The 288,358-nt window shown below is 44.0% G+C and overlaps 6 protein-coding genes, 1 long non-coding RNA gene and 2 pseudogenes across 12 annotated transcripts; 7 read left to right on the forward strand and 2 right to left on the reverse strand.

The window, feature by feature from the left end:
• Positions 1 to 453: 453 nt before the first annotated feature.
• Ube2d4 (ubiquitin conjugating enzyme E2 D4 (putative)) lies at positions 454 to 18,489 on the reverse strand. 3 transcript variants are annotated; one of them, XM_005086756.4, is made up of 7 exons: positions 18,368 to 18,489; positions 12,542 to 12,605; positions 6,553 to 6,584; positions 6,381 to 6,458; positions 5,285 to 5,390; positions 3,191 to 3,284; positions 454 to 1,218 (listed from the first exon to the last, which is right to left on the reverse strand). In XM_005086756.4, exons 1-7 carry the CDS (start codon positions 18,389 to 18,391, stop codon positions 1,173 to 1,175), a joined length of 444 nt encoding a protein of 147 aa, XP_005086813.1. In that variant the 5' UTR covers positions 18,392 to 18,489; the 3' UTR covers positions 454 to 1,172. The 3 variants fall into 3 exon arrangements, with proteins under 3 accessions (XP_005086813.1, XP_021079109.1, XP_040602688.1); XM_021223450.2 differs by having other exon boundaries at positions 3,112 to 3,284; XM_040746754.1 differs by lacking the exon at positions 18,368 to 18,489 and adding an exon at positions 12,288 to 12,303 and having other exon boundaries at positions 3,112 to 3,284; positions 12,542 to 12,562.
• LOC121140762 lies at positions 8,727 to 12,190 on the forward strand. The gene is made up of 2 exons (XR_005877667.1): positions 8,727 to 8,891; positions 11,931 to 12,190. It is a non-coding gene; the product is annotated as an uncharacterized LOC121140762 (long non-coding RNA).
• Positions 18,490 to 18,568: 79 nt separating the features above from the next.
• LOC101832768 (up-regulator of cell proliferation) lies at positions 18,569 to 56,230 on the forward strand. 4 transcript variants are annotated; one of them, XM_040746748.1, is made up of 6 exons: positions 18,569 to 18,674; positions 46,961 to 46,987; positions 47,366 to 47,436; positions 49,870 to 49,920; positions 50,337 to 50,375; positions 53,014 to 56,230. In XM_040746748.1, the coding sequence occupies exons 4-6, from the start codon at positions 49,887 to 49,889 to the stop codon at positions 55,596 to 55,598; spliced, it is 2,658 nt and encodes an 885-aa protein (XP_040602682.1). In that variant the 5' UTR covers positions 18,569 to 18,674; positions 46,961 to 46,987; positions 47,366 to 47,436; positions 49,870 to 49,886; the 3' UTR covers positions 55,599 to 56,230. The 4 variants fall into 4 exon arrangements, with proteins under 4 accessions (XP_040602682.1, XP_005086811.1, XP_012981223.1 ...); XM_005086754.4 differs by lacking the exon at positions 18,569 to 18,674 and adding an exon at positions 32,631 to 32,754; XM_013125770.3 differs by lacking the exon at positions 18,569 to 18,674 and adding an exon at positions 32,694 to 32,754 and having other exon boundaries at positions 46,966 to 46,987.
• Positions 56,231 to 63,844: 7,614 nt separating this feature from the next.
• Positions 63,845 to 67,856, forward strand: Mrps24 (mitochondrial ribosomal protein S24). Its single transcript, XM_013125750.3, has 3 exons — positions 63,845 to 64,054; positions 64,212 to 64,323; positions 67,439 to 67,856. Exons 1-3 carry the CDS (start codon positions 63,878 to 63,880, stop codon positions 67,720 to 67,722), a joined length of 573 nt encoding a protein of 190 aa, XP_012981204.1. The 5' UTR covers positions 63,845 to 63,877; the 3' UTR covers positions 67,723 to 67,856.
• Positions 67,857 to 73,266: 5,410 nt separating this feature from the next.
• Positions 73,267 to 73,526, forward strand: LOC121140735 (annotated as a pseudogene).
• A 2,956-nt stretch (positions 73,527 to 76,482) lies between these two features.
• LOC101838290 (ankyrin repeat domain-containing protein 30A-like) lies at positions 76,483 to 196,663 on the reverse strand. Its single transcript, XM_040746629.1, has 24 exons — positions 196,246 to 196,663; positions 195,118 to 195,232; positions 194,626 to 194,799; positions 175,357 to 175,463; positions 171,965 to 172,102; positions 170,170 to 170,242; positions 166,213 to 166,319; positions 153,966 to 154,032; positions 134,636 to 134,758; positions 134,437 to 134,540; positions 127,586 to 127,643; positions 119,542 to 120,603; positions 116,638 to 117,003; positions 114,103 to 114,242; positions 111,806 to 111,839; positions 110,300 to 110,381; positions 102,788 to 102,995; positions 101,259 to 101,415; positions 95,247 to 95,317; positions 93,840 to 93,933; positions 88,207 to 88,310; positions 85,908 to 86,022; positions 78,842 to 79,027; positions 76,483 to 76,895 (listed from the first exon to the last, which is right to left on the reverse strand). The coding sequence occupies exons 1-24, from the start codon at positions 196,443 to 196,445 to the stop codon at positions 76,683 to 76,685; spliced, it is 4,098 nt and encodes a 1,365-aa protein (XP_040602563.1). The 5' UTR covers positions 196,446 to 196,663; the 3' UTR covers positions 76,483 to 76,682.
• An 8,442-nt stretch (positions 196,664 to 205,105) lies between these two features.
• LOC121140763 lies at positions 205,106 to 211,091 on the forward strand. Its single transcript, XM_040746755.1, is given in 2 exon segments — positions 205,106 to 210,650; positions 210,955 to 211,091. Coding segments are annotated over 2 exon segments (4,851 nt in total). The 5' UTR covers positions 205,106 to 205,850; the 3' UTR covers positions 211,006 to 211,091.
• An 18,058-nt stretch (positions 211,092 to 229,149) lies between these two features.
• On the forward strand, positions 229,150 to 229,291 carry LOC121141024 (annotated as a pseudogene).
• Positions 229,292 to 259,928: 30,637 nt separating this feature from the next.
• LOC121140736 (protein FRG2-like) lies at positions 259,929 to 261,390 on the forward strand. Its single transcript, XM_040746630.1, has 3 exons — positions 259,929 to 260,100; positions 260,370 to 260,444; positions 260,984 to 261,390. The coding sequence occupies exons 1-3, from the start codon at positions 259,929 to 259,931 to the stop codon at positions 261,388 to 261,390; spliced, it is 654 nt and encodes a 217-aa protein (XP_040602564.1).
• Positions 261,391 to 288,358: the final 26,968 nt, after the last annotated feature.

Consider the following 288,358-nt stretch of genomic DNA (forward strand, 5'->3'; position numbering starts at 1 on the left):
CTAGGTGTCATGGATACAACCTGTTATCTCTCAAGGAGAATGGATCTCTAGTTTTAGGCCAGTCTGGATTATATTGTGAGAGCTCACCTAAAACAACAACAAAAATACAAAGAGCCCTCTCGAGAAACTCCTTAGCTTTCCTTCTCCTTTGCAGTCCTTTCTAGAGCTTTCTTTCCTAGCCAGATGTGGTGGCACATGCTAGTAAGCCCAACTTTCAGAACACAGAGACCAGAATTCAAGGCCAGCTTGGGCTAACAGAATTGTCTTCAGAAAACACATTTCCCCCATGCAGATGCACTCACTCTTGTCTCAAAGCTCTGAACTCTTGAAAGCAAACCTTGCTCCTTCAGAAAGGCCACAGAGGAAGCCAAGCACGCAAGGCCTATTCAAATCTCCAGAGAAACTGTTCAGTTTATACTGTCTGAAAGGAGAAAAGAATGTCAATTTTCATAGTTCTGAGGGATTTCACTTTTATTTGGGTTTAAAGTCCCTCTTCCCCCTTGTGTTCCAGCCTGTGAATGACGTTTGCTTGAACTTCATGTTAAGTTCCCTGTGAGAGAAGAGCGGGGGAAAGCTTCGCCACACACGAAAGCATAACCCCATCTCTCCACGTCTGATGTCATCCTCTTTCTTGGGGTGTTGCATGCTTTATATATCCTGATGTTTCCCACTAGCTGTTTGGTGTGAGGAGAGAAATGCAGTATATAGCACTACAGAGGGCGTAGCTCTGTGGCAGACAGCGGTATGGAGAAAGGCCACTTTGCCCTGGGCCCTCAGGGTAGAACTGTGTCCTAAAGGCAAGGTCGTGTGGTTAGGGAGCAGACTGGGCCCCTGGGGGGGTGCCACGGTGACTAGTGACACAATTTGAGGACAAGTAGGGGAGGCATGCATGGCTTGATTCCCCAGAGACAAGCAGACAAGCTGGGGCATAGACCAGGAAGACGGCAGAGCATAACGACGGTTGCTGATTTGGCATCAAAGGTGTGACACTGTCAAGGCCACAATGGCTGAAAGTGGCACCAACATGCTGCAGCCAGAGAAAGCGAGTGGTCAACACGTGTGAACGCAGGGTGTTCTGTGAGTGCCTTAGCCAACAGCTCAGAGCTTCACAGGACGGCCACTCTGCTGGCAAGCTTCTCTTGGACGATGTCTCCCATGGAGCCTTCCGGCACTTACGTAGCGTACTTCTGTGTCCACTCTCTCGCTAGTCTGCTGTATCTGGAAGAAAAGAGCAGATGGAGGGGCACCCTCACTTGAAATGCTACCCTTTCAGTGTGGAGTAGAGAACATGAGGAGCAAGTCTGCGGCTGCTCAGGCATCTGGGACTGACGGACAAGTCAGACAAAGGCTTTCCTAGGAACAGAAGCAGTTCAGTCACGGGCGTAACCCATTAGCTTGCTGTTTCCTGTTGCTCCTCCATAACTACTTGTGGTGGACATGCAATAATGTAAAACCTCATCTTTTCTCTCCCATGCCCTTCAGTATAAACGCAGGATGTGGAAGGAGTTCAGCTTGGAATATCCAGTTTGTCTGGTACACAAACTCCAGAACGCTGGCATACTCTGTGAATCCACGTGACCCTCTGTAGCTGGGTCACCTCTTTGTGAATGACTTGTCACGTCCCTTGACTGTTTACCGTGAACCATGAAACACCATCTGCTTTGTGGGGCTGTGGGGGAAGACTAGACAGGCCGGTGTAAAGCTCACGGGCCACACCCGTACCTGGTGGCGGGTCTGTAGGTGTGTGCATTTAGTTTCATATTGTAATGAGAACTGATGGCAAACCAAAACCAAACCAAACAGTAACAACAAAGATCACTGGCTGCTCTTTCTAGAGTACCCAGGTTCAATTCCCAGCACCTACATGACAGCTAACAAGCCTCTGTAATTCTAGCTCCAGGGGAGCCAATGCCTTCTTCTGTGTGTACCACATATGCACGTGGTACACAGACATGTATACAAGCAAAACACCCATACACATAAAATTAAAAATCTAAAAAGAGCCAGGCGTTGGTTGGCTCACACCTTTAATCCCAGCACTCGGGAGGCAGAGGCAGGCAGATCTCTGTGAGTTCGAGGCCCGCCTGGTCTACAGAGTGAGTTCCAGGACAGACTCCAAAACAATACAGAGAAACCCTGCCTCGAAAAAAACAAAACAAAACAAAAAGAGCCACAGAGTGGGCTGTGCCATCAGTAAGTCTGCTGCTCAGGCCCTGCCACACTGAACCCTGCTCAGGAACTGACACACTGAACCCTGCTCAGGAACTGACACACTGAACCCTGCTCAGGAACTGACACACTGAACCCTGCTCAGGCCCTGCCACACTGAACCCTGCTCAGGCCCTGCCACACTGAACCCTGCTCAGGAACTGACACACTGAACCCTGCTCAGGCCCTGCCACACTGAACCCTGCTCAGGCCCTGCCACACTGAACCCTGCTCAGGCCCTGCCACACTGAACCCTGCTCAGGAACTGCCATACTGAACCCTGCTCAGGAACTGCCACACTGAACCCTGCTCAGGAACTGCCATACTGAACCCTGCTCAGGAACTGACACACTGAACCCTGCTCAGGAACTGACACACTGAACCCTGCTCAGGAACTGACACACTGAACCCTGCTCAGGAACTGCCATACTGAACCCTGCTCAGGAACTGACACACGCTGGTGACTCCTGCACGTGCTTTAGCAGCCAAGCTTCAGGACCAGGCTATGTGTGGCAGAGGGAGGGAGTCCTACAATTCTGGGTCTGGAAACCAGTGTCTAAACACTGGCAGTGAGGGCTGCGGCTGCTGATTGCACACTTGGGACTTCTAACTTTCACCAGCAAACTAACCTTGGCAGTGCTGCCCATCTTGACTGGGAATGTCCGAGCAGATTCCCCCCTTATTTTGTCATAAACCTTCTAATTTAATCCAGAATTTTCTTGTTGGCTGACCACTGGCTTAGCTGTCCTCAGGTCAGGACTTGACAATATTTTAGGATTCAGCAGTGGTAGTTGGTGAGCTATCCAGGAGGGCAAAGTGCTTTTATCCCTTCTCCCTCGTCTGAGTCAAAGATCGTGTTAGGAAGAACCAGGAGGCTAAGCCCAGGGCACACCCACTGCATACACAGGCTGGGCTTGGGCAGGAAGATGTCCGTGGGAACCTGGGCAGCCTCACACAAAGCCAAGCCAAAGAGGACGCATACTTCTCTCTGTCAGCCTTGTAGGTGTGAGCTATTTCTGGCACCAGCGGGTCATCAGGGTTGGGGTCGCAGAGCAGAGAGCAGATGGATAAGAGAACTAGGAAGAAAAGAAAGGTCAGTCAGCAGAGGCCATGAGCCTGGGCGTTACTTGTTGTGTCCAGGGAATCTCCTGAAGGGTACTTTCTGCTTCCCTCAACACTCAAATTTAACGATTCTGCTCTGGTCATATACTTGCTGTTGGAACGCCAGCACGACCGCGTCACAGTGTAGTCTAGCACACTGCTCTAGGAGCCCTCCCCTGTGCTCGGGGCCTTTACCTTCTACTTCCTGGGAGCCCTCAAGTCTTGGCTCTCACACTCTTGCGGAACCCCAGGCTGTGCCCACACCACACATCTGTAGTGCCCCGCAAGTTTTGTTTACTGGTAAGAAAACAGGGATTCAGAATACTGATGTTAGAGTGAGTCTCTGAACCAGGACTGCAAAGCCAACACAGCTTCCTGCTTGTATGCTCTCCTGTGTTGGGGACAGTGTCAAAGGCCTTGGACAAAGAAGTCATGTACCAGGGCTCGGAAGGAGCAGATGAAACTTTGAGAACTGTATTTGTGCTTTGCCCTAACTCTACTGTGACTCAAAACAAACTGGCTTCAGTGTCCAACGTCCTGACAGCAGTTAAAGCTACCTAAGGGAAGGATGGGTCCCCTTTAGTGAAGGGACTCAATTCTGCTAATGTTCCGAAGCCTGCCCCTCGAGGGCTGAGGACCTCCCTCCCACCACTCAGGGCTGCCTGTCCTGTCTCAAGTTCCCTGCCACTATTCTCCCTCCTCCCTCCTCTCTGACTGCTAATCTAAGATGCCACTGGCCCTGGGGGCTGGCAGACTCTGACGGCTGCCCCTGCCTTTCCTGGGCAGTGGGATGAGGCTGCCTAGCTGAGGTACACCTCAGAGAAGAGTCATTTTGGCAGAATGCTGACCTGTGTGCTGGCTGTTAGAGTCCACTGTGACCTTGCACAGTACCGAGCTAGTGGCTCTGTCCTGCACCTACTAGATCCTCTTCTGCAAAAGCCTGTCTTGCCAGTTGCCCCGGTTTGGAGCCTCTCCCAATGCCCAACACTCTGCCATTTGCTTTGCCTTACGCCCCACTTATCTGGGGGTGGCTTTTGATATTCCACCTCCCCACACCTGTTCTCAGTCTTAGTTCAGGAGCACCCCTAGCTCTGTCGCATGGTTTACGTTGGGTTTTTCCTTCCTTCCTTCCTTCCTTCCTTCCTTCCTTCCTTCCTTCCTTCCTTCCTTCCTTCCTTCCTTCCTTCCTTCCCTCCCTCCCTCCCTCCTTCCTTCCTTCTTATTTTGTTTTTTGAGCAGGATTTCATTGTGTAATCCTAACTATCCTGTAGACCAGGCTGACTCGAACTCACTCTCTGCCTCTGCCTCCCAGTGCTGGGATTAGAGGCATGTCCCATCATGCCTGGCTAAACTGAATCCTTAATCTCATCCACCGACATGCTCATTATCACTTGTTTTTGGAAAGGAAGTTTCTTCACAGACTCTTGAGATCAGGTCCTGCATCTGTCTTTCAGAAACGACTCACATCTTTATCACCTATTGGTCCTCCTTGGATGAATGAAAAGAGGAAAAGAAGTTTAATATGTGCCTTTTGACTTGTAGGTGAAAAATGCAGCTGGGCGTTGGTGGCGCACGCCTTTATTTTTTTTTTTTTGTTTTTTTTGTTTTTTTTTGAGACAGGGTTTCTCTGTGGCTTTGGAGGCTGTCCTGGAACTCACTTTGTAGACCAGGCTGGCCTCGAACTCACAGAGATCCGCCTGCCTCTGCCTCCCGAAAAACCAAAAAAAAAAAAGAAAGAAAAATGCAAGTAGAGTTGATATTGCTTTCTTGTACCCAACTGGAAGTTTTGAGCATCACATAGCAACTGGCTGCTGAGAATGATTAGGGCGTAGGTACTGAGCTTTACACGCCATCTCCCTTGGGCAGGGCTCTGTGATGTGCAGAGGTCACCTGTTCTTCCTGGGCTTCCATGAACACTAACCAGCAAAGGTAAGTATGTGAGACAGGCATGCTGAGAACATGTCAGTCTTTCTACCTTTGGACACAGTCAATGCTGGGGACCACTGGGACCTCAGGATGTCCAGGCAGATGTTGCCATTGCTGTTGATATTAGGGTGATAGATTTTGGTAGTGAAAGCAACCTGTAAGAAGAAGACATCAAGTCAGATAAGCCACAAGGAAATCGGTAAAAGAATCCAAAGGAAGAAATAGCTTCTGCTGGGTTGTGTCAGCAGTGCACCCACCCAGCTCCTAAGAGGGCACAGGCAGGCAACTAAGAGAAGCTCCCTGACCCATTTCTCGCTGGACTCTCATTTTGAACATGGGGGACCGATGCCAACTTCCCTATGCACTGTGCTGTGAGGAATAACAAGCAGGGTGGCAGAAAGAACCCCAAAGCCCAATGTCTGCAAAAATCAACTCTAATTATGGTTACAACGAGGAAGCAGAGTCATCGTAAGAAACAGCCAGATAAAGTTCACCCTCACTCTTTTCTGCTTTAGTCTGGGTGGCTGGGATGAAAAAGAATTTATTTATTTATTTTTTATCAAGAAAGGGTGTTACCTTGTAGCTCTGGCTGTCCTGGAACTCACTCTGTAGACCAGGCTGGCCTTGAACTCAGAGATCTACTTGTCTTTGTTCCTGAGTGCTGGGATTAAAGACCATGCATCACCACCTGGCTACAGGGCATTTTCTTGATCAATGATTGGTGTTGGAGACCCAGCTCACTGTGGGTGGTGCCATTCTGGGTTGTATAAGAAAGCAGGCTGAGCAAGCCGTGAGAAGTCAGGCAGTAAGCGTCATTCCTCCATAGTCTCTGCGCATGTCCTGTCTCTAGGTTCCTGCTTGAGTTTCTACTCTGACAGCCCTACTGATGGAGTGTGAACTAAGAGTCGTGAGACGAAATAAACCCTTTCTTCTCCAAGGTGACTGGTCATGACATTTTATCACAGCAAGAGAACCTTTAAGGCAAGGACTAATTATGAGTGTCTGCAGTTTAATGTCCCAGCAGGTTGTAACCATTGATCTGGAATGGCAGAGCCCTGGGAGAAGGTACACACACAGCTCTTGTGACACAGTAGGTCATCATAAGCCTTTTATCAAAACTTTATGGGAGTTGGGGGCAGCCTCACCTTTGGGGGCTTGAAAGGATAATCTGTTGGGAAGTGGATGGTCAGGAAGAAAACACCTCCTTGGTAAGGACTGTCATTCTGGAAGGGCAAGACATAGGAAGAAATCAATGCTTGAAGGAAACATGAAGTACGAGAAACAAACCAGAGCTGAGCATGTAGCAGCACTACCTACCGGGCCCATGATGGTGGCCTGCCAGTGGAACACTGCAAGACAAGAGAAACATGTGCATATGAGGGGCCCTCACTGAAGGCATCTGTTCTGCTGAGAAGGTGCCGCTAAGCTCAGGGCACAAGGTCCACACAGACCCACCTCATTTCTGGCACTTGTCTACAAGCTTGGGGCTTAGAAAAGTACTCTCAAGTTTTGTAATTCACCAGGACTCCCAGCATCATTGGAAGCTACTGCATCCAGGGTTATAGTTACCAGGGTGACATAGACCCAAACTAACTCTCCTAGACACAGTTCTGCCCATCAGAAATGCTTACCTGTGCAGCAGTGCTGAGCGTTAGCAAGACTCCACTGTGACACGACTGACGATCATCTCTCAGAGATCAGGTTTAAAGATCTCGCACATCTTTTTTGGTTAAGGGCAATTCTTTTGATTTTTCTTTCAAGATTTATTTTTTATTTGATGTGTATGGGTATTTTGTCTGCATGTATGCATGTGTGTCACATATGTACCTGGTACTGAGGAGGCTAATGTAGTGCTGGACCCCCTGGAACTGGAGCTGAAGACAGTTGTGCATGCCACATGGCTGCTGGGAACGGAAATCAGGCTCTCTGAAAGAGCAGCAAGTGCTCTTACCCGAGGAGACCTTTCTCCAGCCCCATAACAAATTTACTGCTTAGGCGTAACCTCAATCCAGCACTGTCTGCATGCAGACTGTGCCTTGGCTAGTCTTCTGCCACTTTACATGTGTTGACAGGCCTCTTCTGGTTCCCAGTTTTTCCCTTGATTCATTTGAAGGCCTTTTTCAGAGTCTCTCTTGGCCTGCGGGGCCTCCTGGTCACTCAAGTCTTCTCACCCAGTGACCCAGGCAGTTCTGAGGACTTGATGACCAATCAAGATAAAGTCTTGTCCTTCTCAACTTCCTGCCCTCCGGCAGCCCAACTTTCTTATCTGACCTCCTGTTCTTTCCAGGGTCTTGGGCTGTCTTTACTGCTCTGCCTGTGCCTGCCGGAAGCAGCTCCTGTGTGCTTATCAAGGCTGCCCCAATGCTCCAAATAGCCACATCCAACCAAGGCTCCAGAGTACCTCGGGGCAATGGACTCTAGAGCCTCTGTTGAAGCTATCTCTTCCCTCATGGGGTGGGCTTCTGAGTTTTTAGAGGTCTTCATCTCAAGAGGATTCGTCTCATATAAGCTCATGACAAGTACTGAAGTACAGCAAGGTTTAAGGTCTGGACCTGACTTGGTTTTCCTGTCACCTGTTCAAATACTCTCCAGGCTCAGTTCATGTCAGCAGGACAGAGACAATACTAATGTTAGTGCACAGGGCTAAAGAGAAGCTTCTGCAGAGAGGCCGCCAAGCAGCTCAGAGATAATCCTCAATACTTCAATCAATGGCTACTTACAGTTGCCTGAGCTAACAAAAATAACCCTTCTTTTATTTGGTGGAACTCACTCTGTAGACCAGGCTGGCCTCAAACTTAGAGATCTGCCTGCCTCTGCCTCCCAAGTGCTGGGATTAAAGCACCACTGCCCAACTGGAAATATCCCTTCTTTAAAACATTTTTTAGAAAAGATTTATTTATTTATTATGTATACAGTGTTCTGACTGCCTGTCAGAAGAGGACACCAGATCTCATTACAGATGGTTGTGAGCCACTATGTGGTTGCTGGGAATTGAACTCAGGACCTTGGGAAAAGAAGTCAGTGCTCCTAACCTCTGAGCCATCTCTCCAGCCTCTTTAAATCATTTTAAATTGCTATTGTTGCATGTACATGGTGCCACAGTGCACATATAGAGTCAGAAGATGACTCTGGTGTCATCTGTGAGTTCTGGGGATTGGACTCAGGTCATTAGATGTGAGCAGTAAGAACCTTTACAGGCTGAGTCACTCCTGACTTGAAAATATCACTTTTTTGGGGGGGTGGTTTCGAGGCAGGGTTTCTCTGTATTGTTTTGGACCCTGCCCTGGAACTCTCTCTGTAGACCAGGCTGGCCTCAAACTCACAGAGATCCACCTGCCTCTGCATCCCGAGTGCTGGGATTAAAGCCGTGCGCCACCAACGCCCAGTGAAAATATCACTTCTTTTGCTTTGACTGTTTTAATTCCATCTCATGCTAACTATTTGGTTCTTAAGCTTTTATTTATTCTCATTGTATGTATGATGTCTGTGTAGGACCCCTCATGTGCCATGGCTTGCACGGGAAGTCAGAGGATGGTAGTCTGTGGAGTCGGTTCTCTCCTTCCACTTTTACATGGGCTCTGGGGATCAAATTCAAGTTTCCATGTTCGGAAGGCACTCTTTACCCATTAGCTATCTCAACAGAACTAGGATTACAGGTATGTAACTTCAGGGTGGGTACTGTGTATCAAACTCAGGTACTTATGTACTCACTGAATCATCTCTTCAGTTCTTAAAAAAATTCTTATTAAGTGATAGTGACTCAGAGGTTAAGATCACTGGCTGCTCTTCCAGAGGTCCTGAGTTCAATTCCCAGCACCACATGGTGGTTCACGAGCATTTATAATGAGATTCGGTGTCCTCTTCTGTTGTTCAGACATACATATAGGCAGAAAAGTGTATATATAATAAATAAATAAATCTTAAAAAGTAAATAAATGAATAAAAATTATATATTAACATAAAAATAACCATTTACAAGATGTTCAAAATTTAAGGCTATCAACACTGTCTAAAAAAAATTACAGGGCCAGCCGGGCATTGGTGGCGCACGCCTTTAATCCCAGCACTCGGGAGGCAGAGGCAGGCAGATCTCTGTGAGTTCGAGGCCAGCCTGGTCTACAAAGTGAGTTCCAGGACAGCTTCCAAAGCCACAGAGAAACCCTGTCTCGAAAAACCAAAAAAAAAAAATTACAGGGCCAAGGAGATGACTTAGTGAAGAGATGACTTAGTGAGAGAGAGAGAGAGAGAGAGAGAGAGAGAGAGAGAGAGAGAGAGAGAGAGAGAGAGAGAGAGAGAGAGAGAGAGATAGGTGCATCTTAGGGACTAGGTGGTTAACCAGTCAGTCTAGTCAAAGAGGTGAGTTCCAGGTTCAGTGAAAGACTCTGTCTCAAAAAGTAAGATGAAGGGGCTGGAGAAATAGTTGGATTGTTAAAGAGCAGTGGCTGCTCTTCCAGAGGACCCAGGTTCACTTCCAAGCTGCTCACAACTGCTTGTAACTCCAGTTCCAGGGGATCTTCTGGTTTCTGAAGGCATTGTTGTGAACAGACATACATATAAATAAAATAATAAAGTATATATATATAATAATTAATTAAAAAATAAAGTGGGGAATATCTCTGACCCTCACATGCACATACTTACACAGTTTGTATAAATGGCTTGTGTGTTTGTGTGATTTACTTATATATTAATTTATTTGCATTTTCAAGACGGTGTTTCTCTGTGTGGCCCTGACTGTCCTGAAACTTGCTCTACAGACCATACTGGCCTCAAACTCAGAGGTCTGCTTGCCTCTGCCTCCTGAGTGCTGGCATTAAAGTTGGGCACCACCACTGCCCAGCTTTGTGTTTTATGTTTTAAAACAAGGTCTACTATTTAACCCAGGCTGGCCTTGAATTTGTGACTCTCTTATGTCAACCTCCAAGTGTTGGAATGACTGGCATATATCACTATGCCTGGCCATTTATACAGCTTTTAAATGTACAATCCAGCCAGGCAATGGTGGTGCACACCTTTGATTCCAGCACGTGGGAGGCAGAGACAGGTGGATCTCTGTGAGTTCTAGACCAGCCTGGTCTACAGAGTGAGTTCCAGGACAGCCTCTAAAGCTACAGAGAAACCCTGTCTCGAAAAACAAAACAAAACAATCCAGTGAGATTATATGCATTAATATTCTTTTTGTAAGATTTACTTTTATTTTCTGTGTGAATGTTTAGCCTACATGAATGTATGAGTGAGTACCTGTTGGGGAAGTCCTGTGTATATGTCAATAAAGCACTGTTGGCCAATAGGGAAGCAAGATAGGTGGGACTAGGAGTCGAGGAGTATGCTGGGAAGGAGAAACACAGGGAGTCAACAATATAGCCCGTCACAGAAATAAGATGTCCGGAACTTTGCTCCGGTAAGAGAAATACTTAGATTAACAATTATGGGGTAAATACTTAAGTCAGAGCTAACCAGTAAGAAACAAGCAAGGCCAACAGCTTCATAATTAATATAGCCTCCTGTGTGTTTATTTGGTACTGATGCAGCTCTGGAACCAGGATGGTGGGAAGGCTTCCCTTTACAAGTACCATATGCATGCCTGGTGCCTGCAGAGTCCAGAAGAGGGCTGAACTTGCGAGTTAGGGATGGTTATGAGCCATCATGTGAGTGCTGGGAATCAAACCATGTCCACATTTTATCTATCCATTCACCTGATAGGCCCTGTGACTGTATTAGGGGCTATCCATATTGCTACAACAGAACACTTGAAAAAGGCAACTTAAAGAGGGAGGGATTTACTCTAGCTCACAGTTCTGGGGTACAGTCCATCATGGCAGAGAAGTCACGGCAGCAGGAGCTCCAGACAGCTGACCACGGCCTCCACAGACAGGAGGCACAGAGAGAGAGACAACTGCTGAAGCTTAGCTAGCTTCCTTCTGATGTATTCTGGGACTCCTACCATGGAATGGTACCACACACATTCAGGGTGGATCTTCTCACCTCAACCCAATCTAGAATTTCTTACAGGCAAGGCTGAGGTTTGTTTCTACGATGATTCAATCCAGAGTAGCCATCATCGCTTGTTCCCACTGGATTAGACCCCACTCCTCAATTCTTTGCTGTGTGGAAGATTCCACCCTTCCTTGCTCTTTCCCTGTCACTGTATAGTCCTGCACAATTACGAGGACGACTGTCTAGATCCCCAACAGTTCATGAGTTGAAAGGGGACGGTGAGCAGAAGGAGGGCCTGGAAACCCTACTGGTAGGTGACTCAGCTTCTAGCCAGTGTGCTGCGAGGTGGCTGAGGTCTGGCCAGAGCTGTCCTTCTAGCTCCCTGTGGAGAAGCTCAGGGGTGGGAGAACAGTTACCCACGCTGTCTTCTCCTCTGGGCAGAGGCATGCAGCACCTACCACACCCCTTGCAGTCCCCCTGCCAGCATGGCTCACAAGGACAGCCCTCTCCAACTAGCTGTGCGCCATTGGTACTAGTGTCCCATATCTGATCTGGGACAACCCGCCTTCTATGACTCAGTAGAGAAAGAATGATTTCTGACAGTGTAGGCGCCCTTGGGAATGTGACCTGACCAGTCACACTGAGGTGAGTTCATGATCCCTATTGAAAAAGCAATTCAGACAGTAGCCTGCAGATCTTCAGTGTTTAGCCTACCCACTTTACTGAGGTCTAAAACTTTTCCTTTCCTCCCTTTCTAGTCGTTTGGATACTGGCCAAAATCCTAAGCATGCTCGAGCTGCCTCTTCCCTGGACTTTCTCACTCATGTCTCTGAAGAAGCCAGTTCCTGACTTCATACAGAAGCTGGGCTCTACTGCTGAACACACCTTTCATGAGCCCTAACTTAATAGGCAACTATTTCTCCTCCTCTCCATCTCTCTCCTCTTGGTAACTGATGGTATTTACAGCTCATCTGTCCTATTGTTATCGTTCGAAAATTCTAATAAAATGGAAAATGTCGTTGAGCTTTATAAACAACAAAACAAACAAACAAACAAACAAAAAGGGGAAAGAAACAAAAGAAAAAGCAATCCACACTGGACAAGGCGGTACTCACTTATGATTCCAGCAATCTGGAAGATAAGACAGGAAAATACAGAATTTGAGGCCAACCTGGGTACAACTATGTATTCCAGGCCAGCCTCAGTTGTCTCAAAACAAAGCAAAAACAAACATACAAAAAGCAATTTGTGAGCATGTGAAAGAAAACAATTAGATTTTCTCAATTGAGGAGAGTGGGAATGTGGTCTTGTCCCTGATAACATTGGAGGTTTTAGTTGCAAGCCCTCTGAAATCTGGGAAAATACTTACAGTCATCACCTACAGGTCCTGCAGAACACTGAGCAGGAGGATCCCTCTGTAAGTCAGTCAGTTCCTAGAATACAGCACAGGAGTTAGGTTGCTACTGCCTAGGGAGCTGCCTTTATACACTGGTTACCTAGTCATGACTGAGTCTTCTGGCAAAGACCTTTGGGGAGAGCTGGAAAGGAGGCCAGGAAGGAGGCTACTGGTGGATTACAGAGGTGGATACAAAATGGTTCAAGGCAACGGACTAGGGATTTGGCTCAGCAGTGAACAGCATTTGCTGCTCTTCCAGAAGACCAGAGTTCAGACCCCAGCACCCGCTTCAAGGGTCTTATAACTACCATAACTCCAGCTCCAGGGGATCCAACACCCTCTTCTGGCCACCAAGGGCACTTTGACACATGTGACATAGACATTCACAAAGACACACAGACATATGAACAAAATAAAAATAGAGAGGTAAAGGTGAGCATTAGTTGTATCTAGGAACCAAATGAAGATCAAAATGAGATCCAGATGGCATCTTCCGGGCTCCTGGTCACAACTTGTGATGGCTAATCTTGGCTGTCAATTTGACTACATCTGGAATAATCAATTAGAGCGCAAGCAGCGGGGCATGCTAGTGAGAGATTGTCTTGATGGATGGTGAGGTGTGAAGGACCACGCTAACCCTGGGCCCCACTCTCTGGTGGCCGCCCACATAAAAGGACATGGAAAGGAGGCTTTGCTGTTTGTCTGCTTGCCCTCACTCCTGCTGGCAAGCTCATCTACCCTGCTATCCTTTGCTGGTGGTACAGCCTACTTCTTCGGGATTCCAAGAGGCTGAAGACCAACTGAGGCATCCAGCCTGGTGATCAAAACAACCACCAAATTCCTCCCTTTTCCACAGACAGTCACTGTTGGACTAGCCAGACCACTCACTGCCTGTCCACTCTACCAAGTCCCATATATATTTTCCCATTCTATCAGTTCTGTTCCTCTAGAAAACCATTAGGTAACATTTCATCCTTCTGGGGTCTTTGACAGAGCTGAAAACTAGATAACCATAGTTACAGTTTTTCTTAGTTATGATAAAAGATAAATTAGATGTGAAACTTTAGACTCACCAAAGTTTTGTCAAATATAAATAGACTGGATACTGTAACTGTATTTCTTTCTTTCTTTTTTTCCTTCTTTCTTTCTTTTTTTGAGACAGGGTTTCCCTGTGTAGCCTTTCCTGGCACTTGCTCCATAGACCAGGCTGGCCTCAAACTCAAGAGATCCCCCTTCCTCACAAGTGCTGGGATTAAAGGTGTGTGCCACCACCCACCACCACCTGGCGTTAACTGTAACTCTTTTTTTTTTTTTTTTGGTTTTGGTTTTTATGAGACAGGGTTTCTCTGTATTGTTTTGGAGGCTGTCGGTCCAGCTCGGCTTCAAACTCACAGAGATCCGCCTGCCTCTGCCTCCGGAGTGCTGGGATTAAAGGCGTGCACCACCACTGCCCGGCAACTGTAACTCTTAATAATACTGCTTTTGTTGCATATAGTCTTGTTATGATTATATGGCTATGTTAAAGCCTTCCTTCTAAATTAGACAAAAAGGGGGAACTGCTGTGGAATAATCCTGTACACTGTGAAGATGTGTCACTCTCATTGTTAATAAAGAACGGGCCGGCAGCTGGGCAGGGGGTTAGGCGGGAGAGCCAAGCTGAGAATGATAGAATTAAGAAGGGCAGACAGTTGTCAGCCAGCTGCCACCGAGGAAACAAGAAATGCTGGAGGACAGGTAAAGCCACGAGCCACTTGGCAATGCACAGATTAATAGAAATGGGTTGATTTAAATACAAGAATTAGCTAATAACAAGCCTGAGCTATTGGCTAAACATTTGTAATTAATATAAGCTTCTGTGTACTTATTTGGGGCTGGGTGGTCAGGATAGGGAAGTGTGCATCTATAAAGCCCCGGCTAACACACCATCTGAGAGGGACTTTGCGTTGTGAGCCTCGCCGGCCCAACGGTTATCTAACAGCCTAAAAGGACATTCTGGTCATCACCGTGGAGTGAGGCCTTAGAGACCAGAGAGAAAAAGCAGCCAAGGAGGAGCCTAATGAATGCATGTTCTTGTGAGCCTACCAAGGGATTCTAATAGCCTTTGGACATTTTATTTATTTATTTTGGTTTTTCGAGACAGGGTTTCTCTGTGGCTTTGGAGGCTGTCCTGGAACTCACTTGGTAGTCCAGGCTGGTCTCGAACTCACAGAGATCCGCCTGCCTCTGCCTCCCGGGTGCTGGGATTAAAGGTGTGCGCCACCAACGCCCGGCTGGCTTTGGACATTTTAAAATGATTAAAATGATCTCTGTTCTATCTTCTAGGTTGTCTGTCTAGATGGAATCATTTTCTCAGCTCAAAGGGCTCCAGTTTTACCTCTCCCTGGTGTTTCCTTCCAGGTACCAATCAAGAACTTCCTTTCCTCACTACATCTGGCTAGTGGGACCATTAGTGTAGTTCAGGGTCCCTTAGATAGGCCTGCTGGAAAGGCAACCCAACTGCCATACCTGATGACCCCAATCAGCCGAAAGAAGCAGGACTGTCATCCCAATTCCCTAATGGTAGCTGGGTTCGTTTTCAGGAGGGGGAAATGAGAGAACGGGAGAGACAGACAGTTTAGAGACAGGGATGTCAAAAGCAGCAATTGTAGGAATGGCCTTGGTTCCTTGGCTAAGAATGCCAGTAAGAAGCTGTGGTTTCTCCTAACTCCTCCTGAATGAGCACCCCTGTTGGGCACTGTGAGACTCCAGTCCAGAATCTAATCCCTTCTAGTGAACAACCGTGGAACTGTATCTCTGGATTTTCATGATAGGTATAGGTTTTTATTTATTCCTCAATCTTACCTAGCTCATCTCTTAAAAGGTTTTAGGATTACCTCTTCAGAAGTGTGAGTGTTCCAGTGGCATTGGAGGCCCATTAACAGAAAGCTGTCTCCTGATCAAGACAGTGGAATCAACGTCAGGTTTGGATGGAGACCTAACATTACAAGCTAACCCAAAACATAATAGTTAACCCAGCTGGGTGGTCAATCACCTGGCTCAGACCATATTTTAGGAAGAGGATTAACCTAAGTCCAAGGTAAAGAGAAGGGGTAAAAAATAGCCCCTATCTGGGCCTAAGTCTGGACATGCTCTCCTGACACTCTGGGTATCCTCACTCTCTCTATGAAGCTCCGTCCCCTACCCCATGGGGCTTCTTGTCTGCAAGGAGCTGCAGGCTGGCTGAATTCCAAGCCTGAGTCAAAGGTCTGATTCTCCGTCTTCCTCTTCTCCATCTCCTTTCTCCTGGCATCAGCTATGAGACTAACTGTGTGTGTGTTGGGGAGGGCAGAGCCAGGCAAGTCAAGCTGCCCAAGCCCTTTGGAACCCCATGAGCCCCAGAAGTCACACATTGAGATATTTACACTTCAGAGAGGATTTGGGTTTCGTTTGGATTTGATATTAACTGTGCCCTGGTTCTTCCCTTTGGAATAGAATCTTTGTAACATTTTGATTTTTTTGTTTTGTTTTTCAAGACAGGGTTTCTCTGTATTGTTCTGGAGGCTGTCCTGGCACTCCACCAGGCTGACCTTGAACTCACAGAGATCCACCTGCCTCTGTCTCCCGAGTGCTGGGATTAAAGGCGTTTAAAGGCATGTGCCACTAACGTCCGGCTGAATAAACAAATCCTAAAAAAAAAAAAATTAAAATTCTGATCCCCAGAAACTGGAGTACCAGTGGTTTTGGACCACCAAGTGGGTGCTGGGACTCAAACCCGTGTCCTCTGTAAGAGTAACAAGTGTTCTTAATTGCTAAGCCATCTCTCTAGCCTGAGGCTGAGCTTCTAAAGTGTTTGAGTTATTAATGACTATGGGACTTTTAAAAGTTGGTATGGGATTGAAGAGATAGATGGCTCAGCAATTAAGAGCACTGGCTGCTGTTGCAGAGGACAAGGGTTTGATTCCCAGCACCCACGTGGTCGCTCGCAAGCATCAGTAACTTCAGTCCCAGGGGATCTGACGCCCTCTTCTGGCCTCCACCAGAGCACCAGGCAGGCATGTGATGCACAGACACACATGCAGACAGAACACCACACACACAAGGCAAGTAAAACACAAAACAAACAAGACACCCACACACATAAAACAAGTAAAACAAAACAAACAGATAAGACACACACATGAAACAAGTAAAACACAAAACGAACAAAAAAACACCCACACTCATAAAACACAAACTAACAAACAAGACACCCATACACATGAAACAAGTAAAACACAAAACAAACAAGCAGACACCCACACACATAAAACAAGTAAAACAAAACAAACAAATAAGACACTCACACACATGAAACAAGTAAAACACAAAACAAACAAAAAAACAAGTTGGAGTTGGGCAGCGGTGGCACACACCTTTAATCTCAGCACTCAGGAGGCAGAGACAGATGAATCCCCGAAAGTTCAGGGCCAGCCTGGTTACAGAGTGAGTTCCAGGACAGGCTTCAAAGCTACACAGAGAAACCCTGTCTCAAAAAACAAAACAAAGAGCCCAAAACAAAACAAAGCAAAAAAACCTGGGGGCTGGGGAGATGGCTCAGAGGTTAAGAGCATGTACTGCTCTTCCAGCACCCAAGTCAAGTCAAGCGCCTGAGAACCACAGGAAACTGGTTCCTGGGGAACAGATGCCCTCTTCTGGCTTCTGTGGGCACTTCGATCAATGCAAGCAAAACACCCATTCACATAAACTAAAAATAAATGCATCTTTTTACAAAAAGATTTACCTATGTATTATAATGTTTTAAAAAAGTTTTATTTACTATGTATACAGTGTTCTGCCTTCATGAAGAGGGCACGAGATCTCATTAGAGACAGTTGTGAGCCACTGTGTGGGTGCTGGGAATTGAACTCAGGACTTCTGGAAGAGTAGCCAGGGCTCTTAACCTCTGAGCTCTCTCCAGCCCGCAAATACATCTTTTTTTTTTTTAATTTTGGTGTTTTTTTTTTTTTTTGGTTGTTTTTCGAGACTGGGTTTCTGTGTAGCCTTGGGTGTTCTGAAACTTGCTTTGTAGATCAGGCTGGCCTGGAGCTCACAGTTCTGCTCACAGTGCTGGGATTAAAGGCGCGCATCACCACCCCCAGGCAAAGTAAATAAATCCTTTTAAAGGGTTATCAGTATTATTCTTCAGTACAGAAAATCCGAACTTTCAATGCTATGTGAAAAGGTGAATCACAAAGTACAGCATAATTCGGGACATGGTGGTGCACGCCTCTATTCCCAGTGCTTGAGAGCTACAGGAAATCAAGGTTGGCCTGATCCACATAGCGAGTTGCAAGCCAGTTAGGACTGCATGGAGACCCGGTCTCAAAAAAACAAAAACAAACCAAAACAGAATTGCAGCAAACACCTTTTTCAGGGACAGGGAAAGAACGAAAAGTAGATAAGCTAAAATGTTTACAACATGGGTGGTGGGGGGAACAGAACTGGGTCTTATTTTGTTTATCTTCGAGGCACTTCCCAAGTCCTAGGTTAACGGATCAGCAGGAGACTGCGACCTGCAGGATGAGCTACTCCAGCGGCTGGCTCAGCCTAGCTGGCTAGGTCGCGCGTTCGGCATTCCCACGCCTCTCCCTAAACGCCAGCCCGCAGCTGCGCGTGCACGCGACACGGCCGCGTGACCCCGCCCCCCGCGCCGCGCACGCCCCCGCATCCTAAGTGCGCTCCGGGGCGGGTGTCAACGCGGGGCCCCGCCGCGCCTTAGCGCGGGCCTCTCGTCTCTGCGGCAGTCCGCGGAGTGGAAGGCCCGGTTTCCGCCACCTTTACCTTCTGGATGCGTCTCAGCGCCATGCTCCTCGGGCTCCGGCCCGGCGGGCCCCGCGGGGCTGCCTGAGGCCGCAGCGCTGCACGCCGGGAGCGGCGGTCTGCGTGTGCGCGCCGCGGGGCACTGTGGGGCGGTCGTGGGGCGCGCCGCGGGCCCGCGCCCTGAACCCGATCGCGCACAGCCAGTTACTTGGCCGCGGTCACCGGGGCGTGTCTGACACCGCAGGTGCCATACGCGATGCTCGCTGCCCCCGCCTGGGCTCCTCCCCAGGCTGTCACATAACCCCTGAGATTAGTGGTTTCTCAGCCTGTAAGTATTCGTTCATTTTATATGCTTTCTGGGCAAAGTGTGAAGAGACGTTTCCGAATAGGCGTAGGTGCTGAATACAGATGCATCTGCAGTCTGGAGAGCTGCATTTTCAGTAGCACTTAGGTAGTTTTGATGCACTGCCGAGGCTGAGACTCTGAAAGAACACACCCCCCCAGATAAACTCTGCTTTCCTTTCCGCAAGACATCCGTAACATTAGTTACGAGCTAACCAATATGTCACAAAATCAGCGTGATAGACTATAGCCAACATCTTAAAAACGAGGTAGGAGTAGCAGGGCGTTGGTGGCGTACGCCTTTAATCCCAGCACTCGGGAGGCAGAGGCAGGCGGATCTCTTGTGAGTTCGAGGCCAGCCTGGTCTACAGAGCGAGTTCCAGGACAGCCTCCAAAGCCACAGAGAAACCCTGTCTCGAAAAACCAAAAAAACAAAACAAAAAAAAAAAGTGGAGCATGGCTGTTCATGCCTTTGACACCAGCATTGGGAGTGGTGGCAACTACCTTAGCCTACACGGTGAGCTTCCAGTTAATCGAGAGACCTTGCCTCAAGGGCAGTCACAGACTAGAGAGACGCCTGACATTCTGCTGTGGCTCTTGTCATGTTCCAGCACCATGCACATACAAACCCTGCCCCAAACAGAAACCATGCCTTGGACGTGTACATGCTTTCCCGGCCAGTTCCCTGTATTGTTCGCCTGTTCCCCTAGCCTGTCCTAAGCACACCCATCATGAAGTGCCCTCCAAATGTAAGCCTTACCAAGTGTCACCCTCTCCCAAACTCCTCACCTATAGGAATACATTCAGGGTTCTGTGCAATCCCTCAGGATCTAGTGTCCATGAGTTTTACTTCCTTGAAAACTAGTTCTGCTATCAAGAATTTCTCAAGAGGCCGGGCAGTGGTGGCACACACATTTAATCCTACCATTCAGGAGGCAGAGGCGGGCGGATCTCTGAGTTCAAGGCCAGCCTGGTCTACATAGCTAGTTCCAGGACAGCCAGGGTTACATAGAGAAATCCTGTCTCTGTCTCAAAACACCCCAGGTTGGGGGGGGCAATTTCTGTGGGTACTTCTTTCCATTTATTTGTTTGTTTGGATACAGGGTCTCTATATAACCCTGGCTATCCTGTAACTTGTTACATAGACCATACTGGCCTCTAACTCACAGAGATCCACCCACCTCTATGTCCTTAGTGCTGGGATTAAAGGCGTGTGCCACCATGTCCCGAACCTTCTTCATTTTAAAATCTTGGCTTAGTTTCTTTTTTTAGATTTATTTTATATGCAGGAATGTTTTGCCTATATGCTTGTTATGTATATGTCCACAGAGGTTTGCAGAAGAGGGATTGGATTTCTGGAACTGGAGTTAAAGATGGTTGTCAGCCACCATGTGGTCCTGGGTCCTTTACAAGAACATAATGCTCTAAAACAACGAACCATCTTCCTAGCACCTTGGCCTACTTTCATGTGGAAACCTTCCTTTGTTTTTCTTGAATAATCTTTCAAAGCCAATTACCAAATGCCTTAGGTAAAAGGGTTTTTTGTTTTTTTGAGATGGGAGTTTTTGTGTGGGATGGTCCTAGAACTCAGTTTGTAATCCAGGCTGGCCTTGAACTCACAGAAATCTACCTGCTTCTGCCTCCCAAGTGCTGGGATTAAAGGCTTGCACCACCACTGCCTGGCTAAAAGGCCTTCCTTTTGGAGTCATATTTTCACAGCACACATTTCTAGCTGGGTTCAGTGGCTTTCATTTTTACTCTAGCTTTGGAAGCTGAGACAGGAATATTGTGAGTTGGGGGCCAACCTGGGCAATATAAAAGAGTCTGCCATTTTAAAAATGGTGTCTTGTAGCCAGGTGTTGGTGGTACATGCCTTTAATCCCAGCATTAGAGAGGCAGAGTCAGGCGGATCTCTGTGAGTTCGAGGCCAGCCTGGTCTACAGAGTGAGTTCCAGGACAGCCTCCAAAGCCACAGAGAAACCCTGTCTTGAAAAACCAAAAAAAAAAAAAAGGAAAAAAATTAGCTCACTTTTTGTAATCTTAAGTATTGAGGAGGCAGAGGCCAAAGGATAATTGAGTTCAAGGGCAGTTATGGCTATGTAGTAAGACCCTACCTAATAAAACAAAACTCTGGAATAAAAATAAATTAGCAAATGCTAGTTCATGGGCCACCCTCCCATATTATTTAAACCCCAGCACACACCTGGGAACAACTGACCCCAAATTTTTGTAATAGTTGATGTATTTGTCTAAGAATAGAAGCTTAGTGAACCCAAATGGTAATGATAGTTATTCTTGGGTAATGGCTTTATTAATTGATTTTCAAAATCTACAGGGATGTGGGAACAACAGACCTTGGGATGAGGCCCACTTCCCCATCAGCCTGGGAGCAGACAGCTGTAAGACAATGTTTACTAAAAACATGCTCACTAAAAACAATACGGTGGCAATAAGTTCCTGAAAAGGGCTGGCCCACGGAAATGCCCTGACCTTGAACTTTTCCAATCCTGAGCATAAGGGCTGGCCCAAGGAAACACCCTGACCTTGACCTTTTTTAAAGACTAACCGACTCATCCTGACCCACTCACCACTGCTTCTGGTGTCAGGGTATATATAACCAGCCAGGGTAGAAATAAAGTAGAGCCTTCTTGAGGAGCCTTCTGGAAGCCACCGAGACTGGTCTCTGTGTCATCAATCCCGACACTCTCTGCACATTCTCGGACACAGGCTGAGCAGTGAGCATGGCACAGGGAATTTGATCCAGGAGGGAAAAAAGCCTAACCCAGACCCCCACATAATAAAAAAGGGAAACTTTGATTTTGTTGGTGACTTAGCCCATAGCTTTCTAGCCTTTTTATTATGTTTATGCATAATATTTAATGTTTTGCCCTCTGAATAGTAATAATAATAGTAATGTAAGGTATATAGGTGTATTGCAGAAATAATACAAAAGGCTAGGCATGGGCCTAGAAAGATGGATTAGTGGCTAAGAGCACCGCAGAGGACCTATGTTCCATTCCCAAGACCCCATGTGGCTCACAACCATGTGTAACTTCAGTTCCAGGGGATTCATGCCATCTTTCAGGCCTCTGGGCATCAGACGTGCACATAGTACACATAGCTGCATGTAGGAAAAACACACATAAAATAATGCAAAAAAGTAAGGAAACAAACACATAAATAAGCCAGGCATGATGACTCACACCAGTAGTCCTAACACTTAGGAGGTAGAGGCAGGCAGATCTGAAGTTCAGTGTCCTTCTTGGCTACATAGCAAATTCAAGGCCAGCCTGGACTATATGAGACTTTTTTTTTCTTTTTGGTTTTTCAAGACAAGGTTTCTCTGTATTGTTTTGGAGGCTGTCCTGGCACTGGCTCTGTAGTCCAGGCTGGCCTTGAATTCACAGAGATCCGCCTGCCTCTGCTTCCTGAGTGCTGGGATTAAGGGGTACGCCACCACTGCACCGCCAGGTTTTGTTTTTTCATGTGGCTTTCGTTTATTCCCAGTTCTGGCGATTAGACACGAAAGGTTGGGCAGCTGTAACTGCTCCACGTGAAAAGTGGACCAGCACACAGTAGAGCAAAAGACAAAGGTGCTGCACCCCACGATAGCTAAGTCACCCCCAAGACAAAGGTGCTGCACCCCATGATAGCTAAGTCACCCCCAAGACAAAGGTGCTGCACCCCACAATAGCTAAGTCACCCCAAAGACAAAGGTGCTGTACCCCACGATAGCTAAGTCACCCCCAAGACAAAGGTGCTGTACCCCACGATAGCTAAGTCACCCCCAAGACAAAGGTGCTGCACCCCACGATAGCTAAGTCACCCCCAAGACAAAGGTGCTGCACCCCACGATAGCTAAGTCACCCCCAAGACAAAGGTGCTGCACCCCACGATAGCTAAGTCACCCCCAAGACAAAGGTGCTGCACCCCACGATAGCTAAGTCACCCCCAAGACAAAGGTGCTGTACCCCACGATAGCTAAGTCACCCCCAAGACAAAGGTGCTGCACCCCACGATAGCTAAGTCACCCCCAAGACAAAGGTGCTGCACCCCACGATAGCTAAGTCACCCCCAAGACAAAGGTGCTGCACCCCACGATAGCTAAGTCACCCCCAAGACAAAGGTGCTGCACCCCACGATAGCTAAGTCACCCCCAAGACAAAGGTGCTGCACCCCACGATAGCTAAGTCACCCCCAAGACAAAGGTGCTGTACCCCACGATAGCTAAGTCACCCCCAAGACAAAGGTGCTGTACCCCACGATAGCTAAGTCACCCCCAAGACAAAGGTGCTGCACCCCACGATAGCTAAGTCACCCCCAAGACAAAGGTGCTGCACCCCACGATAGCTAAGTCACCCCCAAGACAAAGGTGCTGCACCCCACGATAGCTAAGTCACCCCCAAGACAAAGGTGCTGCACCCCACGATAGCTAAGTCACCCCCAAGACAAAGGTGCTGTACCCCACGATAGCTAAGTCACCCCCAAGACAAAGGTGCTGTACCCCACGATAGCTAAGTCACCCCCAAGACAAAGGTGCTGTACCCCACGATAGCTAAGTCACCCCCAAGACAAAGGTGCTGCACCCCACGATAGCTAAGTCACCCCCAAGACAAAGGTGCTGCACCCCACGATAGCTAAGTCACCCCCAAGACAAAGGTGCTGCACCCCACGATAGCTAAGTCACCCCCAAGACAAAGGTGCTGCACCCCACGATAGCTAAGTCACCCCCAAGACAAAGGTGCTGCACCCCACGATAGCTAAGTCACCCCCAAGACAAAGGTGCTGCACCCCACGATAGCTAAGTCACCCCCAAGACAAAGGTGCTGCACCCCACGATAGCTAAGTCACCCCCAAGACAAAGGTGCTGCACCCCACGATAGCTAAGTCACCCCCAAGACAAAGGTGCTGCACCCCACGATAGCTAAGTCACCCCCAAGACAAAGGTGCTGCACCCCACGATAGCTAAGTCACCCCCAAGACAAAGGTGCTGCACCCCACGATAGCTAAGTCACCCCCAAGACAAAGGTGCTGTACCCCACGATAGCTAAGTCACCCCCAAGACAAAGGTGCTGCACCCCACGATAGCTAAGTCACCCCCAAGACAAAGGTGCTGCACCCCACGATAGCTAAGTCACCCCTATAATGTAAAATTGTGGCACAGCCTGTAGGTTGCTCTGAGAGCATTTTATAAGCAGCTTTTGACTTGGTTTTGAAGATAGAGGATCTTGCTCCGGATGTACAAATAAACCCCACCATCTGCCAACTACGGGTGGGTACCACCCATGGAGCACAGACTGGTTAATGACTTACTCCTGAAGAAAGAGACAGAGCGATCCTGTACATTTATTGGGGTGAATGGAGATGTTGGGGTATGTGGGCAGATTAAAATCGTATCAATCAAATCAGGCCCAAGAACTTATCTGACATGCTATCCTGGGGAAAGGGTGTAATTCCCTCAACCTGAACCTCAAAGAGTAGTAGCTACCTAGTGGCAATGGCCCACCACCCCATCACCTGACCCTTGGGGTAGACAGATGGAGAACTCTGGACCATCCCGGAGGCCTCAGCTAGTCTTGGTGCACTTCTGATGTCATGGTCTGCCTGCTTGCCAGCCATCCCGCTGCTGTTTGTGTATGCCCGAACGTGGCATTTCTTGCCTTTAGACTAGTTCTCTGCCCTTGACTTTGCAGCTGGAAAGCTGCAGCTTCATTTTCAACCAGTCAACAGCAGTTGCTTCCACTGTCTTAAGTCAGTGCTCCACTGCTGTAAAGAAACACCATGACCGGCCTGGCGGTGGTGGCACACGCCTTTAATCCCAGCACTCGGGAGACAGAGGCAGGCGGATCTCTGTGAGTTTGAGGCCAGCCTGGTCTACAGAGCTAGTTCCAGGGCAGTCTCCAAAACAATACAGAGAAACCCTGTCTCGAAAAACCAAAAAAAAAAAAAAAAAGAAAAAGAAAAAAAAAAAAAAAAAAGAAACACCATGACCAAAGCAACTCTTAGAAGGAGCCGGTACGCCTGTAATCCCAACACTCGGGAGGCGGAGGCAGGCGGATCTCTGTGAGTTTGAGGCCAGCCTGGTCTACAGAGCGAGTTCTAGTACAGCCTCCAAAATAATGCAGAGAAACCCTGTCTTAGAAAAAAAAGGAGCGTTTAATTGGGACTGGCTTACAATTTCAGATGTTTTGTCCACTATCATGGCAGGGAGCATGGCGGCAGGAAGGCAGACATAGTTCTGGAGAAGTAGCAGAGAGGTCTGTGTCCTGATCTGAGGCAGCACACACTGACTGGGTCTGGCTTGGGTTTTTGAAACCCCAAACCCACCCCTAGTAACACACTTCCTCCTAACACTTCTCAAGTAGTGCCCTGATTAAGCCTATGGGGGCCAATGGTTGGTTTTGGGTTTATTGTGTTAGCAGTATAGATTCTACTTGCATTTCTCTCGGCCCACTTGAACTCTTATATAGTCTCCTTGTAAACCATATATATGTATATATTATGTATATGTGATATCAGAGTTAATATTAGTGATTAAAATTGGAATAATTAGGGCTAAGGAGATGACTCAGTGGTTAAGTGCCTGATATTCAAATGTGAAGGCAGGACTTCAGATCTCCAGAATCAAGGTAAATGCCAAATGGGTTTTGTAACTGTAATTTTAGCCTCAGAAGGCAGAGACAGACTGTGCACAGATAAGACAAGTAGGGACACCAGCCATATTGGTCTGAGTTTGGGGTTTGATTGGTAAACTCAGCTCCTTGAATAAAAATAATTGATGGAGGGCTGGAGAGATGGCTCAGAGGTTAAAAGCACTGACTGCTCTTCCAAAGGTCCTGAGTTCAATTCCCAGTAACCACATGGTGGCTCACAACCATCTATAGTGAGATCTGGTGCCCTCTTCTGACCTGCAGGGATACATGCAGGCAGAATACTGTATGCATAATAAATAATGAGTCTTAAAAAAAATAATTGAGCTGGGTGGTGGTGGTGCACGCCTTTAATCCCAGCACTCAGGAGGCAGAGGCAGGCGGATCTCTGTGAGTTCGAGGCTGGGCTGGACCGATAGCCTCCAAAACAATACAGAGAAACCCTGTCTCGAAAAAAACAACAAAAAAAAATTGATGGTGATAATTTCCAGCATCACCATCAGGATTCCACATACATGTATGAATGCATGCATGCACACTAGAAAAAGAGCATACTGTAATGAAAGGACCTCATTTGCCCTGGCCAGATTACCAGGGTAATCAGGATTATCTGGCTGCTACTGAAACCATTGAATCTTGTGAATTTGCCAATACTTGGTCAATTCTGACAGCATAGAAAGATTCCTGTTTGTCTGTTTCTGGCATCATGTGCTCACAGCACTCACTGTGTGGCAGAGGATGGCCATGAACTTCTGAGTCTCCTGCTCCTACCTCTGAGTGCTGTGATTACAGGGCTTCATTGCCTTGATAGACTTTTAGTCCTATAGTGCTAAACCCCTAGAAAAGTGATTAAAATAGGTTTTTCTCCCCCTTTCTCCTCTCTTTATCCCCACTCTCCCTTCTCTTTTCCCTCTTTCCTTTTCCCCTTTTCCTTCCTCCCCATGTTTCCCTTCCTTTTCTTTTTTTGTGTCACAGGGTGTCACAGGGAAGTCCAGACTTACCTTAAACTCACTAAGTATTGCCCTGGCTGGTCGTGAACTGACAGTTCTCCTGCTTCAACCCCCTGAGTGCTGGGATTACTAATGTGAACCACCATTTAGTTCTAGAGACCTAATCGTGTCTTTTGAGGATTGGTTGAAGAAAGAGGGTCTCTCCAGTTAAGGCTTTCTGACAGCAGGGAGGAACAGTTTCTATGAACTGAAACCTGAACATCTGTGCAAAGTCATATTTATTGATTGTTACACAAAGTTTGTTTTTGTTTTTTTCCGAGATAGGTTTCTCTGTGTAACAGCTCTGGCTATCCTGGAACTTGCTTTGTAGATCATGCTCGCCTTGAACTCACAGAGATATGCCTGCCTCTGACTCCCCAGTGCTGAGACTAAAGGTGTGCGCCACAACCGCCTGACCACAAAGTTGTTTTTTGGGTAAAACAAGTTCCTCATACCAAAGCCCCTGATCTAATCTACTTGTTTTTTTAATGTGAACATCACACCCTGCAACTTTAGTCCATATTTATCCAATAATGCAAGACCTCCCGGTGTGCCAGGACCATCTTATGATCAAAGTCATGCAAAGGCTGTAAAGCTCCTTCAGAAAATCAGCTCTATAGATAACAGAAAACAATTGCTGTTTTTCTTCAAGGGTTTCTTCAGTGATTTCTTCAAGGGTTAGGTAGTTATAGAATACAACTATTTCATTCTAATGCTTACCTTAGATAAAATGATTCTATTTTTTCCTCTATAAGCAGTCTACAAACTCAGTATATCCCCAGCCTAGCTAGTATACTATACAATCCCTTTAATATGCTGTTGGATTCAATTTACTTGTTTCTTCTTCTTCTCCTCCTCCTCCTCCTCTCCCTCCCTTCTTCTCTCTCTCTCCCTCTCTTCCTCTCTCCTTCCTTCCCTCCCTCCCCCTCTCTCCCTCTTTCCTTCCTCGTCTCCCCTCCCCTCCCCTCCCCTCTCCTCTCCTCCCTCCCTGAGTTGTAACTGTGTAACCCAGGTTGGCCTCAAATTTAGAATCCTTGTGTCTCGGAGTACTAAGATTACAAGCAAGCCACTATTCCTGAAGAGACATGGGGAGTGGGGAGAGAGATTGAATTGAACCCAGAACCTCACATATGGCAGGTATTCTCAGCACATATTTATTTAATTAAAAAACTATATGTGTGTTTGTGTAGGTATGTGCACAAGTGCAGGTGCCCATGGAAGCCAGAAGGTGGTGCTGCTCCCCCTGAAGTAGATGTAGGGAACCGCTGGAAAAATTGTGGTGTGCTCTTATCTGCTGAGCTCCATCCCCGATCAAGACCTTTATTATTATTATTATTTTTTTTTTTTTGGTTTTTCAAGACAGGGTTTCTCTGTGGTTTTGGAGGCTGTCCTGGAACTCGCTTGGTAGTCCAGGCTGGTCTCGAACTCACAGAGATCCGCCTGCCTCTGCCTCCCGAGTGCCCGGCGATCAAGATCATTTTTAAAAACCACCTTTTTTTTTTTTTTTTTTTTTTGAGACAGGGTCTCACTATGTAGCTCTGGCTGTCCTGGAACTCACTGTGTAGACCAGACTGGCCTCAAACTAGCAGAGATCCACGAGCGTCTGTCTCCTAAGTGCTGGCTGTTTCAGGATTTCTGTAGCTAAATTCTGAGGAATATTGGTCAGTAGATTACTTTATTTAGTTTTATTGTATTTCAACACCACCCCTTTCTTTCCTGGATTTGTTATTAGAGTAATGCTGGCCTTACACAGTGAATTAGGAACCTATCCTTTCTCTTCTGTTTTTAAGCAGGATTGGTGTTTTACCTGAATGTATGTCTGTATACCACATGGATACCTTGGGACAGGAGTTACAAGCAGGTGTGAGCTGCCATGTGGGTGCTGGGAATTGAACCTGGGTCTTCTGCAAGAGCAACAGAGCTCTTAACCACAGAGCCAACCCTTTAAACCCAAACTGTTTGTTTGGTTTTAGTTTTTTGGTCTTTTTTTTTTTTTTTTTTTTTGGTTTTTCGAGACAGAGTTTCTCTGTGGCTTTGGAGACTGTCGAACTAGCTCTTGTAGACCAGGCTGGCCTCGAACTCACCGAGATGCACCTGCCTCTGCCTCCCAAGTTCTGGGATTAAAGGTGTGTGCCACCACCGCCCGGCAGTTTTTTTGGTCTTTTGAGACAAGGTTTCTCTGTGTAACAGCCCTGGCTGTCCTAGAACTTGTTCTGTAGACCAGGTGTCCTTGAACTCACAGAGATCCGCCTGCCTCTGCCTCCGGAGTGCTGGGATTAAAGGCGTGCGCCACCACTCCCCAGCTATTAGCCCCCCCTTTTTTTAAATAATCTAGCCCTTATCAATTTGCTCTAAATCAAGGACAACTTTGAACTTTTGATTCTCCTGCCTCCACCTCCCCAGTGCTGGGGTTACAAGAAATGCCACCACAACAGATGTACGTGTTGCTAGGGGTTGAAGGTAGGGTCTTGTGTGTGCTAGGTCAAGATTCTACCAATTGAACTGCATCATCAGACCCCAGAGTTGTTTCTTGTGCCTAGAGAAGGCTCAGAGACGTGCATATCCTGCTCTCCCAGAGGACCTGAGTCCAGTTCCCAGCACCAATGAGAGGTAGCTTGAAGCAGCCTGAAACAACTGTAGCTCTTAGAAGAGCTAATGCCTCTGGCTTCTCTGGGCACCCAAATATATATGCAATAGCCCTCCCCCCATACACAATTAAAAAACAGGTTTTGTTTCTTGAAAAAAAAAGTTGAGGTTTTGCCAACTAGCAAAGTGAGGAGGCATATACAACTAAATTCAGAAATAGTAATGGAGACAATGCTATTAATATGGAAAAATCAAAAGAAGAATTGAACACCAACAAATTAGATAATCCAGATGAAATGAGCAAATTCCCAGAAATATAAAGTTTTTGAAGTTATTAGCTACTTTTCTTATCACTGTGACAAAAAAAAAAACCTTACAGCAGTTTAAGAGAGGAGAATATATTTTGGCTCATAGTTTGAGAATAAGTCTATCATGGCATGAACAGCATGGTGCGAGGAGCATGAGGCAGCTGTTTACCTTGTGTTGTCTATCAGGAACAAAGAGACTGCCAGAAACTAAGCTATAAGCTATACGGTCCCTGGGAACTCCATAATACACTTGCTCCAGCTAGGCCAGGCTCCATCTCCTAAAAGTTCTACAGCTCCCAAAATAGTGCCACTACATGCAAACCAGAAAACATTCACAGTAAATAGATCTTGAACCTCTAGTCATCCTAATCTCAAGAAAAAAATTCCTGTTGTTTCTGGCACCTATTGATAGTTTTAATAGTCTGAGCAGACACACACACACACACAGAAAAAATGAACCTTAAATACATTGTGCTAAGTGAAATTAGCTGGTCATGAAACACAGCTATGATCCCATTAAACACATTCCTAGAGAGAGAACATTCAAATAGCCACAGCAGAATAGAGCTTGTAAGGCAGGGAAAGTGGTAATGGAGAGTTATTGTTTAAAGAATAAGTTTCTGTTGCAGATGATGAAAAAGTTCTAAAAATGAAAATGGTGGTAGTTACTTAGTTATGTCAATTTATTTCATAGCATACTTGGGTTAACATGGCAAGGAGTGGGTAAAAGTGTTTTTATTTATTCTATATTTTTTTCCAGACAGGGTTTCTCTGTGGCTTTAGAGACTGTTCTGGAGTTAGCTCTTGTAGACCAGGCTGGTCTTGAACTCACAGAGACCGGCCTGCCCCTGCCTCCCGAGTGCTGGGATTAAAGGTGAGCACCAATCAACTCCTTGCCAAGTAAAAACTATTTTAAAAAAGAAAAATCTTAAAACAAAAATTGGGAGTGGTGGCACATTCCTTCAATCCTAGCACTAACGGTAGAACCAAAGGTAGGTTAAATAAAGTTTAAAAATTAAGTTGAAAATATGAGTTGGTTTACTTATTCCTGTTATTTTTTTGAGACAAGGGTCTCACTGTATATCCCTGCCTAGCTTAGAACTCACTATGTAGATCAGGCTGTGTGTGTGTGGGTCTCTGCAACCTTCATGACCAGCAGAGTGACATGTTGAGGGAGTCAAGAAGGTAGTTCGGTTCAGCATGACTCAGTAACCTGTGTTGGTTCAAACTTCTAGGGTCTGACTTCAAGTGGTTTATTTTTGGCATAAATAATAAGCACAGCACATTTCAGTGAAAACTATCTTGGTGATAATTAACTCAATTCTGTGTACAACGAAGCATACTAAGTCTCCTTGAGGAACAAAGTAAGCTAAGCACAGATAAGACAGATTGAAACTCTTTGTAAAGGACTTAAAGATAGGTTCTATAGATTGGCTAGAGGATGGGTCTGTGCTGGGAAAAGCCTTCTGGCCGCACAGATGTGGAAGAGGTCACCAGGCTAGAAAACACATCTGCTTCAGCCTTCTGAGCAGGCAGCAGGTATTGCATATTGCATTCCTTCTCTTGAAGGAACAATCCCTGACTGCTTAACATTCCAGGTAACCAGAGCACTCATTTGCGATCATAAAGACCTCCATGCCTCCTATGAGGCTGTTCCTAGACTCACTCCTGCCTCTGCCTCTGCAGGATTTAAGGTGTGCACTGCCACACTCCACATTTAAAATTTTAAAGAATTTCCTTTTGCCGGGCGTTGGTGGTGCACGCCTTTAATCCCAGCATTTGGGAGGCAGAGGCAGGTGGATCTCTGTGACAGCCTCCAAAACAATATAGAGAAACCCTGTCTCAGAACCTCTCCCCAAAAATTGTAAATATGTAAATAAAGCTAAATTTGTAAATTTTGGATGTGTGTGTGCATTATTTGGGCTTAGAATAAGAGGAGTGCTACTTAGGCTAAACTCAAGATTACATACATTCTGGTCCTAAGTAAATATGGTTGAAGCCTTGTTTTGACCATAGTTGCTGAAGAATCTCTAGGAAAGGAGCATTATTATCAGCTTTCCTCCGTAGATCTTTAGATGTCTTCTGAACTCAGGCAGTAATTGTAGGTTTGTTTTCCTGAGAGAAAGAGGCCCTGTAGCAATTGAATATTCATTTTGCTAACCCTCACAGAGAAGTAGGGAATGAGCTACCATGGCCTGGAGAGGTTTCCTTTTACTTGGGCAACTATAGCTAGTAAATTGGTGAAGCCAGTTTCCAGCCTAGATAGTCTGGCAGCTGAACAAAGGGTTGATCTCTCTAGTGTTTGGTATTCTTAGTGGTTTTGTTTTTGTTTTTTTGTTTTTTATGAGACAGGGTTTCTCTGTATTGTTTTGGAGGCTATCGGTCCAGCCCGGCCTCGAACTCACAAAGGTCCGCCTGCCTCTGCCTCCCGAGTGCTGGGATTAAAGGCGTGCGCCACCACCGCCCGGCATTGTTAATCTCAGCAGTCTGGAGGTAGAAACTAGCAGATGGAACTCCTTGAACTCAAGGCCATCCTGGTCTATACATGGAGTTCTTGGCAGGTCGGTGTTACACGGTGAGAACCTGTCTCAATAAAAATAAGAGAGAAAGAACACTAGGTTAGAAAGGTGGGGAAGATCTGGGAGGAGAAAGAATATGACCACAATACATTGTATGAAAAATTTTTCATAAAAGCTTAATGCGATAACAGAAAAATGCCACCCACAATGCGTTTGCACTGCAGGTTCCAAAGCTTTTTATTAGGTATTTTCTCTTAGAAGATACTAGTTTTGGAAACTAATTTGGCAGGGACTGGAACCAATGCTCAAAATTTTAGGTGCCCAGGTATTCATAGCTTGTAGGTGACGCTAGAAAATCCCACTACACTGGTTCCAAACTCCATACTTCTAAGTAATACTATGTAAAGCACTGCCGGGCGGTGGTGGTGCACGCTTTTAATCCCAGCGAATCTTTGTGAGTTCAAGGCCAATCTGATTTTACAAAGTGAGTTCCAGGTCATCCTCCAAAGCTACAAGAAACCCTATCTTGAAAAATTTATTCTGGTCCTAAATAAACGGTTTTTAAAAGGGGTAACTGGTTCAGAACCTAGCCAGTACACAAAAACACCACTGCCAACTAATGGCAGGAAAGACATTGTTTTCCTTAATAATAACGGTAATAAACTTTACACACAGAACTAGAGAAAGTGCTTTTCTTACAGAAATTAACACAGAATGCGGGGGTTGGGAGTGACTTCCCGCCAGTCAGTGGCCCCGGGGCAGGTCTGACTGCTCAGGTGAATCCTGGCCTCCCGGCTGGAGATTGCTGAGATTGCTGTCTAAATCCTTCGAGCCCCGGGCGCCCTCGCCCCAGGCGCCGGCCTGCCCTTCACCCCGGCTCGGCCCACCGCGCCCGACGCCCTAGCGGAGCGGGCGGGGGCAGCCTATAGGCCCCACCCCGGCGCCCAGCGGCAGTCGCGCAAGCAACGGAGGAGGCGGGAGCGCCCAGGCCGCTGCGCTCATGGCGTCGCCCGGGTGAGTGAGGCTCCGGTTGCGCAGGGGGCGCCTCTTGGGCGAGGGGCGGGCCGAGCGGTGCGCGTCCCCGGCCCGGCGCCCCCTCTGCCTCAGGCTCGGCCGGACCCCAGGTGACCCTGTCCCGCCAGGTGCCTGTCCACGACCCGCGGCCTCCCCCGCCGACCTTGGGCGGTCGTGGCCCGGGCCAGGGTCTCCCTGCAGGATCGCGGTCGGGACCGGTCGGGACAGCGGCCGGGCAGGGTCCGGGAGTCCGAGAGACGGAGCCTGGATCAGCGCAGCGGGGAGGCTGAGGAGGGGACTCGGGGTCCTAGGTCGGCTGAGGCCGCAGAGGCTTAGCAGGCCCGATGTGTGTTTCTGGCGTTTGTAAGCTTGCGTTGGAAGTTGATGCTTGTGTTCACTGTCAGTGTCAGGGTCAGAGGGATTCAGCTGGACCCTTGTCAGGTCCGGGATCGAAGGCCCTGCCTGTGTTTGAGTGGGGGTGGGGGCTTCTGGGGACCGCTACACTTGTTCTGGTATTATCTCTTTTCTAGTGCTTTTCCTTTTTAAAATAATGTCTTCTTAGGAAATTACAGTAACACATATAGTTTGTATTTATTTAATGAAAAACTATCCTAACCGTTTTACTAGTTACGAGATCTGAAATGACATGATTAGACCAATGCCTTTATGTCACAGAAAGGAAAATGGGACTCAAGGTCATAGCTTTAGTTGGTAAACATCTTTTTTGACTTACCCCATCATTGAGAGGCTCTTAGACCCAGTGCTACCGGTAGTAATTCAAGCAGTGTGGCAGTTCAGAGGGCTCCCAGGTGCAGGACTTTGGGGTGGAGCAAATAGATGCTAAGCCTCCTACAAAGGCGGTCTACGCTGTGCTGTGGAGTGATCGCCACAGTGGTCTGAATGAAGGTGAATGAAGCAATCTGAACTTGATCCTTGCCTGCAGGCGGCCAGCCACATCATGGGCAATTTCCACCTGCCTAATGCCTTTCTAGACTTGAGGGCCAGCAGGCTCTTCTGGGAGCCAGCCTTTTCATTGCCAGCGGAGTATCTAGTACTTTGAGCTCATAAGGAGAATAAACAGTGACCCATGCTGGGAAGGCCAGGCTGATGGACCCAGAGGTTCAAGGTCCCTTTGCATTCTTACCCTGCCTGTTAGGAAAGTGTGAGACAGGGCCTCTTGGAAGCACCATGAAAATCTTTGAGCCTTTTGGGGGCTTCCATTAGGCTTGTAAGAAGTCATAGCACATTTCATGTCTAAGCACACTGCTTTGTAAACATGAGTCAGAGGAGGACCTACTGTTGACTCAATTCTGTGGGCCAGTAATGCCTGAACCACGGTCTGTCTATATAGTGGGTGGTGTTTAATGTTTGTGGTTCTAGTTGTTGTGAGTGACCCAGTGAATTTGGGGTATATAGTAATTTGTAATTTCTTAAGGGATGTCTATTAGCAAAATTTTTTTTTGGTTTTTCGAGACAGGGTTTCTCTGTATTGTTTTGGGAGCTGTCCTGGAATGCTCTGTAGACCAGGCTGGCCTCGAACTCACAGAGATCCGCCTGCCTCTGCCTCCCGAGTGCTGGGATTAAAGGTGTGTGCCACCAATGCCCGGCTTAGCAAAAATTTTAATAGACTTAGAAACTCTGCTTAGTTTGATATGCATATACTTACTGACTACAGTTTATATCTCTAGAGCTTACATTCAAGCATCTTCTTTAATAGGCAGCACTGGTAGGTGTGGGACTCCTGACCTGTTACTCAGCTAGCTGCCTGTAATTTCTTTGTTTTTAAGCTGGGGTCTGGCTAATGTAGCCATGGCTGAGGCCTCAAGCTCACAGAGATTTCCCGGCCTCCAACTATTACCGTTAAGCTTCCTTGCTACATTAGATGCTTTAGACAGCAAGTGCCGAGCAGTGCATGGCAGAGTTGGAAGGAGCTGCTGGGGGTGGTGGGGGTGTCTCTAAATCTGTCGTTCTTTGGTAAGTGGCAATCTCAGTGATATCATGGTAGAGCCATCGAGGAAAGAAAAAGTCTGACCCGGTTTTGAGGACCTTACAGATGTGCTGGATATGGTGTGAAAAGGTGTGTTTGAGAAATGACCCGTAACCCACTGTGTCTCCAACTAGGTAGAATCAAGACCAGTAGAAAAGGTGGACCATGGGCTCTTTGCCTACCATTGAAAGGCATTTCCAGTCAGCATCATCACAGCTCTGGGAGAATCTTCGTAACAGCAGTGTAGTGGGGAGAGGGACAGGAGACACCACACAGAGCTCACCCACTTGCTACCATCTTGCCCATTTCTGGACTGGTGTCACTCCTATTACTAATCAGCTGACTAGGGCTTTTACTCTACTCATAGAAATCACAGGCGGTGACTAGAGTCTCTTCAAGGGCTAGTCTTTGGCAACTTTGATTTCTCCATGGTCAGAGCAAATGGCAGCCGTTATGGGGAGCAGCAGCAGGTAGTACCTTCTTGTGTTATTCCTGGGCAAGCTTTATGTGTTGGGACCCTTATTCCCACAAGGTTATGATATATAGGCTTCAGAAATTAGGATTCCTGGTGTTTAAAATCACTTAGACCTGGGTTCTGATATCATTGCTGATAAAGACAGTTCTTTGGAGCTCTGCTGGTATCCAGGGCCTGCTGTTTCTCTCCTGCCTTATTTATTTATTTATTTATTTATTTATTTATTTATTTATTTATTATTAAGTATACAGTGTTCTGCCTGCACGCCAGAAGAGGGCACCAGATCTCATTACGGATGGTTGTGAACCACCATGTGGTTGCTGGGAATTGAACTCAGGACCTCTGGAAGAGCAGCCCGTGCTCTTAACCTCTGAGCCACCTCTCCAGCCCTTAAGGAAGCATTGTTAAACGATGGATTATCTCTATAGCGATGCCAGGCTCATCTGCCTTCTTCAGCTTTTTTTAAATCTTTGCCCATCCTTCCTTCTTTGCTTTCCTTCTCTACTTCCACCCTTCTTCCCGCGCAGCCTGCTCTTCAGTCTGCTGGGCAGTCTGCTGCCTTGCTCTCCTAGTGTCCTGCTGATTGCTGAGGTATTGCGGCTGCTGCTGTTTTATTGTCCATTTTACCATTTCCTTGCTGTATTTATTCCTGTTACCAGCTCAGCCCAGACTATTGAAAGTGGGTAGGAAAAGAAGAATACTGGAGAGAAACCTTTTTTTGTTTTTTTTTTGTTTTTTTTTTTTTTTGAGACAGGGTTTCTCTGTATTGTTTTGAAGGCTGTCCTGGAACTCACAGAGATCCGCCTGCCTCTGCCTCCCTAGTGCTGGGATTAAAGGTGTGCGCCACCAACGCCCTGGTGAGAGAAACCTTTTTGTTTTGTTTTGTTTTGTTTTGTTTTACGAGACAGGGTTTCTCTGTATTATTGTTTTGGAGACTGTCGGTCCAGCCTCGCCTCGAAATCACAGAGATCCGCTTGCCTCTGCCTCCCGAGTGCTGGGATTAAAGGCGTGTGCCACTACCGCCCAGCGAGAGAAACCTTTTATTGAGCTTAATGTCACAAAAGCAAGGAGGCTGCACTGGAGAGTGCCTCTGACCACTAAGTGAGCCTGAGTAGCTTGACTAGCAACTGTTACTTTAAGAGTGATATTGTCCCATCTCCTAATATCTTTATCTCCTGAAAACGAACTGTAAGTGCTGTTGATTAGGGCTAGAGATACAGTTTGGTTGGTGGAAAGTTTCCCCGGCATGTACAAAGTCCTGGGTTCAGTCCTCAGCACTGCACAAACTGGGCCTGGTGGCTCATGCCTGTAATTCTAACACCCAGGAAATAGAGGCAGGAGGATCAGAAGTTCAATCAAGGCCATCCTCTGTTAAGAGAGGTCAGCCTGGAATACATCGAAACCTGTTTTTTTGTTTTGTTTTGTTTTTCGAGACAGGGTTTCTCTGTATTGTTTTGGAGGCTGTCCTGGAACTAGCTCTTGTAGACCAGGCTGGTCTGGAACTCACAGAGATCCGCCTGCCTCTGCCTCCCTAGTGCTGGGATTAAAGGCGTGAGCCACTGCCTTCTGGCTGGGAACCTGTCTTAAAATAAAAGCGAACTTTGAATAGAAGTGATTTTAACAGCGCTTGCATTTGTCCACTCCCAAAGGAGACGTAGCTGGGTCTGCCGGTCTCAGTCTCCTCTTCCCACCTACCTCGATCTTCTTGTCTGGTCAGGGATGCTTTCCCTTTGATGGTTGGGGTGTCCTCAAGCTTTGTAGTCCATCTCTGCTAATCTCAACATATATTCTGCATTATCATGTCTGTTTCTGTGGGTTTAACTGTTGGTTCACAATTTACAGGTAGGTTTCTAGGAGTCTCCTCATTCTTTGAAATTATGAGCAGTATTGGGGTGGTATGCCTTTTACTGGGATCAAAATTTAGCTATTGTGGGGTTCAAACAAGGTATGACTATGTACCCAGGCAGGCGGCGGTCTCTGCAATGTTGTGATTACTGACCTTCACCCTGTGCTCAACCCACCCTATTTCTGAAAGCATTCTTACTCTTACAGGCTACAGTCGTCCATCCTGAATTCCCTGGGGTATCTATGCCGTGGTTTTCACAGGAGTCCATTCTTTCCACCTTTGCATAAGTTCTGGAATTGAACTCAGGGTGTCAAGTTTGCACACAAGCACCCTTTCAACTTTTTGTAGGACTCTCTCTCTTAAAATAATTATGTAGGGGCTGGAGAGATGACTTAGTGGTTGGGAGTATTGGCTGCTCTTCCAGAGGACCTGGGTTTAATTCTCAGCACCCACATAGCAGCTCACAACTGTCTGTAACTCTAAGATCTGACACCCTCACATAGACACACGCTACAGGCAAAACACTAGTGTACATAAAACAGAAATAAATAATAAAATACTAGTGTCAGTTTCCCCATTATCTTGAGAAGATTTCTTCAAAGATACCCAGCAAATCTCTGAAACTGGCTAATATTAAACTATTTGAGACAGAGTCTCAGGCAGACTCAAAGTCACCACTGTATACCTGAGGGTGACCTTGATGTTCTGATTCTCTTGCCTCTGCCTCCCAAGTACTAGGGTTACAGACAAGCACCACCACACCCAGCTAATACAGCAAACCTTTAAAAGGTTTCTTTTTAGATTTATTTATGTGTATACGTGTTTTGCATGCATATACGTATGTGCACCACATGTGTGCCTGGCACCCAAGTAAGTCTGAAGAGAGGTCTCCTGGAGTTGGAGTCCTAGATGGTGAGTCACTGTAGGGGTGCTGGAACTTGAACCCAGGTCTTCAGCAAGATCAATAAATGCTCTTAACCCCTGAACCATCTTCCCAACTCCTAGCATATTTTCTGTATGGAAGTTTAATTTGTAAATTAATAACTAGTAATACAATTAGAACATTCATAACAATATATTGTAATAACAGCTTGCAATTGGAGCCATTAGTAAGTAAAATAAGAGCCACTTGAACATAAGCAGCAACACCATGATAGTTGACCTGGTAATCAGGAAGACCTTTAAGTGACTAACAGGTTGGTGACATATATCAAGATGTACTAGCAAAAGGGATGATTCATGTCCTGGGTGTGACTGGGCTGGAGGCAGAAGGCCGATGTGCTGTGCAGAACAGTAGGAACTTTGAAACTTAGGAATTCTTTATCTCTGTATTTTTCAGTGTAGTGTTTCTAGCCCACAGTTGGCCTCTAGTAACTAAAACTCTGGAAAGTGAAACGAGAGAGAGAGAGAGAGAGAGAGAGAGAGAGAGAGAGAGAGAGAGAGAGAGGTAGTTTATGTAGTCTGTTACATTTACACAGCCTTGCTGATGAAATTAGACGTCTCCCTGTACCTCATCTGGGGAGTATCCTCCAAACTCTCCTTTGTGTTCATTGCTCAGAGTTTTTTTTAAAGAGGGGTTCTGGGGAACTGAACACATGTTATCTAAGAAAGCCTTCTATGTCTGAACTACCTCTCTCTCTCTCTCTCTCTCTCTCTCTCTCTCTCTCTCCCTCTCTCTCTCTCTCTCTCTCCTGGTTTTTCGAGACACGGTTTCTCTGTATTGTTTTGGAGGCTGGCCTTGAACTCAGAGAGATCCACCTGCCTCTGCCTCCCGAGTGCTGGGATTAAAGGCATGAGCCACCAACGCCCAGCTTAGGTCTCTCTTTACTTTTTATTTTGAGACAGGGTCTCGATATATATTCAGACTAGCCTTGAACTCAACTCTGTAGCTTAGGCAGGCCTTGTATCAGCTCTGAAGTGACTGGGATTACACGTTTATGCCACCCAGGCCTGCCTTTTAATCTGTCTGTGTATAAGAACAAAAGAGAGCGATCATATTGTCATATTGTGCTGTGCTCATTTTATTTGGACACCAATATGCCTTTGTTTTTCCTTTTCCTTTTTTTTTTTTTTTTTGGTTTTTCGAGACAGGGTTTCTCTGTAGCTTTGGAGGCTGTCCTGGACTCACTTTGTAGACCAGGCTGGACCGAACTCGGAGATCCCCCTGCCTCCTTTTCCTTTTTTTTTTAAGACACAGTTTCTCTGTGTACCTCTGGCTGTCCTGGAACTTGCTCTGTAGACCAGGCTGGCCTCAATCTCAGAGTCTCCTTTGCCTCTGCTGGGATTAAAAGCATGACCCACCACACCTGGCTAATAATATGTCTTGGAATTCCTTCTATAACAAATGAAACAGATACCCACAATTTGACAGTTGCATATTATTCTGTGGCATGGTTATACTGTTCAGTGAAGAATGATTAATTCTGCCCAACTGTGGTGACACAGCATGCTTAACCCCTGCACTCTGGATGCAGAAGTAGTCAGATCTCTGAGAGTTTGAGGCCAGCTTGGTCTACATAGTGAGTTCTAGGTCAACCAGGGCTACAAATACAGATTTCATCTCACACCTTCATCCCCCCCTCAAGTTTCCCATAAATGACACTATTGCTCTTTGCTATTGATTTTTTTTTTTTTTTTTTTTGGTTTTTACGAGACAGGGTTTCTCTGTATTGTTTTGGAGGCTTTCGGTCCAGCCCAGCCTCGAACTCACAGAGATCCGCCTGCCTCTGCCTTCCGAGTGCTGGGATTAAAGGTGTGTGCAATCAACGTCCGACTTGCCTTATTTTTTTTTTAAAGATTTATTTACAAACTTGTTTATATGTATTTACTTATATGTTTGTCTGCATGTGCGCCGTAGGTCCGATGTAGGTGTTAGGTCCCTGGAGCTGGAGTGAAATGGTTGCAGGCTGCCATGTGGGTACTTTTAATCACTGAGCCATCTCTCAGCTCTTCTGCCTGCCTCTTATTCCTTCTTTCTTCCTTTCTCCTTTCTCCTGCCGTCTTCCCTTGTCCTTACCTTGCCTTACCTTACCTTCTCGGGCCCTGATCTTACTCACTTGGTCTTTATAGTCTCAGCTGGGACCTTGTGTCCAATTTGCTCACTCCCCTCAGGACATCCCACTGTCCTTGGAGGGTTAAAAACAATTGCATTAACATTTGCTGGCTCTGAAAAGGCTTTATTTTAGTCTCTTGCACTTCCTGCAGATACTTACCATGCCTCTGTGGGAGTGGAAGGGCTTGTCTGGAGTGAGAGGACTAGATATTGGTAGTTGGAAAGAGGAGAGAGACTACCACATTGGAGAAAACAACATCTCTGTCATTCTTTGAGGGAAAAATCTAACAGGAACACTTTGTTGCCCAGATGTGGCCATGACCTTTGCATAAGGGACAAGGCTGGCTGAGTCTTCAGCGCTTAGACTTTGCAGTGACTCCATGGTCTGGGACCCCCGTGTGGGTGCACCTGGCCGTCTAGCAGGGCTCGGGTAGGCTGGAGTGTTCTGGCTCTGTGGAGTAGTTTTTCATCATCAGTCCTGTGCTGACCTCTCTGTGCCTAGAAAAAAACCAGTATCTCTGAGTCAGGGACTTTCCAGGCCAGAGAGTGCTGTTAAATCTAGATGCGGCCGGCCCACTTCCAGCAAGTGTGCCGTCGTCAAGCCCTGTGTAATCTCCATAGCAAGCCTGTGCACTGGGGCTGTTACTGTCCCCTTCCCACAGACAGGGAAATCAGGCCTGCCAAAGCTTTAAGGGAAAGCTTGATCCAAAATGAGTTCGCCTGTGTTCCATGCAGGCTCATGGTTGGTGTTGAATGCCTTTCTTCAGTGTCTTTTACCCTTTTTTTTGAGAGGTCTCACTGGACCTGAAACACAGCTGGATGGCCAGTGAACTTCAGGGGTCTGCCTGTCTCAGCCCCTCATTCCTTCCAAGGCTGCAGTTACAGGCATGTGCCTGGTGGACAGACCAAAGGCGTGGGTTAGTTCAAGTTTGTTGGGTGAATTGCAGGAACATGGGTGAGTTTACTTAGAGGAGCATGGGTGATTCAAACGCAGGGGAGTGGTGACTCATGAAGCTGCCTCCCTGGAGATTGCAGGCAGCGCCACCTGGCAGTCTCCTAGTAACGCTTTTATTCTTACTACTTTGTGTTTGTTTTGTATTTATGCATGTGTTGCATGGTGGTAGTGGGGAGCATGCCACAGGGCACATGTAGAGGTCAGAGGACAATTTGTGGAAGGTTACCCCTCTTCTTCCACCATGGGAGTCCCACTTCTGCCTGCTGCACCATCTTAATTGCCCCTTATTCTCACATACACACGCGCACGTACACACACGCACGGGCGCACACACACATTACATGCATATACGTGTATGTGTGGTGTATACACATGTATGAGGAGACTAAAGGTCCATGCTGGGTGTCTCTTTAACCAAAAAGACTGAAAGTAAACAACTCAAAATAGATTCAGGAAGTCCCTGAAACTGAGCAGATTCACTTGGCCCCTCCCTCCTAACGATAAACAGTAAGTACTGATGAGAACTACTCTCTAAGGAGTCAAGCTGCACAGAGACTCTGAGACAAATCAGGCTGCCTGGAGGAAGCAGGGAGTAAACTCAGATTCCTGGAAGAGACTCAGATCAGCTAAGTCACCTGGAAAGGACACTCTTATCTGCTGAGCCTCCTACAGCTGTGAAGTGTGCTCAGGTTCCCAGCTTTGTGAGCTGCCACTCGTGCTGGGAAGGGCTTTGGTAATGCAGCTGTCTTTGAGTCATTTCTGTTCCTAATAAAACTGACCGGTTCATCAAATTAGACCTCCATGGTATCAGTACTTGGTCTGTCACGGCTCCATGATCTGGAGGTCTTCACACCCCAACGTTATGATGGGTGGGGACAGTGCTTGGCTTTCCTTGAATTGCACATGTGTCACCGTAGTCTCTACCCTGTTGATATGTGCTGTCCTTCATGTGTGTCTAAGTTTCCTTCTCTTCATGGGGAACTGCTCATTGTGTTACGGGCCCATCCTACCCATCGTGACTTACTCTTTTGTTTTTTCGTGTCAGGATTTTACTCTATAGTTTAGCCTGGACTTGAACTCACTAGATAGTTCAGGCTGGCATCAAACTAGCAATAAACCTCCTGCCTCAGTGTCCTAAGAGCTTAGATTACAGGCACATACCACCTTACCTGACTGACCTTATTTTAATTTAGCTAATTAGGCTTGCAAGTATCCTGTTTCCTACTAGGGTCATACATAGTTCAACCCACAGCACACATCCTGGAGGGTTTTTAAACATTTATGTCTCATAAAATGAGGCTTTGGAGGCAGAACAAATGTCTTGGGCTGCTATTTGGTTTAGGATGAGGGTCCCCAGTTAACACCAAAGGAGGACAGGAACCATGGACTTTCTTGCCACTTTCTAAAAATGTAGGGCATTAGGGGAAGGGGGCTTCAACAACAGAGGTTCTTTACTATCCAAAGTAGCAACCTATTGATGTTTACAGTTGATGAATGGTTACCTGTACTTTAAGTAAGCTACTTTGTTTACTTGTGCTCACTGTAGGCTGATGGATTGGTACACATGCTCACTGTAGGTTGAGTGGTGTGACTGAACTTACAAGTTTGTCAACTCAGCACTATAAGAAAAAAAAGATGAAAAACATCTGAAAACTGTGCAGAATCATCAATAACAGAGTTTACTAGAAAGGAACCAAATCATGTTTGGGCCCCAGCCATATTTGATGATGTGGGCAGTCTTTGCCACACTGCTCTGAACCCTGCCTTCACCTTGTAGTGTGAATTTGGGAGCTGCTGTAAGATAACTTACACCGGAGGTATCAGTCACAGCTGTTGACTTTTCTTGAAGATCTTGAGATAGCAGGTTAGGTTCATGAGGTTTGGTCTCTGGTGGGGGCCTTGCTTCAGTGTCTGCCTGCGGGGAAGAGTGGGCTTCCTCTCAGAGGCCACATTCTTACCACCTTGTAGCCTTCTTTGAATTAAGTTAGATCTCAAGTCCGGATACAATCACACTGGGTGAAGACGTCGTAAGAACTTGGAGTGACACAGTCTGTCAAACTGTTAGTGGTGGTGAAGCTGCAGATAAAGGGCACCAGCCACAAGCCTGGCTCTGCCTCCAGTAAATCTGATATTCGGGAGCAGTGAGGGACCCCAAGCCATGGCTTACACTTCTCAGTTGTGAATGGTTTGCACTTCTCAGTTGTGACATGGCTTGCCAACAAGAACGAAGCCCAGAACTTGCCAACACTCACACTTTTCTGTGAGCACGGTGGCAGGGCCATCCTTGCCTGCTGCTTGCTTACTGTTTTCTTGTGTGGAACAGAAGGGGATGAAATCAAATTCCTGTCCTGAGTACTTACTGGCCAGAATATATGTCCTAGGGACAAGTGTCCAGCCTTGGAACATAGCTGGACCAAAAAGTTCTGAGCTGTAGAAACCTGCTGTCTGGCTTATCCCTGCTTGGGATCCTCTGGCAGTGTATTTAGACCTCTGAGCCAGGCCAGCTTCTGTTCTGAGGAACTGTGTTTAACCAGACACACTTCATGCTTTAGTTATTTAGGGTGCGTGCGTGTGTGTGCTACGTGCATGAGTGCATGTGTTCCTGTGTGTACACACGCCTGTGTGCATGCAAGCATGTGGAAATCAGGAAGAACTTGTCCTCTCCTTCCGTCGTGTAGATTGAAATGATTGAACTCAGGTCTTCAGCCTGGCAGCAGGCACCTTAACCTACTCACAGCGTCTGTTTTACTCTATGCCTTTTTGTCTCTGAGGCAGGGTCTCAAAGCAGGGCCCTGCACATGCCTTTCAAGGAAGGGCTACCACTGACCTGCATCCCCAGCCAGACTCTCCTCCTCGTTGAGGGCCTCTTGTAATTTAATAATCCCATTCATGAGAGCTGTTCTAATCACCTTCCAAAGCCCCAGCTCCAAATAGTATCACATGGGCTTTAGGCTTTCAGCATAATGAAGTTGGAGGTACCACGTGCATTCAGTGTGTAGGGCGCCAGTTGCTCTCTCCCTGCTGCTTTCCTCTTAGGAGGCCCTTCATTGACTGTTTCCTAAGAAGTAAGGTACTCTAGTATATAACCACAGGGTGGTTCACATTGACTGAACCCATATTTCCTTCTTATTTCACCCCAGAGTTTCTTCTTCAGGATATAAGATCAGCTATTGTGTCTGGTTTTCTGGAATGTTTCCTTTGTCTTATGACATTCACATCTGAGATACTTTATCTCTCATCCTCTGGTATAATGTCATTTGTTTTTAGTTTGTTATGATGGCCTGGTTTTGCCTTTTGGACAGAACTCTGCAAGGGTATTAGTCCCCCCTTTGGATTCCACAGTGGTACACAGTAAGGCCTGACTTCATTATTAAGATTAGTTTGGGTTAATTTAGGAAGTGTCACTTTGCACTGTTATAATTACCGTTGGCTTTTCCTCCCTGTGCTTCTTAGGGACACTAAGACTGAGTCACAGCTCGCTGCTTGTCAGCTCTGTTGACTGTTCTTTTTGACTAGACTTCATTCTGATTTCAATAAGGGTGATGCTATTCTTTTTTGTTTGTTTTAGAAACAGGCTTTCTCTGTGTATCTCTGGCTGTCCTAGAACCCACTCTGTAGACCTTGAACTCACAGAGATCCGCCGCCTCTGCCTCCCAAGTGCTGGGATTAAAGGAGTGTGCCACCACCGACACCGCTGAACCTAATGGCACAGTTAATTTTAAAACTCCTCTGCTTTTACTGTTCTGTTGTGAGCAAGAGTTCTTGAACTATTTATTACCTATATGGACAAATTTATTTGTTTTTCATTTTTTTTGTTTGTTTGTTTTGAGATAGGGTCTCACTTTGAAACCCTAGGTGAACTCACAGAGATCTGCCTGCCTCTGCCTCCTGTGTGCTGGGATTAAAGACGTGTGCCACCACTACTGGATTGGTTTTCAGTGTTTCCTATTTTAGATTTATTTATACATATGAATGTTTTTCCTGCATATGTGTATTATGTGCACCATATGCCTGTGTGCTGTTAGAAGAGGGTCTTGGAACTGGAGCTATGGATGGTTGTAAACTACCATGTGGGTGCTGGGAATAGAACCAACCCAGGTCCTCTACAAGAATCTTCTACAGGTGCTCCTAGTCACTGAGCCATCTCTCCAGCCCTGTCATTTTAATTACCATATTCGTTCTTTTCCTGCTGGTGTTATTCCTGCTTTGGCCAGTGGGAGTCCCTTGAGCTGCTGCATGAATCCAGAGAAATCCCCAAAACTTTGCAGAGTTTCTGTTTTATCTACACCTAGATGCTTGGGTCCCTCTTCTTTCACTCAGTCAAGGGGATAGCCAGCATCTCCAAGGAGTCCTGAGTTCTCTTGTGTAGAGTGACATTAAAGGATGACATGGTCAAGTTCTCTGCTCTGTCTTTGCGTGCTGGCTCTTTCAGGGATACAGTTAGGAAATAGACATGTATAAACAGACGTATATAGACATAGACATGTGCACACATGTGAGTATGAATGTAAAGGTCACAGTCAACCCAGTGCCTTTGCAAGTTTTGTACATTCTGTCCAGTGTTTGTCCAGTGTTTGTGTGCTTATCTTCAGTCAGCATTATCACCCTCCCTCCCTCCCTGCCTCCCTTTCTCTTTTCTAGGTTTCTCTGTGTAGCCATGGCTGTCCTGGAACTCACTCTGTAGACCAGGCTGGCCTCAAACTCAGAGATCTACCTGCTTCTGTGTCCATACACCCCCTCCCCTGGGTGTTAGGGTTAAAGGTGTGTATCACCACCACCCTGCTGCTTTCTCTCATTTTTAAAAAAAATGTGTGTGCATGCATATATGCGCTTGTGTTTATGTGTATATGCATGTATGTGTGCATGTCAAATATGTGCATGTGTGCTCATGTGGGTGGACATGCATGAGTGTGTGTGTGTGTGTGTGTCCGCCCGCATACACACGTGTACAGACACTCTCATGCTACAGTACCCATGTGGAGGTCAGAGGACAGTTTTTCAGGAGTCTGCTTTCTTATTCCGTCTTGCTTTTGAGATGTCTCTCCTTTCTTGTTGTGGTCCTTTTTGTTACCATAGACTGGCTGGCCTATTCTCCCATCTCTGCCTTATATCTTACCTCTTACCAGAGGAATTCTGGGGGTATAGGAGTGCCACTGCATCTGGCTTCTTACGCGGGTTTTCAGGATGGAACTCAAGTATCAGGTTTTACCTGCTGAACCGTCTCTCTGGCTCATGTTTGTTTTTTCTATGATAACAACTAACATTTAAAAAATATTTTATTTTTGTATACAGGGTCTATCTTTGTAGCCTTGTTTGGGCTTGGAACTTGTAATTCTCCTACCTTAGCTTCTGTAGTGCTGGATTGGGGGGTTATAGATTAGTGGTAGAGTATTTAACATGTGGGTGGCCCTGGATTTGTACCTCAGTAATGCACATACACAAGATCACCCCTTCTTGCCTACACTGTCGGTTTGTCTGAGACAGGGCCTTGCTGTGTTGAGCAGGCTGGCTTTGAAATTGAGCTACCCCTGCCTCAGTTTCTTGTGCTGGGTTACAGGTGTATGCCACCACACACAGTTCTATGTCTTAGACATTTTGTTCTGTGCCCCTAGCTTTTGATGAGCATATTTCTAGATCTCTCTCTAAACACACATAATTTAATCGTATATACTGCGTTATTCTGTAACTTACTCACTACTAATTTGCATGCCTTTAGTGTCTTTCCATAATAGTTCACCTAAAATTGCTCTGCTCACAAAAAGAAGCCCAGAGAGTACTGTGTTCTGCTTGCAGAATAGGGTTGTAATTCTGTCACTGGACTTGACAGATTTGCTATTGAGTGTCAAGCTCACATCAACGTCTTTGTAACTAAATCTTCATTTTTCCCTTAGGATAGAAGTGGAATTGCTGGTCAAAGGGTATGTATGTTTTCATGACTTTCAGAGGGGCCTGCGGCTATGGTGGTTTGTCCAGGCTCGTGTGTCTCCCTTGGGCTGTACATTGGAGTCATAGAAAAGCCCAGGACCAGCTCCCAAAGGATCTGAATTCATGGATCTGGGATGTACCCAGAGTTTATAATTTCAAAATATTTTATTCTCAAACTATATGTATATGTGTGGGTGCTGGGAATTGAATTCAGGTCCTGTAGGAGAGCAGTATATGCTCTTTACCACTGAACCATTCCAACAGCCTGAGTTTAGAGATTTTAAACCCAAGAGATTTTTATTTGATTATTTGATTTGATGAAAGTGGTAGTAAATTATTTTGATGATAATTTTCTTCTGAAAAATTTTCAGGCATTCAGATCTGGGAGAAGTGACCCCAGAAGTAAAACCTTCAGACAGCCAGACATCCGTGGCAATTGCAGGTAAAGTCAGACTTGGACCCATTTTTAAATAGATGGGTTTCTTTGTCTACTGGGATTCTGGAGTCTATATCTCTTCCTGGGCTGGGATTGTGGACCTAAAAACAAGCTTAAGGCTTTTCTTTTTCTCTCTATAAAAAGATTCCATCCCAAGATGTTCAAATCGTGTATTTTTTTATTGACATTATTGTTTCCTTTATTATAAAGCTATAAATTGTGCAAATAGTAGACCTTTACCAGAAACACACAGATACATGCATAATCTCTTTTGACCCATTGTGTTTGCCATGTGTGTTTTGTTGTTGTTATTGGGACTTAAACCCAGGGCCTCAGAGTATAAAGTACTGTACCATTGAGCTACATTCCCAGCTCTGCATTTACTTTTTTTGAGACAGGGTTTCACTGTGTAGCCCTGGCTGCCCTGGAATTCACTCTGTAGACCAGGCTGGCGTCGAACTCACAGAGTTCTTGCTTCTACCTCCCAAGTGCTGTGATTAAAGGCATGTGCCACCAGCACCCAGCTTGCACTGTTTGTTTTTGATGTTGTTGTTTTTGTTTTTTTTTTAGACAGGCTCTAACTAAATACCTCGGGCTAACTTAGAACTCAGTGTGTAGACAAGGCCGGTTCAGACTCATAAAGATCTACCTTTTGCTTCTGAGTTCTGGAACTGATGGTGTGGTCACCATGCCTGTCTGTTTTCACTTAGATGTATAGTGTTTTTACTTATATTTTGCTTTTGTCACATCTGAGAATCCAGCATGATGTCAAAGGTTATGAGGATTTGCTCACGTCTTCTAAGAATTTCATGATTTATTGGCAGGGGGGACGGGGAGGTTGATATAGGATTTCTCTGTGTAGCCTCGACCATTCGGGAATTTGCTTTGTAGACAAAGCTGGCCTTGAACTCAGTGATTCACCTGCCTTTTCCTACTGAGTGCTAGGATTACAGGCAGGCACCACCACCACCATGCAGCTTTGAGTTCCATGATTTTTAATGTTACATGTAGATTGTTTATCCGTTTAAAGTTAACTTGTGTATGGTGTGAGATGGGGCAACTAACAGCCTTGAGGTGTCACATGGTGGACGTTCATTCACTGCTCAGTGACATATATCCTACATCTTGATGGAAAGCTATCGAGTATGTGCTGGGCACTGTGATAATTGGAGGGAAAGATCACTTGGTTTCAGTGAGTCTGCTTCAGTGCTCCATTTTTGAGTCCCCACCTGGGTTTGGCACAGTTTTTATAGGATGCGATTTCCACAGTAGAGCCTGGGCCATACTCTGCCCTTGTGCCCATTAAGAGCTGATATGTAGGGCCTGTCATGGACTCACATTCATACCCCTTCCTTTCCTTTTTGTTTTTTTAAGACATGTTTTGTTGTGTTGCACATATTGGTCTGAAATTCTGTAGTCCAATTAGTCCTTTAACTTCCTGATGGGCAGCCTAGGATTACAAACATGTGCCATCTTGCCAGCCTCCTAAAAAATATGTCAGCCTTGCATAGTAGTACATAATTGTAATCCCAGCACTCAGGAGGCAGAGGCAAACCTGTGAGCTCAAGGCCAACCTTGCTTACATAGCAAGTTCTAGGATAGCTAGAGCTACATAGAGACCCTGCCTCAAAAACAATAACAATAAGACCCCAAACCCTCAAAACAACAAACAAAACCAACATCAAAACCAAAATTATATTATGCTTTGCCTGCGTGTATATATACCACATCTGTACAGTACCCACAGTGGCCAGAGGAGGGCATCTTATCTTTGGAACTGGGGTTACAGACGGTTATGGGCCACCTTGTAGGTGCTGGGAATTGAGCCCAAGTCCTCTCTGCGAGAGTATCAAGTGCTCTTAACCTCTGAGCCACCTCTTGAGCCCCATACTTGGCTATTATTTTCTACTCTAGTTATTTTTCTTTTCACACTGCATTTTGAATTTTTTGGGAAAAATTTTCTTTCTAGTATCTTTGAGTAAAAGTATGTTTTTAATTATTGGACATTCTACTTCCAGAAGTCACCCTGCCATTTTCTCTCTCATCTCTATATCCGTCTCCAGAAAAATCATAAAAAAAGGCAGTTTAAATTGTGAGGTTTAATCCCAGCACTCGGGAGGCAGAGGCATGCAGGTCTCTGTTGGAGGCCAGCCTGGTCTTCTAGGACAGCCAGACATGTAAAGAAACCCTGTCTCTAACAAACAAACACAAAAGTTATCTGTTAATTATGGGGGTATCATAAGGGTGATAGATTTTAGAGCTGTAGGTTTCATTCTGACCTGTGTTTTTGTTTAAAATGGGCTGGAGACACTTGTGGTCCTGAGTATTTCAGGAATGCTCAGCCTGTAGTACCAACAGTCAACAAAAGCCACTCGAGACTTCTTTGTGGAAAAGCTCTAACTGGCTGAGGAGGTGAAACACCTGTTCCTTTTCTTGTAGGTTTGGAATGGAGAGAGATGGAAGGAGATGACTGCGGGTTCCATTATGGAGGTAGACACTATGGGACTTAGGACAAACTGGGTTGGGGAGGGTGAGGGTATGAATGCAAAGTGAAAAATAGCTAGTTTTATATGTTTTTATATTGTTAAAATTTCAAGGAATTAGTTGGGCGTTGGTGGCCCATGCCTTTAATCCCAGCACTCAGGAGGCAGAGACAGGCGGATCTCTGTGAGTTCGAGGCCAGCCTGGTCTAGAGAGCGAGTTCCAGGACAGCCTCCAAAACAATACAGAGAAACCCTGTCTCAACAAACAAAAAACAAAAAACAAAAACAAAAAAATCAAGGAATGGCAATTTTGGTTTAAAAAGAAGAGGACTTAGGTTTGTTTCACTTAATTTGCATTTTGTCAGTCTGTTTGACATTATTATCAGATTAATCCCCCTTATTTCCCTTTGATTTTTCCCATAGATGGTACAAACGAGACTCAGGACAATGATTTCCCAACAGGTATACATTTTTTCTTTCTTTTTCAGCTTTTCATTCTATTGGAGGAGAGTACCCTATAGGTGGCTAGTTCTCAAACTTGACTGTGTCAGATCACCTGGGTATTTGACTCTAGACCCTTCTTGTCTGTCCCCCTTTATGAAATATGAGTAATGTTGTTAAAAGCCAAACAACTCAGGAACTTACTATGGAGTAACCAGTGATCCCTGTAACTTATCTATACTGCCACCATGAGTTAATGTCTTTGTGCGTGGAGGCTTCCCCATGTATCTTATTTTTAACAAGTTCCTGAAGTTACTCTAATGCCTAGCTATCTAGATTTAGAAACTAGCAATAACTTTGTGTATTGGGAAATTTGGACCCAGAGTTGCTGAGTGGTCTCCTAAGGGCTGAATGCTGGTGTGGGTATATGCGCAGAATGAGGTTTTGCCCAAGCTGCTTTGGTGACCATGCTACTTAAGCAGCAATGGCTGTAGTGCATCCCTGGCTTCACGTGGGCATAACAAACCTGAGTAACAGCTATGTAAAATTTTATTTATTTTTATAATTATATTTATTTGGGACTAGAAAGATGACTCAGTGGTTAAGAGCACATATTGCTCTTGCAGAGGACCTGGGTTTGGTTTCCAACACTCTCTTGGTGACTGATAGCTCTGTGTTACTCCAGTTCCAGAAGGATCTAATGTCCTCTTCTGGCCTCCGTGGGCACTGCGTGCACGTAACGCGCGCGCAAACACACACACAGAGGCAAAGTACCTATACACATAAAATAAAAATAATTTTATTTTAAATTAAACTTTTTATTTATGTATTTGTGTGTACATGCATGTGTACAGAGGCCAGAGAACAATTTGAGGATCTGTTTTCTCCTTTTGCTGTGTGGGTGTCAGGTTTGGATGGAAGTGGTTTGTTTACCTGCTGAACCATATTACCAAGCTAGTTGTTCTGTTTTTAAAAGGAATTCATAGGTCCCCTTCACAGGTAACTTCTCAAGTGGTTCATCAGCTGCCAAACCTGATGACTGAAATGGAATCCCAGGGCTCCCACAGGTCTTCCTCTCGCCTCCAGACACGTGACAAAGCTCACGTGTGTAAATAAGTTTAGAATTCCGAGCCCTAAAACCAATGCTATGGGACGCTTGTGGTGTATATGCCTGTAGATCAGGGTAGAGGCAGAAAGACTGAATCTGTTCATAGGTTTGAGACAAGCCTGGGGAACACCCTCACCCCATCCCCATCTTGAAAGAAGAAGAAAAAGGAGCTAGGGATATAGCTCAGTGTGAAGTACTACCTAGGCTGTGGGTTTATTTCTGCACTGACTGGTAAATCAATAGATAAGAAGCCAACCACTTATGTTGGTTATGAACGTTGATAAGATGCCAGGCTAAGATCTGGGTACAGGTAGAACTCTTATGAGTGTTAAGTTATAAAGTTTGCATTATATGGTGACATTTGAATATCTAAAATACTCAGTGTCTACCAGGCGTCAGTCAAGACGCTTTATTGTCACTGCATTAGTCAGGGTTCTCTAGAATAACAGAACTTAGAGAATGAATCTATATATAGAGAGAGAGGGGATTTACCAGAATGGCTTACAGGCCTCCAAAGCCACAGAGAAACCCTGTCTGAAAAAACAAAAACAAAAACAAACAAAAACATCTCTAGTTTATTACAAAGATTTAAAAAACAACCCTTACCAGACAGCCCAGATTGTGAATAGTGGTTGTACCCTCGTGAGAATTTCCTGGTGACATTCTTTCCTCCAGGTTTTGAGGCAGGCTTTGCTGTGTATGCCATGCTGGTCTTGAATTTGCATCAATCCTCCTGTTTCAACTTCTTGAGTGCTAGAGTTTCAGGCATGTTCCACCATGTCCCCTGACTCCTGACTGGGCTAGAACATTAGGGGTAGATAACCTTGTGACCAGTTTGAGGGCTGAGGACTAGCGAGCTGCTCGTTCTAATACTTATGTTTGAGCTCAGACGTATGTTGCAGATAATCTAGAAAAACTAAAAACTCTCTGGAGTCTCAAGTGTAACTCCTCAGTTGCCCTGTTTTTTCCTCTTCTTCTCCCTCTCCCGCCCCTCCCCCCTCACACAAACACACACGCGCGCGCACACGGTCTTAGTGTGTGGTCCTGGCTGCCCTGGAATGCGCTGTGAAGACCAGGCTATCCTTGAATTTGTATGAGATCTACCTGCTTCTGCTTACCTAGTACTGGAATTAAAGGCATGAATCACCATACCTGGTTGTAGATGAATTTTAGTTGCATGTCTGGGTGTTGTCTGTGTGGATATGTATATGTGAGTGTCAGTGCCTGAAGAGGCTGCGGGATCCCAGGAGTTGGAATTGTGAGTCGTGTGAGCTAGCTGGTGAGGGTGCTGAGAATGAACGCTGGTCTTTTGGAAGAGCAGCATGTCCATTTAACCATCTTCCTTCCTATACTTAACCTTATACATTCTAGTTAGGCGGTGCAATTGGTCTTAGGTCAGCCCAGCATATCCCGGGCCCCCTGGACCTGTATCCTATTCTGAGGAATGTCCTCTCTAACCCCTCCCAGCTAGGCTTTTCTCCAGCTCTCCCTTGGCCTTGAGAACGAAGGCTAACATTTATGTCACCCGCGCCCCCCTCTTTTCTTCTACAGTGGAAAGAAGCAGGCTTCAGGAGATGCTGTCCTTGTTGGGGCTGGAGACATACCAGGTACAGAAGCTCACCCTCCAGGGCTCCCTGCAGATCACTTTTGACAGCATGAAGAACTGGGCTCCTCAGGTCCCCAAGGACCTTCCCTGGCATTTCCTCAGGAAGCTGCAAGCCCTTAATGCTGAAGCCAGGAACACCACCATGGTGCTGGACATGCCTCCAGATGCCTGGCCTGCCGAGAAGGAGAGCCAGACGGAGGAGGAGATGATCTACTGGGACCCGGCTGAGGACATCGCGACCGATGACATCTACTCCTTCTCTGAGCTGCCCATGCCTGACACACCTGTGAACCCCCTGGACCTTGTCTGTGCCCTCCTGCTGTCTTCAGACACCTTCCTGCAGCAGGAGATCCTGCTGAAGATGTCCCTCTGTCAGTTTGCACTACCGCTTGTGTTGCCTGATTCGGAAAACCACTACCACACCTTTTTGCTCTGGGCCCTGCGGGGTGTCATGCGGACGTGCTGTTTGCAGCCCCCACGGGGCCTCGGGAGCTTTCGAGAAGACAGTGTGGTCTTGTCCAGGGTGCCCACCTTTGCCTTCGTGCGCATGGATGTCAGCAGCAACTCCAAGTCCCAGCTGCTCAATGCCATCCTCAGCCCAACTCGCCGGCAGGGGGACTGCTTCTGGCATCGGGACCTCAATTTGGGCACTAATCCTCGAGAGATTGCGGATGGGTTAGTAGAAATCTCCTGGTTTTTCCCCAGTGGCAAGGAGGACCTGGATGTTTTCCCAGAGCCTATGGCCTTTCTGAACTTGAGAGGTGACATTGGGTCTCACTGGCTGCAGTTTAAGCTCTTGACCGAAGTCTCGTCGGCTGTGTTCATTTTGACCGACAATATCAGTAAGAAGGAGTACAAACTGCTGTACTCCATGAAGGAGTCAACCACAAAGTACTACTTCATCCTGAGCCCCTACCGGGGGAAACGGAACACAAACCTGCGCTTCCTGAACAGGCTGATCCCCGTGTTGAGGATAGACCACTCTCATGTCCTCGTGAAGGTCAGCAGCACCGACAGCGAGAGCTTTGTGAGGCGGATCCGATCGATTATATGCAGCGTGGCCCGCTCTCCTTGCAGGAGGATGTCTGTGGAGGACATGGCGCACGCTGCACGGAAGCTAGGCCTCAGAATTGACGAGGACTTGGAGGAGTGCCAGAAGGCCAAGGACCGGGCGCAGAAGATCATCAGGAAGATCAAGGATGTGGATGCCTACAAGAGGGATGAGCTGAGGCTGCAGGGAGACCCTGCGCGGAAGGCAGCCCAAGTCGAAAGGGAGTTCTGCCAGCTCCAGTGGGTTTCGGAGCCCCCGGAGAAGCACCGGGCTGAGCTGAGACGGCGGTTCCTGGAGCTCCGGGTGCAGCAGAATGGCCAGGAGCCCACCTCGGGGGTGCAGGAGTTCATTCTGGGGATAAGCAGCCCCTCCCTGGGTGAGAGGCAGTATTTCCTGAGGTGGATGGAGTGGGGTCTAGCTCGACTAGGCCCTCCGCGGCCAAGACAGCCTCCAGAGACCCTTCTCACCCTGAGACCGAAACTTGGTGGGGCCTCAGACTTGAACGAGCCACTCTGGCCTGAGCCCTTGGGCGTGGAGCACTTCCTGCGGGAGATGGGACAGTTCTACGAGGCCGAGAGCTGCCTGGTGGAGGCAGGGAGGCTGCCCGCTGCCCAGAGGCGCTTTGCCCACTTCCCAGGCCTGGCTGTGGACCTGCTGCTGGGTGGGCTGCCTCTGGAGCTGGTCGATGGGGCAACCCTGAGCATCCCTGTTCGCTGGGTCACAGGGCTTCTCAAGGAGCTGCATGTCCGCCTAGACAGGAGATCTCGACTGGTGGTTCTCTCGGCTCTGGGGGTGCCAGGCACAGGGAAATCTACACTCCTCAACACCATGTTTGGCCTGCGGTTTGCCACAGGGAGGAGCTGTAGTCCCCGGGGGTCCTTCATGCAGCTCCTTCCTGTAGCTGAGGGCTTCAGCCAGGACCTAGGCTGTGACCAAATCCTGGTGATAGACTCTGGGGGTTTGATCGGTGGGGCCTTGGCCTCTGCTGGAGACAGGTTTGAACTGGAGGCTTCCTTGGCCACCCTGCTAATGGGACTAAGCAATGTCACTGTGGTCAGTGTAGCTGACACGAAGGACATCCCACCAGCTGTTCTCCATGCTTTCCTAAGGCTAGAGAAAATGGGCCACATGCCCAACTATCAGTTTGTGCATCAGAGCCTTCATGACCTCTCTGTTCCCAGTCCCAAGCCCAGAGACAGGAGACCGCTCCTGGATCCGCCCAGCGACCTGAGCAGGGCTGCTACCCACATGGAGAAGCAGGGTGGCAGCTTCCGGACACAGGCAGGCCTGGCAGAGAGGCAACATGTCTGGCACATCCCCGCCCTGTGGCATGGAGCACCACCCATGGCTGCTGTGAGCCTGGGCTACAGTGAGGCCATTTTTGAATTGAAGAGGTGCCTGCTAGAAAACATCAGGAATGGCTTGTCCAACCAAAACAAAAACATTCAGCAGCTCATTGAGCTGGTGCGGAGGCTGTGAATCTTTTGAGGGTGGTGCCTGTTGTGACAGCAGCCAGCAAGGCTGTGCCTGGCACCTGAGGGTGAAGTGTAGTGACAGACAGGAGTTAAGGGCCTCAGCATAGTGGTAAGAAGCAGTCTCAGACTGGCTCAGAACTATCAGGCGGGGTGATAGACGCAGAGAGTTCTCTGTTCCTAACCCATGTCAAGGCGGCTGGAAGTTGGCCCTCTGGGTAGCTGCTCCTTCATTGGCCTCTGGAATTAGGGAACAGCTCCCTTAGTCGCTGCAGGTGCTGGCAGACAGGGATGTTGCAGTTGTTCAGAGGAAGCAAAAGAGGCTTTGCTTCCATTCAGTCCACCGGTCCCTTGTGGGCCAGCCTTCAGGGTTCTGGGGGTGTGGCACTAACGTGCAAGGCACTCCCTGGCCCAAGCTCATACACTGGTATACGAGGCGCCCAGGAAGTGCCCATCGCTCACCCTTCTGTGCTCCAGTACTTTGTCATCCTCTCTCAACACTTCATGGCACATTGTCACTTGTGTGTTTACCGTCTGCCCCTAGACTGAGCTGCTTGAGGGCAGGACCTAAGGACCATACAGCTCTGGGTCCCTAGGACCTGGCACACATAGGCGCATAATAAATGTTTGTTGAATTAATGAGTTGAATGAATGCTCAAATCATAGTACTGTGTAGGTTTTGCCTCTCCATGCCTTCATTGTCTTGTGCCTAGGACAACAGCCACAGCCTGAGGAGGGGTCTGGGAACAGGCAGGTGACTGGGAAACAGTGCTGTCACAGTAACTTCAGCACTGTAGTCCCTTCCCCATTTTGTAGGTGACAGAAGGAAGCCCCAGACTGTAGACCCTGCATGGCAGAACATGAGTGGAGAGGACCTGCTGTGCATTCTAAAATCTTCCTGGCGTTCTGGTGTTTCTACACAGCAAAGTGGCCACCATTAAAGGCAGACACTTGGTGAGGGGCTGAGTCTTCAGCTGGGATCAGCCATCGCCATTAGCTTTCAGAGCTCCAGTCCACCTAGGGGTTTCAGCTTAACTGTGCCTTGCTGCTGAGGCTTTGGGGTTTCCTTTGGTCTGTTTCTTGTTTTCAGAGAAGCAGACAATGGCCTGAGAGTCTCCGCCCTGTCTTGTCCCTTTACTGGATTCAGCAAAGGTGCCCTTGGTTCCAGGGTACTCACCCACCCTCTGGTCTGGAACCCTTTCTTGAAGCAAAGACCCTACTCCCACTCTTCTGCTTGCCTGGATCCCTGGGTGTCCCAGGATGACCTCCTGGCTTTGAAAACTGTTGTTAGACTAGGTTAGGAGAAGGGGGATCTGACTCTCAGACCTAGAAACTCTGATCTGCCTAGAGTATTAAAACGACTCGTAACATGCTGATTCAGTTGGAAGTCACAAACCTTTCTTTTTTTAAAAATTTCGCTTCTGCCGGTTGGACATGGGGGTATATATACTTTTAATCCCAGCACTCAGGAGACAGAGGCAGGTTGATCTCTGTTTAAGGCCAGCCTGGTCTACAGAGGGAATTCAAGGATAGCCAAGAGTATAAACAAACAAAGCCAAAAGCATCCCTCCCTTTTCCTACCAGAGCCACAGAGGCTTCCCTGGCATCCTCAATGCGGGAATTTCAGTCAACATATTCCAAGTTTCAGTTCAAGCACAGGAAATACTGCTGTGTATAGGGGGTCTGTGAGAGTTCAATGGATATAAACACTTGCCGCAAAGCATGGGAACTTGAATTCCTACCCTGGAACTCATGTAAAACTGGAGAGAGTCAATTCCATGAAGCTGTTCTCTGACCTCCACACATGCCATGCTGCCTTCCGCATCAAAGGCACACATGCTGGGAATAAAACTAGCGTAGTCACCTTCAGAGTCCCACACTTAGGAGCTCAAGAATTGTTGAACTTCAACCAGTATCCTTAAAGATTGCTTCCTACTCTTCCTAAAGTCTGAGTCAAGGAAGACAGGATTATTTGCAATTTAGAAAAAGATTCTTTAGCTGGAATTGGTAGCTGTGGTGCCAGTGCTTGAGAGACAAGAATCCAAAGTTCAGGTTCAATCTGGGCCAAATAGCAAGACCTCCATCTCTGAGATGACACTATGTTTTTTAAAAAATATGTTCTGACTATCTCATTACAAATGGTTGTGAGCAACCATGTGGTTGCTGGGAATTGAACTCAGAACCTCTGGAAGAGTAGCCAGAACCTCAGCCATCTCTCCAGGCCTGACACAAGGTTTTCTGCTTAAGGTCTGTCCACAGCCCAGAAATAAAATTCAATCTGGATCCCTAAGATTTACATATATGCAGAGAGTTTGTATTTTAGAACTTTCATCAGAGTTTCAAAGGAACACATAGGACAGGGTGTGGTGGCACATATCTGTACTCTGAACATTTGGGAACCTGAAGAAAGGATAGTTCAAGACCAGTGTGAGCTGCATAGTGAGACCTTACCTAAAAATACCTCAACCACTCAAGAGGCAGAGGCAGGTAGATTCCTGTGGTACAAGGTCAGTCTTGTTTACATATCGCTCTAGAACCTGTCTCATACAAAAAATGAATATTAATAAAGTTACTCCACATATCAGGACCCATCTGCTTTATGTGTCAATCCTGAACAACAGAGCAGTCTTGGTGAGATGTTGTGGAGGCTTCCCTGAAAGCAGGAGTCAAGCCAAGACCACTGACACTTAGAATAGGAACAGAAGAGGACATCCTGAACTGGGTGACTTCTAGGAAGTCACTTGCTTGTTTACCGTGCCCATTTGAAGGACTGATGTTTCTAGCCTAAGACCTGGGAGAGGATTTCAGGGCTGCTTCTGACAGTCAAATGGTAGCTGGACCCAGTGTGATTCCCAGGACTCCCTTGACTCTGATGTAGGGAGAGGGCATTGTTAGGTCCCCAGAGCTGAAGTTAACTGTCGTGTGCGGTAAGCCACACACTCAGCCCCCTTTCCCTGTGCCTCCACAGAAAGATTGAGGTTGGAGCGGCACAGGTTTCCTGTGGCCCTCCTTTCTACTTTAACTTGTGGGCTCCACTAGTTGACTTCTCAGGAAAGTGCTGGGGAGCTTCTTGTTTACTGCCTGGGTAAGACAAATTACGAGGAAGCAGGTTTAGAAAGTGGGTGGAAGCCCTTCTGAGTTGATTTAAGTCAGTCGCAGAGAACCAATGGCTGGATTTGATGGTGCATTTGGGAGGCTATGGGGAAAAGGCCATGAGCTAGAGACCAGGTTAGGCTGCACTGGGAGCTGAGAACACCTCACCGGATTCTGGTGACTGCTGGGTTGTTGCTCCTGCACAAAGTCTATATAGTTCAGTCTTTGAACACTGTTGCTTTTGCAGGGATAGACAGATCGTTGTAAAGACATCTTCCTCCACCTGGTGGATTGGGCAGAAAAGTGCCACAGTCTTTCCCCCAGGAAGGTTTGTGGTCAGGAGCGCTTGCTGCTGCAGAGGACCTGGGTTCCATTCCAGCACTTACATGGTGGCTCATAACTGGTGCCCTTTTCTGGCCTTCCACCTGCACCAAGCACGAATGTGGCAGGTATACACAACATGCAGGAGGCAGTAATCACACATTAAACCATCATCGTCATCATCACAGATGAGTTCACAGCTCCGCTGCAAACTGTAATTTCTGCAGGGATTTCAAAAAACACATGCACCTGCTTCCCACAGAGAGGAGGCTGATTGGGCTCTGTTGGCGTCTGGGACTTCTGAGCACAGGCTCCTGCTTGTCGCTCGGAGAAACAAGAACTCACATCAGAGAGCAGTGCATACCTCCAGCTTGGCATTGGGCCTGAAGGGGTGTTGTGGCTATTTGTGTGGGGATCACTCCTGGCTGAGGCTGCTTCATATCCAGGAGCTGCTCAACTAGTCACAAAGGCTAGGGTCACCCCCTCATCCTAACATGGTTCTGAACTTTCACCCTACCAAAGGTGCAGGAGCTCCAAATACAGGAAGTGCAAGGCCTGCACCAGCTGCTCTGTGAATCTGGAGTGTTCATCGTCTCACCCATGAAGCCTGGAGATACTGCTTCGGCATGATGGATGGGAGGGATGGAGTCCATTAAAACAAGTGCACACTATAGGAAAAATGTCTCCCTTAAGTTTCCACCTGGCGCTGGGGAAATGGCTCAGTGGTTAAGAGCACTTTCTGCTCTTCCAGAGGACCTGAGTGCAGCCCCCATACCAGGCAGCTCACAGTTCCCCAGCTCCAGGGGCTCTTACACCCTCTTCTGGCCTCCACACACGAAAACAAACGTTAAACATGAAATCTCCACCTGTTGGGCTGGGGAAATGCCTAAGTCGGTAAAGTGTTGGCTGTGCGTGAGGATCAGAAGCGGGAGGCCTAAGATCCACTAAAAGCTTGTCATCCCATTGCTTACAGGAAGGAGTGGGCCTGCCTTGGTGTTGCATGTCTTTAATTTCAGCACTGGAGAGGCCGGGGCACATGGTTTTTGTAGACCAGACAGCTCGACAGTCTCACACAACAAGCAAAAGACAAAAGTAAGAGGAAGACAGGACTCCTGAAGCAAGCTGAAGCTCCATGCTTCAGGTACTCTAGTGCTGAGTGACTGAGGAAGCCCCAGCATAACGGGGCTTCAATGGTGAGAACACAGTTGACACAAACAGCAGTCTTCACGCCTTCCTCATGTTGCTAGCCCTACCTGCTGCCACCTGGGAGGAGTTTCTGACTGTCATTTCACCTTTAAGAGACTAGAGGGTAGCCCACGGCTGTTTTTCTCTTCTCTCTGCTTCAGAGGACCAATAAAACAAGAACAAACAAAAGAAACAATAAGGCCCCAACCAACCAGCCAAACAAACCCAGATGATATGTAATTTCTCACTGTGGGAATATGGTATTAGTTTTCACATTTTTATTTTTTCTATTTTATGTGCATTGGTGTTTTGCCTACATGTCTGTCTGTTTGAGAGTGTCAGATCCCCCAGATCTGGAGTTACAGACAGTTGTGAGCCGCCCTGTGGGTGCTGGGAATTGAACCCGGGTCCTCTGGAAGAGCAGCCAGTGCTCTTTACTGCCTAGTCATCCACCTTTTTTCAAGTGCTGGGTGTGGAGCCCAAAGCTGTACACTTGTGCTCTGCTACAGAGCTACACCCTTAACCCCAGAGTCACCATCATTGACCCCATTTTACATATTAGCAAGCTTGGGCAAAGGGAGGTTGTCCCTGCTGATGTTACACAGCTAGGAAGTGGGCTCAAATTTGGATCTGGATAGTTCAGATGCTGGATACCGTCTCTCCATGTTGGAGCCAGTTTATATTTGTCAATCTAAAATCATCACATTTTATGTGAACTTTAAGAAGTTCACATAAAGCTTAAAATTATTTAGGAAAAATTACAAGATTTTACATTCCCAAGCAATTGTAGATTTTTGAAAAAGGACACATCCCTGTAAGTCCCCTTATCCAATATTTGGAACATTTCAAGGCTGTAGTCTAAAAAAATTAAGAATAAAACACTCCCAGTGACTTCCAGATAAATGATCCAGATTCAAAGAAATTTTAACCTCAAAACACAGATGGGAGCCAATAGACTTGTCTCGCTGCTTCTGCCTCATTGTCATCACAGACACTACCCACCTACCTGCTTCCAGTTCCCACCCCATAGGTCTAAGCTTTTTCCCTCAGGAAATACCACCAGGTGACCCATATATATCCCAAATAGCCAAATGTTGGCAGCTCCAATACCAGCTGTCACATGAGGATGACCTCGAACTCAAAGGGGTCCTCCTGCTTCAGCCTCTCAAGTCCTGGGGTTATAGGAGTGAGTCACTATGCCTGACTATTAAAAGCCTTCCTCATCCTAACACCTCAAAGAAGTGGTTATTTTTTTTTAATGTGTGTGTGTGTGTGTGTGTGTGAATTCAAGGGTGCAGGTGGAACTTTGTTGGGGGGTATATTAGTTCTATTACTGTGGAGACCATGACCAAGGCAGTTCTTATAAAAGAAAGCACTTAATCGGGGCTTTGCTTACAGTTTCAGAGGTCTAGTTGTCATCATGGTGGGGAAGCAGGCAGACAGGTGCAGGCATGTGCTGGAGAAGTAGCTGGGAACTTACATCTGATCCCCAAGTTGCAGGCTGGAGTGGGGGAGACTGGTGTGGGTTTTTGTTTTGTTTTGACAGGGTTTCTCTGTAATGCTTTGGAGCCTGACCTGGAACTCGCTCTTGTACACCAGACTGGCCTCGAACTCACAGAGATCCACCTGGCTCTGCCTCCTGAGTGCTGGGATTAAAGGTGTGCGCCACCAACGCCCCGGCCTGGTGTGGGATTTTGAAACCCCTAAGCCCACTCCTAGTGAGGTATCTTCATAAATAAGGCCACACCGCCTAATCCTTCCCCAACAATTGTACTCCCTGGGGACTGGAGCCTAGTGGGGCTATTCTCATTGGTACCACCATGGTGAGGTCCTCTGGTCCTCTCCTTCCACCTTTACAAGGGCTCTGGGGATAGAAGCCAGGGCAACAGGCTTGGGCAGCCAGTGCTTAATCAGCTGAACCATCTCACTAGCCCTGTGGGTGGGATGTTCCATTCCTACATAACGGAACCGGTCCGCTGTACAAATGTAACATGTTTGGCGAGTGCAAAGTCAAAATAAATGTAGCCAAGACCTAAGAGTAGAGGAGGATTTGTTACCTGTGGCCAGACAAGGTGCTTGACACCTCAGCAGTTGGATGGTGGAGGCCAGAGGCTCAGGTGCTCAAGGATAGTTTCTGATACACATTGAGTTCCAGTCCAGTATGGGCGACATGAGACCTGTCTTTAAAACATTACCTGCAGTAGACAAGGTAGCATCGGAACTGTTTCCAAAGCACTGCCCTTGAACAAGGAAGGCATGAGGCTTTACCCAGAGAACCTGTGCACATTTGTATAGGAGTTGGCTTAGTTGTAAGTTTAACCAGTTGAGTGCATTCCTGATCATGCTCTTTTAGTTTGTTTTTGAGACAGGACCTTACTGTATAGCCCTGGCTGGCCTGGAGCTCCATTTGTAGACTATCCTGGCCTTGAACTCATGAACAATCCACTTGCTTCTCTGCCTTCCAGTGCTGAGATTAAAAGTGCTCATGACCACTCCTATTTTAAAGTCCTAATTTAAGAAGGAAAAATGGTAGACATGTATGGGTGTGGTTAGCTAAAAGTCATGGCTCATAAGCTTAAAAATCTAAGGTTTTGTTTGGATAAGAGTGCTTCAGGCTCACTCAGCCCTTTTCATACGTCTTTATTTGTAATAAAGGAAAGGGCACTTTTTTCTTCTTCGGTTTAGACAGGGTTTCTCTCTGTAGACCAGATGGGCCTTGAACTCAGAAATTTGCTGCTTTTGCCTCTTGAGTGCTGGGATTAAAGGCGTGTATCACCACGCCAGGCTGGAAAGGGTGCCTTGAAGGTGCTATTTAATAGGAGTTCGCTTCTGAAGGCACCCGTCTGTTATTCCCTCCCCCATCCCCTGCCTTTAATAATTCCTGGATACCAATTACATGGGCATCGCTCTAGCTTGAGCATTAGCAGGCCCTGCCATAGCCTCGTAAATATCCTTGCCATTTACAAATTTTCTTTCTTGACTGGCTCTACCACTGAGATACATCCTCAATACACCGCCCCCTTTTCCTCTTCTTTTAAAAGATTAGGAGCCAGCCCAGCAGTTTCTTCTCTGGGATCTGCTCAGATGAAGGTCAAAGACTGTATTCCCAGCCCTAGGGAGGCTGATGCTGGAGTTTCAGGCAAAACAAAAAACAACCAACCAACCAAAAAAACAAAAACAAAAAAACAAAAACAAACAAAAAACCCGCTGGTTCAGGTGGGAGTACTAGCAACGGCAGGGAGGGGTCTAAGGGCGTTTTCTCAGTTCTCTACAGGACGCGAAGCCTCTCCTATCACCAGCTTCTTGAGGGTAAAAACCTCATACTTTGGTTGTTTGCTTTTTGACACAGGGTTTCTTTGTGTTTCTTGGCTGTCCTGAAACTCGCTCTGTAGACCAGGCTGGTCTGGAACTCACAGAGATCTGCCTGCCGCCCCAGTGCTGAGGTTAAAGGCGTGCGCCACCACCCGGCAAACCTCAAGTTTCATATCAAATTTTCCCATTTAAAATCCAACACCTGGCACCACCGCGGACTAGCTGGCAGCACCAGGGAAATTAGCGGAGCACCCACACACCCGCCCACGTCACGCCCTGTCCTCTCCACGCCACGCCCCCTGCCCGGGTTCCTATTGGTTCTTGCCATGTGGCTCCTCCTCCCTGCGGCTGCGCGTTGAGCCGTTCCGGTCCAATATGGCGTTGTCCGCGTCCGTCCGCAGCCTAGGGGTGCGGGTGAGCCGGCTGCGTGCGGGAGGGCTGGGGGTGCCGCCCGGGGTCCGCTCGCTCCCGGTCTCTCCGCAGGTGCTGGCGTGCAGCCGAGAGCTGCCTTGCGCCTGGCGCGCCCTGCACACCTCCCCGGTCTGCGCCAAGGTGAGTGCCGCGGGCCGCCCCGCGAGCTGGGGCGGGGGACAGCTGGGGGGCGGCTGGGGGAGGATGGAGAGCTGCTGGGGGCGGCTGGGGGAGCCTCGGGGAGGATGGAGAGCCGCTGGGGGGGGCGCCTGCCCAACGACGGCCCCTTTGCTCCTAGAACCGGGCGGCTCGAGTCCGTGTGGCCAAGGGGGACAAGCCGGTGAGCTACGAGGAGGCTCACGCCCCGCACCACATCGCGCACCGGAAGGGCTGGCTGTCGCTGCATACAGGTGAGGGCACCCGGGAAGGACCACCACCCAGTCAGATCTCGAGTCTAAGGCCAACCAGGCTTACATAGGGAGACCTTGTCGCAAAGGAATGAATAATGAATGAATGACATCTAGTCATGGGCTGGATGATGAATAAAGATTAGTAAAGTGCAGTGTCGCTTATGCATGAGGCCAGCCAGGGTTAGGTAGTGAGACCTTGTCGCAAATAAACAAATAAATAAACAAATCTAGTTATGGGACTGGAAAGATGAATAAAGATTAGTATAGTGTAATGTTGCTTACACATGAGGACCCGCCCCAACTCCCCAAAGAAAACCTGATGGGGCTGTAAGCACTGCTCAGAGGTGCAAGGGTGGAGACAGGCCAGCCAGTCTTGAAGGAGCAGCTGCTTTGCCAAAAATAAATAAATAAATGGAAACTGCGAGTTAACCTCAGGTTCCCTCCACTCGTCCATCGAGGGAGCACACCCAAATACATTACAGTGATACCACAGATCAGGATGTTGAAAGGAATCCGAACATTCCTTGTTCTGTGAGAGCTGACATTGCTGTGGTTGGTCATAATTCACAGAGATGTGTAATGACTCAGAGGTAGTGAAGTCTACATAGACTACTAGATCTGGGAGAGAGTGCCCCAAATAATGCAGCATTCACCAAAGCGTGGACTCAGCACAGATGTGCCACAGACAGTAGTCCTGGTTACTCAGAACCCGTATTTGCAGACTTCTGTTTTCTCTTCCTCTCCTTCCTTTTTGGTTTTTTGAGCCCTGGATGTCCTGGAACTCACTCACTGAGATACTCCCTGTTTATTTTTTTTATTCGTTTACATTTCTGTATGCATGGTGTGTGTGCGTGTGTCTGTGTCTGCGTGTATGGTATTCATGTGTAAAATATCTATACTGTATTTACATGTACATATTCATGTGTGACTGCAGTGTATGACACTGCATGCATGTGAACCAGGACACCCACAGGCCAGTCCTTGCCTTCACCTTGCTTGAGACAGGTTTCTTTGTTGTCACCATCTGTGTATGCCAGGCAGGTTGGCATGCAAGTTTCTGGGGACCCTCCTGCCGCTGTCCTCCATCTCGTGGTAGGAGCACGGGGATTATAGTTGCTGGTGCCCAGTGTGTGGCGTCCTGTGAGTGCGGGGTATCCGAGCTCAGGGTTTATGCTGGTAGACAGTACACCCAATGAGCTGTCTGCCCAGCTGGTCAGCCCTTGCATTTGCTTACGCAGATTAAATGTATCTGTAACCTCACAGTCATTCAAGGGCACTCAGGGATGTGGTTCCCGCTGGAGGTGGAACGAGTGTATGATGTCAGATGTGCCCTCTTGGTAGTCTAGAGCCATGTTTCAAACATTACTGTGCCATATGTTGGGGACATGGCACTTTGAGTGGCCCTGAAATGCTGTCTGATGTTCTTGTGAGTTCACGAAGACTGATACGCCTTATGGAGAAAATGCACAAACCTTGCTACGAGTTACCACTGGGGTAGTGACTCAGAACTTACTAGGTTAGTGTGTACCAATGTGGGACATAACTATTGTGAACCAATGAGAATCTGTATTGTTCAGCATGAGCGTTCTCACGGGAACATTCAGTAGGATGTGCATTGAAAATACAGGTTCCTGGTTCAGTGCTCAGCCCCTTCCATCCCCCAAAAGATGTAAGATATGCAGCTTTGGGTTCCTGAAGTCAAAGTCTCTGAAAATATGCCACATGGCTGTGGGTACCTAGGGGCATACTGGGAATCCATCTGCAGGTGGAAGCAGAGGCCCTAATAAACCTAGTGTCAGACGTGGGAAGTGGCCTCATCAGTTTGTGCCCCTACCCGCGATGCCAAGTCAACGTGGGCTATCCTGGGGAGACAAGTGAGGGACAGGAGATGCAGAGAATGGGCACAAGACAAGCTGGCTGATCAAGCTCAGTTTATTGAGGGTTTCGTACAAGCTGATACATGGGAACTTGACATGGGATGGGGCAGAGGAATGCAGGAGGTTGTTAGACACGAGGTGCTGATGAGTGGGGCAGGGGACTGTCAGAGGCAAGAAGTGTTTGATTTGATGAGCAGGGAGTGCAGGGTGTCCTTAAGGAAGCATTGTTTTATTATTATTATTATTATTATTATTATTATTATTATTATTATTATTATTATTATTATTATTATTATATATAGAGCATTCAGCCTTGGATGCCAGAAGAGGGCACCAGATCTCATTGTATATGGTTGGGAGCCAACATATGGTGCTGGGAATTGAACTCAGGACCTCTGGAAGAGCAGTCAGTGCTCTTAACCTCTGAGCCATCTTTCCAGCCCTTAAGGAAGCATTGTTAAACGGTGGATTATCTCTATGGCGATGCCAGGCTCATCTGCGGGAAGGTCCCTGAGATCTGAGAAATGGCCTTGGGCCGAGAAATAGCGATTTACTGAGACCTGGTCCCTAACAAGTTTAGCCCATGGGATTACTTGTGCAATTGAGGAAGATGGAAAGGAGGCTAACTGTAGATGGAGGTTGTTCTCAACTCTGTGCTCTAGCTCACCTCAGCCTTTTGTAGAATGAGTACTGACGTCAAAGGATTGATTGGGGAAATAATGGGTGCTTTGAGTTTATTTAAATTTGTATGTGTGCAAGTGCACGTACGTGTGTCATGGCACGCCCGTGGAGGTCAGAGGACACTTCCAGGAGCCAGTCACCTCTTTGCATTTTGTGTCTGCTGAGGTCTGTACTCCAGGCATCTGTTTGCCAGCTTCCTGGGCAGGTCTCATCTCCACCTGTCATCTTGCTGTAAGAGTGCTAGGCTTATGGATGTGTGCGATTGCATCTGGCTGTTTTGTGGGAGGGAGGTGACTAATGAGGGTACACTTCATGAGAGCAGAGGGACTCAAAGGCAGCCACAGCATTGAAAGTCTGTAGACTTTCACTGAGAGCAAGCATTTGTACCTGCTGAGCCATCCTGGGATCCTTGTGCTTTGACGTTTAAGATGTTAGTCTTACTTCAGAAGAAAAGGGAAATGGCTGTGGGCAAGGGATAAACTGAGTCCAGTTGTGTAGAATGTGATGTCTGTGTCTGCACAGCTCCCTTGGCTGACTCTTCTCTGGCGCCGTCTTAGGTAACCTGGATGGAGAAGATCATGCTGCAGAGAGAACACTGGAAGATGTTTTCCTTCGAAAGTTCATGCTGGGCACCTTTCCAGGCTGCCTGGCTGACCAGATCGTTCTGAAGCGCCGGGCCAACCAGGTGGACATCTGTGCCGTGGTCTTGAGGCAGCTGCCAGCACACAAATTCTACTTTCTTGTGGGCTACAGTGAGACTCTGTTGTCACACTTCTACAAGTGTCCTGTGCGACTCCACCTGCAGACTGTGCCCTCCAAGGTCGTGTACAAGTACATATAATGCTCTTTCTTCATCAAGCGACAGCCTGCAAAGGCCGAGAGAAGAGAAATGGATCAAGGGGAAATGTCTGCTCTCAGGATGGAGGTGTCTGCTCCAAGCTGCTGTTGAATAAAGACCCTTCTGTGTCTTCTAAAGATTGTAATTACATGTGGATTGGTGTGTCTGTGTGTGTACACGTGAGTGGACAGCATCGGCTCTTCCTGGAGCTGGAGTTCCAGGTGACTGAGCTGCCCAGTGTGGGCGCTGTGTTGGGGTCTAGACTGGACTGGAGACTCCCTGGCGGCCCTGATGTTGGGATGTAGGCGTTTTGTCCCTCACCCTGGAGGGTGGTGCTTGACAAGGCAGGCTGTGGACTGGTGCCAGGGTCTGGGGGGTGGTAGTGTGGGGACTGGAACTTGACATTTCCCACTGTGTATGGTCAGACGTGAGACACAGGTGTGGAGTGCCCCATGCTGCCCACAGTGGCCCTTGCTGAGGGGACCTGACCTGTCCGAGCTCTAGTCCTGTCATGCTCTTTTCTGACTTGTCTTCTGCTTCCCCGAGTGCGGTATGAAGAGCTGTGTCTCTGGTAGCTCTCCTGACCCCAGCTTTTGACTCCTGTTATCCCCCCCTTTTTTTTTGGCCCCAGTCCTCTTCCGGGGACCCTGTCTGGAACCCTGATACAGCTGGTTCTGACCAGTGCTGAGAACTGAACTGGGTCCTCCGTGACAGTTCTTAGCAGCAGTCATCTTTTGGGGGACCTGAGCAACTTGGAGCAACTTCAGGGTTTTCGGGGAACTCCGGTAAAGGGCTGCACTTCACTGACTGCTGTGCAGGGGTTTGCCCTAGGCTTGTTTTCTATCCAAATGAAAAGGTCCACTTACCCAACAGCCTCTGCTGTTCTTAATGAACAGGTTTTTACAGTGGGGGCAAAACTCCCAAACCCCGAACACCACCTAAGAGGCTCTAGCTCTGGGTCCTTTTTCCTTGGGACCTTAAGGGAAGTGTAAGGTCTGGGCAAGTCTACTAAATATCAAATAGCTGTGCTTCCACTATGTCCTGGGGAATGGGACCCAGTGTGCTGACAGTAGCGTACAGGGTTATGTACGAGCCTGAGGGAACATTCATTTTTAATTGTTTTTTTGAGACAGAATTTCAAATATATATCCCTGACTGGCCTTGAACTAACAGGTCCTCCTGCCTCTGCTTCCCTAGTACTGGAATTAAAGCCACACACCTGGCTCTGAGATTCCCTTACTCCCTGTCGGAAAGCATCATTTCCTCATGGAGAACAGAGTAAATGCGTTTATTGCATCTGCTTTGAAGATGTTAAGACAGATTCTAGAAGGATGATGAGAAAAGCAGTTCTTCCTTGGGTGTGAGTGGATGAGGAGTTTACAGCTGTGGAGTCATTCAGGGTCACTTGAAGCTTCAAGAGGCACTTAGAGATATGCACTTCACAGACAGCAAAAGCTGGGGACACAGCAGATGCAGGAGGAGGCTCCAGGCTGTTGAATCTTGCCTAAGGCAGGGTTTCAAGACAGGCCTTCTCTATGTAGCCTTGGCTGTCCTGGAACTTGCTCTGTAGACCAGGCTGGCCTTGGATTCACCAAGATCTGCCTGCCACTTTCTCTGGAGTCCTGGGACTAAGAGGTGTGCCACCATAGCTGGGCTTAGTGTCTACCATTATTGTTGCATGTTTTGTGTGTACTGGTGTGGTATTGGGGACAAATAGGAGCACCCTCTATTCTTTGTCATAAGAACATATTTGTGTTTTGCTCTGCAGACAAGAGTTTACATGTGCACACTGGGCAGCTCAGCAAGTATACACTGCTAGCAACCTGCTTGCTCTGAGTCAGCCTTCATTCTAGATGTCAGCAGCATCTGCAGGAGAAATGTGAGCCTCAGTGGCTTGGGTGTGAGCACACCCCGCCCTGCTGTACACAGGAAGACAATTGCTTACCACTGTGGTTGGCAGTGTGAACCTAGGAGAGCGGGTCTGGGAGAGGCTGACTAAAGTTTCATGCAGTAGCCCACTTTATTCAGAGCATCAGACGATTTATACTCCGAGGGTTAAGCAGAGTCACCCGAGTGAACTATGTAATCACAAGGACAAGCTGCACATGGCAAAAACATGTTTCCATAGAGGCACAGGAACAACAACAGTTGAAACAAACTCACTGCTGTCTGCTACACCTGGGAGGAGCATGAAAACACATTCCAGGAACAGTTCTGTGTTTTGAAGAAACAGGTCACAAGACTCAGGATTCCCCTCACGTGACTCCATTCTTGGCCGGTGTTCCAACAACTGCAATGAAGGGAGGGCCAGAGGGACAGCACGCAACTTTATTGTCTTTGTTCTGGTTCTCTATAAAATGCACCACGAGGATGGGCTGGGGAAGGCAGCAACCCCACTGCCGGGATCGCCAGCCCTCTCAATAAAGTGCAACCCAAAGACAGTTCTTGGCCTGCGCTGTCACAGGAGGCACAGACGGAACTCTGGTTTCACTATAAGGGCCATCTGCAAAAGAGGGCGAAGGAATCTGGCTTCTACACCTGGGATTCAGAATTTAAATGTCATCTGAGATTTTACATTCTTTTAAAAAATCTTGCAGGGCGTTGGTGACACACGCCTTTAATCCCAGCACTCGGGAGGCAGAGGCAGGTGAATCTCTGAGTTTAAGGCCAGCCTGGTCTACAAGAGCGAGTTCCAAGACAGCCTCCAAAACAATGGAGAAACCTTTTCTCGAAAAACCAAAAAAAAAATCTTATTTTTGATTGTGTGTGTGTGTGTGTGTGTGTGTGTGTGTGTGTGTGTGTGTGTGTGTGTGTGTGTGTACACACACATGCTTGGTTGCCTGCAGAGACCAGAGGATTTCCTGGAGTTAAAGTGACATGAGGTTTTGAGTAGCTGATGCTGTTTGCTGAAGCTGGTATTTAAAGAGCCTGGATGTTATTGCCATCTTAGGAAAATGTCATCCAAATGACAGCAAAGGACACTTAATTTTATGAATGAGCAAAAACAGCCATGTCAGAATAATCACCTGACTTCAAGCTGCAGCTCAGAACCATGGTAAGAAACAAAACAAAACAAAAAATCAGCATGATACTGGCACAGAAAACAGATATGTAGACCATTGGAATGGAAACCAGATGTTAGCCCACAGCAATACAGCTGTTAGAGTCTCAACAAAGCTGCCTGAAACACACATGTTGGGAAGAGGCAGCAAGTGTGAGGGGGAAGTGAATACACACAAGACTAAGATGACATTCCTGTGATCCACGATACACAAATGCATCTCAAACAGACTAGACTAAGATGACATTCCTGTGATCCACGATACACAAATGCATCTCAAAACAGACTAGACTAAGATGACATTCCTGTGATCCACGATACACAAATGCATCTCAAAACAGACTAGACTGGAACTGTGGCAACTGTGGGAGACTTCAGGGTAGAGAAGAGGTAGTGCTGTTCTGCATGGGTTTAAGATCTCAGGAAAGAGCAGTAAGAATCACCCAACCAGACCGTGTAAAATTTATACTTTCTTTCTTTTTTTTTTTTGTCTTTGGAGACCGGGTTTCTCTGTAGCTTTGGAGGCTGTCCAGGAACTCATCCAGTAGACCAGATTGGCCTCAAATTCACAGTGATCGGCTTGCCTCTGCCTCTTGCGTGCTGGGATTAAAGGCGTGTGCCACCTCTGCCTGGCTTGTGTAAAATTTAAAAGCTCCCACACAGCAAAGGACTGGCAGCCTGAAGATGTATAGAATAAAAGAAATATCTTCCAGATATGCAGCAGAGGATTGGGATACAGTACATATAAATAAGTCAAAAACTTAAATGCTCAAAGAGCAAACATTCTAATAGACATACGCGTAAAACAATCAGAAACTTCAGGTGAGGATGTAGAAATTGCCAGCAAATACAAGAAGAAATGTCCACTATTCTCATTCACTAGGGAAATGCAAATCAGAGCTACATTGAAAATCCAATTCTCCGCATTCAGAATGGCTAGCATCGATAAACAACTATAAAAGTATTTGTTGGTGAGGAAGCAGAAAAAAATAACCCTTCTAAATCCTTGGGGGAATGTACTTCCATGCAAATTAGCATGGAGTACCCTATATATTTCATTATTGCATGTTATACAATAGTAACTAGAGCTGGAGTTGTGGTTTATTGGTTAAGAGCACTGGCTGCACTTGCAGAGAGCCCAGTTTCAATTCCCAGCACTTACAAGGTGGCTCACAGCCAGTCCCAAGGATCTAAAGCCTCTCCGTTCCCTCTGTGGACACACACACACAGGCAAAGCATCAATACTCATGTGACTGACTGACTGACCGACCGACCGAATCTAGAACTGTCGGCAGATACAGCTGTGCCTCTTCAGGGTGTGCACTAAAAGTAATAAAAGCTAACAGTACAGATACTTGTTTGCATCTGTCTGCAGTGGCGCCAGTCATAGGACTCAAGACACAGAATTGGCCCAGGCACCTCTCAACAGATTAATTGGTAACAAAATACTATGTATATGCATGATAAAAGTTTACTTTTCCAGAAAGAAAAATGAAACCATGGTAATATATTTTTTTTTGCAGGAAAACAGAAAAAAACAGACTGAGAGACTTTTGTTAAGTGAAATAAGTTACATCACAAATATATGCATTAAAAATTTTATTTCAAGTGTGAGGTTTAAGTGCATGTGTGTGTTTGAGTGTGTGTGTAGGACAGTAAAGGACTATTAAGGATGTAGAAGGGTTTTGAAAAGGACGAGGAGGAGGTATGAAGAGGTTAATATAGGTGTGGATATTGTCAGAATGGCAAAGTTGTATGGATATATGATCATGTCATACTGTACCTCACCTGTTTGTACAATTATAGATAAAATTCAAACATATGTTAACTTGGCTATCCAAATTCCACTACATCAACAGTGTGTACAGCAATAATTACAAAATAAGATAAAGTTGCAGTAAAATAATTGATGAGATACTTGTATTTAGGAAACTGAAAAATGAGCTTAAAAAGAATCTAGTTTTGTGGGTTTTTTTAATTTCAAATAATATTTATATCATTTTCACTTAAAACTATGTGTGGTTATCTGTTTGGTTGTGAGTCATTCACTTCTGACTGGGGTGTCAACCCTTTCATGTTGCAGGAAAATTCTAAAATTGTTATGAATCACAGCCAACTTAAAGACACCAACCTAAAGCATCATGCATTATACTGTTAGAGGTAGTAATATTCATATCCTTGAATCAAATTTCACTGTAAGTTATATCACTTGATATGCATTTATGAATAAAGTTAACATGATTTCTTTAAAATATTTTTACATTACTTTTTATTTCTGTGTATGCATATATGTCTGCACATGTGCACACGTGCATGAAGATACTTGTGGAGACCAGAAGTAGGTGATAGCTCCCTGGGAACTGGAGTTACATACACTGTAACCACCAGATACGGGTGCTGGGATCCTCTGGAAGAGCAGCAAACACTTTTTGAAAAAGTGTGTTTTATAGGAGTAGTGTAAAAAAGCAGTGAGAACCACTCCCGCCATGCCCCAAAGAAAGCCTGAAGGGGATACTAAAGGAGATAGGGCCAAGGTGAAGGACAAGCCACAGAGAATCTGCAAGGTTGTCTGCTACACCTGCTCCTCCAAAGCCAGAGCCCAAGTCTAACAAGGCCCCTGCAGAGAAGGGAGAGAAGGTACCCAAGGGGAAGGAGGGGAAAGCGGATGCTGGCAGATAACCCTGCAGACAGTGGAGACGCCACAGACCAGGCACAAAAAGCTGAAGGTTCCGGAGATGCCACGTGAAGTGTGTGCATTTTTGATAACTGTGTACTTCCGGTGACTGCAGTTTGAAATACTATTTTTATCAAGTTTTATAAAAATGCAGGATTTTGTTTTACTTTTTTTTTTTAAAGCTATGTTGTTGGCACACAGAACACTTCATTTTTTGTGGGGGGTTATTTGTCAGTAACAAAATGTCTCCTAAGCTGGATTGATGATGGTGAAGGAAAACATCTTTCCCTGACAATTTAGAAAGTCTCATCTTGGCTCAGGAGAGACATCCTGTTGTTGAAATATGTGGCCACCATGGCACAGACGCCTTGTGTGGGAAAACTCTAAATTCATCTTTATATCCTCTTCCCCCTGTACCATCAACATAGACTTAACTCCCTTAAAACCAGAGACCTGTTGGAACCCGACCCCCTAAAATTGAGTTTTGCTGGTCTATTGGGCAATCTGCAGTGAAAATGATATCCTCAAAACAGCAGCGTTCCTTTTATATACAAGATTGTGGATCTTCAGGTTGATATTTCTGCCGTTTTCATTTCGATTCCTGAAAGTCAATGTCGGCTTGTGAAAGTTGATAAACAACATCCTTAATGTGAAATGCTAACCCTCACTCTAAGCTCTTCCCTTTCCAAAGCATTGAATGAAGGCTGGGTTTTATAGTGGCTTTTTGATTTTGGTAGTCCATACAAGAAGGGAGTTTAGAAGTTCTTGTAAACTGTTACTGATTGTCTACCCGTGTCCTATCTGAAATACCATGATTGCTTAAGGAAAGTCTCTTTAATAAAGCCGGGCGTTGGTGGCGCACGCCTTTAATTCCAGCACTAGGGAGGCAGAGGCAGGCGGATCTCCATGAGTTCGAGACCAGCCTGGTCTACAAGCGTGAGTTCCAGGACAGGCTCCAAAGCCACAGAGAAACCCTGACTTGAAAAATGAAAAAAAAAAAAAAAAAAAGCTGGATCAGCTTGGCTTGGAAAAAAAAGTGTACTTTATATATTGGTAATTTTTAAAAAATATTTGATCATATTCTTTCTCCTTTCCCAATTGCTCTCAGATCTTCTCCCTCCTCCTAATTCACCCAATTATATATTCTCTTTCTAAAGAAAAAAATCCAAAACACTATAATAAGAAAACAATTTTAAAAAAAGCACATGCAAAAAAAACCATGCAATTTATTTTGTATTGGCTCTTGTATTATGAACTGGCTACTTAAATATAAAAACGTTACACACATATATTACATGTATACTCAACACAGTATATCAACCTTTAGCTCTACATAAATGTGAAACAATGATTTGATTCCTATGGGACTGTGATGGCCAAAGGAAATGCACTTTATGCCAGGCATCCACTGTGGTACCAGCCAGTCATCTGACTCCAGTCCCTGGAAGATAAGTTCCCGGCAACCCTGACTCAGTGACCTCCACCCAAAAATGTCCAGCCATGACCATTTTACTTGTTATGACTAAATGCTTTTTTGGTTTCTATAGCATTCTTACACAAATACCCAAAGATTATTTTGAGATGCCTTAGCCACTTATACTTGGTGGAAGAGACCAGCTTTTGCTTGCTTGAAGGTCTTAGGGTGGTTTTGCCTTAAGCAACCTCCCCCAAACCCCTCCTTCATGACACGCCCAAGATTCAGCTTTGGCTGTCATCTTGCTAGCAGCTAATCAGTCAATCTTTTAACTGTAATTGGACTGAGTCTACAGTCTTTTCCTAGGGCTCACAAACTCCATAGCAACATCGTGACAAAACTGCTCATTATAAGGGCAGGTGGGACAGGTTTCTCCTCGATACCTGGTTAAACCCTCTCCTGCTGGTAAGCCCACCGGTGGAGGGTGCGAACTGGTCGCCTCTTGTCTCTCTCTAGTCCCATGAAGACCGCACACTTCAGAAGCTATTTCCTCCCCAGTGAAAAGTGTCTTAAAAGGGCTCATATAATTAAACAGAATTCCCATTTAGACAGCTCCTTAAAGGTGAAAATGCCACTGCACACAATTATAGATTTAAAATTACTTTAAACATTTCTAGAGGGATTCTGAGCTAACAAGTGACTCTAACAAAGCTATACAGATGACTTAACAGGAAGGTAGCACTGTGCCTTCTGGAAGGAAGGGATCCACCGACAACATTCTTGAAGATGGGGCTGGAGAGATGGCTCTTAAGTTAAGACCACACACTGCTCTTCCAGTGGACTCGAGTCCAATTCTTACCATCCACATTGAGTGTTCACAGCCAATTGTAACTCCAGCTCAGGGGAATCTGACTCCTCTGGCCTCTGCCAATACCTGTACTCATGTGCACATACCCACACATGTACACATAATTAACAAAATTAAATTAAAATATTGATGATGCTATGAAAATATTTCTATTAGGAATTTTTGTTTGTTTTTCGAGACAGGGTTTCTCTGTAGCTTTGGAGGCTGTCCTGGAACTCACTCTTGTAGACTATGTAGGTCTCGAACTCACAGAGCTCTGCCTGCCTCTGCCTCTTGAGTGCTGGGATTAAAGGTGTGCGCCACCACTGCCCCACCAAAGTAAATATTTAACACTGAGGGATGACTGACAGGAGCAGTCTCTGGGGGGGGGGGGGAGACAGATTTGAAGATCAGAGGGAGTGAGAGTTGCTCCTGAGTCGGTTATTGTGACATTTAATCCAAGCCATCCAGGGTGGGCCTGTCCTTTCCGAGGTCACACCCCTTTACACTGAGCATGCAGTCGCTTTGCTGATTTATGGGTCACTTTTCCCTTCATTTATGTGCTTCCTTCTTGTCATGACTGTGTCTTTATACCACCTAGGAAACCTGTCAATGACGGTTTGTCAACAGGGATCCCAATCCAGGAAAGTCAGCCCCATGCCAGAACATGCCCGGGGGTTTGTCATTACCCCCTCTCCACTGCCCGTCAAGTTGTAATACTCCCCAAATTAGTTACACATGTTAAGATTTCTATTTAATAAAGTGGCACAAAGTAGTTTAATAAGAATATAAATGCCTGATTTAGAGCTTTAGAATACTAATCTAAAAGACTAATGAATCACGTTAGCTACATGAGAGCATTAGGGGGCAAAGGCCACAGAGATCTAACGTAAAAGGGGAAGAAGCAAGAGCCTCCCTGAGTGTGTTCAAGTGCACACTCATTTTCTGACTCCGAGTCTGTCGTCTGCTATTTCCGGGGGCTCCATTTGGCTTGCTCGCCCAGCTCTGTTCTCAACGGCGGAATCATGCCGCTCTCTTCGGCATAGTGGTGCTCAGGCTCTCGTACCCCTCCTTCATGGAGAGATTCCAAGTTTTTAATTCTGAGTTCCATCTGGTCTAATGTCACAACTCCATTAGTGTCTCTTAAGTCCTCAGTGTTGTTTTGATCTCTTGCTTGGGTCTAAAGCAAAAAGTACAAAATTCCAAAATAATTAATCTTCGAACAGTTACTTTATTCCTGTTCCCTTTAGTTAAAAACGATAAACTCGCCGGGCGTTGGTGGCGCACGCCTTTAATCCCAGCACTTGGGAGGCAGAGGCAGGCGGATCACTATGAGTTCGAGACCAGCCTGGTCTACAGAGTGAGTTCCAGGACAGCCTCCAAAGCCACAGGGAAACCCTGTCTCGAAAAACCAAAAAAAAAAAAAAAAAAAAAAAAAAAAACAAACAAAAAAACAACAACAACAACAAAAAAAAAAAACGATAAACTCAAAGGCAGTTGTAAGTATGTTAAATAAGATGCTTGAATTTAAAAGTTTTATTACTAATGCCAACTGTATTACATTTAAAACACAAAGCCAGGCAGGCATGTGACTCATGAGGGGCAGAAGCAGGTAGGTCTCCGAATCTGAGGTCAGCCCGGTCTATATGAACCCTTGTCTCAAACAAAACAAAACAAAACGGAAACCTGATAAAAATTTAAAGCATAAAATCAGTATACTCTTTCCCGGTGAACGGTGCTACAGTTGAGCCTTGGCCCTGGGTTTGCTAACTCTACTCTGAGTCACCCTTATGCTAGCTACAATGTAGCTTCACAAACTGCAGGACAAAAGAATCAGCTCAAAAACATTTTAAAAATGCAACTGTAACGGAAGGAAATACTTAATGGTATGTTTTAACTTTCACATAGAAAATTTTATTCTCAGTTATCTTAAGTTGCAAATGATTGGCCGGGCGTTGGTGGCGCACGCCTTTAATCACAGCACTCGGGAGGCAGAGGCAGGCGGATCTCTGTGAGTTCGAGGCCAGGCTGGACCGACAGCCTCCAAAACAGAGAAACCCTGTCTCGTAAAAACCAAAAAAAAAAAAAAAAAAAAAGTTGCAAATGATTGTCTAAAATATTGTGGGGGATCAATAATCGTTTTGTCCATTTGATACGAACGTCTGGGAAGAAGGAACCCCCCTTGGGGCATTACCTCCATCCGATTGGACTGTGGGTAAGGATATAGGGCATCTCCTTGATTAGCGATTGATGTGGGAGGGCCCAACCCAGCCTACTGGGGGCGGTGTCATGGAGATCCAGCCAGTAAGTGGTGTTCCTGCCCTGCTTGGTTTCGGTTCCTGCCCTGGCTTCTCTCAGTGATGGTCTGTGAGCAGGTCGTGTAAGTCATTGCAACACTTTCTTCCTGTCTTAGGGTTGCTGTTGCTGTGATGAAACACCATGACCAAAGCACGTTGTGGAGGAAAGGGTTTGGTTTACGCTTCCAAGTCCATCATGGAAGGAAGTCAGGGCAGGGCAGGAACTCTAGCAGAGCCGGAGCCTGGAGGCAGGAGCTGATGCAGAGGTCATGGAGGGGTGGGGTTTACTGGCTTGGCAAGGCTTGCTCACTTTCACCTACTTTTTTCTTTTTTTCTCAAGACAAGGTTTCTCTGTGTAGTCCTGGCTGTCCTGGAACGTGCCCTATAGACCAGGCTGTCTTTGCCTCCCAAGTGCTGGGATTAGAGGTGTGCAACACACGGTTTAGCTGGGGCATATTCTTAATGGAGGTTCCCTCCTCTTAGATTACTTTAGCTTATGTTAAGTTGACATAAAAGTAGCCAGCACACCTCTCCTAGTTGTTTTTAGTCAGTGGGTTTTTTGTTTGTTTGTTTGTTTTGTTTTTTAACAGCAATAGAAACCAGAACAATGACATACACTGAAAATTTTAGAGAGAGATGCAGGCCATTCAGAAATCTACAAAGTCCACCGCTATGAGAAGAGGAGAAAATGCAAGGGATAGAATCCACATCACCGCTGTGCTGAAATGAATTCAGGTTCGCTGTAGATTAATTAAAACGGAAAAAGCTTTCTGCAAGCTGCCTGCTCTCCTCAGGCTCTGCGTGGTTCCCCTGCTCTCATGCCACCTACCGCGAGCTCTGGTGCCCAGCTTCTGCCGGGAAGAACTTGTAAGCTCTGGTGGTCCTCCAGGAGGCATCCACTCTTCCTTTGTTCTGTCTTTATTGCTATTAGCTCTTGCTCCATAATCTGAAGTTTTACAACCATGTGTAGATATTTGTAATATGTAGTTTCCCAGTTTTCTTTCAGCTTGTATAACTGTATGAATAAAAAGTAGGGATTCATGGTGAAGGACATAAACCGAGGCTGGGCTAACATAAAACCAATAGACAACCGATGCTGGTTCAGCTGTCATAAATTAAAGTTATACTCTGTAGCAGACCATTAGAATGCACTCCATTGGATTACCCAGAAAATAGGCAAATTTAAATCCAGCAGGAATGACAAAAATAAACTCTTTTCACACATCTTCCTCGTTTACACCTGAACCACGGCTGTCATTTTCCATGCCTAGTTTATTCCTTTATTAATAACATGATGATAAATCACATACCAACAGAAGTCTCTGGCCCTTTCCTCCCAAATACTCAATGCCTCTAATTTATCTTCATTTCTTTCTTGTGTGTGTGTGTTTTGTTTTTTTTTGAGACGGGGTTTCTTTATGTAGCCCTGGCTGTCCTGGAACCCACTCTGTGTCTCTGAACTCAGAGATCCACTTGTCTCTGCCTTCTGAGGGTTGGGATTAAATGCGTGCACCGCCACCACCTCCTGGCTATTGACATGATTTTTTTAAAAACATGTTCTGATTCAAGAGCATTGCCTTGTAAACTTTGTGGACTCATTCCATAAAATACAGGAACACATTAAACAACAGTAGTGACAAAATTGAGTTGGCTGAATTAGGATGACTTCCCTTTAGATATATTGATGTTCTATGGTGGTGGATTTAAAACACTGAAGTCTCTCATAAGACCCATCTCCTGAGTGTGAGCTTGTTTTGGTAACTAATTTCCAGTATGGAGCTTTTGTTTTGTTAAGACAGGGTCTCACTATGTATCCCTCACTAACCTGGAACTCTCTGTATAGACCCATCTGGCCTCAAACTCACAGAGATCCATTTGCTTTTGCCATCAAATTCTGGGATTAAGACTTAGTCTGACATAGCTTGTACCGGAATTTCTCTAGGGGAGCAATACTTACTAAATTATTGCTATGATCACAATTTCATTGCTGTGTTCCCTGGTTACTACAGATATTTAGGGGCTGTATTCTGGACATGAATTTCCTCTAATGGGCTGACCTGTTGCCCTGTGAAACTTGGGTTGGGTTGTGTGACTCTAGTGGTTTAGGTGTAAGAGATGAATGTAAGGAACTGAGGTGTTCGAGAATCAAGTTTGTGTTGTGAACAGGATCCACTTTGGCTCTAGCACAAAGCTAAACGCCAGGTGTTGTATCCACTTCCTCCAAGCTGAAGCACCCTTGCTGGAGGGAGAAAGAGGCTCTCAGAGTGGAGGAGGCCAAGGAAGCCCATGGGCTATTGCAACTCACTAAGGTGGCTGATGGGCAAGACAGTAATTGCTGGGGAGAGTGAGCTCTCCTGCAGAGCTGCCTTTAAGCTGTGAGGAGAACTCCTGGGGTGCAGCTTCCAAGAGTCATCACTCAGGCTGAGAGGGGTCTTTTGGGTGACACAGCTGCTGGTGAGTCACCCATGCTCCTGTCAGTTACCACGACAAACTCATTAGGCTTAGGTGGATTAATTTCTTTTTCTTTTTTGTTTTTTGAGATAGGGCCTTTCTATTATGTACCTCTGGCTGCCCAGGAACTCACTATATACCAGGCTGCTTCCTGAGCTATGGGATTAATGGCATGCACCATCCCACCCAGCTTTGGATTTGGTGTTTTTGGTTTTGTTTTGTTTTGCTTTTTTTGTCTGTCATACCCCATCCCCCCCCCAAAAAAAAATCACACAACACATCAAAAAGGAATCTAACTGTCAACTGTAAGATGATGATCTAATTCCCAACAAGACAAGCTGATGTCATGTTGGTAAAGACACTCATGTGAACTAGAATGAAGTGATAAAACTTCAATGCTGTCAGCAGTCAACTGGTCACAGATTCTGTGGCCATGATTTGAGGAGATGAGAACAAAGAAGGAAGCACTAGGTGAGAGCCTGAAGGATTCAGTGGAGAAGAGAGAAAGAGCCAGCTACCACTGAAGGCCAGATCTTACTATGTTAGGGACTCAGCAAAGCATAAACTGATCACATCAGCTCTCACTGGATGAAGAGTTTCCCACCCCACGTGGGGCTCCTGAGAGCAAGGGGACTCAGGGGACCTAACCCCTCCTGACTGCATGCAGAGCTCCAAGGAGAATCAGGTCAGGAAAGTAACAGGTGAAACCACAGCAAATGGAGTTCCTGATAACTTTTTGACAATTCTTCCTTGGTCGGCCCCATTTATAACCTTATTTGCATGCCAGTCAGGGTCCAGGGCCCCTAATTTCCGGTGTCTGGGCTACAAGAACAGAAGGCTTGAGAGTTCTATAGTGGAGGAGGAGGACTGGCTGGCATGGCCAGACTTCTGCCCCCTGCTCCTCTCCTCATGGAGCTTTCTGGATGTACACGCACCCCTGCTGCTCTGGTCTGTGAACTTAAGGCTTGCTCCGAAAGACCCTGATCCTGGCTGGCACCTAAGACCTTTCAGAGCAGTGTCAGCAATCAAAATTTAAAGTGGGGACAGCCCAGAGTCCCATCGATCAGTGAGCACATAAACAAAATGTACAGCTTACCCATATGACAGGACACTAATCGGCAAGGACAGGAAATGAAGTATGCACAGGTGTTTGAACAGACTGAACAATAAAAGTATACTCAATAAAAGGAGCCAGGCCGGGCGTTGGTGGTGCACGCCTTTAATCCCAGCACTCGGGAGGCAGAGGCAGGCGGATCTCTGTGAGTTCGAGACCAGCCTGGACTACCAAGTGAGTTCCAGGACAGCCTCCAAAGCCACAGAGAAACCCTGTCTCGGAAAAAAAAATAAAAGGAGCCAGACACAAAGCAGCTGGAATGCAGACTGTGTGTCTTTCTGTTCAGATAGATGAACTTGACAGCAGTTAAGTGTACTGGGTTCCTTAAATCTCAGAGCAATTGCTAAGAGATTTAGAACATATTTGAATGATAAAAATACTAAAAAATTGAGGTGATATTTGTGTATCTGTGAATATCCACCGTGTTGCTAAATTGTAATGTATACTTCAAACTGACTGACTTTCATAGCCTGTCAACTGTAGCCCGATAACGCTGCTAGCAAATAGAACCATCAAGGTGCTTATGATTTTGACATTGTAATGGTTGACTGCTTGCTGTTAAGTCATCTGCCAGCATTAACAGGAGCTGGAGAAGAATTTCAAAGAACAGCTTATACTAATTCTTCTCAAAGTATTCCCCACAATAGAAGCAGAAGGGTCTTTGCCAAACTCTTTCTTTGAGGCTTCAATTACCTTGATACCCAAGCCACACAAAGACACAACTAAGAAAGAGAACTTCAACTTCAGACCAATATCATGAAGACTGATGCAAAAATACTCAATAAAATACTGGCAAATCGGTCAGGGCGGTGGTGGTGCGCGCCTTTAATCCCAGCACTCGGGAGGCAGAGGCAGGTGGATCTCTGTGAGTTCGAGGCCAGCCTGGAGCGACAGCCTCCAAAACAATACAGAGAAACCCTGTCTCGTAAAACCAAAAAAAAAAAAAAAATACTGGCAAATCGGATCCAAGAACACATCACAAAATTCATCCACCATGACCAACTAGGCTTCATCCCAGGGATGCAGGGATGGTTCAACATATGAAAATCCATCAGTGTAACCCACCATATAAACAAATTGAGAAACAAAAACCACACGATCATCTCACTAGATGCTGAAAAAGCCTTTGACAAAAATCCAGCACCCCTTCATGATAAAGGTCTTGGAGAGATCTTGGATAATAGGAACATACCTAAACATAATAAAAGCTATATACAGCAAACCAACAGCCAATATCAGACTAAATGGACAGAAACTCAATGCAATTCCTCTAAGATCAGGAACAAGACAAGGCTGTCCACTCTCTCCATACCTCATCAATATTGTACTTGAAGTTCTAGCTAGAGTAATAAGACAAAAAAAAAAGAGAGATCAAGGGGGATACAAATTGGAAAGGAAGAGGTAAAACTTTCACTATTTGAAGATGATATGATAGTTTACATAAGTGATCCAAAAAACTCTACCAGGGAACTCTTACAGCTCAACTCAAGAAAATCAGTAGCCCTACTGATAAAAGGGCTGAGAAAGAAATCAGAGAAACATCACCTTATACAATTGCCATAGACAACATAAAATACCTTGGGGTAATGCTAACCTGTATCACACGAACTTTGAGTCTTTAAAGAAAGAAATTAAAGAAGACACCAGGAAATGGAAAGATCTCCCATGCTCTTGGATAGGTAGGATCAATGTAGTAAAAATGGCAATCTTGCCAAAAGCAATCTACAGATTCAATGCAATCCCCATTAAAATCCCAGCACAATTCTTCACAGACATTGAAAGAACAATTCTCAACTTTATATGGAAAAACAAAAGCCAAAACAACCCTTTTCAACATGGCAACATCTGGAGGCATCACCATCCCTGACTTCAAGCTGTATTACAGAGCTATAGTCCTGAAAACAGTTTGGTATTGGCAAAAAAAAAAAAAAAAAAGACAGATAGACCAATGGAATCGAACTGAACACTCCGACGTTAACCCATACACATATGAGCACCTGATTTTTGACAAAGAGGCTGAAAATATACAATGGAAAAAAGAAAGCATCTTCAATAAATGGTGCTGGCATAACCGGATGCTGGCATGTAGAAGACTACAGACAGATCCATGTCTTTCATCATGCACAAAACATAACTCCAAATGGATCAAGGACCTCAACATAAATCTAGCCACACTGAACCTGTTAGAAGAGAAAGTGGGAGGCACCCTTGAATGAATTGGTACAGGAGACTGCTTCCTGAACATAACACCAGTAACACAGACACTGAGATTGGCAATTAATAAAGGGGACCTCCTGAAACTGAGAAGCTTCTGTAAGGCAAAGGACACAGTCAGCAAGACAAAAAGGCACCCCCACAGATTGGAAAAATATATTCACTAACCCCACATCTGCCAGAGGACTGATCTCCAAAATTTACAAAGAACTCAAGAAGCAAGTCTCTAAAACACCAAAGGATCCAATTCAAAAGTGGGGTACAGAACTAAATGGAGAATTCTCAATAGAGGAGTCTAAAATGGCTGAAAGACACTTGAGAAAGTGCTCAACATCATTAGCCATTAGGGAAATGCAAATCAAAACAACTCTGAGATACCATCTCACTCCTGTCAGAATGGCTAAAATAAAAAACACCAACGACAGTTTATGCTGGAGAGGATGTGGAGAAAGGGGAACACTCCTCCACTGCTGGTGGGAGTGCCAACTTGTACAGCCACTTTGGAGATCGGTATGGAGATTCCTCAGGAAAATAGGAATCAATCTACCACAAGACCCAGCAATTCCACTCTTAGGCATATACCCAAAAGACGCACATTCATACAACAAGGACGCCTGTTCTACTATGTTCATAGCAGCATTATTTGTAATAGCCAGAACCTAGAAGCAACCTAGATGCCCCTCAACTGAAGAGTGGATAGAGAAAATGTGGTACATCTACACAATGGAGTACTATTCAGCAGAAAAAAAAACCAATGGAATCTTGAAATTTGCAGGCAAATAGATGGCACTAGAAGAAACCATCCTGAGTGAGGTAACCCAGTTACAAAAAGAGAAACATGTTATGTACTCACTCATTTATGGATTTTAGACATGAATCAGGGGAGTGCCAGCATACAATCCCACTGCCAGAGAGTCTGGGAAACAGAACCTTCATCCAGCGACTGATGAAAGCAGAGGCAGATACCCACAGACAAACACTGAACTGAACTCCTGGAATCCAGTGTCAGAAAGAGACTGAGCTGGTTTAACCCACAGAAACAGTTGACCTGTACAAGGGGGAGCTCTTGGACCCCAGATTGATGGCTGTGTGGAAAGCATGGGACTGACCCAGACCCCCCTGAATGTGGGTGTCAGTGAGGAGACCTAGGTAATCTATGGGGCCTTGGGTAGTATTTATCCCTGGCGTACAATAGACTTTGGGTGCCTATCTCACAATGAGAGATGCTCTCTCAGCCGGGACTCTTGGGGGAGGGCCTAGACCCTGCCCTGGATGATATGACAGACTCTGGAGGGCCTCACCCTCCCTGGGGATATGAGTGGAGATTGGGTGGGGGGCTGGGGGGGCCTGGTGGACAGGAATGGGGAGGAGGGGAGGGAGAGGGAGCTGGAATTGACATATGAAACAAGATTGTTTCTAACTTAAATTAGAAAAAGGAGAAAAAATGAGCTTAGAACAAAAAACAAAAACTGCAGTTTTTCTTCAGACAGGGTCTTCCTGTGGCCTAGGCTGGCCTCAAGCCTCTGCTTCAGCTTCTTGCTTCACGTGTCAGGAAGCCATTCGCGTTAGTGCTCTTTGGATTGTTACTGATATTTAGTCATGTGGACTGGGAATAAAAAGTAAATAAAAAGGAGGTGAGATGGCCCAGTGTCCAAGAGTCCTTGTCGCTCTGCTCTTCCAGGGGACCTGAGTTTGGTGCCAAGTACCCACAGGGTGGCTCACAACCATCTGTAACTCCAGTTCTCGGGGATCCAATGCCCTGTTCTGACCTCTGGGCACTAGGCATGCACATGGCATAGAGCCACGCATACATTATAAAACAAATAAATAAACCTAAATAAATAAGATAAAGATATAAAGAGAATCAGCACAGCTCACCTTTAATAGAAAAAAATATTTTTTCATTGATTTCAAATCAGCGAAGTTGTTGTTTTAAATCTTTGTTTTACTAACCACAGAATATATAGCTATATTTACCCAAAGCAAGAGATATTTCATCTTACAGGTTATTGAAATTACCTCATGCCAGTTCCAGGACAGCCTCCAAAGCTACAGAGAAACCCTGTCTCAAAAAACCAAAAAAAAAAAAAAAAAAAAAAAAAGAAGAAGAAATTACCTCATGCCTTAGTGTACTACTTGGAATATGCATATCAACTAGGCTGGTTTTTAAATCTCCAGTGCCTTCAAGCTTATTTAACTTCTTTTTTGTCTCCTCAAAGAACTTCTTAAATCTGTAAAAATGTACAGAATTGGCATGTTTTCAGCATCAATATTTAATAACTTAAGCAGACAATATGTAATATCATAAAAAGGAACAAAAGTGTAAGTCATGAAACTCTCATTTGTCTCAAAGTTAATTGAAAATATGAAATTATAATCTTTAAATATTTTTTGTATGTTTTGCCTACATGTATGTATGTGCATCACAAGCATGTCTCATGTTCATGGAAGCCAAAAGAGTGTGTCAAATCTCCAGGTCTGGAGCCACAGATGGTTGTGAGCTGCCATGTGGGTGCTAGGAATTGAACCTGGGTCCTCTGGAAAAGCAGCAAGCGCTCTTAACTGCTGAGTCATCTCTCCAGCCTGAAATTATAATCTTAATTTTTTATTTTTTGAAATTAAAATAGAATTACATAATTTTCCTCCTTTCCTCTCTCCAACTTTTCCCATGTACCCCTCTTTTTCTTTTTCTAATTCATGGCCTCTATTTCTTTAATTGTTGTTACCTATATTCAGTTCTAAATATGTAAATCTAACTGCTCAACCCCATATAATGTTACTTGTATGTATACAGTTTTGGGCTGACCACTTGATATTGGATAACCAACTGGAGGCTCTTTCGTGGGGAAAGCTTGTCTCCTCAACTCTCAGCATGCCTTAGCTGCCTGCAGGTCTCGGTCTGGAGCTGAGGCCTGTGACAGTCCCTCCCATGTTAGCGTGTCTGTTGATGTCATCATTGTCCAAGCCATGCTGATGAGATTTCAGGGTTGCAGCTTCTTGACATTTCTAGGAGACACACTCTCTCAGCAAGCTCCATGTTCCTCTATCTCTTACAGCCTTCCCGCCCTTCTGCCCGGACCCCTGAGCCTTAGGTGGGAAGCTGTGTTAAGATGTGTCACCTGGGACAGGGCACCACACAGTCACTTGCTCTTTTCATTTTGATCAGTTGTGATTTTTTTGTAATGATCTCTGTTTATTGCAAAGAGACATTTCCTTGAAGAGGCGTGAGAAGTATAGTTATCTGTGTGCTTAAGGAGAAATATTTAGAATATAGTTAGAAATTGCACTGTTTTAGTAAGGTAGTGGCTGTAGGTGGATCCCAGATCCAGACCTCACTAGCCTTGTGTTACTGTCTAGGTCCTGTACCAGCTGTGATTGTGCTTGCGTTGAGTGGCCTTCAGTATGTATATCACTATTGCACCCTATGGATATTGTATCATGCTGGCTGGTGTTGCAGTCCATAGGCATCATAGCTAGGCAGGATTACTGCTTCCCCACCTGTAAATCTTGCATAGCACCTTCTGGTACCATTAAAGCTAGGGAGAAGGCATTCAGGTCAGGGCCCCTGGAATTTACTTTCAACCTCTGGGAAATATTCAAGGACAACATCAATAGCCTACACTGTTTTGGAGTCTATTGGATAACTTGTGACCAATAACTCAAAAACTGGCTTCCCATGTCTGGTGTTGAGGTTTTTGTTAAATAGTCTGTGGCTCTTGGGCAAATTATAAGCTTAACAAATAATATGAGGAAAAATTTTATGACATTTATATCACATGAGCAGTAAGTATTAGAAGACATTCAGATGTTTTGTAACTATTATTATCCATTTTAACATGAAACACTGACAAATTATTAAAGATAATCTGCAACCCAGAGATTAGGCCCTGGAGTGATGTGGATGTCATTGAAAGATGCAAGGACTTGTTGGTCGCTGTTTGCTACGGAGCCAGCACCTCTTTTGGTGGGCATCGGGAACACGTGTGGTGGGCATCGGGAACACGTGTGGTGGGCATCGGGAACACGTGTGGTGGGCATCGGGAACACGTGTGGTGGGCATCGGGAACACGTGTGGTGGGCAAACACACATGCAGACACATCACTCACACACACAAAATAAAGAAATTACAATGAAGTCGTATGACACCAAGTGGTCACCCCTAAAACACATATACAGGACCAGTATCAAGTGAACTCAGTAGATTGCATTTATATATTTTACACACAAACATATATGTAACAGTAAAAATCAAAGAAAAGAGGCTATGTTTTTGGGAAGGATTTGGGGGACATGAGAGGAGTCAGAGGGAGGGGAAATAAAGTAAATATAGCACTCATATATAAAATACTCGAAAATATGAAATAATAAATAGCGATGAAGCTAATTGAAAAGATTTAAAACATTAAAATCTTACCCAGCTAGTTCTGTCATTAAGTTCTCATTTTTATCCATCTGTTTTTCCAAAGTACATTCTAGAGATTGTGCTTGCTGAATGAGTTCTTCCATTTCATCTCCAAGCTTTAAAAAATTATAAAAATATTTAAAAGTATCAGGAGTCTTGTTCTTCTCTTAGAAAATCATTTCTTACAAGGTTATGAGTAATATGCATTTGTACAAGTTTGTAGCATTCCACTTAGAATCAAATTAAAAAAATAACTCCTTAAAACCAGCTTTCATTTATCTATATATTTATCATTAATTTTTGAAGAAATTTATTATGTGCTCCCCCATGTGTGTGAGCATGTGCATGTACACATGCACATGTGTGAAGATGCCTACAGAGGCCAAGAGGGTGTCAGATGTACTAGAGCTGGAGTTGTGACCATCAGAGTGGGTGCTGGGAACGGAACTTGATCCCCTGGAAGAGTAGCCAGGGCTTTTAATTGATGAGCCATCTGTCAGGTCCCCCTCTTCATTATAGAACTTACATTCCTGTAATTTGCCAAGTCATTCATCCTCTGTAAGAATTCTTTGGGGAGTTTGGAATTTTCTTCTCCACTTATTATCTTTCTTCAAGGAGTGTCTTCATGCTCACTCCACAAAGCATAATCTGTGCCTGATTCTTCTGGACCCCCTTCCGACCTGATGAAGCCCTCCCAGTGGGCTCCAATATCCTTAGTACACAGCCCATCTAAAAAGCTCTTTTCATCACCCAGCACCTTCTATTAGCTTAAAATCTGATGTTAAAAATGATTTATCTTGCCGGGCGTTGGTGGCGCACGCCTTTAATCCCAGCACTTGGGAGGCAGAGGCAGGCGGATCTCTGTGAGTTCGAGGCCAGCCTGGTCTACAAGAGCTAGTTCCAGGACAGCCTCCAAAGCCACAGAGAAACCCTGTCTCGAAAAACCAAAAAAAAAAAAAAGATTTATCTTATGTGCATGTGTGAGAACCTGCATGCATGTATGTGTACCTACCTGGTGCCCATGGAGGCCAGAAGAGGGCATCGGTCCCCCTGAACTGGAGTTACAGATAGCTGTGAGCCACCATGTGGGTGCTGGGAATGGAGCCTGGTCCTCTGCCAGAGAAATGCATGCCGAGCCACCTCTTCAACCTCTTAAAATCTAGGATTTAATCCTACAAATTCATGAACAAAATACAGGGTGCCAAGGACATTTTGGAGTCCTCATCGTGTTTTATGTCTCATGAGCAGACTCTAGGCACGCCCATACTTACTACTCCATCGTCAGCTTGAATGCAGAAGCCCCGCTGTTCTTTCTCTGAGTAAGTCACCCATTCCCTACAGAGTTCCTCGAGGTTTCCTTAGGTCATCTAATCCACAGTTCCAGTCTCGGCCCATTACTGAGGTCATCCTTTCATCGATATCCTCCTTCTCGCTCAGTCCTCATGCATTACCACCCATCATCCATTACTGCATGGATTCCATTGGAGATGCTCAAGGTGTGTATTTCCTGTAGATTTTGATTGGTGCTGCTTTGAAAACCACACTTTTCAAACTCTGGCAATGTGGAGCTGTTGTCCAGAATTTTTGTCTTGTTTCTCTTTTTAAATAGTAGACATTTTCATGCAAGTGTCATCAGTCCTTTCTCTTCTCCTTTGCTACACTGACAACTTTGGGTAAATATTGTCCTAAAATTCCCTTTTAAATGGAAACTCAACTATATTGATGGAAGCTTGGATGAGCTAGAGTTCCATTTTTCACCTACCCCAGATGCTTTGCACAAAACTATAAAATTGTATCTGTGAAATATCTCAGCTCTGGTGATCTCTGATATATTGAGGACAGTTTGGAGAAATTAGTGACTGCTGATAGAGCTGGGGAATAAGAAAAACCTCGTATTTATTTTTTGAGTCAGAGGAGACCTCAAAGTGGCTATTATTTCTATGCCTTATTCCTTATTCATTTTTGGGGAAATCTAGAAAATATACCTCTTTTTAAAAGATTTATTTTATGTGCACAAATATTTTGCCTGCATGCATATATGTGTACTCTGTGCATGCCTTGTGTCCATGGCGGCCAGGAGGGCATCCGATGCCCGACAACTGGATTTGCTGGCAGTTTTGAGCCATCGCGTGGGTGTTGGGAATGGAAACTGGGTCCTCTGCTAGAGCACCAAGTGCTTTTAACCTCTAAGCCTTCTGTCTAGCCCATCTCATTCTTTTTGAATCCGCCAAATAGGTTTGGAATCCTACTATACAACTCTCAAGCTTTGCTATTTCAATTCAATACATTTCTGTAGGACATTTAGTGAGAGGATGTCTTTGGCATTCTCATACGCAGAAGACTCTTCAACATAGGTGGACAGTATTGAAATAAAGTGGAATCAATTTCTAGAAATCTAGAATTGCTTTTCAGTGCTCTTCATGATGTGGAAGACAGAGTTCTGGTTTCTGTGCAAACACCTACAGTGGACCTGCACAGCGCCTGCTTTTGAGAGGTAACAGGTTACAGGAGGCAGCCATGTCCTGTCTCCAGGTGGGGGTTCACACTGTAATCATGTGATGGTCAAATCTGGAAAGGCAGTGAAGGAACTGGAGAATTCTGTTCTGTCTGGGAGTAGCAGAGCCTTCATTGTCCATCACTGAAGTGGAACCCTAGACTATCGATGGCTTTCTCTGAGAGGGAGGATGCATTCCGTTTTCTCTGGGCAGGACAGGAGTTTCTCTCTGTGGATTTGGAAGTGGGCTCCACTGGGAAGCTTCTTTGGACCCCCTCCCCACTCCTGCTTTGGTTCCTCTTCCTGCCTCATCCCTGCTGAGCTTCCAGATGGAGAGTAAAGAGCCTTTGCACACAGACAAGCCCCGGAGAAGCTAGGGGATTAAACACGGCTCACCTACTCAAAGCAATGAGGTGCGAAGCTGCTCTTCCTGGAGTCTATCTACAACTTGGTGAACCTTTGCTGTCTGATGAGACAGGCTTTGCCTTATCGCGCAGAATTTATGTTTTTACTTATCCAAGACCTTTCCCCCTAAATCTTGAGCATGTTTCTAGGACATAAACCCATCTTTATAAGTGATGTTACTTGTGTTTTACAACAGTCTAAGTGACTTCTATGCTATCTTAGGTTCAGGCCAATCCTGATTCCCACAGGCATGATGTCTACCTTGGTCAAATTCCCTAGACCCTAAATCTTGGGCACTATCCCTGAGTCAATGGTACCCATTCTGTAAAAGAAGCCAGATTTACTTTGTAAGGCATCTCAAGATAAACATGTCTTTAAATTGTTGTGCACTTGGGACTGAGTTAGTTGTTATGTGAATACTTTTTTTCCAAAATTGTGTTGTGCTTAAATATGGCCAAAGTAACATGATCTGAGCCAGACTCCAGAAGTCCTGGTCCAGCACTGATTACAATAAAATCTGGCTGAGTCAAGTTTCATTCTTGTCTCTTCCTGAATCATTTTTTTCCCTGCCTGCTGTAAAGCCTGCGGGGGAATCACCACACTTCTGTGCTTGTGATCCCCTCCTGTGACAGCCACACAGCTTCGGCCATTGAGCTTTTCTGTAGACACTGGCCTTACACTGGGGGGGGAGGCATTGGACAGCGACTCCCCAGCACAGCCGCAATGATGCAAAGCAGAGGACTCTGGTTTTGGAAAGCTGATGGACACAGGTGAATAAACAATTTCTGGATCTTCAGTTCTATAGCATCCCATTATACAAAACATTTCCTTTATGCATTCAATGGCATTGCTTTTCTTTTTGAAAAACAAACAAACAAACAAACAAACAAACACACATAAAAGCCAAAACAGAGAAAAACTTTCCTTGGTGGAAATGTCTGTATAATGACAAAATAGCCATTCTTCAAAAACAATTTCTCAATACTTATTTATTTGATGCACATGCATGCCTGGGTTCTGTGGAGGTCAGAAGAGAGCATCAGAGATCCCTAGGAACTGGAGTTAAGGATGGTTGGGTGGCACCATGTGGGTGCTGGGAACTGAACCTGGGTCCTCTGTAAGAGCAACAAGTGCTCTCAACAGCTGGGTCCTCTTTAGCCCCAAGTATCTGTTCTGAATTAGAAATGGAAGTTACAATTTACCCATCCTTAAAACTTCACCAAAGGGTTCTGGTAACAGATTTGAACTCTAGACCAAATAACCTTCCCAGTGGCAACGGCAGCTGTACACTACGTCTACAGCAACCTTTCCACAGCAGTCATGAGGTACAAATGGTCCACAAGTCTATTAATCAACCAATGGAGAAACAAAATGTGTCCTAAAGCATTATGTTATATATCGTAATATATCTAAGATACAGTATTAGTTATAATACAAAATTATAAAACATTCATTTTGTAAGAATCCTATTTAGTAAAACATGTTTTTAAGACAAGGTTTCTCTGTGTAGCCATGGTTATCCTGGAACTTACTATGTAGATCAGGCTAGCCTTGAACTCAGAGTTCCACCTACCTCTTGCTTCCCAAATACTTGAATTAAAGGTGTTCACCATCATGCCTGGTGAATTCTTAATTTTAAAAAAGGATTTCTTTTCATTTACGTGTATGTGTGTACAGGTACCCACAGAAGTCAGAAGAGAACATCAGATCCTCTGGAGCTGGACTTGCAGGTGGTTGTGAGCCTCCTGATGTGTGTGCTGGGAACTGAACTCTGCTCCTCTACAAGGACACTTCATGCTCTCAACCCCTGAGCCAACTTATAAGCTGCTTGTTTAGTAAAATCTTGCTACCAAAGTCCCTTATTGCTATCATTTCAATGAACTTCTATAAAATCAAGAGGATGTCCACTACTGGTTAAAAAAGTAGTAGCATTATGAATGAGAAATACAGAGACAGACACACAGACACAGTCACAGACACACGGGCACAGACAGACACACAGACAGACAGGCACACACACACATACACACACACACATACACACACTCCCAGCTATGTAGCCCTTGGTCTAGAACTTACAGAGATCCATCTATCTTGGCCTCCTAAGTGCTGGGATTAAAGGTATCTGCCACTATGCCCAAACACAGGAAATACTTTTATCAACGGCACTTTTCATATATCCTAAAATATTCCCATATAACTGTAATGATGAGTAAAGTAAAGACTTTGTGTCTGGCTTTGAGTGAAATGCTTCAGTAAAACCTTTGCTATGTCTGGTTTAATCAGTAGATGTGGAGAAATTGTTCTGAAACTGTTTAAAGCTGGGAGAGACGCTGTTTCTCTGGAGAGTCTGCACTTGGTGCTGCATGAGAGCTTGCAGCCACACTGACCTTGGTCCTAAGGCCCTCCTGGCAGACCTGGAGCTCTTACATTTGATTATGGCTGCCTCACTCAAAAGGGACTGAGACTTGTGTGGGTTGCCTGCTCTCATGGGTAGCAAGAGCAACATGACTTCAGTAGTTGGAACCTTTCCCAGCCCCAATTAACCTTGTATATGTTTGAATAAAGTAACCGGAATGAGCTTTCTGGTGCCAGTCTTTTCCAAGAAGGCTGAACCCCTCTGCTCCTTTGGGAAACGAAGGCTTAGCATCTTGGAGAGCTACTCTCTCTACTGCGGCACCTACGACTGACATCAAACAGCACAAGGGGAAACAGTTCTAGAATGGCACAAGGAAAGAAGACTCACCAAACCTCCATGCAGCAGTTGGTTCTGAATCTGCTCAATTATTGCTGATCGCTCTTTCAGTGTGATTTTTAATTTGGAAATTCGAACTTCAAGCCTAAAATATATTTGACAATGATTCAAATATACCCTTTAAAAACATTATCACCCCAAGATATTTTATGTTGTTTGTGGTGAAGCTTCTCTGATTTCTTTCTCAGCACATTTATTGTCTATATATAGTAGGACTACTGATTTTTTTGAGTTAATTTTGTATCCTGCCACTTTGTTGAAGGTGTTTATCAGCTGTAGGAGTTCCCTGGTAGAATTCTCCAGGTCACTTACGTAGACTATCATATCATCTGCAAATAGTGAAAGTTTGACTTCTTCCTTTCCAATTTGTAGCCCCTTGATCTCCTTTTGTTATCTTATTACTCTAGCAAGATCAGTATTTATCCCTGGCGTACGAATGGACTTGGGAAGCCCACTGATGATGGGGGAAGTCCTTCTGTGTATATGTTGTCTTATTGGCTGATTAAATAAAGCACTGTTGGCCAATAGGGAAGCAAGATAGGTGGGGCTAGGAGTCGAGGAGGATTCTGGGAAACAGAGGCACAGTCAGTCACCACGTAGGACTCTAGAGGAGTAAGAGGTCCAGACCCTTTTCTCTGGTAAGAGAAGACCACATGGAAACACTCAGACTAGCAGTTATGGGTTAATAACTAAGTCAGAGCTAGCTGATAAGAAACCAAGCAAACAGCCAACAGCTTCATAATTAATATAGTGTTTTGCGTATTATTTGGGGGCTGAGATATCTGTGGGACCCAGGCAGTCGGCGGGAAGAGTGCACATTCCACATTCCACATGGAAAGATGCTCTCTCAACCTGGACACATGGAGGAGGACCTAAGCCCTGCCCAGGATGATATGACAGACTTGAACATCCCCATGGAAGGCCTATCCTCCCTGGGGAGTGGAGGGGGATAGGGTGGGACTGGTGGGGGACTGGGAGGAGGGGAGGGAGAAGGAGCTGGGATTGACATGTGAAGCAAGCTGGTTTCTAATAATAAATAAAAGAGTGGGAAAGCATCACAATTTCTGAACTAAATCTAAAAGAATAATTTCATTGTTAATGTTTGAAAAGCACATTTCATTTTCTTTCTGCTTTGTTTTGTGGGTAATATGCATAATAGTGTAAAATTTACACATTATTTTTTGTAGAGTTTGGGAAGAAACCTTCACTTGGTACACACAGGTCAAGCTCTGTCCAACTGAACTACATCTAAGATGTTAATAACGCATTTCAACAATCTTAATTTTGAAAGAGTTTCCTGGCTTCCCAAAAGGGTATTCATTCTCACAACTGGTAGATTTTCTATTCTACACTGCTCTTTTTTACAAAGCTCATGGTACTCTGTGTGCTGCTCCATACCTTTGTAAGATAGCTTGTGTCTTCTCAGAACTCCATACTGTCTGTGAGCATTGACCCTGTGGTCCTTGCAACTAAAATGAGCAATGAAAAAGGAAGTTGTTAGCATCATTCAGTCTGCCCTTTACCCATTTCATGCCAGAATTTTGTGAGAACACGACTGTGCCCCTTCACCTGGATATTGTCTATGGGAACTTTTGTTCTGTAACTGTAGAATTAACTGACTTTCCACCATACCTAAAATAATACTATCTTCTCTCTACAGAAAATTAACCAATATTTACTCTAACACTGAGGCATGTGTTATTGGATACACAAATTGATAGAACTGGTAAAAGGTGGAAATGCGCATGTTTGAATTTCTAGAAATACTTCAAAACACATATATTTGAATGAATATATATGAGAATGATCACAGTGATATATATGCCAGTGATACTTTGTGAAAACTAGATGTTTTAAGACATTATTTAATAGATGCTATTTTTTTTTACTATAGTTTGAGATAACTATTTAAATTTTACGTTCCTACTTTGTGGCCTTCAAAGATTCTAGGTATGCAATCTTTTTCTTTAAGCTTTTTAAGAAATTGAAAAACATTATTTTTTCATATGACATCTCCTCATTCATTTCCTTCTAGAATCTCCCCCCTCTTTTTACTTTTCAGTTTTTTTTTTTTTTGAGACAGGGTTTCTCTGTGGCTTTGGAGGCCGTCCTGGATTTAGCTCTTGTAGACCAGGCTGGTTTTGAACTCACAGAGCTCTGCCTGCCTCTGTCTCCCAAGTGCTGGGATTAAAGACATGCACCACCAACACCCGGCCATCTCCCCCCTCTTTACCCACCCAACTTGTTCTTTTTTTCTCTTTCCTTAAAACAAACCAAACAACAAAAAGCCAAGATACAAAAACAGAAATCAAAATAAACAAGCTAAAGATCACAAACACAAAACAATCCAAATGAAGCAAAATGAGATAAAATGAGAGACGATTCTCCCAGCGCCATGGGGGTCTGGGTCCCAGCCCAGTCATTTAGGTGTGGTGTCAGCTTGAGTAAACCGATTTGTCCATACCCTGTTAGATGGAGCTAGTACAACAGTGCCTACCACACTGTCACATCAGGGTTATTAGACTAATCATGAAGCAGTGTACATATAAACTGTACAATTGCATTCAATATTTGCTATTAGTATTAGTATTTTGATTATATTCTATGTTCTAATGAAATCTGGTATTTCACACAGTTAGTGTGCCAGTGAAAGTGGTTCTCTGTGTAAGACCAGAGGTGACTCAAGGTAAGGCATCAAGGCAGCCACACCAGAGGCTGTGGAGGAGAGAACTAGGTAGGAGTAGGCTGACACTTGGATAGTGTCTGTTCAGGCAGACAGTAGTAGACTCTCAAAAGGAAACTAGGACTGGGAACTGCAGTCCTCAATGCCAGTTCCACAAAAGAAAATGTTCCCATCCCTTTACAACTCAGTACTCTCTGGAACACCTTTCCATGTCTACACTAAAAGAATAAAGGTGTTTTTTTTTTTAGAAAAAAGTCTAAGTAAACACCACAAAATTACTGAAGACAGTAATCAACTCACAAAAAGACTCAGCTAATAAACTACTTCAGATGTACAAGCCCCAATGTAGAGATAAAAGTGACACAAAAAGTTACCACAATATGGTCCCTCCCACAATACTAATTCTGTAGTAATGAACTCCAGTGAGAACAGCTGGACAGATCTTCTGGACAAAGAAGTCAAGAGAACTATTAAAACTGTCTTCAAACAACTCATAGAAGAGAGGAATATACTCTAAGAGAAGAACAAACAACTCATAGAAGAGAGGAATATACTCTAAGAGAAGAACAAACAACTCATAGAAGAGAGGAATATACTCTAAGAGAAGAACAAACAACTCATAGAAGAGAGGAATATACTCTAAGAGAAGAACAAAGACCTGAATGAGCGCAGAACTCAATTCAAAATATGAAAATTAATTCCATTCAATAAGAACTCAATTCAAAATATGAAAATTAATTCCATCCAATAAGGATAATTGCTGAAGAAATCCAGACTTAAATTGTCCTGAAATTTAAAAAAATGATGGTCAATGGGAAGTCTATAACAGGATGAATCATGTGAAACCAGTGTATCAGGACTGGGAGACAAAGTAGAGGAATTGGATTACTCAGTAAAGGCCAATGAGAAATTAAAAAAAAATCAAACATGGGAGGGAGAACTTTGTGACATGGCAACAGCATTATAATTATGGGCATAAAGTCAGAAGAATACACTAGTGAAGATGTAGAAGATATTTTCAATAAAGTTATAGAAGAAAATTTCTCAAACCTAGAAAGAGTTGTCCACCCAAGTATAACAGGCCTTCAATATGTCGAATAGACAGGACTATAAGAGAAACTCCCCAAGGCATATTATAGTTAAAACATAGAATAAAAAGGGGGTATTAAAAGGAGGTATTGAAAACTCCAAGAGTAATTTATGAAGGCAAGTCCATCAGAATAGCAGTTGACTATTTGGCAGAAAAATTGAAAGACAGAAGTGTTTGGAAAGACACATTCCAAGTTCGGAAAGACCAAAACCTCCGCCCAGCAAAACTATTTTGAAAAATGAAGCAGAAATAAAAACTTTTCATGTTAAAAAGAGATTAAAGGAATTTATGAGCACTAAGACAGATCTACAGAGGCTACTTGGAGGAATGCTTCAGTCAGAAGAGAGATAAACACACATATGAGGTCACAGAAAATAAACAAGTAACATCTGGACAATTAAAAAGATAAACAAGTGAAAGTTAAATTATTAAATTACTTAAATCCTTTTGCAGAGGAGCTTTAGTTTCCAGCACCCACATGACAATTCATGTACATATGAAGGTGTTATGTAGACTGCGGTGGGAAAGATCTATCAGCAGTCTGATTACCCAGCTGCGAGCCCTGTAAGCGACAATAATGACTTGTGAGGCAAGATACGTCCATGGGTGCAATAGCGGCATGAATGTTATGGTGTAACAACTACCTCCTGGTTGACTCTAAGGCCTGCTCTCTGCAGGAGTACACGCATGACTCAGAGGTCATAGACTCAAGGAGTGAGCCTGCTACTATTATTCTGCTAAATGGACACAGTGTCAAACTGGCTTGAAGTTTGTATCTCTGTACCCATAGATTAGCGCAGCTCTCAGACCTCATCAGAGAAGTTTCTATAAAAGCCATAACCCAACTGGTTTAAGTGCAGTGAATAAGTATCAATGAATTCCTCAATCACAAATGGGACATCTATGCTGCACTCCAACCGCCCACGAGCAGCAAGGCCCAGGGATCACTGTGGAAGTGGGGTTTGCAAGCTTTTAAGGGTTAGAGATGCAGAAAGACCTCTGGATGTGAGTGTCTTCTGGATATGAGAAGACTATTGCAGTCCAGATGATGGTTTACCAGACAGCAAGTGCAGGGTTCCCATTTGCAGCTGTTGTCTCTTCAAGGCCTGTATGGTAATGTAAGGCAATGTTCTAGCACGGACAGAGCCTCACAAACCTGAGCTGAGGGGACATGGAGAGTTCATGGCTTTTCGGGGAGGAAGAGTCAATTTTCTTCAAGGGCTGGCCATACTCCAGTGCATAGCCCACACCCAAGCATATGGGCTGCCCAAGTGGACTTGGTGTGCAATTTTGAAAAAGGAGGATGTGAAGCTGAAGAGACTGGGGGGGTCAGGGGTGGACCAAGGAGGAGTAAGGAGGGAGAGGTAAATATGATCAAAGATTTATTCATGTATGAAATTCTGTAAGAATAAAACAATTTGAAAATAATCTAAAACATTTTGAATAAAACCCTACTGGAATTTTGGCACAAGGCATTTTGAAGTTCATAAAATAAGATATATAGATCTAGGGCTGAGGATTATGACAGAATATTTACTGAATATATATTATGGAATATATTGACTTTCAATGGCTGTGTACATTGAATAGAGTCATAGTCTTCTTTTTTTTTTTTCGAGACAGGGTTTCTCTGTATTGTCTTGGAGGCTGTCCTGGAACTTGCTCTGTAGACCAGGCTGGCCTCGAACTCACAGAGATCCGCCTGCCTCTGCCTCCTAAGTGCTGGGATTAAAGGCGTGTGCCACCAACGCCCGGCGAGTCATAGTCTTCTTAAATGGAGGGAATGTTCTTGGAAAATGGGTCTCTGCTGGCATTATTTCTCCTCCTTACATAGTGGTCGCAATATTAAAATTGCACAGAAATCTCCACAACAGAACATGAAGGAGGTCAAACCACTGTCCCAAATTAGAATATCTACTGTCATAGATGTGTTTGAAATCATAAGAATGGCCTATTTCTATGGAAAACACTGAAAGCTTTTTCTTTGGATTGGCCTATTATGAATGTCATGCAGACAGACAAGCAGAGCTAAATTAAGAACATTACAGTAACTTGGGCGATGGAAGTAGGATGATCAGGAATTCAAAGCCTGCTTTGGTTATGCATAGAGAGCATAAATCACTCAACCCAACATTGCCACTACCTCTCCCCAGATATATACATCAAATGCATAAACACAAGGCTCAAATTCTCTGCCTTTTCCTTGATACAAATTTTACACATCGGAAAATGTCTGAGTATCTAAGACCTCTTCTGTGCTTTGTGCAGTTACTTACTATCAGATCTTATTGCAAAGATGATTTGCTCCAACACTATCTTATAAGTTGCTGGGATTTTGTTCTTGAGAAACTGGCAGTTTGGGCTCTTTTGGGTCTTCAAAAAGAAGATTGTTAGAGAATCGTTTTACTAAGGGTTCAGTGATGAGTAAGCTCCCACACCTTGAAAGTGGCACAGTAGAACCTCAAAAGAAAGCACCAAAAGCTGGGCAGGCGGTGTTAGTGCACACCTTTAATCCCAGCACTTGGTGTTAGTGCACACCTTTAATCCCAGCACTTGGTGTTAGTGCACACCTTTAATCCCAGCACTTGGTGTTAGTACACACCTTTAATCCCAGCACTTGGTGTTAGTGTACACCTTTAATCCCAGCACTCGGGAGGCAGGCAGAGGCAGGTGGATCTCTGTGAGCCCAACCTGGTCTACAGAGTGAGTTCTAGGATAGCCAAGGCTACACAGAGAAACTCTGTCTTGAAAACAAAACAAAACAAAAAACTAACAAACCAGCCAGGTGTTGGTGGCGCATGCCTTTAATCCCAACACTTGGGAGGCTGAGGCAGGCGGATCTCTGTGAGTTTGAGACCAGCCTGGTCTACAGAGCAAGTTCCAGGACAGCCTCCAAAGTCACAGAGAAACCCTGTCTCGAAAAACCAAAGAAAGAAAGAGAGAAAGAAAGAAAGAAAGAAAGAAAGAAAAAACTCCAACCAACCAACCAACCAAACAGCAGCAACAAAACCCCAAAACACCAAAGGAATGTGACCTGTTCAAGGATAGATACCCAACACAAATAACTTAACTACATGAATAAATAAAGTTTTCAAAGAGCAAAGGCAGCTGCAAAGACAAGCATGGATAAAACTGTTACTTTATAAAAGATCTAGCAAGATACGTTACAGATCCAAATGCGGATAGCCCGTGTTCTAACACTAAACACTAAATGGTTCTCTACGTGGTGGCAGTTTGCTAAACCCCAGAGACCTTTTAGTCCTTCCCTCAAGAAACACATGCTGAACACCATTACCAAGTTTAATAATTCACAAACAAATTTAACTTTAGAGTGAGGTACCATTTTGTTCTAAGTAACTCAAGAATGGATAGCATAACAACATTTAGGTCAACAATAGACTACACACGGTGTCCACAGTGCTCTGTGGATCACACTATCAAGTGATGAGGTGCATGTCTCAAGTTTGTGCAATTGCATGCCTTCATGTTTTCATAGTGATGAGTTGGCGAGTAATACCCTTTTTTCCACATCATTTTCTGTTAGTCACAGGTATTCATCTAAAAACACACAAGACTGATGTGATCTAACTAATATCAAACCTTCATAAATATGAACTTTTACTCACAGCTATTTTACCTGTCTCAAGCCAGTTTCTGCGGCCTTTATGTCTGTAATCACCATCCTGGTTTCCGGGTGTTGAGTCCATTCTGCATTTTTATCACGTGGTTCCTTTATCCTGCTCAGCTGCGTCTTCTCTTGTTGAAACATAGACTCAGCATTTTCTTGTGTCTCACTTTGTTTTAAGGGGAACCCGAAGTGTTAAAACATATTACAACTCGTTTAGGAAAATGTTCATTGTGGGATGTGATTTCACTATACTAACAGATCAACTTCTTCATTTACTATCCTCCCAAACAACTCAATAAGTTGACTTGAAATAAAAGTTCATCTTCATACAATGTGCCAGATGTGCCTCACAGTGATTCTCATTGCAAAGGAGAACCTCCAGATAGTCACACAGCAGGGCCTGTCTGTAGCCATAACCAAGACTCGAAGAAGGAAGGAATCTAGTATCTGCTATCTCTCATTCTGCTTGTTCCTAACATTTCAAGCATATCTCAATATTATTTATTACACAGGAAGCTTGATGGTCTTTTGTGAACAATACATGATCTGATCATTCAACAGCAATGAGTAGTTCTTTAACATAGAAATATGAGTTAATTTTATCCATGTAGGAAAGAGACATACTGAGTAAATTAGGCAGTGATCTCCATTTTCTTTTTATTTAATTTGTGTTAACAAAGTACAGATGGGGTCTAGCTCATCAGCCTCTAGAGGTCTTATCATTTGTGACTACCTTTGTTTGAATCCCTTGCAATATAAATGAGTAATATTCAAGAGTACAATTGTATAAATTTAAAAATACTTGAGTTGAGAGAGAATGATCCTTTCTTACTCTTCGAATGTGCTACCAATGAATATTAAGCTTTCTTTAGAACAAGTGAGAAGTATTGATCTAAGCCTTTAAAAAAGATACCTATACTTTGAACAACTAATTGTATATGGATGATTTTTTCAAAATATTTAGAAATTCAGAAAACAAAGTTCAAATTGTATTTCTTGCAGCACCAACTATAACAGAAAAATATAAAAATAATCACAAATTCTCAATCTTAGATGAAGATTAGAACTCAACAGCATAGTCATTTGAACTCCAGTTTTGAAGATTATGAATTTACTTATTTGAAATGCTCACACCTAAATGAGGTGGGTACATTCTCTCCAATTGGACACCACAGGACTGAAAATGTTCTCCCCCTCTCGTGCGCTAGACCATAAGCCAGCAATTATGAAAATCCCACAGCAGATCTACAATATAATATGAAGGTTCAAGTGTTTCTTCAAAACTAAGATGTCCTGGGGCTGGAGAGATGGCTCAGTGGTGAAAGGCCCTGGCTGCTCATGCACGGGACCTTGGTTGGATCACTAGGACCCATCTGGTGACCCTCAGTCACCTATAAGCCTAGAATCAGGCAATGTGACGCCCTCTTCTGGTCTCTGTGGGTACTGCATGCATGTGGTGCACAGACACACAGGCAGGGAGACACACATACACATAAAATGAAAATACAATTTTAGAAAAGCCAACTAGGGTACCATGCCTCAAAGTGCAGACTTCTTCCCAGTTCACTCCTTTATGCTGTAACCAGGATTTTATTTTCTTAATTTCCATCTGTTCTCTCTGAACTTCACTAGCCATATTTTCCATGTTTTCAAGTTTTCTTAGTAGTTCGTAGTGACTGTTTTTAAGCTCCACTTGTCTTTCATTTGAATGAATCATATGCCAGAGTTTTAACAGGCTATCAGAATCTGTATGCGAGAGGACAGCACAAGAATAAATTATACATGTGCATATTTTGTACACAGGAACTGCGTTTTCACAGTCAGTCACTCATAGCCTGAACAATGAGGATCAGACAGTGTTAAATTCTGCAGATAAAACAAATGAGACCTTGTGTGATGGCTAGTCTTGGCTGTCTTCTTGACGACATCTGAGGTTAACTAAAACCCAAATGACTAGGCACACCTGTAAGGGTATTTTTCCCCCTTAATCAAACAATTTAAAGTGGGAAGGCCAACCTCTGATCTGGACCACACCTTCTGCTGGCAGCCTGTATGAAGGACATGGAGAAGGAAGCTCTCTCTCTTTGCCTGCTTGCTTTCTAGCAAGTCCATCCTTCATTTGCATCGGAGCCTACTTCTTCAGGATTCCAGCACGTACTGAACACCAGCTGAGACACCCAGCCTCATGGGCTGAACACCTACTGGATCCTTGGACTTTCTTCTGGTAGACAGCCATTGTTGGACTAGCTGGACCACAGCCTGTAAGCCATTCTAATAAATACCCTTTATATAAATATATTCATTCTATACATTCTGTGACTCTAGAGGACCCTAATACACCTTGCTTTTGCTTAGGTTCAAATCTAGGGGAGAAAAGACACAACATGTAATTTATATTCAGATAAGTGAATGTTATATATTCAGATAGATGAGCATTATATATTCAGATAAACACCATAAGAGACAGTCCTATGGTCACTGATGAAAACTGATTTAAAATGGGCTCAAGGTAGAATGTCCCAAGGAGGAAAAAGCAACATGGAGGGTGAGCTCGAGCCAGTTGGTCCATTCGTTTATGGAGACTCCATTGTAATCTACTTCTCTCCAAGATGGCGTAACAGGTACTGACTTCCCTTCAACATGAAACAGCAAGAAAACCAAAACAGTCAAAGTATTTTCTTTGGCAATTATTAAGATAATGGAGTATGACATAAAATGGGTGAAAAAGGTCATTCAGTGTTGTATTTCCCTGTAAAGAGAGGGTTCAGGGCAGAAAACAGGGAGAAGGAACCCATGTGGAACCCTCTGGACTCACTATGGTGAGGACAGAACACAGGAGGGAAGAGAGCGTGCTGCAGATCTGCTGAGACCCCTTCACCAGCACAGTATGACACAACACTTGTGCAGGAAGGCATCTGCAGGTGATGGAAAGACCTGGAAAGCTTCCAGGGAACTCCTTGCAGAATGCGAAAGGACTGCCCATTCCCAGAAGGTCACTAGATAAAATCTTAAGTCAGGGTACAGTGGGTTAGCAGAAAGGTTCTGCTAATACTGGGTAGAACCCAAGGCCAGGTCTGTAGGAAGGGTTGAGATGTTTGAGGTATCTTAAATGTATCACTCTTAGTTACTTTTCTATTGCTGTGCTAAAACACCAGGACCAAGGCAACTTATAAAATTTTAATTTGGGGCTTACTTTCAGAGGGCTAGAGTCTATTGACCATCATGGCTGTGCACAGCAGGAAGCAGACAGGCATGGTACTGGAGCAGTATCTGAGAACTTACATCTTGACACATAACCAAGAGGCAAAGCAAAAGGGACACACTGGGAACAGCACAGCACCAGTCTTTCTAATCCTCAAAGCCCACCCCCATGACACACCTCCTTCAGCAAGGCCACACCTCGTAGTCCTTCCCAAACAGTTCTGCCAACAGGGGACAGGTGGCAACCATTCCAGTATATGAGCCTGTGGGGCCATTCTCATCCATCTCACCACATTCCATTCCCTGGGCCCCATAGGCTCATGGTCATATCATAATGTGGTTCTCCCAATAGTCTTCCAGAAATGTCCTGCCCAACACTGAGGGTCAGGGGGGACTGGAGGCTGTCATAAGAACAGGAAGGAAGGGCCAAGCTGTTTAATGTGACTTAAACATATCCCATATTGAAATTCAAAGAGAGGTAGACTCATGAAAGCTTCCTTTTTAAAAATTTAATTTTTCCTCGAACAAATCCAAATCAATAGGAACTTAATTAAGAACACAATGGTGAATAAACTTAACTACAATTCTGCCTTGAACAAGGCAGGTTTGATCAGTGTCAGTCCATATATACACTGTGTTTTTTTTAATTGTACTGAGCTTTCACATAATCTGAAAAATTCACAGAACCACATATCATAGGAATATTGAAAAAACATAAGATGTGTATCATGAGTGTATAAAAATACATACAAAAGAGTCTATCTTATAATCTGTTAATAAAAGAAAACATAGGAGACTGTAACAAGCAGTTTATCAGAGTTATGAGAATACTTCTGTCCCTATGACGTGGTATGACTTAAAGTCAAGACAAATATAAACTATGGTTAAAAAAAAGAGCCACATCCTACAACTACACCACTGCAGCAACCTAAAAATTGCCTCCTGCTCATCCTGTTAGACACCCCAGTGTGAGGGCATCAGCTTAACCGCCTGTGAATGCCAGCCATCTCTTAGCAGAGCAGGTCTCTTTGACTCTCAGATAGATTGCTAATTGCAATCCAAATGACTTCTCACAGCTCTCAAGTCCTTTCTACACTTACCACACAGAATCTGTGTCCACTGAACAACAGTTCCCTAGGCGTTCTGTTTTAGAAGTCAAAAGATGCTTGCAAATTTTGGATTGTCAGGGGTTGCCACTCCTGTGCCCAGTAAAATGTTACTGAAGAGTCAATAGACTCTAAGTAATTATGTAACATGACCATGATTGAAAACTTCAGGTGAAATACATTGTCAGGCTAAACACAAAGTAAGCTACAACTACACCCTGCAACAACAACAACAACAAATAACAACCACTACCACCTAAGGGCTAGAGAGATGTTCAGAGGTTCAGACTAGTGGCTGATCTTGCAGAAGACCTGAGTTGGATTCTCAGTGCCCACATGGTGACTCACAGCCACCTGTAACTCCAGTTTCCGGGGATCTGGTGCCCTCTTCTGACCTCTGCTGGCACTGCACACACATGGTGACCATGCATACATTCAGGCATACCCCCATACACATAAAATCTAAAAATGCGATGGAATGCAGGGCATTGTGTTCATGAACCTGGCTATCTGCATACGACCTGGAGAATACCAAGACAGTCAACATTCCAGCATGGATGGAGAGGACAGAACCAGGAGGTCGCATACTGCCCAGTTTGTGCATCCAGAGACAAATACAAGACACAAAATTTGGTCGCAGAGTTCAAAGAAATTCACAGATGCCTTCTGAAATTCCAAACCCACCTGCCCAGTAAGGGATGGAGCAGTCAGTGGGACGGTGTGGAGCATAAGCAAGCCTCATCTCGTCAATAACAGGCTAAGATCAGAAGCAAACCTTTAGAGGACTATTTTTGTTTTTTTCAAGACAGGGTTTCTCTGTATTGTTTTGGAGGCTGTCTTGGAACTCACTTTGTAGACCAGGCTGGCCTCGAACTCACAGAGATCCGCCTGCCTCTGCCTCCTGAGTTCTGGGACTAAAGGTGTGCGCCACCAAAACCCAGCTAGAGGACTATTAAGTCAAAACAATCTCAGAAATGTGTTCCCTGGTGATAGAGAAATCAAATTGGAATTTAATGATTAAAATTTAATAAATATTGGCCAAAGTATCAAAAAAGACAGTTTATTTTTTTATTTTTTGAGGCAGGGTTTCTCTGTATTGTTTTGGGAGCTGTCCTGGAACTCGCTCTGTAGACCAGGCTGGCCTCGAACTCACAGAGATCTGCCTGTCTCTACCTCCTGAGCACTGGGATTAAAGGCATACACCACAAACGCCTGGCAAATAAAGACAGTTTATTAAAGGAGACATACAATTCAGGCCTAGTGTGTGGTTAGTTTCTACTGTCAACTTCATATAATCTAGAGTCAACAGGGAAGAGGGGACCTCAGCTAAGCACTCAGACTGGCCTGTGGGCATTCTGTAGGACATGGCCTTGATTGCTAATTGGCACAGGGAAGCATAGCCTGTTGTGGGTCACATTGTCCCAGGCAGGTAATCCAGGCTGTATGAGAAAAGGTACCTGAGTGTGCCCCTATGAGAGTCAGTTGGTGAGTTAACAACATTGTTCCATTGTCCCTGACTCCAGGTTCCTGCCTTGACTGGCCTCAGTGATCCAGAAGTGTGAGTTGAAACAAACTTTCATTTGTGTAGGTTATCAAAGAGACAAAGGAAATCAGAACACACAGTAGCACGGGTCTGTAAGCCCAGCTACCCAGGAGGTTGAGGTAGGAGTATCAAAGGCCATTAGTACTGGAGCCACACTGTGAGTTCAAGGCCAGCTGAGAAACTTAGCAAAACTCTTTCAAAGTAAGAAAGTAACCAGAAAGTTGGGAGATTCCGCTCAGCGGTAGAGCAAATGCCTCGCATGAACAAGGGCCCAGAATCACACACACACAAACGCCATACAAATAGAAAATAAACATGTGGGAAGAAGCTTAATAGTGACTTTAAAAATAACACTGAGTAGTGTTGTAGAATATTAATTGAAGATGTGTTACATTTGTTTATGCTGTGAAACACGTGTTTTAATGCTGCAAAGATGTGTTGCATTCTTTTCTTTTGCATTTGCTTAACCCTGTGAAGTTGTGATTTTTTTGCCTGTCTTAAACACCTGATGGTCTAATAAAGAGATGAACAGTCAATAGCGAGGCAGGAGAAAGGATAGGAGGGCTGGCAGGCAGAGAGAATAAACAGAAGGAGAAATCTGGGAGGAAAAGAAGAAAGAGCAAGACAGAACAAGGAGAGAAGGACGTCAGGGCAGCCATCTGGCTACACAGCGAGCTATGCAGAAAGAAGTAAAGAAAGGTATATGGAATAGAGAAAGATAAAAGCCCACGGGCAAAAGGTAGATGGGATAATTTAAGAAAAACTGGCTAGAAACAAGCCAAGTTAAGGCCAGGCTCAATAAGAAAGAATAAGCCTCTGTGTGGGATTTATTTGGGGACTGGGTGGTGGGGACCCCTGAAGAATAAAGAGTAAAAAGGGTAAAACAACACCACAACAACAGAATGGGGGGACAAACCCCAACTAGACACCTCATGTCAGCAAATAAAAGCCCTGTTGTTTGCTAATGGGGTGACATTACAATCTACTGCCAATACTCTTGGTTGCCCTCCAGAACTTGACAGTGAGGTCCTATTGCTGAAGACACCTTGCACTCATAAGAGAACATAGAGAAATGAAGCGGGCACTCACCCGCAGGCCTCAGCCCTGCTGGCTAGCTTTCATGGCACTGGGAGGGGGGGGAAAGCACTCAGCGGTCTCACCCAGCTGTGAACCCTGCAATGACTGGCCCGACAAGATATGCCCCTGGAGAAACAGTGGCGGGAATGTCAGGGTAAGCCAACCACTTTCTGATTGGGTCTAAGGTCTGTGCCATGAGATGGAATCCATTCCTAGCACAGTTAAAGGGGCCAAGAAATTGTGGCTAAATGGGTCAGAGGCCCTAGGGAAGAATTTAAAATTATTATTCAGCTAAATTGACTAGACACTAAAATGACCTCTAACTGCTATATGTAAATGACTTGTTGCTATAAACATACATCAGAGTGTCTTCAACCCTCATCAGAGAAGCTTCTCCTTTCAGTAGATGGCGATGAATACAGACTCTCAATAGTCAATGTGTAGAGAGAGTGAGGCTGGGGAGTAGTCAGCCCCAAATGGGACATACATATCACACCCCTGCCCAAGGCTCAGGGACCCTTGAGGAAGAGGGCTTGGAAAATTCTAAGAGGCAGAGTTGTGGATAACAACAAGACACAGACGGGGCAGTTACACATAGGAAGCCACAGTGGTTGTTACGGCAAAAGACATGCATAAGCTTGAGCAGAAAACAATCCCAGCACTGGACAGGGAGATGGGCATAAAATCCCACGACAAGCTCAAGGCGCTATTGGCATTTGATAGCAGTGGGGAGAGAAAGAGTCAGTTTCTTTAGTGATGGGACTTCTGGTAGGTCACAAAGATGCCAGGGCAGGTCCCATCCTCAAGACTAATTGGGGAGAAATGGAGGGGGGGTGGGGAGGAGCTGGGGAAGGGCAGGTAATATGACCAAAATACATCATATGCAATTATCAAAGAATTACTAAAAATATTGCTTAAAGGTGTCGTGATATACACAGTAGCCACTTACTGGAATGGTAGAACTGAAAAAGGCCCATGATACTACTATGCAAAAATACAGAGGAGTTGGACACTATAATTCTCTTGTACTGGTGATGGAGGTAGAGAAGGATTTAAGGACTTTTCAGATGAATTGGTAGCTTCTTAACTGGGATACAAGACAATTGAAACAGCTGTGGAGGAAGATACATTGTTACCCACGCTGACAATGGTGGTGAAGTGTGTGTTTAAACATTCAGACACCTCCTAACCCATGGCAAACTTTACATACATGTAATTTATCTTGGTCAAGAATGTTGCTGAAGTTTTTCTTGTCTTGCCTGGTCCAACAGCTGCTTTGCCCCAAATAAGCACACAAGACTTGTATTAATTTTTAAACCATTGGCCGATGGCTTAGGCTTCTTCTTACTGGCTAGCTCTATCTTAATTATTAATATATTTCTATTATACTTAGTATTTCCAAGTAGTCTTGGCTTACTGGAGAATACCCCAACCTGTTACTCCTTTGGCGGCTACATGGCATCTCTCCAAGTCCTCTCTCTGACTCAACCCCCCCCCCCAAGAATTCTCCTGGTCTCCTAACCCCGCCTATCTTCCTGCTTCTTTTGGCCAAACAGCGTTTTATTCATCAACCAATAAGAGAAACATATATACAGAAGGACAACCCCTATCACAAGAAGTTACTGAAAACACACAGTTCTGTTACAGTAACAAATGTCTAAGGGATAGCGGGCTGAAAAGAGACCCACAAAAAAGCTAGAACAGCCAGGGAGAGTGGGCTCTTGGCAGAAGTGACAGCTGGGCTGGACAGACAGGTTCTGAAGTTTCAAAATAGATAGTTCTGGGATAGAATGGATCAAGGGTCAAGGAGGTAGAGTTCTAAGGTTACTACAGCGAGATGAACCCAGTGTGGATGCCTCTCACATTGGGCACAGCACAAAGCAGGAGTCCACAGAGTTGTTTAGCCACAAGTTTGAAGTGGTTCTCTGTCTAGTATGGTACAGAGGGCATCTCTTGTGGGCCCAGAACCCGAACACTTCAGCGTTCTGTGACTCAGGACTGAGGGATGAACAAATAGGACGAAAATGCAGCAGAGACCTCCTGTTACACAGCACCCTGTCTCACGTCCCTTCAAGGGCTCACTCAACCTCATTTGGACTCAAAGCAAGGACAGGGCAACTCACCATTGCCAGAGGCTGTTGCAGAAGGCTGAATTTGGCTGTTGGCTTCTTCCATTTCATTTACTTGATTTACTTGGGTTTCCATCTGTAAAATAGCACTAGTTCAAAACATACCCCACATTTATACAGCATGTAGTAAATGCACAGAAGTTGTGGTTTCCAACTTTAATAAAACACGTAAGTAGAAATGTAATTCTAGATAAATTGATTTTGTCAAAAGAAATTCTGATTAATTAACATCTCCTGTTGATTAATAATTAATTAATTTTGAGAGCTTTTACTATGGCCTAGAACTTTCCATGAGACCAAACTGACCTTGAACTCACAGATATCTGCCTGTCTCTGGGATTAAAGGTGTGTACCACCGCACCCAGCCCTAATGTCTCCTATTTCTTAATTTCTTTTTTCAAAACCTACTACTTTACAAAAGTCTTATTACTTTACCTCCATAATATATTTCGGCTGATACAATATCATATTGTCTTTGATAATATATCTTAATAAAATAATGCTTTGATACTTTTTATTTACAATTAAGACTAATATTTACAGTTGCTTGCAGTTATTTTATTTCTCTTTTTTTAATTTAAACTAGAAGCAAGCTTGTTTTACATGTCAATCCCAGCTCCCTCTCCCTTCCCTCCTCCCCTGCCCCCTACTAATCTTGACAACACCCTACCCAATCCCTACTCCTCTCCTCAGGGAGGGTGAGGCCCTTCATGGGGGGTCTCCAGAGTCTGTCATTTCATCCAGGGCAGGGCCTAGGCCCTCCCCCATGTGTCCAGGCTGAGAGAGATTCCCTTGATGTGGAATGGGCTCTCAAAGTCCATTTGTATGCCAGGGATAAATACTGATCTACTACCCAAGGCCCCATATATTACTAAGGCCACCAAATTTAAGGGGTCTTGAACCCCAAACTGATGACTGCTAATTTTGCAACTGAATTGTGTGGAGAAGCCTGGGCCATGGACAGTCTAGAATGGGTAAGATCCGTTATGCCTTGAACTGAAACCACCAGGACCTGGAATTCTGTAGCTACTCTACCTCCTTCCTGCTCAGCATCAGTCTCCATCACCTTCAGGGAGGAGTGACTTCCTTCAGGGAGGAGTGACTTCCTGGGTTACTCTTTTTGGCAGCTTGGCACACAGAAACACTGTCCCATTCCTCTGGTTGAAACTATTATTTTTCACATAATAAAACCTAGTGTTGTTTCCAAAACCTTCCTTGACATGACTGAGTCTGTAGGAGAGACACTGCTCTTGTGAGGACTCACAGGCCCAGTTGCCTACCAGATACCCATGGTGCAGGCTTGGGGGGGGCAGTACTGGGGATGGCCACCGGGAGGAGGCTGCAGGTTCACATCCTCACTGCTCATGGTTATGGGTGGCAGCTGTGACAGCTGTAGCTCCTCCCAGTGAGATGTCACTCAGCCTGCAGCCCAGGTTGCCCGGGGTCTGCTTCCCTCCCACAGCCAATCAAACTATGTTTCTGATTGTGCATTTATGGTACCTTGTGCTTTTCTGCAGCTTGTCTCTTTGTCAGCCTTAAAAAATAAAATAAAATCGTTTCAGGCAAATGTAAAATATACAAAAAACAAAGACTATCTTTTTATATAACAATCTCTTTAGTTATAATTTACTTCACATGCCCATAATAGTTGCATTTGATTTAAAGTACAATCCTTTCCTATAAAGTAGATTAAACTATAAACAGAATTTAAACTTAAGGAATAAAGAATAATAGTACTTGTGATGTTAGTTCTGATTATCAACTTGACACAACCAGGAGTCACCGGAGAAGAGGATCTCAGCAGGGGATTTCTAAATCAGGTCGACCTGAGGTCATGTCCATAATGGACAGTCTAGATTATACATTAGATAATGTGGGAAAACTCAGCCCACGGTGGGTGGCACCATTCCCCACGCTGTGGATCCTACAGTGTAGACATATAGAGAGGGGCTGAATACAAGGAACCACACATGCATTTCTCTCTGCTCTTGTCTCGGGATGTGTTGGGACTAGCTTTCTCCAGCTCCCCTCACTGTGATAACCCCACAGGGATGGACCGCAGCCTGGAATTGTGAGCTAAAATCAACCCATTCTCCCCTGAATTGCCTGTTGTCTGGGTATTTTATCCAGGGATGGAAACAAAACTGAAACACTATTGATGTTGTAATGAAGAATTTCACTTAGATCAGTTTTTCAGTAAAGCCAAAAGAAAAAAAAAAAGATTTTTTAGCATACGGTTTCATTCTTATTGTCATGAAAAGACAAAACCAGAATTACCAACATTAAAATTTATTCACAAAGCATTACTTAAGTCCTCTTCTCAGAGAAACCCCTTTAAAACACTTATTCACATATCTATTGAAAGTGCATGAGTATTTTGCCTGCATCTATGTCTCCACACGTGTGCCTGGTGGCCCCAGAGGCCAGGAGAGGGGTTTGGGATCCCTTGAGACTAGAATTACAAATAGTTCTCAGCTGCTACTCAAACCTGGGTCCCCCACCTACTTACTGAGCCTTGTCTCCCACCCAGAGACACCCTTCTTTATACCGGGTTAGTGCTCTCTATCTACCATGCAACTGGGGCAAGCTGCTCCAAGCCCTCTCTGTGTGTCACAGCTGTTCTTTCCCTCATACTCTGTGGGATAATGCACGAGGTGATCTGTAAAGGAAGGGTGTTGGTAAGAGACGGGCAAGCCACTCTGTGGGTGCACACAGACAGCTGACTGGTTCAGAAGTGAGCCTCAGAACTTCGGAGGCTGCATGATATTGTATAAACCACAAATGCCCCATGCCACAACACACTGTGAAAACAATATGAATTATGAAGTGACATAACAGCAAATGAATCCATGTTTTCATGCCATTTGTGGTTATAATTACAAACAGTAATTCAGAATCTTGTAATTAACAAAAAAGGCTGAACTCTGCATGGTGTCATAGGCTTGTAAGCTCAGCGCGCACTACAGTGTGATTTCCAGGTTAGTCCGGGAGGCTGAGTCAGACTGTTTGATGGTTAAAATGGTGACAAGAAACCTGGGATGTATCACAGGGACAGAGTGCTTGTTTAGCATGCATGAGACCCTAGGCTCAACACTATCCTCAAAGCCTGAAGAAGTTGATAAACTAACAGAATTTAGGAAAAAAAAGGCAAATTAGTCATTCAATGAAATTAAGTTACACTTAAAAAATTCTTCACCTGGACGTTGGTGGCCCACACCTTTAATCTCAGCACTGGGGCGGGGGGGGGGGGGGCAGAGGCAGGCGGATCTCTGTGAGTTCAAGGCCAGCCTGGTCTACAGAGCGAGTGCCAGGATAGGCCCCAGTACAGAGAAACCCTGTATGGTCCTACACAGATGCACATACAGACAGCTCTAAAGTGACTCAGGAAGCGTGAGTGAGTGAGAGAGAAAAGAGAGAGAGAGAGAGAGAGAGAGAGAGAGAGAGAGAGAGAGAGAGAGAGAGAGAATGCACACATATAGAGATATGGAGTTGGGAAGGAAAAGTGGTAGGGGCTAAAATTCTGAAAATGAACTTATTTATAAAATTCAACTTTTATGAACGTGCATGGAGTCATTGTGTTACAATATCCTGTGATAAACACCAAAATAAAATTTAAAATTTCTTTAAAAGGGATTACAGCCTTTAATTCCAGCACTTAGAGGCAGAAGCAGGCAGATCTCTGTGAGTTTGAGGCATGTTAATCATGCATGCTAGCCCAAAGCAGGATTAATTTTAGGACAGAATGATTGACTTTGAAATCTTCCTACAGTCTTACTTAGCAAGCTCATCTTTCTCCTCAGTAGGGAGCAGCTTCTTGGTCCTTCCCCCCTGTCCTTTCGACAAGCAGCGCACTGTCTTTAGAGCCAGTGCCCACAAGACGCGGCTTCTCTGAGACTTCCACTTCCAGACTCGGCCACTTCTTGCTCATTTCTTCAACCTTTGAAGAAGTTTGAGACAAGGATAAATGTTATTGTTCAGAAAAATTAACTTTTATTGTTTTCTTCACTTGTCCCTTATTTTCACTGTGTGATTTTAGTGGATAAAAAGATTTCTGTAGGGCTGGAGAGATGGCACGGGGGGGGGGGGGGGTAAGCAAATTCGCTGTTCTTGTAGAGGTCTTTGGTTCTGTTCCCAGCATCCACTCACAAGGCAGCTCACAAGGTCTGTAACTCTGGTCCCAAGGGATCCAATGCTCTCTGCTGTCCTCTGAGGGCAGGAGACTGCTCCTGCTGAGCTAGCTAAACCTGCCTCCTCGGTCCAGCTGTGCACCCTATCCCTGACTCATTGTTTATCTGACTGTAACAGCCTCGCCTCAGGTGTACACAGTAACCCTGCCTCCTTGGTCAGCTGTGCATCACAAACACTAAGCAGCTAGGGCTTCATCCTCTCCGTTAAGACCCAGCCCACTGATCCAGCTCTCCCTATGTCTGTCTTTTCTTCATTCCCCTCCCTGCCCCAGTCAGGTCAATCCCGGGAGCTGCTCAAGGATGCTGCGAATTTGCAAAATATTTTAATATTTTCCTAGGAGGGAAAATGTTTCATTTACATTTTTAAATACATCTCTAGATTTTTATGAATCTTCATATTTCAATGCATCTTAGACCTCAGTGTTTTAATCTGTATCAAATACATTTTTTAAGCTGATGATGTATGTTCTTACACAATATAAAATAATAAAAATCATATGTTCTGAAACATAATGTATGGGATGCTTTAATCAAGATAGATCTTTGATTCATGTAAAACTGAAAGTGTACACCTGCTCTCAAAGTTTTACCAGTAATGTGGGATTACAGCTTCCAATGGGCTGAACAGAAAATATCCAGTTTGCACACATCACAGCTCAACCACTGTGTTGGTTTGGGTTTGTCAAACTTAGAGATATTTCTATTTCTTCTCATTCATTGTTTAGTTCCAACTGACAGCTAAACCTGCCTCCTTAACTTATACACCCGTCCACTTAATTTATCCTTAAGCCAATGCAAGTATACCTATCAAAAGCCAACAATACCAGGCCAGGTGTTGGTGGCACACGCCTTTAATCCCAGCACTTGGGAGGCAGAGGCAGGTGAATTTCTGTGAATTTGAGACCAGCCTGGTCTACAGAGCGAGTTCCAGGACAGGCTCCAAAGCAATACAGAGAAACCCTGTCTCGAAAAATCAAAAAAAAAAAAAAAGCTAACAATACCATACTCCTCTATGTTTATTTTATTTGTGACATGGATAAATTGATTTTCTAGGTTATATGCTACTGGAAAGAAAGATTGGATTTTATTAGTGAAAATATTTTCCTTAACTTTTAACAGTAGAAAGTACCTCTACCTAGACACAGTTTCATACATGGATAATCCCACTGTTTAGGGAAGCTTTTTGTTTGTTTTGAGACACAGCCTCTCTATGTAGCCCTGGATTCCTAGAACTTGATGTGTAGACCAGGCTGGCCTCATACTCACAGAGATTGTCTACTCTGTCTCCTATGTGCTGGGATAAAAGGCATGGACCACCATGCCAGCCTGTATGGAAGCTTTTCATCAGCAATAGTCAGTGTAATCCATTTTTGAAAACAAGAATTGCAGCATCTTTCTTTTTCATCTTTGAAACAGGGTCTCACTCTGCAACCCTAGTTGGCCTTGAACTCACAGAGATCCACTTGCCACTGCAGCAGTAGGGCAATCCCTGAATTATTTATATTATCTTATCAGCGTCTTTAGTTGAAGAAACCCTGTGGCTACAATTCTTATGTGCAGAGGCATTACGTATACTTATTGCTTGCATATGTGTCTGCGCACCACACGCCTGGCACCTACGCAGGCCAGAGGAGGCATCAGACCCCTAGGAACTGGAGTTACAGATGCTTGTGAGTTGCCATGTGGGTGCCTGGGATCAAATCCCCATCCTTTAAAAGAGCAACCAGCGCTCTTAACTGCTGAGCCGTCTCTGCAGTCCCTGTGTTTTGTGTAATTTCAGCCACAGGACTCATTTCTTTGAGGTATGTAAGCCACTGACTGCCCTTTGGCTTACTAGGCTTGGGTTCTGTCCAGTATCTAATGTCCAGTGCCTACTGCTAGCACACAGTGTCAAGCATGTTCTTCCTTACAGTTCAGCTCTAACCCTTCTAGGGACTTCACATGCTTGTCTTCTGAACCACAAGGAGGATGCCCTTGTTTGCGTGCAGAGTGTGTTGGCTTCATCACTCAGCAAACGCACACGGAGGGCATGCTCAGTGTACCTTCGCTCAGTTTGGGAAAGTCCACATGACTTCAGACAGGCCCTCCCCACACACCTGTACCCCCACATCATGCAGATTATTTGCTGAGGTTACAGGTGATTACCTTGAACTGAGTTCTTCCTCTATGGCTACCCGGAAGTGGTTCTTCGTCAGAGCAGAAGTTTTCAAACACATGCCCAGCTGTGGGCTGTAACTCACAGCTGCGTTTGTCTGGCTCCCGATAGTTCCCTGCCAGGTCTCCAGTGAGAGTCGCTTTCTCATAGGCTTTCACTGAAGAAGCCTCTGGGAGTACAGGTGCGCACTCTCCATCACATTTCTTGTTTATTTTGCGGTCTTCAGACATTTTCTCCAGATGCAAAGGCGGAGGGTGGATTTGTGTGCTTTCCTTCTGAGACTGAGGGGGCGTTGGCCTGGCTGGACCTGCAGATGCGTTTTGTGTTTGGGGGCATGTCTTTGAGAGGACTTTGTCCTTCAGGAGCCACAGGATACAGATGAGAAAAATAGAAATATATATTTACATTTAAATTTCTGAACATATGTTTAGATACCAGAAATTACTGTGCAGTAACTTTTTAAAAAAGTAATTTAAAAAAAGAAAAATAATTTACTTAACTAATACGAACTGGAAAAGTTACATTAACCACTGTTGTTTGGACAAAACAATTATGAGTTAAATTAATTATTAATTAATGCTCTGTGTGTTAATTTACCAAAGATGAATCTTTTATTTTATTTTATTTTATTTTTTTTGTTTTACGAGACAGGGTTTCTCTGTATTATTTTGGAGGCTGTCGGTCCAGCCTAGCCTCGAACTCACAGAGATCCACCTGCCTCTGCCTTCCAAGTGCTGGGATTAAAGGCATGCACCACCACCGCCTGGCGAATCTTTTATTTTTAACATTACAAACCTTATATAAAAATATTTGACCTCAGCTGGGCGGTGGTACCGCACGCTTTTAATCCCAGCACTCGGGAGGCAGAGGCAGGCAGATCTCTGTGAGTTCGAGGCCAGCCTGGTCTATAGAGTGAGTTCCAGGACAGAGTCCAAAACAATACAGAGAAACCCTGTCTTGTAAAACCAAAAAAAAAAAAAAAATTGACCTCACTGAACCTCAAAAAGTGAGTCATGCCTGTGAGGTTCAGTTCATTGTCTTACAAACAACTTGGGGAGACTGAAACTATTAAAAGACAAACCCAAAGTTTCACATTACTAACAGCCAGAGAACATTAACACCAATCACACAAAAACTAATTGCTAAGTTGCAATTTAAATCACACAGCAATGCACTGTTTTAATCTGCATGGGTTTAATATACTCCAACATCCACAGAAGACCACATCCTAAATATCTATGCTACTCACGGACAAGGCCACTCTCAGTTTAGTCAGAGGAGCCTGTCCTCACATGAGCAATGGTTAACGCAAAGGCTCATGGTTTCCCTAGATGCTGAGAATACGTGACCGTTGGGTGCTTAGCCTTAAACAAGGCACTCACAGCACCCACCCAGGGCTCAGGGAACACCGTGGAAGAAGGTCAGAAAGAATGTAAGACTGAAAGCTAGGGTGATGGCTGGGAACCGCCATCCTAGACTCCACACAAGCAATGCAGTCATTAATTTGCAACAGCTGTGGCCACCTGCAGCTGCTTCACACAGCACTGGCCTGTCAACAGTAAGTCACGGACCGGGAGGGCCTCAGGGCATCCTACCTTCACTGCTAACTACTGGGAGGAGGGAAATGGTGGTCTTCAGTTAGGTACTCACAGCCGAGCCCACCAGGGAATCAACCGATAGCTCTGGAAGCATGGCCATGCAGACGTCCCTTGTAAAACTCAGTGGGTCACAAAACAACATGAATAGACATGGATGAGATTTTTGGGGATGGAGGTGGATATGGGTGCAGGGAGATGGGAGGGGGGTAGAATGAAGGGCAGTAGGTATTGTGAACATGAGGGAAGAGTTCTAAGAACAGATTGATAGCAAAAAAGCTTCATGGCATGTATCAATTTATGACACTGAATTGAACAACACAGAAAGTGACTGTTTATACAATTATATACTTGACTACAGCTGAGGTATCTCCTAGCAGGTACAGGCTTATCTTTAAGTCTACTATCTACTTCAGTACAGATGCTGAGAATAATTATTGACCAAGAGACATTAGTTCTTTGAATTTCCCACGAGTCATTGCAGCTATGATACAGTAAATTTAAACCACAGGGCATGACTTCTGACCGTGGCATTTCTGACTGCTCTGTGAGTGGAAGCTCAGCCACACAGGTCTATGGTGCAAGCTGACCTCTCTCTATCCTGAGAGGAAGCTCAGCCACACAGGTCTATGGTGCAAGCTGACCTCTCTCTATCCTGAGAGGAAGCTCAGCCACACAGGTCTATGGTGCAATCTGACCTCTCTCTATCCTGAGAGGAAGCTCAGCCACACAGGTCTATGGTGCAAGCTGACCTCTCTCTATCCTGAGAGGAAGCTGCACATGGAAGCAGGGAAATACTCAGAAAAATATCTGCTCTCAAGCAGCAACTTTAAGACTACACTGTTTTATAACTAAACAGTGTTAAATGTTAAAATGTTAAAAAAATTAAATGTCAAATATGAAATAAAAATTGCTTCTGAGCCACGCAGTGGTGGCGCACACCTTTAGTCCAGCACTCAGGAGGCAGAGGCAGGCAGATCTCTGTGAGTTGGAGGCCAGCCTGGTCTACAGGACGAGTTCCAGGACAGTCAGGGATACATAAAGAAATTCTGTTTTGAAAACAAAAACAAGCAAAAAATGCTTTTGAACAGGTTATTATGAAAGTACTATTTGAAGTATGGCACATTAGTAACACAAAGGTGGTTGAAGCGGCTGATGTGGCAGTGTGTTCCACTGCTTAGGAGATAGACCATCTCCTTGGCTATGCAAATCATGCATAGGTAACCTGACTTTTACTGGTGGACCGTTTTCACTTACAGAAAATTGGAATGGAACTCATGCCAGCAAAAGAGCAACTACCTCGTTTTCAAGGTGGACTTTCTCCCAGGCAAGGATCTCTTCCTCCACTATGCGGAACTCTTTGTTGGGCAGCCTGTCCTGAGAATCTTCATCCGCCAAAGCGCTTACTGTCCTGCCACCAGGCGGCTTGGCTCTGACGGTTCCTGCCGTGTGCACCCGGGCTTCGCGCTTGCTGTGGAGTGGCTTCCCTGTGCTCTTACTTTTCTTGTAAGTGTCGTAAAGGGTAGAATCACCCCAGCTTTTTAATTCGCTCACGTGACTCCTTTCTTGGGAATCTGAGAGCCCTTTTGATTCACTGGACTTCGGCATGTGTCTGATATCTAACTGACAGTCCCTGCATTTTGGTTTCATAGTTTTTTGCAACTTGTTCCTGAACTCACAGCCTTCTTGCTTTTCACCCATACATACTTCTGGGCATTTACCTCTTACCTTTCTACTTTCTATATTTTTAGAAGATTTCTCCTTGCATTTATGAAGGGATTCTTTTATTTCAAACTTGTTATTTTCACAGTCTAATTTAGTTTTCATTAAGGGAAATTTAGTAGTTGACTGGCCACTGTTTTCCACGACCTGAGACGATGAGGGAGATGGAAAGACGTTTCCAAGGCCACCTTCCTTCTGCCCGGGAAAGGTCTGCAGTGCCTCAGACACCAGGGCGGCAGCTCCATATCCGTCCTCACAATTGAGCTTATCACCAGCCAGTTTAGGGGAGGCCGACTTGACGGGTGGTGTTCCTGAACAGTCGTCACGTGATGGCTCTTCCTCGTGGCGAACATTACTTTTGACAGGTTCACAAATCTCACCGACCTTCTGGTTTAGCTGGTTTACAGCAAGTCGTAGAGCGTCTTTACGCTCCGGTGTGTCTCCTTCTATCAACGCTCCCCTGAGCACTGGACCCTTTGCAGATCTTGAATGCCCGGACGTATCTTCTCCATCAGAAGGCTTGTTCATCTCTGGCTCCTGAACTTGCTCTTGGAGTTGTAAACGTGGAGAGTTCGTTTGCTTGACTTGATGCTGGGATGCTCCCTGCGCCAAGGGATGTTTCTCTAACTCATCCTTGTCCTTGGAAATCATAAGGCATGAGTAAAAATATTAAAAGAAGATTTAACATGTACCATTTGGCTTTTCGTAATATATATTTACTTACACAAAAATCACACAAGCAAAATTAACAAATAAAACTAGTTTAGGACTAGTGAGATGGTTTAGAGAGTAAATAAAGCTGCTTGCTACCAAAGACTGACAGTCTGAGATCAACTCCCAGAATCTTCCTGGTGGAAAGAGACAACCAACTCCCCCAGATTGTTCTCCAATCCTCACAGAGTGCTGAGATATGTACATGTTCCCACACATACAATAAATAAATAGATAAATGTAAAAATCCCTCATTTACCTTAGTCCTCCCAATAGAGAACATGACCCAGGAGACTTAACTACTTAATACTACTAGACTAATCCTCACTTGATATGTGTTAGGTAATTTTAAATACTACAAGAACATTCTCACATAAAAAAGTTTTATTTCACTATTCCTTAAATATTGAGCTCCGATGTTCACTGACATTTATTTAGCCTCTGAAAATCAGTAATTGAATAGAAGGAGCGCTAAGATGTTTACTTCCAAAATGGTGACACCAGGCCGGGCGTTGGTGGCGCATGCCTTTAATCCCAGCACTTGGGAGGCAGAGGCAGGTGGAGCTCTGTGAATTCAAGGCCAGCCTGGTCTACAGAGCTAGTTCCAGTACAGCCTCCAAAACAATACAGAGAAACCCTGTCTCGAAAAACCAAAAAAAAAAAAAAAAAAAAAAAAAGTGACACCATGTGTGCAAAAGCAAATTAATACTAGAAGAAGAAAATTTTAGTATGATGTTTGAATAGCCTGCAGATGTGATGGCTTCCTAAGCTTTCCAAGTTGAGATACAGCTTCGAGAAGTATGGCAAGCCTTAACAAGAACAGAAGCCCAAAAGAGAACACTGATATATTAACTATCTAAAACATGCCAGGTCCTTCTCTGGGCATGGGCCCTGCGGATTCTGGGGGTTGACCTCAGACTGTCAGTCTTTGGTAGCAAGCACTCTTATTTACTCCCTGAGCCATCTCACCAGCCCCCAAACATGCCAGGCCTTTCTCTCTTTAGTTATGAGAAGAAAAAGACCTTGGAGGTGATTGTCCTACTGCTGGCAAACTAGGGAAGGCTGGAGAGATGACTCAGTGGTTAAGAGCACTGGCTTGTCTTCAGAGGACTGGGGTTCAGTTCCTAGCACCCTTATCATGACTCGCAGTCATCTGTAACCCAGTTCCAGGGAATCCCACGCCCTCTTCTGGCCTCCATGGCACTTCATGCATATGGCGCACAGACATATGAGCACACAAAACACATAAATAAATAAATCTGATGGCTTGACCTTCCTTTCTGAATCTCATTAGGATTTTACACATTAAGTAACCTGGTGTCATTCTTCAGATTGTAGAATTGTAGATATTAGTCACAGCCCATAGTGTTCTTGTAGCTTCTACACCTGCATTTCTTTTATTTATTTATTTTTTATTTTTATTTTTTGGTTTTTCGAGACAGGGTTTCCCTGTGGCTTTGGAGGCTGTCCTGGAACTCGCTCGGTAGACCAGGCTGGTCTCGAACTCACAGTGATCCGCCTGCCTCTGCCTCCCGAGTGCTGGGATTAAAGGCATGCACCACCACCTGCATTTCTATACTGTGTGTGTGTGTGTGTGTGTGTGTGTGTGTGTGTGTATGTGTGTATTGCTCATAACAGTTTTATTAAAATGACTCTTACTGAGTAGCAGAATTGTACTAATCATCCGTGTGAAGCACCAGGAACCAATCGCCAGCATTGAGGTAGTGAGCACATACCACCTTGTTAATTCTACATGAGAAATGTGAGGAAAAACTCTTGGCAGGCACGAAGTCTCACATGTATGTATCCTAGGCTGATTGCATCAGCTCTGTGTGGTGGATTGCAGGCACACACAGGCACATCTGGCTCCCTTTCATACTGTAACATCACTTGACACTTATTTAACAATAATGGTAACATTAAGAAAATAAATACTTCAGAATCTCAAGGCAATTTTTCATCTGTCTCCTTGACTAACATTCATGTGATCTCTATAAAATGTCAATGAATTATGACAATTAATCCTGTGATTTGAAAAAATCTGTACATCTAGCTGCAGTTATCACAATGAAATGAAAGTAACATCACACACACACACAAAGAACCCAGAGATTTGAAACCTCTTCAGAAAGGTCACCTTACAAATGAAGATAGCAAAGGAAGCCTGCAGAGAGATGGACCACTTCTTTCACTAGTTTGTCTGGTCTTTGAATGGTGTCCTTCGCATAAGAAGCTTTTCATTTTCACAAAGTTCCACTCACCATTGGTCTTTGTGTCTGTGCCATGGTGTCCTGTTCTGTGTCAATGAGTTCAAGTCTATTCCTCACATTCCCTCCTATCAGGCTCAGTGTGTCTGCCCTTTCACTGAGGTCCTCTACCCATTTGCAGTTGAGCTTTTGAAAGGTGATCAATGTGGATCTGTTTGCATTCTTCTTCTATGAGAAGCTGTCCACTTTGATGTGCACCATTTGTTGAAGATGATGTCTTTTCTCCAGTGTATGTTTCTGGCTTTTTCTTTTAATCAAAAGTCAGGTATCTGAAGGTGTGTGGATTTATTACGTCTGGTTCTTTGTTCTGATTCCATTGATAAGTGTGTCTGTTTTTAGGCTATTATACCATGCTGTTTTTGTTACTATAGATCTACAGTACAACTTTTAAATCTGAGATGGTGATTTTTCAACAATTCTTTTATTATTTAGAGTATTTTAGCTATCCTATTGTACAAGTCTTTCATTTGCTTGGCTAGAGTAATTCAAAGATAAATGTTTTTTTTTTAAGTTGTTCAGTTCCATGAGTTTTCATACTTTATGCTGTTTCTGTTGTTGATACCAAGCTTTGATCCATGGTAGTTAGATAGGAATCAGGGTGCTATTTCAATTTTATTTTATCTATTGAGACTTGATTTGTGTCCCAGTATGTGGTCAATTTTTGAGAAAGTTATATGAGCTGCTGAGAAAAGGTATATTCTTTTGTGTTTCGGTAAAATGTTCTGTAAGTATCAGTTAGGGGCTGGGCGGCGGTGGTGGCTCATGCCTTTAGTCCCAGCACTCGGTAGGCAGAGGCATGGGGATCTCTGTGAGTTCGAGACCAGCTTGGTCTACAGGAGCTAGTTCAGGACATCCTCCAAAGTCACAGAGAAACCCTGAAACCCTGTCTTGAAAAACCAAAAAAATAAAAAGTATCAGTTAGGTTCTATAATGATGTCATTTGTTTCAGCATTTCTCTGTTCAGTTTTTGTCTAGATGACCTGTCTATTGGTGAGAGTGAGATATTGAAGTTACCAACTATCACAACATGTGACTTTGGCTATAGGAGTGGGGGAACTCTCACAATAAAAACCAAGCAGGAATTAAAGCCATCTTTCCCCATCCCTTATGATTAGTCTTGCTTTGAAGTCTATTGTGTCAGATATTAAAATGGCAACATCTACTTGCCTTGGTCCATTTGCTTAGAATCCCTTTTTGCATCCCTTTTCTCTGAGGTGATGTCTGTCCTTGTTGGTGAGGTGTGTTTCTTGGATGCAGCAGGAAGGTGGATCCTGCTTCTTAAGGCTATCTGTCAGTCTGTGTCCTTCTTGTGGGGACTTGAGACCATTTATATTGAAAGTTCTTAATAAGCATTATTTATTGATTACATTTTTGTTTTTTATTGTGGAAATTTCCCCCTCTTTTGATTTACTGGTTTAGGATTATTTATTCCTTGTGTTTTCTTTAGTGTTATTAACCTTTCAGACTGATATTTTTCTAGTGCCTTCTGTAGGACTGGATTGATAGAAACTACTGTGGTTTTATCATGGAATGTTTTTCTTTCTCTGTTGATTGTGACTGATAGAGTTTCTGGGTATAGTATTCTGGACTGACATCTCTGAGTTAATAAAACATCAGTCCAGGCCCTTCTGTTATTCAAAGGCTCCATTGAGAAGTCAGGTGCTACTATAATAGGCCTGTCTTTATACGTGGCTTCTTTTTTCCCCTTTCTTTGTTCTGTGCATTTAATGTTTTTATTATTGGGTGTCATAGGTGATTTTCTTTTCCTGGTCCTGCTTATTTTCTGTTCTGTATGTTTCTTGTACACTAAAAGGCACCCCTTCTTTAGGCTAGGGACATCTTCTATGATTGAGTGGAAACCATTGCCCTGGTTTCTTCTCCCTCCTCGAGCCTCGATATTCCTAGGCTTGGTCGTTTATAGTGTCTTAGATTCCTGTATGCCTGTGTCTGGACGTTTTTACATTAAACATTTTCTTTAAATGAGATATCCAGTTCCTCTATCTTGTCTTCAGTGTCTGAGATTCTCTCTTCTATGTCTTTTAATCTGTTGGTGAGTCTTACCTCTGAACTTCTTGTTTGACATGGGAAGGTTTTCATTTCCAGTTTTATTTCAGTTTGGGTTTTCTTAGTGATTCTATTTGTTAAATTAAACTTGCATGTTTTGTGTTTTTTTTACAATTATTTCCTTCAACTGTTTGTTTGCATTTCTATGGTCTCCATTGAGGCATTTATTAATATCGTCTTTAAGGTCTTGAACATATTAATAATTGCTATTCTGAAGTCCTTGTCTTGAGCCTTTCAGCTAAATCACTTTTCCCAGGTGAATTTCTTCCATTAGTGCTGCTGGCTTCTGGGGGGGGCATGTTGTCTTGACAGTGCACGTTCGTGCTTTTGTTCTGGGCTCTAGGCATCTGGAGTTACGTTATTTGAGGTGTTCCTTGGTGTAGATGTCTGATCTCATTTTGCTGGCTGTTTGGCTCATTGGTTGCTGTTGCTCAGCCCGGATGCTAGACAAGTGTGACGGCTGTGGCATTTATGTGCATCTATGGGTTGCTGGGTGACAGAAAGGCACGGAGAAGAGTAAGGAGGTGGCAGTAAGGTGAGGGAAGGGGCCTCCGCCGCACAGGTCATGAGCAAGCAGTCTGGCCCAGGGAGACTCTGGGTCTGCCACTTTATGTGTTTCACAGCCACTGTGATGTCAGACATAGAAATCAGTACTTTAGAATCACCCTTTTGGGGTGCTGAAAGAATGCAATCCTGAGGATCCCCGAGTTTCAAAGTTGAAAGAAGTTCTATGTCAATATTTAACTGTCAATACTGAGGCAGGGTGGCCATGGGGTGGAGCACTAATTACATACACTTGGATCTGGGCTCAAACAGCACAGTTTAAAGTGGGGGAGGGGAAGCAATAAATACTAATGCCAGCCAACCTTTGGAGAGTGCTAGCAAGTGGCTCTAGTAGACAGTTACTTGAAAATGCTGACAAGTGTTTTCCAGAGAGAGTTTTTAGATTCTATTGCTCATCTTGCTTTTCATACTTTTATGACAGACACTGACTCTTAGGACATAGCACGACTGGTAAGTGGGGCACTGGATGTGCCCACAGGTGTTTCAATAACATGGTGACATTCTTATGAGAAGACAAATCTGAACTGCATACAAAAATGGACTCAGGCTCAGATCCCAACAGCCACAGGGCAACTCACAAATGTCTAGAATTCCAGGTTCATGTAAGCCAATGTCCTCTTCTGGCCTCTAGGGGGCACTACATGTAGTGCCCTTACATGTGGGCAAAACACCCACACAGATAAAAATAAATAATTAAAACAAAGACAAACATGTGAAAGAATGGAATAGAATACAGGATGCATATTAAAACCAAGCACTTAAAGCCACTTATTTTTTGATGAAGTTGTCAAAAACACACTGGAAAAAAGAAAGCCCCTGATCAACGGTGCTCAGAGCACTGGGTCTCCATATTTAGAAGCCAGGAACTAAGGTCCACACATCTCACTCAACACAGTCATCAATTTGAAACAGATCAAAGACCTTAATGGAAAACTGTAAATGTTTGAGGAAAGCACTTCAAAGTTATGAAAGTAGTAGTATGGATTTTCCTTCCACAAAGGACTCTAGTGCTACAGAAAATTAATAGATTATAGACACTGAGACTGTGTGCTATTAAAATCCTGCACAGAAAAGAAGACAGCAGCCAGAGTGAAGAGACAGTCTATAGAAGGTTTAAAAAAACTGTGACAACAATGTATTAGACATTGACTTCATAGCTAGGATATATAAAGGACTGCAAAAATTGAACATCAACAAACCAATTGTCAAATCTATCAACAGGCTCATGAACTGACTAGACATGTCTCAAAAGAAGCCCCACGTCTGCCTGCCTGGCTGCCGCCATGCTCCCTGCCATGATGGTCGTGGACTCCAACCCTCTGGAACCCTCTGGAACCATGAGCTCCAAATTAAATTCTTCCTCTTATAAGTTGTTTTGTCACAACAACTGAAAAATTAAGTGAGACATGTCAGTAAACTACTTCTGATAGAATTTCCCTGTCATTATGCATTTCTAAGCCTTTGTTTCAACTCCCAATGGCCTCCAAATGTTTGCTATCACCAAAGTTTAAAAAAAATTCACCACAAGCCAGGTGTGGTGACAGACACCTTTAACTACAGCAGTGGGAAAGCAGAGCAGGAGGAACTCTGTGAGTCTGAGCCAGCCTGGTCTTTCTAGTGAGCTCTAGGACATCTAGGCCCACACAGAGCAGTGGTTCTCAGCCTTCCTAATACTTCGACTCTTGAATACAGTTCCTCAAGTTGTGGTGACACCCAGACCATAAAATTATTTTTGCTGTTACTTTATAACTGTAATTTTGCTACCATTATGAGTTGTAACATAAATATCTGATATGCAGGGTATTTGATAGGTGACCCATGTGACCCACAGGTTGAGAACTGTCTATATAGAAAGACCCTGTCTCAAAACCAAAAACCAAAACAAAACAAATCAACTACAGAAAATTTGTATAGGAATTTTTTCAATAGTAGAGAAAGTACTGCATAATTTGGGATAAATACTGAAAAAGCTAAATTTAGAACAAAAAAATCAGTCTAGTAAAGCAGCAATTTACCTCAGCATTCTCTTTCTCTGTAGGATCACAATCATTAGCACCAGGTTCCTTGGAAACCCTTTAGAGTAAAAACACACAATAAGACATGAGTTTGGTTCTTTGAAAAATTTTTGGAGCATGATCAACTCTGTATATTAAGTGTATTTTTACTTGTATACTTTAAAGTTAATCTTTGTTTAAAAAAACACAAAGCTTTTAGTTACCTCCTCTGTCTTCATTTCTCTCATGAAGAGTGATGACAGCCAAAAATTTCACAGGGCTTAAGAATGATTAGACTCTGAGTAGGAAAATTTCCTCTCTCCAAAGCTAACTTAAAAAACCAGTTGCTGGTTCTCATGATTTTTGCTACATGAAGTGAGTGATGCTAACATAACAGGGACAAGGTGGAGAGAGGCAGGGTCTCCTCTTCATTGTCTATGACTGATTCAACAGTAAACTACACAATTAAAGATGACAATTTTGGCTCACACACACAGAAACAACATATTTAAAAGATCCCATTGCTCATCCTTAATTCTAAACAACGTAGGACATTCCTAAGACTAAAGTATTGGAAAACTGAGCTGGTTCGTTTTATGTCAACTTGATACAAGCCAGAGTCATCAAAGAGGAGGGAGCCTCAGTTGAGAAAATGCCTCTATGAGATGGGGCTGTAGGCAGGCTTGTACGGTATTTCCTTAATTAGCGATTGATGGGGGAGGACCTAGTCCATCCTTGGTGGTGCCATCATCCTTGGGCTGGTAGTCCTGGGTTCTATAAAAAAAAAAAACAGGCTGGGCAAGCCATGAGAAGTAAGCTAGTCAGCAGCACCCCTCCATGACCTCTGCATCAGCTCCTGCTTCCATGTTCCTGTCCCTTTTGAGTTCCCGTCCTGACTTCCTTCAGTGATGAACAGTGATGTGGAAGAGTAAACCAAATAAAGCTTTCCCTTTCCAATTTGCTTTTGGTCACGGCGTTTCACCCCAGCAACAGTAACGCTAGCTAAGCCAGCCATCATCTATGGCTGTAACTTGAGTTTCTATCACAGACCCCTCTCTTTTCTCACAACTGTCTGAGATGATCCAGCTGGGCAAGCGTGTGACACACTGACTTCTGCACCCCTAAAATCAGAACATGGTTTGCATTGATTTGGAAATGAAATGCGCCCTTTAATTTGCGCCCACAGATGGAGCAGAAAACTTGGCTTCCCTTTCCATCTTGAGCTGGCTTTCTTGGAATTCTCTTTCGAGTAATGCTCAACAGCAATTACATATGGATCCTTACTCAGCCTTTGCAAAGTTTAATCAGAGCTGCAACCGCAGATGAGCCCTGAGCTTCTGAGACGTTGGAAAGTATGCAGCGAGACCCAAGTAGTCATTTATATGGGGCTTGATTATATGACAGGCCAGAAACAAAGACATGACCTGAGGGGCCCCGGGTGCCATGGGAGGAGGGAGCAGGGAGGGGAAGTTCATCTCAAGGACGTTACTCACAGGTGTACAGTGAGTTCCGACAGAAAGAGCCAGAAAGTGAGAGAAAGTCGTTGGAAGTGCTTTCCCCGTGTCGTTCCAGGTCCAACAGGACCCTTGATGGGTGGAAGGGGGAGTGAGAACAACAATGAGGGATGCGGCCTTTCTGTCTGCGCCACGACCATCACGGACCACTTTCTAAAGGAAGATGGCGGAGCAGAGATGCCGCCAGGCCGCGCAGGCCCCAGGCTAAAGTATATGCTTTGGAACTATAGTTTTCTCCTGAACTTTTTCTCCAAACCTCCCTCCTCTCTCCCCTCCCTCTCTCTCCCTCCTCTCCCTCTCCCCCTCCCTCTTCTCCCCCTCCCCTCTACCCTCTCTCCTCCCTCCCCCTTCCTCCCTCCCTCCCTGTTCCCTTCCTCCCTCCCACCCTCCTCTCCTCCCCCCCTCCTCCCTCCTCCCCTTTCCTCCTTCCCTCTCTCTCCCTCCCTCCTCCGTCTTCCCTCCCTCTCTCCCTCCCTCCCCCCTCTCCCTCCGTTCCTCCCTCCCCTTCTTGCTGCAGTGCTGGAGGTGGCTTACAGGCACTCTGTAAGGTAAGGTCACTGTACTACCAATGATCCACACTCCAGCCCTGGGATCTTTGAGACAGGATCTGGCTATGTGGCTCAGGCAGGCCTTACACTCACGATTGCTTCCACCTCCAGAGAGCTGTGGTTACAGGCATGTGCCACCATGCCTCCAGAGAGCTGTGGTTACAGGCATGTGCCACCATGCCTCCAGAGAGCTGTGGTTACAGGCATGTGCCACCATGCCTGCTGCACAACTGTAGTTTTCTCAGGTGTGGGGAAATGAACCAAACAGGGGTGCAGGCCTTATGTGCTATTAGAAGGTGCAGAACACCCACAAGCTAAAGGTGACACCCACAGGCTGCTGGAGACCAGTTAATTTTAGCAGCACAGAGCCCTGAGCACATGAGTGAGACCAGACAGACACTGCCTCCCATCAGCCACCTGGGCCTCTTTGTAGACACAAGGGAAGTGAATCAGCAGTTTTCCTAACACCTCCCCTTGCTAGTGGGGAGAGAAGGTAAGGCAGAGGGTGATGGTTTACAGACCCTTGAGAATAGAAGACTTGTCAAAGAGAGAGGGTCCTGCCCTCTGCCCTATCTTTACCCCTAACTTACTGTTATACAGGGAACCCCAAACTATGGAGTCAACCAACAAAGAAAGTCACCGAATACATACAATTCCACTTTACCACGAGAGAACGGGTGTCTACAAGATGACTTACTAAAGCAAGCTTCATGAAGTTTAAACATACTTCAAACTGCAAACCCCAGTGCTTGAACGGGTCCGAGATCCTAAGAAGACGACCACACAGTCCAAAGTATTTTGGAAAGGCAAATTCCATACTGTTTTTATTACTATATCTCTATAATACAGTTTGAGGTTGGGGATGGCAAATGGTTTTCTTCCTGCAGAAGTTGGCTTTGCTGGGGCCTGCTGGGTTTTAGTCCTGAGGCATTTCATGTCTCACTGAGTGCTCAGAGCTCGGGTTCCTACATTTTGCAGTAGATAAGGAAAGAGCAACTTTGAGAGCAGGATGAAACCTTGAGCACGACGAGGGGAGGGAGGGATGTTTTTCAAGATGGCATCTTTATACAAATTTCTTTACAGAAACTCCCCCTTTCTCATTTAATGCTTTGATAGGGGAGGCAGTACATTTAATTTACATTTTCCATACCAGTAAGAGTTTTAAAAGTGTAGGCAATATGGGAAAGATTAGGAAAGATGTAATGCTGTGTGCATGGTAGCATACAGCAAGCTTGTTCTTGCAGAAGAGATAGTAACTGAAGTTAATAAAAACAAATATTAGGGGCTAAAACAAGCTGTTAATGTATTTATCAAAAACACAGGGGTATAATATAAAAATACTAACAACAGTCCAAAATTCTAGATTATACTAATGTGAGTCCAGGAAAGAAGCCAGTGCAGCTGGCATTGAACCTTCTCCAAGGTTGATTAATCATGGACTAGATATACCGTGATTACAGAGACTGAAGTGGGGATCCAGAGACTGCTATAACGTATCTTGGGCTACTTTATCCCAGTTAATAGCCATTCCTTGCCACCTCTGTGTCTGACCTAATATCTTTGTGACTCTGAAGTGACATCATTGGGATGTAACTTAGCAAGACACTGCTTTCCACCAACCCAAAAAGCAAGAATGTCATCAGACTGCTCCCCAGATAGCAGTGCTCTCCCTGCCTGGTTGTAACCCACCCGCCTGCTGATCTGTTAGGGTATTCAAAACATGACTCAATTTATGACTTTCTTCATTTTGCTACAACAAAATTTTCACGAAACTGCTATGTTATGGAATATTTAACTATGCAAAGATGTATTACATTTGTTTATACTGTGGAATATTACTTTAATTTGTAAAGGTGTGTTGCATGTGTTTTTGCTGCGTTTGTTTAACTATGTAAAGATGTGTTGGATTTGTTTCATCTTGCCTCCTAAGGCTCCTGATGGGTCTAATAAAGAGCTGAACAGTCAGTAGCTAGACGGGAGAGGGATAGGCAGGGCTGGCAGGCAGAGAGAATAAGTAGGAGGAGAAATCTAAGAACGAGAGGAAGAAAGAAGAGAACAAGAAGAAAGAGGGGGACATGCCCAGGACAAGAAGCCAGGCAGCTGCCAGCCAGCCAAACACAAGAAGCAGGGAAAGTAAGATATATAGAAGGAAGAAAGGCAGAAGGCCCTTAAGTGTAAGGTAGATAAGGAAAACAGGTTAATTTAAGTTAAAAGACTGAGCCAGAAACGAGCCTAAACTAGGCCCAGCATTCACAACCAATAGGAAGTCTCTGTGTCATGATTTGGGAGTTGGTTGGTGGTCCAAAAGAAAAACCCTGGCACACACAGGGACCAGTGTCTACTTGGTAGCCCAAAGAAAAAGCCTGCTTCACTGCTGCTATACTGGAATACTGAATTTGGGGTGACCCCTCCAAACATTACAGGCAGTTACTATTATTCTTGGTCGCCCACCAGAACCTGAAGTTAAGATCCTACTGCTGAAGACAATGCATACTTCTGTCACAGGACTTGGAGAAATCAAACTGGTATAGAACTAGATGCTTCCTCCATGAGAGCCAGTTTTCTGAGTGCCAAAGGGTAGTAGGCAAGTGGAAGACAAGAGGGACTGACAGTCCTACCCAGTTCTGAACACTGAGAATTGCAATAACAGCTTTCCAGGTAAGGCATGCCTATTGGTGAGACAGCGGCATTAATGTTATGGGGGTAACCAACTACTTTTTAAAAAATCAGACTTAAGGCCTGTTCCACAGGAGGGGACTCATGCCTGGTGCTAGAAACCTGTCCAAAGACCTGTGGCTAGAGAGGACATAAGCCCTACAGCAGAACCTACCACTGTGCTTTTGTTGAATTAGTAACATATCTAGCTGCCTTCTAAATACTTAGTTTTGTACCCATACATTAGTACAGCTCTGAGCCCCTAGCAGCTCCAGGAGGGTCATGAGAGAAGGGGCAGAAAGACTGCAAGAGTCAGGGGTGGGAGGACTTATGTGAAGCAGTGTCTTCTAGACATGACAGGATGCTGCACTTATGAGTTATTAACTTCTGTGATGGTCCATATGACCTGCATAAGATAGATCTAGTTACTATTACAGAAGATTGGGGGCATGGTTCACAAGGCCCCGCTTTTGGTTGAAAAGCTACAGGTAGTTAACTACTGAAAAAGATATAGATATCATAGATAGCTACCTATGTACTGACATATGTATCCTACTGATCACATATGTGTATATATACATATATAATCATATATGAACATGATGTTGCAAGGGGAATATGGGTAGAAAGACCTGAAAGTGGATTTGATCAAAATAAAATGCATTCATGTACAAAGGGAAAATAAATTAATGAAATGAATATTTATAAAACACAATAATTATTTTTGCTATATATGTCCTGCATTTTCAGAGTCATATAAACAAGCAAGCACTTCAGAAGACAATCCCAAGGCGAGGCTGGCAGAAGCACAGGGTCCTGAGTGAGGCTATGCCTCTTCCCTATGCGACACCAGGACATCTTCCTTAGGAGCAGGCAGTCCTAACCCTTCCACACCCCAGATGGACGTGGAAGGACGTGTGCCAACAGGTAAAGCTGAGGCGACACCGCTGCAGCACAGACGACTCAGTTCTAGTCTGCTGCCTCCTTAGGAGCTCTGGCCTGACTAATTGTTGTCACTATGTCACAATCTGGCATCTCTGCAAAGAGGCAGTCTGAACTGGGACAACGCCACAAGAAAGCAGGCTGAGCAAACCGCGAGGAGCAAGCCAGTGAGCAGCACTCCTCCATGGCCTCTGTTCATTTCTGTCTTCAGGTCCCTGACTTACCTGAGTTCCTGCCCAGACCTCCCTCAGCTATCTGTTATCTGGAAGTGTAATTGAAATAAACCCTTTCTTCCCCAGGTTGATTTTGGTCATGGTGTTTTATCACAGCAACAGAACCCTAAGGCAGGCCCTAAGACACTGTAAAACGAGATGGAAGTGGACAGCAGCACAGAGGCCTTCCTGTACTGTTGCAATTATTCGGGCACCTTTTGACTCAAACTTTGATGTTTGCCACAATTTAAATAAAGAATTCCATATTTATCTCCAGTTCTAATTGCAAAATGCTATAAAATATAGTCAGGTAGAAGTTAAACATGTACATATTAAATAATAATCTTGGATATATCATATTCCTGTTCACATTAGAGGAAACATAGTTGATGACAACTAACATTTCCAAGATGACACAGGGCAGGTTCAAAGGCTGGTGTCAAAGCCAGTGTCACATGTCTCTAAAACCTGACTCTTCTCCTCACCACCTACATAACTTTTCTTTGCTAAGGAAAATTTGCTCACAGAAAGCTATTTTATCCACACTTTCCAAGCCAAATGAGAGCCTTCAAAATTCACTACAGAAGAGGTGCAGTCACAATCAATGGTCTTTCAGAGATAGAGTAACACGCACAGTCTACAAAGGCCTGATTCTCAGCAGGGTCATACAGCGAAAAAAAGTGTTTTCAGCACCAATTTGTATTTAATGACTCAATTTTATATAAATAGGAAAAAAGGACATTAGAAGCTGGGAGGCAAAATAAAACACAAAACTTAGGCGATGTGAAATCAGACATAAAACAGCAAATGCTTCACAAAGCAGGAAATTAAATGAATAATCACTGTTTCTATCGATTTAGCTTTGTTTTGATAACTCTCACTATATTCTCACCACTGTGTTAAATTCCTCCCATAAACCTGATGTGTCCGATGCACACGGCTCTCACCCCTTCTGATCGCCACTAAGCCGGTTTTACTCAGAAACGAGCGCCTGCCTGTACCTGGCTGGCTGTTCCTGTGTCTGTGAGTTTTCCTCCTTTCCCGACAAGCCTGATGCTGGGTGTTGGTTTTCCTGTAGAGCAACAGACCGTGATTCCATATCTTCCTGTAATAAAAAATAGTAATTAGTTTGAATATCTTAAAAACACAGTGTTACAAACTTTTCAGCTAAGCTTAAAATCTTGTTAGAGCCAGCTTTACCCTCCATTCTGTTGGGTTGTAGACTGCTGGTTGCCTGGAGAACCTAACAGGTTCCGGCCAATCTGCAGGATACCCAATCCAGAGGCTGGATTCAGTGAGCATGGGTGACTGGACCTCAGGACTCTGCACAGAAAAGAAGTGTGGTGCTGAGTGGGTGAGAACCAACCCCTAACACCCACTGGGCATCCCCACCACAGCTTGGAGGAGCTACAACTGGATCCCAGGAAGCACGGACAACATTGGCTGCCATATCCTGATACCACAAATGGTGAATACAGGTGACCCAGCCTTCTACACCACTTGGAACCATGGTCTCACGAAGTGTTGTGCAGACAGACAGATGCCCCAGACACCAAAGATAAACTGCTGATTTTCAGGTCTGCATTATCAGACCTTGGGCGCCAGCAGAAAGGACACTTTGGTCACAGAACTCCGTCTCAGCTGGGAGGGTGCACTGACAAGTGACCAGGCCATGTCTCTGCCTGCCATCTGGAAACAAAGGAAGGGGAAGAGGAAGGCTGCCTCCCTAGTGTAAACAAACACTGGCTGTAGCCATAACACCATCTTTCACTTTAATTGCTTATTTTCATTTTAATCTTTTCTACTTTTTTAGGATTTATGCATTCAGACTTTGTTTCATTTTGTTTTAACGATTATGGTGATTTGAATAGAAATGGCCTCCATTCAAGTGTTTGAATGCTTAGCCCAGAGGAAGTGGCACTATTAGGGGGTGTGGTCTTGTTGGAGGAAGTGTGTCACTGTGGGGGCGGGCTTTGAGGTCTCATATGCTCAAGTTACACCCAATGTACACACAGTCTCCTTCTGCTGCCTGCAGATCAAGATGGAGAACTCAGTTACCTCACCAGCACCGTGTCTGCCTGCATGCCACCATGTCCCACCATGATGACAATGGACTAAACCTCTGAAACTGTAGCCAGCCCCAATGAACTGTTTTCCTTATTAAGGGTTGCTGTGGTCATGGTGTCTCTTCAGAAACAAAACCCTAACAAAGACCCCAATTTATTTATGAATGTGAGTGTTTTGCTCCTGTGTATGTCTGTGTATCTGGTGTATGTCTGGTACCCTTGGAGGTCACAAGAGAGGGCATTGTCTCCCCTGGGATTGGAGTTATGGATAGTTGTGAGGCACCATGTGGGTGCTGCATCTTCTGCAAAATAAACGAAATGCTCTCTAACAGGCCCAAGCATGGCAGAAAAAGTGCGGGCAGGTTTTGTCCTTTCCCCTTCCCTGTCCCTTACATTCCTAAAGATAGCCCCCAAGGCTAACTTGTTTGGCCACTGACTGAACCTGAGACTAAACCACCAAGGTCTAGCAATCAAAATTCATTATTTGGCTATACTGACTAACCTGTCCAATCAGAATTTACCAACTCATCCTAGCACAGACTCTTTTTTGCCTTGAAAGCCACTCCTGCAGAGATGCCTGCCGCTGTCTTTGCCTGATCCAGAGGCAGCCCCACCCCATGCTTGTCCCTCCAGGGTAATCAATCTCCTTTGCTGAGAACTTGGTGTGTGGGCATGCTCTGTGCCGACTCCAAGGCGCTCTACATTGGTTCTGTGACTTGGAGCGTGGTTTGGATGGGTCTACAGGCGCCCCAACCAGTTCCGGACCATCAGATAACTGTTCCATTCATCTCACAGTGGCACTAGTAAGAGGTGTGGCCTTGCTGGAGGAACTGGGTCAAAAAGAGGGGGTTAAGCCAGGCCTACCGTGTCTCATTCTCTTCCTGCTGCCTGCGGATCCTGATGTAGAACTCCCAGCTACCTCTGCAGCACCATGTCTGCCGGCATGACGCCATGTTCCCCATGGTGAAAATAATGGATTAAATCTCTGAACTGTAACCCAGTCCCAATTTTAAATGTTTTCTTTTATAAGAGTTTCTGTGGTCACGGTGTCTCAGTAAGAACACCCTAAGTAAGACACTAACCATCCTAAATGTTCCCCAGGGCATCAGTGATGACCACTGAGTATCCAGCATCGCCACTCTGTCTTGTGGGGGTGGGGAGAATGCACCCCACCATGGCCTTCAGCAGCCACGTAGACTCCCCTTGGATGGCTGGCAGGCACATTTCATTCAGTTTGGTTTGGTTGGCAGTTTTCCTTTTGCTGTTGCTGTCTTCTCTGCTGGAATCTCAAGTCTGTTCCTAACCATCTGAGAATCCTTTCGACAGGTTCTAGATTTCTCCTTGGACCAGTCCCTCTCTTGGTGACAGAGCTTGGGTGATGACCCCTCCCTCCCAGAGATCTCTCTATCAGTCATGTGAGAACTGTGGGAACTCCCTTGGTTCTGGACCTTGGCTCCCAGTCATCAACTCGCAAAGGGTATCAGCTCTCTCCATTCTGAGAGATACACCTTTGGGATGTCTCCCAAAGACTCCAATTCACACCCAACATTACTGACGCATCTTAGCACTCAAAAATGGTCCTTATCCTCCCTTAGATAAACAAACAAAATGACAAGTTTACAATTTTGTGGGCACATTGACCAATGGAAGGAGATATCTCTCCCTCCTTGACCCTCCCCTGAAAATTTCCTATGATTCCACCTGCTTCCCCCATCCCCAAACTTTCCCTTGCCTTCTCTGTTCTTCATCTCGTGTACTATTGGGCATCAAAACCTCCTCTGCTGTGACTGACTGATAGCTGGGTGCTCTGGTCCCACCCCTCAGCTGGGCGCCACCCCTCCCCTCTCCTGCCGCACAGTGCCAAAGACCCCTGCCAGAGCCTGCCCCCATCCACAGCTGCCTGCCCCCCAGCAACCCCACTCTCGGGCCTTCTCAGGTCTTTCTCCCGGGAACCAGTCCCACCTGCAGGCTGGGCGTCGCTCCCCTCTGGCTTGCATCGGTCCAGCCTGTTTCTGTTTTCAGCTCCCCCAACACTCTCTCTCCCTCCCAGGAGATGCTTCTCGGTCTTTTTCTCTGGTGACGCTCCTCCTGCAGCTTACACAAACACAGGATTCCCAGTCTCTTGTATTTTGCTCTCTTCTGTACTTCCAAAAGTCTCTTATCTCACTTTCAACTCTTTTTAAACCACTAACTTACAAACTGTTAAGTTTAGGGCCAAAACCCAGACATATTAGATAGATGGTTCTAAGAGCTGCTAAGTATGGCATTTAAAATGTTTAAACTTCCCATTATAGAGACATGCTAGCTCCTGACAGAACCCTTTTAATCTTCAAAGAAGATAGGACAACAATACAGAGAAACCCTGTCTCGTAAAACCAAAAAAAAAAAAAAAAAAAAAAAAAGATAGGACAAAACAACTCCACCTGAATTATGGTAACAATAACCATTGAGCAAAACTTCCCTGTGCCTCCCCTGCTGCCAGGGCCTGAACAAACACTCTGGGGTTGATTGGATGTAGGCAGGAGGTACATAAGCTTGCCCCTGATTGGCTCTGATGGGAAATACTTAAGCCCCTGCAAACCATGACTTGGGGCCATTTTCTGGGAGCCAGAGATGGACCGGGCCAGAGTCCATTCATACGGCCAGTGTTTAATTAAAACTTGCTTCAAATTTGACTTTAAATTGAGATAGTGGTTTTACTCCCAACAGGTGGGATTAACATTTTCTGGAGGCCCCAGTGAGATTCAGACCACCCACCCAAATTTGAAAGCTGGACCTTCACTCTGCAACTCCGGGGCTGGGGGCTGCTTCAGGAGACACAAGCCTTGAGACGCTCCAAGGCTCTAAGGCTGCTTTCAGTTTCCTGGACTATTGGAGTGAGCTGCCATGCTGAGAAGTGCTGCAAGGACCTATAGAGGCCCCTGGTGAGTCATAGACTGGTTCTGTTTTCCTAAGGTTGTTATGCCCTCTATGGTTTTCCCAGTGACTATGACTGACAAACCAGCAACAAAAACACACCCGAATGGCTATGTTGCATATTGATGGGAGCCAATACAGATGAAAGACCTTAAAGATTTTAAGGAAGCTGTTGTCTCTTATGGAATGCATTCCCTTTATGTCCACCAAATGTTAGACTCATGGGCAAGGACAAATAGAGTGACCTCTAAGGATTGGGGACAATATCAGTCGTACTTGACACTTCATCTCAAATACAATGGAGGGCTTTATGGAGGGAAGAAGAAAAAGCTCTTGAGCTTAAGGCTTAAATAAAGGTTATGCGGCTACCCAAGATGAGGTTCTTGGTGAGGGTCCTTATGCTGGCCCAGAGGCTCAAGCTGCATATGATGAACGCATCTTGTCTCTATGCCATACAATAGCCTTGAACGCTAGGGATAAGGTTCATGAACCAGAAGAGAATAGAACCAAAGTAGTACAGGGACCAAGAGAACGATATAGTGAATTCTTCCAAAGATTGTCCAGAGCAGTAGAGTTACAGGGAACAGATTGAGAGTCTAGGCAAATACTCATAGAATTTCTAGCTTATAAGAATGGGAATCCACAATGCAAAAAGGTGCTTTGGCCATTAAAGATCAGAACAGCACCACTGGATGAATGGGATTTGTATACAGCCAGTATTCAGTATAAACATCTTGACACAGAAGCTAGGATAGGAGAAGCAATCTCCAAAGGATTAAAAAGACACCAAGATGCCAGATGCCTTAACAATGGTGACAAAGAAGCTTGGGTAGAAGAAGCAGACTCCAAAGGTTTCTTAAAAGACATCTAAATATCAGATGTTTTAACTGTGGTAGAATATGTAACCGCCATAGGGGTAAGAAGCCCGGAAACTTTTCTCTGGTAAGAGAAATACTTAGATCAGCAGTTATAGGGTAAATACTTAAGTCAGAGCTAGCCAGTAAGAAACAAGCAAGGCCAACAGCTTCATAATTAATACAGCGTCTTGTGTGTTATTTGGGGACTACAATGCGGCAGAGCCCAGGCAACTGGTGGGGGGGGGGAAACCAAAGCAACTGGCAAGGAAAAGGCTTCTCTCTACAGGACATCTAAGAAGAAATTGTAGGGAAAGCATTCCTGGAAATAATGCTCCTCCTAGGAAAGACTCAAACAGAAGACCTCAGCATTCTAGGTTATGTAGATGTGGCAAAGGCCAACAATGGATCAATGAATGTAGATTGACCACAGACAAACCAGGAAACCCTTTACAATCAGAAAACTCCTGTCAAAAGTGGTCCAGTCATTCCCAGGCACTATGGAGGACAATCTCTCCCCGGACGATTAGAAGACCCAACCGCCTATTGTAAAGAATAATACTGCTCTGCATGGTAGATTAGCTACTGAGGATGAATCAAACGTAACTGGGGGGGAAACAAAAAAACATATTTTTGGCATATTCTATGAAGGATCAGAGGCCTAAACTAAAAGTTAAAATGAATAACAAAGAAATTATATGCATTTTGGATACTACAGATGATGTAACCATCATAACTCAAAAATCTTGACCTCCAAGATGGCTCCTACAAGAGGTAAACATTCAATTCTTAGGGATTCGAGCCGTATATCAAGTAAAACAAGGCACGAGATGGGTTGAATATATAGAGCCAGAAGGACAAAGAGGAAGACTGAGGCCATATGTCACAGACATCACAATAAATCTCTGGGGTCATGATCTATTGCAGCAAATGGAATACCCAGATAAACAGTCCTCCATTATCAGATATGAACCATGAACAAGCTCTTGGTGGTAGAAAGAATATTGTAAGGCACTACAGAAAAGAGATACCAACCATCCAGGCTGTACATAAACACAATAGAGTGCCAAACCTACACAGGAACCAAAAGCCCTACCCTTAAGATGGCTAACAGATGAACCTGTCTGGGTAGGGCAACGGCCTATGACCTCTGAGAAGCTAGAGGCTTTAGAAAAGCCGGTTCAGGAACAGCTAAATGCTGCACATATACAAGAATATATTAGCCCTTGGAATTCTCCTGTATTTGTTATCAAAAAGAAATCTGTCCAAATGGATCAAAGAACTAAACATAAATCCAGCCACATTGAACATTTTAGAAGAGAAAGTGGGAGGTACCCTTGAAAGAATTGGTACAGGAGACTGCTTCCTGAACATAACATCAGTAGCACAAACACTAAGATCAACAATTAATAAATGGGACTTCATGAAACTGAGAAGCTTCTGTAAGGCAAAGGACACAGTCCACAAGACAAAAAGGCACCTCACAGAATGGGAAAAGATATTCACTAACCCCACATCTGACAGAGGGTTGATCTTCAAATTTACAAAGAACTCAAGAAGCAAGTCTACAAAACACCAAAGGATCCAATTAAAAAGTGGGTGACTGAACTAAATAGAGAATTCTCAATAGAAGAGACTAAAATGGCTGAGAGACACTTGAGAAATGCTCAACATCATTAGCCATTAGGAAAATGCAAATCAAATTCATAAAGAAAACAATTTGGATTCTTCCACCTATTGTAAGAAAAAAAATCTCTGGAGTCCCTACATTCTACACTGATGCAAACAAATCAGGAAAGTAGGTTATAAATTATGAAAAATAAGTAAAGTAGTTCAAACCCTTACAACTCTGTACAAAAGGCAGAGTTGTATGTCATTCTCATGGTACTTAAGGATTTTACAGAACCTTTCAGTATAGTTACTGATTCCCAATATGTAGAGAGAGTTGTTTTACACATTGAGACCACTGAATTCATTCCTGATGATAGGGACTTAACTTCATTGTTTATACAATAAACAATCAGGAATAGGACTCATCCTATATATATAGCATACATCAGATATCATACAGGTCTGCCAGGTCCTCTATCACAAGGCAATGATGAGATTGATCGTTTATTAATAGGAAGTGTGCTAGAAGCCTCAGAATTTCATAAAAAACACCACGTAAAGAGCAAAGGCGTAAAAAAGGTTTTTTTCCATCACTTGACGACAAGTCAAAGAAATAGTTAAAAACTGTCCTTCCTGCTCATTCTATAACTAAGCTCCCTTACCAGCAGGCAGAAATCCCAAAGGCATACACAGAAATGAAATTTGGCAAATGGATGTTTCATTTCCCTGAATTTGGAAAGTTAAGATATATGCACAATAGGCATATTTTCAGGGCTTCAATGGGTCACTGCTCTTATCTCTGAAAAGGCTGATTCTGTTATCACCCACCTACTAGAGGTAATGGTCATTATGAGTATACCTGCACAAATAAAAAAATGACAATGCTCCAGCATATGTCTCCAGCAAATTGGAACAGTTTTTCAAATATTGTAACATAAAACACATAACTGGTATACCATACAATCCTACAGGACAGGACAAGCAGTGGTTGAGAGATCTAACTGTACCTTAAAAGAAATGCTCTATACTTTAATCCCAGCACTCGGGAGGCAGAGGTAGGTGGATCTCTGTGAGTTCGAGGCAGCCTGGTCTACAGAGCCAGTGCCAGGACAGCCTCCGAAATAATACAGAGAAACCCTATCTCGAAAAACCAAAAAAGAAAAAGAAATGCTGTATAAACAGGCAGGGGGAACAAAGACCCCAAACACAGATTACATAATGTTTTACTAACATTAAACTTTCTCAATGCTAACGAGAAAGGACAGACAGCTGCAGAAAGACACTGGACAATAGGAAAAACTTCTGAACTAAATCATCCAGTGTACTTCAAAGATGTATTGACTTCAGTATGGAAACCAGGATATGTGTTACGTTGGGGAAGGGGTTTGCCTTTGTTTCCACAGGAGAAGAAAAGCTTTGGATACCATCAAAATTGATCAAGATTTGGTTTGAACAGGAGAAACCTCAGGATGGGGGAAAATGACAGGTCATCCATAAACTTATAGCCCACAAATTGCATGGAAACCTCACAAAGGAAAAGGACTGTTTTGTTCCTGTCTTAACAGGCTAACCCATCTCCAGAAAGCAAAAGACACTGAATGTGTAGATACCTAAAGGAGAGAGGGTAGCTATCCATAAAGAACCATCAAACAAAGGAGAATCGGTCTTATGGTAAAATCTAAAACTATTTCTATACAGAAATCTATTTCTCTTTACTTCCTAGTACTCTTTTGGCCCCAATTCACTTAAGCCAACTCTGGCTTTTGAGTTGGATTTGTCTTTTCCTCTCTAAATCCTAGCATGTTGTTAAAATAAAATTCAGAGTTTCTGTCCTATATTAAGAAGTCAACTGATGTAAGACAGAAGAAAACAAAATCTAGGGACTGTCATTTTTCTATACTCGGTTCTTTTTCTGAAAGTCTAATTTCCCTCATAATTATTATTTTCCTTATTGTTGCCTTTCCTGGTATGCATACCTATAAAATCAACTTTCTTCTTTAACATTAACATTTAAGTACTCCACAGCGAACAAAGAATTTCCTGACAGCAATCTTTGAACTCTCCGGAAAGATAATGGGGCCCCACTTCATCGATTCCACCTGATCCAACTTGGTGCATTTGAACTGAAGGTTATCACCCTAAAACTGGGTTGGGACTACATCACTCTAGACTACTCCAGGCTAGCTAGCTGATATGGTGCGCCCTTCTCTAATATTAGACTGTGGCCAGAACTTCAGTCAAGCATCTCCCGCCCAACAGAGAGTGGATACAATGTTGTAGCTAATCCGCTTGAGAATATCACTACTCTTCTTCCTGCAGGATCCCAGGAGGTTATCATCACTCCATTTCAGCAGGAAGTTGTATTCTAAGAATTCTATGTTCCCTTTCCCTATTATTGACACTAAGGGATAATTTATACCTGTTTAGGATTAGTTTTCAGTTGTTTAGGGTTGGGATTGGAATGTGGTGTTCAGACTTGGGCATCTCTTTCATAGATATGTTTAGGATGGGATATAGTTAGATTATTATATCTTCTTGTGAATTACCTCAGTGATTATTAGCTATAGACAACTTACATAGTTATAGATTCTCATATGATATAACTTATGTATGATCAAGTTGTATTCCTTTCTTGGATAATCTGAATATTGCAATTTGTCATACTGTGTAAGATCTCCTATCTTTTTACGATGTTTGGTGCATAAATATCCTTATCATCTTCTATGTACATATGCTTTTACATATGCTTAAGACATTTTGTGTATTGACACAATTTAGTGTTGTTTCAAGTCTAAATCTTTTCTTTAGACTAAAAGGGGAATTGTAGGGAGAGATCTAGGCACCTGTGGTGCTGACCACACCCATTTTGGGCGTGGCCACAGGTGCTTACAGGCGGGTGGAATAAAGGGCTGAGGAGAGGGGCATTCACTGTCTTTTGGGGTTCTGGTCGGGTCCTGAAAGGCTGTAGAGATTAACCTGGGTTTCGGTTTCTCATTTAAGTAATTTATCACAATAAATAACCAACAATATCCTTATTCCATATACTGTTACATTTTCCTTAACACACAGGCAATCTTAAAGGAGCCACATGGCAAGATCCCATTTTGAGATATAAGCAACATGTAGATCGCCACTATTGTTAGGCTGCCACATGGCTGGCAGCCATCTTTGCTAGAATTGCAGAGGGTAGATGTCATGTGACTTCACCACCATCTTCATTAAAGGTGACTTGGTGGAATAGGCCTACCAAAAGGCAGCAACAGGTCTCCAAGATATTTTGCATTAGGATGGATTTGCGTGTAATTCCTGTCCTGTCCTGAAAACAAGGTTTATGAAAGACAGGATTTTAAAACAATCCTTGTTTAATAAGGCATTAAAGCTGCACTCCACACTTTCATATGCAAGAAGGTGCCTTGCTCTGGCAGCCAAACTTTGTAATATAAGAGTCACCTAGGTTATAATGGTTTTGAAGACATGAAGGGGTCATGAAGAACAGCAGAGTCTGCAAATACATGGCAGGGCTAGATTTCCTAGAGAGAGCCCCACTGCGATGGTGGACCCTAGCAGGTTTGGAAATGCTGGTGCCATGTGATAGTTATCAGAAGCCCCAGCCACGGTGAAATGGAGCAGGCTGAGATCAGGAAGGCAGGCTGTGTATATGCTGCTGAGGGTGGGGCCCAAGAGGTGACCCAAGCCCCATGGGAAAACACAGAGGATTGTGAATGAATCTCAGATGATGAGCTTTGGATTGTTTGTAGTGTTGGAACTTGGTTTTGCCTTATGCAGGTTGTAGTTAGGCTCTGTTTTCTACCTCTTCACGCTTTTAATCCCAGCACTTGGAAGACAGAGGCAGGAGGATCTCTGTGAGTTTGAGACCAGCCTGGTCTACAGAGCTAGTTCTGGGACAGACTCCAAAACAATACAGATAAAGCCTGTCTTGAAAAAACAAAAACCAAACCAAAACAAAAAAACCCAAAAAACAAAAAAGGTACTTCATTGATATTATATGAGCACATGGTTGAGATTAGATTCAGGGTTCTTGTTTTGAAAAGAAAAAATGGGGATACAGATATGAAATGATAAAAGGGTAATTATTGAATATACTCTAAAAAGAAAAAATGCATAATATAGATAAAAGATCAAAAGGTAGATTATTAAATCTACTTTTAAAAAACAACTACTAGTTTTAAATATTTTACATTGGATTGGACTTTTGTATATTGATACAAATTTGAGATTAATTTTGTTAAAACATACTGTTCATACATTTCTAATCTTGTTCAAGGTATTGTACCTATATAGCTCATTCAACAAAATAATGCAAATTTCTAGTCCTTGAGAGTTAGTATAAAGAAATATAGGTTAGTAATTAGTCACCTACTACAACCGAATTTGTAGTCATATTAGGTATGTTTACAAGATCAAACATATATTTTAGATAGATAGATCATCTTCATACACTTCAGAGATGTACAAAATTAGAAATTTAAATGTTTTAATATGAGGTTCTTTCTTTTTTTTTTGGTTTTATGAGACAGGGGTTCTCTGTATTGTTTTGGAGGCTGTCGGTCCAGCCTGGCCTCAAACTCACAGAGATCCTCCTGCCTCTGCCTCCCAAGTGCTGGGACTAAAGGCGTGTGCCACCACCACCCAGCGAGGTTCTTTTTTAATGACAATGAGGCATGTCTGTTTCTGGAAGCACCAATCTACTTCAGAGAAGATGATGGGAATTGAAGAAACTCCGGTAATCCACTGCACAAGCAAGTGCCCTTGCCTCGACTACTGACAGTATACTGTCCTAATTGGACAAGCAGGACACAAATGAGAGTGACTGCCAAACCTTTCCAAGACAAGGTGTTACAGTCCTTCAAAAATCCTGCTTCACAGAAACGTCTGTCAGATATGCTAGGCCTGTAGGCTAGCATATCCATATGCCCCAACATTGCAGAGGAACCCTGAGTGACTGACCAGGTAGGCAGCTCTTTCTGTCATTTCTTACATTTTTTGGAAGTCATTTGCTTGCATTCCTTCTTACTCAATTAATATTATTTCCTTCTTAGATCTCTGAGGGAGGTGAAGGCTAGATAGTTATAGTTTTCCTTGTTTACCAGATGCAGAAAAAAACTCACTAAAGAAGTGTAAAACATATAAGGTTGACAGATATCAAAAGATAGTAATACAAGTTATGATAGAAAGTAAATTAGGTACAAGTCTTTGGACTCACCAAAATCAGATACTTAATGGCGTATTTTGTCTGAATTTGTCAAATGCAAATGGATTAGATATTGTTGACATACTTATTGCCTATATATATATTGTATATAGTTATTGTACCTATTGTATATAGTTTTTCTTATATAAGTTACAGCCTTCTTTTTATTTAGACAAAAAAGGAGAAGTATGGTGATTCTTATTTATGATCTAATAAAGTTTGCTTGAAGATCAAATTTCAATGCTAGCCACAGTCACAGTGGCCAGGCAGTGGTGGTATACACCTTTAAACCTAGCAGCCACACTAGTTAGCCATAGAGGCCAGGCAATGGTGGTACATACCTTTAATCCCAGCACTCAGAACAGAGGCAGACAGATATCTGTGAGTTCAAGACCACCCTGAGCTATATGAGAGTAAATCAGTCTAAAAGAGAAACAGAGCTCATATCTTTATCCCAGTGTTTGGGATGACATGCCTTTAGTCTCTGCACTAGGTAGATGGAGACAGGATTGATATGCCTGACTGGAGAGAGGAACACAAGGTGGGAGGAGACGGGAGCTTAGTGAAGTCTGAGGAGCAGTGAAGATGCAATCTGAGGACGACATGGCCCCTTCTGTCTGAACATTGGTAGAGATAAGAACTCTCTAGTGGCTGGCCATTCTGTTTCTCTGACCTTCTGTCTCTGGGCTTTTATTATTTGTGCTACAGACGGGTGGGGAAAGAGTACCTAGAGATGGTTATGGGTAGGACACTGATAAAACAGTGCAAAAAAATACCTATGAAAAGAAAGCAGCCAGTGAGCTGGGTGGGGAGGAAGAGGTTTGGTTAGTGGGAAAAGAGGGTCAAAAGGCCAAAGTCATAGTTGCAAAAGAGAATGTCCCCCATAGTCTCTGGCATCGGAACTCATGGTCTCCAGGAGGTGGCTCTTTGGGCAGGTTTGGGTGGTGCAGCCTTGCAGGAAGAAATCTGTCACTGAGCTTGGCTCCCTCTCTGATTTGTGCTTGTGGTTCAAGAAGGGAGCTAGGTGCCATGTCTACGCATGTTGTGCCTCAGGCCACCATAAGGCACCTCTCTCTGGCACCTTAAGCCAATATAAACTCTCCCCCTTAAAGTTGTTTCTGGCCATGGTGTTTTATCACAGCAACAGAAAACTAGTATAAAAGTTCTTATGACAATCCTATAAGAAAATGCATTAGCTTGTATACTAATATAAAAAACACTTTAAAAATTCTCAGTATAAGAGATCCTGTGTTGGCAACTGGATGGCACTTGAAGAAACCATCCTGAATGAGGTAACCCAGTCACAAAAAGACAAACATAATATGTACTCACTCATATATGGATTTTAGACATGGATCAGGTGCCAGTCTACAGTCCCATTGCCAGTGAGTCTGGGAAACGGGAAGTTCCCAAGAGGATATGCATGGTACCTGAGAGAAGGGGAATGAAGCAAGATCTCATGAGCAGATTGGGAGCATGGGGGGAGGGGAGAGAGAACCGGGAAAAAGAGAGGAGGACAAGAGGGGGGAGAGGAAAATATGGGGGTGCTGTAAGGTTGAGTCAGGGGAAGAATGGAGGAGACCAGGATGAGAGATACTATAATAGATTGAGTCATCATAGGTTTGAGGAGAGATCTGGCACTAGTGAGATTTCCAGAGATCTACAAGGATGACACCCACTGGCAAACTAAGCAATAGTGGAGAGACTACATTAATAGCCCCTCCTTGATAATGGGATTGATGACTACCTTATATGCCATCCTAGAACCTTCATCCAGTAACTGATGGAAGCAGAGGCAGACACCCACAGCTAAACACTGACCTGAACTCCTGGAAACCAGTGAAAGAGAGGTGATGAGCAAAGGGGTCAAGACTGGGCTGGTGAAACCCACAGAGACAAATGACCTGACAAGGGGGATCTCATGGACCCCAGACTGATGGCTGAGAGGCCAGCAGGGGACTGATCCAGACCCCCTGAATGTGGTGTCAGTGAGGAGGCCTCAGCAATCTCTGGGGCCTTGGGTAGTAGATCAGTGTTTAACATGGCGTACGAATGAACTTTGGAAGCCCATTCCAAATGGAGGGATGCTCTCTCAGCCTGGACACATGGGGGAGGGCCTAGACCCCCCATGGAGGGCCTCACCATGAGGGAATGGGTGGGGGGTGGGGGCCTGGTAGAGGGAAGGGAGGAGGGGTGGGAGAGGGAGCTGGGATTGACATGTGAAGCAAGCATGTTTCTAATTTAAATAAAAATATACTGAGAAAAAGAGATCCTGTGTCTCTGGACAGAGGTAACAACTGAGAGCTCCTCCTTCTCCCACTGCCCTTCTACCATGCTGCCCCTGACAGTCCCCTCCCTCTCCATATCTCCCTCCACTGCTACTGGTTCTGAGAATCTGTGTTTCTGCAAGTGTTTGTCATATGATTTTGGTGTTCTGCTTGTTTTTCCATATAATGAAAGGCTTCATGGGGGCAACGGCTCTCTCTTGACCACAGAGTATCTTAATGTGCCATCCAAACCACATTTCTGTCTCTTAAAGTGACATGTCCTACAAAGAACATTTCAAGCTCATCTGTTTTAGATATGGCACAAAACTATACAATATAAGTCTATGAATAAAGAGCCTCAGTAACCCAGTCCCTATGTGACAAGGCATTTCTTCACAAGCATTTACATTTGAGGGAGTAGAGTCTCAGAGACACCGTGTACAGAGCTTTCCAATTACACAGTCATTCCTCTTGTTTGTGGTAGGCTCTACTTCGTTTCTTCTATGTGTGGCATCTGCACCTGTGGCCCCAAGGTCAAGAACTCACTCTCCATAACTCACTGAGGGATTTGTTAACTGCCTGCTGTGTTTGCATGAATGACTTCCTGTGGGAAAGTTTGCCTCTGTAACATCTGCCTTGGATACATGGGATTCATATAGGGTGTTGCTTCTCAGTGTATAAAATGACTACATGAATTCTTCTTTTCCCAAAAGTGACAAAAGACAATACCACTGGGACAAAAGTGAATGAAGAAACCCACATAAAGCTAGTGAACAAAACATTGCAACTAAATAAGCAAAGATTTGTCATAAAGATGGACTAAAAGACACTAAAGACATTATTTAATAAGAAAATGGAGATCAGTGGCATATCATTTTTTCAAAAGCAAGAGGGAAAACAAAAAAAGAACCATTCCCTAAAGAAGATAAACCAGAAGCTACATTAAAGTCCAGAAGCTTACCACACTTCACAGACTATATGGGACCCGGGGCTCTCTCTGTAATGAATGCAGTTCTAATAGATAGCAATGACCACTGAAAAGGTGGTGATTTTACAAATGTTCCGGAGTTGACATAACCATTGTTCCTCTCCTAATGCCACAGATCCCATCCTGCAGTCTTGGGCTCTCAACAGCGAGGAGTTTGGACTACAGGAATCTGTCTACTCTCCCCGTCAATTGAGACAGGCAAGAAAGGCCAAGGGGAGGGTTGGAGTTCAGGGTTTCGCCAGCTTCAACAGTTCAGTATAGTTCACTGAATGCTATTGTTCTTATGGTGGGAAAATGGACATACAGTTAGGAATGGGCCAGGAAAAATGTCTTCAGTTGCTGTTGTGTGACATTTGAAGCACCCAGACTTAGAAGATACAAGTGAATACTTCCATTTGGAAGAGGAAATGAAATTACTTGAAAAGCACATGTATTTTAGACACTGATTTTCACCAGGCAGTGGTGGCACATACCTTTAATCCCAGCACTTGGGAGGCAGAGGCAGGAGGATCTCTGAGTTCAAGGCCAATCTGGTCTACAGAGCAAGTTCCAGGACAGCCAGGACTACACAGGAAACCCTGTCCCAAAAAACCAACCAGTCAACCAACCAACCAAACAAAACAGTGACTTGCAAAATATACTGAACTGAAAAATATTAAATAACATAAACCTACATAAAACCAAGTTTAAAAAATGAAAATAAAATGGTAGGAAAAGATAGCAATGTCAAGTATGCAATTATATATGCAATATGTACATTTATAATAACATATGCAAGTAATTTCCCTCATATGAATGTGCATTGGTACATTAATTAAAAGGTCTCAATATAAAACAAACATTGAAAATATCACAAAACCACAAATTTTAAAAGAAAATGTTACAAGAAGGATCCTTTTGGAAATAATTCTTGAATGCTTACATTCTGAGCCAAGGCTAGTGCTACACTCCTGGAGTCCAAGCCATTTGGACGTGAGCAGGTAGGTAACTTCAGTCAAACGGCTTTTTTTGTTTTTGAAGATTTAAAAATTTTTAGATTTATACTAGTGAGCGTTTTTACCTACATGTACACATACACACTGCAGGTGTGTCTGGCCCCCAGAACTGGAGTTACTGATACTGTGTGCTTCTATGTGGTTCTGGGAACTGAATCGCAAGTGCTCCAAGCATCACTCCAGCCCGGAGCCAGATGGTCTAAGGAAAATATAGGCAACATATTGAGAACATACCTGAAGATCATTTAAAAATATAAAGTTATATGACAGGACAATTAAAATTTTAAGGTACCATTATGATATCACAAAGAAAAAACAAGACCCTATTTTAAAACCATCCTCGTTTTCCTATGCCTAATCAAACATCCTGATGGAGTGTATTTTCTACTTGGGCCAGACAAGTGTAGTTTAAAACTGAACAAATGATCTAATAAATAGCATATATTTGCCACTGTTAAATTGCAGATATTAGTCTTGCATACCTAGCAAACCTTTAGCAATTCAGATCTAATAGTCATACTAGCAGTGAACAATGTGTATGTGGGGGAGGGGATCTGGTGAACTGACTTTTGGCAAATGTAGTATTGGGTTGACAGACACAAAATAAAGCATGTCACAAATATAACTGACCTATGGATTTATGTATTGCTAATAATAATTGTTTTCCTTTCCTTCTTTCCTTCCTTCCTTCCTTCCTTCCTTCCTTCCTTCCTTCCTTCCTTCCTTCTTTCTTTCTTTCTTTCTTTCTTTCTTTCTTTCTTTCTTCTGTTTTTGGTTTTTCAAGACAGGGTTTCTCTACGTAGATTTGGCTGTCCTCGAACTCACTCTGTAGACCAGGCTGGCCTGGAATTCATAGAGATCTGCCTGCTTCTGCCTCCTGAGTGCTGGGACTAAAGGCGTGTGCCACCCCTGCCTAGCAACGACTGCTTTTTTAAAACTAAGAGCGCTTTTGTAAACACTGCAATGACAAAAGGTTCATTTATTACTATAAGATGAGAAATAGAGCTACGGACCAAAACCATCTTCTCCAGAATGAAAACTGGACCATTTCCAATAGAGAGAAAGACAGCTTGGGAAAAAAGTATTGTTACAGCTTTTTTTTTTTTTTTTTTTTTGTTTTTACGAGACAGGGTTTCTCTGTATTGTTTCGGAGGCTGTTGGTCCAGCCCGGCGTCGAACTCACAGAGATCTGCCTGCCTCTGCCTCCCGAGTGCTGGGATTAAAGGCGTGCACCACTACCGACCGGCTTTTTTTGGTTTTTTGAGACAGGGTTTCTCTGTATTGTTTTGGAGACTGTCCTGGAACTCGCTTTGTAGACCAGGCTGGCCTCGAACTCACAGAGATCCGCCTGCCTCTGCCTCCCGAGTGCTGGGATTAAAGCCGTGCGCCACCAACACCTGGCTTGTTACAGCTTTCTTAAAAAAAAAAAAAGATTAATTTGCTGTGTGGTGGTGGCACACATCTTCAGTCCCAGCACTTGGGAGGCAGAGGCAGGTAGATCTCTGTGAGTTCCAGCCTGGTCTACAGAGCGAGTTCCAGAACAACCAAGGCTACACAGAGAAACCCTGAGTTTCAGGGCAGCTAGGGCTGCACCGAGAAACCCTACCTTAAAAAAAGAAAGAAAGGAAAAGAATAAAAAGGAAAGAAAACATTTACTTACTCATTATGTCTACTGTCTTGCCTGTATGTGAGTTTAAATAACAGAAGAGGGCACCAGATCTCATTACAGATGGTTGTGGGAGCAGCCAGTTCTCTTAACCTCTGAGCCATCTCTCTAGCCCACTTGCTTCAACTTTTAATCAAGAGAAATAACTGGTACTTAGGCTGCTAGACAGCAATGTGTAATATGAAAATACATTTAATGAAAAAGACACGAGCTGAAATGTCTAAGAACCACTCATCTAAACCCAATCTAAAGCCATAGTTGGAAAACGCCAAGGACATAGCAAATATTTGCTGTTAGTGGCCTTCCTCTAAGCTGTTACCTTTCATTTATGACAGATCTCCTTAAAGAAAATCACACCTTACGCATTAATAAGGAAAACGAACTTAGGGTACATTTAAGATATTCAATACCATTAATTGCTAGTATCTTTCTGTTTTTTCTTCACATTGAAATCTATTAAAATGCTGTTCATGCATGGAATTTTATTCTGGGAACTAAAAGTGGCCCACTATCAGGCAGATTTCCTTCCCTCTGCTAGCTCTTAAAGGGCAGAAGACTCAAGATGACTGTTTAAATAAGTAAAAGTCTTCTAAAATTTAAAACATTAGAAAGCAAAACTGAGAATGTGAGCTGTTATTAAAAACTTAAGCACAAAAAAGTTCAATACTTATATTTTTACTCCATGGTTGAATCTCTACTTGTACAGCTTGTAACTGTTTGGGGAAAATGTTGTGTTCAATTTTATAGACTTTTTAAAATAGGTCGAAAATAGATTCTTCTCTCATACAACACATCCCTACCACAGTTTCCCCTCCCCCACTCTCCCAGCTCTCCCATCTCCCTCTACCCACACCCACTCCTCCTCCTTTTCCCTGTGGAAAAGAACATGACTCCAAGAGACAACAGCCAAGCATGGCAAAACAAAATACAAAAATACAAGGCAAAAGCCCTCACGCTGAGGCTGACAAGGAAAAGCAGTAAGAGGAAAAGAATTCCAAGAGCAGGCAAAAAAGTCAGAGACACACCAGCTCCCAGAGTTAGGAGTCCCACAAAAACCCCAAGCTTGCAGTAGTAACACATACACAGGGTCTGATGCAGTTCCTTGCAGGCCCTGTGCATGTGTACACTTAATTAAATCAATAAGAAAAATAAAGGGAAATCTCTAGTATAAGTTTTGATGAGCTGTAATTGTATATTTTTCTTGTTATTCAATACAGAAACAAGGGTTGAAACCAAGAACACAGTCTGTCAGAAAACAATATGAAACGAATCCAAAGTTTTGGAGGAGAAAGAAGCTATACCCAAGGACAGTTCTGACATTACAATGATCTATCAGCTGTCCCATGTTTTCAGTTTCCTTAACTCTGAAACATAGAACGAAAGTCACACCAGTAAGCTCTTCACTTTTTAAGTCTTTTGACATTATTTTATTTTATGCGTATGGGTGCTTGCCTGCATGAATATCTGTGCACCCGTGCATGCATGGTGCCTGTGGAGGTCAGAAGAAGTCATCGGATTCCGTGGCACTGGAGCTACAGATGAATGTGAGCCACCATTCATTGGGTCCTCTGCAAGAGCAACAAGTGCTCTTAACCACCGAGCATCTCTCCAGCCCCCAGTACAATATATTAAACCACAGTGATGTATATTTATCCCAAAGTTCCTGGCTCAAATTTCACATTTGCTCTAATGTGAAAACTATGCCTTATAAAACTCTTTCCATTATATGTTTTCCATGCCTGAATCCAATCCCACTGCTTGAGAGCATTTATTACCTCTAGCATTTCTCAAAGTAAAACCAATAAACAAGCCAAACCCCAAACTCAACTGGTCACAATTATAAAGGTTTTTCTCTGGTCAGCTTTTGAAAAGCAATGAGTTTAAGAACAAGTAATAATAATAATAAAATCCCAAAATTCAGAAGAGAAAACTAATCTCACAAAGGGGCATTTTACCTTGGAGTTGAAGCTATGTTCATCTTCTTCTGTTGTGGGCTTGGGATTTCTAAGTTTGTGGGCGAGGCTTAAGAATAAAAATGAACAAGAAGAGGGTGTTTCAGTTACTAGTTACCTGAATACTAAATACCATCTCTTTATGAGATGCTAAAGTCGATCTCTGTTAAAAACAAGTGAACAAGTGATTGTTGTGTCTTTTTGCTTCAGCTCTCTACTTACTATTTATGGAGGCTCGGTCACATACCCACGACAAAGAATGGTGGACCATATATTGGCAGAGTCCCCATAATTTGTCTTCACAAATTTCCTCTCCTGAAGGCTGATATGAAAACCCAGCTATTGGCTCACACATATTTTTGCTGCCTGAATTGTAAAAAATACAACACAAGATTCAAATATATCGTGCTCTTTCTTTGCTGTCTCCTGTTTAATGACTGTAATTCAGAATTAGACGTCGTGATTCTTCATAGTTGAAACCACAGACTGGGAGATGCCACTGCTTTGCCTCCCCTTAAGACAGCACAGTGTCTCCTGGAACGGATGGAATCTTTGAAATGTCACAAAGTGGATGGAGGATAGTTAAAGATCATGTGTCTACACCATTACTGACCATAGTCCTTTCAGAAAGACTAAAATATCAACAATTACAAAACCAATGTTTTTTTAGATGACCTTCATTTCAGCGCTTCACAAACCAGCAAACAATAACAATCACCCTTGGGCACACATCCGCACTGGAGGGTATGTGGGGAAACAAGCTGGCGGTGGGTTCTGATTCCCCAGGAGCAGCTGTGCACTCACACACCCACACCCTCCTTCTTCAGGGCTCAGGCATATTCTCCATGGCAATGCATCATGATAAAACCACCCTCACATTCTGAAAGGCGGGAGCTTTGGCTGGACCTCACACCAGATTAATAATACACCTAGAGGTCACATAGAGGACAGCGCTAAGACTGCTGTCTGATTGTGTACTCAGCCTTTGTTTAGCCTGCTTTTAAACAGAACCATGGGCTGGAGAGATGGCTCAGCAGTTATGAGCACTGGCTGCTCTTCCAGAGGACCTGGGTTCCATTCCAAGCACCCATATGGTAGTTTACAACTGTAACTCCAGTTCCCAGAGATCTGATATCCTCCTCCAGCCTCCACAGGAAGTAGGCACATTCAGACACACATGAAGGCAAATCATCCATGCACATAAAATAACAATAAATAAATCTTTAAAAAAAGAACCATGTGACAATCACACTCACTTGACTTGGATTTCCCACATTATCAACTTTTACATCCTACGCTATTAGCTGTAATCTTAAATTATATACTACTCCATGCTCCCGACCCATTTAATACAAGTGTATCATTCGCTGAAAGCAGCAAATACAAAGGTTAAGAGCAATCTCTGCAAGTGAATGTTTACCATAAATGTTAATATCAACATTTGGTATTGGTTGGTAAACAATAATGTTTGTATTACTGATTGTTGTCTGGGCCAACTGGAGCGGATGATTTCATCCCTTGTAAGCCCTGTAGAAGATTTCTGTGAAGTGTCCTATTCTTCCCCATGTGATGCTGTGTTGTTCAATAAAGAGAGAAAAAATACCTTTGTCAAGGGATAGACACTCACAGGGTGGGAACGTGGGCGTAGAGAACTCAAATACGGACTTGTTCCAGGTTAAATGTCTCCAAAGGGAAGTATTTTTCTTTCTTTCCTCAATGGGATGCCAGTGCATTATTGGTGACTCAGAGTCAACCACCATTGCATTTAATCCGAAAGTTCTCTGACCTTAAATCTCAGTCCTATGAAAGCACAGTTACCAAGGTAAGAATTGCCTCAAACGATTAAGATTACAGGACATTTTCTGAGTCTGCCAAATCCTCTGGAGCACCAGCACCCTGGCCACAGGTTGACCTGATCCCACTTCTCTCGGCCATTGACTCAATTTGCGTTTTCCTGGATGACTGTGTATAAATTAACATTGAAGGAGGTGAGAGCAAAATGCTACCTACTACAAACTCACTGAGTACCTGAAGTCATTTCAGCATCATTTAACAGAAATCTTGAGTTTTGTCAGTTTCTACAGTCTAACAAAAAAGAGCTTCCCCCAAGAATTCTTTTGAATTCTCTATTCTAATATGCTCTTCTAGATTCCCCACCATTCTGTATCAAGAATTTCCACATATTTATCACATGGGCTACAATTCCCAAAGTATTCATCTCTTTCCTGAAACATGAGAACCACCTATAACTTGTTCCTCACACACCCGGTTTGTTCTGTTAATGCTGTTGGGATAGCCCAGAGTGACCTCATTGTCACTTCCATGTTTATTCTCTTCACTGGGATTCTCCATATTCACCCACCAGCTTACTAAGATACTCATCACTATGGGGGGGGTGCATACTGGCCATAGACTTAAGGGTCATGAGCCTGACTGCTGCCACCTAGTATATCCAAAGAAGCTATTGCAGAATCCTTTAGTTACAGAGTTTCCAACAGAGCAGCCATCTGGGCAAGATTCTGAACACAGGTTCAAGAAACCGTTGTGGGTGGTTTGATTAGTCCCCAAAACAACCTAGTTATGAAACTGTACAAGCAAAGGAATACTTAGCAGCCAGGTATACAAAAATAATGAAAGAGAAGCCAAAAGGAGTAATCATCGATAAAAGTAGTATATTCATTGGAAAAGAAAATAGATTAAAAATAAAAAAACTATCAAAGTCACTTAAAAAAAAGAAAGATAATAGACTAGAAAAAAGTGGCCTAGAACTAGACTGATACGGCAGCTCACGGCAGTAAGTAGAAAAGCCAGTGGAATATCTTCCAAAGAGATTTTGAATATTACTTATACAACATGTATTATTTACTTCATTATTTTATTTTGCCATTTTTTGAGCTATATATTTTTCCCTACTTCCCTGTCTGTCTCCCTGCTCCCCTGCCCCCACACACTCCCAATTTACTAAGGAGATCTTGTCTTTGTTCCCATTCTTAGGCAGATCTGTGTATGTCTCTGTTAGGGTCCTCTTTGTTACCTAGCTTCTCTGTGGTTGTTCCATATGGTGGTTATTCTTTGCTTTATGTCTAATAAACACTTATGCATGACTACATACCATATTTGTTTTTCTGGGTCTGGATTACCTCACTCAGGATGGCTTTTTCTAGTTCCATCCATTTGCCTGCCAATTTCAAGATGTCATTGTTTTTTACTGCTGAATAGTACTCCATTGTGTAAATGAATCACATTTTCCTTATCCATACTTCGGTTGAGGGACATCTAGGTTGATTTCAGGTTCTGGCTATCATAAATAACGCCATTATGAACATAGTTGAGCAAATGTCCTTGTGGTGTGAGTGTGCATTCTTTGGGTATATGCCCAAAAGTGGTATTGCTAGGTCTTGGGGTAGATAAATTCCCAATTTTCTGTGAAACTGCCATATTGAATTCTAAAGCTTCTGTACAACTTTGCACTCCCACAGCAATGGAGGAGTGTTCCCCTTACTCCACATCCTCTCCAGCATAAGGTGTCATCAGAGTTTTTGATCTTGGCCAATCTGACAGTTGTAAGATGTTGTTTGTCTCTGAGTTGTTTTGATTTACATTTCTCTGATGGCTAAGGATGTTGAGCAATTCCTTAAGTGTCTTTTGGCCATTTGAGATTCTTCTGTTGAGAATTCTGTTTAGGTCTGTACCCCAATTTTTGATTGGATTATTTGGTCTTTTGATGTCTAGTTTCTTGAATTATTGGTATATTTTGGAGATCAGTCCTTTGTCAGATGTGGAGTTGATGAAGATCTTTTCCCATTCTGTAGTCTGCCTTTGGTCTTGTTGTCAGTGTCCTTTGCTTTATAGAAGCTTCTCAGTTTCAGGAGGTCCCATTTATTAATTGTTGTTCTCAGTGTATGTGCTACTAATGTTCTATTTTGAAAGTGGTCTCCTGTGCCAATGCATTCAAGGGTACCTCCCACTTTCTTTTCTTTGAGGTTCAGTGAGGTTGGATTTATGTAGAGTTCTTTGATCCACTTGGACTTGAGTTTTGTTCACAGTGATAGATACAGATCTATTTGCATTCTTCTACATAATGACATCCAGTCATGTCAGCACCATTTCTTGAAGGTGCTTTCTTTTTTCCATTAATTAAAATTATACAAATTTTAGCTACTTTCTCAAAAATCAGGTGTTCATAGATATGTGGATTAATATCAGGGTCTTCGATTCAATTCCATTGGTCCACCTGTAGACCAGGCTGACCTCAAACTCATGGAGATCCACCTGCCTCTGCCTTCTAAGTGATGGGTTTAAAGGTGTGCACCACCACTATCTAGCATGAGAAATATGTCATCACTGGATACTTTGCATACATTCTGTAACTTCTCTGAGACGACAAGTGGTATATACATCATATTGAGTCTAGTCCAGAGAGTATGTAACAAATATTAGTTTCTTTTCTCTGCATTCACTAAAGACTGCCTTAAACAATTAATTGCATCTTACCTTGTTTTAGAGTAGCATTCAGGACACGTTTCTGCTTCTGAAGATAAAGGAAAACTATATTAGAAGAAATTGGGGGTGTGTAATCTTTACATTATATGGCGGAGGCATCTTGGGTAGAATGGCTCTCCTTAGAACCACAGTTGACAGTGCTCTACCAGGAAGGTCAAGTAGACCATTGTGGAGGTCAATGCACTGAGAGCTCTTAACCTAACTTCTTCTATACTTCAAATGAAAGGTGGCAGAAAGAAATGTCTCAAAATGTAATCCATGAGGGTAAATGTGGCTGCCCACCTGCATAGTCACAAGTGAACCCACCAGACTGACAGCAAACCATGCAACCTCCAATAAGGACAATAGGGACAATTCTGTTTTTATTTTGTTATTAGAAAACACGGCTTCTCGGGCTGGAGAGATGGCTCAGCTGTTAAAGGCTAGGCTCACAACCAAAAATATAAGAAAACACGGCTTCTCTAGATTTTCATTCATTGCTGTGCTGTGCAAGATGGAGTGACACCACAGGGAAGGTTGGTGTGCAGGCACTGCATTGCACAGCAGGGGAAAGGCTCTCTCTGGAATCATTCTTTCCCTGTACCTGTCCCAAAAGATGCTAACAGCCTCTTCCATTTGCCTCCAATGGAAAGATCACACAGAAAGAACATCCCTTTATATTTTTATCCACTCTTAACCATAACCTATAGACAGATGCCTAGAAAGGCACGGTAGACATTTGAGAAAGTTAGCATATGATAGGAAAATTGTAGAAATGAAACCATTGGAGCTGAAGAGATGGCTCAGCAGTTGAGAGCACTGATTGCTTCTCCAGAAGACCTGAGTTCAGTTCCTAGAATCCGCATGGCAGTTTAGAACTATCTGTTAATTCCAGTTCCAGGGACTCTGACGCCCTCTTCTGGCCTCTGGGGGATATGATATGTACAGGGTACATAGGCATTTACGTAGGCAAGGCACCTATAAACATTAAACTAAAAAAAAAAAGAAACCTGTTATGTTGCTTAAGCTTCTAGAATGTAGCAGTGACAGTATGATGGTGGTTTTTAGTGGTCAGTCTGACACAATCTAGTCACCTGGGTGGAGTATCTCATTAGGTTATCCTGTGGAGATTACCTTTGCTTTGTTGACTGAAATGGGAAGACCTTACCATTGAGGGTAGCACTATTCCCTCCCTGTACAACAGATCCTGAACTCTGCAACAGTAGACAAAGGAGCTGAACACAAGTATATGCATATCTGCTGCTGCTCTCTTCTGACCACAGGCTTAATGTGACCAGTTATCTTGGCTCTCTCCACTCCCTGCTAAGACGGACTTGTAAGCTAAAATAAAGCCTTTTCCCTCTAACTGCCTTTTTCAGGGTATTTTTAGTTGTAGCAGCAGGAAATGAAGGGGATCTCTATAACCAGAGAACTTCACAGCCTCCCTCACTTTACTTAAGGAAAACAAATAGTTGGGCTTTATTAGGTATTTCCCCAGAACAGAATACAAGGAAGGCTAAGGATTCAGATCAACAATAGAGTAACACACACACACACACACACACACACACACACACACACACACACACACACACATGCCTGCACACAAATACAGACTCAATTTGTACACTGATTTCATGTTACTTTTTTTGACAAGTCTTTCTTACTCCTACTTTATTTTATCAAGAATAGGTGGGTCTGAGCTAATCCACTATTGGGTACTTACTTGGGTTGCAATCTTCACAAATTTCAAGTTCTTTCTCTTGGTGTTCTAAAGCAACTTGACTTTTGCCATGTGTGATAAAAGGAGAAACAAAATCAATATTTTAGTAGTTTTATGAAAAAATTAAGCAAGGACGTTAACTAGTTGAAGGCTAATTTTATGTATTATGAGAGTGAGTATTATGAGTGTAGGCACCAGAAGTTCCTTGCTAAGTTTCCAGTCAAAGAAGAGAAAGTAAAATTGTAGGTGAAATGACCATAAAGGAAGGAAGCTCAGACCAGAAACTGGATTAGTTTCACAGCATGGAAAGTACTCAGGATTGTTTCCTCACAGACAAGTTTCTTTTCTTATGTTCATGTTCTTCTAAAAACCAAGAATTCAATTGGCTTTCTTTACCAAGGAATTGTCAAGATTTGATGACTTGAACGGGGAGCAGAGAATTAGAAAGTAACAGTGTACTTTTGTTCTCTAACGTTGAACTACTTTAGAATCACAAAGATGTGTTCTCACAGGTTCAACAACGAATGACTGCACTCACAGAGATGATGTCTTAAGTTAGATTAGTGCCTGCTTTATTTCTGTGACACACGGTTCAGAGGAGACAAGACAGTCATTTGTAACCATAAATTCTCATTACCTCAACATGACTGTCAGTAATTACAGCACTAATAAATCACTGCTGTGCATGGACACAAGTCAATGCCAAGGCCCGAGTCGGAGGGACTGCTTCTGTCCCTTCATACTTAACCACCTTGCTTGCTTGGTTGGCTGGCTATTTTGAGAAAGGTTCTCACTTTGTAGCCCTGGCTTGGCTCACAGAGATCTGCCCGCCTTACTTTTTATTGCTGTGTCTAATGGGGTTCATGGATTCAGGGTTAGACTCATGATGGCAGAGTGGGGCATGGCAGCAGCAACAACTGAAAATTCACAATTTTTCAAAGTTTTTGAGATTATAATTACAACATTTATTCCTTCCCTTTACTTCTTCCAAACCTTCCCATATAACCTTTCTTATTCTTCAAATTCATGGCGTTTATTTCACACATGCACAAACACACACACACACACACACCAACATAAAACCCACCCCATTATTACGTTACTTGTATGTTTCAGGGATGACCATTTGGAACTGGATAATTAATTGCTGTGCTCTTCCCTGGGGAAGCAACCTCCCTCACTCCCAGCTTTCCTCGGTTGCCTATAGTTCTGTGTAAGCATAAGGCTGAGTGGGCTTTTCCTGTCCATGTAGGCATGGACACTGGTATTGTCCTCATTCAGCACATGTTTGGGCTGTCATGTTAATGAGAGTCTGTGTTTGTGGCTTCTGACATTACCAGGAGACACAGTCTCACACCAAACTACCTGTTTTGATTCTTACAATTTTTCCATTCCCTCTTCCACAGTGTTCTCTGGACTTTAGGTGTGGGCTTCTTTTATAAATGCATGTATTGGGACTGAGCTCCACAACTCTGTGTTTTGATTAGTTGTAGTTTTCTATAGTTGTCTCTGGCAGTTACAAAGGAAAATTTCCTTGATGATGGATGAAGACTTCACTTACCTGTTTGTATAAGGACAAATGTTTATAGATTGTTGTTAGGAATTGTGCTGGTATAGTAAAGTAGTGGTTGCAGATTCTCCTCCAAGATCCATAACTTCACTAGCATTTAGCAGTTGACTAGGTTTCCAGTACCAGGCATGATTTCCCTCTTGTTGAGCTGTGGGTTGCCACCACTGCACTCCTAAGGTTATTACACCATTCTTGCCATTGGTATGATTCACAGGCATCAATAGCTGGGTAGGACTGTTTGTTGTTTCTCTTCTGTGGAAGCTTGCATAATGCCTTCTGGCTTTGTGAAAGCTATTGCTAGGGAGGAGGCTTTGGGTCAGTTCTAGCTCAAAGGTCTCTGAACATGGTGTCTTCAGCAATAGGGACTTACCTGCTACCTTTGGGGAACAACCAGGGACAACAGAAACAAAATGTATCTTTTAGGAATTTCTTGGACATCCTTGGATAACAACTCAAAAAAGGGGTTCTCATGTCTGGTGCTGGGGTTTTGGTTGGTGGACATTGGCTCTTGGAGGGTGCATTATCAATCCAGATAAGAGAAGTTCTTTAAAACTACATATGTATGTTTATGCACTGAATTATATGTAACGTAGATTTTCTTGGTAAATTATGAATAGTAGTATCATTCCTTGTGACTTTTTAGCCTCCTTTATTTATCACCTTCCTCCCCCCAGAAGATCCTCTTTTCCCCTTTCCTCTGTCAGATCATTTGAACCCCACATTCCTCTTTCTCTCTTGTTTCCAAAACCCTCTTCCTGGAAATGGTCCTGTTTTACTATCCTTGTTTCTGTAGTTACCACAGGCTAGGAGCCTTCAATTAGAGAACACATGGCATTTATCTCTCTGGGTCTAGTTACCCCCTCAATATGATATTTCTTAGCTCCATCCACTTACCTGCAAAGTTCACAATTCCTTATTTTCAGCTGTGTAGTATTCCATAGTATGTACCACATTTTCATTGTTCATTTGTTGGTTGAAGGATGTTTGAGTTGTTTCCATTTCCTGGCTGTTGCAAATATAACAGCAATGAACACGGATGAGCAAGTATCTGTAGAGTAGGATGCTGAGTCCTTTGGGTATGTGCTCAAGAGTGGTACACCTGAATCTTGAGGCAGATCTATTCCCCGCTTCCTGAGAATCTGCCACATTGGTTTCCATAGCGGCAGTATAAGTTTTCACTCCCACCAAAAATAAATAAATGTTTCCCTTCCCCCACATCCTTGCCAGGATGAGCTGTCATTTGTTTTATTGATCTTAGCCATTCTGATTGATGTAAGATGAAATCTCAAAATAGTTTTAATTTGTATTTTCCTAATGACTATGGATGTTCAACATTCTTTAAATGTTTCTCAGTCGTTTGTGTTTCATCTTTTGAGAACACTCTGCTTTGCTCTGTATCCCATTTTTAAATTGGGTTATTTGTTTTCTTGATGCCAAAGGGTTTTGTTTTTAGTACTTTATATATTTTAGATATTAGCCCTGCATCAGACATGTAATTGGTAGAGATTTTCTCCCATCCTTTAGTTTCCCGCTTTGTGTGAACTATGGTGTCCTTTGCCTTACAGAAGCTTTTCAGTTTCATGAGGTCCCATTTATTAATTGTTGCTCTCAGGGCCTGTGATATCAGCATTCTGTTCAAGAAGGCTTTTCCTGTACCCATGAGCTCAAGACTATTTCCTACTTTCTCTCCTACAAGATTCATGTGTCTGGACTTATGTTGAAGTCCTTGATCCATTTGGAGTTTTGTGCAGGATGATGAATATCTAGTTGTATTATTCTACATGCAGCTGTTCAGTTTGATCAGCACCATTTGTTGAAGATGCTGTCTTTTCCCCAGTGTGTATTTTTGGCAAAATTCAGGTGAGTGAACTTATGTCTGGTTCCTTGATTCAATTTCATTGATCAACATGTCTGTTTTAATGCAAATACCATGCTACTTTGTGTTACTATGTCTATAGTACAACTTGAAGTCTGGAATGGTGATACCTCCAGCAGTTCTTTTACTATTTTTTAGCAATCCCGTGTGTGTGTGTGTGTGTGTGTGTGTGTGTGTGTGTGTGTGTGTGTTGTCATATGAAGCTGGCAACTGGGTTTTTTCAGTTTCTGTGAAGAACTGTGTTATAATTTTGATGGGGATTGTGTTGAATCTATAGATTGCTTTTGGTAGGATGGCTATTTTCATTTTATTAATTTTACTGATCCATGAGCATGGGAGACTTTCCCATCTTCTGATGTCTTCTTCAATTTCTTCAGTGTCTTAAAGTTTTTATTATACAAGTCTTTCACTTGCATGGTTAGAGTTGCCCAAGATATTTTTGAGGCTATTAGTAAAGGCACTGTTTCTAATTTCTTTCTTTGTCATTTGTATATAGGAAGCTACGTCAGCTAGTCTGCTGTCAACTTGACACACAAACTAAAGTTATCTGAAAGGAAGGAACCTTGATTGAGAAAACACCTCCATAAGATCTGGCTGTGGGGCATTTTCTTAATTAGTGATTAATGGGGGAGGCCCAGGCCATGTTGGGGGATGCCACCTCTGGGCTGGTGGTCCTGAATTATATAAGAAAGCAGACTGAGCAGGCCAGTAAGCAGCACCACTCCTTGGCCTCTGCATTAGCTCCAGCCTCCAGGTTCCAGCCCTGTGTGAGTTGTTGTCCTGACTTCCTTCAGTGATAAACAGCAATGTGGAAGTGTAAGCTAGATAAACCCTTTCTTCCCCAAGTTGCTTTATGGTCATGGTATTTCCTCGCAGCAATAGAAACCATATCTAAAATAGAAGGCTACTGATTTTTTGTGTGTGCTAATTTTGTATCTAACCACTTTGCTGAAAGTGTTTATCAGCTGTAGAAATTTCCTGATGAAACTGTAGGCTCTTTTAAGTACAAAGTCATATTAGCTGCAATAAGGATACTTGGGCTTCTTCCTTTCCTAGTCTCATTCCCTTGGTCTCCATAAGTTGTCTGGTTGCCCTAAGACCTCAAGCACTATATTGAAGGGGTATGGAGACAGAGGAGAACCTTGCTTTGTTCCTAATTTTGGTGTAAATATTTGGAGTTTCTCTCCATTTAGGTTAATGTTGGCTGTGGGATTGTAATTGTCTTTATTATGCTAAGATATGCCCTCTGTATCTCTAGTGTCTCCAGGACTTTTATCATGAAGGGGCACTAGATTTTGTCAAAGACCTTTTCTGTACCTAATAGGATGAACATGTGGCTTTTGTCTTTCAGTCTGTTCATGTGGTAGCATATTTTGGTTTATTTGGTATCTTAGCTGTCCCAGTAGAACTGGAAATTTGCATATAGGAACATAATAACTTTGGAGCTTAAGTATTCATTTTCACAAATTATCTTCAGAGCTATGAACAGAGACAGATAAAAGAGAAAGTCTCTTAGCACACTGTGGAATTACAATTTACTTTGTATTAATCAAAAAGCTTTCCATGGATAGTAACTCTGCTAAAACTATTCTATAAGTGATTGCTGTGGATTTTGTGTGTGTCTAAGTTGGATAGAACAGTCATAGCATGACCATTATGCTTACGAGTTCTCTACATGGGTCATGGGTATGGGAATGAAGGCCAGTGGAGAGTTCTGTATCATGGAATGTACTGGAGGTCAGGTAAAGGACAAAAAGTAAAATATATTTGCAAAAAACCACTAATAGCAATAGCAGAGTAGCTAAATGAATGACACTGACAGTCTGAAAGCAGCACTGAGTGAAGTGATGGTGTCTTGCAGCCACCTCTAGCATGCTCCACACTCCTCATGTCAGAGAATACCGTCATGAATGGTCCCAAGTCACACACCCAGCAAAAGCTAGGAACTAAACTAATTCTCTCTTTTATCACACACATAGGACTTTTTCAAAAATCGCATACTGTGGTGATATCTTGCTTGGACAAATAAAGCCTGTCTGAGGGTCAGAGGATAGAGTTTGCCATTAGCTAACCATAGAGGTCTGGAGGTCTGTACAGAAAGACAGGAAGCGAGGTGACTGGGCTAAGGAGGTAAGGTGTGCTGTGGCTTGCTCCTTCTCTCTGGTCTCTCAGCATTTCCCTCTATATCGGACTTCCTATGACTTTTTTTTTCACACACCTATGACTTTTTCACACACCTATGATTTTTTTATCCAGTAAAATGATTTTCTCCCCATAAACACACTTCAGAAGGAAAAAGGAAAGCAGCCCTTGGGATCCCTTTTCACTGGTCTAAGCTCATATGAACAGTCAGGCTGCAAATGGTAAATATCAGGCAGTTTTAAGGGAACATAAATTACAGTACTTTGTTGTCTTGTCTTGCCCACTCATATAATTGCTGCTATAATTAACCTTTGTTTTGTTGTCATGATTTTCAATAACTACCAATACTTGCAAATTAGTTTCTTCTTACAAGTTTAATGTTACTGAACTACTGCAGCCATCCCATAACAACACCCTTGAGCTTGTTTTAACTAAGGGAATGTGCAAGCAGCTGTACCTCCCCAGCTTGTCAGCTGCGTCTGTGTTTTCCTCTTCCTTTGCTGGCAATTGTGCCATCCTTTCCTTGCTGTCCTGGGTGGGGTATGTACATGGTGTGCAGTCATCCTGTTACAAAAGAAAAAAGGCCAAGAACTCAACAAATTACATATTTCCCAACTGCACTGGCATCTTATTAATGGACCTGTGGCTGGAGCATAGGACACAGGTCCCTCCTGTGGTCCCTCCTCCCTCCAGATGGTGCCCTACTGTGAAAGCCCCCCTGACTGACTAGTGCCACTACACAGGCTCCCCCAAAATCCTTCCATGGCTCCCCTGTTTCTGGACCCTTTGCTCCTATTACATCTATTACATTTATCATGACACTTGTTTCCATTTATAAGAGGTGCTGGCTGAGCTGGGGCTCTTTGATTCTAAAGGCCAAAACCCTAGTGTTTACATGGAGTGTTTATTGAAGTCGTAAGCTAGCTCTTCAGTGCTAGAGCAGGCTTGCTCAGTTTCTGTCCCAAAGTGATTGAGAACATTACAAAACCGTGCATTGTGCAGGGGTAAACCATTTTAAGTTCATATCTAGTCAACAGGAAAGCAACTGGCAAGCCTCAGGGGCAGCTTTTTCCTCGTAGGTCCTGTTGACAAGGATATCCCTGCATGGTCACTACACCTATTCCTCAGGGGTGGCTGTCCCCTTGTCTGTTGCAGCTCGCTGCCCAGGACTGAAAGATGCTTGCACTTGGTAACACACTGGCCCATGGTGGTAGTAGCCTGGCCTCTAGAGTGTTTCCTCCTGGATGAGACAACCACGTTGGCCCATGTGCTTTAACAGGCCATTAGTTAGAGGAGCCAGCTAGTAGCTTCTCCAGGGTTTGGTTCTTGTGGTCCCTAATGGTCCAAAGCACCTACCATTCCAACTCACATCTCAAGACTCCCTGTCTCTTCTGCCCCATGCTTGGTGGCAAATGTCTAGAGTTAAGGAAGCCAAGTTTCAGAAACACCATGAAGACCTTTCCAATCATGTCAACAATCTCTTGAAGTTATGGAAAATACTCATTTAATTCAATTGCATTTAAGGTGTCAGGGCCCCTGCTGTCAATACCTGGCACCCATTCTCCTAGTGGGACACTGGGGAAATCTACTTGTTTGATTGTTAGATGTTGTCATGTGTTTGAATGGATAAATTTACGTGAATTTCTTCTTGGGGAAATCTAGATGGTTGTCTTTTAATAATATCTTCCCTTGGTTAGTATACTGCTAACAATACCTATACCTTTCTTATACTTAACTTTTTCATAATCACCACATAATAACAACATTCATTTTATTGGTAAAAAGAAGTAATTCTGTTAGCCAATCAAAGGTATCTATAATTACCTGAAAACTGTGACATTTCTAATAAAAACACAAGTTAGGGAAAAAACAGCACCTCCGCACTCCAGTTGAACAAAACAAAAACAAAAAAACAAAAAACGAAAACCGGCAATCAGAATTTTCAGACTGAAAGGATGTACTGAATGAACAGAAGGCTCCATTTAGAAAGTTTAAGAAATGCTAATCTAAATTCCTTCTTTTCAAAAGCCTTCTTTCCTATTTACAGTGTTTCCTTGGTTTGTTATCTATTTATTGATGATGTAGTGCCTCAAAATAAATAATCTGAAATTACATACTTTAACATTGATAAGGATGATCAACTTAAGAAATAGTTTTTGAAAGACTGGTGACAGTCATTTTTGAATGACTGCAAGTGACCACTGAGGGTCTTGGGATAATTCTTGACATGACAAGGGAAAATGCCAGTTTTCTTTTCAATGTGTTTATTTCATTCCTTGTCTTCACTAATAATCCAGGACTCCTTATTAAACAAACTTGTGTAGAAATTTATGTTGACGGAAATCTCCAAAGCTAAAGGAATTGGTACTGTCAGTGCCAGCTTTGGGAATTGCACTAAACATGGACTAATGATAAGTTGTTACATCTGGACTCTCTCTTAAGTTATGGGACATTACCAGACACATAGATGAAGATAAAGAAAGGGCTCTGCTATCTCTGTAAGAATTAGATGTAATCATTCTAATTCAGAAGCAGAGAGTGAATGGGTCACCCAAGGATACAGATAAAAATGGCAGGGGAACTCAAGAGAAAAACAAGATCCTGTCGTCTCATGAAGGCCAATGGAAAAATTAAGGCTTCACAATTTGTGATACTTGAGAACTTTAGCGATTCCTCTCATTAATGACTTGTGGGGGGGAGCTAACCCTCCCCAAACCTCATGTGAACCCACTGCTCAGTCTCTGCTATAGCATGCACACTTCAATCACTGTGGAGAGATGTTCCCAGAAAGAATGCAATTAGATTTTACTCAGATGCATCCATGTCAAGAATATAGATGTCTGCTGACACGGTAAGGGTACACAGTGGCCTATTCTCTCCAGTTAGTGTACTCTTATTCTAGAATAAAGTCTACCCCCTCTGAGTCTCAGAGTCTCAAGAGCCACCTAAGGGCAATGCCAGTTACCAGCAAAACGTAAGACTGCAAAGTCTAAAACAAGAAAAACAAGTACAGCTGTGACTCTTCATAGTTATGACCTCACTATGGTTTAAATTGCTCATTGGAAGAAACTTGGAGTAAAATCAGATGCAATGATTACAACCTCACTGTTGTTTCCTTTTCATTTATTCTGGCACTAGATTACTTCTTGGAATTCTGTTTGCTCAGCCACACTGTTAGGATATAAGCATTAATATATATTTTCACAAATCTCTGATGTGGGACCATGCTCTTGTATACTGTAAAGATTTGTCACTTGTATTGGTTTAATAATAAAACACTGATTGGCCAGTAGCTAGGCAGAAAATATAGGCAGGGTTACCAGACGAGAAGAATTCTGGGAAGAGGAAAGGCAGAGAGTAGTCGCCAGCCAGAAGGAGAGGAAGTGAGATGAGAATGCCTTACTGAGAAAAGGTACCAAGTCACGGGGCTAAATATAGATAAGAATTATGGGTTAATTTAAGTTGTAAGCGCTTGTTAGTAATAAAACTGAGCAATAGGCCAGACAGTATATATTTAATATAAGCCTGTGCGTTTATTTGGGACTAAAGGGCTGCAGGACCAGACAGGACAGAAACTTCAATCTACAGGTCTCATTCCAGAAAGTTCTTGGGATTCTAAGAGAAGTATGTAAGACAGTTTCTACCATTATTAGAGTGCTGTGCATCCATTCCTGACTACTTGGGCAAGACATCCTTGGTCCTCGGTGATTCACATACCCAAATTAAATCTAAGTCAAAGTATGGTTTCCTATTAACCCTTCATGGAAATCAGGTACCTCATACTTGTTACCTTTGGCCTTGATCTTGGGCCCAGGCACAGCATACTTTGATGTCCTGAATAAGAACATTCTCCCCACCCAATTCACAACCTTCATGTTGCTCTATTACATCCTCAAGTTAAAGATTTCTGAGTCCCTGGGTGGACAGGGCTTGCATCCCTACTTAGCAGAGAAGAAGCTTCATATACAATCCTTACATTCAGGCAGGATACAACAACAGAGTAAAGGAAATCCTGGTCTGGAACCCCATGAAATGGCAGACAACTGACCCAAGCCTTCCAACAGTGTGAAGAATGTTTATAGAGGGACAAAGATTTTGTACAGAGACTTCAAATATTAATGTTAAAACAACAATGAACCAAGCTTAAACTAAAAAAAAATGTGAGTTTCCAGGTTACCCTTACCAAACTCTAGCTGTTAACCTGAAACTCTGAGAATCTCACAGTTTCATGAACCACCTTTACAGACAAAGTATATTTCTCAACTCCCTGTGACCTCATTCAGTAGGTCCCTTGATGTTGTGACTTAGGGTGTTTTCTTACCAGTGTCTGTCTAATCCTGCCCAGGTCACACTTGGGGGCCACTCACTGTAAGATCTCATTTACAAAAGTCAGCATCACAAATGAACTTTTTACCTTGATACCAAAATTATGTCCGTCCTCTCCTGTTGTAGGCTCAAGATGCTTGGAAACGGAGCCTTTGGAAAGCCTGAAGAGTAAAAACTACAGTGAGAAGTGAGCTTGATTTTGTCAAAATCCTAAGAAAAGTAAGCCATCTAATTTTTGTTTTGTTTTGTTTTGGTTTGGTTTATTTGAGACAGGCTTTCTCTGTGTATTCCTGGCTGTCTGGGAACTCACTCTACAGACCAGGTTGGTCTTAAACACTGAGATCCTTCTGACTCTACCTCCCGAGTGCTTGGATTACAGGTGTGTGCTGCCACCACCACCTGACTGTCACCTAGATTTTAAATGGCATTTAAAAATATTTTTAAATTTAAGTTTTAAATTATGTTGCAGGGGGATACATGATGTGAGCCTTAAGTGACCATAAAGGCCCAACAATGCGATCGGAGCCCCTGGAACTAGGATTACAGTTGTTGTAAGCAAGAGCAGGATGTGCTTTTAACTGCCAAATCATCTCACAGGATTCATTCTTAACTGTCGAGCCAGCTCTCAGGATGCATTCTAAACTTCTGAGTCAGCTCTCAGCTTCTTTTCTTTTCTTTCTTCTTTATCTCTTTCTTTCTTTCGACAGAATCTTTCTTTCTTGAGACAGAATCTAACTATATATACTTGGCTGACCTGGAACTCACTATGTGGGCCAGGCTGGCCCCAAATTCACAGAGACCCACCTGCTTCTGCCCCCTGAGTGCTGGGAGATTAAAGGCATGCACTACCATAGCCAGCTACATGGCAGCTTTTCTTTGTTTCTATGTCAACTTCTGAAACAATCGAGCTTTCAGTTTCCTCTTTCTGCTTCTATTTCCCTCAGCCCAAGAAATGTTCGAGGGACATTCTTCCTCAGATACCACAGCTACAAATGACAACCAATGCAGGACAAGGACCTGGGGGTAATTTATGTGCACAAATGTCCTCTTTGAATGAGCTTTTGCTACCTGAATCAACTCAGCTGAGAAAACCCTTGAAGATGGTAGTCAGAATCTGATGGACATGACTCAAAGGGAAGTCTGGACATTGTTGTTGGGCATCTCTCCCCAGAAAAAAAGAATTAAACATTAAAAACTATAAAAGCTGGGGACTGGAGAGCTGGCTCAGTGGTTAATAACACTAGCTGCTCTTGCAGAGGATCCACATTTAATCTAACAGTCAGCTGGCAGCCCACAGCTGTATGTAACTCCAGAGCCAGATGATCTGACACCCTCTTCTGGCCTCTGTAGACATCAGTTATGCAAGAGATTCTTAGACATACATGCAGGCAAAATACCCATACACATAAAAATAAATAAAAAATAATAAAAAACTATGTTGAGGGAGAGAACTCATGAGAAAATAACCACATTTTCTGCTAAATTTGACATTAAAAAACCCAAACAGCCAATTAGACAACTTACTATTTATATCTCCTTTGTGGGTCTTATAATTGGAATGAAAGAGTGGTGCCCTGATCTAAGACAAAGGACTTAGCATTCCTGAGATAGGGGCTGGGAGTGCATCTCAGTGGTAGACCATAGCTAGCATATGGGAATCCCAGTTTAATCAAGAGCACTGCCAAAGTAAAAGTCCTCTGTCTCTCACTACTCCAACCTAGTCCAGTGTTGCACTTGGTTCCTGGTCTGTGAAGTCAACTCATGACCATTCCAAAATTTTACAGACTGGACTGTGAAATCTCATTGGTTATATAAGCATGGGGTGGTTATAACAACTAAAATATCAGTGTGATGTCAATCAGTATTGTAATATAAAAACTTACTCTTGAAAGGCTTCAAAACCAGTGTGACTTTGTGCGGTTGCTCCGTAGACATCCATCAAAGATGCATCAGCACCTTGCTGGAGAAGAAGGCTGATGATATTTTTAGACTGAGCTCTCATAGCATGTATGAGGGCAGACCTAAAAGAACAAATGTAATGTCACCCTGACACACTGTATTGTATTTGTATTTTTGAGACAGGATCTCTCTACATAGCCCTTGCTGTCCTGGTACTCACTATGTAAACCAGTTAAGTATCACCACACAGGGCTTCCTGACACACTTTAATAAAGTCATGTAAACAACTATTCAAGTTTCTCTCTTGGCCGGGCCTTGGTGGCGCATGCCTTTAATCCCAGTACTCGGGAGGCAGAGGCAGGTGGATCTCTGTGAGTTCGAGGCCAGCCTGGTCTACAAAGCGAGTTCCAGGACAGCTTCCAAGACAATACAGAGAAACCCTGTCTCGAAAAACCAAAAAAAAAAAAAAAAAAAAAAGTTTCTCTCTTGCCTGTGTGTTAGAGTGGCCATCAGCAGTTAGGAACAGACAGAGGCGCTGGGGGGAATGTCATTCACTGATCTGTTACCTCTAATGCTGAAAGGCAAGAACCCAGAGCCCTCCTGTGCCACTGCAGAACTACTCATAAGAACCCCCACACCTCTCATATATGGATTTTAGACATAGATCTGGGGAGTGCCAGCCTACAATCCTATTGCCAGAGAGTCTGGGAAACAGAAACTTCATTTACTGGCTGGTTAAGTACTGAGCTGAACTCAAGAAAGCCAGTATCAGAGAGGGAGGACTGATGATCAAAGGGATTAAGACTGGGCTGGTTGAACCCCCAGAAACAGCTGACCAGACAAAGGTTAACTCTTGAATCCCAGGCATCAGCCTGGGAATCCAGCATGGGACTGATCAAGACCCCCTGAATTCGGGTGTCAGTGAGGAGGCCTAGGTAATCTATTGAGCCTTGGACAGCAGATCAGTACCCATCCCAAGTATACACACGGTCTCTGGACTCCCATAGAACAATGTGAGGTGCACTCTCACCCTGAACTCTTGGGGAAGGGTCTAGGCCCTGCCCTATATGAAATGACAGACTATGGACACCCCCATGGAGGGCCTCACCCTCCCTGGGGGAATGAGGGGATAACGGGGGGGATGGGGGGAGGGCACGGGAGGAGGGGAGGGAAAGGGAGAGGGACCTCGTACTGACTTGTGAAGCAACCTTGTTTCTTATCTAAATTTAAAATGGAAAATAAAAAAAATTAATAAAAAAAAAGAACCCCCACACCATGCAACGGACAGCACTGTTCCTACATCAGTTACCTGAAGTGCACAAAAATTAAAAGAAGCAGTCTCCATTACTTCCCTAGCCTGATGTAACATACTGTAAATCATAGGCAACAACAGGTCAAATAAGGAAAAGTTATTTGCAGTGGCATGTTGTTCTGCCAGTGGACTTAGGGTGTGTGGACATGACCCCTTATAAGGAAGAAGAGGGGCCGGATTGCTCTCTTTTGGGTTGTGGTCAGAGCACCCTGAAGGGCAGAGACTTCTTTTTCAGGAGCAGGAAGACCATGGGGGTTATTGACCATCATTGTGTGAGTGCCCCCTAATAAACATCTGCTATTTCTTTATCTGTGTATTTATGGACTCCTTTAGACCTGCCTTCACTTGGTGACCAACATGGTTTGTATTATTTCAAATGTTATTAATAAAAATATTAGTAGTAAAGGTAATAGCAGGTTGGAGAAATAACTCAGCAGTTAAGAGCACTTGTTATTCTTTCATAGGACCTGGGTTCTCAGCACCCATATGGTGGATCACATGTAACTCCAGCTCCAGAGGATCTGCCGCCCTCTTCCGACTTCCTTGGGTACCAGAGATGCATGTGGTGCGCAGACACACATGCAGACAGAACATTAGTAACAGTGATTTATTAATGAGACTGACTGCCTTGTGCTAGATGCTGACATAAATGCTATGTATGTGATCTGAAAACCACTCTTCAAGAACATTATCCTTATTTTGGCAGACTGGAGAGATATCTCAGTAATTGAGAGCACTTAATGCTCTTGTAGGGAAGACCCAGTTTCAGTTCCTAGTACCCATGTCAGGTGGTTCACAACTGTCTGTGACCCCAATTCCTTTTTGTCTCCATAAGTGCCAGACAAATGGTGCATATACATACATACATCATACATACATACAAATAAAACATTCATACATACAAATAATGCAAATATTCTTAAGTGATAAAAGGAATATTATCCTTATGTTCATATCAGAAAATATATATGGTGATAAATAATATTCCTGAGGTCATGAATGAATCAGAAAGGCACAAATAAACCTATTCTTGTGTGAAGGAAATAAGCCATCTTTTTACCAGTCTCCTAAAGCTTACTTTCACTAATTCAAGTTTATCCAGTTGAAGTTAGATTAGTTCCTCTGTACATACCAGTTCAACAAATAGACATCTTTTATGGTTTTAAGCATTGAGTGAGTGGTACCACTGAGGTGACTGGATCACATGGGTGCTAATGTCATCAGTATATTCATTCATACATGAGATCATAGATAACTTGTCAATTAGTATGTGGGACCTGGGTCACTAGGGAGTGTCCTTTGAATGGTGGGAACCTTCTGTTTTTCTGCATCATGGCTTCAAGGAGTTGAGACCCCCTCCTGCCTCCTGTGCCCACTTCCTGTCATAGTCCACCTTCCCTCTGACTCCAAGATAAGCCTAGCCCACGTGGATCTGAGCCTGTGAAACTGAAGCAAACACATTTCCCCCATCAAATGGTTTCTTTTATGTATTTGGTCAGACTGGTGAATAGCTGAACACATGACCATAACCCACAAAAGGTCTAAGGTCTGGAGACACTGAGCAATCTCTAATGATACACGGTCATTTAGTGGTGTCCTGACATTGATATCCTTCAAACAAAGCAACGAAAGCAGAGAGCTGTCAAAGATAAAACACGGTCTTCAAAAGTACTTCTCATTAACAGAGCGTTTTAGAGGAAATGTATACAAGACACAGAGGTGCGGAATGTTGTAAAATTGTTAAGAGTTTCATTGGAATCTTAAACTAGCAGTCTACACATCTAAAAATAAGACTAATATGAAACTATTTTAGTTAATATAAAATCATATGACTAAAAAATCAACTCAAAGTAACAAAGACCAGTCAATATTAAAAGGAGATGTGAGCCCTGCTATACCCTTGTGTGTGACTAAGTGGAAGAGTTAATTTCTACTGACCTGTTAATTAGTTTCAACACGTTTCCTATGAGCATAAGTTACATTCTTATGAATTTCCTAGTGAGGTTTTAAGTGACCGTAACCACTCTAGAATGTTGGGAGGATTTAAAAGAGCTTTAATGGTACCTCTTGCAGTTATCCAGGGCATTGATATTGGCCGCAGCCTGTAACAGCAGCTCCACCATTTCCTGCTTGTTTTCTAGCACGGCGAGTATAAGCGGTGTGTAGCCATTCTGTGAAAACGACAGCAAGTTACAGCTCACGTAGTTACGCAGTTCTCAGGCAGCTGCAAATTTACTAAGATCTACGAAGGCAACTGTACTGGCTGGTTTTGTGTGTCAACTTGACACAAGCTAGAGTCATCAGAGGAAGGAGCCCCAGCTGAGGAAATGCCTCCATGAGGAAATGCATCTGTTGGGCATTTTCTCATTTAGTGATCAATGTGGGACGCCCAGTCCATGGTGGGTGGTGCCATCTGTGGGCTGGTGGTCCTGGGTTCTATAAGAGAGCAGGCTGAGCAAGCCAGGGGAAGCAAGCCAGTGAGCAGCACCCTCCACGGCCTCTGCATCAGCTCCTGCCTCCAGGATCCTGCCCTGTTTGAGTTCCTGTCCTGTCTTCCTTCGGTGGTGAACAGAAATGCTGTAGCATAAGCCTAATAAACCCTTCCCAACTTGTGTTTTGGTCATGGTGTTTCATCACAGCAATAGAAACCCTAAGGAAGACAAATTGGTACCAGAAGTAGGGCATTGCTGCGACAGACCTGATCGTGTTTTGGGGAGGATTGTGAAGGACTTGGGAACTTTGGGCTAGAAGAGCCATTGAGTGTTAAGAGCTCTGTGGGTTGTTCAGTGGAACTTGGAAGATAATGCTGAGAGACGTGCAGAAGATGGAGGCCTGGCTTGTGACGTTTCAGAGGGAAGATTAAAGACTCTAGCAGGGCCATTTGCTGTTTTGGTTCTGGATAGCTGGTGCTGAAGGATCACCTGTGATTCAAGATACCAGAACTACAAAATCAAAACTCTGCTGGGAGACTTGATGTTGGTCAGCAGGAGCTAAGATATTAGCATCACTGAGGTGAAATCTTCCAGAAGTGTTTCCTGAGACAGAGAAGCTATGCTCTAGAGGTGGCTAAGGTTGTACCTCATGCTGGCAGCCAGACTTGTTAGTGTGTGAGAGTCTCCAGGGTGGTATTGGTTTGGAACGCATGAAGGGGTCATGGAGAGCAGCTGAGGCTTGGCAATGTGAGGGTCTAGAAAGGGCCATTGGCGAAGCGGCAGCCTCAGTGGCAGTTGAAGGCCCAGGACTGAAGGGATCAGGAAAGAAGTTGAGGCTTGACACCTATGGGGGCTATTGGTGGAAGTGCAGCCCAGTTGCAACAGGGGACCCAGGCATTTCGGATGAGCACCGAGAATGGCAGCAGCGGTGGAGTGGAGCCAGCCAGAGCCTGGAAGACAAACGGTGCTGCAGAGGGCAGCGCTGGAGAAGAGACCCAAGCCCTTTGGAGGAGCCCAGATCATGAATGGATCCCAGACATTGGGCATTGAATTGCTTGTGCTGCCGGAGTTTGCTTTTGCTTGGTTGAGGCTGTGATAGTACCCCGGTCTTCCCTCCTTAAGAAGGTATTTAATTTTGTACCCGGTCTTCCCTCCTTAAGAAGGTATTTAATTTTGTACCCGGTCTTCCCTCCTTAAGAAGGCATTTAATTTTGTACCCGGTCTTCCCTCCTTAAGAAGGCATTTAATTTTGTACCCGGTCTTCCCTCCTTAAGAAGGTATTTAATTTTGTACCCGGTCTTCCCTCCTTAAGAAGGTATTTAATTTTGTACCCGGTCTTCCCTCCTTAAGAAGGTATTTAATTTTGTACCCGGTCTTCCCTCCTTAAGAAGGTATTTAATTTTGTACCCGGTCTTCCCTCCTTAAGAAGGTATTTAATTTTGTACCCGGTCTTCCCTCCTTAAGAAGGTATTTAATTTTGTACCCCGGTCTTCCCTCCTTAAGAAGGTATTTAATTTTGATTTTTAAAGGAGCCCACAGCTGAAAGACATGAACTTGGCTATTTTTCTTTATTCTTTATTTTATTTTATTTAAATATTTTTCTTCATTTGTTTTACACACCCTCCCCTCCCTCCTCTCCCACCCCCCCATCCCCCACCCCTCTTTCTCATCTACTCCCTCCCATTCCACTCCTCCTCCATCCCCATTCAGAAAGGGCAGGCCTCCCTGGGCTTGAACAAAGCATGGCACATCAAGTTGAGGCAGGATCCAGTTCCTCCCCTTGTGTCAAGGCTAGACAAGGGTAATCCAGCATGGGCAGCAGGTTCCCAAAAACCAGCTAAGTGCCAGGGAGAGGCCCTGATCTCACTGCCTGGAGCCTTATAAACACACCAAGCTACACAACTGCAGAAGGTCTAGGTCCGTTCCATAGAGGCTCCTAACTGTTGGTCCAGAGTGAATGAGCTTCCATGAGCTCAGTCAGCTGTCTCTGTGGGTTCCCCAGTAATGATTGATCCCCTGGCTCGTACAATCCCTCCTCCCTTTCTTCCACTAGACTACCTACTGGAGCTCAGCCCAGGGCTTGGCTATGGATCTCTGCATCTGCTTCCATCAGTTACTTGATAGAGTATCTCAGATGACAATTAGGGTAGTTACCAATCTGATTACAGTAGATGGCCAGTTCAGGCGCCCTCTTCACTATTGCTAGGAATCTTATCTGGGGTTATCCTTATGGATTCCTGGGAGTTTCCCTGGTACCAGGTTTCTCCCTAACCTCAAAATGCCCCCTCCAATCAAGAAGTCTCTTTCATTACTCTTCACCTTGGTCCAGCCTCCAACATGTGCCCAGCCTGTCCAGCCCAGTCCCTCAAGTACCCATCCCTCCATCCCCTCCTTCCCCACCCTCAGTTTACATAGGAGATCTCTTCTTTTTCCCCTTCCCAGGGAAATCCATGCATCCCTCTTTGGGCCCTCCTCATTATCTAACCTCTCTGGGGCTGTGGATTGTAGGTTGGTATCCTATACTTTACTCCTAATATCTACTTATGAGTACATATCATGATTGCCTTTCCAGGTCTGGGTTACTTCACTCAGAATGATTTTTTCTAGTTCCATCCATTTGCCTGCAAATTTCATGAGGTTGTTGTTTTTTTAACCACTGAGTAGTACTCCATTGTGTAAATGTACCACATTTTCCTTATCCATTCTTTGGTTGAGAGGCATCTAGGTTGTTTTCAGGTTCTGGCTATTTATTATGAATAAAGCTGCTATGAGCATGAGCAAGTGACCTGGTGATATAATTGAGCATCCTTTAGGTATATGCCCAAGATTGGTATAGCTGGGTCTTGAGGTGGACTGAGTTCCGATTTTCTAAGAAACCACCATATTGACTGCCAAAGTGGCTGTACAAGTTTGTGTAGGGTAAAAGGGCCAGCCAAAGAAACCAACCAATTCCTGAGCCAAAAAACTAAAGAAAAGACCAGTGAAAGAAATAGTTTGGCCCTGAAATCAGTCATCTCTGCCACTGACGAACTAAAACATGAAACCAACCAATTCCAGAACAGGAAAACCAACCAATCCTTGTGCAAGGAACCAACCAATCCCTGAACCAACTCTGTCCCTGCCCAACTAAAACTAACCAATCCCCAACCAGTTTTCTACCTGGGAAAGCTCTGTCCCTAAGGAGCCCTATATAAGCCCCACTGCTTGTCAGTTGCTGGCTGTCCTTTCCCAGCCTGTCAGAGGCAGCCACTCTCCTGGACTCCTCCTTCCCAAATGAATCTCTTTCTTAAAAGAATTTTGGGTGAAGAATCTTCTTTCCCTGGTGCAGAAAAGAACTTTTGCTGAGACATCCCCTTAGGCGGGTGAACAGAAAAAACAAAGAATAATCTCTGCTGAGACACTCCCTTAGGGGCTGAGCAGTAAAGCCAGAAGAAACAGTTACATCTGCTAGGAAAGTCCCTTGGGAGTTGAACAGAAAAAGTAACTTTTCACTGGAGCAGGAGATTGCTACGTTTCTGCAGGGGCTCCCACTTTAGAGTGGAGCTGAAGAAGTAACATCTTGGGGGCAGCAGAAGAAGAAACAGCTCTGCTAGGACCTTCCCTTAGGGGAACCGAGCAGAGTTCAGCTGTAATGGCTCTAGGAGAGGAGCAGAATGACTACATCCTGCAGGGAGACCATCCCCCACCACACCCCAGCTTGAGGTATAGCCTGACTTTCCAATAAGTCAGGACACCCTATCCAGCCTCAGGACAACCCTAGTGCAGCTCCAGCCTCCAGAGCTGTCCTATTGCAGCTCCAGGTTTAGCGTGATTTCCTGACAAGTCTGGATACCTTTCCCTCCACTGCAGCTCAGGGCTTCAGAGCCCTTGCAGCTCAGCTGTAACACTCACACTGGCTTGCAGTTTGCACTTACTCCAAATCCTCTCCAATATAAGCTGTCATCAGTGTTTTTGTTTTTTGTGTTTTTTTTTAATCTTAGCCATTCCCACAGGTATAAGATGGTATCTCAGAGTTGTTCTGATTTGCATTTCCCTAAGGATGCTGAACAATTCCTTAAAAGTCTTTCAGTCGGTTCAGATTCTTCTGTTGAGAATACTGTCTAGATCTCACCCCATTGTTAAACTGTATTATTTGGTATTTTGATGTCTAGTTTCTTGAGTTCTTTATTATTTTGGGGACTGACCCTCTATTAGATGTGGGGTCGGTGAAGTTCTTTTCTCATTCTGCAGGCTGCTGTTTTGTCATATTTGTCTTACAGAAGCTTTTCAGTTTCAGGAGGTCACATTTATTAATTGTTGATCTCATTGTCTATGCTACCAGAGTTCTATTTAGGAAGGGGTCTTCTGTGCCAATGTGTTCAAGGCTACCTCCCACTTTCTCTTGTATCAGGTTCAGTGTAACTGGATCCATGGTGAGATCTTTGATCCATTTGGACTTGAGTTTTGTGCAGGGCACAAATAATAGTTTATTTGCATGTCAATATCCAGTATGGCAGAACCATTTGCTGAAGATGCTTCCTTTTTTTCAGTGTACACTTTTGGCTTCTTTGTTAAAAATTAGGTGTTCATAGGTGTGTGGGTTAAAGTCAGTCAGGGTCTTCCATTGGTCCACATGTCTGTTCTCATGCCAATACCAAGCTGTTTTTATACTATAGTTCTACAACAGAGCTTAAAGTCAGGGATGGTGATATCACCAGAAGTTCCTTTATTGTACAGGATTGTTTTGGCTATCCTGGGTTTTTGTTTTTCCATATGAACTTGAGTATTATTTTTTTGAGGTCTGTGAAGAATTGTGCTGGGAGTTTGATGGGGATTGTATTGAATCTGCAGATTGCTTTTGGTAAGATTGCCATTTTTACTATGTTGATTATACCTATCCAAGAACATGGGAGATCTTTGCATTTTTTGATATCTTCTTCAATTTCTTTCTTCAAAGGTTTAAAGTTCTTGGTCTTTCACTTGTTTGGATAGAGTTACCTCAAGATATTTTATATTACTTGTAGCTATTGAAAAGGTGTTGTTTTTCCATTTTCTTTCTCAGCCCATTTATCATTTGTATGGGGGGTACTGTTCTTTCTTTCTTTCTTTTTTTGGTTTTACAAGACAGGGTTTCTCTGTATTGTTTTGGCTGTTTTTTCCTTTTTTGAGTTTGTTTGTATCCTGCCACATTACTGAAGTTGTTTATCAGTTCTAAGAGTTCCATGGTATAATTTTGAGGGTCACTAATGTATACTATCATATTATCTGCAATTATGGAAAGTTTGACTTCTTTCTTTTAAATCTGTATCCCCATGATTTCCTTTTGTTGTCTTATTGCTCTAGCTAGAACTTCAATATGTTGAATATATAAGGAGAGAGTGGACAGCTTTGTCTTGTTCCTGATTTCAGTGGAATCACTTTGAGTTTCTCTTCATTTAGTTTGATGTTGACTGTTGGCTTTCTATATATTGTCTTTATTATGTTTAGGTATGTTCCTTGTATCTCTAATCTCTCCAAGACTTTTATCATGAAGTGGTGTTGAATTTTGTCAAAGGCTTTTTCAGCATCTAATGAGACAATCATGTGGTTTTTTCTTTGACTTTGTTTATATGGTGGATTCCATTGATGGCTTTTCATATGTGGAACCACCCCTGCATCACTGGAATGAAGCCTATTTGGTCATGGTAGATGATTTCTCTGATGTGTTCTTGGATTTGGTTTGCCAGTATTTTATTGAGTATTTTGCATTAATGTTCATGAGGGAGATAGGTTTGTAATTCTCTTTCTTTGTTACATCTTTGTGTAGGTTGGGTATCAGGGTAACTGTAGTCTCATAAAAAGAATTTGGAAATGTCCCTTCTGTTGTGTGGAACAATTTGAGGAGTATTGATATTAGCTCTTCTTTGAAGTTCTGGTAGAATTCTGTGCTGAAACCATCTGGCCCTGGACATTTTGTTGTTGTTGGGACATTTTTAATGGCTGCTTGCATTTCCTTAGGTGTAATAGGTATACTAAATTGTTTATCTGGTCCTGATTTAAATCTGGTATGTAGTACCTATCATTTTCCAATTTGATGGAGTAAAGATTTTTGAAGTATGACCTGATGATTCTCTGGACTTCCTCAGAGAATATGTCTGTTGTTATCCCCCTTTCCATTTCTGATTATGTTAATTTGGATATTCTCTCTCTGCCATTTGATAGTTTGATAAGGGTTTGTCTACCTTGTTGATTTTCTCAAAGAACCAACTCTTTGTTTCCTTGATTCTTTGCATTGTTCTCTTTGTTTCTGTTTCATTGCTTTCAACCCTCAATTTGATTATTTCCTGACATCTACTCCTCCTGGATGAGTTTGCTTCTAGAGCTTTCAGGTGTGCTACTAAGGCACTAGTGTGAGATTTCTCCAAATTCTTTATGTAGGCATTAATGCTATTAACTTTCTTCTTAGCACTGCTTTCATTGTTTCCCATAAGTTAGAGTATTTTCTGGATTTATTTTCATTGAATTCTAGGAAGTCATTAATTTCTTTATTTCTTCCTTGACCTAGTGGTAACTCAGTTGAGAGTTGTTCAGTTTCCATGAGTTTGCAGGCTTTCTGTAGTTTGTGTTGTTGTTGAATTCTAACACTATCCCATGGTGATCCAATAAGATACATGGGGTTATTTTGATTTTCTTGTATCTGTTAAGATTTGCTTTGCAATGGAGTATGTGGTCAATTTTAGGGAAGGTTCCATGAGGTGCTGAGAAGAAGGTATATTCTTTTGTGTTTGGGTGAAATGTTCTGCAGATGTCTGTTAAGTGTGAGATTATCTATTGCCTGTGGTGTTATGAGTGCACCTAACTTCTTCGGGCTAGGATTTTCCTTGTAGTACTTCTGTAGGGCTGGATTTGTGGATAGGTATTGTTTAAATCTAGTTTTGTAATGGAATATCTTGCTTTCTCTGTCTATGGTGAAGTTTTGCCGGGCTGACATCTGTGGTCTCTTAGTAAACAGGACCTTCTTTCTGCCTTTAAGTCTCCATTGAGAAGTCAGGTGTAATTATGACAGGCCTTCTTTTATATGTTACCTGACCTTTTTCTTTTGTAGCTCTTAATATTCCTTCTTTATTCTGTATGATTAGTGTTTTGATTACTATGTGGTGAGGGGACTTTTTTTTTTTTTTTGGTCCAGTCAATTTGGTGTTCTGTAAGCTTCATACCATCATAGGGTATGCCCTTCTTTGGGTTGGAAAAGTTTTCTTCTATGATTTTGTTGAAAATATTTTCTGTGCCTCTAAGTTGGAATTCTCCTTTTTTAAAATATTATTTTCTCAATATATGTTCTTATTTAAATTAGAAACATGCATGCTTCACATGTCAATCCCAGCTTCCTCTCCCACCCCTCCTCCCTTGTCCCTCCACTAACCCTCCCAACCCCCCACCCCATCCCCACATCATTCCCCAGGGAGGGTGAGGCCCTCCTTGGGGGGATTTCCAGAGCCTGTCATTTCATCCAGGGCAGAACCTAGACCCTTCTCCATGTTTCCAGGCTGAGAGAGCATCCCTCCATGTGGAGTGGACTCCCAAAGCTCATTCATACACCATGGTAAACACTGATCTACTATGCAAAGCCCCAGAGATTTCTAAGGCCTCCTCACTGACCCTACATTCATGGAGTCTGGATCAGTCTCCTGTTGGCCTCTCAGCCATCAGTCTGGGATTCAAGAGCTCCCCCTTGTCTGGTCAGCTCTCTTTGTGGGTTTCACCATCATCGTCTTGACCCCTTTGCTCATCACTCCTCCATCTCTGTCACTAGGTTCCAGGAGTTCAGTTCAGTGTTTAGCTGTGGGTATCTGTCTCTGCTTCCATCAGTCCCTGGATGAAGGTTCTAGGATGACATCTAGAGTAGTCATTAACATTATCATCAGGGAGGGGCTATTAATGTAGTGTCTCTCCTATTGCTTAGTTTGCCAGTTAGTGTTATCCTTGTAGATTTCTGGAAATCTCACTAGTGTCAGCTCTCTCCTCAAACCTATATGACTCCATCTATTATGGTATCTCTCATCCTGCTCTCCTCTATTCTTCCCCCGACTCAACCTTCCTGCTCCTCTATGTCTTCTTTTACCCTTCTCTTACCCCCCTCTCTTCCTGGTTCCCTGTCTCCTCCCCCCATGTTCCCAATCTGCTCAGGAGATCTTGCCTCATACCCCTTCTCTGGGGTATCATGCATATCTCTTGGGAACCTCCGTGTTTCCCATACTCACTGGCACTGGGATTGTAGGGTGACACTCCCCTGATCCATGTCTAAAATCCACATATGAGTGAGTACATACCACGTTTGTCTTTTTGTGACTGGGTTACCTCACTCAGGATGGTTTCTTCCAGTGCCATCCATTTGCCTGCAAATTTCAAGATTCCATTGTTTTTTTCCACTGAGTAGTACCCATTGTGTAAATGTACCACATTTTCTCTATCCACTCTTCATTTGTGGGGCATCTAGGTTGCTTCCAGGTTCTGGCTATTACAAATAATGCTGCTATGAACATAGTGGAACAGACATCCTTGTTGTATGAAAGGACATCTTTTGGGTATACGCCTAAGAGTGGAATTGCTGGATCTTGTGGTAGACTGAGTCCCATTTTCCTGAGGAATCTCCATACTGATTTCCAAAGTGGCTGTACAAGTTTGCACTCCTACCAGCAATGGACACGTGTTTCTCTTTTCTCCACATTCTCTCTAGCATAAGCTGTCATTGGTGTTTTTTATTTTAGCCATTTTGATAGGAGTAAGATGGTATCTCAGAGTTGTTTTGATTTGCATTTCCCTAATGGCTAAGGATGTTGAGCACTTTCTTGAGTGTCTATCAGCCATTTTAGACTCTTCTATTGAGAATTCTCTATGTAGTTCTGTACCCCAATTTTTAATTGGATCCTTTGGTGTTTTGGAATTGCTTCTTGAGTTCTTTGTAAATTTTGGAGATCAGCCCTCTGTCAGATGTGGGGTTAGTGAATATTTTTCCCCAATCTGTGTGTTGCCTTTTTGTCTTGCTGACTGTGTCCTTTGCCTTACAGAAACTTCTCAGTTTCAGGAGGTCCCATTTATTATTTGTCGATCTCAGTGTTTGTGCTACTATATTACGTTCAGGAAGCAGTCTCCTGTACCAAATAGTTCAAGCGTACCTCCCACTTTCTCTTCTAAGAGGTTCAGTGTGGCTGGATTTATGTTGAGGTCTTTGATACATTTGGACTTAAGTTTTATGCGTGTTGATAGACATGGATCTATCTGCAGTCTTCTACATGCCAATATCCAGTTATGCCAGCACCATTTGTTGAAGATGCTTTCTTTTTTCCATTGTATAATTTTAGCTTCTTTGTTGAAAATCAGATGTTCATAGGTTTGTGGATTAATCTCATGGTGTTCAATTCCATTCCATTGGTCTACCTGTCTATTTTTGTGCCAATACCAAGCTGTTTTAAGGATTATAGCTCTATAATAGAGCTTGAATTCGGGGATGGTGATGTCTCCAGATGTTGCTTTGTTGAGCAGGGTTGTCTTGGCTATCCTGGTTTTTTTGTTCTTCCATATAAAGTTGAGAATTGTTCTTTCAAGGTCTGTGAAGAATTGTGCTGGTATTTTAATGGGGATTGCATTGAATTGCTTTTGGCAGGATTGCCATTTTTACTACATTGATCCTACCTATCAAAGAGCATAGGAGATCTTTCCATTTCTTGGTGTCTTCTTTAACTTCTTTCTTTAAAGACTCAAAGTTCTTGTAATGCAGGTCTTTCACTTGTTTGGTTAGTGCTGCCCCAAGGTATTTTATGTTGTTTGTGGCAATTGTAAAGGGTGATGTTTCTCTGATTTCTTTCTCAGCCCTCTTATATATAGTAGGGCTAATGATTTTCTTGAGTTGATATTGTATCTTGCCACTTTGCTGAAGATGTTTATCAGATGTAAGAGTTCCCTGGTAGAGTTTTTTGGGTCACTTATGTAAACTATCATATCTGCAAATAGTGAAAGCTTTACCTCTTCCTTTCCAATTTGATTCCCCTTGATCTCCTTTTGTTGTCTTATTGCTCTAGCAAAAACTTCCGGTACAATATTGAACAGGTATGGGGAGAGGGGACAGCCTTGACTTGTTCCTGATTTTAGAGGAATTGCCATGAGTTCCTCTCCATTCAGTTTGATGTTGGCTGTTGGTTTACTGTATATAGCTTTTATTATGTTTAGGTATGTTCCTGTTATCCCGGATCTCCCTTTATCATGATTGCCAAAGACTTTTCAGCATCTAGTGAGATGATCATGTGATTTTTCTTTCTCAGTTTGTTTATATAGTGGATTACATTGATGGATTTTCGTATGTTGAACCATCCCTGCATCCCTGGAATGAAGCCTACTGGATCATGGTGGATGAGTTTTCTGATGTGTTCTTGGATCTAATTTGCCAGTATTTTATTATTTTTCTGTCAATTTTCATGAGGGACATTGGTCTGATGTTCTTTTTCTTAGTTATGTCTTTGTGTGGCTTGGGTATCAATGTTATTGAAGCATCGTAAAAAGTTTGGCAAAGACCCTTCTACTTCTATTGCATGGAATACTTTGAGGAGAATTAGTATAACCTGTTCTTTGATTTTCTGGTAAAATTTTGCACTGAAGCCATCTGGCCCTGGGCTTTTTTTTTTTTTGGTTGGGAGACTTTTGATGACTCCTTCTGTTTCCTTAGGTGTTATAGGATTATTTAAATTGCTTATCTGTTCTTGATTTAATTTTGGTAAGTAATATCTATCCAGAAAATTGTCCATTTCCTTTAAAATTTCAAATTCTGTGGAGTATAGCTTTTCAAAATATGACCTGATGATTCTCTGGATTTCCTCACTGTCCATTGATATGTCTCCCTTTTCATTTCTGATTTTGTTAATTTGCATGTTCATCCTCTGCCGTTTGATAAGTTTGGATAAAGGTTTGTCTATCTTGTTGATTTTCTCAAAGACCCAACTCTTTGTTACATTGATACTTTGTATTGTTTTCCTAGTTTCAGCCCTCAATTTGATTATTTCCTGGCGTCTGCTCCTCCTGGGTGAGTTTGCTTCCTTTTGTCCTAGAGCTTTCAGTTGTGCTGCTAATTCTCTCTAGTGTGACTATTCTCCAGTTTCTTCATGTGTGCACTTAGTGCTACTAACTTTCCTCTTAGCACTGCTTCCAAAGTGTCCCATAGGTTTGGATATGTTGTGTCTTCATTCTCATTGAATTCTATGAAGTCTTTAATTTATTTTTTTATTTCTTCTTTGACCCAGGAGTGGTGCAATTGTGCATTATTCAATTTCCATGAGTTTGCAGGGTTTCTGCAATTTGTGTTGTTGTTGAACTCTAACTTTAAGGCATGATGGTCTGATCAGATACATGGAGTTATTCCAATTTCTTGTACCTGTTGAGCTATGTTGCCAAGTATGTGGTCAGTTTTTGAGAAGGTTCCGTGTGGCGCTGGAGAAGAAGGTATATTCTTTTGTGTTTGGATGGAGTGTTCTATAGATGTGTTAAACCCAATTGGATCATAACTTATATTAGTTCCTTTGTATCCTTGTTAAGTTTCTGTTTAGTAGTCCTGTCTAGTGGTGAGAGTGGGGTGTTGAAGTCTCCCACTATAAGTTGTGAGGTTTTATATATGCTTTGAGTTTTAGTAATGCTTCTTGGTGGATTTCTCCTGTGAGGAGTGTGAAGTGACCTCCTTCATCTCTTTTGATTGATTTTAGTTTAAAGTCTATGTTAGATATTATTATTGCTACCCTCACTTTTTTCTTGGGTCCATTTGATTTGAAAATCTTTTCCCAGCCCTTTACTCTGAAGTAACATCTGACTTTGAAGCTGAGGTGTATTTTTTTTTTTGGTTTTTTGAGACAAGGTTTCTCTGTATTGTTTTTGAGACTATCCTGGAACTTGCTCTGTGTCAGGGACCTCTGGCCATCAACCAGGTACGGCTGCCTCACGTACTCATAAGACCCTCATAGAAAGTACATGACTCGGGACCACCCTGCTACCTGCCAAATTCCAGAAACAGACCTGCAGCTTATCTAGGGCATAGGCTTAATAGAAGGTGGGTTGAGAAAGATAAAGTTAGAGTCTGCAGTTAGGTTACCAGAGGACACAGGATGTCCTACCCATCCCACCCACCTTCCACTCCGACAGGTTCATCGCAGCTACAGCACACCTCCCATTCCTTCACCTCCTCCCTTCCCCTATATAAATCCCTTTGGGATGAATAAAGTTGTCGCCTTGATCAGACTCTTGTCTTGGCGTCTGTCCTTGTATCCCCTGCCCCCCATCTTTTTCCTAGGTGTCCACCAGACCCACGTTGAGTGTCCTGTGGGTTGGGACATTAGCTCTGTAGACCAGGCTGGCCTCGAACTCACAGAGATCCACCTGCCTCCGCCTCCCGAATGCTGGGATTAAAGGCGTGTGCTACCAATGCCCCAGCCTGAGGTGTATCTCTTGTATGCAGCAAAAGGATGGGTTCTCTCTTCAAATCCATTCTCTTAGCCTGTGTCTTTTTATGGGTGAGTTAAGCCCATTAATATTGAGGGATATTAATGACCATTGATAGCTCATTCTTGTTTGTTTTGAAATGGTTGGTGGTGGTGGAGTTGTATGTGGATTTCCACCACTTTTTCTTTTGCCTGTTGGTAAAGTGGAATTATCTGTTGCCTATGTTTTTCTGGTTGTAGTTAACTTCCTTGGGTTGGAGTTTTCCTTCCAGAATTTTCTGTAGGGCTGGGTTAGTGGATATGTATTGTTTAAATCTGGTTTTGTCATGAAATATCTTGTTTTCTCCATCTGTATTGATTGAAAGTTTTTCTGGGTATAGTAGTCTTGGCTGGCATATGTGATTTCTTTCTTTTTCTTTCTTTTTTTTTTTTTTCGAGACAGGGTTTCTCTGTGGCTTTGGAGGCTGTCCTGGAATTCCCTTGGTAGTCCAGGCTGGTCTCAAACTCACAGAGATCCGCCTGCCTCTGCCTCCCGAGTGCTGGGATTAAAGGCGTGCGCCACCAACGCCCGGCTGTGATTTCTTAATGTTGTAGAATATCTATCCAGGACCTTCTAGCTTTCAGAATTTCCATGGAGAAGTCAGGTGTAATTCTGAAAGGTTTGCCTTTATATGTTACTTGGCCTTTTCCCCTATCTGCTCTTAATATTCTTTCTTTAATCTGTATGTTTGGGGTCTTGATTATTATGTGTCAAAGGGTTTTTTTGGTCCACTCTATTTAGTGTTCTATAAGCTCCTTGAACCTTCATTGGCATGTCTTTCTTTAGGTTGGGAAAGTATTCTTCTATGATTTTCTTGAATATGTTTTCTGCCCCTTTGAAGTAGGTTTCTTTCTTTCTTTCTTTCTTTCTTTCTTTCTTTCTTTCTTTCTTTTTTTTGGTATTTACGAGACAGTGTTTCTCTGTATTGTTTTGGAGGCTGTCGGTCCAGCCTGGCCTCGAATTCACAGAGATCCGCCTGCCTCTGCCTCCCGAGTGCTGGGATTGAAGGTGTGCGCCATCACTGCCCGGCTTGAGGTAGGTTTCTTTACCTTATGCTATACATATTATTCTTAAATTTGGTCTTTTCATGGTGTTCCCATATTTCCTTGATATTCTGTTAGGGATTTGTTGGACTTAAATTTTTCTTTGGTCGATGAGTCTAATTCTCTTAGTGTATCTTCAAAATCCGAGATTCTCTCTTCCATCTCTTTTATTCTGTTGGTTATGCTTGCATCTGTAGTACCAGACCATTTTCCCAGCTTTTCTATTTCCAGCATTCCTTCAGATTGTGTTTTTTATTGTTTCTATTTCAGATTTCAGCCCTTGCACTGTTTGAATTGTTTCTTGCAATTTTTGCTTTGTCTTTTCTTCCATTTCTTGCATTTTTGGATTGCTTTTTCTTCCATTTCTTTAAGGGATTTTCTCATATCCTCTCTGAGGGCCTCTATCATTTCCATGAAGTTGTTTTTATGTCATTCTCTTCTGCTTCATTTGTGATGGGGGAAGTCCTGTACATTTGTCAATAAAGTACTGTTGAGCCAATAGGAATCTAGATAGGTGGGACTAGGAGTCCAGGAGGACTCTGGGAAGGAGAAACACAGGAGAGTCAACATGTAACCGCCATGGGTAGGAAGCCCGGAACTATTCTCCGGTAAGAGAAACACTTAGATTAACAATTATGGGGTAATTACTTAAGTCAGAGCTAGCCAGTAAGAAACAAGCAAGGCCAACAGCTTCATAATGAATATAGCCTCCTGTGTGTTTATTTGGGACTGATGCGGCTCTAGAACCAGGCTGGTGGGAAGGCATTCTCTCGAGGAAAAAGCTTCTCTTTACAGAATGGTGTCAGGAGTGGGATGATGAATTTCCACGTAGAATGACAAAAGCTTTAAAGGAATTATAGAAACAGAAGAACGGAGAGAAGCACAGATTTTTGATAGCAGCATTTTTCTCATGTGTTTTGCTATCGACAATCCGAGATATTCATGTGGCTTGCTTACTGGAGTCTTCCTGACTCGGCATAAAAAGAGAAAAAAAACCCAGCAAGGTTGTTTTAAGAGACTCTGCTAACGATTAAAAGGTGTGTACATACAGCTGGAAGTGGCAGCTTTTGCTGGAGGTCAGCATGGACTGAGGCGGTAAGCTGGAATCACGCTTACGCCTGCCATCTTGACGAAAAACCGGCAGTTTAAAACAGCCGCGGTTTTACAGATAAGACATGTGGCCAGAAAAACGTAAAGATTTACAGTAAAGTCAGACTTGGATGAACAAAACCTCTAAAAGTTTACAGTGTGTTTAAAAATATACATGAGATTAAGAGAGAAAATGAAATGGCAAAGTGGTAAATAAATAGAAAAGCCGGCGTTGTGGTGGCGCACGCCGGGAGAAATTGCTACAGAGGCAGAGGCAGGCAGATTTCCAAAGAGAAATCCTGTCTCAAAGAAAAATAAATAAAAGTAAAAGAAATAGAGTAATAGATAAATAAATAAGCCACGTAAAGATGGAAAATACACAGAGAGTCTGGATACTGTACGCTATTGTGTTTTTCGGTTTTTCATTGCTAAGGAAGGAAAAAATGCTAAAGTATACTTGATTATAAATGCTGCTGAATTAATTCAACTTATATCTTTTGAAAATACCTTGACTTCAAAATTTAAGTATAAGGATATGTTACTTGGAAAAGGAGTTTTTATTTATGTTTCTACAGAAAATGAAAAGCTGAGAATTCCTTCCAGGCTTCTGTGGTTTGATGAACCAAGACCCCCGGAAGCAGTGGGCCAGGCATTTCAACAATTGAGACAGCCAAGATGATGGAGCTTTACAGACCACGAATATAAGGACTTATACAGGTTTCTGAGTTTTGTCATGATCCCCATGGTATGAACAGCGCCCCCTTCCAGCACGAAGCAGTTTGGAATGAGCGACGTCCTAATTCCCATCTTATTTATAAATCTTTGTTTTCATTTAAAGGGGTTGTTTATAATTGGCTAATGATCACAGCCGATCTCTTGTTAATGGTAAAAAGGGGAATTATGTTATGGGTATGGTTTTTCATTTATTGATACAAATTTAAGGTCAATTTTATGATGTGTATATTTCTCCTCTTAATTATTGTGCTTATACTGATCTTTTAAAATGTAATGCATAATTGAATACAGACTATAGATAGTTAGGTAAGTTAGGTTTTCTAGATATACAGAAATATATTTGAGATAGATAAACAGTCTTCAAACCTTTCAAAGACCTTCAGAAAATGGCATTTAAAATGGTTTAGGGTTTTTCTTGACAATGAGAAATGTCTGCTCCTGGCAGCACCAATTATGTCTGAGAGGAAGATGGGCATTGAAGAAACTTGTTATGGAGTTTGCTTTCAACATGGCAAGATTAGCCATTTGGGCAAGAAACTGCTCTTGCCTGTACTGTTTGACTGTTGCTATATAAACTGAACATGCAGGACCCACAGAAAAGTGACTGCTGAACTCAGTCTTACAGGGTTCCTGCTTCATGGAAGAGTCTACCAGACTTTCTGCAGGACACAGAAAAATGACTGACAGACTGCCAATGCAGATGGACAGTTTGAAATTTCCTGCTTTGTTGAGAAGTGTTCCAGACACATTGTGGCCTATGGGCTGAAGATGGATGTCCCAATGTTACAGAGGAACTTCGGGTGACTGTCCAGGCAGTATGATGTCTCTGTCAATCCTAGTGTTTATATATTATCCTTCTGTGGTCTTTGATGGAGTTGAAGACAGATAGTTATAATTATAGTTTTCCTTAGTTACGATAAAAGATAAGCTACATATAGAACTTTAGACTCACAAGAATGGGATGGATGATATTTTCTTTAAATCTTGCTAAATATTGACAAAATATTGTAACTATGTTCTTACTTGATAACTGTTCTGTTATATACAATTTGACTATGTTAAAGTTAAGACCTTTCTTTTTGTTTAAACAGAAAAGAGGAGATGTTGGGGAAGTCCTTTGTCAATAAAGTACTGTTGAGCCAATAGGAATCTAGATAGGTGGGACTAGGAGTCCAGGAGGATTCTGGGAAGGAGAAACACAAGAGAGTCAACATGTAACGCCATGGGGTAGGAGCCCGGAACTATTCTCCGGTAAGAGACATACTTAGATGAACAATTATGGGGTAATTACTTAAAGCAGAGCTAGCCAGTAAGAGACAAGCAAGGCCAACAGCTTCATAACTAATATAGCCTCCTGTGTGTTTATTTGGGACTGATGCGGCTCTAGAACCAGGCTGGTGGAACGGCTCCTCTCAAAGAAAAAGGCATCTCTTTACACATTTGTGTTGGGGTGTTCCAGTCTTGCTGGTGTAGGGTCTCTGGACTCTGGTGGTGTCATATTGGTTTTTCTGTTGCTCCTTGTGTTTTTATATTGTCTCCTTCTCATCTGTTCTTGCAGTGGGTTCCAAACGGTGTCTCTTCTTCTCCTGGCGGGTGCCGAACCAGAGTTCCCTTCTGGTGGGTGTAGGCAAGCCCAATGCTCTGGAAGCTCTCTCACCTGTTAGCTGGCTGCTGGAGACTGCTGCAGAGAAGTGGAGATCCACCAGAATGTGGGTCTGGGCCCAGCTGCCTTGCTAGGGCTGAGATGGGAGGGAGGGGCCCTGGATGTGCCCTTGGGCTGGGCCCAGAGTCTGGGGGCTGTTTAGCTGGGAGAGGTCACTCACCTGTTCTTCCAACTGGTGTAGGTGGTTCCTGTCCTGACTCCCTTCAGAGATGAACAGCAATGCTGAAGTGTAAGCCTAATAAACCCTTTCCTCCCCAACTTGCTTTTTGATCATGGTGTTTCACAGCAATGGAAATCCTAACAAAGACAGCTACTGTCCCTTTCCAGAGACAGCCAATCTTCTTTAAACTCAGCCAGAAGTGTTTCCATCAGCACGGTGAACACCATGTAATGCTGTGCCAAGTAAGTTAGGAGCTACCTGAGGTCAGGGCTGTCTTTTCCACGGTGCCAGGAAGCTTAGGATAGAAGTGCTTTTCTTGAATGAATTAAGATTGCCCTCCCTATAGCAGGTTTTACTGTCTGAAAATATCAGCCCAGCAGACAGCACTGCGATCATGTTTAGAGAACACTGCAAGGCTTCATGTTTGTTACAAATCCTAGAGGAAGAGATCTTCTGTATTTTGAAAAATTCCTATTTGTTGAAGAATGCAATACATAATTTAGTATTCCAATAATACATTTCCGCCAAGTCACAGGAAAGATACATTTGATCCTTCCAAAGTCATTTGATACTCCTCCAACATGGGCTCCTACAACTCTGTATTAAAATCTATAGGCTTCTGATGGAGTTTAATCACTCAGTACAAGGTGAAAGGCTGGTGTGTCAGTAGTAAGTTCAATACATTTTACCTCACACAGAACTAGAACATGGTACCCCTAAAAATACACTATTTAAAATTCTCTGTGGTTCTAGTTCCATTTTAGACACCACAGAGTTATTTCCAAAAGATTAACATGAAGTACAGGTGTGTATTATCTTCATCCATTAGTAGAAACAATGTTGGAAACCATGAAATCTTGTTAATGCTATGCTTCAGGTAGAAGATGCAAACTTCAGAACATAGAGGAAACTTTGGTGATATGATGAAATGCCCAGGTGTCCCTCGTAAGCTGGAGAACACATGGGTGTTGTGTGTAAGTGATGTCTTGTCCATAGGCAGACCCACGAGCTCACAGGAAGTGAGACTCTGCAGAAGCCTCCTTAACCTTAGGTGTGGACAACTGTTTCTGGGTCCCCTTGACTCCAGTCTTTGAGTTTTTCACTTTGTATCTAAGTGATTATGGACAAAGGGAGTTTTTGCACAACAAATCTTTTCCATTCATTAAAAACAAGCTTTACCAATTGTGGTGGTTTGAAAGAAAATGGCCCCCATAGGCTCTTGGGAAGTGGCACTATTAGGAGGCGTGGCCTTGTTGGGGTAGGTGTGACTTTTCTGGAGGAGGTGTGTGTGACAGGGGTGGGCTTTGAGGTCTTAAATGTTCAAGCTAGGTCTAGTGTGACAGCCTTCACTTCCTGCCGCCTGCCAGCTCCTTGTCCAGCACCACATCTGCTCGCACGCCACCATGTCCTGCCATGGCGATGGAATCAATCTCTGAAACTGTGAGCCACCACCGGAATTAAATGCTTTCCTTCATAAGAGCTTCTGTGGTGTCTCTGCGCAGCAATAGACACCCTAACTAAGACAATTAAGAAACCTTTGGTGACATATTCGAAAAACATGCATCTCTTTTACATTTAACTTATATGAATACAGTTTTCTCAAATATTTTTATGACTACATAAGTTTTTATGGATACATACATTTTTAGTCAAGGAATACTCACTTTAGTTTCTATATGTGGAAACAGTTCCAGGTAAATGCCTTTCAGGTATTTGGGAAATAAAGTTGGGTGTTACCTTTGTCTTCGTTTCAGTGTCCGCATTGAATGCCAGAAGTCTGGCAGCTATGGAGGTCGTGTTGTTGTAGACTGCATAGTGGAGAGCAGTGCTTTGATTTATGTCAACAGGGTTTGGGTCCGCACCATTCTCCAGTAGAATCTTTACACACTCCTCATGCTGGCGCTGTGTTGCCTGTGGGGATTGTCCCAGGGGAACAGACTGTCAACTATGGATATTCAAGATAATGTTTCCATGAGTCTCTCCAAACAGTTACACTTCAATGCCAGAAATTCATTTTTATTCAAGTTTTTAAAAAAAAGTTTTGAGATTGCTTTCCTATGTTTCCCGGGCTGTAATGAAACTTGCGCACCCCAGGCTTGTGTCAAATCTCGGTCCTCACGCCTCTGCCTCCGATAAGCCAGGGTACAGGCCCCACGTCTGCCTCCCACACCTGAATATCTGGGAGCTATGCTAGTCCGTCTGCGGCTGCACATGTTGGCTCCTAATTACCTTGATCAGAGCTGTGCTTTCTTCACGGTCTCGGGCTTCAATGTTGCAGGCATACCATAGCAAGAGGGTCACCATTTCCGACTGGCCATGAGCACAGGCGTAATGCAGAGCCGTCCTGTGAGGGACAGAGCACACTCCTGAGAACGGGGACCACAGTGCAGGGACCGCATTCACCTTTCTCGTGAAGCATAGCAGCCTACTGGAATTTCTTTCTTTCTACTTAGCGGTGCTGGGGATGGACCGCAGTGAAACCCTGATGATCCCAAAGGGAATGACACTGCCACAGAGACAATGGACGAGTTTGCAAAGGAGATTTGGGAAGCGTTGTTGACTGTAGTCTGCCTGAAGTAGGGACCGTGTCGGGAAGCGCCATGGTTTTGATGGTCTCAAAGATGAGACAGCCTCCTGTGAACCGTCTGCTTTGCCATCAAGGAAGCAGCTAAAGTAATGAGTGACTTGTGGAAAGTTCAGAGCATCCATCACACACCCTGTGACCGAGACCGATGCTAGTCAAACCATGCCGCCTCGAGGCCAGAGAACCAAGCCGAGGCAGCGTGTGCCAAGTGAAGATGGCCACCCCAAAGAACAGACTGTGAAGAAAACCATGGAACTATCCTCTCCCTTCCGCTTCCATGTAGGGCCCCTCGGGAATAACATGTAGTCCTTGGTTCCCGCGAAATAAAATGAATACAGGATTGTGTTGAATGTTTTTTTGTTTTTTTTTTTGTGTTTTTTTTTTTTTTTTGCCCTGGTACCCATAGCATTAGGAATTTTTCCATGCACACATTTAAAGAAAACACTGGGTATCTCAACTCTGTGGGTGAAATCACATTTAAATTGTCAATAAAATGCTCTCAAAGCAGAATTATATGGGGGTTGGAAGCCAACTTAGGTTCAATTTTTCCTTTGCTTCTCATGAAGGATGCCTGGGCTCCAGATCCACCCAGGGTGTGCAGGTTCCGGGTGCTGAGGAGCCTGTGGTGGGAAGAAAGCCCAGCGTCCCCGTGAAAACAGGCCTCAGTCTCCCTTCTCTGCTACCCTGAAGCCAAGGCCAGGAAGGTGATGCTTCCTCTCCTGAGGCCCCGCTGCCACCCCACACCCCACTCCACCCACCCTGAGCCCTCTGACCTCTTCTTCCGGTCTGTAATGTTGACATCAACATCCCCAAACTCGAGCATCCTTTGCACTTGGGCTATGTCCCCCATGCTTGCCGCTTTGTGGATCTTTTTCACAGGCGTGTACCCAGTGAGGTACCAGGACGGTTCTTGGTTCTCGTGCCTAAAGCTCAGGAAGCCCCAGGGCGAGTGGCCCTTGAAGATCCTCTTCATGGCTCAGACTGCGGTTCTCTGCCCTAGACTCCTGTTTGTATTGCCTCACTCCTCCCATGAGCAGTCGCAGTGCTCACAGCAACCCCGCCCCCAGGCTTAGCTACTGCCAGTCCTAGTGCAAGTCTCGGAATCTCGCCAGAATGCGCCCACGGAGGAGCCCCAAGGTTTAACATCCCTCCACCTCCTGGGCGGTTGGCAAGACTGTCGTTGCCCAGCAACACCACCCTTTGCGCATGCTCCAGAGGGGACCTCGCGTGCACCAATCACCCCAGGAAACTAGCAGTGCTTAGCTGGCATGCCAAGCTTGAGACCTTCAACCGTCAACCGTGTCCGGCACTGGGAGGAGCGTGCAGATGCCGTGCTCAAGGCCTGCGCGCAGTCTTGAACTGAAACTCCCTTAGAGCGGATCTTCAGGCTACGGAACACTAGTCTCAGGGGTCTAACTTTGATGAGGGCAGGATCTTGAGTACCCAGCATAAACTGTCATAGGTGTTCTTGATCTTAGCCATTCTAACACATGTGATATTATCTGAGAGTTGTTTTGATTTGCATTTCCTTGATGGCTAAGTATGTTGAGCAATTCCTTAAATGTCTTTGGTTATTTGAGTTTCTTCTGTTGAGAATTCTCTTGTTTAGGTCTGTACCCCCATTTTTAAAAAATTGGACTGTGTGGTATTTTGATGTATAGGTTCTTGAGTTCTTTATATATTTTGGAGATCAACCTCTGTCAGATGTGGGGTTGGTGAAGACCTTTTCCCAGTTCAGGAGGTCCCATTTACTAATTGTTGCTCTCAGTGTCTGTGCTACAGGTGTTTATATTTAAGAAGTGGTCTCCTGTGCCCATGAATTCAAGGCTACTGCACACTTTCTCTTCTATCAGGTTCAGTGAAACTGAATTTATGTTGTCTTTGATCCATTTGAACTTGAGTTTTGTGCATGGCAATAGATATGGGCCTATTATTGATCATCTACATGTCAGCATGAAGTTATGCCAGCACCATTTGTTGAAGATGCTTTCTTTTTTCTGTTGTACAGTTTTGGCTTCTTTGTCAAAAATCAGGTGTTCATAGGTGTGTGGGTTAATGTCAGGGTCTTCCATTGGATTCCTTTGGTCCCTGTGTCCGTTTTAATGCCAATACCAAGCTATTTTCATTACTATAGTTCTATAGTAAAGATTGAAGTCAGGTATGGTGATGCCTCCAGAAGTTCCTTTATTGTTTGGTTATCCTGGGTTTTTGTTTTTCCATGTAAAGTTGAGTATTATTATATTGAGGTCTGTGAAGAATTGTGTTGGGATTTTGATGGGGATTGCATTGAACCTGTAGATTGGTTTTGGTAAGATTGTTGATCCTACCTATCCAATAGTATGGGAGATCCTTCCATTTTCAGATATCTTCTCCAATTTCTTTCTTTAAAGACTTAAAGTTCTTGTCATAAAGGTCTTTCATCCATTTGGTTATACCCCAAGATATTTCATATTGCTTGTGGTTATTGTAGAATGTGATGTTTCTCTGGTTTCTTTCTCAGACCGTTTATCATTTGTATATAGGAGGACTACTGATTTTATTTTTAACTAATCTTGTATCCTGTCACTTTACTGAAGGTGTTTATCAGCAATTCCATGGGGTCACTTATGTATACCATCATATCATTTGCAAATAACAAAAGTTTGAATTCTTCCTTTCCAATTTGTATCCCCTTGATCTCCTTTTGTTGTGTTATTGCTCTAGCTAGAACTTACTATATTGAATAGATATGAAGTGTATAGCCTTGTCTTGCTCCTGCTTTTAGTGGGATCACTTTTATTTTTCTCTTCATTTAGTTTGATGATGGCTGTTGGCTTGCTTTTGCCTTTATTATGTTTAGGTATGTTCCTTGTATCCCTGATCTGTTGGAATTTGTCAAAGGCTTTTTCAGCATTAAATGAGATGATCATGTAGTTTTGCTCTTTCAGTTTGTTTATATGGTGGATTACATTGACAGATTTTGTATGTTGAACTATCCCTGTATCTCTGGAATGAAGTCTACTTGATCATTTTGGATGATTTTTCTGATGTGTTCTTGGATTTGGTTTGCCAGTATTTTATCGAGTATTTGTGAATCAATGTTCATGAGGGAGACTGGTCAGTAATTCTCTTTTTTACTTTTGTCTGTCACGTCTGCTGCGCGGCCTGTGTCCGAGAACGTGCGGAGGGTGTCGGGTATTGAAAACACAGAGACTCGTTCAATGATATAAAGAAAACTTTAAACAGGCTCCAAAAAGGTTCAGGAGAACCTCCTAAGAAAAGCTCCCACCAGAGAAGCTTCTGCTCTCTCCTCTCCCCTGGCTGGTTCTGCTCTGACACCAGAGGTGGATGTGTGTGGGTTTTTGAAGGTGCGGTTAGTCTTTTGACAAGGTCGAGGTCAGGGCGGTTTCCGTGGGAAGGCCTTTCCCAGGAACTTATTGTATCGTTTTTAGTAAACATGTTTTTACTAAACATTGTCTTACAGCTGCCTACTCCCAGGCAGAAGGGGAAGTGTGTCTCTGCTCAAGGTCTGGTGTTCCCACATTGTCCTTGTGTGGTTTGGGTATCAGAGTAATTATAGTCTCGTAAAAAGAGTTTGGCAGTGTTCCTTCTGTTTTCATTGTGTGGAACAATTTGAGGAGTATTGGTATTAAATCTTCTTTGAAATTCTGGTAGAATTCTGTGCTGAAATCATCTGGCCTTGGGATTTTTTGGGTTGTAAACGTTTGATGGCAGCTTCTATTTAAATTATTTATCTGGTCTTGATGTAGTACTTATCCAGAAAATTATCCTTATCTTTTACATATAGGTTTTCAAAGTATGACCTGGTGATTGTCTGAATTTCCTCAGTGTCTCTTGTTATATCCATTTCATTTCTGATTTTATTAATTTGTGTATTCTCTCTCTGCCTTTTGGCTAGTTGGATAAGGGTTTGTCTATCTTATTGATTTTCTCAAAGAACCAACAATTTGTTTCAATGATTCTTTGTATTGTTTTCTTCGTTTCCATTTTATTAATTTCAGCCCTCAATTTGATTATTTCCTGACATCTACTCCACCTGGATGAGTTTGCTTCTTTTTGTTCTAGAGCTTTCAGGTGCACTGTTAAGATACTAGTATGACTGTTCTCCAGTTTCTTCTTAGTGCTACTAACTTTCCTGTTAGTACTGCTTTCATTGTGTCCCATAAGTTAGAGTATTTTCTGCAATCATTGAATTCTAGGAAGTCATTAATTTCTTTATTTCTTCCTTGACCTAGTAGTAATTCAGTTGAGAGTTGTTCAGTTTCCATGAGTTTGCAGGCTTTCTGTAGTTTGTGTTGTTGTTGAATTCTAACACTATCCCATGGTGATCTGATAAGATACATGTGGTTATTCTGATTTTCTTGTATCTGTTAAGATTTGCTTTGTAATGGAGTATATGGTCAATTTTAGGGAAGGTTCCATGAGGTGCTGAGAAGAAGGTATATTCTTTTGTGTTTGGGTGAAATGTTCTGCAGATGTCTGTTAAGTCCATTTAGTCATAACATCTGTTAGTTCCCTAATTTCTCTGTTAGGTTTCTGTCTGGCATACCTGTCCATTGGTGAGAGTAGAGTATTGAAGTCTTCCACTATTACTGTGTGGGGTTTTATGTGTGATTTAAGCTTTAGTAATGTTTCTTTTACAAAAATGGGACCCTTGTATTGGAGGCATAAATGTTCAGAATTGAACTTCATCTTGATAGATTTTTCCAGTGATGAATATGAAATATCATTCTACAACTCTTTTGATTGATTTACTTTGAAGTCTATTTTGTTAGATACTTAGGATAGCTATACCAGCTTGTTTCTTAGGTCCATTTGATTGGAAATTTTTTCCCAACCCTTTACTCTGAGGCAAAGTATGTCTTTGAGATTGAGAGAAGGATGGATTCTGTTTTTGTATCCAGTCTGTTAGCCTGTGTCTTTTTATAAGCAAGTTGAGTCCATTGATATTAAGAGATATTAATGACCATTGATTGTTAATTCCTGCTATTTTTTATTTTGGTGGTGGTTGTAGTGTTGAATGTGTGTGTTTCCCTTCTTTGGGGTTTGCTGGTGATAGGTTATCTGTTGCCTGTTTTTTTTTGTGGGTGTGTCTATCTTCCTTGGGTTGGGGTTTCCCTTCTAGCACTTTCTGTAGGGCTGGATTTGTGGATGGGTATTATTTAAATCTGGTTTTTCATGAATATCTTGTTTTCTCCCTCTGTGGTGATTGAAAGCTTTGCTGGGTATAATAGTTTGTGCTGGCATCCATGATCTCTTAGTATCTGTATGCCTTCTGTCTTTCATTGTTTCCATTGAGAAGTTGGGTATAATTCTGATAGGTTTGCCTTTACTTGGCCTTTTTCCTTTGCAACTCTTAGTATTCTTTCTTTATTCTGTATGTTTAGTGTTTTGATTATTATATGGTGAGGGGACTTTAAAATTTTTTTAAGGTTTATTTATTTGTTATGTATACAGTGTTCTGTCTGCATGTATCCCTGCAGGCCAGAAGAGGGCACCAGATCTCATTACAGATGGTTGTGAACCACCATGTGGTTGCTGGGAATTGAACTCAGGACCTCTGGAAGAGCAACCAATGCTCTTAACCTCTGAGTCATCTCTCCAGCCCCTTAAAAATTTATTTTATTCAGTCTAGTCAGTGTTCTATAAGCAAGCTTCTTGTACTTTCATAGACATGTCCTTCTTTAGGTTGGGAATTTTTTTCTTCCCTGATTTTACTGAATATATTTTCTGTGCCTTTAAGCTGTAATTCTTTTCCGTCTTCTATCCCTATCATTCTTAGGTTTGGTCTTTTCATGGTGTACCAGAATTCCTGGATGCTTTGTGTTAAAAAACTTTTTGGATTTAACATTTTCTTTGACCAATGAATCAATTTCATCTATCATATCTTCAATACTTGAGATTCTCTCTTCCATCTCTTGTATTCTCTTGGTGATGCTTGCATCTGTAGTTCCTGTTCATTTACCCAGATTTTTCATTTCCAGAATTCCCTCAGTTTGTGCTTTCTTTATTTCCTTTATTTCAATTTCCAAGTCTTGACCTAATTCTTTCACCTGTTTGGCTTTCTTTAAGGAATTTATTGATTTCTTCCAATATTTTGTCTTTTTCCTTGATTTATTTTTTTAATTTATTTACATTCCAATCCCAGTTCCTCCCTCCTCTCCTCCTGCTCTCTCTTCCCTCTCCCCATTCCACCTCCTATCAACTCCTCAGAGAGGGTAAAGCCATAGAATGTCAACTAAGTCTGTCCCTTCACCTCATTGAGGCAGGACCCCCCCCCACACATGTCTAGGCTGTGCAAGGTATCTCTCCATAGGGAATGGGCTCCACAAAGTCAGTTTATGCATTATAGTTAGATCTTGGTCCCACTGCCAGTGGCTTTATCTACTGTCCAAGCCATACCATTGTCACCTGTATTCAGGGGTCCTAGCTCAGTTTATTCTTGTTCCCCAGTTGACAGATCATAGTCATTGATCTCTTACTAGCCCTGGTCAGCTAATTCCATGGGTTTCCCTATCTTGGTTTTGACTCTGTTATTTATATTATTTCTCTTGCCTCACTTGGATCATACTCCAGGAGGTTAATTATAGAGCTCCGAGTCTGCTTCCATCTGTTTCGGGAAGATGGATCTAGCTTCTCTGGGGTTGTGAATTATAGGCTGCTTATCCTTTGCTTTATGTCTGGTATTCACTTCTGAGTACATACTATATTTGTCTTTCTATGACCCAGCTGCTTAAAATGACATCCTAACTGCCCTAAGGTCCAGCCCCCACCCTACAGAGTAAATAAAAAGCCCAAGCTCTGAACTTGAAATCCACCAATCCCCACCCTGGAAAGCTTCACCCCATCCCACCCCAAGAAAAGCTGTATACACCCTGTCTTCTGTTCAGTTCCCTGCTGTTTCTTGCCCCAGACAGCCACCCTCCAGGAAGGACAGAGCAGAGTGGTTAACACCCACTCAGTTCTGCATCCAACCTGCCACACAAAGAAATATCCAAGAGATGAGCAATGGTGGCATCACCTACGCTGACACTATGAGAAGCTCAGCCTCGGAGGAAGATGTCCAGACCCTGTCAGCATCCCTGTGATGTGCAGGTGCACCCATGTATGAATGAGTACTCACAACATGAGCCCCACGGCCAGTCAGGGAGGCCAAGGTCTCAGAGACACGGGACTGGTGAAGCCTTCCCCCAGGCCAAGTGTAGATGGTTACAGTATGAACAGAAAGTCTCAGCCATCACTTCCTCCTTCCAGATACTGCAGGCTGAGATGGCCCCCTGAGGAGAGTCGCCTACTGAGACTAACTAACCTGCCTTCTTGTTCAGCTACTCCTAAAGACATGCTGAGTGTCTTAGCCACCACTCCATTGCTGTGAAGAGACAACCAAGACCAATGAAACTCTTATTTTAAAAAAGCATTTAACTGGGGCTTGCTTACAGTTTCAGAGGTCAGTCCATGACCATCAGCGGTGGGAAGCAGACAGGCGTGGTGCTGAGGCTGTAGCTGAGAGCGGTACATCCTGATCCACAGGCAGCAGGGAGACAGAGACAGTAGGGGGTGGGGCTGGGCTTGGTGTGGACTTTTGAAACCTTAAAGCCAACCCCCAGTGATATACCCCCTCCAATAATGCCACACCTCCTAATCCCTCTTAAACAGCTCCATTCCCTGCTGACTAAGCACTCAAATCTATGAGCTTCTGGGGCCATTCTCAATCAAACCACCCTGAGTTTCCATGTTGCTGATGCATCTCTACCAGAGACCCCAGACTGGCAATCCCAGCTTTTCTGTAGTGTGTCATTTTTTCATTCCCTGTCACCCCAGTCAGTTCAGTCCCAAAGCCATGCAGGTCAAGGAGCCTTAGAGTATCATCCATCCAGAGCACTGAGGAAGGCTATGACAGTCCTTAAGAGGACTTGCCATAGCCGGGCGTTGGTGGCGCACGCCTTTAATCCCAGCCACAGCAGTAGGAAGGCTGAGAACCAGAGCTCTAGAACATATTTTTAATTCTACAAATTGACAGGAGGAGGAAGCAGAGAAGGAAGGTTGTGCTCCACACCTTAGATGAGTCCGGAAGCAGCACTGGCACAGGTAGGGGCTGAGAAGTCACTCAGTGTGCAGAGCTCACTGGAGAGAAGCTCACTGGAGAAGCATGAGACCTGAGTCTGATGCCTGGAACCCAGCAAACAGGCTGGGCATGGAGATGGGGCTTATTTCAGAGCTGTGGAATGAGACCGGAAGAGGTACATGACCACAACAACTCTTACAAAGAAAAACATTTAATTGGGAGGGGGGTCACAATTTCATGATCATGACAGGAGGCTTGCAGGCAGACATGGTGCTGGAGAAGGAACTGAGAGTTCCATAGTCTTCTGAGACTCAATGTAATTTCTTAACTGTAAACTTCCATAAAAGCAAAAGCAGAAGCCGATAATGTATTTCTAACATACAATGACACGGGATATGTATTACCATTCCAAAAGGGAGAAAAGGAAGCATAATGAGGAAATCCTTGACTAAAATATAACCAAAAACCAGCAAAGAAACTCTAAGCTCTGCATTTCCTTGTCTGATGTCAAAGTGTTCTTCAGATCTCCAACTCCTCCCAGCTTTGCTGAGTGCAACACATGTCTCTCTCTTGGGATGGTTCCGTATCCTGTCTGCAGCCCTCCCTTAGGAAGTATCCCATGGCTCTGGCATCTCCAGCATCTTGGGGTCTCCATCTTCACAGCTTCACATAATGTCCTCTCCAGGCCTCCATACAGAGACACCCCTGACATAAGCCTGGCCTCAGTGGCTTTCTTAACTTCAGAGGAAGATTCCACAACTCCTTTTCTGTATCTGTTTTTGCCTCTAGATCCAGAACAATTGGTTAAGCTGCCAAGTTTTCTGCTTGCTGGGGCTGGGATCTGGCCTCCTCCTTGGCTCTTATTTGCATAAGCTTTCTGTTATTGTTTAGATTAGGAAACACCTCAGGGGTTGCAGGAATGGCTGGGTGGGATCTTGCCCTGAAGTCACCACTCCCTCTAGTCCATTTAGCATCAGTCTTTTCTTTACACATTTTTCCCCCTTGGGCACAAGACTTGGCTTTAACATTACTTTCCCAGTGTTCAGTTTCTCCTCAAAGTGTACATCTTGTATTTCTCTTTGCCCTGCTTGCCCTTTTTCATTGTAGAGCTGCATAAGAGCAATCACTAATAACTAAGTGACAAAGTCAATATGAGACTGTCTAGAAATCTCCTCTGCCAATGACATTAGTCCAAAAATCTTCAATTTAGCCTCAGGCAGATTCTTAGGACAAGGGCAAAGAGCAGCCACTTTCTTTGCCAAAATATCACAAGAATGGTCTCGAGCCCAGTTGCTAATATTCTTGACCTCTGAAACCTGAGCTAGGCCTACACATTGCATATCACCCCCTTGGCACTACTGTCTTTTATGCTCCTACTAGAATGGCCCATTAAGGTCCACTTAAATTGTTCAATCACTTTTCTAGTCCTAAGTTCCCAAGTCTTCCATGTTCCTTCTACAAGCAGCATGGTCAGGCCTACCCTGTTCCCTGGTACCAACTTCTGTCTTAGTCACTGGTCTATTGATGGGAAGCGATATCATGATTGTGGCAAATCTTATGAAAGACCCCCTCCCGACATAGCCCACCAGGAACTGTCTGAGTTCACGCTAAGGTCGAGGGCCCCTGGCGCCTCGAGGGCTTGACAAACAGGATATTAGTGGTCGGCCATCCAGAACTGGGGAGTTAACACCGGGGAGTTTCCCATCCACAATGTGCCCGAGATGAAAGCTAAGTCAACCTCCTGCGACTTCCTTGTATTCAAGCCAGGTGGCCCCAGTCTAAATCTCTCGCCCCATTAAATTTGACCAACGAAAATCCTGTGACCATGCATCCGCTTTTGTACCCACGCTTTTCGCTATATAAGGCACCCCCGTTCCCCATCTGGGCGCGCTTGGTTCCCGAGACCAAGACGCCCGGGTACCCGTATGTGTGATCAATAAAACCTCTTGCTGATTGCATCCATACGTGTGGCCTCGCTGGTCCTTGGGGGGGGTCTCTCAGATTGAAAGTATCCCTAGTACGGGGGTCTTTCATTTGGGGGCTCGTCCGGGATGAAGACCCCCGCCCAGGGACCACCGACCCACCACTGGGAGGTAAGCTGACTGTGCGGATCCGCTGTTTGTCTGGTGTCTTGTGTCCTCCAGTGTCTGCCTGCCCGATCGTATGTGTCTCTGAAACCGCGCCTGCGTCCGTAGTACTCAGCTGTGTACATCTGTAATTGGCAGTAGGGGGGGGACGACGGGTTCGTAAACCCCCCCCCCTGAGGCTCCGGGAGACGTCCCAGGAGCGTCTGATTTTTGGCTCTCACGGTCTATGCCCAGGCATTTTTCCGTCCTGTTTGGAGCCGTCCCTCAAGGGGAGGGATTTTCAGCCCTACTGAGGGAGGGAGAGAGGCAGGTTGCCCTCCCATCTGAGAGTTTGCTTTCGGTCTTGCGCCGAAGCCGCGCCGCGCGACTTCTTTGTCTGTCTCTGTGTTTGTTTCTTGTAACTGGTATTTGTGTCTTCATCCTTTCGGAAGAAATGGGACAAGCAATTACCACCCCTTTGTCCCTCAGTCTCGAACACTGGAAAGAAATTCAGGAATATGCGCATAACCAGTCCGCTGAAGTGCACAAAAAGAAATGGGTAGCTTTCTGTGCCTCCGAATGGCCCACCTTTGACGTCGGGTGGCCGCGGGATGGCACATTTAGCCTAGACATCATTAGGCAGGTAAAAGAAAAAGTCATGGACTCGGGGCCACATGGACACCCTGACCAGGTGGACTACATCATCACCTGGGAAGCTCTGGTTCAGAAACCGCCTGCATGGGTCAAGCCGTTTCTCTCTGGAGTGGTCCCTCCCTCCCCCAAGTCTGCCAAACCATCCGCACCCTCTCTCCCTCCTCCCCTGACTCCACTCCCAGCCCCTACCCGCTCCCGATCCGCCCTATACCCAGCTCTTGTGCAAGCCTCTCCTAAGGCGCCCCCCCTCCCCAAACCTAAGGTCCTGCCTGCAGGGGAAGAGACTCTACTTATGGATCTCCTGTCTGAGCCGCCTCCATATCAAGAGGCACCCCACGAGGCGGCTAATGAAGCAGAGGCCATGCCTGCCGAACGCCCCGCTGCGACTGATGAGGCAGCCCCCTCACCTGTGGCAAGCCGCCTCAGGGGGCGGCGGGAACAGGCCCCTGCGGACTCCACCGCCATGCCTCTGCGTACCGGCCCGGACGGCCAGCTGCAGTACTGGCCGTTCTCCGCCTCCGATCTCTATAATTGGAAAAACAATAATCCTCCTTTTTCTAAAGATCCCTTGCAATTGATCTCCCTTTTAGAATCAGTCCTAGTGACTCATCAACCCACCTGGGACGATTGCCAACAGCTTTTACAGGTGCTACTGACTACTGAGGAGAAGCAGCGGGTCCTCCTCGAGGCGCGGAAGAATGTGAGGGGAGCGGACGGACAGCCTACCCAGCTCCCTAATGAGATCGATGCAGCCTTTCCCTTAACCAGGCCGGAATGGGATTTTAGTACTGAGGCAGGTAGGACTCATCTTCGTCTCTACCGCCAGTTGCTCATAGCAGGTCTCCGGGGGGCAGCTCGGCGCCCCACCAATTTGGCTCAGGTAAAACAGGTTTTGCAGCGAGCAGAGGAAACGCCCGCCGCGTTCCTTGAGAGATTGAAGGAGGCATACCGCATGTATACGCCTTACGATCCGGAGGACCCAGGACAAGCCACTGGTCTTGCCATGGCGTTTATCTGGCAGTCCGCCCCAGATATCCGTAATAAGTTACAGAGGCTGGACAATTTACAGGGGTATACGGTCCCTGATTTGCTAAAGGAGGCAGAGAAGGTATTCAATAATAGAGAGAGCCAGGAAGAGAGAGAAGAGCGTTGGAGGAGAGAAAACATTGAGAGGGAGGAAAGGCAGCGAAAGGAAATGGAAGAGAGAGAAAATGCCAGGGATAAAAGGAGACAGAGGGAGCTTTCACGGTTGATGGCCACTGTAGTGTCAGGACAGAGACAGCGGCAGGATAGACAAGGAGGAGATCGAAGAGGACCCAGGGTAGATAAAGATCAGTGTGCCTACTGCAAAGAACGGGGCCACTGGGCTCGGGAGTGCCCAAAGAAGCAAAGTCGGAACAGAAATACAAGACCCCAGGCCTCAGCTTCTCTCCTAAACCTAGAAGACTAGGGGAGTCGAGGCCAGGAGCCCCCCCCTGAGCCGCGGCTAACCCTACACGTAGGGGGGCACCCCGTCACCTTCCTGGTGGATACAGGGGCACAGCACTCCGTTTTGACCAGGTCTCCTGGCACGTTGAGCGGCCGCACGGCCTGGGTCCAGGGAGCCACAGGAGGAAAGACCTACCGCTGGACCACCGACCGGCAAGTGCAACTAGCGACTGGCAAGGTAACCCACTCCTTCCTCCATGTCCCAGACTGTCCATACCCATTGCTGGGTAGGGACTTATTAACTAAACTAAAGGCTCAGATACATTTTGATAAGACTGGGGTCAGCATCACTGACCCGTCGGGAAGGCCGTTGCATGTGCTCACCTTGTCCATAGAAGATGAGTATAGACTACATGAACGAAGCAAAAAGGCCCCAACCGATATGGAGGGATGGCTACTCAAGTACCCCCAAGCATGGGCAGAGACCGGGGGCATGGGTCTCGCCGATAGCCAGCCACCCATAATTGTGTCCCTGAAAGCGAACGCCATCCCAATCGCCGTAAAGCAGTACCCAATGTCCAAGGAAGCCAGAGAAGGCATAGCTCCTCACATCAATAGACTGTTGGATCAAGGGATCCTCGTACCCTGTAAGTCCCCCTGGAACACCCCTCTATTACCCGTCAGAAAACCAGGAACGGGGGACTACAGACCAGTCCAGGACCTCCGAGAGGTTAATAAACGGGTTGAAGATCTACACCCCACAGTGCCCAACCCCTACAACCTCCTTAGTGGGCTATCGCCTACCCACGTCTGGTATACGGTCCTGGACCTCAAGGATGCCTTCTTTTGCTTGAGGCTACACCCCAACAGCCAGTTGTTATTTGCCTTTGAATGGAGAGACCCAGCTCGGGGAATCTCCGGTCAGCTGACCTGGACAAGGCTACCCCAAGGGTTTAAAAACAGCCCCACTCTCTTTGACGAGGCACTACACCGGGATCTGGCCGTTTTTCGGGTCCAGCACCCCTCTCTGATTCTGCTCCAGTACGTAGATGATTTGCTGCTGGCGGCTACGTCAGAGGAAGACTGTCGCCGGGGCACCGAGACCCTACTCCAGGTCTTGGGGAGTCTGGGGTACCGGGCATCGGCCAAGAAAGCCCAGCTCTGTTTAAAACAAGTGACCTATCTGGGCTACAAAATAAGGGAAGGGCAGAGGTGGCTAACTGAGGCCAGAAAGCGAACCATTCTGAACATTCCCGCCCCAAGAACCCCCCGTCAATTACGGGAATTCCTGGGAACCGCAGGCTTCTGCCGCCTCTGGATCCCGGGTTTCGCTGAGTTGGCCGCTCCCCTCTATCCCCTCACGCGGACCGGCATCCCCTATAACTGGGGAACGGACCAGCAGCAGGCCTTTGAGAATATCAAACAGGCCCTCCTACACTCCCCGGCCCTGGGACTGCCCGACTTGCTGAAGCCCTTCGAGTTATACGTTGACGAAAGACAGGGCTACGCGAAGGGGGTGTTAACCCAGAAGCTGGGACCATGGAGGAGACCGGTGGCCTATTTATCCAAGAAACTGGACTCAGTGGCCGCAGGATGGCCACCCTGCCTCCGGATGGTAGCGGCGATAGCAATTCTGGTTAAAGATTCTGGCAAACTGACCATGGGTCAACCCCTTACCGTTCTGGCCCCGCATGCTGTTGAAGCAATCATCCGACAACCTCCGGACAGGTGGCTCACCAATGCGAGAATGACTCATTACCAAACCTTACTATTAGATACCGACCGAATCCGGTATGGGGCCCCGGTGGCCTTAAATCCAGCCACCCTCCTACCTCTCCCTGGCACCCCCGAACACCATGATTGTCAGCAGATCCTGGCCGAGGTACATGGCACTCGCCCAGACCTCTCAGACTTGCCCCTCCCCAACCCTGAACACGTCTGGTACACGGACGGGAGCAGCTTCATGGAACACGGAGAGCGGCGGGCCGGTGCGGCGGTGACCACGGAAGATCAGGTAATATGGTCCCAAGCTCTACCTGCAGGAACCTCCGCTCAGAAAGCGGAGCTCGTAGCTCTGACCCAGGCTCTAAGACTGGCGGAGGGAAGGAGATTGACGGTGTATACCGACAGCAGATATGCCTTCGCCACGGCCCACATCCATGGCGAAATATACAGAAGGAGAGGTTTACTTACTTCGGAGGGAAAAGAGATTAAAAATAAAAAAGAAATACTAGCCTTGCTACAGGCCATTCATCTGCCGCGAGCTCTCAGCATCATCCATTGCCCAGGGCACCAGAAAGGGGACACTCCAGTTGCAAGAGGCAACAGGATGGCTGACTGGGCGGCGAGGGCGGCCGCCACTGAGGAAAAACGGGTCGAAGTCCTATCGGTTGACTCTAGACCTCATCATGGTGACTCCCGATGGGAATACACGGAACAAGATGTCAAGGCTCTGCACTCCCTGGGAGCACGGGAAGATCTAAAAACTGGGAAATGGGTGTACCAAGGAAAGGTAGTGTTGCCCTACGAAATGGGCCGCCATTTGATCTCCTGGCTGCATCGCCTCACACATCTCAGCTACCAGAAAATGAAAAAGCTTCTGGAACGGGAAGAAGAGGTCTACTTCTTTCTACAGAAGAACGATCTTCTCAAAGAAATCACCGAACGTTGTGACGCCTGCGCCAGAGTGAATGCTTCTAAAATCAAGCTGCCTCCGGGTATAAGAACCAGAGGTCACAGGCCCGGCACTCACTGGGAAGTAGACTTTACTGAAATAAAACCGGGCAAGTATGGATATAAATATCTACTGGTTTTTGTAGATACCTTTTCAGGATGGCCGGAAGCATTCCCGACAAGGCACGAGACTGCCGCTGTGGTGGCCAAGAAGCTATTGGAAGAAATCTTCCCCCGATACGGGATGCCCCAGGTAGTAGGGTCAGATAATGGTCCCGCCTTCATCTCCCAGGTAAGCAGAACAGTGGCCACCTTGTTGGGGATCGATTGGAAATTACATTGTGCATACAGACCCCAGAGCTCAGGACAGGTAGAGAGAATGAACAGAACAATTAAGGAGACCTTAACCAAATTAACGCTTGCAACTGGCACTAGAGACTGGGTCCTCCTGCTACCACTTGCCCTGTATCGGGCTAGGAACACGCCCGGACCACATGGGTTAACCCCATTTGAGATCCTGTTTGGGGCCCCGGTGCCCATTATTAATTTCTTAGGCCCCGATGTTTCTGACTATGCTAATACCCCTTCTCTACAAGCCCATCTACAGGCCCTCCAGCTGGTCCAGAAGGAGGTGTGGGAACCTCTAGCCCAGGCGTACCGGGACCAGAGAGACAATCCGGTCGTGCCTCATCCGTATCAGATCGGAGACGCTGTCTGGGTCAGACGCCATCAGACCAAAAACCTCGAACCTCGCTGGAAGGGACCATATTTGGTTCTGTTGACCACCCCTACCGCGGTAAAGGTTGACGGGATTGCCGCTTGGATCCACGCGAGCCACGTCAAGCCAGTCCGATCAGACGACCCTCAGCCGCAAGGAACATGGACAGCCCATCGCACCCAAAACCCTCTAAAGATAAGACTCTCCCGGGTTGTTTAATTGTTTTACTGTGCCTTGTGCGAGTAGAGGGGAGCCCTCACACCCCGCAGCTCTTAACTTGGCAGGTGTTCTCCCAGACGGGGGAGGTGGTCTGGTCTCTCTCAGGCTACCACGCGCCGGGTACCTGGTGGCCCACCCTCACTCCCGACTTCTGCCACCTGGCCGCCGGGCTGGAGACCTGGGATATCTCCACAGTCGGGGCTCATGAGATGACTCAAAATATACAGTCCCCCCCGCCACCCCTAGGAAAGACCTGGCCACAAGGGTGCCGCAATCCTAGAGCTAGATGTCTCCTGGCACAAATGGACTTCTACGTCTGTCCTCAACAAAGACAGTCTCGAGCCTTAAGATGTGGGGGATACGAGAGTTATTTCTGTGCCAATTGGGGCTGTGAGACCACGGGGGATGCCTACTGGAAACCCAGATCATCCTGGGACCTGATTGAGATACACCGTAATTATTCACGGCCCCCTCTGGGCCGCTTTGATTGTGATCATGGCCCTGGTAGATGGGGCTCTTGGTCCTGTAAATCAGCTACCTGTCTCCCCCTCAACATTACCTTCACCCAAAAAGGCAAACAGGACTATACTCAGTGGTTAAAAGGAAAAACCTGGGGACTGAGATGGCACATGCCATGGGAAGATAGAGGCGTTATCCTCAGAATCCGTTTAACCTCCCAAACTAATTCGGCCCCTATCGGGCCAAACCCCGTGCTGGCGGACCAACGACATCCCTCCGACCCATCCGGCCCTAAGCCCGAACGCCTTCCCTCACCGAACGCCACCAATTCGCCCCCACCAGCACCACTGAGGCTGCCCAACCCGGCACGGGGGACCGGCTTATAGGCCTTATCCAAGGGGCCTACCTAGCCCTAAATGGGACTCAACCTGACAAGACTCAGGATTGCTGGCTCTGCTTAATGTCAAGCCCTCCCTACTATGAGGGCACTGCAGTGGTCGGGAACTACTCCAACCACACTTCCCCACCGCCTACGTGTACCGAGGGATCCTCACACCGATTGACCCTAACTGAAGTCTCAGGACAGGGTACATGTCTAGGGAAAATTCCTCCCTCTCATACCCTCCTCTGCAACTCTACCCAGACCTTGGGCCCAGGAGCATACTATTTGGCCGCCCCTAATGGCACTTACTGGGCGTGCAGCACAGGTCTGACTCCCTGTGTATCTACCGCCGTTATGAACATGTCCCGGGACTACTGTGTCCTAGTCCAGCTATGGCCGAGAATTACTTATCATACCTCAGAATATTTTGTCAGCCAGTTCGAAGAAAGATCCCAACTTCGAATTAGAAGGGAGCCAGTCACATTAACGCTGGCCCTCATATTGGGGGTTGGGGGAATAGCGGCCGGGATAGGCACTGGTGCTAAGGCTCTCTCAGAAACCACCCAGTACCACCAACTGCAGACAGCCATGCAGTCGGACATTAGAATCCTTGAGGAATCAGTAACGGCCCTTGAGAAGTCACTCAAGTCTCTGTCTGAGGTAGTCTTGCAGAATAGGAGAGGTCTGGACTTATTGTTCCTTAAGGAAGGGGGATTATGCGTAGCTCTAAAGGAAGAATGTTGCTTCTACACCGACCACACTGGAATCGTAAGAGACAACATGGCCAAGCTGAGGCAGAGATTAGATCGGAGGCAGAAATTCTTAGATGCCCAACAGGGTTGGTTTGAGGGCTGGTTCAATAGGTCACCCTGGTCTACTACCCTAATTTCTGCCATAACAGGGCCCATAATGGTCCTCATTCTCATTCTGATATTGGGGCCCTGCCTTCTTAACCGTTTAACCCAGTTCGTGAAAGATAGGTTCTCTGTCATACATGCAATGGTTTTAACACAACAGTATCAACAACTTAAACAGATGGATCCAGAGTTAACTAAAGCACTTGAATGAAGGATTCCATTCAGTCACAAGAGAAATGGGGGAATGAAAGACCCCCTCCCGACATAGCCCACCAGGAACTGTCTGAGTTCACGCTAAGGTCGAGGGCCCCTGGCGCCTCGAGGGCTTGACAAACAGGATATTAGTGGTCGGCCATCCAGAACTGGGGAGTTAACACCGGGGAGTTTCCCATCCACAATGTGCCCGAGATGAAAGCTAAGTCAACCTCCTGCGACTTCCTTGTATTCAAGCCAGGTGGCCCCAGTCTAAATCTCTCGCCCCATTAAATTTGACCAACGAAAATCCTGTGACCATGCATCCGCTTTTGTACCCACGCTTTTCGCTATATAAGGCACCCCCGTTCCCCATCTGGGCGCGCTTGGTTCCCGAGACCAAGACGCCCGGGTACCCGTATGTGTGATCAATAAAACCTCTTGCTGATTGCATCCATACGTGTGGCCTCGCTGGTCCTTGGGGGGGTCTCTCAGATTGAAAGTATCCCTAGTACGGGGGTCTTTCACTTATACAAGAAAACATTTAGTTGGGGGCTTACTTATAATTTTAGAGGGCTAGTCCATGATCATCATGGTGGGAAGCAAGAAGGCACCATGCTAGAGGAGTAGCTAAGAGTTTTGCATCCTGATCCACATGTGGGGTGCGGGGAGACTGAGCCTGGTGTGTTGTGGGCTTTTGAAGTCTCAAAGCCCACCTCCAGTTACACACCTCCTCCAAGGCCACACCTCTTCTAACAGTGCCACACCTCCTAATCCCTCCCAAACAGTTCCACTAACTGGTGAATAAACATTCAAATATAGGAGCCTATGGGGACCATTCCCATTCAAACTACCACACTAAAAGAATCTAAATTCTTTCCTTAATTTTGCCACTGTCTTTGATCAACTCTTGGAATGCTAAGAAAATTATTTCCATGGATTAAGGAGATAGAAGTTGATCCACCTTGATGAGACTATAATCTTTTTTTTAGAACAAATCATGTTCACATTATATTATGTTGCCAATTACCTCCTTGATGGGGGAAGTCCTTCTGTGTATATGATTATCCTATTGGTTGATAAATAAAGCACTATTGGCCAGTAGGGAAGCAAGATAGTGGGACTAAGAGTCTAGGAAGATTCTGGGAAATGTAGTCAGGAGTGGGGAGTCGACATGTGATCCCAGGAAGAGAGGACGTCAGTATGGCATCCTCGGAAAGATAAGTCCATACATATATACATACATATATATATATATATATATACTAGTATATCATAGTTATATATATATAATATATATACTAATATATATACACACTGGTATATCATAGTTTTATATATATATATAAGTAGTCATGGGTTAATACAATGAGAAGACCTGGACATTGGCCGACAGCATTGTAACTAAGAGTCTCTGTGTGTTATTTGGGTTTGATGCAGCTCTGGGACCAGGCTGGCAGGGAGAATCTCATTATACCTCCTAATGTAGGAAACACAAATGTTTTATGTATGCAGTTTCAAATAGAGAAACTAAGACTCAAAGAGCAGACATTGTTTTTTTATCCAAGATTGTGATGTTAAGTTGGCAGCCATAATTCTGGAACTTGGGCTTTCTGGAACAACATTCAGCAGTTTCAAGACAACCCTAATGCTTTATCATTGTGTGAGGGAAACCATGGAAACATGAATACTCCCTGGAAGGGAGCATCTAGTTCATATGATGGCCACAAGCGTCATTTGTTAATCAAAATAAAGTTAAAAAGTTAACTATACAAAATCTACAGAAAATAAGATATAAATACATCTAGTATCAATAAACTATGACCAATTGCAAAATGATTATCCCCGTTGGGCTTGTTGACTGTTTACCCGACTCCTGTGGAGGGCTGGGGAGTTTCATGAGACCCTCACCTGAGTATCCTGCTGCTCGCTACCACCTGCTGCATGCAGCTCAGCTTTATGGCACAAGGTCTAGGGGAGGGCTAGAGTCTGGAGGCTGGGGGGGCCTAGAGAAGGAGACCCCATCTATGCAGCCACAGGGAATCCCTCATTTCTGCCGGGTGAAGACTCTGCTGTAGCCTTTTGGAGGAGGAATAGCCATCTCTGAGAGGCAAAGCTACTCAGTTTCCATGCCATGTAATAAAAGCTCCTTGTCAGTCCGAGGAAGATGCAGCAGGCAGGGGAATACCTGCCGGCAAGCTTTGCCTGTCAGTCAACCCCAGGCGCGCTCAAACAGCAGTTACTTGCAAGCTTCATAACCGAAATCACATTCTCATGTGTTAATTAGAGCGAATACTGAAGTAAAATGTTTATTTTTATAAATATTACATAAAACAATTGTTTTTTTCCACAGAAATAAGGATCTGATCCTTCCATTGGATTTCTAAAATTCCCACTCTTTTCGGCAGTGCCTCTTAGGAGGTAGGATCCTTGGCATGCTGTCCGCCAGTTGCTTAATTTGCTTTTTAAGACATCTGCCCAGGGGTGGCTGGGCACTTGCACATCAATCATTAATCAAGAAAATGCTTCACAGGCTCGCTTACCAGCCAATCTGATGGAGCAATTCTCTTAGCTGAAGTTCTTTCTTTCCAACATGTGCCAAGTTGCCAAAAAGACAAACAAACAAAAAACCCTAGCCAGTACAGTGTCAAGGCCCAAAGGAGACTCCAATTCCCCAAATTCCAAAGGCAGTCCAAATATCCAGAAATAGGCTCAACCCGGTCTACAGGAGGAGTCTGGTGTTTAATGAAAAAGCAGCTTTCCTCTACCAAACCAGTCATTTCCCTTTTCACTGGCAGAAGGGACAGATGGCTACCCGTGGTGCCTATTAGCATGCCAAAGCCCATACTGGATCCCTCCACATCACAAGCACTAGTTACACATTTCAAAGTCCACCCTGTTCTTCTCACCTCTTCCTCTACCCTAAACGCCCCCCCATCTGGGAGGGGCTTCCCTTCCCCCAACCACCCATTCTCCTTATAACCCGCTATTTTGGGTATTCTCTCTCCTTCTATGCTCTCCCGCCTTTCTGCCCTGTCCCCTCCTGCTTATCTCCTGGCCAGGCCTAGTCTGATGGCCATGTTGAATCTATGCCTTTCTCTCTCTGCTCTGGACTCCCCCGATGCCTCTGGCTGCACTCTCTGTCTCTCTCATGTGCAATAAACCCCCCTAACCATACCACGGAGCTGTCACATCATCAGTGTAAACACACAGCTGCCAGTCGTTCCTTACAAAAGTAACCGGCCCCAGGGCCCTTTAATGGAGGAACATTGGCATTGTGGCACAGACACAGAAACCCCACAGCCAGTGTCTGAACCCTGCCTGCACTGAAGGAGACCTTTATTGTCACCCTTGATGGTCCCTGTAATCTGCTGCTGTCCCTACCCTGAGGTACCACTGTAACATGGATTAATAAATGACCCAGAGACAGATACTGGGGTTCAAGCTGAAGATCGGAAAAGCAAAGCAGCCGTCCACCAGCTCTTACTTCTAGCTCAGGCTGAAAGGGCTGATCCACGAGCTCTTCACCGAGCCGCAGACTGCTGCCTCTCCTCAGCGTGGCTGGAGAACAAATCCATCTACCTCTTAATCCTGAGTCCTAGGATTAAAGGTGTGTACCATTACCTTGCTTCTGGCTGCTGGAATTAGAGGTGTGTATCACTACTGCCTGATCTCCATGGCTTGAGGCTGTCTTTGAATTTCTGAATCCTCAGTCAAGCTTTAATAAATCATAAGTAATATATCACTACACACTACAGAAATCAATGTGGAAAGAGGAAATGTCAGGGACACAACATGTCCTGGAACAGCAGTACTGTCCTGTTGGGGCGGCGCCTCAGCGTAGGCTCATGAATCCTTTCCCACTCTGTTTTAGAATTCATTGGTCCTGTCATGTCCAAGAGACACTGTTTCACTCTGGTCCTCTCTCAATCTTTCTGTCCCCTCTTCCGTGATGCTCTCTGAGTCTTGGAGACGGGGATGAGATAGGTGTACTGTCTGTGTCTGGGAACTCCTCAGTCACGTGTTCTCTGTACTTGGACCCGTTGAGCGTTGCTGCACTAACCATCATCCACTGCACGTAGAAACTTCTCTGATGAGATCTGAGAATTGCACTACAGAGTAGTGCTACAGATATACGTTTAGAGGGCAGTTTGATACTATGTTCAGTTAGTAAAATAATCGTGGCAGGTTCACTCCTGGGACCTTTGACAGATTTGCAGCATTCCCTGTGGAGTGATCCTTAAATCCAATTCAAAAGTGGTTGGTTGTTCCCATAACCCTCATACCGCTATTACACTGATGGACATATCTGACGCAGGGGTTCTCTTCTTACAGCTCTCTGAGGATGGGAAGTTAATGGCAAGAGCCTGTAATCAAGCTTTCTGGTTGCAGACACGATTCAGGGAATGGGGTAGAGAGATCTTAACTAAGTTCTCAAGTGAGAGAACCTGACATTAGGATTGTCTGTTAGCTAGAGGTTCAGCATCTCAGAAGGGTGCCAGCAATATCTGTGAAAGGAATAGAGAAGGCTGCTACAGATACCGTGGTCTCAGCAGCAGCTACATCTGAGAACAGTAAGGTACAGTTTTCATCACTCTATACTTTTCTGTGGGGGCTATGATTAAGCAGCCCTAGTCTTCAGGTGACTAAAAGAGGACCCAAGTTTCAATCCAGGTCCAATTTAGTGCTTCCTTCTTGGCTGATGGCCAAAACACCTCTGAGGTGTTTACAGAGTGCCCCTGAGTTGACACAAGGGTCCTCCGGTGTAGCTGGAAGCTTTTTTTGTCCCAGTCAGGCAGCCATTTATGAAATAATCACTCAAAGACTTAATATTAATTATAAATGTTTGGCCAATAGCTCAGGCTTCTTATTTGCCAGCCCTTATAACTTAACCCATTTCTATTAATCTGTGTACTGCCACGTGGCCTGTGGCTTATTAGCAATGCTCAAATGTTTTCTCCTTTATCAGATGGATGGCATCTCCTCAATCCCGCCTTCTTTCACCTGTATCTCTGCTTGAGTTTCCCACCTTGCTATATTCTGCCATGCCACTGGCTAAGTCACCTTTATTCATCAACCAATAAAAGCAATGTACAGAAGGACATCCCACATCACTCAGGACTCTCTGTACAGACAGCTTGAGACAGAGCAGGTGCTATTCTGCTCAGGCCTGAGCTCTTTCCTTCAGGGCCACCATCTGCCCATCCCTGAGACCCTATGAGTGTAATAGGAGGCCACCTACCACCACCGCATCCTCGTCCTTCTGCAGAGCAGCCGAGACCTATCCCCTAATGATTGCAGTGGAAGACTGCTCCATCCCCAGACTGACTTCCTGGCCTTCACCCCACATCCCCCTAAGTAGCAAAACTAGGTCTCCTCTGGGGATGGGCCAAACAGGGGAAAGCAAAGGCCTCACTAGACACCAGGCAAGGGGGTTCCTGGACACAACCTGACTCATAAAGCACTCAGTTGCCTTGTCTCAGAGAATGAGGGTAAGGCCATCCCCAGAGTTACCTTTGGGGCAGATTGTGAGCTCCACAGCAACAGCCTGGGGCCTGTACTGCTTCATAAGCAGGGCAGGCAGATGCAAGCTCCAGACAGTATGCTAAAGGTAGCGGGCATACTGAGAAATTCATAGTAAGACGCTGTAGGACAGTGGAGCTTCTGTAGCCATGGGTCCTATCAGATGGTGATAGGACATTGCTACCTCCCAGATAGTTATATCTGAATACACAAACAGATATAACTGTGTAGAGTGTAGTTTTCCCTGCCAGTCGCCTGGGCCCTGCCATGCTGTCTGAACCCCCAAATAACACACAGGGCACTATATTAATTATAAAGCTGTTGTCTGTTTGCTTGGTTTCTTACTGACTAGATCTGACTTAAGTATTTAACCCATAATTGTTAATCTAAGTATTTCTCTTACCAGAGAAAAGGGTCCGGACCTCTTACTCCTCTGGTGGCCTACATGGTGTCTGATTCTGCCTCTCTTTCCCAGAATCGTCCTTGACTCCTAGTCCCACCTATCTTGCTTCCCTATTAGCCAACAGTGCTTTATTCAACAACTAGTAAGATAGACAGATTTACAGAATGACATTTCCCATCATAACTGGACACAAGCCCTGGCTTCAGATTTGTGCCAAGACAACACCAGTGGAGCCTAAAGGCTCAGATGGATGTCCTTCAGATCAGAGAGGATGCATACATGGTGGGGTTCCTCCAAAATCCTCAACGGAAAATGTACCCTGGCCCCTCTGATGGAAACTCAGAAGCCAGACTCAGGGAAACTGTTCTGGGAAGGACCAGCATCTTCCATGTGAACTCTACCCTGCTCTGAAAAAGCTTCCTGTCCCCAGTGGCCTTGTGCACACAGGACAGTGGCCTTCACCCTGTACCTGGCTGGAGCTACTGAGGCCAGAGTATCCATAGGCCTTCAAACAATGAGGCACTAATGCATCCCTGACCCATCCCAGCATCCCGGATACCTGTGGCAGAGGCTGCTGGCCAAAATCAGAGAGTCGCAGGCTGCAGGGCTCTCAGAAGTGACAGAGGCCACCCCAGAGCTTTGTGAGCATCTTCAAGATTCAGTTCCTGGAGGCTATGATGGAACGAACCCATAGCTCATCCTAGCGTCCGTGGTGTAAGGTCCTCGGGCCACATGCTTTGGGTGAAGGTCTGATCCAGCCTTTGCCCCTCGGCAGATTAGAAGAGGTTAAGAGGATTTTAGATTAATCCATGTATGGAGTTCCTGGTGGGCTTAGACTGGAGCTCAGGGTCACCTATCTTCCCCTCTAGATTTCTTTGACTGAGGCTGAAGGGATGATTCAATGGCTTAAAATCACCGGCAGCTCTTCTATTCAAGTTCCTACACGGCAGTGAGCACCCACCTACAACTCCCATCCCAGAGGACTTGATGCTCTTGTCTGGCCTCTGTAAGTATTGCATGCACATGGAGTAGAATCACATGTTCACACAAAACACGCATGCACATGAAATAAGTTAGTCTTAAAAACTTAAAAACAGAGCGAGCCCAGCTTCAGGTGAGATTGGGTCCCAGGCTGGGACCACCCGCCCATCACCCATCCCTCTCCATCTTCGGGGCCGCTCCCGGCTTCCAGAAGAGCCGCCCACACAGGAAAGAGATCAGCCCCTCCAAGACCCCAACCCAGCGAGCCCAGCTTCAGAAGAGCCGCCCACACAGGAAAGAGATCAGCCCCTCCAAGACCCCAACCCAGCGAGCCCAGCTTCAGAAGAGCAGCCCACACAGGAAAGAGATCAGCCCCTCCAAGACCCCAACCCCAGCGAGGCCAGCTTCAGCTTCAGCTGCAGTAAGGAAGGAGACCAGTGGAGACAGAAAGCCCCCACCAGCACCCACTGGAAGAAGAGATGGGAAGAAGACAGAATAAGAGATCACTCAGCAATAGAAACACCAACACGACCCCACCAGAATCCAGGGATCCAACACCAGCAAGACCTGAAAAGCACTACATAGATGAAGAAGAGGAGACAGACCTTAAAAATTATTTCATGAAGATGATGGAGAGCTTCAAAGAAGAAACGAGGAAATCCCTTAAAGAAATAGAAGAAAAAACAAACAAAAAAATCCATGAAATGGGGGGAAAAATTCAAGAAATAAACAAATCTCTCAAAGAATCTAAAGAGCACCAAGAAAAAACAACCAAGAAAATTAAGGAAACAGCTCAAACAGTTGAAGGATTGAAAGCTGAAATAGAAACGATAAAGAAAACACAGAATGAAGGGATGCTTGGAAATAGAAAAGCTCGGTAAACGGTCTGGAATTACAGATGCAAGCATCACCAATAGAATACAAGAGATAGAAGAGAGAATCTCAGGTGTTGAAGACTCATTAGAGGACATAGCATCGTCAACCAAAGAAAATCTCAAAACCAACAAATCCTTAACACAAAATATCCAGGAAATATGGGACACCATGAAGAAGCCAAACCTGAGAATAATAGGTATAGAAGAAGGTGAAGAACTTCAACTTAAAGGTACAGAAAATATATTCAACAAAATCATAGAAGAAAACTTCCCTAACCTAAAGAAAGATATGCCTATGAAAGTACAAGAATCTTACAGAACACCAAATAGGCTTGACCAGAAAAAGAAGTCACCTCGCCATATAATAATCAAAACATCAAACCTACAGAGCAAAGAGAAAATATTAAGAGCAGCTAAAGAAAAAGGCCAAGTAACATATAAAGGCAGACCTATCCGAATTACACCTGACTTCTCAATGGAAACGATGAAAGCCAGAAGATCCTGGTCAGATGTCCTACAAACGCTAAGGGAACAAGGATGCCAGCCCAGACTACTATATCCAGCAAAGCTCTCAATTACCATAGATGGAGAAAACAAAATATTCCATGACAAAGCCAGATTTAAACAATACATATCCATGAATCCAGCTCTACAGAAAATGCTAGAAGGAAAACCTAGAGCCAAGGAAGATAACTACATTCACAAAGACACAGGCAATATAGAATCATACTTTACAAAACACTAAAAGAAAAAGGGAGGAGAAACTACACAAAATAACTTCACTAACAATAAATCAAGCGCAAACAAGGATCCACCAATCAATGGTCATTAATATCCCTCAATGTCAATGGCCTCAACTTACCTATAAAAAGACACAGACTAGCAGAATGGATACGAAGACAGAACCCTTCCTTCTGCTGCATACAAGAAACACATCTCAACACCAAAGACAGACGTTATCTCAGAGTAAAGGGCTGGGAAAAGATCTTCCAATCAAACAGCCCCAAGAAACAAGCGGGCGTAGCAATCCTAATATCTAACAAATTAGACTTCAAATTAAAATCAATCAAAAGAGATGAAGAAGGGCACTTCATATTCATCAAAGGAAAAATACATCAAGACGAAGTCTCGATTTTAAATATCTATGCCCCAAATACAAAGGCACCTACATTCGTGAAAGAAACATTACTAAAGCTCAAAATGCACATAAAATCTCACACACTAATAGTAGGAGACTTCAACACTCCGCTCTCACCGCTAGATAGGACCTCCAGACAGAAACTTAACAAAGAAACAAAAGAATTAATAGAAGTTATGACCCAACTGGGTTTAACAGACATCTATAGAACATTCCACCCAAATACAAAGGGATATACCTTCTTCTCGGCACCACATGGAACCTTCTCTAAAATTGACCACATAATAGGAAACATAGCAAATCTCCACAGATACAAAAAAATTGGAATAACCCCCTGCATCTTATCAGACCACCATGCATTAACATTAGAATTCAACAATAACACAAATCGCAGAAACCCTACAAACTCATGGAGATTGAACAATGCACAATTGCACCATCCCTGGGTAAAGGAACAAATAAAAAAAGAAATTAAAGACTTCCTCGATTTCAATGAGAATGAAGACACAACATACACAAACTTATGGGACACTTTGAAAGCAGTGCTGAGAGGAAAGTTTATAGCACTAAGTGCCCACATGAAAAAACTGGAGAACAGTCATACTAGAGAATTAATAGCACAGCTGAATGTTCTAGAACAAAAAGAAGCAAACTCCCCAGGAGGAGCAGACGCCAGGAAATAATCAAATTGAGGGCTGAAATCAATCAAGTAGAAACCAGGAAAACATTGAGAAGAATCAATGAAACAAAGAGTTGGTTCTTTGAGAAAATCAACAAAATAGACAAACCTCTGTCCAAACTAACCAAAAGACAGAGAGAGAACATGCTAATTAACAAAATCAGGGATGAGAAAGGGGACATAACAACAGACTCTGAGGAAATCAAGAGAATCATCAGGGCATACTTTGAAAATCTGTACTCCACAAAATTTGAAAATTTAAAGGAAATGGACAATTTCCTGGATAGATATCACTTGCCAAAACTAAATCAAGAACAGATAAATAATCTAAACAGACCTATAACCCCTAATGAAATAGAAGCAGTCATCAAAAGTCTCCCAAACAAAAAAAGCCCAGGCCCAGATGGCTTCAGTGCAGAATTCTACCAGAAATTCAAAGAAGAGCTCATTCCAATACTCGTCAAAGTATTCCACACTATAGAAGCAGGAGGCTCACTGCCAAACTCTTTCTACGAGGCTACAATTACCTTGATACCCAAGCCACACAAAGACACAACTAAGAAAGAGAACTATAGACCAATTTCCCTCATGAACATTGATGCAAAAATACTCAATAAAATACTTGCAAACCGGATTCAAGAACACATCAGAAAAATCATCCACCATGATCAAGTAGGCTTCATTCCAGGAATGCAGGGATGGTTCAACATTAGAAAATCTATCAATGTAATCCACCATATTAACAATCTGCGAAAGAAAAACCACATGGTCATCTCACTAGATGCTGAAAAAGCCTTTGACAAAATCCAGCACCCCTTCATGATAAAGGTCCTAGAGAGATCAGGGATAACAGGAACGTACCTGAATATAATAAAAGCAATATACAGTAAACCAACAGCTAACATCAAACTAAATGGAGAGAAACTCAAAGCAATTCCTCTAAAATCAGGAACAAGACAAGGCTGTCCACTCTCTCCATATCTCTTCAATATTGTACTTGAAGTTCTAGCTACAGCAATAAGACAACAAAAGGAGATAAAGGGGATACAAATAGGAAAAGAAGAAGTCAAACTTTCATTATTTGCAGATGATATGATAGTTTACATAAGTGACCCAAAAAACTCCGCAAGGTTACTCCTAGAGCTGATAAACACCTTCAGCAATGTGGCAGGATACAAGGTAAACTCAAAAAAATCAGTGGCCCTATTATATACAGATGATGAAGTGACTGAGAAAGAAATCAGAGAAACATCACCTTTTACAATAGCCAAAAACAGCATCAAATATCTGGGGATAATGTTAACCAAGGAAGTAAAAGACCTGTATATCAAGAACTTTGCGTCTTTGAAGAAAGAAATCAAAGAAGATACCAGAAAATGGAAAGATCTCCCATGCTCTTGGATTGATAGGATCAACATAATAAAAATGGCAATCTTGCCAAAAGCAGTCTATAGATTCAATGCAATCCCTATCAAAATTCCATCACAATTTTTCAAGGACCTGGAAAGAACATTAATCAACTTTATATGGAAAAACAAAAGGCCCAGGATAGCCAAAACATCCCTATACAATAAAGGAACTTCAGGAGGCATCACCATACCTGACTTCAAGCTCTATTATAGAGCTATAGTCCTGAAAACAGCTTGGTATTGGCACAAAAATAGGCAGGTAGACCAATGGAACCGAATCAAAAGCCCTAATTTTAACCCACACACCTATGAACACCTGATTTTTGACAAAGAAGCTAAAACTGTACAGTGGAAAAAAGAAAGCATCTTCAACAAATGGTGCTGGCATAACTGGGTAATGGTATGCAGAAGACTGCAGATAGATCCATGTTTATCGCCTTGTACAAAACTTAAGTCCAAATGGATCAAAGATCTCAACATACATCCAGCCACACTGAAACTTTTAGAAGAGAAAGTGGGAGATACTCTTCAACGAGTTGGTACAGGAGACCACTTCCTAAACATAACACCAGTGGCACAGGCACTGAGATCAACAATTAACAAATGGGACCTTCTGAAACTAAAAAGCTTCTGTAAGGCAAAGGACACAATCAAAAAGACAAAAAGGCAGGCCACAGAATGGGAAAAGATATTCACTAACCCTACATCTGACAGAGGGCTAATCTCCAAAATTTACAAAGAACTCAAGAAACAAGTCTCCAAAACACCAAAGGATCCACTTGAAAGGTGGGGTACAGAGATAAATAGAGAATTCTCAGTAGAGGAGGCTAAAATGGCCAAGAGACACTTAAGAAAGTGCTCAACATCCTTAGCCATCAGGGAAATGCAAATCAAAACAACTCTGAGATACCATCTTACTCCTGTCAGAATGGCTAGAATCAAAAACACCGAAGACAATTTATGCTGGAGAGGATGTGGAGAGAGAGAAACACTCCTCCACTGCTGGTGGGAATGCCGACTCATACAGCCTCTTTGGAAATCAGTATGGAGATTCCTCAGGAAAATGGGAATTAATCTACCACTAGACCCAGCAATTCCACTCTTAGGCATTTATCCAAATGAGGCAGGTTCATACAACAAGGGCATCTGCTCCACTATGTTCATAGCAGCATTGTTTGTAATAGCCAGAACCTGGAAGCAACCTAGATGCCCCTCAACTGAAGAGTGGATAGAGAAAATGTGGTACATTTACACAATGGAGTATTACTCAGCAGAAAAAAACAATGGAATCTTGAAATTCGCAGGGAAATGGATAGCACTGGAAGAAACCATCCTGAGTGAGGTAACCCAGTCGCAAAAAGACAAACATGGTATGTACTCACTCATATATGGATTTTAAATATGGATCAGGATAGTGCCAGTCTGCACTTCCACAGATAGAGAGTCTGGGAAACAGGAAAGAACCTAAAAGATATGCATATATGCATAGTACCCAAGAGAAGAGGATGGAGACAAGATCCTCTGAATGGATGGGGAACAGGGCGAGGGGGGGTAGTGGGACCTGGGAAGAAAAGAGGGGGTAAAGAGGAAGGGAGTTGGTCATGGGGGAACAGGAAGTTGAGGGGGTGGGGGTAAAATAGGGGGAAGAGGGAATCATAGGATTGAAGACAGATCAGGCACCAGAGTGACCTCGAGTGATCTAAAGGTATAACATCAATTGGCAAGCTAAGCAATAGTGGAAGGACCACCTCAAATGCCCATTCCTGATAATGAACTTGATGTCTATAACTATCCGGGAGCCTTCATCCTGGGACTGATGGAAGCAGAGGCAAACACACAACTAAGCACTGAACTGAACCCAAGGAACCCAGTGACAGAGAGAGAGGAGTGATGAGCAAATTGGCAAAGAATGGGCTGGCAAAACCAGCAGAGACAGCTGATCTGAACAGGGGAGTGCTCTTGGACCCCAGACCGACAGTGAGGAGGCCAGAAAGGGACTGATCTGGACCCCCCAAATGTGAGTGTCAGTGAGAAGGCCTGGGCAACCTATGGGGCTCTGAGCTGTGGATCAGTGTCTATCCCTGGTATACAATCTGTCTTCATGTGCCTATAGCACAAAGAGAGATGCTCGCTCAGCCTGGACTCTTAGGGGAGTGCCTTGACCCTACCAAGTGTAAAATGACAGACTCTAGATATCCCCTATGTGGAAGGATTTGGCAATAGGGTGGGAGGGAGGGTGGAAGGGGAGTGCGGGAGGAGGGGAGGGAGAGGGAACTGGGGTTGACATGTAAAACAAGCTATTTAAAATTAAAATAAAAAATGATTTAAAAAAAAATAAATACCAAAAAAAAACTTAAAAACAAATGAATTAAAAAAAAAACCTCTCTCGTCACATATAGAAGAACCCAGCCCCCAAGGCTCAGGCTAGCCCAGTGTGGCTGCAGTGGTGACTAAGGATAGGCCTGTCTTCTCTTGCTGTCTGGTTGGGACACAAGAGTTGAATGAGGGTGAAGGAGCATGTCAGGGGAAAGGGATGGGCATTCGTTTGAAGCAGAAGTAATGTGGCCATCACCTACAAAGAGAGAGAGAAGTTTCTAGAAGGTAGCACATAGCTGATCTATAGTGAAAATGTGGTCAAAAGAGGGCAAAGTCAAGTGGTCCCAGCAGGCCTGGCTTACCCCAGAATTTCATCTTTTATACATTCCCTATACTTGTGGCTTTCCTTGAGCCTTCATGTGCATTTGCTGTTCCTGCCCCAGCAATCAGTGCATTTTTGGTTAGCCTTTGCCCTGTGGGCATCTGATGACCTCTTCTAGATCAGTTTAACTGGTGAGTTGGTGACTGCTCTGTTTCACGTCAATTTGATGCACGCCGGAGTCCGAGAGGAGAGAACCTCAACTGAGAAAATGTCTCTATGAGATCAAGCTATAGACAAACCTCTGGGGCATTTTCTTAATTAGTGATTGATATAGGTGGGCCCAGTCCATTGTGGGCAGTTCCATCCCTGGACTGGTGGTCCTGGATGCTATAAGAAACAGGCTGAGCAAGTCATGGGGAGCAAGCCAGTAAGCAGCGCTCCCCCACGGCCTCTGCATCAGCTCCTGACTCCAGGTTCCCGCCTTGACTTGCCTCAGTGATGGAGTGTGACCTGAGAGTTGTAGCTGAAATAAACCCTTCCTTACAAGTTGCCCTTAATCATGGTGTTTATCACTGCAGTAGAAACTCTAACTAAGCCACGCTTTTCAAGTCTGCAGAGCCTGGGCCATCCGCAGCTGAGGCACATAGCCTGCTTTGCCCACAGTGTCAACCTTGCTAGGACAATACATGCCCTAATTGTTCCTGGACCACAAACAAATCCCAGGGACCTGCTGTTACTTGACCTCATTTGCATTAGTTAGAAGGAAGCATAAGGAGAATGGCAAATGTGGTGACACCGTCAACTTTCTGTTCATCCTAACTTTTAAGAAGGAACCAGAGGGTAGAGAGATGGCTTCCTGCATGAGTGTGAGTGTGGATCCCAACACCAACACTGAAATCCAGACATTATGGCAAGTACCTGTCACCCCAGCTCTTGACGGAGAAGATGGGAGCATCTTGTGGGGCTCACTGGCCAACAAGAGTACCAAAATGGTGAGCTTATAGTAGAGATCAACAGAGGAAGATATCCCAATGTGTGAACCTCTGGCCTTCCATAAATGATTACAGGGGTGAGTATACATGAACAACCACATGTGTATACACACACACACACACATTCATTGTTAATAATTAACACTGATTGACTGATAACCAGGAAAAAAGTACAGGTGGCATGATCAGACTGAGGATGATGGGGGAAAGAAGGATGGAGTCAGAGAGAGATGCCAGCCAGCTTGCCAAGCAAGCAAGATGTGTAGAAAACGGGGTAACATTATTATCAAATTAGACAGTACGGCTTAGGGAGGGGTCATCTTCTTGGCAATCCACAGGTAAAAATGCCCAGGAGAACGGGATGTTTTCAAGAGATAAACACACTATGTCACAGGCAGTAGAGATCTCCCCACATCCACTCACACCATGCTAGATACCAGAAAGAGCTGCAGCAAACATGTAAAGTCACAGCAGAATCAAAAGACACCCCAGGGTCTACAGTCCCACGGCTCTGCCAAAGGGAGGTTAGCCCATCAGAGAGTTTCCCTCTGGTGGGCTGACACGTGGAACTTCTGTTGTCACCTGCTGTTCCTCTGACAGGGCCAGTGGCATGGGGGAAAGGGAAGAATATGCTTAACATAAAATACATTACTGAACACAGTCTTTGCTTTTAATTTTGAAAAAGATGTAGCTTTATGGAGAGAGCTGTCAGCTCAAGTCTGAATGTTAAATCAGGCACCGCGATCCACAAGCTGATGGATGAATGAATATATCAAAAACTAAGCTAAAACTGTGGCAGTTTTTAAAAGGAAATTGACATATGACTAATTCCAGAATGCTGGGCCCACCCCTTGCAGTGTGCTGGGGCCTGTGTCAGCCTCACCGAAAAGGTCAGCAAGGGTACAGGATGAGCAGCTCTACGGAGCTGCTGGTGGCCCCCTTGAATGCTAACAAATATAGACAAAAGACTCAGGGTGGGCTTGGTGTTTCTGCAAGAGTCCCAAACACAAGGGTCATCAAAATTCCCAGTGCTGGAAGCCAACAGCAGCATTTGTATCTCACAAATCCAGTGAATGAAGCCCACAGATAGTGGGTGAGGACAAAAAAGAAAGAACCTTGTCAACAATAGTAGATGAGTAGGAATACCCCATTACTGGGATCAGCACGGCTCCCATCCTACAGCAGGGATCCCAGGAATGGGTTGCCACAGCCTTGCTTTTGCTTGGGGTTTATAAAAGGACTTTGCAAAGGAAGGAGGGAAGCAGCTGTGGGGAGGCAGCCATGAGATGTTAATTAGCATGCTGTCAGTTGTCACCTTTTAGTTCTTTCTGTAGGGATCAGAATACCTTCAGCCACAGCTGCAGCTGGTCCTCTGGAAGGTCCTTGCCACAGAAGAGCATGTTCTTGTTATTGGCAAAGCTGTCACCATTTAATTGGTATCAGATTCTGACTTAAATTAGTAATGTTCTAAGCTGTAAAAAAGACAAAATCTAGAAGGGGGTTATCATGCTCATCTGGATAATGATGCTCCTAAAAACCATGGCTTATGCTGCAGTCAAACCTGAATGGAGCTGGGGGTCTGAAGAGTGTTTTAATATCAGACATGGAGATGCAAACTTTGGAGTTTGCCCTGCTGGTTTTCAGTCTTGCTTTGGTCCAGTGTTTCCTCGCTGTGCTCCCTTCCCTATGCTTTGGAAATATATGATCTTTTTTTTTTTTAATTTTACAGGGGATTGCAGTTAAGAGATTTCATGAGTCTTAGAAGAGACTTTGTACTTTGAAACAACTTTGGCACTGTTATTGACTATGGGGACTTCTGGAGTTGGACCAAGTGCACTTTGCATTATGATATTGTTACATGATTATGGGGTCCAGGGAGTGGAATGTGGAAGTTTAAACGTAATTGGTCACCATAACCTCATAAGGAATGGCACTATTAGGAGGTGTGGCTTTGTTGGAGTGGGTATGGCCTTGTTGGAAGAAGTGTGTCATTGTGGAGGCTGGTTTCTTATGCTCAGGACACCAGTGTGTCAGTCAACTTCCTATTGTCTGCAAGATATAAGACTCTCAGCTACTACTCCAGCGCCATGTCTGCCTGCATGCCACCATGCTCCCTGCCATGATGATAATGGACTAAACCTCTGAAACTGCATCCAAGCCAACACAATTAAATGTCACAGCAATAGAAACCCTAACTAAGACACCATTCTGCTGGGTTACCCATCAGAACAAGCTGATAAGACTACATTGCTGGAGATATTTGTACTGGCTGGTTTTGTGTGTCAACTTGACACAAGCTAGAGTCATCAAAGGAGAAGACTCAATTAAGGAAATGCCTCCATGAGATCCAGCTGTAGGGCATTTTCTCATGTAGTGATCAATGAAGGAGGGCCTGTGGTGGGTGGTGCATCCCTGGGCTGGTGGTCCTGGGTTCTACAAGAAAGCAGGTTGAGCAAGCCTTGGGAAGCAAGCCAGTAAGCAGCACCCATCCATGGCCTCTGCATCAGTTCCTGCCTCCAGGATCCTGCCCTGGTTGAGTTCCTGTCTTGGCACTCTTCGTTGATGAACATAAATGTGGAAGTTTAAAACAATAAAACCTTTCCTCTCCAACCTGCTTTATGATGTTTCATTGCATCAATAGAAACTCTAACTAAGGCAATATCACACACCTTTGATGCAAGATATTGAGAAATCAAACTGGAACTTAGCTGGTAACTTCCTCCCTGTTGGCTAACTTCTATAGTGCTGAAAGGCACTGTGCAGGCTGTTGGGGGAGAAAAGGCATCAATTTTCCAGAAGTGAACTCTATGAATTGTACAATACTAACCCACCAGGCAAGGAGTTCCCACTGGTGTGATGGTGGTATGACTGTTAAGGCAGTAACAAACCGCTTTCTGATTGGATTTGAGGCTCACTCCACAGCAATGAGTCTATTACACTACAATCCATGCCTGGTTCTGTAAACCCAGTCAAAAACCCATGGTTGAAGAGGCTGTAGGCCCTTTTGAGAGAACTTACTAGAGTCGCATAGCTAAAGAGACCTGACACCAAACTGCCTCCTAAATATTTTTATTTACATTGGTAGATAAATGCTGCATCCCCAGCCAGATGTACCCAGAGAAGCTTCCCTTTACAATGAACTTCAGTAAATGTGGAGAGTCAATGACTTCTCAGTGCTGAGAATATGTGACAACTAAGGGCTTGGCTCTAAACAAAACCTACACCATTCCTTCTAAGATTCAGGGAATATTGGAAAGAGGGAACAGAAAGAATATAAGAATGAGAAGACAGGGAGAAGGGCTATGACATGCTATGTTCTGGGCATGACACAGTCATGGTAGTCATTGCAGTGTTTTGAATGAGAATTGTACATAGGCTTCTGTATTAGGAGGTGTGGCCTTGTTGGAGGAAGTGTGTCCCTAGGATGAGCTTTGGGGTTTCAAAAGCCCACAGTCTCTGTCTCTGTCTCTCTCTGTCTCTGTCTGTCTCTGTCTCTCTCTGTCTCTGTCTCTCTGTCTCTCTGTCTCTCTCTCTCCCTGCTGCCTGCCAATCACGATGTAAAGCTTCAGCACTTAGTCTCATGCTGAGCTTGGAAGAGCCCACTGACTCTGTAAGAAAGCCCCCAATTAAATGTTTTCTTCTGTAAGAGTTGCCTTGACCATGGGGTCTCCTCATGGCAGTAGAACAGTAGCTAAGACACAGTTTCACAGCAACTGTGGTTGCCTATATTGGGCCTGTACAAGACTGGTTTTATAGCCACTGAGCATAGAAATGGAAAGTAGAGTACCACACTCCACATTGCTGCACTATTGGCTGACTACTGGTGGGTTCAGGGAGGGAGGCAGTCATTGTCTTCACATTCAGATTGTATCCTTTCTCTTGAATTAAATTTGTATGGAAATGCCCTCACAGACACATGTAGAGGTGTGTCTCCTGGGTGATTTTAAATCCAGTTAAATAAGGTCAGCTGTTGTAGAATATTATTTTAAGGTGTGTTGATGGGGAAGTCCTGTGTATATGCCAATAAATCACTGTTGGCCAATAGAGAAGTAAGATAGGTGGGACTAGGAGTCCAGGAGGACTCTGGGAAGGAGAAACACAGAGAGTCAAGATGTAGCTGCCATAGGGGTAAGAAGTCCGGACCCCTTTCTCCTGTAAGAGAAATACTTAGATTAACAATTATGAGGTAAATACTTAAGTCAGAGCTAACCAATAAGAAACAAGCAAGGCCAACAGCTTCATAATTAATACAGTGTCTTGTGTGTTATTTGGGGACTACGAAGCGACAGAGCCCAGGCGACTGGTGGGGAAAAACCAAAGCAGCTGGCAAGGAAAAGGCTTCACTCAACAGTGTGTGACTTTTGTTTATGCTGCATTTGTTTAACTCTGTGAAACTAGGTTGCTATGCCTGTCTAAAACACCTGATGGTTCTAATAAAGAGCCGAATGGCCAATAGAGAGGCAGGAGCAAGGATAGACAGAGTATAAATAAAAGGAGGAAAGAGGAAGAAAAGAAGCAATAAGAGGTCAAGGGTATCAGGGGCCAGCCACACAGCCCAACAGCCAGCCACAGAGTAAGTGTGAAAGTAAAACTTACACAAGAAAGATAAAAACCCAGAGGGAAAAGGTAGATGAGTCAATTTAGGATAAGAAAAACTGTCTAGCAACAAGCCAAGCTAAAGCCAGGCATTCATAACTAAGAATAAGTCTGTGAGTGTGATTTATTTGGGAAGCTGGGTGGTGCCCCCCACTCAAAAAAGCCAAAAGAATAAAACATCGCACAACAGCTGACAGAACTGCACAGAAAGGACCCAGGTGCAGCTTAACAGTTTAAAGTTTGCTCGTGCCGGGTGTTGGTGGCGCACGCCTTTAATCCCAGCACTCGGGAGGCAGAGCCAGGTGGATCTCTGTGAGTTCGAGGCCAGCCTGGTATACAAAGCAAATTCCAGGACAGCCTCCAAAGCCACAGAGAAACCCTGTCTCGAAAAACAAACAACAACAACAAAAAACAAAGTTTGCTCGTGTGGTCAAAAAAGACTAGAGATATGCAGGAAAAGAGATCCAGATGGAAAAACAATCTCTAAACAGGTTCCAGTATGTTTTACAATGTGTATAGGCTTAAGAAAGAAAGAAAAGGAGTGTGGACAGTCATAGAAAGAAATAAATAGTTTAAAAGTAATAAAGTATTTAAAAAGAGAGTTAAAGTAATAAAAAATAATAAGCCACATAAAGAAGGGAAACACACAGGGAGTCTGGATTCTGTGTACTATTGTGTTGACTTTGAATCTTTTGATAGCTGAAAAGCAAAGGACAGCTGCTGAGAGACCTGGGACCGGAAGAGGGACTGTGCAGATAAACCTGGGACCGGAAGAGGGACTGTGCAGATAAACCTGGGACCGGAAGAGGGACTGTGCAGATAAACCTGGGACCGGAAGAGGGACTGTGCAGATAAACCTGGGACCGGAAGAGGGACTGTGCAGATAAACCTGGGACCGGAAGAGGGACTGTGCAGATAAACCTGGGACCGGAAGAGGGACTGTGGAGACAAACCTGGGACCGGAAGAGGGACTGTGGAAATAAACCTGGGACCGGAAGAGGGACTGTGGAGACAAACCTGGGACCGGAAGAGGGACTGTGGAAATAAACCAGCTTAGATATTTTAAGAATGCCTCAACTCCTAAAAAATCAAAAAATGTACTTGTTAAGTGGAAATCAAAAATGTTTTGGAGCAGCGGTTTTGCTTTTGTTTCCATGGGAAAACAACAGGCTGTGGATTTGTTCCAGGTTGATATGCATCTGGTTTGACAGGTGATATCTGTCAACAACGGTTATAGCTGGTCTTCCCAGGACTTGGTCATTACCTCCAGTTTTCTCAGGGACCTTAAGGATATGTCCCCCACATTCAGCAGGAAGCAGTCTAGAGAAAAATAGCACCCACATTCCCACGAGAAAGCGGGTGTGGGTGGTCTTTGGTTATTTTGTGGATCGTGAGTGTTTGTTATAATTTAGGGGAACATAAAATTTAAAAAAACGACTATTAGTCTCAGATATTTTGCTTTGGCATGGGTTTTGGTATATGGATACAAATTCAAAAGTCAATATTTTTACACTGTAGGTATGTGTCCACTCTTGTTTAAATGACTTTTGTATACTGATACAAATTTAAGGTCTTTTTTGTTGCAACATGCTGTATATATATTTCTACTCTTGTGTAAAGGATTTTTGCATATTGATTCTGACTTAAGGTTATTTTTGTTTATATATATATATATATATATATATATATATATATATATATATATATATGCTTTCTCTCTTCTTTAAAGTAGTGTACCTAGGCAGTTCATTTGAAAACATCAGGTAAAATTCCAGTGTTAGAAAACTATTATTAGGATCTATTTTGAATAATCAAGAAACACAGTTCAGTATCATAGTTAGTCATCTATGATAGTCAAATTTGTCGATATGTTACAAATGCTTTTAAGATCACATAGAAATATATTTTATATAGACACGTGGTCTTCAAACTTTTCAAAGACTTACAGAATATGACATTTAAAATATTTTCTTAACTTAGAGATTTTTATGACAATGAGACACATCTGCTCCTGGCAGCACCAATTTACTGAGGAGATGATGGGCATTGAAGAAACTTCTTATGAAGTTTGCTTTCAATGTGGCAAGGCTAGCCATTTAGTTATTGAAAGCAAACTTCAAGGCAGGATGGTCAGGGTTCCTGCTTCCCAGAAGAAACTGCCAGGCATTCTGCAGGACACAGAGGAAAGTGACTGACAAATTGCCAATATAGGCAGGACAGTCTTTCCAATGTTCTACCTCATTAAAAAGTCTGCCAGATACAAGGGGCCTATGAGCTGAAGATGGATGCCCCAATGTTGCAAAGGAACTTTGAGTGGCTGTACAGGCAGTCAGATGTTTCTGTCATTTCTGGAGTTGTTGCAAGTCATTTGCAATGTACTTTTTGTTTACTTAAATAACAATATATCCTTCTGGTGCCTTTGATGGAGTTGAAAACTAGATAATTATAGTTGCGGTTTTTCTTAGATATGATAGAAAGTAAGTTAAGGAATGAAACTTTGGATTCAGTAAGTATCTCTGACTTTGCTAAATGCAAATGGACAGAATATTGTAAATTAATTCTTACTTGATAACTGTTTGTTGCATATTTTACTATGTTAAAGCTAAAATCTTTCTTTTTATTTAGACAAAAAAGGGGAAATGTTGTAGAATGTTATTTTAAGGTGTGTGACTTGTTGATGCTGCATTTGCTTAACTCTGTGAAGCTGTGATTCTTTGTCTGTCTAAAACACCTGATGGTCCTAATAAAGAGCTGAATGGCCAATAGCGAGGCAGGAACAACGATAGGTGGGGCTGCCAGACAGAGAGGATAAATAGAAGGAGAAACAAGGAAGAGGGAGGGGCAACGAGAGACCAAGGAGAGGAGGACTTCAGGGGCCAGCTACCCAGTCATCCGTGGAGTAAGAGTGAAAGTTAAGATTTACAGAGGAGAAAGATGAAAGCCCAGAGGCAAAAGATAGGTGGGATAATTTAAGAAAAGCTGGCAAGAAATAAGTCATGGTAAGTCCAGGCATTCATAACTAAGAATGAGCCTCCATGTGTGATTCATCTGGGAATCTGGGTGGTGGGTAAGAGTCAAAAAAGCCAAGAGAGCAAAAACACATGCACCAGTTAAGAGCCAGAGAGATGTCTGGGCAGGTAAAGTCATTTGCCACCAAGCTTGAAGACCTGAGTTTGATTCCCATACATGATAGGGTGATGGGAGAGAATCGATTGCTGCACATAGTCCTTTAGCCTCTACAAGACACCATGGTACCACACACTCACACACACACACACACACACACACACACACACACACACACACACACACAAACACACAAACACACACTTTAATAAAAATGAAAGAGACTCAAATTAGTAAAATCAGAGTTAAGGGAGCCATTATAACAAATACCAGTAAGACTCAGAAAACGTTAAAACATATACTTCACTAAATTAGTAATTTATGAGAGAATGATTGATGTGACCAAATTAAACCAAGATTTGATAAACAATTTAAGCAGATATATCAAAGCAGTTAGACCAAAACAGAAATAATATCAAAAAGACTCCTTTTGGAAAGAAAAAGAGCTCAGTGGCTGGAGAGGTGGCTCAGAGGTTAGGAGCACTGGCTGCTCTTGCAGAGGACCAGGTTTAGTTCCCAGTGCCCACCTGGCTGCTTATAGACTTCTGTAACTCAAGTTTCAGGTGATTGGGTGCCCTCTTCTGGCCTCCAGTGCATTGCATGCCCGTGGCACACTGCACATATACACATGCAGGCAAGCATTCGTCTTCTAGAGAAGGTGACAGACTACCATAGGCTTTCCTACGATGCAGCCTCTAAAAGACTAGACTATCTCGAACACAGGTAATAGGATTGTTTGGCTTTATACCAAGAAGGTTGGGAAAGCACCCATAATCAAAGGATTCATGCAGCAAGACCTAAACTTTTTTATCAGATTGCTCAGCAGGGCCTGCAGTGACTCCATCTGCACTAACTGTTTTCATAATGAGATCACGCATGCTTTCCTTACTGGGGTGCAGAAAATTGATGTAAAGGTGTTGAAGACACAGAGTCAGAGAGTGAAGGAAACATGGGCTGTCCTTCAGTAATAAAAAGTCAAGGCTTATTCTATACTCCCATCTTGCAAAAGCTCAAACTAAGCAAAATCCAGCATTAAGAAGCAGAAGTGGTAGAGATTTGACCAACACAAAAATGGACTCCATGTGTGTTTTATATGTTTGTTTTATTTGTTGTGGTTTTTCATTCTGTAATCGTTGTTGCTGCTGATCTTTCTGTGTGTGTGTGTGTGTGTGTGTGTGTGTGTGTGTGTATGCACGTGCTCTTGTTTGTTTATTTGGTGTGGTTTAGATGTTTGTTTAAGTAAGGAAGAAGTATGAAATGGGGGTGAGTAGATAGGAGGATCTGGAGAAGTTGCTGTGGGGGAAAGAATATGACCGACTGCACCAGGAGGAAGAAGAGTGACTCCTGGAGCACAGCTCCACCTGTATCACTGGAGGAAAATATGGGTAGACAATAGTACAAGAATACACTGAACAGCATAAAGAGCAATACAGTACCACCAGTAATTAGTGGTTCTACAACAGCAAGACATGAGCATCCTAAAGCAGATGAAGCAAGAGAAAACGGCCTTAGATATAACTTTATGAAGATTACTGAGGCCATTAAAGAGGAAATGAAAAATTCCCTTAAAGAAATGGAGGAAAAGACAAACAAAAAATTGGAATAAATAAACAAATCCTTTGAAGAAAACCAAAAAAAGCAATCAAACAGGTGAAGGAAACAGTTAAAGACTTAAAAACTGAAATAGAGGCAATAAAGAAAAAACAAACTGAGGGAATTCTTGAAATGGAAAATCTGGGTAAATGATCAGGAACAACAAATGCAAGCACAAAGCACAAACAGCAGAATACAAGAGATGGAAGAGAGACTCTCAGGCATTGAAGATACAATAGAGGAAATAGATTCATCAGTCAAAGAAAATGTTAAAGTCAACAAATTCTTTACACAAAGTATACAGGAAATCTGGGACACCATGAAAAGACCTAATCTAAGAATAATAGCGATAGAAGGAGAAGAAGCCTAGCTCAAAGGCACAGAAAATATATTCAACAAAAATCGTAGAAGAAAATTTTCCCAACCTAGAAAGGACATGCCTATGAAAGTACAAGAAGCTTACAGAATACCAAATAAACTGGACCAAAAAAAGTCCCCTTGCCACATAAATATCAAAATAGTAAGCATACAGAGTAAAGAAAGAATATTAAGAGCTGCAAAGGCCAGGTAACATGTAAAGGCAGACCTATCAGAATTACACCCAACTTCTTAATGAAAACAATGAAAGCCAAAGGCAATTATACAGACACTAAGAGACCATGGATGCCAGCCCAGACTACTACACCCAGCAAAGCTTTCAATCACGATAGACAGAGGGAAAAAAGATATTCCATGATAAAACCAGATTTAAGCAATGATGGAGAAGTCCTTCTGTATATATGTTTGTCTGGTTGGTTGATAAATAAATCACTGTTGACCAATAGAGAAGCAAGATAAGTGGAACTATGAGTTGAGGAGGATTCTGGGAAATGTAGTCAAGAGTAGAGTGTCACCATGTGATCCCGGGAAGAGAGGAAGCATGAGGCTGTGTCTTCCGTAAGATAAGACCTTATAAAATATATATTAGTAATTATGGGTTAGTGATTAAATCAGAGCTAGCCATTAAGTAATCATAGCAATGGCCAACAACATCATAATTAATATAGTGTCTTGTGTGTTATTTGGGGGCAGAGACAGCAGCAGGACCCAGGCAGCTGGAGGGAAGAATACACATTATAAAACAATACCTACCCACAAATCCAGCCCTACAGAAAGTACTAGAAGGAAAACTACAACCCAAGGAAGTTAGCCACACTCACAAAAACACAGGCAATAGATAATCCCTAAATCCCAAAGAAGGGAAAATACACACAACACTACCAACAACAACAAAAACAAAAATAATAGCAACTAGCAATCACTGATCATTATTATTCCTTAATATCAATGAAATCAATTTGACTGTAAAAAACCAAAATCTATCCTTCTGCTGCATACAAGAAACACAGCTCAACTTCAAAAATGGACATTACCTCAGAGTTAAGGGTTGGGAAAAGATTTTCTTATCAAATGGACCGAAGAAACAAGCTTGTGTAGCTATCCTAATATCTAACAAAATAGACTTCAAATTAATCAAAAGAGATGGAGAAGGTTACTTCATATTTGTCACAGGAAAAGTCCATCAAGATGAAGTCCCAGATCTGAATATTCATGCCCCAAACATAAGGGCACCCTCATTTGTAAAAGAAACATTACTAAAACTTAAATCATACATCAAACCCTACACACTAATAGTGGGAGACTTCAACACTTCACTCTCACCAATGAACAGCTCTACCAGACAGAAACTTAGCAGAGAAATAAAGGAACTAACAGATATTATGATTCAAATGGACTTAACAGATATCTACAGAACATTCCACCCAAACACAAAAGAATATACCTTCTTCTCAGCACCTCATGGAACCTCAACAGATACCAAAAAAAAAAAAAAAGGGAATAAACCCTGTATATTATCAGATCACCATGGCTTAAGGTTAGAATTCAACAACACCAATTGCAGAAAGCTCACAAACTCACAGAAATTAAACAATGCTCAGTTGAATCACCACTGGGTCAAGGAGGAAATAAAAAGAGACATTAAAGACTTCCTAAAATGCAATGAAAGTGACTACACAGCATGTCCAAACCTATAGGACAACGAAAGCAGTGCTAAGAGGAGAGATCAGGTACGTAAAGAAGCTGGAATATCCCACACCAGTGAATTAACAGAACAACTGAAAGCTCTAGGACAGAAAGAAGCAAACTCATCTAGAAGGAGTAGAAGGCTGGAAATAAACAGACTGAGGGTTGAATTCAATAGAATAGAAACAAAGAAAACAATACAAATAATCAATGAGACAAAGAGTTGATTCTTCAAGAAAATCAACAAGATAGACAAACCTTTATCCAAACTAACCAAAAAGCAAGAAAGATAATATCCAAATTAACAAAATAAAAAATGAAAATGGGACATAACAACAGACATTGAGGAAATCCAAAGAATCATCAGATCTTACTTCAAAAACCTGTACTCCATAAAATTGGAATATTTAAAGGAAATAGACAATATTCTGGATAAGTACCACATACAAAAATTGAATCAAGACCAGATAAACAATTTAAATAAACCCTAAGGAAATACAACCAGACTCACAAGTCTCCCAACCAAAAGGAGACCAGATGGTTTCAGTGCAGAATCCTACTGCAATTTCAAAGAAAAGCTAGTACAATACTCCTCAAATTGTTCCACACAAGAGAAGCAGAAGTGTCATTGCCAAACTCTTTTTATGAGACTACAGTTACCCTGATACCAAAACCACACAATGATGCAACTAAGAAAAATTACAGATCAATCTACCTCATGACATAGATGTAAAAATACTCAATAAAATACTGGCAAACCAAATCCAAGAAACATCAGAAAAATCATCCAAAATGATCAAGTAGGCTTCATCACAGAGAGCAGGGATGGTTCAACATAGGAAAATCCATCAATGTAATACACCATACATATAAACTGAAAGAACAAAGCCACATGATAATCTCATTAGATTCTGAAAAAGGTTTTAGAGAGAGCAGGGATGCAAGTAATATACCTAATCATAATAAAGGCAATATAGAGTAAGTCAACAGCCAACATCAAACTAAATGGAGAGAAATTCAAAGTGATCACACTGATCAGGAACAAGACAAGGTTGTCCACTTTTTCCAGTAATATGTCCAATATATTACTGGAAGTTCTAGCTAGAGCAATAAGACAACAAAAGGAAATCAAGGGGTTAATTGGAAAGGAAGAAGTCAAACTTTCGTCATTTGCTGATGACATGATAATTTGCATAAGTGACCTCAAATATTCTACCATGGAACTCCTATGGTAGATAACCACCTTCAGTAATGTGGCAGGATACAAGATTTAACTAAAAAAAAATCAGTAGCCCTTCTATATGCGGATAATAAAAGGGTTGAGAACAAAATCAGAAAAACATCCCCCTCACAATAGCCATAAGCAACATAAAATATCTTGGGGTAACTCTAACCAAACAACTGAAAGTCCTGTATGATAAGACCTTTAAGTCTTTAAAGAAAGAAATTAAAGAAGATATGAGAAAATTAAAAGAGTTCTCATGCTCTTAGATAGGTAGGATCAACATAGTAAAAATGGCAATCTTACCAAAAGCAATCTACAGATTCAATGCAGTCACCATCAGAATTCTTCACAGACCGCGAAAGAACAATACTCAACTACATATGGAAAAATAAAAAAAACCTAGGATAGTCAAAACAATCTTGTACAATAAAGGAACTTCTAAAGGCATCACCATACCTGACTTCAAGCTCTATTATAGAGCTAAAGTAATGAAAACAGCTTGGTATTGGCATAAAATCAGACAGGTGGACCAATGGAATTGAATTGAAGACTCTGATATTAATCCATATACCTATGAACACTTGATTTTTGACAAAAAAGCTAAAATTATACAATGGAAAAAAGAAAGCATTTTAGCAAATGGTGCTGGCATAACTGGAGGTCAGCAAGTAGAAGAATGCAAATAAATCATCTGTTGCCATGCCCAAAATTCAAGCCCAAGTGGATTAAAGACCTCAACATAAATCCAACCACACAGAACCTCATAGAAGAGAAAGTGGGAGTAGCCTTTAATGCATTGATACAGGAGAACATGTCCCAAATAAAATACCAGTAGCACAGCCAATGAGAGCAATTAATAAATGGGACCTCTTGAAACTGAGAAACTTCTGTAAGGCAAAGGACATAGTCAACCAGACAAAATGACTCCCTACAGAATGGGGAAAGATCTTTAGCAACTCCACAGAGGGCTGTTCTCCAAAATATAAAAAGAACTCAAGAAACCAGATACCAAAATACTAAATAATCCAATTTGAAAATGAGCTACAGAGCTAAACAGAGAGTTCTCAACCGAAGAAACTCAAATGACTGAAAGACATTTAAAGAATTGCTTAACATCCTAGCCATCAGAGAAATGCAAGCCAAAACAACTCTAAGATACCATCTTACACCTGTCAGAATGGCCAAGACGGAAAACATTGGTTACAGCTTATGCTGGAGAGGACGTGATGTAAAAGAAGCACTCCTGCATTGCAGGTGGGAGGGAAAACTTGTACAGTGCTTTGGAAATCAGTATGACATGTTGCATGACAAATAAATGACCCAGAGACTGATATTGGGGTTCAAGATTCAAACAGAAGATCAGAAAAGCAAAATAACCCGTCTCTAGCTCTTACTCTACCTCAGGATGAAAGGGCTGATCCTGCTGCCTCTCCTCAGCATGACTGGAAAATCCTGAGACTTCTATGTCTTTCTATCTTCAATGTGACTGGAGAATGAATGTCTGATACTGAGACCTTGCTCCTGTCTTACATACCTCCCTAATACTGGGATTAACTGGGTGTGATCCCAGGTGCTGAGAGCATTTTTGTGTGAGCTGTTTCTCTTTAGGACTGGATCAATCTTGTATAGATCTGGGTGGCCTTAGAATCACAAAGATCAGTCTACTTTTTAATCCTGAATCCTAGGATTAAAAATGTGTACCTCTACTTCCTTCCTTCTGGCTGCTGGGATTAAAGGTATGTGCCTGACTTCTGTGACTTGTGGCTGACTTTGTTTTCTAAATACTCAGGTAAACTTTAATAAATCATAAATAATATATCACCACAATGACAGTTTCTCAGTAAATTGTGAATCCATCTACCTCAAGACCCAGCAATACCACTTTTGGGGGTGGCGTATACCCAAAGAATGCACACTCACAACACAAGGACATTTGCTCAACTATGTTCATAGCAGCATTACTTGTAATAGTCAGAACCTGGGAACAACCTAGATGCCCCACAACCAGAGAATAGATAAAGAAAATGTGGTACATTTATTTACACAATGGAGTACTACTCAGCTGTAAAAAAAATCTTGAAATGACATCTTGAAATTTTCAGGCAAATGCACAGAATTAGACAAAAACACATCCTGAGAAAGGTAACCCAGACCCAGAAAGACAAATATGGGATATACTCACTCATAAGTGGATATTAGGCATAAAGCAAAGCATAACCAGCCTACAGTCTACAACCCCAGAGAAGCCAGGTAACAAAGAAGACTCTAAGAGAGACATACGTGGATCTGCCTAGGAAGGGGAAACAGACAAGATCTCCTGAGCAAATTGGGAGCATGGGAGGGAGGGAGAGGATGGAAGAGGAGAAAGGAGGAGAGAACAAGAGTGAGAAGGGGAACATGAGGGAAAGGGATGACAGACAGGGAGAGCAAGGAAAGAAATATCTTGATAGAGGGAGCCATCATGGGATTAGTAAGAAACCCAGCACTAGGTAAATTCCCAGGAATACACAAAGATAATCCCAGATGAAACTCTAAGCAATAGTGGAGACGGTGCCTAAACTGCCCTTCCCCTGTAATCAGATTGGGACTAGTGTAATTGTCAACACAGAACCTTCATTCAGTAACTGATGGAAATAGACGCAGAGATCTACATGCAACTAGCCCCTAGGTTGAGCTCCGGGAGTCAGGTCAAAGAGAGGGAGGAGCGATAATATGAGCAAAGGGATCAAGACCATGATGGGGGAACAGCTGACCCGAGATAGTAGGAGTTCACTGACTGCAACTGGCAGCTGGACTGAACTGGATCCCCTGAATGTAGGTGACAATGGACGGCTGGGAAGTTTGTGGGGCCACTAGCAATGGGACCAGGTGCATGAACTGGCTTTTTGGGAGTCCATGTCCTATAGAGAAATACCTTGCTCAGCCTAGAGATGGGGGGCGGGGTTCATCCTACCTCAACATGATGATGGGACAGACTTCATTGACCTTTGACTCTATGGGAGGCCTTACCCTCTCTGAGGAGCGGATGTGGGGTGAAGTGAGGGAAAGGTGGGGGGGGACATGAGAAGGAGAGGGAGGGGAAACAGGAGCTGGTATGTAAAAAGTATCTTAAAAATATAAAAAAGAAAGCTGGACGTTGGTGGTGCATGCCTTTAATCCCAGCACTCAGGAGGCAGAGGCAGGCGGATCTCTGTAAGTTCGAGCTAGTTCCAGGACAGCCTCCAAAGCCACAGAGAAACCCTGTCTTGAAAAACAAAAACAAAACAATATATACATATGGATATATATGAATAAAGCCAAAGACATGCAAATAGTATAAGAAAGGATTGAGTCAATATATCTGCATTTAACGATTACAATTAGACTTTCAGTCTAATGGCAGGTTGCAAAATTAAGGTACAAAAATCAGTAGCTTCCTTATATACAAACGCAAACATCCTGCGGAAGATATCAGGGGAACAATCTCATTCACAACTGATTCGAAATAAGTTAAAAAGAAAATGTGTTGGAATAACCCTAACCAAGGCAGTGAAAAGTCACTATAGTGAACTCTCAACACTCCGGGGGTAGAGTGATGGGTCACTGAATCAAACATTTGCAACGCAAGCATGAGTTCAGGAGTTGGGTCTCCAGAACTCACATAGAAACTGGCAGGCAGAGACAGGCAGAGACCGGGCATCCCCAGGACAAACTGGCTAACTAGAGGCAGGGACACAGAAGCTGTTAAAGGGCAGATGACTCCCTCGAGAGCTCCAGACGCTGTTGTGGAGCTGCACTGTTTGATGTCTGTCCTCTGGCGATATGACCACGTTGTCCTACTAGGTCTCAGTCTTGATTTGGCCTGGCAAGTCCTTGCTGTCCCTTTGGGGACATGAATGCTTATTCTGGGATTATTCGTTAATTTATTTAGTTTTTATTTTATAGGACCTTACAGATAGAAGATTGCTTTAAGTCTCAAATGAGACTTGGACATTGGATTTGTATGGAGTCTTAGAACTGTTGACTTGGACACTTTTGAAACTGGGTGTTAAGGGACAGCTGACTCCATTTTCTTTCTACTTAAACAATATTGGGCTTTGATAATTTCTTTAGCCAGAGGTCAGCTTGTTTTTTGTTTGTTTGTTTTGTTTTTGTTCTTCCTCAGTAATCTTGTGCATTATACATTGTAAATAGTTTCCATTGTTCTGAGAATTGACTGATCATAAAATGTTTCATGGTATGTTTGATATCTGGATATAAACCCATAACATGTATCTTTCCCATGTTCATAAAAATAACTGCAAAATTCTACTTTTAATCACTTGCTTGCTTGGTATAAAGAGGCTACTTTGTCTTTAATCTGGGTTGTTTTCATTCTCCTGCTATGTCAGGCTGAAAATATGGCTCAGTTATTAATACATTTTTTACCTGGCAACATCTCAGTGTTAGCTCCTGGTTTTTGACACTGTAACATTGGGCTGAATGTATTTTTTTCAATGTAAATGGCCATGAGAACACTGGCTGTCTAATGACTGTGTGACCCAGTCCCAGGCCCTACTCCTGGTCCACCCTTGAGTCTGATTTGTGAAACCCACTGCCACCAATTTGGCTACTCTTTTGCTTGGTGATGCAGGTGTTTGTCCATAACTGCCATGAGATGGAAGATGAAACCAAGTACATGGGAGATATAGTAGTTACTTTAACCCTAACAATTTGTGCCCAAGCCAGGTACCTCAACCCAGAGAGCAGAACTGATTGATCTGGCCCAGGATCTCAGACAGAAAAGGAAACTCTACCACCATATATATGGACTGTCAGTCAATATGCTTACTATGGAGAAAGAGGGCTTCTCACTGCTGAGAAAGGGGACAGTTAAAAAAATCTTAGCCCTTCTGGAGGTTATTTTGTTTCCTTACTGCTGGATTGTTGACCCATCTGGTGAACAAAAGCCCTAAGACCAGTGTGACCTACTGATATTCATATCACATACCTTAACCCAATGCTACCTGAGACTTCATGTTATAACTGTGGTGGTTTAGGATAAAATGACCTCAAAAGGGAGTGGCACTTGTTGGAGGAAGTGTATCACTGTGGAAGCAGGCCTTGAGGCCTCATATATGCTCAAGCCACATCTAGTGAGACAGACCACTTCCTGTTGTCTGCCTATCAAGACAGCTCCAGCATCGTGTCTACCTGCACACCACCGTGTCCCATCATGATGGTAATGGACCAAAGCTCTGAAACTGTAAGCCACCCCAATTAAATGTTTTTCCTTTATAAGAGTTGTCATGATCATGGTGTCTCTTCACAGCAATAGAAACCTTAACTAAGACTGTAACTGTTGAGTGCAGCCTTCCTGCCAACCTGGTTCCAGAGCCACATCAGTCCCAAATAAACACACAGGAGGCTATATTAATTGTGAAGCTGTTGGCCATTTGCTTGGTTTCTTACTGGCTATCTCTGACTTAAGTATTTACCCATAATTGTTAATCTAAGTATTTCTCTTACCAGAGAAAGGGTCTGGACCTGTTACTTCTATGGAGGCTACATGATGTCTAGCTCTGTGTTTCTCTTTCCCAGAATCCTCCTCGACTCCTATTCCCACCTATCTTGCTTCCCTATTGGCCAACAGTGCTTTATTGACATATACACAGGACTTCCCCATCACAAAACCAAGAAAATTAGAAGATGCAAAAGAAAGAATGAACGGCTTGAGCCCACAGATCGATGGAGGACACCAGTGGGAAAGACCATTCTCCTAGGAACAGTTATCAGGACTCTGGTAACAGACCTTCACCAGGATACTCACCTGGGGTCCACAAAACTTTTTGAGTTGCTCAGACCAAGGTAAACCTACACTGAACAGCCTGGAACAAGATGTCTCAGGCAGATGCCAGGTCTGTACTCAATCAAATATAAAACAGAGGGTCTTGACCCAGAAAGGGGTCTGTATGAGAAGCCAATTCTCTGGCAAAGTCTGAGAAACTGACTTCACTGAGATCCAACCTTCCAGTAAAAGATAAAAACACTTGCTCATTTTTATAGATACTTCTTTTGGGTGGGTTTGAGCATTCCCTACCAAGACTGAAACTGCTCAAATAGTAGCTAACAAGCTGTCCCAAGAACTGACCCCCTGATTTGGCCTTCCACTAGCAATTTGGTCCAACAATGGCATGGCTTTCATAGCCAAAATCTCTCAATTAATAAGCTAAAACTTTAGGCATTGATTGAAAACTTCATTGTGCATATAGATCTCTGAGTTCTGGCCAGGTAAAAAGAATAAGCAGGACATTAAAAGAAACTTTAGCCAGACTCTCATTAGAGCCCACCAAAAAAAGGACGCATAGGACCCCTTTCTTTGCTTTGCTTAGGTCCATAGCACCCCATATAGAGAGATTTGCTCCCCAACCAATGAAATTATGATTGGAGGACCTCCCCCACTGCTTCCCAGGCTCAGAGACCAGCAGTTATCATAACTCTCTAAAAATTCCTTTCTCAAGTCCCTCCAGGCCTCCATAAAGATTATTCGTTGACTGTCAGAGAGACACAGCCCACCTCCGAGTCCACCACCAGTTCCAGTCTGGTGATTCTGTCTGGGTCAGGCAGGTAGTCACAGGGGCACTGAAACCAACTTGGAAAGTACTTTACCCTGTGAGTCTCTGCACTCCAACAGCTGTGGAGGTAACTGGCATTAGACCATGGACCATCACGCCCATGTCAAGAAAGTGGAAGCCATTGATGTTGCCAAATGGACTGTCTCTGGACTGTGGACCCATTAGCATTAAGGTTTCACTGGGACCCTGGGCCTGTCTATTCCCTGCCCTTCTCTCTCCTCCGGAGATTTTGCTTAGTCTCAATAGAGGGCTATGGTCCATCCCCACTGCCCTCAGGCCTGGACCTGGGAACTAAGAAAGACAGATACAGGGAAGATATTAACTGCTGTGACTCCAGACCAGCAACCCACAATTATCTTGACCTTCACTCATGGGTACTAACTCTAAGTGTCTGGTTACTGGGGGAATAAAAAGGACATGGGAGTTTATATTTTGAGATAGGAATGCACGGTTTACAATTCTGCATGCCCAGTGGCTGAGTCCCATGGTTGCAAGAAACACAGGTGTTTCCAAAATGAAAATTGAGATTGTAAAAGTGAAGCTTCATTGAAAAAACAAACAAACAAAAAAAGAAATTCCTTAAGAAAAATCCTGGCCTTTGGAAAACCTGGGGTCTCAGACTCAACACCACAGGGAAAGTCCCTGAGGACACAGTTAGTCATTACCAAACAGGGATCAACCAGGATTTCTGTTAGATTGTCAGTCCATTGACTGACAAAATTCACTGTGACTAGGGGCAAGCCAAATTAACATTAAATGACTAATAAGGGACTGGAACTTGACAATTATCCAGAAGTTTTAACCTATGCACTTCCCCTTATTCTGATGCCAGCTATTCTGCCTTATGGTTTAATTTATCTGGACAACAGCAATATTACTGAGCCCCTGAGACTACTAGGTGGGCATTGATCAATGGTTTGACTAAACATGCCTCTTCTGATGCTTTCCAAACTGCCTAGACTGGTTGATCAGGACCCAAAGGCATTAAAACAACAGTCAAATTCCTTGCAGAAATGATCCTACAAATTTAAAAGGGCTTAAACTTGCTTCTTTTTTGTAGGATTTATGTATGTATGTATGTATGTATGTATGTGTGTGTATACAGTAATACTCATGTATGTATGCCTGCAGGCCAGAAGAGGGCACCAGATCCAACTATAGATGATTGTGAGTCATCATGTGGAAGCTGGGAATTGAACTCAAAACGTCTACAAGAACCAATGCCACCTCACCAATCCCTAAACATATTTCTTATGAGATGAAACCAAACCAAACAAAAAAACTATGTCTGCCTTTGGGGAGAAAAAAACCTTTCCTTTCTATGCTAATCAATAAAGAGTAACTTAAACAATATTGTTACGCATAAAAAATGATTAAGAGAGAGAGGAGAGAAAGAAATCAGCTAATTGATATCAGTCTCTGTTCTCTTGGTCCCCCTGGCTAACTACTATCAGCACTATTGAGGCCTTTAACTCTCAATCTGCTTAGATTAACCTCTGGCCCTTGCATCTCAGCTACAGCCAATTATATATCAGTACAGTAAAATTCATGCTCCTTAGGACCAAATACACCTCTTTAGAAAAGAGATAAGACCACTAGGAACGTAACAGGGTCCTAGAACTTAGGAGACCCAGAGACCTTAACACAACTGACCGCATGAAGGAAGAATCATTCAGGCTATAAAACTCAGCATGTAAGCAGCACCACGTGCCAAAACTAAACAAAGACCTAATCTATTAAAGTCTATAGCTCTGAAAAGGCTATGAATATACTAACTTTGCTTTTTTACCTCTTCAGGTCTGCTGCTAGCTAACTGCGCTTGATGACTGAAGTATATCAACCCAGGACATGGTTTTCACGATTAAAAATTCCACCTTAGAAAGGCTTGGGGGAACACTGGGAAGCTGAACAGCCAAGGCAGTCAGCTGATGGTTGGCTAATAAATACTTTCTATTGGCTGAAGTTCACATCCAAGAGGTTTTCTCGGGAGAAACCCACAATGCTATCCTCTGCAAGAAGACATTTCTCTGACCAAACTCAGGAACTGCACAAATCTATGGAGACGAATAAATGATTAGAAACAAGTTAAACACCACAACCTGTGAAAAAACAACACAATGCTTACGCTTCACATGGGTATGCATGATTTAATGTCCGCACAATAAATGCCAGAGAATCACACACAGTGAAAGTGTGATATTTGTCTCTCTGGAATGGCTTGATTTGCAGAAAATGGTTGTCCCAGTGACGCCCATTCTTCTTAGCATGCTATGAAGTCTCGCCTCTCTATGGATGGAATGGGTTGCCTTGTGCTACACACCAGATCTCTTCCTGGGTTGAGGAGGAAGGTGGTTATCAAATACACACCACAGACTCACCAAGGACAAGGATTGAGGATTGGAGTTGTGATTTTCTGAAACAAGGCCCAGGAATTGTCTGGACATGAATGTTCAAGTGTTGACATTCAAATTTTGTTTTCAGTTGGAAGGACCAAGGGCATCAGGAAGATGGAAAAATTCCTAGAGAAGCATGGATACAGGTGGCAGAACCCACCACATTTTGTGGGACAGTGTGATGTGGTGATATATTTGTTATGATTTATTAAAGCTTGCCTGAGGATTCAGAGAGCAAAGTGAGCCACAGGCTATAGAAGCCAGGCACGCACCTTTGACCTCAGTAGCCAGAAGCTGGGAGGTGCTGGTGCACACCTTTAGTCCCAGGACTCGGGATTAATGGGTAGAGGCCATCAAGCACACTCCAGACTGAATGTGTCTATAAAAGTAACAGATCACAAATCTTTATACACAGTATACTCAGTAGGAGGCATTCATTCTCCCTGAGAAGCTGGTATCTGGCTGCTTTGCTTCTCTGATATTCAGCTTGAAGCTGGAACCTCAATATCAGTCTCCGGATCTTTATTTTTTTTGTGTGTCACAGTGCGTTTTCGAGAACACTGTGGAGAGTGGAGCTGAGCTGAAGGGAAGGGTTCCCTTTCCCTTGAAGGCTGGCTGAATATCTCCTTCTCTCTTTCTCTTTAGACTGTGTCTCCTATACAGCCTAGGGTAACTACAGTCTGTGGTTGGCCAACCTCTGCCACATTTCTGCTAGAGTTTTGGTGTCAATCCTCACTATTTGGTGAGTTCGCCATGGTGACTGACATAAGTCAATACAATCACAATTTGAACTAATCAACTGCAATTGTCTTAATGCTGGTTGTGTTGGTGGAGAACTTTAAACCTGTCACTCATGAGGCAGATACCCAGAGAAGTCTGTGAGGTCCAGGGAAGCCTGGAATAAAGGCTGAGTTCCAGGCCCACTGGGGCTACATAGTGAGACTCAGTTTCAGAAGAGGAAACATACATTTGACATTGATATTCATCCCTGTATTTCTACAGAATCATATCCCCGTGTACTTGAAGCATTCTTTTGCAACCCTATCTGTGTCTTTGATGAATATATGAGGCATTTAAAACACATGTCTGCGATTGGGATATGTGCAAGGAGGGATCGCTACAGGAAGGCTTGCTCCCCTTGCTCAGAATATTCACACACTTCTCTATAGACTGAGGATTTAATTTTTCCTCTTAGAAGGCTTGGATCTCTCTTCCAGTATTTTTGGTAATAAGAGGAGAAAGAACGATGGGTGGACATGTTCGCTGACTTTCTGTCCAGTGCCCCTAGTCTTCTGGCTTTGCTATCCAACTTGGATCATCCTGTAAGGACACCTCAATGGCATCATCATTATCTGAAGATTCAAGTCCAACAAAAGCAGATTGCTTCCCTGGCCAGACCACATGGGTGACAGGAATTGCAGCCAATGAGAGAGTCCCACCCATAAAGGGGACTTGTAAAGCACCTGAAGCAAGCTAAGTGTCATGGCCTCTTGGGTTGTCAACTTGACTGCATCTGCAATTAAACATAAGCCAAAACTGACTGGGACACCTGTGAGGGATCATTTCCTAATTAAATCAGGGAACTGGAAAGGTCCACCTCTAATCTGGATCTTTGAGATGGGAACACCCACCCTTAATCTGGATGTTAGTTGGTGCTAGCCCTGCCTCTAATCCCAGTTTTTCACTTGTTTGGTTAGCATTACCCCAAGGTACTTTATGTTATTTGTGGCAATTGTAAAGGGTGATGTTTCTCTGATTTCTTTCTTAGCCCTTTTATCATCTGTATATAGTAGGGCTACTGATTTTCTTGAGTGGATCTTGTAGCCTGCCACTTTGCTGAAGGTGTTAACCAGCTGTAAGAGTTCCCTGGTGGAGTTCTTTGGGTCATTTATGTAAACTATCATATCATCTGCAAATAGTGAAAGTTTGACCTATTCCTTCCCAATTTGTATCCCCTTGAACCCCTTTTGTTGTCGTATGGCTCTGGCTAGAACTTCAAGTACAATGTTGAAAAGGTATAGAGAGAGTGGATAGCATTGTCTTGTTCCTGATTTTAGAGGAATTGTGTTGAGTTTCTGTCCATTTAATTTGATGTTGCTGTTGGTTTGTTTTTATTATGTTTAGGTATGTTCCTGTTATTCCAGATCTCTCCAAGACCTTTATCATGAAGGGGTGTTGGATTTTGTCAAAGGCTTTTTCAGCATCTAGTGAGATGATCATGTGATTCTTGTTTTTCAGCTTGTCTATATGGAGGATTTCATTGATGGATTTTCATATGTTGAACCATCCCTGCATCCCTGGGATGAAACCTACTTGATCGTGGAGAATGATTGTTTTGATGTGTTCTTGGATCCGATTTGCCAGTATTATATTGAGTATTTTTGCCTCAATGTTCTCATTCTTAGTTGTGTCTTTGTGTGGCTTGGGGATCAAGGTTATTGAAGCCTTGTAGAAAGAGTTTGGCAAAGACCCTTCTGCTTCTATTGCGTGGAATAATTTGAGAAGAATTGGTATAAGCTGTTCTTTGAATTTCTGATAGAATTCTGCCCTGAGGCCATCTGGACCTGGGCTTTTTTTGGTTGGGAGACTTTTGATCACTGCTTCTATTTCTGTAGGGGTTATAGTTCTATTTAAATTGCTTATCTGTTCTTGATTTAGTTTCGGCAAGTGATAGCTATCCAGGAAGTCGTCCATTTCCTTTAAATTTTCGAATTTTGTGGAGTACAGGTTTTCAAAGTATGACCTGATGATTCTCTGAATTTCCTCAGAGTTCGTTGTTATGTCCCCCTTTTCATTTCTGATTTTGTTAATTTGCATGTTCACCCTCTGCTGTTTGGTAGGTTTGGACAAAGGTTTGTCTATCTTGTTGATTTTCTCAAAGAACCAACTCTTCGTTACATTGATTCTTTGTACTGTTTTCCTAGTTTCTATTTTATTGATTTCAGCCCTCAATTTGATTATTTCCTGGCATCTACTCCTCCTGGGGGAGTTTGCTTCTTTGTGTTCTAGAGCTTTCAGCTGTGCTGTTAATTCTCTAATATAACTATTCTCCAGTTTCTTCTTGTGAGTACTAGTGCTATGAACTTTCCCCGTAGCACTGCTTTCAAAGTGTCCCATAGATTTGGATATATTGTGTCTTCATTCTCATTGTATTCTAGGAAGTCTTTAACTTCTTTTTTTATTTCTTCTTTGACCCAGGAATGGTGCAGTTGTGCATTATTCAGTTTCCATGAGTTTGTAGGTTTTCTGCAATTTGTGTTGTTGTTGAATTCTAATTTTAAAGCATGGTGGTTTGATAAGATGCATGGAGTTATTCCAATTTTTTTGAAGCTGCTGAGGTTTGATATGTTGCCAAGTATGTGGTCCATTTTTGAGAAGGTTCCATGGTGTGGTGCGAAGAATGTATATTCTTTTTTATGTGGATGAAATGTTCTATACATGTCTGCTAATCCCAGTTGGGTCATTACTTCTATTAGACACTTTGCTTCTTTTTTGAGTTTCTGTCTGGTATTCCTGTCTAGTGGTGAGAGTTGCGCGTTGAAATCTCCCACTATAAGTGTGTGGGGCTTTATATGTGATTTAAGTTTTAGTAAAGTTTCTTTTACGAATGTGGATGCCTTTGTATTTGGGGTGTAGATGTTCAGGGTAGATACTTCATCTTGGTGGATTTTGCCTGTGATGAGTATGCAATGACCTCCTTCATCTCTTTTGATTGATTTTATTTTAAAGTCTAATTTGTTAGATATTAGGATTGCTATCCCTGCTTGTTTCTTGGGTCCATTTGATTGGAAATTTTTCCCCCAATTTTTAACTCTCAGTTAATGTCAGTCTTTGAGGGTGAGGTTTCTTGTATGCAGCAGAAGGATGGGTTCTGTCTTTGAATTCATTCTGCTAGCCTGTGCCTTTTTATTGGTGAGTTAAGGCCATTAATGTTGAGGGATATTAATGACCATTGATTCGGCATTGTTCTTTGATTTGGAATGGTTGTTGTTGTTGGAATTATGTGTGGAATTTCGCCCCTTTGTTCTTTTGGCTGTTGGTTGTTGGCTTCAATGGACGCTGTAACGATACGCGACACACAATTACTGAAAGTAACGCTAAGTATTTTATGTAGAAAATTACTCACAAGTTACCAAACCCAGAGAAGCCCAGCAGATCTCAGCTAGCGACTGGACCGGAAGCCGAACTCCAGGAAAAGAGAGCGAGACTTCCTGTGCGCTGTCTTTTATGCCTTCCCCCGTAACGTCCCTAGCCATGCCCAAAAGTGGGCTTGGCTAGTGACGTAGTTCCGCCTACGTACGTATACGTCTTTCCGTCCAGCCGTATACGTCTTTAGTCCTGCCTAAAGTGGGTGTGGTTAGCGGTGTGGTAAACTGCCCTTTTATTACCTCATCTGTATGCACCTCTAGTAAGTCACATGCTTAATGGCAGCATAGACTTAGTAAGTCACATGTTTAATGGCAGCATCAGACTTCCTCCTACAGTTGGTAGAGAGGGATTGTATAATGCCTATGTTTTTCTGGTTGTAGTTATCTTCCTTGGGTTGGAGTTTTCCTTCCAAAACTTTCTGTAGGGCTGGGTTTGTGGATACATATTGCTTGAATCTAGTTTTGTCATGGAATATCTTGTTTTCTCCATCTATAGTGATTGAGAGCTTTGCCAGGTATAGTAGTCTGGGCTGCCATCCATGGTCTATTAGTGTTGGTAGAATATCTATCTGTAAAGAGAAGCTTTTTTCCTTGTGAGAAGCCTTCCTGCCAGCCTGGTCCAAGAGCCGCATCAGTCCCAAATAAACACCCAGGAGGCTATATTAATTATGAAGCTGTTGGCCTTGCTTGTTTCTTACTGGCTAGCTCTGACTTAAGTAATTACCCCATAATTGTTAATCTAAGTATGTCTCTTACCGGAGAAATTTCCGGGCCTCCTACCCCATGGCATTACATCTTGAACTCCTTGTGTTTCTCCTACCCAGAGTCCTTCTGGACTCCTAGTCCCTCCTATCTAGATTCCCTATTGGCCAGACAGTGCTTTATTGACAAATGCACATGACTTCCCCAACATCTCCTCTTTTCTGTTTAAACAAAAAGAAAGGTCTTAACTTTAGCATAGTCAAATTATATATAACAGAACAGTTATCAATAAGAACACAGTTACAACATTTTATTAACATTTAGCAAGATCTAAAGAAAATATCATGCATCCCATCCTTGTGAGTCCAAAGTTCTATATGTAGCTTATCTTTTATCATAACTAAGGAAAACTATAACTATAACTATCTGTCTTCAACTCCATCAAAGACCACAGAAGGATAATATAAACACTAGGATTGACAGAGACATCTTACTGCCTGGACAGTCACCCGAAGTTCCTCTGTAACGTTGGGGCATCCATCTTCAACCCATAGGCCACAATGTGTCCAGAAGATTTCTCAGCAAAGCAGAAAATTTCAAACTGTCCATCTGCATTGGCAGTCTGTTAGTCATTTTTCTTTGTCCTGTAGAAAGTTTCATAGACTCTTTCATGAAGCAGGAACCTTGTAAGACTGAGTTCAGCAGTCACTTTCCTGTGGGTCCTGCATGTCCAGTCTATACAGCAACAGACAAACAGTCTATGCAAGAGCAGTTTCTTGCCCAAATGGCTAATCTTGCCATGTTGAAAGTAAACTCCATAACGAGTTTCTTCGAGGCCCATCTTCCTCTCAGACATAATTGGTGCTGCCAGGAGCAGACATTTCTCATTGTCAAGAAAAACCCTAAACCATTTTAAATGCTATTTTCTGAAGGTCTTTGAGAGGTTTGAAGACTGTTTATGTCAAATATATTTCTGTATATCTAGAAAACCTAACTTACCTAACTATAAATTCTGACTATTATAAGTAACTATCTATAATCTGTATTTAATTACGCATTACATTTTAAAAGATCATTATAGCACAATACTTAATCAAGAGGAGAAATATACATATCACAAAATTGACCTTGAATTTGTATCAATTAATGAAAAACAATACCCATACCATAATTCCCCTTTTCACCATTAAAAAGAGATTGGTTGTGATCATTAACTAATTATAAACAACCCCATTTAAATGAAAACAAAGATCTATAAACAAGATGGGAATTAGGACGTCGCTCATTCCAAAATGCTTCATGCTGGAAGGGGGCGCTGTTCATACCATGGGGATCATGACAAAACTCAGGAACCTGTATAAGTCCATATTTTCGGGGTCTGTAAGACTGCATCATCTTAGCTGTTTCAACTGTTGGAACATCTGATCCACTGCTTCCGGGGTCTTGGTTTGTCAAACCACAGAAGCCTGGAAGGAATCCTCAGCTTTTCATTTTCTGTAGAAACATAAATAAAAACTCCTTTTCCAAGTAACATATCCTTATACTTAAATTTTGAAGTCAAGGCATTTTTAAAAGATATAAGTTGAATTAATTCAGCAGCATTTATAATCAAGTATACTTTAGCAGTTGTTCCTTCCTGAGCAATCAAAAAGCTGAAAAACACAATAGCGTACAGTATGCAGACTCTCTGTGTATTTTCCATCTTTACGTGGCTTATTTATTTATTATTACTTGATTTCTTTCACTTTTATTTCTTTTTCTCTGAGACAGGGTTTCTCTTTGGAAATCCGCCTGCCTCTGCCTCTGGAGTAAATTCTACCGGCGTGTGCCATCACAACGCTGGCATTTGTATTTATTTACCACTTTGCCGTTTCATTTTCTCTCTCAATCTCACATATATTTTTAAACACACTGTAAACCTTTAGAGGTTTTGTTCATCCAAGTCTGACTTTACTGTAAATCTTTATGTTTTTCTGGCCACGTGTCTTATCTGTAAAACCGCGGCTGTTTTAAACTGTCGTTCCAAGATGGCGGGCGTAAGCTTGATTCCAGCTTATCCCCTCAGTCCATGCTGACATCCAGCAAAAGCTGCCACTTCCAGCTGTACGTACACACCTTTTAATCATTAGCAGAGTCTCTTAAAACAACCTTGCTGGTTTTTTTTTCTTTTTATGCCGAGTCAGGAAGACTCCGGAAGCAAGCCACATGAATCTCGGCTTGTCGATAGCAAAACACGTGAGAAAAATGCTGCTATCAAAAATCTGTGCTTCTCTCCGTTCTTCTGTTTCTAAAATTTCTTTAAAGCTTTTGTCATTCTACATGGAAATTCAATCCCGCTCTGACACCGTTCTGTAAAGAGAAGCTTTTTTCCTTGTGAGAAACCTTCCCGCCAGCCTGGTTCCAGAGCCACATCAGTCCCAAATAAACACACAGGAGGCTATATTAATTATGAAGCTGTTGGCCTTGCTTGTTTCTTACTGGCTTTACTGACAAATGCACAGGACTTCCCCAACATCTATCTAGGACCTTCTGGTTTTCAGAGTTTCCATGGAGACATCAGGTGTAATTCTGATAGGTTTGCCTTTATATGTTACTTGGCTTTTTCCTTAGCTTCTCTTAATATTCTTTCTTTATTCTGCATACTTGGAGTCTTGATTATTATGTGGGGAGGGGACTTTTTTGTGATCTACTCTATTTGCTGTTCTGTAAGCTTATTGTACCTTTCTTCATTGGCATGTCTTTCTTAAGGTTGGGAAACTTTTCTTCTATGATTTTGTTGAATATGTTTTCTGCCCGTTTGAGTAGATTTTCTTCACCTTCTTATATACCTACTATTCTTAGGTTTGGTCTTCTCATGGTGTCCCATATTTCCTGGATGTTTTGTGTTAAACATCCAGTGTGGGTGTTGTGACCTGAACTCAGGACCCTGGAAAGACCAGGGTGTACTCCTATGCACTGTGTCATCTCTCCAGTCCCCAGTGAGCACATTTTTTTCTTTTTTATGATTTATTTTGAAATGTAAATTTAAATTAGAAAAAAGGTTGCTTCACAAGTCAGTTCCAGGTCCCTCTCCGTCTCCCTCCCCTCCTCCCGTGCCATCCCCCCAACTCCTCCTAATAGCCCCTCGTTTCCCCAGGGAGGATGAGGCCTTCCATGGGGGTGTCCATAGTCTGTCATTTCATCCAGGGCAGGGCCTAGACACTCCCCAAGGGTTCAGGGTCAGAGTGCATCTACCATTGTTGGATGGGAGTCCAAAGTCCATTTGTATACTGCCCAAGGTTCAATAGATTACATTGGCCTCCTCGCTGACACCCACATTCAGGGAGTCTTGATCAGTCCCATGATGCTGGATTGCCAGGCATCAGCCTGGGATTCAAGAGCGAACCCTTGTCAGGTCAGCTGTTTCTGGGGGTTATAGCCAGCCCAGTCTTAATCCCTTTGGTCTTCAGTCCTCCCTCTCTGTTACTGGCTTTCTTGAGTTCAGTCTGCCTCTTCTTCCATCAGCCATTGAATGAAGGTTCTGTTTCTTCACCTTCTTCTATACCTATTATTCTTAGGCTTGGTCTTTTCATGGTGTCCCATATTTCCTGGATGCTTTGTGTTAAGGATTTGTTGGAATTAAGACTTTCTTTGGCTGATGAATCTAATTCTCCTAGTGTATCCTCAAAACCTGAGATTCTCCCATCTCTTATATTCTGTTGGTAATGCTTGTATTGGTAGTAGCTGACCGTTTGCCCAGCTTTTCTATTTCCAGCCTTTCTTCAGATTGTGGTTTCTTTTCATGTCTCCATTTCAATTTCAGCCCTTGCGCTGTTTGCAATGTTTCTTACAGTTTTCCTTTTATCTTATTGTCTAGTTGCTGTATTTTATGAATTTTTTGGTTTGTTTTTTCTTCCATTTCTTGCATCTTTTGCTTTGTATTTCTTGCATTTTTTGCTTTATTTTTCTTCCATTTCCTGCCTTTTTTGGTTTGTTTTTTCTTCCACTTCCTGCCTTTTTTGGTTTGTTTATTCTCCCATTTCTTGCATTTTTTGGTTTGTTTATTGTTCCATGTCTTTGAGGGATTTTCCTACATCCTCTCTTAGGGCCCCTATCATGTTCATGAAGGTGGCTTCAAGGACATTCCCTTCTGCTTCATTTGCATTGGAATGTTGGAGTCTTGGTGGTGTGGAGTCTCTAGAATTTGGCAGTGTCATCTTTGTTTTTCTGTTGCTGAGTGTGTTGCTGTATTTTCCGTTCATCTTTTCATCCAGTTGTTGAATTTTATTAATTTTTTGGTTTGCTTTTTTTAACATTTCTTGCATTTTTGCTTTGTATTTCTTCTTGCATTTTTTGCTTTATTTTTCTTCCATTTCCTGCCTATTTGGTTTGTTTTTTCTGCCATTTCTTGCATGTTTTGCTTTGTATTTATTGCATTTTTTGCTTTATTTTTCTTCCATTTCCTGCCTTTTTTGGTTTGTTTTTTCTACCATGTCTTGCATCTTTTGGTTCCTTTTTTTTCCATTTCTTGCATTTTTTGCTTTCTTTTTTTCCATTTCCTGCCTTTTTGGTTTGTTTTTTCTTCCTTTTCTTGAACTTTTTGGTTTGTTTATTCTTCCATTTCTTGCATTTTTTGGTTTGTTTATTGTTCCATGTCTTTGAGGGATTTTCCTACATCCTCTCTTAGGGCCTCTGTCATTTTGGTGAAGGTGGCTTCAAGGTCATTCCCTTCTGCTTCATTTGCATTGGAATGTTGGAGTCTTGGTGGTGTGGAGTCTCTAGAATTTGTCGGTGTCATCTTTGTTTTTCTGTTGCTGAGTGTGTTGCTGTATTGTCTCTTTCCTATCTCTTATTCTAGTGGGTGCAGAAAGAGCCTCTTACTGGTATGGGGGTTAGGGGACCAGAGTTCCTTTTTGGTGGGTGCTAGCAAGTCCAATAATCTGGTAGTTCTTCTATTTCTTGTCCTCATTCTGGTCTCGTGGGTGGAGAAGTAGACCTGGAATCTGGGGTGCTTAGTCTCCCACCTGGTGCCCTGGTCCCTTTGCTGGATCTGCAGGCTTCCTAGTCTCATTGGTGGAAGAGAAAACCTGGAATCTGACTTGCTTGTCTCCTGATGGGATTGGAAGCTCTGTGCAGTTCCCAACAATCCCCAGGCACTGGAATTTTTTTACCCGGTCCTGCTGGAACAGCAGGTCCCCTGGTCTCCATGGATCTGCTGGTCTCCTGGTCTCTAATCCGCATCTTTGAGGTGGGAACACCCACCCTTAATCCGGATCTTTGTTGGTGCTAGCCCCGCCTCTCATCCGGGCCACGCCTTCTGCTGGAAGCCTATAAAGAGCTGGAAATCTGGGAGTGTCTCTGTTGTCTGCTTGCTCTCTGCTGGTTGTCAAGTCCCTCCCTTCTCTGACACGAGAGCCTGCTTGTTTGGGATTCCAGCACAGACTGACCACCGAGTGAGACATCCTGCTTGTGGAGTGAAAGCTACTGGAGACTTGGACCTGAAATTCACAGGCAGCCATAGTATGATTAGATGGACCGCAGCACATAGGTCCTTCTAATGCCCTTCCTTTACTGTGTAGGGAGACATCCATTCTGTGAGCTCTGTTTCTCTGGAGAACCTTGACAAATGCACTAACCCACATGCCTTCTTTTCAGGTTAGAGGGAAATTCTGCCTCTCACAGCAACATGGGCAGGGAATCAGGAAGCCGTGACCCCGCAGACCCTTGCTGCCCTCCCTCCAACATAGATACAGAAAAACAGATCATCTTTGAAAGGACATCAGGTGATGAGAAGCAACCAGCAGAAAAGGGGGAGAAACTGGCTGCCCATTGCAGGAAAACCTCGGAACAGGGCACAGGTAAGGGGGCATTCTAAAGTGAGGGAGGGGCAGGATGGCAGCCACAGAGAGGGAAAGATTGACAGGATTGGTAGGAAGTTGGCTGGAGGGTGGGTGGGGAACCACTTGACAGTCGTTATCAGAAGCAGATTTGAAGAAGTCCCTAAGACACCTGGTACTGGCAAAACATTCTTAGATCCCAGGAGCAGTTCCATTCAAAGTGGGTAGTCAAAGAATAGGGGATTGTGTGAGACAAGGCATCCTGTCACCTAAACTCTCTCTGACTTTAGGATCAGAGCCAAATGAAAATGAGGAGAAGCCCAGGAATTCAGAGATGGATTCCAGACAGCAGGGTGATGGATCAGGTAAGGTTTGCCTCTGCTAGGGTGAGGGTGGCAAGGGGTGGAGTCAGAGATCTTGCATGGTCCCAAGAGCCCTTAGACCTCCAGGTCTCTGGACTTCCTGGCTCGGGGCAGCCAATATTTAGGGCGGTGTTCAGCATCTTGTGAGTCCAGCTTCTGTTTGGGGTGTGGAGCTGAAGGTTTTCCCTGACAGTGCCCTAATGAACACAATCAATTTTCAGCCCGGATGACAGAAAACCCAAGGAAGAGGAAACACAGTTCCAAGGACTCCAGGAAGGTCAGAAGAGGTGAGTGCTTTCTTTCCCCCAATGTGTCAAGCCCATCTGCCTTACCCAAGGCTGAGGCAAGGTGTCTGGGTGCCTCTGAGCACCTAGGAGAGGCCGGGTTCTCAGAGCATGTGAGATCTCAGACCAGACCCTGAGGGCCATGGGGCCCAACAGCCAGCCACCCCTGGGTTCTAAAGGCTCCAGAGGAGGTTCTGGGACAAGGGTGAATGGGAACTTTCCTGCGGGTTCTCTCATGCTCATGGTGCCTTTCCACAGGAAATGAGGAGGCCTCTCACTTGGAAAAGAGACTAAGGACCACAGCAAACGAAGGGGAGTTCAAAGCCAATGGCCACCAAGAAATCGCCCGCCCAGAAGCTCAGCACAGTGGCCCACCACCACTTCGGAAGAGCCTGGTACGCTTCCTTCAGGCTATGTCCGAGGCGGTTTATGGAGACATAGTGCAGGTGCAGGCCCAGTACCGTCATTCCCCGCTCTCCCAGGAGCAGCTCTCTCTGCTCACACAGCTCTCGGGGGCTCTGAGTGCCATGGGTCAGACTTTCTACAGCATGGGCACCCAGGCTGCCTATGGCTTCCCTGCTGCCGGCTGGCTTGTCCCACTCCAAAACTCTGACTCTATGGAGCCGTCTGGGAGTGAATCTCAGAGATCTTCATCAGAAGGATGAGAGAAGATAGCAGATTTTCACCGTCCATCGGACACTTCTGGGACGACAAAGGACTGCTTCATCTACCTCTGGACCACAGCCTGAAGCTTTCACACACTGCGTGAAGAGGACCAAACACTGGTGACATGAAGAATTGGAAGTCTTACTCAGGACCATGAACAGTGTTTCACTGACCATAGGATTCAAGTGCTGCCTCTGAAGGGGACATGTGCTTTCTCTGCCTTTGCAGTGGACACTTGCTTTCTCTGTATATCTGCTGAACCTGTGTGTTTGTGTTCTAGAAGATTGTGTGTTTGTGTTTTACAGTGTGACAAATAAATTTTGACTTACCAAGAAAGTGCCGTAGTCATTCGCTCTTTCCTTTGTAGTGTGAAGAGGGCAAATGCCCAGAAATCTAGCAGAATGTCCCCTGCAGCCCAAATTCAAACCTTCCCGTATTTTAACTTTAGTCTCCCATCTCCTGTCTCCCCATCTCCCAGCTCCCTCGTAATTTTACCATAAGTATACCTTTCTTCTTCAAAAGTAGTGAATGCCATGTCTTCAATCCTACTTAGTTGTTGTATGAGTATTTAGGTGGTGTGTGAGTTTCCAAAGCTTCTTGCCACAGTGTTATGGGATTCATGGGGGATATTTGTGGTAAAGGTGGTCTGTACATATCCCTACAGTGAGCAAGTCATCTAGAAGACTTCACAGGCCAGGCATGGAGGTGACAGAGGTAACAACATCTTGTCCTGACTCTATTTGTGTTTGCTTAGACACTTGTCAGCTCTCATCCCCACAATGTTTGTCTTGACCACACATTGGATATTTCCATGGACTTGACCATGGCCCATATACATTAACTAGACTTATTAAGGCTTATACAGACTTAACATAAAATAACTATAGGAGTTATGTGAAAAAATATCGTCACATTATGTCTACAAAGGTTACCCTGACCTTCAATTAATTTATGGGCAAAAGATGGTCCTTGTGGGTTTTGCCTTTGAAACCGCTGTGAGAACCTTGGGCACCAAGACATGGAGGCAGGGGCCCTGGCTCAGGCCTCGCTCAGGACACTACTCCCATACTTTCACTGCCTTACTGGATTGCTGCACGTTTTTAAGGTTTTGGCATACATTGTTAATACCTGCCCTCAGAGAACAGATGCACACCCATCTCTGTCAGTTCAAATCCAGTCTTATCTACATTGTGTGTTCTAGGACAGCCAGGGCTGGGTAGTAGCATCCTACCTTTTAGAAATATGTTTTATAAATACACAAACAAACAGTTTCACCCGAGAAATAAAATTCAAACAATGTAAACAAGGCCATCAAGCACACTCCAGGCTGAATGTGTCTAAAAAAGAAACAGATCACACATCTTTGTACCCAGTATACTCAGTAGGAGGCATCCATTCTTCCTGAGAAGCTGGTACCTGGCTGCTTTGCTTCTCTGATATTCAGCTTGAAGCTGGAAACTCAATATCAGTCTCCGGATCTTTATTTTTTTGTGTCACAGTGGGTTTTTGAGAACACTGTGGAGAGTGGAACTGAGCTGAAGGGAAGGGTTCCCTTTCCCTTAACTGATTGGTGAATTCCTCCTTTCTCTCTTTCTCTTGAGACTGTGTCTCCAATATAGCCTAGGCTAACTACAGTCTGTGGTGGGCCAACCTCTGCCACCTTTCAGCTAGAGTTTGGGTGCCAATCCTCCTTATTTGGTGAGGTCATCATGGTGGCTGAGGTAAGGCAATACAATCACAATGTGAACTAAGCAACTCCACTTGTCCAAATGCTGGTTGTGGTGGTGGAGTCCTTTAATCCTACCACTCACGAGGCAGATACCCAGAGAAGTCTGTGAGGTCCAGGGCAGCCTGGATTGAAGAGTGAGTTCCAGGCCCACTGGGGCTACATAGTGAGACTCAGTTTCAGAAGAGGAAACATACATTTGACATTGATATTCATCCCTGTATTTCTACATAATCATATCCCAGTGTACTTGAAGTATCCCTTTGCAACCCTATCTGTGTCTTTGATGAATATATGAGGCATTTAACACATATGTCTGCGATTGGGATATGTGCAAGGAGGGATCGATACCAGAAGGCTTGCTCCCCTTGCTCAGAATATTCATACACTTCTCTATAGATTGAGGATTTAATTTTTCCTCTTAGAAGGCTTGGATCTCTCTCTCTCTCAGTATTTTTTGGTAAGAACAGAAGAAAGAACAATGGTTGGACATGTTCGCTGACTTTCTGTCCAGTGTCCCTAGTCTTCTGGCTTTGCTATCCAACTTGGGTCATCCTGTAGGGACCCCTCAATGGCATCATCATTAACTGAGGCTCAAGTCCAACACAAACAGATTGCTTCCCTGGCCAGGCCTCATAAGTGACAGGAATGGGGAAGCTTTGCAGTCAGTGAGAGAGCCCCGCCAATAAGGGGGACTTGTAAAGCACCTGAAGCAGGCTACATGTCCTGGCCTCTTGAGTTGTCAAATTGACTGCATCTGCAATTCAACATGAGCCTAAACTCACTGGGACACCTGTGATGGATCATTTCCTAATTAGGTCATGGAACTGGGAAGGAAGGCCCATCTCTAATCTGGAATTTTTTGTGTTTTAATCACATTTTATTATGATGTAACCTGGTTGGGATATGAACCTATTTACTGATTTACATTTAATTTTGCTTAGAAGCTCTAAGCCTTTTAGTAGGTAAATATATAAGATGATAATCTTTAAAAAAATTTGCAAAGACATAGCGTTCTAAAGTTGATATCAACAATTAAAGCTAAATGAATCACAAAACCAAACTGAAAGTTCTAATCTGGGAAACGGAACAGTAGGTAGAAGACATAACACTAGAAATTAAAGAGGAATAAATGAAGCCAGGGAGAGAAGGTGCTGAGAATACATTACATACATGTGTAAAATTGTCAGGAACAAAATTACTCAATAAAAATGTATGGAAAATTCACCAATTTAGGAGGGAAACATCCCATTTTCAACTTATTTCTTAAACATATAGTTGCTAAAATACTATTTAGTTATATATATCAAGGCAATTCATATTTGTATGACTAGACCACAAATACTTTAGAATCCTTATAATACAGTAACTAAACAGATTATTTCCTTTGAAGATTTATTTTTTAAATTATGTGTATATGTGTGTGCTGGGGGTGTAAATTTGAGTACAGAGCAAATGGGAAGCCAGGAGAAGGTGTTGGTTACCTTAGAGCTGGGGTTGTAAGCAATTGTCAGTCACCCAGTATGGGTGTTGTGACCTGAACTCAGGACCCTGGAAAGACCAGGGTGTACTCCTATGCACTGTGTCATCTCTCCAGTCCCCAGTGAGCACATTTTTTTCTTTTTTATGATTTATTTTGAAATGTAAATTTAAATTAGAAAAAAGGTTGCTTCACAAGTCAGTTCCAGGTCCCTCTCCGTTTCCCTCCCCTCCTCCCGTGCCATCCCCCCAACTCCTCCTAATAGCCCCTCGTTTCCCCAGGGAGGGTGAGGCCTTCCATGGGGGTGTCCATAGTCTGTCATTTCATCCAGGGCAGGGCCTAGACACTCCCCCAAGGGTTCAGGGTCAGAGTGCATCTCCCATTGTTGGATGGGAGTCCAAAGTCCATTTGTATACTGCCCAAGGTTCAATAGATTACATTGGCCTCCTCGCTGACACCCACATCCAGGGGGTCTTGATCAGTCCCATGATGCTGGATTGCCAGGCATCAGCCTGGAATTCAAGAGCGAACCCTTGTCAGGTCAGCTGTTTCTGGGGGTTATAGCCAGCCCAGTCTTAATCCCTTTGGTCTTCAGTCCTCCCTCTCTGTTACTGGCTTTCTTGAGTTCAGTCTGCCTCTTCTTCCATCAGCCATTGAATGAAGGTTCTGTTTCTTCACCTTCTTCTATACCTATTATTCTTAGGTTTGGTCTTTTCATGGTGTCCCATATTTCCTGGATGTTTTGTGTTAAGGATTTGTTGGACTTAAGACTTTCTTTGGCTGATGAATCTAATTCTCCTTGTGTATCCTCAACACCTGAGATTCTCTCTTCCATCTCTTGTATTCTGTTGGTAATGCTTGTATCGGTAGTACCTGACCATTTGCCCAGCTTTTCTATTTCCAGCCTTTCTTCAGATTGTGGTTTCTTTTCTTGTCTCCATTTCAATTTCAGCCCTTGCACTGTTTGCAATGTTTCTTCCAGTTTTACTTTTATCTTATTGTCTAGTTGCTGTAGTTTATGGATTTTTTGTTTTTTTTTCCATTTCTTGCATCTTTTGCTTTGTATTTCTTGCATTTTTTGCTTTATTTTTCTTCCATTTCCTGCCTTTTTTGGTTTGTTTTTTCTTCCACTTCCTGCCTTTTTTGGTTTGTTTATTCTCCCATTTCTTGCATTTTTTGGTTTGTTTATTGTTCCATTTCTTTGAGGGATTTTCCTACATCCTCTCTTAGGGCCCCTATCATGTTCATGAAGGTGGCTTCAAGGACATTCTCTTCTGCTTCATTTGCATTGGATGTTGGAGTCTTGGTGGTGTGGAGTCTCTAGAATTTGTCAGTGTCATCTTTGTTTTTCTGTTGCTGAGTGTGTTGCTGTATTGTCTCTTTCCCATCTCTTATTCTAGTTGGTGCAGAAAGAGCCTCTTACTGGTATGGGGGTTAGGGGACCAGAGTTCCATTTTGGTGGGTGCTAGCAAGTCCAATAATCTGGTAGTTCTTCTATTCCTTGTCCTCATTCTGGTCTCGTGGGTGGAGAAGTAGACCTGGAATCTGGGGTGCTTAGTCTCCCACCTGGTGCCCTGGTCCCTTTGCTGGATCTGCTGGCTTCCTGGTCTCATTGGTGGAAGAGAAGACCTGGAATCTGAGGTGCTTGTCTCCCGATGGGATTGGAAGCTCTGTGCAGATCCCAACAATCCCCAGGCACTGGAACTCAGGCCCGGAGGCAGGGCCTGTTTGACCTGGTCCTGCTGGAACAGCAGGTCCCCTGGTCTCCATGGATCTGCTGGTCTCCTGGTCTCTAATCCGCGTCTTTGAGGTGGGAACACCCACCCTTAATCCGGATCTTTGTTGGTGCTAGCCCCGCCTCTCATCCGGGCCACGCCTTCTGCTGGAAGCCTATAAAGAGCTGGAAATCTGGGAGTGTCTCTGTTGTCTGCTTGCTCTCTGCTGGTTGTCAAGTCCCTCCCTTCTCTGACACGAGAGCCTGCTTGTTTGGGATTCCAGCACAGACTGACCACCGAGTGAGACATCCTGCTTGTGGAGTGAAAGCTACTGGAGACTTGGACCTGAAATTCACAGGCAGCCATAGTAGGATTAGATGGACCACAGCACGTAAGTCCTTCTAATGCACTTCCTTTCTCTGTGTAGGGAGACATCCATTCTGTGAGCTCTGTTTCTCTGGAGAACCTTGACAAATGCACTAACCCACATGCCTTCCTTTCAGGTTAGAGGGAAATTCTGCCTCTCACAGCAACATGGGCAGGGAATCAGGAAGCCGTGACCCAGACCCTTGCAGCCCTCCCTCCAACATAGATACAGATAAACAGATCATCTTTGAAAGAACATCAGGTGATGAGAAGCAACCAGCAGGAAAGGGGGAGAAACTGGCTGCCCATTGCAGGAAAACCTCGGAACAGGGCACAGGTAAGGGGGCATTCTAAAGTGAGGGATGGGCAGGATGGCAGCCACAGAGAGGGAAAGATTGACAGGATTGGTAGGAAGTTGGCTGGAGGGTGGGTGGGGAACCACTTGACAGTCGTTATCAGAAGCAGATTTGAAAAAGTCCCTAAGACACCTGGTACTGGCAAAACATTCTTAGATCCCAGGAGCTGTTCCATTCAAAGTGGGTAGTCAAAGAATAGGGGATCGTGTGAGACGAGGCAGCCTGTCACCTAAACTCTCTCTGACTTTAGGATCAGAGCCAAATGAAAATGAGGAGAAGCCCGGAAACTCAGAGATCGGTTCCAGACAGCAGGGTGATGGATCAGGTAAGGTTTGCCTCTGCTAGGGTGAGGGTGGCAAGGGGTGGAGTCAGAGATCTTGCATGGTCCCAAGAGCCCTTAGACCTCCAAGTCTCTGGACTTACTGGCTCGGGGCAGCCAATATTTAGGGCAGTGCTCAGCATCTTTGAGTCCAGCTTCTGTTTGGTGTGTGGAGCTGAAGGTTTTCCCTGAGAGTGCCCTAATGAACACAATCAATTTTCAGCCCGGATGACAGAAAACCCAAGGAAGAGGAAACACAGTTCCAAGGACTCCAGGAAGGTCAGAAGAGGTGAGTGCTTTCTTTCCCCCAATGTGTCAAGCCCATCTGCCTTACCCAAGGGTGAGGCAAGAAGGTGTCTGGGTGCCTCTGAGCACCTAGGAGAGGCCGGGTTCTCAGAGCATGTGGGATCTCAGACCAGACCCTGAGGGCCATGGGGCCCAACAGCCAGCCACCACTGGGTTCTAAAGGCTCCAGAGGAGGTTCTGGGACAAGGGTGCATGGGAACCTTCCTGCGGGTTCTCATGCTCGTGCCTTTCCACAGGAAATGAGGAGGCCTCTCACTTGGAAAAGAGACAAAGGACCACAGCAAAGGATGGGGAGTCCAAAGCCAATGGCCACCAAGAAATCGCCCGCCCCGAAGCTCAGCACACTGGCCCACCACCACTTCGGAAGAGCCTGGTGCGCTTCCTTCGGGCTATGTCCGAGGCGGTTTATGGAGACATAGTGCAGGTGCAGGCCCAGTACCGTCATTCCCCGCTCTCCCAGGAGCAGCTCTCTCGGCTCACACAGCTCTCGGGGATCTGAGTGCCATGACTCAGACCTTCTACAGCATGGGCACCCAGGCTGCCTATGGCTTCCCTGCTGCGGGCTGGCTTGTCCCACTCCAAAACTCTGACTCTAAGGAGCTGTCTGGGAGTGAATCTCAGAGATCTCCATCAGAAGGATGAGAGAAGATCACAGATCTTCACCGTCCATCAGACACTTCTGGGACGACAAAGGACTGCTTCATCTACCTCTGGACCAGAGCCTGAAGCTTTCACACACTGCGTAAAGAGGACCAAACACTGGTGACACGAAGAATTGGAAGTCTTACTCAGGACCATGAACAGTGTTTCACTGACCATAGGATTCAAGTGCTGCCTCTGAAGGGGACATGTGCTTTCTCTGCCTTTGCAGTGGACACTTGCTTTCTCTGTATATCTGCTGAACCTGTGTGTTTGTGTTCTAGAAGATTGTGTGTTTGTGTTTTACAGTGTGACAAATAAATTTTGACTTACCAAGAAAGTGCCGTAGTCATTCGCTCTTTCTTTTGTAGTCTGAAGAGGGCAGACGCCCAGAAATCTAGGACTATGTCCCCTGTAGCCCAAATTCAAACCTTCCCGTCTTTTAACTTTAGTCTCCCATCTCCTGTCTCCCCATCTGCCAGCTCCCTCGTAATTTTACCATAAGTATACCTTTCTTCTTCAAAAGTAGTGAATGCCATGTCTTCAATCCTACTTAGTTGGTTTATGAGTATTTAGGTGGTGTGTGAGTGTCCAAAGCTTCTTGCCACAGTGTTATGGGATTCATGAGGGATATTTGAGGTAAAGGTGGTCTGTACATATCCCTACAGTGAGCAAGTCATCTAGAAGACTTCACAGGCCAGGCATGGAGGTGACAGAGGTAACACCATCTTGTCCTGACTCTATTTGTGTTTGCTTAGACACTTGTCAGCTCTCATCCCCACAATGTTTGTCTTGACCACACATTGGATATTTCCATGGACTTGACCATGGCCCATATACATTAACTAGACTTATTAAGGCTTATACAGACTTAACATAAAATAACTATAGGAGTTATGTGAAAAAATATCGTCACATTATGTCTACAAAGGTTACCCTGACCTTCAATTAATTTATGGGCAAAAGATGGTCCTTGTGGGTTTTGCCTTTGAAACCGCTGTGAGAACCTTGGGCACCAAGACATGGAGGCAGGGGCCCTGACTCAGGCCTCGCTCAGGACACTACTCCCATACTTTCACTGCCTTACTGGATTGCTGCATGGTTTTCAGTTTTTGGCACACATCTGTAATCCCTGCCCTCACAAGACAGAGGCACACACATCTCTGTCAGTTCAAATCCAGTCTTATCTACATTGTGTGTTCTAGGACAGCCAGGGCTGGGTAGTAGCATCCTACCTTTTAGAAATATGTTTTATAAATACACAAACAAACAGTTTCACCCGAGAAATAAAATTCAAACAATGTAAACAAGGCCATCAAGCACACTCCAGACTGAATGTGTCTAAAAAAAGCAACAGATCACACATCTTTGTACCCAGTATACTCAGTAGGAGGCATCCATTCTCCCTGAGAAGCTGGTAGCTGGCTGCTTTGCTTCTCTGATATTCAGCTTGAAGCTGGAAACTCAATATCAGTCTCCGGATCTTTATTTTTGTGTGTCACAGTGGGTTTTTGAGAACACTGTGGAGAGTGGAGCTGAGCTGAAGGGAAGGGTTCCCTTTCCCTTAACTGACTAGCTGAATTCCTCCTTTCTCTCTTTCTCTTGAGACTGTGTCTCCAATATAGCCTAGGCTAACTACAGTCTGTGGTGGGCCAACCTCTGCCACCTTTCAGCTAGAGTTTGGGTGCCAATCCTCCTTATTTGGTGAGGTCATCATGGTGGCTGAGGTAAGGCAATACAATCACAATGTGAACTAAGCAACTCCACTTGTCCAAATGCTGGTTGTGGTGGTGGAGTCCTTTAATCCTACCACTCACGAGGCAGATACCCAGAGAAGTCTGTGAGGTCCAGGGCAGCCTGGATTGAAGAGTGAGTTCCAGGCCCACTGGGGCTACATAGTGAGACTCAGTTTCAGAAGAGGAAACATACATTTGACATTGATATTCATCCCTGTATTTCTACATAATCATATCCCCGTGTACTTGAAGTATCCCTTTGCAACCCTATCTGTGTCTTTGATGAATATATGAGGCATTTAACACATATGTCTGCGATTGGGATATGTGCAAGGAGGGATCGATACCAGAAGGCTTGCTCCCCTTGCTCAGAATATTCATACACTTCTCTATAGATTGAGGATTTAATTTTTCCTCTTAGAAGGCTTGGATCTCTCTCTCTCAGTATTTTTTGGTAAGAACAGAAGAAAGAACAATGGTTGGACATGTTCGCTGACTTTCTGTCCAGTGTCCCTAGTCTTCTGGCTTTGCTATCCAACTTGGGTCATCCTGTAGGGACCCCTCAATGGCATCATCATTAACTGAGGCTCAAGTCCAACACAAACAGATTGCTTCCCTGGCCAGGCCTCATAAGTGACAGGAATGGGGAAGCTTTGCAGTCAGTGAGAGAGCCCCGTCCATAAGGGGGACTGGTAAAGCACCTGAATCAGGCTAAATGTCCTGGCCTCTTGGGTTGTCAAATTGACTGCATCTGCAATTCAACATGAGCCTAAACTCACTGGGACACCTGTGATGGGTCATTTCCTAATTAGGTCATGGAACTGGGAAGGAAGGTCCATCTCTAATCTGGAATTTTTGGTGTTTAATCACATTTTATTATGATGTAACCAGGTTGGGATATGAACCTATTTACTGATTTACATTTACTTTTGCTTAGAAGCTCTAAGCCTTTTAGTAGGTAAATATATAAGATGATAATCTTTAAAAAATATTTGCAAAGACATAACGTTCTAAAGTTGATATCAACAATTAAAGCTAAACGAATCACAAAACCAAACTGAAAGTTCTAATCTGGGAAACGGAACAGTAGGTAGAAGACATAACACTAGAAATTAAAGAGGAATAAATGAAGCCAGGGAGAGAAGGTGCTGAGAATACATTACATACATGTGTAAAATTGTCAGGAACAAAATTACTCAATAAAAATGTATGGAAAATTCACCAATTTAGGAGGGAAACATCCCATTTTCAACTTATTTCTTAAACATATAGTTGCTAAAATACTATTTAGTTATATATATCAAGGCAATTCATATTTGTATGACTAGACCACAAATACTTTAGAATCCTTATAATACAGTAACTAAACAGATTATTTCCTTTGAAGATTTATTTTTTAAATTATGTGTATATGTGTGTGCTGGGGGTGTAAATTTGAGTACAGAGCAAATGGGAAGCCAGGAGAAGGTGTTGGTTACCTTAGAGCTGGGGTTGTAAGCAATTGTCAGTCACCCAGTGTGGGTGTTGTGACCTGAACTCAGGACCCTGGAAAGACCAGGGTGTACTCCTATGCACTGTGTCATCTCTCCAGTCCCCAGTGAGCACATTTTTTTCTTTTTTATGATTTATTTTGAAATGTAAATTTAAATTAGAAAAAAGGTTGCTTCACAAGTCAGTTCCAGGTCCCTCTCCGTTTCCCTCCCCTCCTCCCGTGCCATCCCCCCAACTCCTCCTAATAGCCCCTCGTCTCCCCAGGGAGGGTGAGGCCTTCCATGGGGGTGTCCATAGTCTGTCATTTCATCCAGGGCAGGGCCTAGACACTCCCCCAAGGGTTCAGGGTCAGAGTGCATCTCCCATTGTTGGATGGGAGTCCAAAGTCCATTTGTATACTGCCCAAGGTTCAATAGATTACATTGGCCTCCTCGCTGACACCCACATCCAGGGGGTCTTGATCAGTCCCATGATGCTGGATTGCCAGGCATCAGCCTGGAATTCAAGAGCGAACCCTTGTCAGGTCAGCTGTTTCTGGGGGTTATAGCCAGCCCAGTCTTAATCCCTTTGGTCTTCAGTCCTCCCTCTCTGTTACTGGCTTTCTTGAGTTCAGTCTGCCTCTTCTTCCATCAGCCATTGAATGAAGGTTCTGTTTCTTCACCTTCTTCTATACCTATTATTCTTAGGTTTGGTCTTTTCATGGTGTCCCATATTTCCTGGATGTTTTGTGTTAAGGATTTGTTGGACTTAAGACTTTCTTTGGCTGATGAATCTAATTCTCCTTGTGTATCCTCAACACCTGAGATTCTCTCTTCCATCTCTTGTATTCTGTTGGTAATGCTTGTATCGGTAGTACCTGACCATTTGCCCAGCTTTTCTATTTCCAGCCTTTCTTCAGATTGTGGTTTCTTTTCTTGTCTCCATTTCAATTTCAGCCCTTGCACTGTTTGCAATGTTTCTTGCAGTTTTCCTTTTATCTTATTGTCCAGTTGCTGTAGTTTATGAATTTTTTGGTTTGTTTTTTTTCCATTTCTTGCATCTTTTGCTTTGTATTTCTTGCATTTTTTGCTTTATTTTTCTTCCACTTCCTGCCTTTTTTGGTTTGTTTATTCTCCGATTTCTTGCATTTTTCGGTTTGTTTATTGTTCCATTTCTTTGAGGGATTTTCCTACATCCTCTCTAAGGGCCCCTACCATGTTCATGAAGGTGGCTTCAAGGACATTCTCTTCTGCTTCATTTGCATTGGAATGGTGGAGTCTTGGTGGTGTGGAGTCTCTAGAATTTGGCAGTGTCATCTTTGTTTTTCTGTTGCTGAGTGTGTTGCTGTATTTTCGGTTCATCTTTTCATCCAGTTGTTGTATTTTATGAATTTTTTGGTTTGCTTTTTTTAACATTTCTTGCATTTTTGCTTTGTATTTCTTCTTACATTTTTTGCTTTATTTTTCTTCCATTTCCTGCCGTTTATGGTTTGTTTTTTCTTCCATCTCTTGCATCTTTTGCTTTGTATTTCTTCTTGCATTTTTTGCTTTATTTTTCTTCCATTTCCTGCCTATTTGGTTTGTTTTTTCTGCCATTTCTTGCATGTTTTGCTTTATATTTATTGCATTTTTTGCTTTATTTATCTTCCATTTCCTGCCTTTTTTGGTTTGTTTTTTCTACCATGTCTTGCATCTTTTGGTTTCTTTTTTTTCCATTTCTTGCATTTTTTGTTTTCTTTTTTTCCATTTCCTGCCTTTTTGGTTTGTTTTTTCTTCCTTTTCTTGAACTTTTTGGTTTGTTTATTCTTCCATGTATTGCATTTTTTGGTTTGTTTATTGTTCCATGTCTTTGAGGGATTTTCCTACATCCTCTCTTAGAGCCTCTGTCATTTTGGTGAAGGTGGCTTCAAGGTCATTCCCTTCTGCTTCATTTGCATTGGAATGTTGGAGTCTTGGTGGTGTGGAGTCTCTAGAATTTGTCAGTGTCATCTTTGTTTTCTGTTGCTGAGTGTGTTGCTGTATTGTCTCTTTCCCATCTCTTATTCTAGTGGGTGCAGAAAGAGCCTCTTACTGGTATGGGGGTTAGGGGACCAGAGTTCCATTTTGGTGGGTGCTAGCAAGTCCAATAATCTGGTAGTTCTTCTATTCCCTGTCCTCATTCTGGTCTCGTGGGTGGAGAAGTAGACCTGGAATCTGGGGTGCTTAGTCTCCCACCTGGTGCCCTGGTCCCTTTGCTGGATCTGCTGGCTTCCTGGTCTCATTGGTGGAAGAGAAGACCTGGAATCTGAGGTGCTTGTCTCCCGATGGGATTGGAAGCTCTGTGCAGATCCCAACAATCCCCAGGCACTGGAATTTTTTTACCTGGTCCTGCTGGAACAGCAGGTCCCCTGGTCTCCATGGATCTGCTGGTCTCCCGGTCTCTAATCCGTGTCTTTGAGGTGGGAACACCCGCCCTTAATCCTGATCTTTGTTGGTGCTAGCCCCGCCTCTCATCCGGGCCACGCCTTCTGCTGGAAGCCTATAAAGAGCTGGAAATCTGGGAGTGTCTCTGTTGTCTGCTTGCTCTCTGCTGGTTGTCAAGTCCCTCCCTTCTCTGACACGAGAGCCTGCTTGTTTGGGATTCCAGCACAGACTGACCACTGAGTGAGACATCCTGCTTGTGGAGTGAAAGCTACTGGAGACTTGGACCTGAGATTCACAGTCAGCCATAGTATGATTAGATGGACCGCAGCACGTAAGTCCTTCTAATGCCCTTCCTTTCTCTGTGTAGGGAGACATCCATTCTGTGAGCTCTGTTTCTCTGGAGAACTTTGACAAATGCACTAACCCACACGCCTTCTTTTCAGGTTAGAGGGAAATTCTGCCTCTCACAGCAACATGGGCAGGGAATCAGGAAGCCGTGACCCAGACCCTTGCAGCCCTCCCTCCAACATAGATACAGATAAACAGATCATCTTTGAAAGGACATCAGGTGATGAGAAGCAACCAGCAGAAAAGGGGGAGAACCTGGCTGCCCATTGCAGGAAAACCTCGGAACAGGGCACATTTAAGGGGGCATTCTAAAGTGAGGGATGGGCAGGATGGCAGCCACAGAGAGGGAAAGATTGACAGGATTGGTAGGAAGTTGGCTGGAGGGTGGGTGGGGAACCACTTGACAGTCCTTATCAGAACCAGATTTGAAAAAGTCCCTAAGACACCTGGTACTGGCAAAACATTCTTAGATCCCAGGAGCTGTTCCATTCAAAGTGGGTAGTCATAGAATAGGGGATTGTGTGAGACAAGGCATCCTGTCACCTAAACTCTCTCTGACTTTAGGATCAGAGCCAAATGAAAATGAGGAGAAGCCCGGAAACTCAGAGATCGGTTCCAGACAGCAGGGTGATGGATCAGGTAAGGTTTGCCTCTGCTAGGGTGAGGGTGGCAAGGGGTGGAGTCAGAGATCTTGCATGGTCCCAAGAACCCTTAGACCTCCAGGTCTCTGGACTTCCTGGCTCGGGGCAGCCAATATTTAGGGCGGTGCTCAGCATCTTGTGAGTCCAGCTTCTGTTTGGGGTGTGGAGCTGAAGGTTTTCCCTGACAGTGCCCTAATGAACACAATCAATTTTCAGCCCGGATGACAGAAAACCCAAGGAAGAGGAAACACAGTTCCAAGGACTCCAGGAAGGTCGGAAGAGGTAAGTGCTTTCTTTCCCCCAATGTGTCAACCCCATCTGCCTTACCCAAGGGTGAGGCAAGAAGGTGTCTGGGTGCCTCTGAGCGCCTAGGAGAGGCCGGGTTCTCAGAGCATGTGGGATCTCAGACCAGACCCTGAGGGCCTTGAGGCCCAACAGCCAGCCACCCCCGGGTTCTAAAGGCTCCAGAGGAGGTTCTGAGACAAGGGTGGATGGGAACTGTCCTGCGGGTTCTCATGCTCGTGCATTTCCACAGGAAATGAGGAGGCCTCTCACTTGGAAAAGAGACAAAGGACCACTGCAAAGGATGGGGAGTCCAAAGCCAATGGCCACCAAAAAATCGCCCGCCCCGAAGCTCAGCACACTGGCCCACCACCACTTCGGAAGAGCCTGGTGCGCTTCCTTCGGGCTATGTCCGAGGCGGTTTATGGAGACATAGTGCAGGTGCAGGCCCAGTACCGTCATTCCCCGCTCTCCCAGGAGCAGCTCTCTCGGCTCACACAGCTCTCGGGGATCTGAGTGCCATGACTCAGACCTTCTACAGCATGGGCACCCAGGCTGCCTATGGCTTCCCTGCTGCGGGCTGGCTTGTCCCACTCCAAAACTCTGACTCTAAGGAGCTGTCTGGGAGTGAATCTCAGAGATCTCCATCAGAAGGATGAGAGAAGATCACAGATCTTCACCGTCCATCGGACACTTCTGGGACGACAAAGGACTGCTTCATCTACCTCTGGACCAGAGCCTGAAGCTTTCACACACTGCGTAAAGAGGACCAAACACTGGTGACACGAAGAATTGGAAGTCTTACTCAGGACCATGAACAGTGTTTCACTGACCATAGGATTCAAGTGCTGCCTCTGAAGGGGACATGTGCTTTCTCTGCCTTTGCAGTGGACACTTGCTTTCTCTGTATATCTGCTGAACCTGTGTGTTTGTGTTCTAGAAGATTGTGTGTTTGTGTTTTACAGTGTGACAAATAAATTTTGACTTACCAAGAAAGTGCCGTAGTCATTCACTGTTTCCTTTGTAGTGTGAAGAGAGCAGATGCCCAGAAATCTAGCAGTATGTCCCCTGTAGCCCAAATTCAAACCTTCCCGTCTTTTAACTTTAGTCTCCCATCTCCTGTCTCCCCATCTGCCAGCTCCCTCCTAATTTTACCATAAGTATACCTTTCTTCTTCAAAAGTAGTGAATGCCATGTCTTCAATCCTACTTAGTTGGCTTATGAGTATTTAGGTGTTGTGTGAGTGTCCAAAGCTTCTTGCCACAGTGTTATGGAATTCATGAGGGATATTTGTGGTAAAGGTGGTCTGTACATATCCCTACAGTGAGCAAGTCATCTAGAAGACTTCACAGGCCAGGCATGGAGGTGACAGAGGTAACACCATCTTGTCCTGACTCTATTTGTGTATGCATAGACACTTGTCAGCTCTCATCCCCACAATGTTTGTCTTGACCACACATTTGATTTTTCCATGGACTTGACCATGGCCCATATACATTAACTAGACTTATTAAGGCTTATGCAGACTTAACATAAAATAACTGTAGGAGTTATGGTAAACATTATGGTCACATTATGTCTACAAAGGTTACTCTGACCTTCAATTAATTTATGGGTAAAAGACGGTCCTTGTGGGTTTTGCCTTTGGAACCACCGTGAGAACCTTCAGCACCAAGACATGGAGGCAGGGGCCCTGGCTCAGGCCTCAGTCAGGACACTACTCCCATACTTTCACTGCCTTACTGGATTGCTGCACGTTTTTAAGGTTTTGGCACACATTGTTAATCCCTGCCCTCAGAGGACAGATGCACACCCATCTCTGTCAGTTCAAATCCAGTCTTATCTACATTGTGTGTTCTAGGACAGCCAGGGCTGGGTAGTAGCATCCTACCTTTTAGAAATATGTTTTATAAATACACAAACAAACAGTTTCACCCGAGAATTAAAATTCAAACAATGTAAACAAGGCCATCAAGCACACTCCAGGCTGAACATTTCTAAAAAAGGAACAGATCACACATCTTTGTACCCAGTATACTCAGTAGGAGGCATCCATTCTCCCTGAGAAGCTGGTAGCTGGCAGCTTTGCTTCTCTGATATTCAGCTTGAAGCTGGAAACTCAATATCAGTCTCCGGATCTTTATTTTTGTGTGTCACAGTGGGTTTTTGAGAACACTGTGGAGAGTGGAGCTGAGCTGAAGGGAAGGGTTCCCTTTCCCTTAACTGATTGGTGAATTCCTCCTTTCTCTTTTTCTCTTGAGACTGTGTCTCCAATATAGCCCAGGCTCACTACAGTCTGTGGTGGGCCAACCTCTGCCACCTTTCAGCTAGAGTTTGGGTGCCAATCCTCCTTATTTGGTGAGGTCATCATGGTGGCTGAGGTAAGGCAATACAATCACAATGTGAACTAAGCAACTCCACTTGTCCAAATGCTGGTTGTGGTGGTGGAGTCCTTTAATCCTACCACTCACGAGGCAGATACCCAGAGAAGTCTGTGAGGTCCAGGGCAGCCTGGATTGAAGAGTGAGTTCCAGGCCCACTGGGGCTACATAGTGAGACTCAGTTTCAGAAGAGGAAACATACATTTGACATTGATATTCATCCCTGTATTTCTACATAATCATATCCCCGTGTACTTGAAGTATCCCTTTGCAACCCTATCTGTGTCTTTGATGAATATATGAGGCATTTAACACATATGTCTGCGATTGGGATATGTGCAAGGAGGGATCGATACCAGAAGGCTTGCTCCCCTTGCTCAGAATATTCATACACTTCTCTATAGTTTGAGGATTTAATTTTTCCTCTTAGAAAGCTTGGATCTCTCTCTCTCAGTATTTTTTGGTAAGAACAGAAGAAAGAACAATGGTTGGACATGTTCGCTGACTTTCTGTCCAGTGTCCCTAGTCTTCTGGCTTTGCTATCCAACTTGGGTCATCCTGTAGGGACCCCTCAATGGCATCATCATTAACTGAGGCTCAAGTCCAACACAAACAGATTGCTTCCCTGGCCAGGCCTCATAAGTGACAGGAATGGGGAAGCTTTGCAGTCAGTGAGAGAGCCCCGTCCATAAGGGGGACTGGTAAAGCACCTGAAGCAGGCTACATGTCCTGGCCTCTTTGGTTGTCAAATTGACTGCATCTGCAATTCAACAATAGCCTAAACTCACTGGCACACCTGTGATGGGTCATTTCCTAATTAGGTCATGGAACTGGGAAGGAAGGTCCATCTCTAATCTGGAATTTTTTGTGTTTTAATCACGTTTTATTATGATGTAACCTGGTTGGGATATGAACCTATTTACTGATTTACATTTACTTTTGCTTAGAAGCTCTAAGCCTTTTAGTAGGTAAATATATAAGATGATAATCTTTAAAAAAATATTTGCAAAGACATAACGTTCTTAAGTTGATATCAAGTGCTGCATCTGAAGGGGACACTTGCTTTCTCTGTATATCTGCTGAACCTGTGTGTTTGTGTTCTAGAAGATTGTGTGTTTGTGTTTTACAGTGTGACAAATAAATTTTTGACTTACCAAGAAAGTGCCGTAGTCATTCGCTCTTTCTTTTGTAGTCTGAAGAGGGCAGATGCCCAGAAATCTAGGAGTATGTCCCCTGTAGCCCAAATTCAAACCTTCCCGTCTTCTAACTTTAGTCTCCCATCTCCTGTCTCCCCATCTGCCAGCTCCCTCCTAATTTTAACGTAAGTATGCCTTTCTTCTTCAAAAGTAGAGAATGCCAAGTCTTTAATCCTACTTAGGTGGTTTATGAGTATTTAGGTGGTGTGTGAGTGTCCAAAGCTTCTTGCCACAGTGTTATGGGATTCATGGGGGATATTTGAGGTAAAGGTGGTCTGTCCATATCCCTACAGTGAGCAAGTCATCTAGAAGACATCACAGGCCAGGCATGGAGGTGACAGAGGTAACACCATCTCGTCCTGGCTCTATTTGTGTTTGCTTAGACACTTGTCAGCTCTCATCCCCACAATGTTTGTCTTGACCACACATTGGATATTTCCATGGACTTGACCATGGCCCATATGCATTAACTAGAGTTATTAAGGCTTATACAGAGTTAACATTAAATAATTGGAGGAGCGTCTTTATCAGGGGGAGATTATTTGATTTGGAGAGGTGAGTTTCACGAAAGATGCAGCCAGACGGCCCAAAGAAATGTACAGGCTGGAGAGCCCCAGAGAAATGTGGAGATGCTTACCAGGAGTGGTCAATACGCCACCATTCAGCAACAAATGCAATATTACGTTGCAGTCTTTCCCAAGTGGCAGCAGCGGCCAAAGGGGCTTGGAAAGCATTGCCTTCCAAGGAAGGAGGGGATCATCTGTCCAAAGTCCTTCAAGGACCCTCCGAACCTTTTCAAGACTTTGTAGACCGTCTCAGTCAGGTAGCAGAAAGAATATTTGGGGGCATTGGGCCTGCGATGCCAGTCATCAAGCAGATGGCATTTGAAAATGCAAATAAGTATTGTAAGGAAGCCCTTCGCCCCTATCGCAATAAAATCTAAATGACTATATCCGGATCTGTAGGGACATTGATGGGAACTTCATCCAGGACCAAGTGTTAGCTGCTGGTATTCGTCCCCAGGTGGGGCAAGAAAGACCTACTCTGGGAAGGAGAAAAACATGTTTCAGCTGCGGTAGGGAGGGACACTTCTGTAGAGAGTGCCCTCAAAATAGTACTACGGGTCTCAAGAGACCTGGTTTATGCTCCCGTTGCCGAAGGGGATATCATTTGTCCAATGACTGCTACTCTAAAACTGACCGGGAGGGAAATTTCCTTCCTGCCAATAATAATCAGGGAAATGGGAGGACGGCCCCCCCCAGGGCCCCAAAACCAATGTGTATGGGGCAATGACCCCTGCTCCGGGCAGTGGCAGGACTCATTTTCTCCCCCCGAGCAACCCCTTCATATCTCAGACCTCCTTAGAGCCACCTCGGGGAGTGCAGGATTGGACCTTGCTCCCTCCACCCGGGAAATCCTAACATCGGAAATGGGGATCCAGGCCCTCCCTACTGGGGTGCATGGGCCATTGCCCCCAGGCACGGTCAGACTACTCTTGGGACGGTCCGGTACTATTCTTCGAGGCATCCAGGTACACCCCGGTGTTATAGATCAGGATAGTGAGGGGGAGATTAAAATAATGACATCAGTGGGCAGTGGGGTTGTTGCCATCCCTGCAGGAGAACGGATTGCTCAGTTACTCCTCCTCCCTACAGCTCCTTGTGAGGCTAGAAAAATTAAAGAGAAAAGGGGCAACCAAGGTTTTGGAAGTACCGGCCCAGCAGCATTTTGGGTAGCCACTATGGAAAACCGCCCCCAGCTTACATTAAAGATAGAAGGCAAGTCCTTTAGGGGCGTCTTAGATTCTGGGGCAAATTTTTCTGTCCTCTCAGATAAATTCTGGCCTCCTGCCTGGCCCATAGAGGAAGGGACAGTGACCCTCCAGGGAATAGGACAGGCTGTGCCCCAAAAAAGCCTCAGAATCCTAAAGTGGCAAGACTCTGAGGGCCACACAGGGCTTTTTCAGCCATATGTTTTGCCTGGCCTCCCTATTAACCTCTGGGGACGGGACCTCATGCAAGAAATGGGAGTGGTCCTCACCACCCAGGCACCCAAGTCCAAAAGCAGTTGCCCCCAGATGACGCAAGGGAGGGGCTGGAGCCCGGGGAGGGAACTAGGTAAACTAGAACAGGGAGAGGTTTGCCCTGTGGCAGCCCTCCCTTTGGAGACCAGGGCTCCAGGGGATAGGAAGGGTTTTAGTCATTTTTGATGAGGGTCACTGTTGCGCCGCCAGCCCCCATACCCATCACATGGCTATCAGATGATCCGTTATGGGTGGAACAGTGGCCTTTACCAGCGGAGAAACTAAGGGCGGCTCACCAGCTAGTTCAAGAACAATTGGAGGCAGATCATTTGGTTCCTTCTACATCCCCTTGGAATGCCCCTATATTTGTAATAAAAAAATCTTCAGGGAAATGGAGGTTACTACAAGACTTGAGGGCTGTGAATGCCATGCAGCCTATGGGGGCTCTGCAGCCTGGCTTGCCCGTGCTTGTGGCCATTCCTAGAGACTGGCATTTGATTGTCATTGACTTGAAGGATTGCTTCTTTTCTATTCCCTTGCATTCTCAAGATAGTCCTCGGTTTGCGTTTAGCCTTCCTGCGATTAACTTTAGGGAGCCTGTCCTTCGCTTCCAATGGGTGGTGCTCCCCCAAGGGATGGCTAATAGTCCAACTATATGCCAGATTTATGTAGCTGCCTGTTTAGATCCCCTCAGACGTAAGTTCCCTGATCTTTACATTATCCATTACATGGATGATATTCTTTTGCCCGCTGCCGAAGAAAGACAATGTTACATAGCCATGCAGAGCTACAGGAGCTTCTGAAGGCCCGAGGATTCATTTTGGCTCCTGAAAAGATCCAAAAGAGACCCTCTTATACTTATTTGGGTCATCAAATTCAACAAACTGGCCTCCGGCCACAAAGACTCCAGATCGATTGTTCAAATTTAAAAACACTTCATGATTGGCAGAGATTTTTGAGAGAGGTGCAATGGTTTTGCCCTTCTCTTTCTATTAAAACAGGGGCTCTTAAAGCCCTTTATGATATTCTTCCTGGGGATCCTGCTCCAACTTCCCCTAGACAGATTACCCCAGAGGCCAGGGAAGCCCTACAATTGTTGTTAAGAAGTATAGAGCAAGCCCACCTTCGGCGTATAGATTATAGGCAGCCCCTTGTTCTGGTTGTACTTTCATCTAGCTTTTCGCCCACTGCCGTGTTTTGGCAGACTGGTCCTATTTATTGGATACATTTGTCAGCCTCCCCTAAGAAGGTAGTGACCCCTTACTATGATCTCATTTTACAATTGTTGTGGAAGGCACACAAGTTTAGCATTCAAACCTGTGGAAAGAGTCCTGATAAAATATCCTTCCTTATGGTAAGGAGGAGGTGGAACATCTACAGATCTTCCATGATGGGTGGACCCTGTTTATTACATCTACAGGCGCCCAGTTTGATAACCATTATCCCAATAGCCCCTTGATGTCTTTTTTTAAACAACACCCTGTGATTTTCCCAAGATTTTAAAGGAAAACCCTCTAGTTGGAGCTCGCTCAGACTTTACAGACGGCTCCTCCAAGGGTTTCGCGGTAGTGGTTTCTTCTCAGGTGCAGAAGAGGGTACCCATAGGGCAGATGTCAGCACAAGCCGCCGAGTTGTTTGCTTGCTTGATGGCCTTCCAAATGTTTGAGGGAGAGCCTCAAACTGATAGTGTTTATGTTGCCAACATTGTTAGACCTTTAGAAACTTCTCCATATGTTCTTCCAACCTCCCAGGTTCGTTCCTTATTAGTTCAGCTCCAACATCTTATTTGGCAGCGCATCCACCCTGCTTATGTGGGATTTATTCGTGCACATACTAACCTTCCAGGACCCCTTGCCCAGGGCAATGAAATTGCTGACTCCTTGACCCGCCCTAGGGTCTTATTTACTCAGGAGCAGCTGGCCCACCAGCTCCATGAGAGGTATCATCTAAATGCCTGCTCCATTAAATTTCACACTGGGTGCCCCTTATCCATAGCTACACAGATAACCTCTCAGTGCCCTGATTGTGCCCCTTATCATAATTTTCCCAATGAGGGGTAAATCCCCGGGGCCTCAGGCCCAACCATCTCTGGCAAATGGATGTCACTCACCTGCCACAGGCAGGGAAATTAAAATACATGCATGTCTCGGTGGATACGTATTCTAAACTGATTTTTGCCTCTCTCCACTCAGGAGAGAAGATTAAAGATGTTATTTCTCATTGCCTGCAGGCCTTTGCCTACATGGGCGTTCCTGATGCCCTAGGACAATGGCCCTGCCTATGCCAGCAATCGCTTTGCTGCCTTTTGCAGGGAACATCACATTGTCCATTCTTTTGGTATTCCTCACAACCCCATGGGACAGGCTATTGTGGAGCACACCCATGCTACTCTCAAACAATATTTTAAGAAAATAAAAAGGGGGAGTATGTTACCTCCCCCAATATTCAGTTATCCACCATACTTTACATTTTAAATTTTTTGACCATAAACAGTAATAATTTGTCTGCTATTGAGAGACATTGGAACAAACCCTCCCAGTCCTTGGGATGGGTCAGATGGAAGGATTTGATTGCAGGAAAATGGCAGCCACCCACTCCCCTACTAGCTAGGGCCTGAGGGGCTGTTTGTGTTTTCCCTCCAGGAAGTGAGAAGCCTATTTGGGTCGCCGAACGGTGCATCAGGCATGTCGACACCAATACTACTCCGGATACTAGGAATGCTCACCATGCTAAAGATGATCCAACCATTGCTGAACACTCAGGTAATAGAAGTATGGGCGCTGGTGAGGATCCCCCCCATGTTGATGCCAGTTAGTCATTCCAGCTCCCTGTTCAATTTTTATAGCACCAATAATACATTGGGAGCGGCTGCTGCCAATGAGATTAAAAAGTCAGAAACTAGACATTCTGAGTTTCCCCCTCCTAAGCCTGATACAAGGGTCAGGAAGTAGGGGAACCCAAGAGATTGCCACTGGCATACACCTTTAATCCCAGCGGCATACGCCTTTAATCCCAACACGCCTTTATGAAGGAACATCCTGGGTTGAAAGTTGGATTGAAAATGGGTGAATAGCCGGGGGTTGGCGGCACACGCCTTTAATCCCAGTACTCGGGAGACACAGGCAGGCAGATCTCTTGAGTTCAAGGCCAGCCTGGTCTACAGAGCAAGTTCCAGGACAGCCTCCAAATAATACAGAGAAACCCTGTCTCGAAAACAAAAATGATAACAAGCTGGGCAGTGGTGGCATGATGCGCCTTTAATCCCAGCACTTGGGAGGCAGAGGCAGGCAGATCTCTGTGAGTTCGAGGCCAGGCTGGACTGACAGCCTCAAACAATACAGACAAACCCTGACTCAAAAAAAAATGGGTGAAAAAATAATTGGTAACAGTAAAGAGGTACTGGTATTAAGTAAAGAAAAAGAAAAAGGTATATGGAATGGAAAATTTTTGTTTGCATTTAAGTTCTATTTTGTGAGTCATCTCTAAAAACTTTTGTCCAAAAGCCTGGCCTCTCCACCTTGCATCTACAGAGTTACAAGGAGTAGGTACGGCTGTACCCCATGACTGTAGCTCAAATGGAGGAATGATAGAGAACATACAGGACTTTTTGCCCTTTTTAGTTCAAGGATTGGCTGGAGTTGTTCTTTTACATAAATTTCAAATAAGGGAGTTTCATTTCAACAGACGAATCATGACCTAGGTAAAAAGGATGACCGAAAGATGCATGTATGTTCTGAATGTATGGTGTGGCCACACCGGTATGTATGAAATGTGATTGTGAATGCGTGAGTGTGAACTGCTTATATGATTAAAAGGATACTTAAATCCCTTCAAAAATAGTTAAGAAGCTACCTAGATTGCTTTATATGTAGCCAAAAGGAACATCCAGCCATCTATTAATGTTTTAACAGAAAAATTTAAGATGCAAATGAGGCCTTGTCAGCTAGTGAGAGCTCTACAGGTTAGATTGGGAAAGACTGCTCACAGACTTCAAATAATTTTCAAAAGTTATTTGGACACAGTATAGTTTACAATCTTTGAGTGATTTTTCAGAAGTTTTTGGGAAATATTTAAAGGATATGTCCTTTTTAATGGGCATCTACAAATAATCTAAGTAGTAAGCTCAATTTACCTAGATAGTTAACCAAGGAGGGTAGACAAGTCCTTCTACTGTTATGGTACAGCTTCAACAGTTCAAAAAAGAAAATTTTTTTAGAAAATAAAAAAGGGGGAATAATGCCCCCAGTCCCCATATGACTCACCAAATAATACACTCCTCATTTAAAAATTTTATAATGTGAATGCCAGTGAGCTTCAGACAGATTCTGGCATGATGGAACTTGAGCAACCATTGCTCAGGTCAAATGGAGACATCCATGCACTAGACAGTGGAGAAGACCCTAATTTGGGGTCGAGGGCATGTTGGTGTTTTCTTGCAGGAAAAGAATAAAGCTTCAGCAGCTGTCAGACCATTTAGTGAGATGCATGGAGCAGAGAAAAACTGGACCTGAGACCATGGGAGCCTACCTAAGCCAGTTTGAGTGAGATCTCCTAAATCAGTGTTCCTGACCCTTGATGTCATCGAATCTAGAGCCCAAGAAAGAAAGAAAACTGTCGGTTCAAGATTTCCAGTTTCTCAACAGACCTGCTGCATCAACCTTCCGGACCTGTGAGTTTTCATCGTGAAGCCAACAGAGAAAAAAGGACCCATTTAAAACATTTGGACATTGGTATGGACTGTGATGAGTGGCAAAAGCCTCTTTTCAGTATTTGAACAGGACATGGTCACTTGAAATATCAGACTCGATGGTTCCTGTTTCTGGAATCGCGCCTAGGCCAGTGTATTTTTCTGGAGAAATGCAACTTGTCCTAATGCGACAAAAAGGAGACTTTGACTCAAGTCGCATAATCAGCTGACGTTAAATCAACAAACTGCATCACCACAGGAACAAATTGGTGCTCTGTGGATAGTGCAACAAGCCTATTGTTCATGTTTTTCATAATGCTACATGTGTAACATCAATGATTGTACCTAATGTATCTGTGCAAGTGCACTTTCTAAATGCTTTCCTGAGCAGATCTTGGAACGATTGTAAACTTTATCAAATTGTAAATGTAAATCACATGCGGGTTACCCTTGTAACAGAATGTAAATCACGTGCAGGTTACCCTTGTAACAGACGAAGGCTGGTAGAATGTTATGGCCCAGATCTGGTGATGGGTACGGTGATGGAGAGGCGCTATGTCAATGGGGGTCCTGGAAATGGTGGCAGTGGTGGTAGGCATTCTGGCTTTATGCCGAGCTCAAACGTGCCTTGTTCCAGAGGCAAGAGATCCGTAACCAAGTATTGCTTAGCTTAGCCCATGGCAATCCCGATAGCCATGAAGGTTGGTTACAGATGATTTAAGGTTGGGGTGACTCTGTCGACGGGCAACCTGTGGGGAAGACCCCTCCCACCTAAGATAGGGGTTCAAGGTCCCCCGAAGACGGACAAGGGAGGGTGACCCTACTTGACCTAAGCCAGGAGTGCCTCATTTGAAAATAAAAAGGGGTGAATTGTGGGGACACCAGACCTTGAGCAGAGACCCACTTCCCATTCGGCCTGGGAGTAGGCACCTGTAAGACAATGTTTACTAAAAACATGTTTACTAAAAACAATACAATGCCCGGGGCAATAAGTTTCTGGAAAAGGCCTGCCCACGGAAACCGCCCTGACCTCGACCTCGTCCAAAGACTAACCGCCTCTTCTGACACACCCAGATCAGTTTTTGGGGTCAGAGCAGAACCAGCCAGGGTAGAGGAGAGAGCAGAAGCTTCTCTGGTGGGAGCCTTTCTTAGGAAGTTTTCTTGAACCTTTTTGGGGCCTGCTTAAAGTTTTCTTTACATCGTTGAACGAGTCTCTGTGTTGTCAATCCCCGACACCCTCCACACGTTCTTGGACACAGGCTGCGCAGCAGACGTGACACATCCTCACATTGGCTGAAAATGCCTGCCTGGAACTCAAATGCCAGGACATCCAACAGCCTCTCTGGGCCTCCATGGGCACCAGGCAAGTGTGCTGTGCATAGTCATATGTGCAGGCAAACCCTATACACATAAAAAAATGTATGAATGCTTTCAAAGTTTTACAAAGGTAACAAACAAAATGCACTGGAGATAAAAGGAAATTGACAGACATCTACCCAATGTCCCATTCATAGTTTTGGCATAGAAAACTTTCTCAGCAAATCATGGCACATTCTCAACAAAACACTAAATTTTGGGTTAAAATTTAATTTAATTAATAAATACAAATGAAGACCCTATTCTATGTTATCATTGACCCATTTGATATCTGACACCCACCACAATAGCGATGAATGGTGTCAGGTATCCACCAGATGACTCCTCAGACACACTTAGAGCCAACCCAAGGCTGTGTGAGCCAGCCAGGGACTACACCGGGTGTTTGGGAATCCAATGAAGCATGAACCTTACTCCAGGTGTCCTTTTAAGCATGGAAACCCTATCCTGGGGTGACATACTAAAGTTCATCAGGACAGTTAGCCTTCAACAGAACTACAGAAAGAAAATGGCCCCCAAAGGGAGTGGCACTAAACAGAGGTGTGGCCTTGTTGTAGGAAGTGTGTCACTATGAGGGCAGGCTTAGAGTTCCCTTGTTCAAGCTTCACTCAGAGTAATACTTGGTCTAATTCCTGTAGCCTGCAAGATGTGGCCTTCCCAGCTCCAGCACCACACTGCCTGCTGCCTCCAAAGCCCTGTCATGATGATCACAAACTGAGCCTCTGAAACTGTAAGCAAGCCACCCCAACTAAAGGTCTCTTCATGAGAGTCGCCTTGGTCAGCTGTGCTGTGGTGGCACATGCCTTTAATCCCAGCACATCAGAGGCAGAGGCAGATGAACCAAAGTGGTGTGGTCACATTACAGGGCCACAGTCCAGCTTCCTCTATAGGCAGGAAGATCTCTTTGAGTACAAGGCCAGTCTGACCTACAGAGTCAGTTCCAGGTCAGGCTCCAAAGCGAGAGAGACAGACCTTGTCTTGAAAAGCAAACACTAAAAGCAAATAAGTGGATGCAAGAAAGAAAATTATTTGTGTCCTTTTTCAAATCAACTTAATTTTTTCACTTGCATAAATGTGATTACTATTCCCTGGACAATGGTGTATTCCATCAATATCTGTAATTCTGGGAAACCCCTCAATGTATTGTCCAAGGGATGCTCATGTATTTTCATGGCTGTCAAGAGGCACCATGACCACAGGCACACATTTTTTTCTTCAAGACAGGGTTCCTCAGTAACTGCTCCGGATGTCCTGGAACTAGCTGTGTAGAGCAGGCTGGCCTCCACTCACAGACATCTGTGGCCGTCATCTGCCTTGCCCAAGTAGCTGCATCATGTCGCCATGTTGGGGTGCCCTCTGTCCGACACATGTTGGGTGCCAGGTGAAGACCAGGATGTGAGGGAGTCAGGAGACCTAAGATAAACGATACATGTGTGTTTATTGGGGGAATATCCTCTGCAACAAGAAACTTCTCAGGACAAACTCAAGAACTACTCAAATCTATAGTGGTGAATGAA

Source organism: Mesocricetus auratus, unplaced genomic scaffold (assembly GCF_017639785.1).
Source record: "Mesocricetus auratus isolate SY011 unplaced genomic scaffold, BCM_Maur_2.0 Super-Scaffold_100006, whole genome shotgun sequence".
In the NCBI taxonomy this organism is placed as follows: domain Eukaryota; kingdom Metazoa; phylum Chordata; class Mammalia; order Rodentia; family Cricetidae; genus Mesocricetus; species Mesocricetus auratus.

Bases quoted from the DNA above. Each gene is read 5' to 3' on its own strand.
- Ube2d4 (XM_021223450.2), bottom strand. From the start codon at position 18,391: ATGGCGCTGAGACGCATCCAGAAG. The intron at 12,606-18,367 runs GTAAAGGTGGCG...GCTGTATTCTAG, and splicing joins CGCTGAGACGCATCCAGAAG to GAACTGACTGACTTACAGAG. The intron at 3,285-5,284 runs GTAGAAAGACTG...TTTTCTTCCTAG, and splicing joins AGCATTGACTGTGTCCAAAG to TTCTCTTATCCATCTGCTCT.
- LOC101832768 (XM_005086754.4), top strand. The intron at 46,988-47,365 runs GTATGTATGTTT...AAAAATTTTCAG, and splicing joins GTGGAATTGCTGGTCAAAGG to GCATTCAGATCTGGGAGAAG. The intron at 49,921-50,336 runs GTAGACACTATG...TTTTTCCCATAG, and splicing joins CTGCGGGTTCCATTATGGAG to ATGGTACAAACGAGACTCAG.
- Mrps24 (XM_013125750.3), top strand. From the start codon at position 63,878: ATGGCGTTGTCCGCGTCCGTCCGCAGCCTAGGGGTGCGGGTGAGCCGG. The intron at 64,055-64,211 runs GTGAGTGCCGCG...CTTTGCTCCTAG, and splicing joins CCTCCCCGGTCTGCGCCAAG to AACCGGGCGGCTCGAGTCCG. The intron at 64,324-67,438 runs GTGAGGGCACCC...GCGCCGTCTTAG, and splicing joins CTGGCTGTCGCTGCATACAG to GTAACCTGGATGGAGAAGAT.
- LOC101838290 (XM_040746629.1), bottom strand. From the start codon at position 196,445: ATGAAGAGGATCTTCAAGGGCCACTCGCCCTGGGGCTTCCTGAGCTTT. The intron at 134,759-153,965 runs GTAAAATGCCCC...TTTTCTGTGCAG, and splicing joins AACATAGCTTCAACTCCAAG to AGTCCTGAGGTCCAGTCACC. The intron at 101,416-102,787 runs GCATGGTACCCT...CTTAAAACAAAG, and splicing joins GAAGAAGTCTGCACTTTGAG to TGAGACACAAGAAAATGCTG.
- LOC121140736 (XM_040746630.1), top strand. From the start codon at position 259,929: ATGGGCAGGGAATCAGGAAGCCGTGACCCCGCAGACCCTTGCTGCCCT. The intron at 260,101-260,369 runs GTAAGGGGGCAT...CTCTGACTTTAG, and splicing joins AACCTCGGAACAGGGCACAG to GATCAGAGCCAAATGAAAAT. The intron at 260,445-260,983 runs GTAAGGTTTGCC...GCCTTTCCACAG, and splicing joins ACAGCAGGGTGATGGATCAG to GAAATGAGGAGGCCTCTCAC.